Source organism: Sceloporus occidentalis, unplaced genomic scaffold (genome assembly GCF_023333645.1).
Source record: "Sceloporus occidentalis isolate IW3139 unplaced genomic scaffold, rSceOcc1.0.p SCAF_99, whole genome shotgun sequence".
NCBI lineage: Eukaryota > Metazoa > Chordata > Lepidosauria > Squamata > Phrynosomatidae > Sceloporus > Sceloporus occidentalis.
The window spans coordinates 57,983-303,391 of NW_028317079.1; the positions used below are offsets into that span (position 1 = coordinate 57,983).

General features: G+C 37.9%; 1 protein-coding gene across 1 annotated transcript; it reads left to right on the plus strand.

Annotated features, from left to right (window-relative positions):
- The first annotated feature begins 65,473 nt into the window (after positions 1 to 65,473).
- Positions 65,474 to 231,447, plus strand: LOC149284090 (netrin receptor UNC5C-like). Its single transcript, XM_089497134.1, has 17 exons — positions 65,474 to 65,588; positions 175,362 to 175,583; positions 185,494 to 185,637; positions 191,851 to 191,954; positions 198,035 to 198,215; positions 198,899 to 199,066; positions 199,619 to 199,783; positions 210,906 to 210,971; positions 214,502 to 214,693; positions 215,804 to 216,148; positions 217,250 to 217,337; positions 223,859 to 224,027; positions 226,131 to 226,364; positions 227,549 to 227,698; positions 228,520 to 228,684; positions 229,905 to 230,086; positions 231,282 to 231,447. The coding sequence occupies exons 1-17, from the start codon at positions 65,474 to 65,476 to the stop codon at positions 231,445 to 231,447; spliced, it is 2,856 nt and encodes a 951-aa protein (XP_089353260.1).
- Positions 231,448 to 245,409: the final 13,962 nt, after the last annotated feature.

Consider the following 245,409-nt stretch of genomic DNA (forward strand, 5'->3'; position numbering starts at 1 on the left):
TGCCTATGCAATCTCCCTTTCCTTGAGGAGAAACGGACCTTTTACTCCCTAGGACATCCAGACCAGTGTGCCTTGTGCAGATAAACCAAAAACAAATTTAGTTTCCTTTTGTTTGGTTGAAAATCGTATTTTACATTCAGAAATAATATTCGTTGTAACTCACGCTCATTCACTCACTCATGCTCTTTCACACTCTCTCTCATGGTTTCACACTGTTACTCACTCTCATTTACTCTCTCATATTCTCTCTGAATATCTCCCTACCTGCTTGCGTGTCCATGTCTCCTTGCAGTGCAGAGCACAACCTTGCCCCAGAGCGGAAACTTTGTTTATACACCTTGAGGGGATATCCCTGCTTTTAAAAGGATTATTCACTAATATTAATTGTCTAAAAGCAAATATTATTTATACTTAAATCATACTTAACATAATTTACAGTTACAGGTGATAACAGTTTGTGATGTAAATGTTTCTTTCAAGCTTAGTATACTCTAAATATTCTATAAATAAATACACTCACTGTTCATTTGGTGAATGACCAAATTAAAAAAGCATGACATGTGAAGTCAATATAGTCATTTAGGTAAAGACACAATCATGAAGATAAAATACAATGTTCCTGGAACAACATGACAATAGAAGGTAAATAAACTGTAATAAAATATATGAAGCAACTGATCAAACTTGTTAGCCTGAACGTGCTAACTGATGAGATGATTAGATGGTGTCCTTGAGAGTACTGACTGTGCATAGCACCAGTGTAACATGCATGATGGAAACACTGCTTGCCACTCACCAGGGACCCATCCCTGGGGTTACTAGCCTAGCCTAACTACCCTGTGTATCCTACTGTCACACAATCACACACATATATATATATATATTGTGAGGTAGGTCTGGGATCGCCCCTCGCTGAGGACAAGGGACAAGTGCCAGTCTTCATTCACACCAGGCAAACAGCAGTAGGTTTGTGCAATCTGACACAGGGTTAGGTTTATTGGAAAGGTTGCAAAGACAAAAAATGTAACAACACAGCAACAAAAGAAAAACCTTGCCTGTCCGGCACTTACTATACAAAGGATGTCCCTCACTACCAGATGGAGAGCTTCTCTCTGCCAACTTAACAATAATATGTCCAGCAACCTTTACTCACTTTACTCACATGTCTCTTCCACAGACAGGCTTTCTGTGTCCTCAGCCAGAGAGCTACCTGCCCTCCTGGCTTCCCTTTTATATCCGCCCTCTCATTCACCTACATTAATCACCTAGCAGGTGGAAGACTCAGGTATTACTTCACATAGGAAAGGAATCTAGGAGAAACATACCTCCCTTCCACCACAATCCTACATGAATGTCACAATATATATATATATATATATATTATATATATATGTATATATATAATCAGGCCTGGACTGGGACAAAAAATAGGCCCGGGCATTTAAGACTGAGCAGCCCATTTTTATTTATTTATTTATTTTTAAAGCCCACCCTTCATGTACCATCTTTGCATTTCCCCAAATCACTTAAACATTCATGATAGACACAAACACTTACTCACTCATTCACACAAATCAATAACACATATTCATTAATGCAGTCTCACAAATCATTCAAGCAATTTATCCACACATGAATTCATTAATTCTCATACGCATTCACACAATTCATCCACACATTTATTCATTCATTCTTGTACGCATTCACACTACCCCCTCTCCCCATCCCCTTCTTATCTGCCCCTTCTAGCTATGTTCCCCCTTATCACTATGTACCCCCTTCCCCATTTCTCAATATGTACCCCCTCTATCTCCCCCTTTCTATCTAACCCCTCTCCCCCCTTTCACTGCACCCCCCTCCCTTACCCTACTTACCTTGTTGCCGGAGTAAGGAGCAACTGCGACCAGGTCCGCCACTCTAGGAGGCCGGGCAGCCCCCACCAGGGCCGGCCTTAGGGGTGCGCGGCCGCACAGGGCTTAAATTAAAACATCGGGTTTTATTTTATTTTTCACTTTATTTAACATCCTCCATGTTAAATAAAGTCAAACAAACTTTATTTAACATGAAGGATGCTAAATAAAGTAAACAAAAAAACAAAACCCGATGTTTTCATTTAAGCCGTGTGCCACCGCGCACCCCTAAGGCCGGCCCTGGTGGGGGTTGCCCGGCCTCCTAGAGAGGCGGACACGGTCGCAGTTGCTGCGGGCTTAAGGGGCAGGTGCCCCTTAAGCCCTGTGTTAATGCGGCCGCATAGGCCCAGTCAGTCCGGTCCTGACTGAGCCTATTTTAAGGTAGGTGCCTGGAGCTGCAGCTCCATCAGCCCCTACGACAATCCGGCCATCATCATCATGCACCATCATGCAGAACCTACATCTTAATTCCTGGGCCGTTCTCTCACCTTAACTTTATGTAAGTGTTTTTTTTGGTAAACAATAGACAGTAAAGTAAAGTACTTGTGAATTGTTCTTCATGGTTGGCAGTTAATATATCCATCCATCTTCCATAAACATTGTCATGGACAGTTTTGACAACATTTTCCAGTAATCACATTTTGCCTGTCCCAGACATATATGCCATCCCCATCTCAGATTTAAGGATAAAACTAGAAGGGAGAAAATACAATGATTAGGAATATTCAGAAGTATTACCATCTACCATCACTCTGGTACAACAACAATTAACCCGGTCCGTATAGCAGCCATGTCTTAATACTTAGCATATTCAGCCTTTTTCCGGTTCTGCATAGTGATTCTGATAGTGAACAATAGGCAAAACATATTTGTCACCACAAAGGCTGTCCTGAACACATTGGGACAGTGGGCACATATAAAGCAAACATTATGCAGTATGCTTTTCAGGCAAATCTATCTCACAATTTCTGTTAACAATTAGTTTTTTTGGTTTTGCATAATTTACCGTCAAATTAAAGTTTACAGAAAAGGTGAAGAAACATAATTATGTTCAGGGGATTTCTCCATTCTAATTAAGAAAAGAAAACAATATTGTTAATTAAAGACTGCTTTGTTTTAAACCAACATATATATACATAAACATTACATTTAATTAGTATGCTTTCGCCATACATAAGTTCACCAAAAAATAATTTTCATATTATATTAGTAAAAAAAAAAAAAAGAATAAAACTGTAGACAAATGATAAATATGGCAGATAAATTCACATAATGGGCTAGGGAGAAAAATAAAAGTAAAGCATATTATCTTTAAAAAGTTTGGGGTCACTTAGAAACGTCCTTGTTTTTGATCTAGTCATGCAAAAGTTGTCCATTAAAATTACATTGAATGGATCAGAAATACAGTGTAGACATTGTGAATCTTGTAAATGCCTGCTGGAAGCGGCTGATTTTTAATAGAATATCTTCATATCCCATCACTCCCATCACTATGTTCTAATGGCACATTGTGTTTGCTAATCCAAGTTTAAGTTTAAAAGGCTAGTTTATCATTAGAAATCCCTTTTGCAATTATGCTACCACAGGAAGAAGTTCCCTTGTTAAAAACTACAGCTACATGACCCCAAACTTTTGAACAGTATATATATATATATATATATATATATATTTCATCTCATTTGAAAAAAAAAAATACTTTTCACATAAATATATTTCATATACAAAAAAACATCTTTAGGGTTTAGTTGCACATTCTCTCTTTAATTCATGTATATATCTATATACTTGCTCCACAAAAAGCTAAACAGCGTGAGTTGTATGAACGATGCAGCAGAACGTTGGCACACAGCTGCGTTCAGTGATATTGGCTGCATTCCTGCTGGATTCAGAATTAGCTCTGCATTAACTCAAATTGCTTTTCATACTTGTTTCCTTCTTTTTATATTTTTGTGAAAGGCATAACTAACACTCCTATTTTAAAAGCTGTGACATTGTAAGTAACAAAAGGGTATTTTCTGTGAACTAATTTCTTTATAATTTCTATTCATCAACCAGAAGCCATTTTTTTGTTTTGTTTTTTTTGGTTTTTATCCTCATGTCTCAGCTACAAAATAAAAGGAAAAAATAAAACGCCAGATTTAAATATGAAAAGTATTCTAAAAGAAACCGATGGGATAGCTTCAATGATAAAATTCATCACTTATTAATCAAAAAAGACATAGATGACTCCCAAGGAAAAGGTTCAATTTATGTTTTACCTTTTATGGTTCAATATATTTCACCATATAAATGTGAGATCATGCAAGATTTGTTTTTATATATTTGCTCTGCTGAAGGATGAGTTTATTATCCCTTTTTGCCATAGTGAAGGGAGATTTCTGATCTCCCCAGCTGGCTCTAATTAATAGTATACAGGAAGTCTTGCATATGCAGTAGGCATACAGACAGGGAGGGTGGCTCATAGGCTGATCTAATTTGAAAGTTCTGAGCCACCAGAATGATGTTCAACACAAGAACAAGCAGTTTTTTTATGTAGCATTTACACCGTTTGTACACATTCTCTTTAAAGACCTTGATCCCAAGTCTGATAGTCCACCAATGTATAACACTATGGCTTATAAGTGACCACTCATGAAGTCACAGCATACATGATGTTTTGGGAAACATTGTTTGTGTTGTGATGTCAGTGGGTAGCTCCAGAATCTTTCTTCCCATCTTCATGAGCAAAGCTTGAATTCTGTTGTGGCTTTTTCAACTGCACCAAGATGTAATCGTAAGAACTCTCATCCAGTTTTCCATACTAATATATCCGGTGACTTTTCTGTCCGTATGATAAATTAAATATAATCTGCTTTATGACATATAGATATTCCATTTTCTTAAACAAAAAGCCCCCCCCATCTCGGATTGTTAGGGGAGAAAAAGCAGGTCATATCTTACAGAGGTTCTCCTTTGAAAATGCAAGGGATGCCCTGTCACTGCTTAATGCCATTACATGACAGAAGATTAATTGCCATAGCTATCTCTTTTTGCCGGTTTCTTTCCTTATCATGTCTTAAATGATCCATTAATGAAAAGAAGCTGTTGCATTTACCTCCCCCGGGTTAGCCCCCCCATATTAAATTTTTTTACAAAAGATCATGGCATTTGTTAGATCATTGTTAGATCAGGTTTGATCAACTGTTTTTTTCGTTAGATCTACTCTAAAATAGGCAATATTAACAATCTTTTTCAGGGGGGGCTAACCCGTAGCCAGCCCCCCCTCAACAAAAATTTCAACAAAATGTTACTGATTATGATAGCTCTACGTTAGATCAGGTTTGATCAGACAAAATTTTTGTTAGATCTAGTCTAATTACTGAGATATTGCATATTTAATGAGGGGGGGCTGGCCCCCCCTCAACTGAAATTTGGATTTTTTTTAATGGATCTTGGTAGATATTCGTTAGATCAGGTTAGATCAACTGTTTTTTTCGTTAGATCTACCACGCAGGAGGCGGTATTCACAATCCTATTTTGTGTGCGGGGGATGGGTACACATACGGTCTGGCCCCCCCTCAACTGAAATTTGGATTTTTTTTAATGGATCTTGGTAGATATTCGTTAGATCAGGTTAGATCAACAGTTTTTTTCGTTAGATCTACCACGCAGGAGGCGGTATTCACAATCTTATTTTGTGTGCGGGGGATGGGTACACATACGGTCTGGCCCCCCCTCAACTGAAATTTGGATTTTTTTTAATGGATCTTGGTAGATATTCGTTAGATCAGGTTAGATCAACTGTTTTTTTCGTTAGATCTATCACACAGGAGGCGATATTCACAATCCTATTTTGTGTGCGGGGGATGGGTATACATAGGGGCTTGCCCCCCCTCAACTGAAATTTGGATTTTTTTTAATGGATCTTGGTAGATATTCGTTAGATCAGGTTAGATCAACAGTTTTTTTCGTTAGATCTATCACACAGGAGGCGATATTCACAATCCTATTTTGTGTGCGGGTAATGGGTATACATAGGGGCTGGCCCCCCCTCAACTGAAATTTGGATTTTTTTTAATGGATCTTGGTAGATATTCGTTAGATCAGGTTAGATCAACAGTTTTTTTCGTTAGATCTACCACGCAGGAGGCGGTATTCACAATCCTATTTTGTGTGCGGGGGATGGGTACACATACGGTCTGGCCCCCCCTCAACTGAAATTTGGATTTTTTTTAATGGATCTTGGTAGATATTCGTTAGATCAGGTTAGATCAACAGTTTTTTTCGTTAGATCTATCACACAGGAGGCGATATTCACAATCCTATTTTGTGTGCGGGGGATGGGTATACATAGGGGCTGGCCCCCCCTCAACTGAAATTTGGATTTTTTTTAATGGATCTTGGTAGATATTCGTTAGATCAGGTTAGATCAACAGTTTTTTTCGTTAGATCTACCACGCAGGAGGCGGTATTCACAATCCTATTTTGTGTGCGGGGGATGGGTACACATACGGTCTGGCCCCCCCTCAACTGAAATTTGGAATTTTTTTCATGTATTTTGGTAGATATTCATTAGATCCGGTTAGATCAACTGTTTTTTTTGTTAGATCTATCACACAAGAGGGGGTATTGACAATCCTATATAGTGTGCGGGGGGATGGGAATACATATGGGTTGTCCCTCCAACCGAAACAAACTGTTGATCTAACCAGATCTAACGAATATCTACCAAAATCCATAATTGTTTTTCCAAATTTCAGTTGAGGGGGGGCCAGCCCGTATGTATACCCATCCCCCCGCACATAAAATAGGATTGTGAATACCGCCTCCTGCGTGGTAGATCTAACGAAAAAAACAGTTGATCTAACCGGATCTAACGAATATCTACCAAGATCCATTAAAAAAAATCCAAATTTCAGTTGAGGGGGGGCCAGCCCCTATGTATACCCATCCCCCGCACACAAAATAGGATTGTGAATATCGCCTCCTGTGTGATAGATCTAACGAAAAAAACTGTTGATCTAACCTGATCTAACGAATATCTACCAAGATCCATTAAAAAAAATCCAAATTTCAGTTGAGGGGGGGCCAGACCGTATGTGTACCCATCCCCCGCACACAAAATAGGATTGTGAATACCGCCTCCTGCGTGGTAGATCTAACGAAAAAAACTGTTGATCTAACCTGATCTAACGAATATCTACCAAGATCCATTAAAAAAAATCCAAATTTCAGTTGAGGGGGGGCCAGCCCCTATGTATACCCATCCCCCGCACACAAAATAGGATTGTGAATATCGCCTCCTGTGTGATAGATCTAACGAAAAAAACTGTTGATCTAACCTGATCTAACGAATATCTACCAAGATCCATTAAAAAAAATCCAAATTTCAGTTGAGGGGGGGCCAGCCCCTATGTATACCCATCCCCCGCACACAAAATAGGATTGTGAATATCGCCTCCTGTGTGATAGATCTAACGAAAAAAACAGTTGATCTAACCTGATCTAACGAATATCTACCAAGATCCATTAAAAAAAATCCAAATTTCAGTTGAGGGGGGCCAGACCGTATGTGTACCCATCCCCCGCACACAAAATAGGATTGTGAATACCGCCTCCTGCGTGGTAGATCTAACGAAAAAAACTGTTGATCTAACCTGATCTAACGAATATCTACCAAGATCCATTAAAAAAAATCCAAATTTCAGTTGAGGGGGGGCCAGACCGTATGTATACCCATCCCCCGCACACAAAATAGGATTGTGAATATCGCCTCCTGTGTGATAGATCTAACGAAAAAAACTGTTGATCTAACCTGATCTAACGAATATCTACCAAGATCCATTAAAAAAAAATCAAAATTTCAGTTGAGGGGGGGCCAGACCGTATGTGTACCCATCCCCCGCACACAAAATAGGATTGTGAATACCGCCTCCTGCGTGGTAGATCTAACGAAAAAAACAGTTGATCTAACCTGATCTAACGAATATCTACCAAGATCCATTAAAAAAAATCCAAATTTCAGTTGAGGGGGGGCCAGCCCCCCCTCATTAAATATGCAATATCTCAGTAATTAGACTAGATCTAACAAAAATTTTGTCTGATCAAACCTGATCTAACGTAGAGCTATCATAATCAGTAACATTTTGTTGAAATTTTTGTTGAGGGGGGGCTGGCTATGGGTTAGCCCCCCCTGAAAAAGATTGTTAATATTGCCTATTTTAGAGTAGATCTAACGAAAAAAACAGTTGATCAAACCTGATCTAACAATGATCTAACAAATGCCATGATCTTTTGTAAAAAAATTTAATATGGGGGGGCTAACCCGGGGGAGGTGTTGCATTTTGTATCTTCAAACGGTAAGAATGATACAGGAATTAAAAAGGTTTATTTTTCGAAACCTTCTTTTCGTAGTGTATATTTTTCAGCAATATTACCAGCAATCGATACGTTTTTGTCATTTATCACATGGAAATCCTGTCCTGGAAAACAAAACTGCAGTTTCTAAATAGTGACTTGAGTTCGGAATTCGGCATTACCAGGGCACAAAAAGAAAAAGGAAATCATATACAGGGAAATAATTCCAAGTCACTATAGCCAGGGTAAATTAACTCACACATGGCATTCTGCAGTACAAAAAAGCATTGTTCCAAATCAGAGCTTCCAATGGCAGGAGAGTCTCAGTGGGTTAAAGGGCAATGCGGTCTCACTGATTCAGCTCCATGGTAAGCAATACAGCCATGTTAGTATTAGACTTGGGTTACTTTGACATAGTAGCAGGCTAAGTAATGTATGGCATATACTGTAGTGTGACAGAATCCCTATAATTACGCATCAGGTAGGTGCTTTTAAATAGTATTTGCTGGATGTTCACGGATTCTTTTTATATACTTGTGGGTTGGCTAATAGACAAAAGGAGATTAGGCATGGGCTAAAGGGTGGGGCGTTAGAAAATGTCTTTTGATCTGTTAGATCAGGTCATCTTGTGTCTTCTTCCTCCCCTGGAAAAAAATAAAGCTGTTTGCGTTATTCCTGCCATCATATCCAAAACAGTCAGATTTGTACAAAAATGTCTCGAAGTAACACCTGCACCAAGATAATATGAATCCCTTTTATTGTTTCACTTGTGATGCAATGTCAAAAATAAGAAATGTATTATTTAAGCTTCTTGTGTTTGATGCAGATGCATACTGTGAGAGCCATGCCAACTCAAACCTGGCAGGGAATTTTGGAAATACTCTTGTTCTTTTCAGTAATCCTACTTTACATCTTACCGAAACAAATGGAGCACAAAGCTGAGCAAAATACATACATACAATTCGGAATTCTTATCGACCAGTGGGTTTTTATCATTTCTTTGTTTTTTTCTTAATACTATAATAATAATAATTAATAATAAAATATTCTAAGGCCCTGTTATGGAGTTATTTTGCATATATTCTAACACTGTTTGCTTATGGTAATACTGCATTGCCTTACACTTCCTGTTTCCTGTTCTGAACTCTAACCTGTATGCAGCTCTGTATCTGAACATGGATCCTCACACTCAACAGCTTATAGTGTCTTTAAAGCAGTTGAGTGGAGGCGTAAGAAGTTTAACCTAGCCTTCTCTAGGTTTGTGTTGAGGCTGGGAGGCATTTTGGTTTGTCATAAGGAGCTGGAAGGTGATAATGGTGATGCAGTGAGGAAGGATGGAGCCAATGTTAACAGTAAATGGCTTAATTCTTAATGCAGGGTTGCAAGATGGTATTGACAGGGCGCTGTGTGTTTTGACCTATGCCCTATCCAGACAAGTTTGTGTCTTTTCTTAGGGCTTATTGGTTGGGTTTCTGTGTCAGGTTATAGGCCTAAGCAATCATGCTTTTTATGTTATTCGTTATACACTATATGGACAAATATATGGGGACACACCTATTAATTATTAAATGCAGGTTTTTCCATCAGATCCATTGCCACAAGTGTATACAATCAAGCACCTAGCCATGCAATCTGCATTTACATTTGCAAAAAAATGAGCTCAGTGAATTCAAGCGTGGGACTCTGATAGAATGCCACCTTTGAAATAAGTCAGTTGTGAAATTTCATCCCTACTAGAAATTAACTGTAAGTGGTATTAGGGCTGCAACTAACGATTATTTTAATAATCGATTAGTTGGCCGATTATTTTTCCGATTAATCGATTAATCGGATAAAAAATATTTATTTTTTTATTTAAAATAATGTAATAAAAAACGTACAATTTACACTTTCATCTCTTTATTGCAATGGCCTCTCGCTATTCAGCTTCTTATTTTACTGACATAATAATAAAAGCTACAAGAACCCAAACACAGTGTTTCTCAAACTAGGTTTTAATACAAAGTTATTAGTAAATATTAATTCATATGTTAACTATTTTTCATATTTAATAAAAACTATGAGAAAAAAGCCTTGTTTATATTTTCTTTTTTTTACCAAACTGCCCCCAGTTATGCACATCTGACCCCCAGCTTGCCCCATATATGCCTTATACCTCTTATATGCCAGAGATTCCACTGTGCCCCTGATATGCCACTGTGCCCCCGATATGCCTTATACTCCTTATATGCCAGTGATATCCAACTGAGCCCCCTGATATACCTTTTACCCCCAGATATGTCTTATGCCCCCCTGATATGCCTTATAACTTCCAATATGCCACTCGCCCCCATTTATGCCTTATACCTCCCTATATACCACTGTGCACCCTGATATGCCACTCCGCTCCCCATAAATGCCCTGCACCACCCTGAAATTCTCCCTGATTCACCACTCTGCCTCCCCCAGATATGCCACTCTGAAATTAATTATACCCCCCATACACCACTCTACCTCCCCTATACACCACTCTAACTCCCCCAGATATGCCATTCTGCCTCCCTGAAATTCGTTAAACCCCCCATACACCACTATAAGTCACCCATACACCACTCTGCCTCCTCCCCCCTCCCATACACCCCTCTGACTCCTCCCCCCTCCCATACACCACTCTGCCTCTCTCCCGACTCCCTGGTATTTTGTGAACCTCCGTTGCTGACAGGCACTTACACTGCAGCTTCATAGAAGCCTCAGCGTAAGTGAAGGTGAGTAACGGAGGCTGTCTGTGCGATGCAGACCCCCATCGGCTGACAGAGAGGATGATTCTCTGCAGGAGACCTCGATTCTCTGTCAGCCGGTGGGGGTCTGCGCAATGCGCACAGACAGCCTCCGTTACTCACCTTCACTTACGCTGAGGCTTCTATGAAGCTGCAGTGAAAGTGCCTGTCAGTAACGGAGGTTCACAAAACACCAGGGAGTCGGGAGAGAGGCAGAGCAGTGTATGGGAGGGGGGAGGAGTCAGAAGGGTGTATGGGAGTGGGGAGAGAGACGGAAGTGAGAGACCGGCCGACAGTGAGGGGAATCCAGGTCCCCTGCAGCGTTGCGGGGGATCTGGATTCTAGTGTTATAATCGGATCTCTGTTTGAGGTCGGATTATATAAGGATAAAATCGATAAAAATCGATTCGACTAATCGATAATGAAAATCGTTGACAACGATTTTCATTATCGATTATTACAGCCCTAAGTGGTATTATTGGAAAGTTCGAGTGTTTGTGGCAACTCAGCCACAAAGTGGTTCTGGGGATTCATGAATTATGCTTCTATGTTTGGCAGTCTGGCTGGGACCCAGGAACGCTCCTCAGGACCGTACCCCAAATATTGCTAATGTCCTCTGATGCTGCAGGAACCATTGATGCTGCGGCCTAAATATATGAGGCAGCATTGAGGGATGAAACCCATAGTTCACTAGAAAAGGGGATAGCTGGGAGGAGACATTGACTGCATTGTTGTGGGCAACTCTGCACAGGGTAACAGTTGTTATGACTGTCATGGCAACATAGAAAGGCCTGATTTGCCCTTCCCGCAGCCCTGTTGGATTGAGGGTGATAGGCCAAGGAGAAGGATAGCTAAATACTAATTTGCCCACAGAAGGTATGCCAAAACTTAGAGACAAACTGGCTGCACTGGTAGAATATGATTACTTTAGGTACACTAGCCTGTTTGAAAGGCTCTGGGTGGTGGTGCTTCCTATGAGACTTCTCATAGAAATCCTATGCCTTTCTATAGTGAAGCACAGAGAATTTTAGCATTCCATTAAAATACACTATATAGATATTGCATTCTAAATATTAATTATGTGGTTGGTCCCCCCTTTGCAGCTATAACAGCTTCCACTCTCCTGGGGGAATTCTTTGCACATTCATCGAGTAGAGAATTTGTGAGGTCAGGTACTGATGTTGGATGAGAAGGCCTGGCTCGCAATCTCTGCTCCAGGTCATCCCAAAGGTGTTCGATGGGGTTGAGGTCAGGGCTCTGTAAGGGCCTGTCAAGCTCTTCCACATCAAACTCATCCAACCATGTCTTAATGGACCCTGCTTTGTGCACTGGGGCACAGTCATAAGTATTGGGACACCTGGCCATTACACCAACAACCTAATGTAGCCTAAAGATCTCTTTAGAAAAAACAAGCTGGAATTGTATCTTTAATGGAATCAGACAGGCCATGGGAAAATGCAGGTCATAGTGACAGGCTCAGAGGTGCCTGCCAACAGAGCAAAACACAAGGGCTTTTGGGGCACAGGAGCCAAATGATCAGTGTACTCTCTGGATTTATGGCCCTCGTGTGATGTAAGGGACCAGGAACCAGACTGACACAAAAAATATAAAAAGGAAAAAAATCCTTTTTTTAATAAACAATAAAGTAGCAAAAACATAATACAATAAAGTAGTTTGATAAACAAGCTGGGGTCAGGAACCAGAACGGGTAATTGAGTGCAGAGGTGTCAGTGTACAATAGCCAGGAATCAGGAGCCGGATTTTTATATACAGGAAAAGGCCCACCGCACACAGTGAAAAGGCATATAGCTTTAACACTAGAGAAATCTCAAGTGTGGCTGTGAAACCATGACAAATACCAAGGCATTTTGGACAATGTTATGCTTAAAACTTTGTGGGAACAGTTTGGGGAAGGCCCTTATGATTGTGCCCCAGTGCACAAAGCAGGGTCCATTAAGACATGGTTGGATGAGTTTGATGTGGAAGAGCTTGACAGGCCCTCACAGAGCCCTGACCTCAACCCCATCGAACACCTTTGGGATGACCTAGAGCAGAGATTGCGAGCCAGGCCTTCTCGTCCAACATCAGTACCTGACCTCACAAATTCTCTACTCGATGAATGTACAAAGAATTCCCCCAGGAGAGTGGAAGCTGTTATAGCTGCAAAGGGGGGACCAACCACATAATTAATATTTAGAATGCAATATCTATATAGTGTATTTTAATGGAATGCTAAAACTTCTCTGTGCTTCACTATAGAAAGGCATAGGGTTTCTGTGAGAAGTCTCTCACATTTTTCATGCACCACCACCCAGAGCCTTTCAAACAGGCTAGTGTGCCAATGAAGTGTCCAGGATATAACTTAGTTCTTTGCTGTTCCCAGCCACAATGGCTTTAATGTAAGTCTCTACAGGCTATATAAGGTGACATGGCTTAGGGCAATAGTGGACACTTTAAATCTGCCGCTAATGATTTATGCTGCTAGTGAGTTCTGTAATTATTTATCAGCAGACATGTATAAAACATGTGTTACTAGCACATTGAATTTTCCTGGATAATTTAACCACATGTATAATAAATGTTCTGAGAGACAGTCAATTAAATTTAATGTTGAATAAATACAGGGAGAGGGGAGCCCTGGTCTTTTGGGTTATGCCATTGCTTCTACCTTGCCATTGCCTCTATCTTGCCATTGCTGCTACCTTAACATATCAAAAAGCAGCTGCCAAATGGATACGTGAGTAGTATCTCAGAGGGATGGTGAAGAAAACACAAAGAAATATCTTTTTGAAATCCACTGAAAAACCAGTGAAACAAGGAATATTGGTTTTGTTCAAAATAAACAGTCTAGCACTAAAACAGATAAGAGGGGCCTCATGCTAAGAACACCACCCTGTAGGTCACCCTGGAATTATGGTTGATCTATGCTTCCCTGCTCCATGTATGTTTCATAAGGAATGCTTTTTTAACTGTTTCCAAGCTAGACTACTCTTTACCCGGCTGCTGAAAAAGAGCACCTATTGTGAATGAAATTAAAACCAAACAATCCACTGAGTGAAAATGGGACCCCATTAGTCATGCATGGTATAATATTTTCCAAAGCTGACCTCTGTTTTTCAGTAGAATGACTTACACTTTTCCCGAGGCTAATGGATTTTGGGATGAAAGAAAGGCATACAGTAACTTTAATAGGAGAGAAATTAATCTTCCTTCACAATATTTAGCAATACATACCAGAGACACATCAAAGTCAATTCCCAGATGCGAATTTGTTTTTCCTAAAGATGATTCCGTTAGGAATGGTCTGGCAAAGATAATTTGCTTTTTAAACATTCTCAATTCAAACACAGCCTACTGCACTTTGGATAGACCTTTAGATCGTTTTTTCTGTCCACGGATTTTCCATGTTATTCTTTCATTTACACATTTGTTTGGATAGCTCTCATGATGCGCTTTACATTGACCCCAAGATTTTTATCATGGAAATAAACTGTATCGGCTCCCATCTGTGAGGTTTGATACTTAGATCAAAGGTACTGCAAATATACCTTCTTATAAGCAGAAACATAGTAAACATATTTAGATGGATGATTTAATTTGGGCACATCTAGAAAATGTATATTGAAGGGCTAAATTAAATTGCCCTGTATAATACATTTTATTTATTGTGAAAAGAACCATCTGGTCACCATAATGGTCCTTTTCTTCTATTACCTGTTCACTATTAAAGCTATCTTCACCTTGTGGTGGCAAAGACAGATCAGAAGGATTAGTGCACAGCCACATACAGCAAAAACAAAAAACATAAATAACTTCTGCCACGTGGTTATCTTCGTTTTAGTGCTTAGTTCCCAAAATCTCTGGTACCAAATAATTCAAAGTTGAAAGGGTCCATAAATGCTAGTAACTAAAATGTAAACTGTTTTCTGGCATCTTTAAATGAACCGAGCCAGTGTTACATTTACTGTCCCTTTGAGGTTTTATCCTACAATATGTACAATATTTGACTGAAAAAGTAACCCATGACTATACACAGATAACATTGCTATGTGTGTGCGGTGAGCAGAGGAAAGTGTGAGAAATCTGATGTGACAGAACTTACAGAAGAATAAATACTCATTCACAGCTCTGATAATTGCAGAGGCTTAGCCTGTGAAGCCCACATACTGTCCAATGTGATTTGTGGTAGATTAAAAAATTTCTAACCGGAAATATCACAAGAGGAGAGCAATTTGGAATGCATGATCTGATCTCTTGAGCCCTCACACCAATTTATGTACAATTTATTCTCTATGCCATCAAACCGTCGCAGCCTGAAGGAGAACTGATTTGATTAAACACACCCGTTTGCTGTGATGCCTATAGGATATAGAAAGATATAGATGAGCGATATTGTGTGGTCTCCCTGATAAACCCAAATAAAGATCTGTGCATAGAAGATGTGAAGCAGAAAAACAGATGCCTAAGATATTTTATTTCTAATCATTTAACAAAAAAAAACAATCATTATAAGAACTGTAGCCCTTTACGACATTTAATTAGGAATATTTTAAAATGTAGATCTATTGCTGGATATGCACTTATTTGTAAATATGTACATAAGCAATAAACACTAGTGATAAATTAAAAATAATGAATCGGATGTCATTGCCAATGGCTGATTTCTTTTCAATGGAAGTCACAAAAACATCTGAACTCTTTTGAGTGAATAGAGGACGTTCAATATATGAATTAAAATATATGTTTTTTTCCTGGCCTAGGCTAAGGTGACCAGATTTTTTAAAATGAAATCCATGGACAGTTTTTTTATTGTCATATTGTAAATAACTATTTTATAAGCATATTTTCTTCAAACTATATATGCAGTGTATTTGGTAAAAAAAAACGAGTCATCATCATACCTGGGAACTCTCTGGGTTTGACCCGGAGATTGTCGGGTGAGCGCTGCTCCTCTGGTTCTCCAGGTCAAGACCCGAATCCTCCGGGTCGCGGGAGCGGGGTCTTGACACACCCCGATCCCCGCCTATTTTTTTCTTTACTTAGGGGTGTTTTGTAACAATCCGACAAGGGACGGGTCCCGTATGCAGAGTGGTGAGCTATCCGGACAAGTAGTTGTAGGAGGAATAGTGGGACAGCAGCGGAACAGTACAAATAGCAAAAACAGGTCACAGTCCAAGGTCAAGGCAGGCAGCAAACAGGCAAAGTTCAAAAAGCAATCCGAAGTCAATCCAGGCGGCGATCAAAGAGTAGTCAGGAACAAAGCAGGAGTCAGAAAACCAGAATATCAGATATATAGCACACTGAGACAGTGATAACGAATGTACCACACAAGGGCTCGGATTAGAGTGAGCAGTGGGCTTAAATTTGGTGCCAAACAGCTGCAGGCAATAATCAGCCAATCAGATAAAAAGCGGGAGGACCCGCCCCCTAGCGTGACGTACGCAGTTGCTGGGTAAGGATTCCTGGCCGCCATGACAGCGTGCACGTGTGTGCACTTCCATAGCACCGAGGACGGCAGCAGAGGAGCTCCCTGGACAGACCCGCCGGCGAAAGGTAACATGTTTCCCCCGACATCAGCGGGAACTCCCCTGACATCAGCGGGAACACCCCCGACATCAGCGGGAACTCCTCTGATGTCTGAGGGACCGCCCACCGACATCAGCGGGACCACCCACCGACGTCAGCAAGGGAAGGCTCCGGGTAGCCTTCGCCGAGAGGTTCCCAGGTATGGTCACACGGGATGCCTGAAGCCACAATTTAGTGTCACTGATCTATTTCAATCAAATATGTAGATTAAAATAGAGTAAATAACACAAAACCTTTACTTGTCCTCCCACTGATTTCTGGGCCTAGAAAGTTTTGTCATCTCAAGTGACTACAAATTCAGGAGGGTGTTTAATGAAATAGTTCAATTTATTCCTACAGTAAGTAAAGTGCCAGAAAACAGATCACCCAACACACACACCAGGACAGGCTCTGCATCATTGACACCCAAACACACACACCAGGACAGGCTCTGCCACAAGGACACCGAAACACACACACCAGGACAGGCTCTGCATCATTGACATCCAAACACACACACCAGGACAGGCTCTGCCACACCAACACCCAAAAACACACACCAGGACAGCCTCTGCCACACCAACACCCAAACACACACACCAGGACAGGCTCTGCCACATTGACACCCAGACACATACACCAGAACAGGCTCTGTGACACTGACACCCAGACACACACAAGAGGCTAGGCTCTGTCACACCGAAACACAGACACACGCACCAGGACAGACTCTGCCACGCCAACACCCAAACACACATGCACCAGGACAGGCTATGCCACACCAACACCCAAACACACGCACCAGGACAGGCTCTGCCACAGTGACACCCAAACACACACACCAGGACAGCCTCTGCCATACCGACACCCAAACACACACACCAGGACAGGCTCTGCCACACCGACTCCCAAACACACACACCAGGACAGCCTCTGCCATACCGACACCCAGACACACACACCAGGACAGGCTCTGCCACATTGACACCCAGACACACACACCTGTCAGGGAACTGGGTCCATACGGACGACTGTAATGACCCAGCGCGCCCGAAGATGGAGTTCAGGAGTTCAGTATGCAGTAGCGGAGTCTCAGGACAGGGCCTGGTGCGGGACAAACGGCACTCACCCAGGAGTTGAGCATCTAGGGTTGTGCAGCCAGATACCAGCGCCCTAATATCGCAGCGGATATAAACCAGAATGAAGGTAATTCCTGCAGGCACCCTGGAACAGGCATGAGACATAGCACAAGACTCATGTGCGGGATGCTGCAGGCTGGGAGTGTGGAAGCTAAGCAGAGAATATGGCTGAAACATAACAAGCAAGGGATAGGGAGACCAGGCAAGAAACATAAGAGACAGACAAACATGAATACAGGAACTAGCCTAGAACTATGAGATAACAATTGGAGATTCCGTCACATCATATGGCCATAGTATGCTTAGCCCACCACTACGCCAAAGTACTCCAATGATGGTGGGTCCTAACGCTAATCCCTCTTGACAGTGGTACGAAACAAACCATACATGTAATTCAAACACATAGCACTGAGACATACCTTTAGACTGAAGACTGAGAATAACAGAACACACGGGTGGGGCACACCTTATAAAGTAAACAGAGCTGAAGCAAAGAGCTGAAGCAGAAGGAAGGAATGGAAGATCAGAACAGAGCAACAGGAAATCCAGGAATGGATCAAAGTAAAAGAAGGAAACTGAAACAAGACAGGTATGCAGCTCCGCAGCCTGGGTAGGATCATGACAACACCAGGACAGGCTCTGCCACACTGACGGATCCAGACAGACTAAGCTACAAAAAAAAAGTATTTCCACACTGCTTTGTCGTTGACCCCCCTTTTGTGTTTTTGCCCCCTTGTGTAATGCACCCAGCCAGCATTATGTGTATTTATACCCCCAGCCTGTCCCTCCCTTTAATTGATTTATTTAATGGCCACAGCTGCCCTCCCTTGTTTATTGATGCCGCTGGCCCAGATAACATACTTTCCTGCAGTATAGGGGATGTATATCTCACTAGTTGGTTCCCTTCCATGGGTCTATACTTCCCCAATACATCATTTTATCTGGGCTGGTCAGCAATATGTAAAAGTTACATGTCCTGGAAAACATGGCCGATGTGGTCACCCTAATGCCCACACACACACTTGTGTATTGCCCCAGCTAGCCCCACATTGTATATTTATCTCACCACCCAACCCCCTTTAGTATTGATTTATGTGATGCCCCAGCTAGTACCCCCTTGTGAATTAAGGCCCCCCATACCGTTGCATATTGCTCCCCTTCAGTATCTTGTCAGCCATGGCACCCAGATTGCATCCACAGGACCTGCCCAACATCCAGATTGGAAGCATAGGATTTGCCATCCTAGCCTCAAACAGCCTCCATGTGGCATCCTAGCCTCAAACAGCTTCCCTGTGCCATGCCCCCCACCACTTACATATCCATGCTATGATACACATATTCATTCATTTACTCATTTACAAACATTAATTCACTCATTCATATACTCATTTACAGATGTTGGCAGTTATTACTGCTCTGTAATATGAAACAAAGAGATTGCAGTTACATTTCTCTAATACTATAATCTGGTGGAAGAGCCGTAGTATACACAACCATGCCATCTTTTGCTACCATGCAAGAAAAAATAAATGTAACAAAAAGGGAGAATGTGCAGGGACATTTGTATGGCTATAGTCTCTGTAAGGGATCAAATGGTCGGAAACTAATAACTTTCAAATTCAAATTGATGAAGCCAGGTTTGCCGGTCAACAGAAATAAAATCATGGGAGGACTTTAAGTGGCCATTAGCCCTATTTGTCAGAAGATGAAAATGCAGTGATTAACAACAGGAACCATGAGCTAGAATTGTCCAGAAACGGGTCCTAAAATACTGCAAGGGACATTACACAGGTAGCAGGCTGAGAAGGCTAATGAGGGGGTCCGTTACAGATGAGGGAGGTTTCCCCCCTGCTTGCCTGGGTCCCATAGTCAATTATTGGCTGTTCAGTTTTCTATGAAATACTACTAACATTAAAAAAATTAGATGGTACTTAAGGACTCCTGAACCATTCAGGAGAATTCAGGTTATATATGTACAACATAAAAAACTATGTTGGGGGGGCGTGGCCGGCCGCTCTGGAAGATGGCAGCTTGAAGTGAGAGCTCTGTCTCCCTCCCGTTATATTTTGTGCTTGCAGAATACCCGATCCATCATGGGCAAGAACAAACGCGGTGAACGCGACCCCAAGACCCCGACTACCTCTGGGAAACGGGTTTCCTCGTCGCTGAGGGAACACTTCCAGACCCCTCGGGAGTTGGCCTCGCTGGGGCCTGAGGCCTCTGGTGCTTCCTTGCCCTCGAGCTCTGAGGGCGCCGGTGATTTGGCCTGTGTGGACTCTCATCTGCCGGGGCTGTCCGACGACCGACGGGACCAGGACGCGGTCCTTCGCCTGTTTTCCTCTGCTCCGTGGAAAGCGGATTTCAGCACTCTGATTACGGAGCTGAAGCAGACCGTGCGGGATGAAATTGCTACGCTGCGATGCGACCTGTCGGGCCTAGAGAAACATGTCTCAGCGCAAGAGCGTAACTTCACTCAGCAGGCCCAGACAGTTTCGCACGTGCCTTCACTTACCGCTCAACACACGAGATCTCTGGCGGAGCTCTGTCGTCGTTTGGAGGATGTCGACAACCGTGGACGGTGGCATAATGTGAGGGTTCGGGGAGTTCCGGAGTCCACCGCTGCCGACTCGGAAGATGTCTTTGCTTTACTCACCCGCATCTTTAACTCGCTGCTCAGCCGACCAGAGGACGCCCTTGTCGAGATGGATCGCGCCCACAGGGCCCTGCGGCCTAGACGTCCTGCTCCTGCACCCCCGAGGGATCTCCTATGCCGTGTGGTGAGCTTTCGGCTCAAGGAGGATATTATGCGGAGAGCCAGGGAAGCTGGTTCCTGGTCCTTTGAAGGTCAGGAGGTATCCTTTTACCAAGACCTATCTGATATCACCCTGCATACCCGTAGATGTTTGCGCCCTCTCACAGCTGAATTGCAACGCCGCGGTTTGCGCTATAGTTGGGGGTTTCCCTTTTGTCTCCGGGTACAAGTTGGTGGTTCCCTCGAGATCTTGCAGTTCTACCATGAGCTGCCGGCCTTCCTGGAGGCGCTGAATCTTCCCGAGATTGCTGTCCCTGATTGGAGCCTGACGGATCCTTACCTCGAGCACGTTCCCGCGAATGGGCCCTCACGTCAAGGGAGCCGGGGTCGGGTCCCATCGGGGTGCCCCCACACTGCTCGGGTCGTCCCTGGACGGATGCGGCCTGGTGGCGGAGAGAATCCTGGCGGGGTTCATGAAAGTGAGGAATAGTTCCTGCACCTATGACTCCTTTTCCTGCAGCGGCTACCCCATGCTCAGATATCTGCGGGCCTGTTTTGTGTTCCTGTGCCTCGTTGCCTAAGCCGGTTGCTGTGCTTCAGGGGATCTTGAATCCACCGCTCACAGTACATTTGTTTGCAAGGACTTTAAGGCCAGCGGCTACCTGACTGTAGCTTTTGCTGTCGGCCACGAAAAGGGCAGACACGAAAAAGAGCCATAACAGACACGAAAAATGACATAACACTTGTATTTAAATACTAGTTCAAAGTTCTACAATTAGGCACACGTTGTTTTTTTGTTTTTTTGGGGTTTTTTTTTTAGATTTTCCAGTCGTAAACATAGAAACATTCTTGCTCCTTACAGGGGCACTCCAGCCATCATTTGGGTTAATGCATACGGTCGCGGAGTGTCACATTTGAATACTTTTTTTGCCAGTGCAAATTCACGTTATGGTGACACTACATTTGTTCGCAAGGACTTTTATTTATTTAATTTTATTTTTTTTTTATTTTTTTTTATTTATTCTTTTATTTATTATTATTATAGACGTGTGCTATATACATTTCTGGTTGCATTATGCATAAAGATGTGTTCGTAACGTGAGGTGACGCAGGCGTCTCCTTTGTCCGCTCTGGGTGCCGCAGTGGGTTTCGGGGTCTGATGTTCTTCTAGGTTCTTGGTTTCCTGTTCTCTAACGCCCGTCATTGCCATTTGTATTTCGTGGCTTCATGGGTTTCTGTTTCTATTTGCCTGTGTTTCATGATCGGGGGGGACGGTCTCCTCTCTGATGTTTTTTCCTTTTTCTTCTTCTACATACCGTCTCTTCTCTTGCTTCTGAAATCTCTTACTTGGTTGTCTTCTCTCTTGGCGGCTGCTACTTACCCTCTGCCGTGGACGTTTTTGGTTATTGGCGGCCTTTCGGGTTCCTCTTTTGTTGAGGTTCTTGGTCTCCCGCCTAATACTTGTCCCAAAGGCGGTGGTGCCACTTGTTTTTCTGTGTTCTTTGTGTGGTGTGTGTGTGCTTGTGTTTTGTTTTTATTTGTATTTATTTCTTTTTTCTTTTTTTTTTTCTTTTCTCTTCCCCCTCCCTTTTTTTAGTTCCTTCTTCGTACTATGTTGTCCCCTGTCATTCCTCATTCCCTTTCTCCTAAACACCTCATTGTTTTGTCCTATAATGTGAAAGGGCTGAATGTCCCTGAAAAGCGGTCATGTCTCATACGTGATTTAAAGTTTCACAAGGCCTCTGTGGCCTTTCTGCAGAAAACTCACTTTTTTGCTGCTGCGAACCCTAACTTACTCAATGCTGCTTACCCTCGCGGCTACTTTAGTAACAACCCTGCCGGGAAGTCCAAGGGTACCGCTATCCTATTTGATAAGCATACTGCGTTCGAGGAGACGGCGCACTTATCTGACCCAGAAGGTAGATACATTTTTGTTAAGGGTACTATAGCAGGTGCTCTTTACACGTTTGCCAATGTTTACTTACCCAATCGACAACAGCACAGGGCCCTTTCGAGAATGTTACGTTTGTTGCGCCCCTTTCAGGAGGGTACCTTAATCCTTGGGGGCGATTTTAATGTGGCACTTGATCCCAGATTGGCCGTTCCAGCACCTCCTTGCATGTTCTTCACAAGATCAAATTGCTTCTCTGGGACTAGTTGGTCGATTGTTGGAGGGCGTTACACTCATGTGACAAGGACTTTAGCTTTTACTCTTCGCCTACGGGAGTATATACTCGCATAGACTATTTGTTCATATCTCACCCGCCTGGTTGCTGCCCGATATGGCTCTCTCATGTGGTCGGATCATGCGCCTCTCGTCCTATCCCTCTCGTCGAATTTGACCCGCTCGTCCATTGCTTCATGGCGTCTCAACGAATCTCTGCTGGCAGATGCCTCTGTGGTGTCTGACTTTCGATCTGAACTCTCTAACTATTTCAATGACAATTTGTCCCCGGACATTTCGCCCCTGACGGTGTGGGAAGCCCACAAGTGCGTGATCCGCGGCCGTTTTATTGCTCTCGGAACTTGGCGGAAAAAGGTCAACTCAGCGAAGATAAGCGCGCTGTACACCAAAATCGCGGAGCTGGAGCGCCGTCACAAAGACCTTGCCTCTGCTGCAGATCTTCAGCAATTGCTCGAGTATAGGAGGGAGTTGTCATCTATCCTCGTTTCTCAGGCCCGTCAGTCCTTTCTCAAGTTGAAGGCGTTATATTACGAACACGGGGACAAGCCTGGAAAATATCTAGCTAGGGCTCTCCGCCAGCGGCGTAAGTTGTGTTCGATCTCAGACGGGCGTCCTCCATAGACTGCCTCATACCATGATGGATGCATTTGTTACGTATTACTCTCAGCTGTATAATCTCTCTTCGGAGGGTAGCTGTGGTCCCCAATCCCGGAGGTTGGAGTTAATCTCGGAGTATCTTGCTAAGCACTTATCCAGGAAACTTACTCCTCAGGTTGCGGAAAGTTTGGAGGCCCCTATTTCTTTACTCGAGCTAGAAATGGCGCTCAAGTCGTCTAAAGCTAGCAGGTGTCCGGGTCCTGATGGCTTTCCATTACTCTATTACAAGAAATTCTTCGACATCCTCGGCCCCCACCTGGTGTCCTCGTTAAATGCCTTGGTTGATCGTCACGATTTTCATGCTGACTCTTTGATGGCCACCATTTCCCTGATTCCCAAAGAAGGAAAAGATCCGGAGCTGTGCAGCAGTTTCCGGCCGATCTCCTTGCTTAATACGGACCTCAAGCTGTTCTCCAAAATTCTGGCTACCAGATTTAAAACCCTTGTCCCCCAGTTGGTTCACCCGGACCAGACCGGTTTTGTGATGGGGAGGGAGTCCAGGGACAGCACATTCCGTGCTCTCAATCTCATTCACGCTGCGTCTACTATGGGGAAGAAGGCTGTCGTCTTGTCAACCGACGCTGAAAAGGCGTTTGACAGATTGGACTGGAACTTCCTGTTTGCAGTTCTAGATCACCTGAACTTTGGCCCTAATATGCATCGCTGGGTGCAGTCCCTGTACACTCGTCCTTCTGCCAGGCTTAGGATCAACGGTGTCCTGACGGAGTCCTTCCCCATCTCTAACGGCACCAGACAGGGTTGTCTGCTGTCTCCCCTGCTTTTCATACTAGCGCTTGAACCGTTCTTGGAGGCTATCCGACATCATCCGGATATTATGGGTTTGGAAATTGGCAACACTCATCATAAAGTGCTTGGCTACGCCGATGACCTTTTGTTTATTATTTCTAACCCGACTGTGTCTCTCCTGAATATCCTTCGAGAATTTCAAATTTATGGCAAGCTTTCGAATTTTAAAATCAACGCCTCCAAATCGGAGATTATAAACTTGACTTTACCACGGTCGCAGGCCTTACAGCTGGAATCCAGTTTTCCTTTCAAGTGGTGTGTCGATAGACTCATGTATTTAGGAATTTAGCTCACCAGGGATCTGTCCCTCCTGTACTCTGCCAACTTTCTCCCGCTTCTGTCCACGTTACGGGCGGATCTCCGTCGCTGGTCGCCACAATACCTATCTTGGTTTGGTAGAATCAATGCGTTGAAGATGAATGTGCTGCCTAGGATACTTTACCTCTTTCAGACCATTCCGATTCGGCTCCCACTGGCCTTCTTCGCCTCACTGAAATCCATGTTTTTACAGTTTGTCTGGTCCAACATACGCCCTAGGACGAAGTTCTCGACTTTGATTCTCCCCAAGTCGGCTGGAGGCGCTGGTGTGCCTTGTCCACGCACGTACTACCATGCCTGTCACTTGCTGCGAGTCCTCGAGTGGTCACACCGACCCCCGCATAAATTATGGGTGGACATTGAGACCTGTTTAGTAGGCCAACAGGTGTGCCGTCTTCCCTGGCTGCCACTACAATATGCCAGAACGGTTGCTCGGGCTCACCCTCTGATTGCTGCTACGCTTTGGACTGTCCATTCCTTTCACCGGTCCCGAGATCTTACTACCTATCCGTCTCCTAAGACACCCATTCGACGCAAACCGGATTTCCCTCCCGGACAGGGGGGGGGCTCCTTCCTGGGGTCTTCCTCTGCTGACTCTACTCCTCTATCTCACTTTTTATCTGGAACCCAGCTCAAGTCTCTGGAATCCATTCTCGGGGACCGCACCCCGTCGGCTGTGGATCGCTTCCACTACTTGCAGCTTTCCAGTTTTTGGCGGAGCATTCGTCGGAAACATGCTCTCGCGAGAGATCTTACTGACTTTGAACACCTGCGTAGCGGCGCTGCCCTTCCTGCCCATGGCATCTCCATTTTGTACCTGTTGCAGATCCGGAAACAAGGGAATGCACCTTTGCGATTCCAGGGGTTCTGGGAGCGAGAGTTGAACACCTCTTGGACTCAAGCGGAGTGCGACAAGATTTTTGTTCTCACGCACAAAAGCTCGCGTGCTACCAAAGCTCAAGAAACCTCATATAAATTGCTTACTCAATGGTATATGACTCCAGTTCTCCTTCATAAGGCTTTCCCGGATGTGTCGGATGTGTGCTGGAGGTACGGGACGGCCCCTGGTACGCTGCTTCATCTCTGGTGGGATTGTCCCATTATCGTCCCGTTTTGGTCACAGCTGCACAGGATCATCACGCGCCTTACAGATAACCCACCTCCATTCTTACCTGGCCCATATTTGCTCCACCATACTTCTCAAGCTATCTCTAGCTATAAAAAATCTCTGGTTCGCCATTTACTTACGGCGGTGAAGTCGCTTATCCCTCTCCATTGGAAATCTGTCACACCACCCTCTGTTGGTGAATGGATTGCTCAGGTTGAGAAAATCCGTTCGCTCGAGGAATTGGCGACGCATTCGGAGGATCGCTCCGTGAGTTATTCCCAGACTTGGTTTCATTGGCTGTCCTTTCTGGGGGAGGCTTCCTCGAGTTCCTTGCTCCAAGTGTGAGGCTCTTTTTCATGCCTACCCTTTTGTGTGAGGCTCTTTTTCGTGTCTGCCCCTTTCTCCCCCTTCTTCCCCTTCTTCCCTCCCCCTTTTTTTTTTTTTTTTTTTGTCGTTGTTTGTGTGTGGGTCATTGTTTTTGGTCCCTTGTCACTTCTGTTCGTCCTGTTCTTGTTTGTTGCCTTTGGTTCTTCTTCCACTCCCCGTCTTGTCGGGCCTTTCCCTCTTTTCTTCTGATGCTCCTTTTCATGGTCCTCTGTCTTCCTTTCTCTTCTCGGCTTTCATTTTCCCTTTTCCTTCTCTTTTTTCTTTTCTCCTTCTCTCTCCTCTTCCTCTTGTCTTTCTCCTTCTTGGGAGGTCCTGTTTTGGGTGCTGTTGGCTCTCCTTGCGGGGAGCTTACCCTGTGCTTCTGTACTTTGTAATTTTGATGGTTCGTGACCCGCTGCGCCGGGTACTTTTTTGTTATTTGTACCTTCTTGTCCTACTTCTGGACTCCCTTATATTTCTGTTTCTCTTTTTGAAAACTTAATAAAAACGAATTTACAAAAAAAAACAAAAACTATGTTATAAAAGAAGAACAATAGAACAAAACAAAAAGAAAAAACAACAGAAAAAAACAGACTTTGCTTTAAAGGTTTGTTTGGAAACACTGCCAGAACACAGAAAATTTGAATGGCGCACAGGTAACAGTCAGACTTACCAGTGGATGATTAACGTGATGAAGCGAGTATAACAAATTTCTTTGCCCTTAGGTGGTATATTGCTGCTTTAACATAAGTATGCAATTAAGATCTAGCATTTGCTGTAATGGCATTTTAATTACATGCTGATTTTAATTGCTTCAAGTTTATATTTTATGTGAAATATGTCTGTGAAGTTGCTCAAATTATTTAGAATGCTGGTCTGATTCAAATGTATGCTGAGTTATCATGGTGAAAATAATTGGTTCCTAATACTTTTTATGCAACTAATACTAAAGAAACAAAGCTATACTTTTTGTTCTGTGAACTTATTGAGTGCCAGAAAAACGTACAATGCATAATGACACCCAGAGGATTATTTATTAAGAAAACCGTGGCAAAGTGAACGCTCTATATTTGTCAACCGAAAATGTTTTATTGATTCCTGGGGAAGTTTTTACTTTGATAAATACAGCGCAATCAACTTGGCTCCAGAATTATTCTAGCTTTGCCTTGATAAATAATTCCCATTGTTTTTGCATTGCATATATAACTTAAGAACCAGTGTGCATGCTGGCATTTGCATTGCACAGAATATGATTATGGATAAAGTAATGTTACAGATTTATCTTAGCTGGTTTGTTTAATTTATTGTTTAAGTCTGGTCTCCAAGGGCCACAAAGAACATGTTTTCAGAACAATGTGCTTAGTGATGCACAGTGTTAAGAGGAAAGGAGCATATTCCAAATTAGAGCCTAAATATTTCTAAGAAGAAACCACCAGCTCTAGAAGGTTGTACCCAGAGGGTGGTAGATAAGTGGACACAAAATGATAAAGTACTCCGCTCTACCATAAACAACAGGTGAAGTGCAGAATGTGCATCATTTATGCCCTTTACCAGGGAATCTAAGTCAATGATCCTTAACCCAAAATATGAACCCATAATATATTTTAATCTAAAACAAAACACACTGTGTGATTTAATTCCTTTGAAATACTTTCCTATGCCATGTTCTCATCTAGACATCTGGACAACATCTTGTAAAAACACAAAACCTAAAACCATTATAGAAAGAAGGAAATGTAATTGGTTGGTTCTTTAATCATCCAGATAAGTCATCTGCATTTTAATCCAAAAATACATACAACAACTATTTTCTGAGAGAAAGGTTGGCTTGTTCTGATCCAAATAAGTGGTAGACCACTAAGCCAATGCTTCTGGCATCGAACTTTCAAATAACACCAATAATGCCAAATACACCATATGGGATAGTATCACACAGAAGGTATGTCATAATTACTGTCTTTATATGTCTTGCCTGTCAATATATCATCATCCATCATCTATGCTTCATATGTTGAGGCTGTCCTTCATATGTCATATTCCACATGTACTTTTATATGGAAGGCTAACATTAATTTCATAAGTATTAGAAAAATAATATTTTGTACACAGTTTTAGAGAATTCAGACTTCCAGTCCAGTAACTAAACTCCAGATCTTAATGCTACATACTATGCTATAGGGCAGGCTATTTCAGCACTGTTCTCAGCTCCCATGTTGTTTTTCTCGCCTTAAGGTATTCGAGGTATGCCCAACCGTGGGTCCCCGGCTCACGGCTCCAAGAGGAAAATCAGCCATACCACACTGACATGAATGTATCGCTGGCCCAAGCATGTGTATCTCAGTTCATTTAGCCAACATATCTGTAGTGAAGATTTAGGCAGATAGAGGTTGGTGTGCTCCTTTATGTCCCAATTCCGCATTAGTGTTTTTAAAAGACAGATTGAAGCAGCTGCCTCAACTTTACTAAATTACTACATAGTTTTAATTTACATTAAACATTCCTTAATCAGAGAAGACACTGAAATTGTGTAGTATGTTTTTATGTATTACTAAAACTGTAGTTATCTTTGTTAAAGACACTTGTCTTACTACATCTAATGGCTTGAAGACCTCCATGAAAAATGGTGCCATCTACATTGAAAAACATTGCCCAATATGGCATAAGGTTTTGTGGTTTTATGAGAAAAAAATGGGAATATGTGTGAAATCCTACAAGAACACACAAAGCCTATACAATATGCAGCAATGATTGCCAGGTAATATGCATTTCTTTTGTTGTTATTAATAACAGCACCAATATACATACAGTTTATGAATTATATCGTGTCCCTTCACAGATAATCTAATGAAATGTTAATGCTGCTTAGTTTTTGAACAACCATTCTAACAGCACAGCTAGCAAATATAAAACAGCTGTCTCCAACAGGTTACACTGAAATAATATGATACAGCATATAAATAATCACTTTGTATTGGATTGGAGTTAGGGGTTCAAAATATTATACCCAAACGATGTCTGTACGTTCTACAGTATTTGTGTCTTTGGCAGCTGACATTTGTATTACAACATCATCCATCAATTAACATTCCAAAATAACATTGAAATACAAGCCTCTTTATCAATGGTATCCAGCCTCTACATGTTAATTGTTCTGAAACTTTATCCTGACCACTCTATGAACTTGACCAACAGCTGTTCCACTACTACCAAACTTAATGCCCACAGTGACAGTGGAGCTAAGCTCCGGAGAGTTTTACAATTAATGATCAGAGTTTTATGGAAGTGGAAAGGTATCAAAGACACTGGGGTGTCCTTTTTTATTTACCAAATATTATTATTATCTCTTTTATTATTACTAACTTCTGTTTATCCAATGATTTACAGAACTTTCAATTACAATACATGACACAATTAAAATTGACAGATTAAGAGAAACCGTTACATTAGGTAAAAAGGGCCTTGTTTGCAAGCTTACAATATAGAGACAAACTTGTTTTTTTGTTATTATCCGGTCTTTCCTAGGGTGAAAATGGATGCAAACCCATCAGCAATGATGAAAATTACTAGGCAAAATGCATCCATAAAATGTAGCTATTATTAAAAATAAGTAATAATAATGATAATAACTATATGCACAAAAGTAAAAGCCCAAGGAATTCCGATTATTATGTGTTGTTTCATTTGTGCACTTGAAACAAACACGATGACTCAATGTAGTGAATGCACTTTATGCACAACAACACGAGCATGAAACCAATAATGTGACCAGGTGACCTTTATTTCCATCTCTAGTTATTTGATGGATGGTCGTGAGGACAACATGAGCATATGAGGGAAACCAATTTATTTATCACTTCCATTGAAACATAAACAAAGAAATACTTAGATAAAGTTAACTAAACAAACTCATTAGTGTTGTATTTTGTGTCTCTCCGAAGGGAGGAGGCAGCTTCCTGTGCGTGTGGTAACATTCTTTCATTTGGAAAGCTAATTTCTCTCAATAATTCATCATTATGTCTAAACATTTAGATAAGGAGCCTTCTATTTACAGACAAGTCCTTTATTTCCTCATCTTCTAATATTAGTTTTAAAATGTATGGTCTACCGGTGTCAAGGGGTCATTTAATAAATCGCCTTCAGTCTCTAAGGAACTACTTGGTCTGAAAAGGCAAAGATTAAATCATTTTTGCTTTAGAGATATTTTTACTTACATACCAAGAGCAGGAAACCTTTGGTGCTTTAGTTGTGCAAGGCGAGCTGTATTCCATAGGTGTAACATCATAAGAAATACTTAGGGATATATGTGTGAGAACATTTTTCTACAGCAAGATAAAAAATCTCCAGATTCTGTTTTATTATATTTAAAGGTTGCCAGCTGTAGTCATCATGATCACCAAGCAGTTAAAGTTTTTACTATGTCTAGGGATATTAAGAATTTTTTTTTTTAACAATTAGGCATTTTGGTTATATTAGTGCCACATTTATCTGCTAGAGTAACTATTTTGTTAGTCCACACCAAGAAAAAATTTAGAGTTCTTTATCTGGAGGGAAAATTCAAGTGCATCCAGCACCTGAAACCATATATTTATTCTGTTATTATTATCTTTATTTAATATTCTTTAAGTTATTCATATTTACATTATCCAACTCTGACATCAGAACTTTCTGAGGGCCAGGCACCAGTTCAAAACATAAAAGTTAGCGCCGAGATGCCCACACAACACACTCCCCAACACTAAATAATAGTGTTCATTTTTATGCTATTACTTAAGGAAAATGAAAATGCAAGTGATATGTTGTATTTAAATATTAGCAAGGATAACCTGACATATGACAGTTCTCTTTTCAGGTTAATGATGCTAAAATATTGATATTTTACTTGTATTGCATTTCTAGAGGGTCCTGTTCTTATGTTGAGCATGTTGCGAGAACATATTTTTATAGAAAAATAGGAGGTCACAACCCCGGAGTTGCATACCACCAGTTTAGAGAATATGATTGTTAGGCATCAAGGACTTTGAACATAGTAATAAAACTGCCCTTCGGGGCTGTTAGGATAAAAATTTGAAAATTCCACATAAAACAATGTGAAGCCAAAGAGTATTTGCCAAATATACATTTTGGAGACTTCCACAAAGATGTTTCAACTTCCTGGGTTCCTAGCTAAATCTGCATCTTCAGAAAGCTTTATCGGCTGTCGGAAATTCTTTTATATAAAGTTTAATTTTTTCCTGTTGCCTGAAACTTAGTTTTGTCCGTGGTTATTTTTATCCTCAAGCCTTATGAGTTATCTAATTTGTCTCTGTAGTTCTTCTATACGCTAGCTGGCTGCCGACTGGTGCTAAGCCCTCAAGCTGTTATAGCCCAATTAACCTTCTTCTTGTACAGCTATAAAAAGAATTCTTTCAATTCCGCAAACGGGGCTAGCCAAATAACACATTAGTTTTAGTAAATATGTACTGCAAAATTCTATAAACATGCGTCGGGACTTATTTTACACTTAAACATAGCTGAATAACATCCCTTGAATTTGTTTTGCTTGTTGGTTGCCTCTTAAAATCAATGGTTTTTAAGTCCCACAAAAGTCACTTTTATGACAATGGCCGTTCATTGCTGTGAACTTGGAATTCTGCAGAGTAATTATTTGTAAAAAGTAATATAAAAAAATAAAATATCTTCAGTTATGTATTATCAGCTTATCAGGTTACTAAATATCCACAAAATATAATGGACAATAATTTTGATAAGATGCATAAATCACAATTTATATTCAATACATTAGTGCACACGGTATTGAGATTATAGACATAACCTCATAGAATAATCAAATATATTATATTATTTCTACAATAATTGAATTTGATATAATGATTTATCATATCCGACTCTGTTCGTCCCATTTTAGCAATCTCTCCTTCCATGAGTTCTAGTTTTCTTTCGATCTGTTAAGCTAGGCAAAACCAGATATTATTAACAGGGGAGGGGGAAGTAAGAATATTAATACAAAAGATAATTTGGGATGTGCTTCATTAAATTTCAGAATAGTAATCTCCACATCATTGTGACTCTGCGTGATAAAGTAGAGACCAAAGTGAGTAGAAACCAAAGCCATAAGAAAATGAAATGTCTGCTTTGTGCAATCTCATAGCTAAAACTAAAAGACTGTGAAACTAAAAGGACATTAGCAGAAATCTGGAAATCTAAAACAAATGAATCCATTTCAGTGTGGTACGTGATTAGAGGACGCTAACAATTTAAGCCATATGACTATCTATCTGTAGATGTGAATGCCTTCATTATATAGCAGATGCTAACATGTCCACTGAAACAAGGAGTGTGTCCTTCTTGCCCCAGCTGCTGCTCTTGTTTACCTATCTAATCTAAAAGCCTTAACTCAATTCAGCCTTTGTTTCATGGCTAAACAGCTTTTTCTATTACGATACACGGGAACAGACATTTATTCAGTTAGCATCACAAAGTACCATTTCTTTAACCTCTGGAGACATTACTTTTTTTTCCGATGTATTGTTCCATTGTCTCTTCTGAATGTAGTACTTTTATGACTAAATGCAGCATTAGAAACATCATTCCTTAAATTTTTCTCTAATAACGTAAAACTATGCCTCATTCACATTATTTTGGGATATGTTTAATTTGCGTATGACGCAAAAGCATCATGGCACTGATAGGTCATTGCCATAAAAACTGGAAAGAAATGATGTGTTGTTTTTCTACAAAACAGAGCAAAGAGAAAATACTAGTTCTCCCAAGGTTTCTTTGCTTAAAGGGAAAGTCCTATGAAAAACTATTTATCTTTGAACATAAATTACAGTGCTGTATAAAGTGATATACTGCACACTAGTAATCAGGACATATGTTTTATTGTGTATACTGTATACACAATAGATTTATGCGTCCCTTTTGATGGTACTAGAAGATCATAAGTCTTCTGAGCAGGACTGAGGAGAAGGAGTTTTTAGCAGTCAGATAACTAAATGGATACTCTAGCTATGGTATGTACTAGTTAAATGTCACCTTTAAATTAATGGTTTTTTTCAGTGTAAATGCACAAAGCGATTCCTCTGAATCCTCCCTATATCTTCCCCTTGCTTTCTCACTCCTCATCTCGAAGGCTTACAGGAGGTACTTTTGGCTAAAGCACAACAAACGTACCGTAAGCAGGTTACATTAAAACTATTATAGCAAAGGATCACCGGAGCTGCTTATAACGTGGACTCCACTCTGTAGGTTGCATCAACGAATCTACAAAAAAGCTTCTCAGTGAGAGAGACAGGGGAGACAGAGGCGTAGGTACTCACTGGATACAAATGTATCACCCTCAATCATAAATGAGGAAAAAGTAGGAAAACCAGCCAGGATAATAGTCAAAGCAGTTCTTTTCTTTATTTCTGAAAACACCCCATGTCTCTCTCACTGAGAGCTTTTTTGTATATATACATTAAAACATTTAAACATGCTAAGGGAGAGTTTAGAAGAAGGGAAGATAACACTGATACAGGAAATTGTTTTATATGTAATTCAGCTATAAGTAGTTTTGGTAAATGGATTTAGTTAAAAACAGTGACAGTTCCCAGTGATCTTGAGCTGGAGTTCATAATCATAACCCCAGCTCATTTGTTCATTTATTATTTTTTTACTTTGTAACTAACTGCTTTGAGGACTTCTGAGTAGATGAGGTACGTGGTCTGATACCCGGGTGATACTTATGAATAGAAAACTGGTGGATGCTACTACCTCTTTAAGCAACTGGAAGAGAACATAACAGCTGCATATTTCACACACAGAATTCCAAGTACAACCAGCTCCTGGATATTTACTGACCAATATCTCACAGTGCAGGGACAATGTGGACAATACACTGCACACTGGTTAATGGGAGATACACAATGTTTGATTGTGTGTACTGTATACACAATCAATTCATGCATCTCTTAGGTAGAACTTTTTTAGGTCAAATCAACTGCAGTTGCATTCCCTCTCATGATAACAAGGACTTTTGAACAGGTAAGTAAATGGATGCTCCAGCTATCATATGTACTTTAATGCATATGACAGCTGGGTGTCACGTTTATGTTAATGTCTTTCACACCCCCAAAAATACAATTAAGATGGGGAAGTGATTCTGATACATACTTCTTGTATGTTTCATTCATTGGCAGGTTTCATCTACACATAGCATTAACCTAAGGTTTTAATTTTATGAGATTCAATGAAACCTTCACTCAACGAAATGATCTAGTCCAAATCATAAAAGAAGCAAAATATATTCTTTCAGTTGCATAATTTGAAATAAACCATGTTGCTATATGATATTTTAAATTGATATATTTATGTTTTGACGAGCAGATAAAAAAAAAATCCAGACTGTGTATTTACTTAAGCCTTTAAGTGGACTCCCTGTCTTAGACCTGAGTAAATATTATGAAAGTGCTCAGGATTCTCTCTTTTTCAGAGAGGTATAGAATCTATCCTCCTAATACCGGCTACCTGCATCCTTAAAAAAAATTCACCCAACCTGTGAGATCTCCATACTACTGAAGCCTCTCCATGACCATCGGTATAATCCAACCATCATCGTCCAAGTAGTCTTCTATATATAAAATGTGATGATGCACTTTGTTTTATTGTGTATTTGTGAAATGTGACCATCTATTTCTATATTTTAAGAAAAACTGCAATTATAAAATTTGGCATTTAAGATATATTGTTTAGAACAACTTTAGACAGATATGTAGATCCTAAATTTATTTAAACTCTAGCATTCAGGACATTTTCCACTGGAAATAACTTTATGTTATTAGTATACTATAAAACCATTGACTGATGGAATGATTGATTGAGATGTCTAGTTATCACTGCTTTGCTGAAAATACTGTTGTTGCTTAAGTGGATATTGACAATGAAATCAATTATTAGGGTTTAGTGAGTGCAGTCCATTTTACCTCAGCTTTTAAACGTAAGAGGTAATTTCAGCTAAGGTAATGGTTATGTCAGTTTGGAGTAAGTGGGAACAAATGATTCATTCTTTACAGTATGAGTTCTCCTTATGTTTAGGGGCAGCAGGCCAGCTTGGGTTTTGAACATTTGGTGGAGACATTCTGAGCTATGGTAGAGTTGGCTACTACATTTATCATCCTATTATTATTATAATAGTTAATTACAATTATTCATTAATATATTCAGACACATCAGGAGCTGAGAACCCTGCCCATAAGCTTCGATACAAAGTTCCAATTAGGAATGGTGGGCTTTTGAGGGCCCCGCTGTTGATATCACTGGGGAAAGTGCCACCTACTACTCCAGACCCTGAACCTATTAATAGCCCATATGAATTTGGACAATTTCTCTGGCTACCTTGGAAGAAGAGTTGTGTGTATGGACATCGTTCCCCCAAATTAAACTAGACATTTTACCAAAGTGCATCCCAAAAAACGTTCAAATTTTAAATCCGTAAAACAGAATATATACATTCTACAAGGAGATGCTGAGTTAGCAATCTGACTTCGAATAGCAATCATAGTTTTAAAGGTGACCCTTGCAGCAATTAATTTACATAGAATTCCTGTCTGTGTACTGTTTTGACTGATGATTTTGTTTTGTGAGCCAATTTGATAAATAGTTTATTCTCATGTTCCAGAATTATGTTAACCCCTTAACGACAATCCACGTACATGTACGGGGTTGCCGTGCAACGAGATAACGACAATGCCCGTACATGTACGGGCTGCCGTTAAATAGCTGCATTGCTGCGATCGGTGGCTTTGCAGCATCCACGAAAGCCCCCCAAGTGAGGTTGACCGTGGATCCAAGGAGGAAAGCCCTCCCCAGAAGAAAAATGGCTGCCGCCGCACCGATCATCAAAGATCGCGGCGGCGCCCGGCTAAAACAGCTTAGGAAGCGATCGGAATCGCTGTTGCTGACATGCCTCGATATTGAGGCATGTCAGTAACACTACCCCCCTACCCCGATCGCCTTGTGAGCAACCACAAGTGCCATCCTGTAAATGACGTTGCCGTCATTCACAGGATGGCATCAACAATAGATATGAGTTCATAGAGGGTCTATCCAGACCCTCTTGGGAACTCTCAAGCTCCTCCTGCAGGTTGAATGCAGGTACTGCATCCAACCATGCAAGGTCAATGGAGCCCAGCTCACTAATGAGTGATTAGTAAAAAAAAAAAAAAAAATGTAAAAAAAAAAAAATTTTAAAAAATGTTTTAAAAAAATAAAAATAATATGGTAACATGTAAAAATCCCTACTGTCACCAAAAAAAAATTAAAATTTAATAAGCAAGTCCTGAAATTCTTTATCGTTACAAAAATTCCTGCATGGAAAGAGTTAAAATATTGGCATTACAAATGCCCATAGGGTGTCTGGTATTAAAAAATGCATGAGTGGATGGGGTAAATTGAATTGGCCGGGTTCAAAGATGTCCCAAATATGGGACATGGGGGCAGTAGGATCAGATGTCTAAATGGCCTAAAAATACACACCTCACAAAGGCGGCCTTTTACCTCCCAAATAACCCAACAAACCCATGCATGTGGGGTATCACTGCGCTCAGGAGATGTTACTGAACACATATTGGGGTGTTGTTTGACAGGGACATATACCAGGAGCGATAAATTTATACCTGAAGTACAATGTGTGTGAAAAAAATACCAAAAAAATGTACTACCATAAAGTTTCACAAAGGCTGTGGTAAAATTAGTGCATGGAAAGGGTTAAATTACCAGCATTTCAAATACCTTGGGGTGTCTAGTTTTTAAAAATATATGATTTGATGGGGTAAATTGCATTGGCCGGCTTCAAAGATACCCGAAATGGCACATGGGGGGAAGAATTACCAGATTTGGAAAAAAAAGGTTTTGAAATAGCAAAACGCTACCTGTACTTATTACCCCATAACGTGCAGAAAAAAGCAAAAAAACATAAAAACATTGGGTATTTCTAAACTCAGGACAAATAGTAGAATCTATTTAGCAGGTTTTTTCATTCGTTTTTGCATATGAGTAAAAGTTTTTTGTTTAAAAATTGAGAAAAAGTTATTTTTTAACAAAAAATCCCCATATGTTATCATTTTTTTTATAGTAAATGAGATGATATGATAAAATTAATGGTATCTAAAGAAAGCCCTGTTTGTCCTGAAAAAAACAATATATAATATGTGTGGGAGCACGAAATGAGAAAAAAGAAAATCACAGCTAAACAGCAACACCGAAAAATGTTAAAATAGCCATTGTCCCACAATATACTACGAGTCCTTAAGGGGTTAAAGATGAACTGAACTGTTGGTTGAGAAATGTAGCTTTTAGTTTGGCAATGAGACCCCTGTTTTATGTATATTAAATAGCAATAGATCATCAGAGATACGTCCTTTGCTTAATCTGCAAATCCTAATTCAGTTTAAAGTTTCAAATGCAGTTTTTGAACTATTAAATATATAAATATATAATCAGCACTGAACTAGATTGCCCACATGGAGCAATTTTCTACAGTTTTTTTTAACTATTATTATTATACTTGTAATTAAAGTATTTAAAAGGCAGTTCCGATCTAGTGATAACAGAGGATTCTGTTGCAGCTAGCCAACAACACCCATTAATCTCAGACAGGTCCCGACTCTTACTCAACCATGTTTAAGTCGACCATGTGTCGCGTTTATGGCAATGAATATTGTTTTAATCAGATGAGACGTTGAAGTGCACAATCCTTGTTCTATGTATATATCTATAAATATGCATTTTTAGTTGAGCAGAATCACACAGAGTGAGCTGTTCACTCCTTGTTTGTGTGGAAAAAGGTGTTTCTAATTCATAAAAGGTGCATATGCACTGGAAGGGGTAATGGATACGAACTAGTGTTAAGAAGCAATTAACGGTGTGTAGTGTTGACACATCTGCTTTATCTTGTACCGGAGAAACACCTCCATGGACTAAAGATGTATAACAGAGTTGTGAAAACTCGACTATGATTAGTTTCGGTATTCAATTATTTTTTTCTTGGGGACAAAGAACTCAGAGTCTAAACTTGCAGGGGTCAATTAGTACCCCAAACCTGCAGTGATCAATGGTTAATGCATTCAACACAAAATGATAGGTTTCTTAGTGCTAAATAATTGATATAAACAGGCAGCTAGGATAACCCAAACCAGGATCTCTTCTTTTCTAATCGTGAATAGTTGTAAAAATAGGATGGAGGGAACAGCGCCTTGAAGACATTCTCAAGTTTAGGTAGTAGTGGATAGGTATGTAATGACAAAAGGACAAGGAAACATTATATCGTTTAGTATGTTTGTGACTTCTTAAAGTTTGGAGTAGCCATATTAGTCCAGTGTATAAGAATGCAAAAAAAAAACAGAATGTTGCAGAATCGGTAAAAACCTGCCAGCGGCTGAATAAAAGGATGAATCTGCACAGACACCCCATCAAACATCATGATGAAGAAAACGTTTGCACTCCAGCTGGGCACCACTTTACCCAAAAAGGTCACTCCATACATGACCTTAAAATCAAAACACTGAGAGGTCATTTCAAAACCAGCCAAGAAAAAAAGACATTTGAAGCCAAAATTATACATTTTATGATTACAAAAACAGAGGACTTAATGTGGATTTGAGCTTCTTAGCACATTATGAACCTGTGCCTTTTTTTCCTTTTTCCTACATGCTTACCCCTGCTGCCTCTCTTCCCCCCTCTAGCCTTATTTTCTATTTACGACCCTCTTAAGTTTTTTGTCTGCTAATTCTCTACCTTGTTGTTTTAACCCCTGTATCAGAACATGTACTGGTTAGTTTTAAACTGTGTTTTTCACTTGCTTGTTGAGAAATGCTTTTGACTTGATAAAGGGAGGACTCCCGAAAGCTCGTCTATTATTTTAAATACTGTTAGTCCAATAAAAAAGGTATTACAAGATTCTGCAACATTCTGTTTTTTTTACTTCTTAAATAAACGATCAAAAAGAAATGCGCTTACAATATTTCTTGCTCAAAGAAGAAGTCACAAACATTCTAGACTATATTTTGTCTCCTTGTCCTTTTTGTCATTACATATCTAACCACTACTACATGGACTTCAGGATATCTTCAAGGTGTTCTTTCCCTCCTATTTTTGATGCTCAATGCATTGCCTGCATCTGGGGAACCTAGGCCCAAAATATGGTTGTGTGTTATTTGGGAGGCAACAATTGTGACCTGGAGGTTGAAAAAACCAATGCAGGACCTCAGAACCAGTACCTGCCCCACGTTGTAAGACAATAATGTGGATCCTGAAAACTGCACAATGGCTGCACAGTGCAAACAGCTTCACCTCACACAGCACTGTAAATGTGTAAATAACTTGATTATTACTTTTATATTGAGTAATAAACACATCAATGGAACAAACATCTTTGTTGGCCTACCCAGAACTCATCTCATGACACCTCTCCCTTTTCTTCTTCTATTTCACAATTCTGTGTGCCTTCATTTCCTTTCATTGACATTTTAATGAAAACTAGATAAACTCTACCATGATTTCAGGATTTAACTTGTGCTGTATCTATTCTCTGGGATACTGTACCTTACTTCTCTTTATCTCTGTCCTACTTATTGTGAGTTCAGACACTCACTAAAACCCCCCTGTTGAAAGAGGTATACAATATATCATCTTAATACCCCAGACAGTCTGTTCTCACCTCTTTTGAGATTTTCAGGTCACTGACTTCTCCACATGACCATCAATAAAATTAAATAATCTTTGTGTTCCCGCTGACGTCGGGGGGAAACACCCCCATGTAAAGGAAAACATGGGCGGGGAGCGGGGCGCGTCAAGACCCCCCTCCCGCTACCTAGAGGATTCGGGTCTTGACCCGGAGAACCGGAGGAGCAGCGCTCACCCAGCAATCTCCAGGTCAAACCTGGAGACTTCCCAGGTATGGTAGTAATTGTGTATTCTCTCCTTACCTAACAGTGTTGGGACTTTATGAACAAACAAGATTATCCACCATGTCTGGGTTTAGATCCTTTTGGTTATTATGATTAATGAGCTGCTACTCGCTGTGTTTATAATCAGCTACAAATAGTTTGTTTATATAGAAATTATTTGGTCTGTTTATCACACTAAAAATATACTCCACATATTAGTATGCATGTATAGTTTTGTCTGAGGGTACCATATCTTGTAAAATTACCATGCCATTGGTTTCTGGTCTGGTTGTTATATCGACATCTGTTTTGCGATTAAATCAATTTTGTGTTCTATCTAGTATTTACTTTCTATGTGTACAAGTACTTATTTACATGTCTATGTTCAAAGCTGGAGAGCATCTCAGTCTAGTTTCAATTGTAGCCTTATTATAACTGTCATCGTAAACACTCTTTATGGGCTGACTGGCATTTCTTATTTAGGCCTCCAGTAAATATCACTTCCCAGTGGTGACTGGTATCATAAATATTACCAGTCATTTGAACCCGTGTCAGTGAGACAGTGGAAATGTCATAGATAAAAGGGAGAGAGAGGTCTGAATAAAAAAAGATAGATACACTGAGCAGTCTCCCAGCAGAAGTGGCAAATACTGGCCATGCTTTGCCAAGGAACAAGAGTAGAAATAATGAGCTGAAGAATACCACAGCTTGGCTGGTGTACGATTATGGCAGACAAATAACAATGAAATTAAATAATTAAGGAAAAGATTCAACATTAATATGTTCAGAATATATAGAAAAACACAGTTTTAAGGATTAAAAGATCCAGTTGCCCCCTATATAATGTATGAGTTTTGAAAACAGCTGCATGACTTTGTAATTTCCAAATGTGATGCTATTCAGTACCGTACTCACGATGTCAAACAGGTAAACAATGAAATCAGTAAGGGCATTCATATATTCCATAAAGAAACAGTAAGTTATAGTGGCCACCACTGCCACCACTTAGTTGGCCAAGTCCACATACACACTATTTTGCGTCATCCTATCTTGAATTCTTTTTCTCATGTTCTGTTGTAATTTTTCCTCGACATTTGGTTTTTTCTGTAACTTTTGTGTCTTCGTACCTCTGAGATGTCAATGCAGCAGACGTAGTTTCCTGCTAGCCAAGCAGAATGAATCGGTTACTCTTTATACATAATACCAGCATAGGTGTTAAATATACAGCAGTATGCTAATGGTTTAAGGGTATTCATTTTTCACACTGCCTTAGACTATTAAAAAGGTTTTACCTCCTTTTTCAAAATCTAAGTATTCTCATCAATATGTCTTAGTCAGTAGCATGCTCCTATTTAAGAATGACTACATATATTCCAAACATCCTTTAGGGGACTTATATTTATACACACATGCTTTCAAGTGACGGAATAGAATAGAAAAAGCTCAGATGAAACAATCTAGAATGAAATGCTCAGGATTTGACATCTTATATTGATGTTTCAAATGTTTTTAAAGAAGCCATACAGCTATTTAAAATAGGGAAATAATAGGGGAAAAAACAAAGAGAAAAACTATGTATGACAGCCCCTTAACTATATGCTCATAAATATATAGAAATAAAAACAGTTTATTAAAAAAAACAAGCTTAGACATAACTGTACAGTGATATATATATATATTTATTTTTTTTGGAGTACGAAGCCTGAATATTTATTTGATCAAATTGAGGGTGCTTTGTGGAGGCACTGTGGGTCTTCTGCACCTGTTCCTTGGGCAGATCCGTGGGGTGCAGTTGCTGACAGGAAACACTAGAGGATTGCTGCCATGAAAGATTAAAAAAATTAAAACTATTGATACTTAAGCAATCCATACGCTGTTTCCAAAGCTAGCTAATGGTCCATATTATTATGGTGTTTGCCATGGCTAATACATGGCTAATACAGTTTGTTTGGCCTTACCTCTTCCAGTTTAGTTATTGAAAACGGTAGCATTGAGCATGTAACTAACCACCTGTTATGAGTTGCTCAGTTGATACGGCTAAAACATTTTCCGTTACAAAGTTCTATTTTGTGCACATGGAATGATAGTATGGGAAACCAAGCTCAAAGCGTACTACAGCCTTTCCAAGCACACTGACATAAATGCATCATTGTTTTTGGTCTGTAATCAAACCACAATAATTCAGACCCATATTCATGTCCCCAGCTTTGCTCCCAGAAAATTTTCAAGCCACAACTATTCATTCTTGCTCTGACCGCTTGTACCATCTGCTCCCATTTCTCATGTGTTCCAGATTCAACAGACATTTTGTTTTACTCTTTTAAGCAGAACCATGCCAAGAATGTAACAATTTATTTTAGTTTCAACAAAGTTTCTACTCTAGGAATTGTAGAGAGAGACATGTAGATAAGGACACAAGGTATGTAAATTTTTGATTGTTGAACCACTATTACATGGATTTCCTAATTTGCACTTGTATATAAACTACATAGCAAAAATGAGCCCTGACCTAGTTAATGCATAATGCAAATACTATCAAAACACCTTTGTTGGGTATAAATATTGGATATTCAGTAGACTTGTGCATTCGGATTCGTACGAATTGCAGATTTACAGAATTTTGGTACATTCAGCGATCCATTTGAAGCTGATGAGGCCAGACCCCACACAAATCAAATAGATGAAGCAAAAAGTTCAGAATTATCATCTGAAATACGTGGGCCCACATTCAATCTCATTCTCGTTCACCCCCTCTCTTACGCTCTCTAAATGTTTCCCTACCTTCTCTGCCTACCATTTCCCATAATGCCGACCAATTCCACTTCTTCATCATCCATTTCCGCATCTTTTTTTTTATCATCTTTTATCTTCCATCTTCAATCTGCTTTCTTCAATCTTCCATCTTTGTCCGCATCTTCACGGACAGAACCCGGTAGGAACGTCCGCCAAAATGTGACATCTCTGGACATGACATCATATCCCACCGCTGAGGATGAGGACCTGCCACCCTAGGCCTAGTAGGCCAGAATATGATATTGGCTGTATGGTCATATATTTCTTAACTCCCCCTGCATTAAAACTCAGTTTCAGAAGGTACTTCCATACCAAATGCAAGTTGATTTTAGAGTAGCTTATTGGGAACAGACTTTTAAAATATAAAACAACACATACTCAGTATTTTTTAGACTTGTTTCCTAATCTGTAAAAGGAAATTTAACATCTGAATTTGTAAGTAAAGTCTAATCATTTGTCGCAGGTGTGCTGGGTGTAAGTATAATCTGGATTATACTATTAGTAATTCAACAGGAATAAAACTTGGGGGTAAGCACCCTGTAGTATCAAGTTTCAGAGTCCTATGTAGACCATATTCCCTCAGCTCTTGAAATGCTGTAATGGGCGCTAGTTTTAGACTTCATAGTAACCTCCCAAATTTACCTATTTTATTCACATTTTGGGGACCTTTCCCCAATTTACTCATTCATTCCCTGGACATGCAGGATGGGGCATTTGTGACTAAATAACAATAATCAAATGTTAGGCACATTTACTGTTTGATGTTGTTGATCTCGGGAAGTAATCAAATATTCTGTTTACATGCAAAGTTACTAACTCCGCTTTATATAAGCGGCTTCAGACTTCACTTTATTACAAACGAGATGATTAGGAGATTTCTGCTCTTCACATAACTAAACCACATAACCTTTTTGCTTGTGCATTCTTCGTGAAGCCATTTCAACTCCCTATGCTTTTTTATTCTATCTCTATTTTCTGTACTCTAGATGCTACAGTTGACAATTTGCTTTCCAAACCCTTTACAATGTTACAGTAGAATCAGAAAAGTGCCATTGACTATTCAGAATGCAATATGTAAATTAAAATATAGGTATTTGACTAGTGACTACTTCTTTTTTAAAACTAGAAACCTTGTGAGTATTATTAAGAAGCTGCCTTTTCTTATAACATGATGCTATGCTCTCAGTTCTGCTATTAATAATGCTCCTCCTACTGGTCTTTTAAGATATTGCAATGGAATGCCTATGGCAGCTACTCATTTATTATGGGAATAACATGGAATGTTTGCATAAACAAGCATTACTTTCCACATAATCAGCTCATTCTAAAACAAGAACAGTAAAATGGAAAAACAATCATTTGAAAGAGTTTATAGGTAAAGTGGAAAAAATACCATGTTATTTTAAACATGTAATTTTAAATAGCTATGAACCATTTCAACAGGAAATTATACTCATATTGTTATTAAGTACTAGTAATGCATAAACATATATGCTGCATTTTGCATGTACTCCAATGCCTTGTACCACATACAAATTGGACCATGTAATTGAAAATGAGGCACACAGACGCTGGAGAATGAAATCTGGAAAATGGGATTGCAGTCTTGAATTCTGCTGCCCCTCCAAGCTTTAACTTTGTCCCGAAAAGCAGGACAGAAAGTAGAGCTCCGTTAGATAGAATGGTAAAATCAGGACTGTCCAACGCAATGTGGGATAGGTGGGACGCATGCTATTGTCACATTTAAGTTCTCTAGTTGCCTCTACTGAAACCAGCAAGTATTAGTATGTGAACTTCTTGCACATGCTCAGTTGCTGAAGGACTCTCAAGATCCTCAGTCAACCATTGTTCAACTTATAACTGGTGCATAGGGCATGCGGTTTTGCCGTTCTGGACATATACTGATACTCTAAATTAAAGTGCTGCTTGATGATTCATAGAGTCTCACACTCTAGAATGCTATGTACGTTGACTCCCATTACTAGGATCTTGCAAAGCGTGCCACCAAGTTTTTTATATTGTAAAAGCAATGCTTTAAACCATATGCCATAATTATTTTCAACAATGCAACTGTCAAAAAAGAGAGGTATTTGATTGAAGAACAAGTCTGCTTTATTTAAGAGTCACATGTGGTATATGTTATAAATCATATGTATTATAAGAAGCACTATGTTAATTAGTAGCGCTATATAACTTAAAGGTAATAATAGTAAATCAGGAGTATTGTATTAAAAAAAATCTATCTATTTAAAGAACAGTGCTTAAACATATACATTTGTATAAATAGATGTATGTATATGTGTATGTATCTGTGCTGTGGTGGAGACATTTTGGCGAGAAGGCTAATGAAGTAACAGCCATCTCTATGTTCCGGTACGAAGAATTTTTGGCAATCATTAGCAGTTAATTTTCTGTTCTCAGCTTGCAATTACATATAGCCACAGGGAATATCAAGGAGAAGATGCCCCCGTGTTTTAAAGAATATTTCTCCTTGACCCAGATTTAAGACACACATACAGGTATAGGGAGAACCAACAGCTATATAGATGTATGAGTTGAAGATCTCCAAGAAACTAGTTATATAGAGCATTGTTGTATCTGAAAAATCTAAAAGTTACTTATATAATTACATCGTTTTGCTTAAATTGTTTTTGATATGTCGTGCATAATAATCTTATCTTTTTTATTTTATATAATTTTTTATAACTAGTTTTTCTTTATAAATGCTCATCTCATGGAGTCCATGGGCGAATAGTGACTTTTCACATCCCTTTATTCTTCACTTTATTTTCATTAACCTTCCCTAACAATAAACTAAATCTTAAATATCTGGATGCTTGTAAAGTCAGCAATCAGAGTACTCAACATTTTATGGCAATATTTCTCAAGCTGTATTTGGCTCTAGAAAACAATAGGGTTATTTGGTTTGTGTTTAATTAGTCCCAGTTATTTTCTTATGATAACAGAACCTCTGTTACAGAAGGTATTTCTTTCTGTGCAATAACACATACCTGAAACCACACTTGAGATAAGTACGGCTAAATTTAGGTTCTTTCCTGAAATTTGCACTCACTGCACTACACTATATACAGAATGATATATATTTATTCATGGATGACCACATGGTTGTAATAGGATACTTTTCTATTTTTTTTTAAATATCCTAAAATAGACATCAACAGAATTAGCTGACGTTAATATATCACTTGATAATAGTTTTGAGTTTAAAAAGTTTTATAGATACAAAAAACTTACTGTAACTTGTATTAGGTGTTAAGTGTTTAGTAACTATGCCACAACAATATTTGTTTCCCCTTTAATCTACAAAATAGTATGCGTTTTTTACATACTAAGAATGAAATTATGATCCAGTTTTATAATATTTTAATTTGTTTTTTTACTGATTGCTTTTTAATTTAATTGTATGGTACAGCTGCATTTACTGTAATCATAAACTGTAATATTTGTTTAGCTAAAATACCTACAGTCCTATCTACATTTTATCCGTATTTTCTCGAATGCATCCATACTTTTAAAAGCAAGTATTGGCTCGATTATAGGCCGCACCTGATTATAAGCCGCACCCTTAAAGTTTGTTGCTATTTTACAGAATATATATTTGAGGAGAAAAATACACATTAGTGGAATGGTAAAACAGTATTTTATCTAATGAACAGGAATACATGTATTTTACCATTTTTGGTATCTATTATGCAGTTAGTCAGCATATGTTATATACAAACAGAAAATCAACAGACATTTTAAGGTCCCCCCTTAATTCATAATGCACCTTACTTAAAGACATGCCCCTCTGCCCCCTGATATGCCACTCTGCCCCCTAGATATGATTTATGCCCCCAAGATATGCTTTAAGTCCGCAGACCCCCAGATATGCCACTCTGAACCCTATGCAGCTATGCGGTGCCCTTTTTAGGCCATACGTTGTGCTGCTTGTACTTACCGAAAGGTTCAACCTTAGTTTCATCAGTCCACAAAATGTTTTCCCAGTAGAGTTGTGGAGTGTCAAGGTGCTCTTTGGCAAACATAAGGTGAACAGAGATATTAAAGTGAAGAGCAAAGGCTTCCTCCATGGTGTCCTGTCATGGACTTGATGCCTGTTCAATCTTTTACATATAGTAGACTCTTGAACAGAGATGTTAACCAGTTTCAATTATCCCTTACAATTCTTGATTGTAGATCACCTGTAATTTCTTTTTTTGTGAGCTATCGTTCACATCAGCAGTGATGATAAGTAGTTCCCCAACATACCCCCAATTCTGGTTTATTAATTGGACTCAAGTTTTGCTAACTTCTAACTCCAAGTATCTTTTACTGAAGTGATTACCCTAGGAGTTCACATATTTTTTCCAACCCACACTGTGTTTGAATAATGTGTTTAATACGGACAAGAACAATACAAAAAACTGTGTGTTATTAGTTAAAACAATTTTTTTCAGTATTGTAACTTAGATTAAGATCATGTCAGATTTTAAGACACATTTATACCTAAATGCAGGAAATTCGAAATAGTTTACTTACTTATTCTTGCAACTGTGTATGCAATACTGTGTTAATATTGCAGGTGTGAAAGGTGTGAAAAAAATGCTGTAAATTCATGCTTTCAAAAATAGACATGCTAATAGCTTAACAGCATGAAAAGTGAGTGAAGAGAAGAAAAAACAAAATCAAATAAATATTTGGTGGGATCCACCCTTTGGCTCCAAAACAGCGTCAATTCTTCTAGGTACACTTTTACAAAGTTAGGTGCAAATTAAACAATTACATCAAACAGATGCTAATGATCATCATGGGAGAAATAATACTGGGTGAGGAACCGCCAAACTCACTAAAAAGTTGAAGTTGCTGAAGACAGTTTAGTGTCAAAAGTCATACATCATGGAAAGACTGAGCACAGCAACATGAACTTTAAAGGCAGACAGGCTTTTCCTGATGTTTTGTCTAAGCTCTGTTGAAGAAGCACAAAGAAACAGGCAAGATGGTCAGTCAAGGTAGAAAGGCACATCGTGTTTACTTTCCTTCAAAATCTGAAAAAGTCAGCAGTGTCATAAGGTCAGCACTGGCAGAAAACAGTTAGCCCCTGCTACACCTATCTTCTGTGTGGAGAAGTCTGGTTAGAAGTGGTTTTCATGGAAGACTGATGAGTCAAACTTTGAAATATTAGGTGTAGCAAAAGGCCGTTTTGCCAAAACTGAAACATGTTGGAGGTTCCTTGCAAGTTTGGGGCTTCATTTCTGCAAATGGAGTTGGGAATTTGGTCAGAATTAATGGCCTCCTCAATGCTCAGAAGCTGATACTTTTCCATCATGCAATACCACCAGGAAGGCATCTGATTGGCCCCAAATGTATTCAGTAGCATGATAATGACCCCAAACATACAGCCAAAAGCAGAACTATCTTCAGGATAAAAGAGAAAAAAAAGTCTTCTGTTCACTCACATTGTTTTACATTTAACAAAATGCAATGTTTAAAAAGTAAAATTTTAACGTCTGGTTTTGAAAACATTCTTACTTTTCAGCATTTTTTGACATCTGCCTAAAATGTTTGCACAGTACATATATATATAAATAAAACAGGCACTGCTTTAAAATTGCACATGCATTTATTAAAAATACTCCACTTGGTATAGCATTACATAAGTTATGGTGGGTAAAAGGTGATGGAAACCCTTCCACTTAAATTTAAGGGGTAGTAGAAGTATTATTAAACACTCATCTACAGACACTCATTTCACAACCACAAGGGATTCTGGGTAGGCACATGCAAATAAGGTTAACAATTATCACCTTTGCCTCTATATCCACTTTATACATGGATCCCTTGAAAGTAATTGCATGCAGTACAAGACAGCCTTTAGACAAAACTTGGGAGGTACAATAGCCAGATCACCACTCATGGACAGCTGTTACGTCCTTCATGGGACTCGTCAGCAATTATCAAAAAGGTGATAATTGTTAACCTTATTTGCATGTGCCTACCCAGAATCCCTTGTGGTTGTGAAAGCACCATGAGATTTCTGAGGGAAAAACAAGCCTTCTGGCTTGTCTGGTGTCTGTAGATGAGTGTTTAATAATACTTCTACTACCACTTGGTATAGGAAATACTGCAAAAAGAACGCACAAGAAAAGGCTTCTTTTTGTGTCCCAAGATCATGAAATGAGGACAGCCCTGGGGCAATTGCTCCCTGACACTCTGTCCAGCCCTACCACGGTGACTAATTAGAAGCAAATGTTGGCCTAGCAGTGGCACGTTTGAAAGATTTGCTGGGGAAAAAAAAAATATTTTGAACACAAAGGGGTTTTAGATTAGACCAAGAGTTCAAGAGAAAGAAATCTTAAGTATCCTAGGTTGTCAGACTATTCATTTAACCATAACACTATTGTTAAATCTCAGGGACATTCAATCTAAAATGGAACTTCGTGTAAGAGATAGAATGTTTATTTCTATGTCATTAATCACCATGTGGTCACAGCTATATTTTTTGTAATAATGACACCTTTTTCTTATAGAGCCACATATAGAAACCATAAATAATCATGCTGTATAAGTTGTCAAAATATTCCATGTTTAATCTCCACCTGGGGACAGTTGTTCAGAACTTCTAGAAGGTAGCTATTTTGTATAATTACTCAGAAAGAAAAAAAACGAAATGCTAAAAAATATTCAATAGACAAAAGATAATCAGTAGCCAATTGTCTTTCCAACTCTTATTACGTTTTGTGTTTTATATCTCAGTAGAAGAGGTTAAAAACATTCCTGATCTGGCAATATTTAAAAATTTACATCCCATAATTACAAATACAATTGTAAAAGAATAATAAGGTAATTCTGTGAATGTCAGGATTTTACTGTTCTGCCAAAAAAATGACTATAGTTACGTAGTACATAATTCTGCTGCAAAGGTAAGAAAAATTATATATGTTTTTGTTTACAATAATGAGCGCCCATAATATAGAAGAGGTTTCCTTCCTATGATTATGTGTTAAATTTTGGAATTAAATGTCATTTCATAAAATGCATCTGACATAACATGTTCTTGCAGAAAAATATTAGATATTTGGGATGCATGTAAACAAGTAAAATTCTGCTATAACTAAAATGTTAGAGATTTTCACAAATCCCGCTAAGGTCTTGGGTACAAAAGTAATGTGAAGAGAAGACAACGCAGAAATTGGAAGATTGAATGAAACTTACTTAATAGAATTGCAAACACTGCATTATGTTCCTATGTTGACACATATGTAGGCTAAAACATGACTCTGGGACAACCATCGCAAGACTCCCCCAGTACTTTACCACACAATAAAATGCCATGCCGATACTGTAATGTTGTAATGACTCCGTTCCAGGATATGTTTTTGCCCTACTGGCAACTAAAATATATGTAGACCATCGAGTGTGGGGTATTATCTGTATTTGAACTTTGGTATGAAGGTTTTGCACCTTCATAGGAAGATTTCTATTAACGAATAGCAAGTTACTATAGTAGTCAGGATAAGGGTCTGCAATGCAGAGCAGCTATAACCTGATGGGCAAAACATCATGAATGGCAAAAGCAAATATCACCCCTTCAGTCCTCCACGCTATATCAATAGGTCACTACAACACACAGGACAATGTATCTCAGCGTGTTTTCAATTGCTTTTTTTACTTTCTATTCATCACAGCTATCTGCCCATTCACTTTCTACAAATGTTACTTTTATTGTTGTGTTTAACAGCTCTGTAAAGTCCTTTTTCTTTTCTTCTTGGCCTCACTCTCTGCGCTTCCAACTTAATCTAATCAGTGATGCCCAAAATAATGAATACAGACGTGCATTACAAATTAACTCTGTAAGATTGTTACCACTGATCTTCTAATGTACAATAGCAATTGTGTTGAGTTCAAATATTGAAAATGCCACGGAGATCAAATCCTTGAACTCATGCATAAAAAGTCTACATATTTTACAGGAATTGTCCTTGGCGTGTGTGGGTGTTTTTTTTTCCCCATAACAATGTTTTAAAAGTGATCCAATATAGATCTGATGGATAGTTTAGAAATGAAAACAAATCGTGCAAGAGGTTTGCTAGTTTTAGTAGTGATAGACTATTTTAAAAGTGTAATTTTTAGAGAACACGTTGTTGGACGAGCCCCCAAACTGACCTGGTGACTCTAAAGGGTCAGCATAAATAAAGCATGTTTTATATATCATTATTTAGACGTTTTTCCCTCCTTTCATGGCTTAGTCATCCTTTCGACAGTGTTCTTTGTTCTACTCGCTCTAAAATTTGCAGTTGCTAGATCAATGGACTATTCTTGTTATGTTGTCTAACCAGTCAATTCTTCCAACAAGTCTAGTACTCAAGACAGCTGTCTAGTTTGCAAACCCTTAGAGTCAGTACTGAGCAAGGTCCATGACGGTCAAATCAGAATTTTGTTCTTCTAGTTATGCTATAAGTTTTTAAGCCTTACACCAATTATAAAATGTGTGGAAACAATTAAAAATGTAAAAAATTTTCCCGAAAATACTTTCTTACATAGTTTATTCCAACTCCAGCAATTACTAGTGGTTTTGAAGGGATGCTACAAATATATAACTCGTATCTAAACCAATATTCATATTTTGGGGCAGGGCTAGTTGCACATAGGGTCACATATAATTGTATATGTGGCGGGGCTAGCTGTGCATATGAGCATGACTAGTCCCAGTTACCTTTCGGTGGGTTGGGTTTGAGAGGGAAGGCTTGGTGGTAAGTCAGTTTGGCCAAACACCAGTCCCTTGTTCGAAGAAATAAGAAACTGATGCACAGACCCAGGGGTGGAGGATTTCACTTGGAGACTCCAAGTTAAACCTCACAAGCTCCCAGGTATTGTAATAGCTGAGAATGTTTCCGTTTCCTACATGAAATATTGTCCTGTGTGATGATGGAATCAGTTTGTTGTCAAGAACTTTGCCAATTATATTGCATATCCAATATGTAAACAAGCATGGTTAAAAGCATATTCTAGAAAATAGACACTGTTTTTTTTAAGTCCTAAGTGGCTAGTATAATGTAGGTGGTCTGCAATAATCATTTTTTATAGGTGCTCGTTTCCCTTTAACACAAAACCTCATTATGGCCAAATCAATGTTTGCTGCCTAAGATTCTGTTTTAAGTAACATTTTCCTTTAAGGAAAAACTCAGGCTTTAGGTGAATACAGTATCTAAATGCATAAAGCTTTATGTTGAATAATACTTGCAGAACCACTAAGAATCTTGCTTACCTTTGCAATCTTTTGATAAATCATGCCTAAAGCACTTAATAGGAAAAATGCTAGCAGCACACAAAAAAATCATTTTTACATTAAACCTCATTCATTAAAATTGCTGGCCGGATTCAATTGTCTATTTACTGAGTGCTGAATAATTATTTATTACCTTTCAAATCCTGTAGTATATATTTCACAAAATAATAATAAAAAACAGATGGGTTGAACTTACAGTTAATGAAGAAAGAAACTGTGAGGCATAACATATATCAGACCTTTTATTTATCTAAATTGCCTAATCAACAAATAATATTCATGGCATAACATACATTTTAGGAGATTTTCGGTTTTGTGTTATTGATGATTTTGTTCCCAAGTCGGCATACGTATTTATTTACCTGATTAGCGTGTTTGGGTGTGAAGGTAATGAAATGCACAAAATATATTTATGGAAAGTAGAGTCACTCCAGCGTTGTTATTAAATGTGTTTATCGTACATTGGCCTTCACATGTTTATAGCTGGTTACAGCTGGAATAGATGAAAGAACCTGGAAGCCGAGAGACTCAAAGAACCTGGAAATGTGTACCTTAAAATAGGTGAATAAATCCACATGGCTCTCTCAATATTTTATATGTGTGTGTTTGCATAAGTTATCCAATTTCCAATAAGCAATATATAATTGAGATCAGGCTACTGGGTCATTACACCATATTGCCTAAGGCTGTGTGCCTTAAAAGGATTTAAGGGTAATTATTTCAGAAGACTTAAAGGTAGGTAGACAAAGCAATAGAGCAGCAGGAAATGCTAGCAGAATGCTTGGTTGCGTAGGGAGTAGGGTGACTACGTTTTATTTCTGCCATTCAGGGCCACACTATGAAGCGCATGAGATCACACACACAGGTGTATACATATATGCGTTAGACATGCATGTTTAACTACATAATATGTACTTATCTCTTTAAAGGAAAGACTGTGATTGAAATATGATTTCAAAATAACAGCTGGACTGGCAGTTAGTTTTTATTCTGTAATATTAGCCCCTTTTGGCAAAATATATTAATATTAGACCCTGCTGACAATATACCGTATTTGTCCGAATATAGGCCGCACTTTTTTCCCCCACTTTAAGTCTTTAAAGTGGGGGTGCGGCCTATATTCGGGGTCTAGCGCAGGAATGCACAATTCGTATCGCCCGACGCCCGGGACATGCAGTTCCGGGCGCCAGGCAGGCAGCAGGGTTAGGATACAGATCCCCCGCAGCGGTGCAGGGGACCTGTATCTTACTCTCCGATGCGCTGAGACAGCCTCCCCTGCCAGCACTTTCCCCAGGGGGAAAGCACATCGTACAGACGTTCACCGGTGTGCTTTAACAATCTCCCTTGCCAGGAATTCCCACGGGGGGAGTCCCGGGAAGGGAGATTGTTAAAGCACATCGTGCAGACGTGCCGGCAGCGGAGGTTGTTTACGCGCATCGCCGCAGCCGGTGAACGTCTGCACAATGCGCTTTAACAATCTCTTTTGCGGGCCCACGGCGGAAGTGCCGGCACCGGAAGTTGTCTACACGTATTGCATAGATGTCCCCTGCCGGCCCCATAACACACCCGGGAGTCTGCTTTGGTAAGTGGGGGGGGCACATCTTGGGGGCAGAGTGGCAGCATATCTTGGGGGGGCAGAGTGGCAGCATATCTCAGGGGGGGGGCAAAGTAGCAGCATATCTCGCGGGAGGGCAGAGTGGCAGCATATCTGGGGGGGGGGCAGAGTGGCAGCATATCTATTCTATGGTTTTTTACTAAGAACATTTTTTCTTTAGAAAAGCACCTAACTTTTAGGGTGCGGCCTATATTCGGGTGCAGCCTATAATCAAGCCAATACGGTATATATATATATATATATATATATATATATATATATATATATATTAGGCCATGCCCATAATTTATATCCCCCTTCTCACTATCTACCCTCTCTACCCCCCTTCTCACTATCTACCCTCTCCCCCCTTCTCCTTATCTACTCTCCCCCCCCCCTTTGTAGTTCACTTACCTTGCAGAAGTCCTGCGGTGGGAGCGTGAGGCCTCGTGGAAAAGACTGAGGGGTGCCAAGCTGTTGCTGAAAACTTATTCATGAGCGACCCCTCTGTGCCCCTCTCTCTTCTCTGCGTCAATCATCCCTGCACAAAAAAGGACAGATTTCAATTGTAGGGGCCAGTGACTTATGGTCACTCTAATAGGGAGAGGTATTAGCAGTAGAAAGAGCACTGGTGAGACCTCACTTGGAGTATTGCGCCTGGATCTCCAGAAGGATATAGATACTTTGGAGTTCAGAGAAGGGCTACTAAAATGGTTCATGGATTGCAACATAGCTTGGAAGAAAGACGAGACAGGGGGTATGATAAAAAACAATTAAATAAATAAAGGGAATCAACATGATAAAGGAGGACAAAGTCGTAAATTAGAGGGGCAAAGGTTTAAAAGTAATATCAGGAAGTATTACTTTAATGAGAGGGTGGTGGATGCATGGAACAGCTTTCCAAGTGGTAGGTGTTAATACGGTAAAGGCAAAAGGTTATCCTAGATATAAGCTACGACCAGAGCCTAAGGAAAGCATTCCAAAATTTGGGAGATTAGATGGGTCGAATGGTCCCTGTCTGCTGACACATTCTATGTTTGATCTCCCCATCCAGCTCATATAACACTATGGAGGACTATAGGATGCATTAAAAGGCAAGGTGCTCCTTTAAGATACAGAGCGCCTGGGTATGAATGTGTTATTGCAAAGTAAAGTGAGAATCTCAAAGCATGCAAAAAGTTGTTTAGAACTTTTTGGGAGAACAAGTATTTTTTTCAGTTTTTATTCAGATCCAAAGAGTCAGGCATCATATAGCGGAGAACAATGATACAGTCATCAATACTAGCACCAAAATGTTATAAGGTACAAAGCAGTGAATGAGAGAAATGGACACAAATTAGGTTACAGCCAATACAAGGTGTCAAATGTCGCAATAAAATCGGTACCTAACATTGGAACGAAAAAGGATCTGAGAATTTTCAGTTTTATTCAAGGAGTGAGCAGCGGAAGAGAAAAGGCTGACTGAGGTTTGCGTATGCAGACAGTAGTGTGATGGAGCCACTCACAGAAAAAAAATGAAAAAAAAATAACAAAGTTAAAACGGTCGGGCAAACAAAGCGAACAGAAAATACGGCACATATCAATGTGTAGTAAATGACAAGTAGGCGTGTAGGTCAGGGGACCTGAGCCTGGTCCAGAGAACGTGCAATCACGAAGGACACTACGAGAGGAGGAGGGTCCCTCTTATGTGTGAGCAATGACAGGACTCATCAGGCGGAGAGTCGGCTGCTGGTCAGGTGCGGCTGGTGTGTGTGTGATCAGTGAGTTGAGGCATAATGTGGGCATTGAGAAGTTAGAGAGTAGGCAATATGCTGCTCTCATATTGGAGCCAAGGTCCCCAAACCTGGTGGAAGCGGAGAGGTGTGTGTGAGGCGGTATGAGACATCTTTTCCAGAATGCTATGAAGAAGTATTTTTTTTTTACACAGTACATTAATACAAAAATGTAAGAAAATTTTTAAGAAATTAAGTAATTATTTTCCTATGAAATTAAAAACAAATATTTTGTACGTAGAATGACTTTAAAAAAAAAAAAAAGTCTTTCCATGATTTATGACATGTTTTGGAGAACCTTTGAGATCTTGCATATGAGGTTGCCATGGTGATGTTAGCTGTATTGGCTGTAAGACTTTGATTTATTTTGAGAGAAAAGGGTGAGTACTTTTATTTCACAGTGATTTTGTTTTTAATAATTCTCTAAATTGGTTGTTTCACTTGTTGTATAAATGGAATTTAAAGCAACCTACTTTAACCAATACTGTGCATATCTGAATCCTAGAAAACCAAGTTTTTTGTTTTGTAGGTTATGACTACTGTTGTAATTATGCTTTGGTAATTCCCTGGATCTGTACCAGAGTATAATTAATGCTATCTAAGTTTATACTTTACCCAGTAATTTATTATTGTTAGGCCTGACCCAGAGCCCCAACCACCCCAATGACCTGTCTCTGTGGCCACTATCCTCTCTACTGATATATAGGACGATCAGCTCTATGTACAATATGCTGTGGAGGCTGTGCTAGATAGGAACAGACTTTCATAGTCTAAATCGGCCTATTTACACTGTACGGGCTCAGCACAGCTTCCATAGGCTTCATTAAAGGGGCGCCTTAAAGACACATCCTGCCAAGATATGATGTCATATCTCGCTGCTCCATTTCTTAAAGGCACGCAGCGCCATTACGGAACCTAGACGCCAATCACTGACTGCAGCACTCAAAAATTGCCGCATGAGCACCCCTTCTCTGGTTCTCAGGGTCAAGACCCGAATCCTCGGGGTCTTGGTAAGCCCCCCCTCCCCGACATCAGCAGGAAGTCCTGGACGCGCTCCGCAAGGGAAGACTCCGGGTAGCTGGCGCTCAGAAGTTCCCAGGTATGGATATTAGTATTCAGCAGCTGGATAGAGATATACTCTTATTATTTTTCACTTCTCCTTCCACCATGTGTCAGATTAAGAACTTCCAGAGGGAACTATTTTAACTCTGTCCTTTTTATTTTTGCTTTGTCACAGAAGCCCCCTATTAAAACAGTGTTTTCTTAAAGTGACACTCGAGTGTCCTATGGTGCCACGTAAATGAACAATGTATATGAAACGCCGCAGAGGTGCAGCGGAGAAAGGGGCAAATGTATATGATAAACAAGAGAACATGGTTTCAAACACTTTAAGCACTGTCATGGTATGAAACCTTTTACTTAAATACTGGAAAAAGATTAAAACAAAATAAGGAAAAAACATAGTTCTGATGTAGAAAAGGTGCTTTTATAATTTCCATTTGGAGCATGTGTAATATTAATTTATTACCGAAAGGAATGGAAATATTGCTGTATGGGTCATAAAAAGTGTATACATTCAATCCTCACATCTCATAAAAGTTTAAAAACGTTGCTTTTAACATATTTTATAATGTGTCAGCATAACTGGAACCTGTAAAAAAGGTAAAAAGACATCCAGTGGCATATATTTATCTTTGCAGTGCCACCAGCCACCTCCTCCACCCGACTTCCTTAGTATATCATATCCCGAGCTCCAGTTTTTAAGGGCACATGGTGCCCAGCAGAAGCAGACTGTGCCAACATACAATGTGCCTAACGTCAGCCCTGACTAGTTACACCCTTTAGTGCCCAAATTCTGGCTAGGAAAGGTGTCCAAGGAAAAATGTACGTTTCCTGTTCTTCTGCTTCGAGTAACACAACACTACTTAGCACACATTGCTAGCCAACAATACAGGAAACAAAAAGGATGAGAGTTACCCTTTAACAGTTAGAACAGTAAAGATATGGGATTCACTACATAAAATGGTGTGAGCAAATAAAATATAAACTTCAAGAAATGGTTGCATGGTGTTTCTCAAGATTGTATATGTAGAAATATACACATTAATATCAAAGCAAGTTTATGAATGAACAAATGAAAAACTGGAATGTCATTTTCAAAAGAAAAAAAAAGTTTGGAAACAAAACTGGCGCTCCATCTCTGGATCACACGTGAGAAAGGCATGTTTTATAAGTTACATACCTTTTCAGCTATTCAATAGTCAACCCAACAGCTTTCCCCACTACTGTGGTATTGCTATTGGGTGCCCCTTTTTGCCACTATCTACCAATCAGACATTTAACTCTGCATTTAACCCTTAAATCTCTCGCTCAGCATTTAACAATTTTAAAAAGAACATACACAATTCTTAAAGAATTCCAAGGCATCTAAAAAAAAATGCAGTCAGTTCATATGCTACGTTGATTTATTTGAAGCTCCGTTATATGACAGATCTTCTATAAGTGTTTAATCGCATACTAAAGCAGTACCTTGTACTATGGACTATAAATTTATCAGAAACAAAATTCCTACAAATTTCACATAGGCAATACAGCGTTCTGAACAGAGCCAAGGAAAATATAGAGTTGTACATGTTAAGATTTGGGTGGGTACTGTATGAAAGGCAACAACTGTTTTTGAAGAGTTCCTCTCTTCGAACTAAGCAGTGGCATGTTTCCAGCAAATACATTTCATTATAGGAAACTTAGAGCCCTTTTAATTAATCACTCTGTTATCTGTTCCAGATGAGACACTTATCTTCTGTCTGTGACATGCAAACTCCAGGCTAAAGTCTCCAGATAACTGATTTTATAAATAACAATCAGGTAACTGGAAATCTTTAGCTACTGGCTCTAAAATCAAGTATAATGTAAGTGTTTAAATTGCCCAAAATACCATAACTAAATTAATTGTTGTCTTATCATAATATCAAAATAATAAATCTTGCCTTTGAAGGATATAATCTAAAATTAATTGCTGCAGCGATTCTAGGAAATACCGCATGTGGTACACACCATTTCCTAAAATGTCTATTTCTCTATTTTTATTATATTGCAGCTAAGATATAAGACCGAGTTGTGAATATCTCATGGGGTTCCCAATGATAAAGCTTTGCTGAAATGAACTGAAAATGTGAGAAGCTGCATTCTCCTGACCAAGAGCATTGTGTATGCCTGAAAGCTGCTTCCTCAACAGAGACTACTTCAGCTCAGATACTGTGATGTTCAAATACATATCCCAACAACAGTGCTGACCACATGGGAGAAAATTTCATTGTTTAAGACATCTATATATTTCTAATGTTGAAACTCAGCAGCTAGGGATCCAGAGGCTGGGGCAACGGATCCAAATATTGACCTTTTTAAGTATCCAGGCTATTTGGTGGAAATGTGGGACTAGATATTCCGGTTACTGAGTCTGAGACACCAATTACCAGTACTTTATAATCTCACAAGGGGATTTGCCACAATTTGTCTAGCTGTCTGGGTGGCATTGTGATGTGTTTTACTCTGTTGTCCATCCACGATTCCACAGTGGCCGACTTTGGGCATATTGCACATGAGCAGATACCAGCAATCCTAATCTAGACAATGACCAGGACATTTGCTTGCAAATTTGGGACTGAAGAAAGCGATGGTTCTATATTATACATTACTCCTACTTTTACTGGTCAATAAATTAGAAATCTCTCTTGGACTGAACATTTTAGAAGTGGGTAGACTCAGTACAGTAACAGACACTACACGGGTAGCCTCTTGAGCACTACATACGTTTCTTTAACCCCTTAATGACAAAGCCTGTACATGTACGGGCTCAAAATGCATTGTTTTAATTGGGTTTAGGGACCTCCCTTTGTCCTTAAGGGGTTAAATTCTATTTCTGCTTCGGTAGTATAAAGGTATCATTCTATCTGCCGAATTTAGCACTTTCATAACTAAATGCAAAATTAGAAATATCATGTAAGCTTTTGTTGCTTTCGTAGTTTTGCTGGGAACAATTATTTTCCATGAGACATTGATAGGGTGTTCCTATAGAAATGAAAACATGTTCTTAAAGGTTTATGTGTTGTTTTTATGTGAACGAATCATCAGAGGAAAGAATAAAATGACTAATCATTTATTTCTTTTTATTTATTTCTTTTTTGCTCAGTGGAGCATCACCTTTAATTTAGAATCTGAAACATTATCATAAGTTGAATTTGGAAACTAGAAAGTCATTACTGTCAAAATTCACATTCTTTCTGCTCCTGTGTAAAACAGAGAAGAAACGGGCAATTAAATGATATCATGGAGTTGACAAAGTGCAGCGGGTCAGAGGCAGGTTATCCCAAGTGGCAGGAGTGATGCGGCAGGTATGTGGTTTACCAATGACAGGTGTCATATCCCTTTCAGTACCAGTTCATTTAGTGACCTCTGGGCCACCGAATGCTTCACAAGAATAAGTGGCTCTTTATAGCTACTGCTTCACTTTTTATCTAGTGATGTATGGCTCTTGAATTTGGAAGTTTGTTTTTCCTCAGTATCATATTTTAGTACCAGATTCTGATAAAGATTTTGAAAATTCCATGTTAAAAGTTATTTCATGTTTACAAAAATCAATGGTAAATATTCACTGTTTTTGTTTGGGGAAGAGCATGTCCAGCCAAAAGGAATAAGACTAAGGCAGCCCATAAAACATTTGGCAACCCAACATACTCAATACATACTATCCTGTTGTGGGAAATGGACTTCACAGAAATAAATTGCATATAAAACCCATTCTTTTAATGCTGCCTAAAATCAGTGTTACATTGAAGCCCTGGTGGCTTTGTGTGGAATTGCAGGTACAATCCAAAGGCAAGGCTTCAGTCAGTGGTTCAACCTTTGTAAATTATAGTATACTAGGAGTATAGTTGACTTCGTACCCTTGCTATCTTTCCCCTGTTTTGTTGCATATAGTAAACTAGGAGACATTTTTTTAAGAGGAACACAACGTATTTTATAGGTGCATTGTGCGCATTCATACTGAGATGCACAATACAAAACATACCGTATTTATCACATTCAATATTTTTAAATGTTTTTAAATATTTTTACATATTTAAGTATACTTTTACTGCGATTCTTTCAACAGTTTTAAGGTATATTGATAATTATATTTAATACTGATAAACAATATTGTAAATACCATATTTTTGTGGTATAGGAGGGTTCAGGCAACATCGTAGAGACCAAAAGTTGACAGCATAGTAGATATTACACATATGCTAAATTTGACAGACACACAGTATCAAGATGAGTCTCAGGGTCTCAGGATGAAGGGACAAATTATCAGGGTGACACAGTCCTCAGGCCCTTAATCACGAGCAGCTTTGGTTTTTCCTTTCTTAGCCCCATTCCAACCTCCCTTTACATCATATAAAGTTCAGAAGTGGTGGGCCCTAGTTTGGCACCTAGGTGTAGTCAAAAATACTCTTTGCCTGCCATAAAGGTGGCCCTGATGCTTGCAAGCATACATTGTGTGTGTGGGCTGTGTCACAGATCCATTGAGTGTTAAGTGAGTGTGGGAAATTTGTGACTTTTTGATGATGTGATTATAGGCTTAAGCCTTGTATGGGCCTAGACCATAATACCAGGAGACATGGAAACATATATTTTTGTGCATTTTGTGCACTTATTTTTTTCCAATAAATGTTCTTTATCTGCAGGCCTGGGGGCTGCCATTGCAGGCAGACATATGATCTTTAAGGCAACTTCCCGTGCTCACACAAAACACTGAGCATATTCTTTATGGTAAAGCTAATAAAGTCCTGTTTTCTCTAAACACTTTCCTTAGTCATAGCGCCTAGCTGGGTGATCAGGACTGAGTCACTCTATTGTTTACCACTAGGTAGGATGATAAGGGGGTCAGAATACTTGGCTAGTAGATTGGACGAAGATACAAGGGTAGGCACCAACACTGCTCATGGTGGATGTTTACTGGGGTCTGTGGTAGACAATTTAATGTTCTTCTATGGACCTTCACAGACACCTTGTACGGACACATCGACTATCCCTGCTAGATAACAGGGCTAGAACAAATACAATTATAATATACGGTTGTATAAAACATTACAATTAAAATAACTAGGACTGCTTTAAAACAGAAAACAAAGCAATATTCCTTTAAAAACTAATTTAATCTTTTTTTTTACTAGTAATAACAAAAATTGGTGAAGGTTCCCCTTTTATGATAGAACTGACCCCTGAAGAAGTAACATCTGGATATGCAATCCAAGGCTAATTAGTCCCTTGCTTTCTGGTGAAGCTTTCTGCACTAATCCCAGAATGTCAGGTGGATGCAGGGAAAATAATATTATTTATGTTACAACCATTGCAAAAATCTATACAAAAACCGAAATACACATCCAGAACAAAAACAAAGATTGTTTTGTAAATGTATTTAGGAAAGCGTGTTATTGGGTGCTGTGAAAACTAAGTGGTGTGGTTTCAGCCACTAGTGGGAGCCTCTAGTGCAAAGTCAGAACAGATTAACAGTAAGAGTAGGAATAAAACCAATACTAATTCATTTTTCTGTGACACTGATAGATTGTGCATTTAGTTCATAATACCGATGCACCAGTCGAAGAAATTCACTGCTTCAAGAGGTTGTCATTCGGTGTTATTTGATTCTTGAGAAGCACAGAAACGAATGTTGGTCCATCAAGCGGGATCCGTATTCAGATGTAAAAATTTACCTTTCGAGATCACTGACTTGGAAGAGACTGTTATTGGAATAGGACAGAGTATGTATAAATGTATAAATGTTATAAGCAAACTGCAAATTGGAACAAGAATTAGAAATATTTTGAATATGTTTCATTTTAGGATACTAGCTCCTGTATAATTTATGATACATTTTAGAAAGGCAAAAATCATGTAGAGTTACATCTGTTTTTCTAATCAGTGGCCCAACCCAGGGCAGCAACGCTAGCCGCCCCCTCTTCACTGCTTTCCTTACAGCTTAAATCCTGGGATATGACATCATAACCCAGCTCTCCGCGCAGCTCTCCGCACAGTCCTCCATAGTAGGCCGGCTACAGAGATCCTTGATCTCCCTTTAAAAAGTGGTGCTACAGGGAGCCTGATCGCCCAAAGAGGACGATAGTCTCCCTGTTTTTGGCAGAGGCACCCTTGCCGATGAATTATGCCATTAAATGACTTAATCAAGTCAATAAATGGAGAGCATATAACATGACTATATTGCCCACATAAACTACCCTTATTGCAGCAAATGTGTATGTGTGCAGTGGCCTATATGGTCAGAGCCGGCCTTAAGTGTTCTGGTGCCCTGTGCGGACTACTCCTCTGGCGCCCCCCCATCCCCTTCTCTCTGCCCCTTCTCACTGCCTCCCCCCTGCCCCTTCTCACAGCCCCCCTCTTCTGCCACCCCCTGCCCCTTCTCACTGCCCCCTCCTCCCTATCCTTACTTACCTCGTTGCCGGAGTCCTGCGGTGGGAGCGGGAGGAGTCCGTCTTCCCGATCTGCCGCGGTGCGCGCTTCACAGCTGAGCCCCGGAAAAATTCCGGCGCTCAGCATTAAACGCCGGCACCGCAACGGAGTCACGGAGAGTGAAGGGCGCCGAGTGGTTGCTGCAAAACTTCACGAACGTCCACTCTGCGCCCCTACCCGGGACTTAAATTGAAACATCGTTTTTTTTTGTTTGTTTTAACTTTAACATCCTCCATGTTAAATAAAGTTAAAAAAAAACTTTATTTAATATGGAGGATGTTAAATAAAGTAAAAAAAAAACAAAACAAAAAATTATGCTTTAGCTGCCATGGCGCCCTGTGTGGCCGCACAGGTAGCACACCCCTAAGGCCGGCCCTGTATATGGCAGGCTGTTGGAACGCCAGTCTGGTCGGTCATCAGTACAGAAAATACTAAAATATGCGTGAGAGAGCTCTGCCCGTCACCTGCTTAGGCCTCCCACGCCACCCTGATACTAGCTTTGGGACCGGCATATATTATGATAAACTTACAGCTCTAGGCAATTAATGGAAATGATATTTGATGAGGATTCTAGTCACATAATTAAAATTTTCACAGTCCAGTGGATTTGTAGTACCAAAGGGCAGGAGCGTACCTTTAACATTTGGCAACCGGGGTAGATCTTAAGGTTTGGCACCCCCAATGGGCCCTTGCCATGCATTTTTACAAACACACACATTTGCACAAACTCACCCCAACACACACTTACGCTCTACACATTCATGTTACCACATACTCCCTCTAACACACTTATACATACATGCCCACACAATATCCATGCCAACAGATTTACCAATAAACATTCATGCTCACACACATACACATCCATGCTCACACACGCATTCATGCTCACACACACATACATGCTCGCAAACACTTTCACTCTAACGTACATACAGTCCCGCAGTTACCCTCTCTCTCCTTCCCTCACTCACCACTTTACCTCAAACGCAGCTTTCCCTCCCGCTGTGAGCAACCTCGCGTTTAACTGCAGGGTCACGTAACCTTTCATTAATTATTATTTATAAACAATTATTTTTAGTAAATATACCTAACTTTTATTTTTTTTACTTCTAATGAATTTATAACAAGCTAATTCACAAACCAATTCATACCCTCTCTAACGTGTTTAAATATGAGTTAATATTTTTAGGTATGCAGTAGCATTTTCTATGGCAAATGGGATTGTGTATGACAAATAATACATTATACACATCACTGAAAATAAGAAACGCCGAGGGGCCTGCTCTTAAAATCTTCCAAAGTGAAGGCTTTTGTGTGAGCTGGAAACGCAAAGGACGTTTTATATAAATAGTCCTAAATCAATCATCTGATAAACAGGATAATGGTGGTATCACTATCACATTTGGGGCATTAATAATTTACAGCCTCTATATTTTTTTCTCTTGCAATTGTGATTTTTGTGGCATAGAAATGGCTATTACTTACAATGTTACATGCTTAGTATCAAAAGCAGGCCACCCTTTGCATTTCAGTTACACTACAACTCCAATCATGCTCAGCCAGCTAAGGTACGATAGGAGCATCTTTTACTTGCATAGTTTTCCAAGATCCACTTTCTTGAAAAAATCTTTTTTTTTTACTCAGCAAAGGCATTGAAATAGTTAATTTGTATTAGTTAATAACTATTATTATTTAAAACTAGATTGTAAGCTCACACGAGCACAGACCTCTTTTGTACCAGTATCTTTTAATGTATGTTAATATCAGGGGTTTTTTTGTTAAATATTTCCAATGCTGTGGAATCTATACAGTAAATAAATGTAATGTAACTAGTTAAGCCTTAATCAGTCCTTGGTGGCATCTTTAGATTCAGGATAGCCTTATTCCTACCACATGCCCTTACTGTTTCTGCAGGGAGGCTGTTCCACTTATCTACCACCCTCCAAGTAAAGTAAAACTATACCATATAAAGAAAAATTGGCATTTAATGTTGTTTATAAACACATATCTAATAGGAAACAGAGACGAAGGGATTGTTTGTTTGTTTTTTTGCCAAGGAGGATTTAATCCTTCATCTACCAGGCTTGACTAATTTCTAGTTTAGCTGCTGCCACAGGGACTCCCGATCCTGAGATCCAGTCCTGGTTTTCGCTCCATGCCTGCCGAAGCAAGGAGGCAGGGCTGCTTGAGAAGCAGAGCCCAGTGTGGCAGGGGCTGAGTTTCTCTCAGTCTCCTTGTAAGACGGAGCGGAGGCAGACCTAGAGCTGCCGTCCCCTGCCTTCCTCATGCTTACGGTCTTCACACAGAGCCAGTATTAATGTTTCACTCTATGCCATCCTCCCAGATCGCACTGACTGCATGGGACATCTCTATCGCTAGGCATCTGATCGCTCCTCATACAATCACAGATACTTATTTGGCTGAGCCCTTTAAAAGGAATTCTTCATAGAACTCCGATCTATCTTTTTTTTTTATTTTGCTCATCGGATCGGTTTTTGATACTTTTCTTGCATAAGGATCTGCTCAAGTAGCAGCCACACTCAAGTGATTGGAGGCTGGTGGCTATGCTCATGCTGGCATAGGATCCATCGCAGAGGAAATAAATGCACTTCGAAGTCTTTCTCTAACTACTGAAAGAAGCAGTGGAGTTTTACCCAGCTGTACCGAGCCCTTTCTTGTGCCTTCCAGTAAGATGGGGAAGGGTCTGGAGACGGCGAGCTGTAGCCTGGGACTAGGATACATCCTTCAGATGTGCTTCCTACCTGCCCTGGCTATACTCAGTGCCAGCAGCACCTTCGCAGCTCAAGGTAAGGAAGGATCGTGGAACCCGGGCAAAGGATGAGTGTTGGACAGACGAGTAGATCAGATCAGATCAGATCATGCTTGCCATACATTCTACCGAACTGGATCGACTGCGATCGCCAGCCCTGGGATCAGTTCATATAAGTGCCAATTGCCATCTATACTGCGCCCTTGTATTTGTTAGGGGTGCCTTAAATGTTGCTTTGATCTCTGGAGTGTTGTTGATGGAGTTTCGGGGGTTTCGGAGAATAGATCAGTGGTGTGCTCACGAGTGGGCAAAGCGGGCGACGTGCCCATACTGTGCATGGCGTTATGGTGAATTACAGGTCGCTCATTAGTGAATACCGCTGTCTGATCCGGTGTCCCTGTTTGCAAGCTTGAAACCCTTAGTTTTTTACATTCATTCTAAAATCAGTACTTCTTAAGATATACATTTGTACATATAGTGATGTATATGTACAGTACTGCAGCTATACATATATATATATATGTATAGTGATGTGTGTATATATATATATATATATATATATATATATATTTATATATATATAGATGAACATCAGAGTGTGGATGCTATGGCTAGTGGGTGAAAGGTATAGCTGTTGGTAGTGATCCTTGAGCATTGCATACACCCAGTCACACAAGCCTATAATGTGTAAGTGTCTTTTCCTGGCAGGGCTATTTAACTTAACGATATACCTAGAAGCATAGAGTTTAATGGCAGATAAGAACCATCTAGTCTGCCCATTTTTCCTAATGTAAAGACTCAGACCTTAATTAGTACTTTGTCTTAAATTCTGGATAGCTTTATGCCTATCCCAAGCATGTTTAAATTCACTCACTTTACTAGCCTCTACCATTTCTGCTGAGAGGCTGTTCCATTTATCCATCACCCTCTTAGTAAAGTAAAACTTCCTTACATTACATCGAAAATATATACTGCCATCATTAGCTGATTGGCTAGACTGAATGGGGCACTGGTTGGTGTTGGGCATCTGTATATTTCTATCCACATAGTAGGTTTATATAGATTAGACCAGTTCTTTTGCATCAGTGGTAGAGCTGCATGTGTTTTGCTTTTTTTTTTAAATTTATTTATTTTTATAACAAGAAGTTATCAGTTTCTGGGATGTAACCATTGATCACAGCTGATAAACCGCACCAAAGAGCATCGGGTTTAATGTGATACCCTGGCAATGCTAAATGAGGGTCTGCTGGGGACTACAATGGTTAAATTAACTGTATAATCTGTATTGTGAGCAAGTTGATTATTAAAGCCAAGACATATATAAGTAAACGAAATCCTTCCACCAATTGTTTATGTATATATATATATATATAGGTAAAAGCCAGTCTTAACCCTTTCAGCATCAGTGGAGTGTGGTACATTGGTATTCTGAGGGTTAATGATGTTGATCTGGTATAAGTCATCACTTATAAAGCTGTTACAGAACTGAATTGAGCAGTCTCGAATTATATGGACAGTGTTAACCCTTTAAGAGTTTGGTCATCTGATAAGGTTAAGGCTTGTTTATGGTCAGATGTACTAAGACATCTTCCTCTAATAGTGCTAATAAAAGTCTTTGACTCATATTAATAAAAAAACATGTTCACTATCTCCGCCATCTAATATAGTTTGAAAGAATAGGGGCCAGAGAGATGGCTGCCCTGGTGTTTTGTGCTTCAGTGATTTGCAAGTAGGTTTCCTTCTTAGAGAAAATGATATAGTGAGGCTTAGATAGGCTGGTGGGACACAAGATCAATAAAGACAATCAGGCCAGAGATAAAGGGATTACTACCTTGTGAAGAGAAGAGACAAGCCAACCGGATCACATAATTCTTCTTTGCCTGAGCATGTGGAATTAAATGGATATCTGTTTATCAAGTACATTCAACATCCACTCCAACATCCCTGCAAACATTAGGATAGCACCAAGTATTCCAGCAGATTGTATTAGTTAAGTGAGAATCCTTAACCCTTGGCTGCACCGTAATAACCCTATGAGTCCCAAAGTTCTCTTTTGGAGTTTTAATGACTTTTTAAAAGTATGTTTTGCGTTCAGGAGGGAACTATATAAGTCCTGTATTTTTTGGATATTTGAAAGCAAAATTTTAACTTTGTTGCTAAGGATGTAAGCATGCATTTTCCCCATGCGCTTCATTGTTAATCAGCCATTTCTTAGATAAAGTTACTAAGTGATATATGTGTACTTTGGCTAAAAAAAAATAACAAATCAAATCAAAATATTGATAAAAAAAAAATGTAGCTACTTAAAAGCTACTAAAGTTACTAAGTGATATTTGTGTACTTTGCCTCAAAAAATAATTTTCATACAAAATTGTATGATATTGATAAAAAAAAAAAAAATTAAATTGTCAACGACCATTGGGTCACCTAATCCAACTCCATATTGATTGTACCTTCTTTTGGTCAAGTGCTTAAATATTCTATAACAAAGTACAATGATTTGAGAAACATATCTTATATATGTAGAAAAGTGCAGTGAGGCTGAGAAGAGGTAGGAGCTTTGCTCTCAATTACTTACTATGCAAACATAACAGGAGATGAGGAATGCAAACCAGATTGGAGAGGGAAGCCAGCAGTGTCTTATATTAAACTAGACTGATTCTGCCTTATGTATTTCTTATCTAGCCTTATCAGGGTCCTTGCCCTACATTGATCTTAAAGAACTTCATATAGATCATTAGAAAAGAATAATTAGCATCCAGTTAGTTGGTAACATGATGGTGGTTGCACATCCAACGTTGATCACAAAGACAACAATTCATGTTGACCCAGTCCTTGGATGTGAGGTTTGGGTCCTCTGAACCCTTTGTCAAGATAGTAACTGGATATTCTCAAGGATGCGAGCTACACGATCCTGATTTATCATGAGTCTTCATCTGCAGACTTGGCAAAGGTCATTGAAAAGATACTGAAATCATCTTCTTGGGGGCCTTGGAGAGACAGATCCTGATGAAGCCCAGATAAATATTTGCATCAACGGTGCTTTTAGCTGATTCCGATTACACGTTTTCATTTTGTACCTTTTCCTATGAAATACAGAAAATAAACGAGCGATCGCATTTCTTGGTTGTCATATACCCAGGTTGTGTTGGCCAGCACAAAAAAAAGGGTATAGACTTTTAGTGTTTGTGTGTTTTAGACACTTAAGATATACGGCTGAAGCCTTTGAAAGTCTGGCAGTACTGTGACAAGAAGCAGGTTCCTCCAAGGAGTGGGAGTCATTGTGCAGAAAATATAATGAAGATGATGGGCTGTGTTAATGCTTGTAAGGAAACTGTTTTACGGTTCCTGGAAAAATGCTTAGGCTTTTTTTTTTTAATCAGCTGAACTAAGCATACCAGACTTTTAATGTTTGCTGTGAAATAGTTGATAACATGTTGATGGCTACTATATTGCGCAAGAGAGAGAACTAAGTTCCTTGTAAAATGTTACCGAAATATTCAGATTGGCATTAGGTTTATGGAAAACAAAATCTTGGCTCCAAAGTTAGGTTTCTACTCTAATCCCTCCAGCCTGTGACCAGTAAAGGATGACTTTCTCTCACGTTGTCAAGCTAGTAAATTTTCCACTTATCTTCTAACTTCTTCTGACTGAGTGATTTTTTTCATCTTCTGCTTTGTGTTTTTATATAACACCTATAGCATCATACCACAAAATGATTTCATATTCACATACAACGGTTTTTATATTCAGCATTATTAGACTTGAGCATCTTCGGCATATTACCATTTATGATTTGGTAGGTCATCAGAAAAGAAGTGGTGGATACCTAGAGCAAATCAAAAATGGTACTTGATAGACGAATTGAGACAGCCTACTCTGAGACTGAAGACTAATCATGGGTTAAAAATGTGATGGCAGCGTAAGTACAGATCAGGAACATATAGTAGATTTAGGCATAGGTGAGTGGGTTCCACTTGTGAGGGAGTCTGCAGAACATGTGATAGCATTGATATAGGTGAATGAACATCAGTCTGGATATTACCCACTGGTGTCATCATTCTGGATGCAGATAAGAAATGTTTTCCTGATTGACACGGCGGCAGGCAAGCTTTTCGGATCTACAATCAGACATGCTCTGCTTTCCTTTGGTTTTTTGATAGACACAGACGGTACAGGCTGAGAGATGATGGGGATGTATATTAAAAGGCAGTGCTAAAGGAGGTTACGCTTCATTGTCATAACTTTAAATGCTGAATCTGGCAATTTCATAAAGCAGACAAGGACATGTCATTGAAATAGCCTTTGTGCTTTTAAGCGGCACGTCTCTATTATGGCTTTTTAATATTTTTCCCCCATTTTTTTTTTCTTTATAAACATGACTTCCAGTACTCAGAAGCAATTGATCATGTGACCTGAGGTTTATGCATTCAGTATTATTAAACAAGTTTTTTCCGGATATGGTCTGAAAATCTCATGTATAATCTCATGCATTACATATTATAATACATGTCATGAAAGCGGGGCATGTGGAAGGGATTCAAATGATCTTCTGAAGCCTGAATTAAAACAGTGACTCTCAAGTGGAACTTACTGCTTCTCACTCACAATATTAATACAAGTCACAGTAATTCAGTAACCAATTTTCTTTATAGTTTCACTAGTAGAAGAAAAATGTGGGAAGAGAACAGTTGTTGATTTTTTTAACACTGTCCTGAAGGTGCTGCTCATTTCATAGTGTTTGCATTCTCCTAAACTGTGCAGCTGAACACGAAAGGGTTAAACACATTATAAATGGGTCTTCATGTTTCATGTGAGGCATCTGGAAGTGGTTGCTGTTGAGTACTGATGAACGCATTGCCAACTTGTCTATTAAATGGTTAACAAATGACGATCTTTCAAATAACAAATGCGCTATTTTAAATAGGTTGCTGGGCCAGAGAGCTTACAATCTACTCGTGTTTGTAATCTGAAGAATAAAAAGTGTTATTTAGAATACGGCGAAAGGCCAACAGACAATATAACCATATAAAAGCTTTACTGAGAGATTTAAAAAAGACCATTATTAACCCTTTTACACAAATGACACTCAGTGGGTTTTTGGAGTTTAATTTAACCCCATGAGTGCCAGAGTAGTTCCGCATTGCTCTGTGATGAACGAGTTCGTAATGTTGCTCGTGTTCCCAGCGCAGGGCGAGTCAGACTGCTAATAAGAAGCATGCAGTCCCTCGTATGAAAACATACCATACGTGAAGGCATGTCTTTGGTAGGACTAGCGGTGTGTTCGTTGGAACGCTTCACTACATAAAACACAGCAGCATGTTTTTCATTAGCAGTTTCTGCAAGAAGATCATAAAACTTCGTAACACTCCTGGAAATCCCATCCACAATAAATACATCCTCCAGTCTTTCAATTATGCAAGGGATTTCAAGCTGCCCTTAACAATACCTATTTTTATTCATTTGCATTAATGAAAACCTCCGTGTGATGTCGTACTTTGAGTGAACCTGCCTTCTGAAATGCGCTGTAATATAATAACACAGGGTAATGCCGTACATACCGATATCCCATTTCTGTTTTCTTTTTTTTTCGCCCCTTCTTTTTCCTTGAGTATTATTTCTGTTCGCTGCAGAAACAAATAAACAAGAATACGTCTCATTAGCGGGATAGATGAATGCGTTCACCATAAATATACTCATTTCCCAAACCACCGCAGCAGAACACACGCTACTGAAACGTATATATGGGCTGAAAGATATAGGAGTAAGTCTAGCCCTGGAGGCCACGGCTAACCTCTCCTTGATGAGGTTAAAGGGCCACAGACCTGACAATTAAAAGCAGACATTAACTCGAGCTCAAGTTAAACCTACGCAGAAAAGCCATCAAGTCAAGAGGGAGAAAGAGACCTCAGACTGGTGACACGATTGTTGCTGATTATGAAGCTGACTAAAATGCTGCAGGGGATTATCCAGGGGGAAACTGCCGAGGAGCCTACAGGAAGACCTAGACGTGTGACACTCAGCAGAAATATTCCCTCGCTTGTTATATTACACATTGCTCCTGGTCCTGGTTTATATTGCAGCTTGTTGTGGTCTGTATGGTGGGGTCTACCCATGGTCTGTATGGTAATCTGATGCTATAGTGGTCTGTGCCAAGTAGCTGATGAAAAATTGAATGGGCCAGATGACCTGGGAGAAGTGCTATGGCTGCCACACAACACCAAGCAGAACACGAATGCCGAGTATCCATGCTTAGGAAGGAGAGTCCCCTCTTTCTCTTGTTCTAGGACCTCAGAATGTTTGCTGGCTATGAGTGGATGACATCATTCCTCAGCTGCAGCAAATGTGTTTAGACGTTACAATAATGCATTATTGTTCTTTGAAATGTCTTAATAATATAAATATGTGTGATGAGGTCATAAAATGACATTAAAAACGCTTGGTAAAGCCCTGCCCCTTTTCAGACCACTAAGTTGGATGGTATGACATAATGTTAATTTTTCGCAACCTGATCTTAAAAGTAGAATTTGTATTATATGAGTTTTGTTTTGCAGAGGAGAACTGCCTTTTTAATGTTTAATGTCCCCCACAGCCTCACCAAATAAGGATGCTATGAAAGGTTCAAAAAGTAATATAAAAAATTAAATAAAAGCTATAACCTGAAGCAGAAGCCGCAGCTCCCGGCCTCCTCCTTGGTTTTAAAATCTTTAAGGACAAACCATCATCCATTTTTATGGGAAATACATAGGGGCTTAATGTATAGTGCCGTACATCCAGGTCACGTCAATAAAATAAAGGAGCAAAGGGCACCAAGCCCATGAACACTGATGTTCTAATAGACGTGGGATTGCCAGACATACTGTCACTGACTTAGCCATAGGTCTGTGTGTATAACTTCTGGAACTTAGGTGCTTTAGTGAAAAGCTTACAGAAATATACAAACAGTACAGAACTCCAAGACTCCAGTTTTTAGGATTAACCATTTATTTTTCAATCAAGATCCTTAAAGAGGAAGTGCTGTACACAGTGATGTATGTAAGCATTGACAAAAACTTTGATTTCTTTGCGTTCCAGAAAAGTTCCCTTATTTGCAGGCATAGAGGATGCCATTATTTTGAAACACCACACTGAGATCGTTATTTATGGCAATGCTATAAAATCCGTTCCTCATTAGTCAGAGTGTCAGGCTAGGTGATTAAGACTGAGCCTTTCTATTTTTAACCACAAGGCAGTATAATAAGGTGCCAGAGTGACCATGAAAACACTTCTCTTTTGAGGACTTTGGGAAGCACTATTTACTTAAAATAATATTTGAATTCAGGGATATGTGCACTTTTGACGTGAATGTGAATTCTCTAAAATGCACTGGCTGGCCCCAAAGATGAATACCAAGAGAATACCAGAGATGTACCAAATTCTCAAATTTTAAGCACTTCCATGCCAACAGCTTGCTCTGATTGTCATAAGGATGCTTTTTTCAGCTAGGTCTTCTACATCCACCCACAGTTCCATTAGGTTCTGTAGAACTTTGGTTTAGGGGCATTCGTTGTTCCCATTTAGTAACAAGAAATCTCAGCATTAAAACATATTAAGCTAAGAAGGGCTGCTTCCGTAAGACAAAATGCCTTTCATAAGAGAATATTTAGCATTCTAGCAGTGTTAATTACATCGATAATTGGTACTGGACCTTTTTAATTGAAAACTGTGCATGTATAGTTTGCAGGCTATCCTGAAATTAATTTACAGTAATTACATTTGGGAATTTTGAAATTCTTATTTTATAAAGAGCATTAAAAAAAGAAGTATTTTACTTCTTCCTTATTTCTGTAATAGCTGAAGTTTCCCATTACAGCAACGAGCAGGCCCCTAAGAGGCCAGGGTTCTAGTTTCCAACGACCCAGGGGAGCCAAGTCTCAATTTCTCCCCTTACAGCGTTCAGTCTTAGAACCAGGTGGCCACATGGGAGCTGTAATGGAGCTCTGTGCTACAACAACACAGAGTTCCATAAGAAGATCTCCCCGACTAGCCCATGATCTCCAAAGCCTGCAATGGTGGGGCAGCTATCAGAGATGGTTGACAGTGACCAAAAATTGGGACTGTCCTGCAAAAACCAGGACTGTTGATAAGTATGATGATGACTCTGACATATGCTGACTTTATCAAACCATGCCTTTTCACCCATAATTTATTATAGGTTGTTTATGTTCTAATTAGTCACAGTTATATTTGAACTGAATGAAGTAGAAAGGAGCCGTATGTATCATAAAGAAATGATTCGATTTATTCACTGGCGTAGACATCAGCTCAAGAAAGTGCTTGATGCAGAAAAAAAAATGAATTATAAGATGAGACTACAGTAATCTTTTGGGGATACACTTTTAATTAAGTGCCTACACGTTTCTTGTTTCAGAAAGACTTAATTATCTCGGTTGTTTTGTTTTTTTCTACAAAAAAAGGACCATTTTATTCATAGATCACGCGTCGAGTGTCTCACGTGTATCAGTCAATAAAGCACCGAGCTGGAGATCACTACAAACTCATAAAACCGTATTAAGCCTGTGTTTTAAGAAGCATGTGCATGAATGATCATGTCTGCTGTGACTGATTTAGATTGAAGAATGTAGATTATAGGAATGTTAGACCATTAATTGCATAGCTATTTTTCCTTAACCTTGTATAAGGCATCTGTGAAGGGAACCCTTCAGTAAAAATATGATGTGCTCAATTTAAAATACTGAGTGCCCTCAGCACTGCACTAAAGATAGTCCTTTTTTTTTTTCTTAGCAACCCATAGGGGACTGTCTCAGCAATTTCAGGACTGTTGGCAGCTATGTTTTTTTTTCTGTGAATGGCATTAGCTTTCAGGTACAGTTTTCCACAGTTGTACATGTATCAGTGAAATTGGAAATCACTCTTTTGCCGATCCACACTCATTGCATGGCTTTGCCACGACGTCACTAGTCAAAAACTATTATTTTATTAACAGAATGCGACTTAAGAGCTAAGAAATGTCCCTAACATCCATCATGCCTATGCATGTTTGTGAAGTTTTTTCAGCCAAGGCTTTAATGTAGGGTATCACGTGAACCGAGTCAAATCATTTAACTGCTGTGCCTAATCTGCTTTGTAGATGTTCCTTTTTATATTGCTTCTAGCAAATACAAAAACAATTGTTTCCTACTACCTACTATTTCTTCAAACAGCATGACTTCATCAATTCTAATTGAAACCATACTAAGGCCAGCAAAAGCATAATTAATCTGGAATTACGTGCCATCTAGGAGCCATGTTTTGCCTATTTTGTGTGGACACATTGAAGGCTGTGTAGCGTACGATCAAACAAGAACTCTGGATTGGCCCTGAAGGCTCTGGGTCTTATAAGCCATTTGGCTACTTTCTGCCCCTATTATGCCCATCGGGGGGGAGTCACACTTGACTCTCGATGCATGAAAGGGAGGCTTATTAAATATAATTAGGCTAATACGTATGTCTTTAATATATGGCCCCTTCTTTAGAACTGCAATATAATTGTTAATAAAAATTCTGCAGTAATTATTAATTTCATTAAAAAAATTGTAGGTGGAAAATCTTATACCTTTCATCTTTCCAAATAAAAAATTTGTGTTAATTACTGAAAAATTTAAGATTAAACGTAATAAAGAGACTGAATCCTGGCAGTGTTTATTAGCGGACAGTTTCATTAGTTTTAAGATCAGGATATCCTGTGTGTAATTTTTTTCTTATTTTAAGAAAATTCCTATTTTATATTGATTCCAGAATAATCAATCAACCTATAGAATACGTAACCTAAATATTCAAAGTTTTCATGTCCTATTGTGTGAAAAAGGATATAAAGCATAATGTATTAGGTAGAATGGATTGAATTAAATCATTTAAGCAAGAGACACAGCAAACAATAAAGTGACTCCATTAATTGTTTTACATGGATGCTAGATTATGCTAGTAGCCATTTAATTTTAATTCAGATGAAATGAATTGAATCATTAAATCTACAGAGCAGGAAAGCTCACCTCAGGAGCTGACACTGCTTATTACAAGGTAGTCTTCTCATTCCATGTTTCACGGGGCAGTATAAATGGTCGATCGTAAAAAGTCTCATTAGCTTTCAAGAGCCTTGATTAAATTAATTATTTGCGCCCACTTAAAAGAAGAAGCTCACATTTTGATTCTCGTTGGTATCAAAGGTGCTCTTCCACCTACTCCTTAGAGGCTAAAAGCCCCATTTCAAACATCATTCCCAGTACAAACATGGGCACGGATAGGTTTCCGCCAAAGAAACTGAAAACAGTCTCTTGCTTTTCTTCGGTTAGGCATAAAGAATAAAAGAGCAAGAATTGTACCTTATAAAGACACTTTTATGATAACATGGGGAATTAAATGTATGGTTAAAGCTCCACTTGTCGTTATGTAACTCTGCATCTCACAGCCTCCACAAATGGAGAGGAGAATGGATCCCCCTAGGACGTGATCAACAAATGTAGAGAAAAAAAAAAAAGCTTTGAGTAGTATGACATCTGGTGATCGGGTTTCAAGTTTGACAAATAAGTTAAAAGCCAAATGTCCACCCAAAACCAGATACCCTCAATGTATTTCATCTACTTACTCATCTGTCTCTGAGGTTTATTGATGGTCCTCCTTATTGTCATGTGTTGAAACCCGCTGACAAATCTATCAAGCAGAACCGAAAGGGAAAAAAGGGGCCTGTGATTCATTGTTTTAAGGGTTATCTGTGCCGATGAAAGATTTGTGCGTCTAACCTGACTCAAAATGGGACACGAATTCAGCATTCAGTTTATTAAAATTGCTCCGTACCTGAATTCCTCAGAGAAAAGCCTTAGAATGCCAGTAACAACATTTCGCCGTTTTACGGAAAATCATTTTGCTTCTGAGGAGATATATGCATTATTAGGTAAACCTCATGTGTTCTAAGCATACCAATTCATGGTGATGTAGAAGATAAGACTGAAAATAATAAAAATCTATGAACATTTAACCATTTATGAAAATCTTTACATATGTTAAAATAATCACTTAAGCAGACAAACAAGACACTCACAAAACCTTAATCTTCATATTATTACCTATTTTTTATATATGTGCATCCTCAAGGTTTAATTGTGAAACCAATGTGTTGATCCATGCGCAGACACCACCTTGATCGTGCCGATTAAACGGTGTGTTTTGAAAAAATGCAAGAAGAATGAAGCCCCATTTAATTCAATCTAAAATTGATCTTGGGAGAGGTCTTATTTGCTAAGATAAAAATTTCATTAGAACGTGTTAGCTTTACAATTCTGTTGAACCCCTAAATAGGTTTTGCTGTTATTCGATTACCAAGTGGGATCAGCGGCGCCTGCTAATTACGCATGTCCCGTTTTTTTGTTTCAATGCATATCCTCAGCTCTCTAAGCTGTGAGTCCTTTTGTCTTGGATCATACTACATTCAGAAGTACGTACAAAGACAGTATTGAAAAGCACTTCAAATGTAACTTTTCCTTGTCACCTCCCTATTCATCTGAATACATTAGTGCAACCCAGCTGTAAGTATTTCTGTATAAAGATGTAGTTGCAGATCAATGATTGGATCATCTAGAAGGTGTAGACTTTCGTATTTTTTGGAAAGCCACCCATTGACATCAAGTACCACATCGCTTCTGGAGATCTTACACTAAAATGCAGCATTTTGGTCCGTTTTATGGGTCCATTCTTTTAAGTTATGGTCCCCTAGATGTGCATCGTGGAAGACTATGTTGGTTTTTCGGAAATCATATTAGTGCTCAATTTCAAAATATAAATGGTGGTGGCTAAAAAATTGAAGCCTACATTCAGGCCAACGTGTCTGCACATGTCTCAGTGTCACTCTATGGTTATTAAACAACACCAAGTGATTTCTTTACATTTTTCCATCAGAAAATATCTGTGTGTATTAACCATTTATTTAATGGAATAGCAGAAAAGAATGCTATATGCCCTTATGTTTCACATTAATGTAGATGGTTTACCAAGCCTTGTTACTATCACATATCCTTACTAACCCTAAAAATATTACCCTGAACCATAATATTCATCATTAAATCTCATTCCTTCTGCCCTGAAAAGGTTAAGTGATTCTGGTTAGGAGATTTAAGAAGATTCCGTAATGGGCTTGGATCATGTAATGCATGCCTTATAGTCTCCAAGTGCCAGCATACATGTTTACATTGGAAAGCTTACGAAATCACAGAAAATAACTTAGTTTCACGGAATGAGGTTAACTGCAATCCACTGGGAGGCTATCCAAGAAAAAAAGTGGAAATGCAGAAATGTAGGCTTGTGTTAACACTGCTCCATTGTTGAGAATGTTCCACAAGTGTGCCATTAAGAAGCGTGCTCAAATGGATTTATTTGTGTTTGTCAAAGTGATTCTTGCTTGGAGTCAAATTTAGGTTAAATGAAGAAAGAGTTTTGTGTGTGTGTGTGTGTGTGTATGTATATATATATATATATATATATACATGTATAGTTGGCAATTTATGTTTAAGTTTAATTCTTAAATCAAATACTTACTGGTATTATATACACAATATTATATACAATCAAAGCTGCTGATGACATCATTTTGTCTTCCTAAATTAGACCATAGTTTTCAGAGTATGATTTTCCTCACCATAATCACCAATGTGGAGCTTTACTTAGTTGCCATAATATTTTTTTTTCAAAGTTGTCATAACTTTCCTCTATTAAGTCTTTTCATGCGCTTCACGAAGGGAGATGAGCAAGCTGAACTAAGCAGTCAATCATGGGTGACGTTTCAGAGATAAACTACAGTTAGTATAATATATGTGACATCATTATATGATTTACACAGAAATAGAATAGAAGAACATGGCTAGATGATGCACCAGAATTGAAAAACAATTTGGGAAAAAACTATTTTGCTCAAGGCATTTCTGCAAAAATGAATTTTGCAGTTATGATGTCATCAAGCCATGATGAGTCATTAAAAAATGTAACTACATTTAAAGTTATTGTTGCCTAACCAAACTACCAAATTATACTTTCCAAATCATCTGCTAATATAATGAACTAACTAATGAACACAAGGATGTGTTTAATGATATTTTGGAGGGTGTTTTATTTTCTTTCATATTTTTTTGTAATAAACCACTAAGATAGAAGTCAAAGTGCTTGTAGTATTATGCTTGCAATATTAAAAAACAAACAAATTAAAAGTAAAAATGTCCCCAACAAAATTGAATATGCCTATATAATGATTAAAAAAGGCTGCCAGCATTTCTCCCATATTCTTCCATATATAACACACCTAATTCTGTATGCGTCACTAGGATTGCTAGAAGCTCCGAGCTGATACACATATTGGTATTTGTTTTCCATTTGTGTAAATAAAATATGATATAGCAAATTGGAAAATTTGCGTATAAAGAATATGCTGTTATTTTAAAGACGGGAATGGTATTAGGTTGAGTGTTTTGTTAACTGTTCCACGTACCACCTAAGATTTTCAGAACAGTACACAGTCTCGGGAGTCGCAATCTCTTAGTCTATTAGGGGTCTCCTTGTCAATCATCAGAGAACCACTGATGGTTCCATAGTCTTACGTGTGGGCATTAACTGGTAGCAGAAGGCTTTGAGAGGTCTATATAGCAATCGACAGCCCCTTAGGCTTTTCTGGTGGCTCGTACACTTAAAACCTACTGATTTTTCAATCTAAAATGTGTATCGGGTTTCTTATCAACTGCCCTCTAGCTTAAGGTCACAAGTTCTAGCTCAGAGCCATCTATGAATTAGTTAAAGGTGCACATCTGTTATCAATACACACAGTACAGCCGGCTGCCATCCTTCATCACTTAGAACACATTGTACAATTTGATAGCCGCCATCATAAAATGTAAAACACAGTGGTGCATTCCTTGTGATCTAAGGAGTGCCTCAGTTAACTAAAAGCACATAGTACTAAATGGACAATAAAAGCTCCACTAATTATGTCCAAGCACATCAGGCACTTAAAAAAAAAAATCAGACATTAATGTTTTAACTCTTACCATGTCCGACCTCATTGAATAGAATTGAATGCATTGTAACGTGAATGTGTTATTTGCTTACCATCAAGTACTTGATGGGTTACTCTTTTACAACTTTCCCACTACAGGGAACCTTCAGAGACTAACATTAGCTTTCTTTAGAAAACAATCTGTAAAAAGTTCTCCATGTATTAGTCTAGCGAAGGATGGCCCTTCGCCGCTTCTAGATTCTAGTTTAAATGTCGACTGTCTTCATCAGAACAAAAGCTCTCGTAAAAAAAAAAAACACGTTATGGCAAGGAAATATAAATACAACATGGGGTAAAAACCAAATATGTTACTATTTAAGAAGGGATTTGTCAAGCCGAGTAACTCCGCCATCCGAACGTTAGCGGGTTTCAGTTGATCACTTGAATTATGCGTTTGAAAAATAACAGGAGTGTTTGACTTTAACATCCTATTAAAGTGCTTTGGATAAACCATTTGTTAACGTAGTCTGTCTCATGTAATAACCTTTCATCATATACTTACATAGGGGCTGGAGGCTGACTTACAGGAAGTAGCCTTTAACAACTTTTGGCAGTTTTACCACTTAAAACATTTCCATATGTTAAGAAGCTTCTATGGTGCAATCAATAGAATTACATAGTTCCATATAGATAATTTTATTTATATCATTTTTATCATTTTATTTAGAGGACGCACTTAAATTTTACTTTATAATTCTTAATATAAATAAAAAATTTACAATTATAGTTCTTTAATAATTCTATTTTATGTATATATAATAATTATATTTTCATTATTATTATATATTTTATTTATATTTTATGCATATTGTCTCCTGTTTAGGAAAACAAGATATGGTTTAAAGTATTGAACCCGGAAACATAATAGTTTAATGCACGGGGGGGGGGTAGAATGCATTATTTAGAAAGAATTCTGTTACACTTTTTATGCTACTCTGTGACATTGAATCCCACGCATTAGAAGACTCTTGTCTGCCGATAGTTTTCTATCCTGCCAGTGATAATGGGAACATTACGAAATATGATTCCTTGGTGGATTAAGCCAAGTCTTAATTTTAGTGAAGGTTAGGGAAATATGGAATTAAGTATAAAAATATGTTATGATTGCTTGGAAACTTTTAATTCTCAACCAGAAAAAAAAAACTTTAAATGATTTTTTTTTCCCCCCGAAATCTATTGCTAATATGAAAGAAATATTTCCTTTCACTAGTAAAATCTAGCTGGGAAAAATTGTGAGGTTTTAAGAGCTTAGCAGGGAGTTTTAAAAGTAACAGGCTAATAAAGTGACCTTGGCTTTGTTTTGTATTGAATGACAGTAAATCTGAAAAGAATGTTCAAGTAACGCATTGGAGAAAAGGTTTTTATAGAAAGACCCCATTCTTGCTAATAGCCTGTAACTGCACATAACCCCTCTGGCATTTAAAGTCCATTAGCTAAGCCCAGTTTAAACAGCAGCTGATGCAGTGTCATCTAAATGTATACTGGATTTTTTTCTTTACAGAATAGAGGGAGGGTGGATTCTGTCATTTTTTCTTAAACTATCCTACTTACTCTAAAATAAGTAAAGAAAATATTGGAGTCTAGTGGTTAATGGGCTTTGGTTTGTAAACATCATAACATTCTAGCTTTGGTAGCGCTCTGTGCTAGGAGATGGACCATAAACTTAAGTGTTGTATAGATTAGAATTTGGGATGATAGATTATGTTCGGTAGCATGTGCTTACATTTGCAGATGACGTCACTGTCCATTAGATGTATTTTCCTGCTCACAAAAGGTATGTTTTATTTTACATGCACTTGGTCATTAATCATTAAGGGCTTTATTTGAAGAGATTTTGTGACCATCAGTAAACCCTTCGAAGAGGTTTCATTTTTTTTTCTATTTTACATAATTCAACTATTATTATTTTTGGGGGGAATTACTGAAGCTCTTCCTGTACTGACAGAAAAGGGAGATTAAGTATAGACAGTTTTTCCGACAAACCCACAAATGTCCCAACATTATTGCCACTTGGTGGTGATGGGCCCCCGATTTTGTGACCCTAGCAGGACAATAATTTCCATATGGCAGCTGATCAACACTGACACTTTGAAGGACCCTGTGACAGCCAAACCTGTGCTGAATGCTACCCTTGCATGAATCTCTACTTAAACGAAAAAGTAATGTTTCCAAAAGAAATTGTATAAAACTTTTTTTTACCATTTTGTGCCTTTTTTGGATCTAAAAGTGGGTATCATAGGTAGAATGGTTGAACTTGATGGACCAAAGGTCTTCATCAACTTACTATGTTACTATGTTAAATGTTTGTCAAGACTATAACTTGAGGTTGGAAATACTAACATATGACTCAGAGCGTATCATGCGTTTTAATGTGGAGTCCCACAAGACATACTCATACTGCCCCATCTTTCCAGAGCTAGACTGTGAAATGAAGCTATGTCCACTACTAAGTGGTTCATTTGCAGACATCCCAATGTGGCCTGCATGTTATTTGATTAGTTATATAGGCAAGATTACTATTAGGTATTCAGACTCTTAGTTTAGTGGTTTACTAAAGTGCGCATGGTCACCTCAGAGGTATTATTTCAATTTTAAGATTTTTATTGAGATATGCAATAGCTCTGAAATAGTAAATGAAAGGGCGATGTATTTTACTCCTAATGTACATATACACTCCATATGTCCATACTTGAATAGGACCACTGTATCACCCATCATGTCATAAGCTGACGGAGTCTAATACAAGTTTTATTCCATAGTGTCTCAAGTGTCAGCGTAGTGTCGGGTGTATTTAATTCCCTTCTGACACTTAACTATTTTAGGTCGCAAAACTTTTTCCCAAATCCTATATTTTACAATACAGAATAGCAAATAGTATAGATTTATAACACCGCATATGAATTAGAAAGCCATATTATATGTATACCACTGGGAGCAGTCAGCAGAACTTCCTGTTATTAGAATTTCGACAATTATCCCTTTTTGCTTTCAGTTTGCTAAAAGTTCTTTTTAGGTAGAAGCTAACTGGCCTTGACAGGTTTTGTGCTTTTTTGCCATCATTTTTCATGTTATTTTTCCTGTATTAAATAGTCCTTAGCTTTTAAGTCAACTAAAAGAAGAAAAAAAAAAAGAAAGAAAAAAAGCTTTAATTTGGTTTAATAAAAATAATTTCCTTAATAAACTCCACATTTATCACATGATCATACCAATGTACAATTTTCAGACGGATTCCACTTATAAGGTATTATTCAGCATTGCGTAACTACAATTTCTGATGCATAAACCTATTTAGACACCAACACACAATTTAATCAGCTTAATCGGTATCTTTGAGATCGGGTTTCTGTGGCATCCAGCGGCATGCTGAGAGAGAGCACTGATATTTGATCTATTACATACAAACCCGAACAGGCAGCTAAAATCTGTTCAAATAACAGAGAAGAAAAGAAGCCAAATGAAACTATTATTCCTGTACTGTTGTATTTAATCGTCCTATAATTCATTTTTTTTCGTGGCTAATCGGAAAACTAAGACAGTTCTTGTCCCCTATGAGAGCTTCCAGCAGTTAAATTGGGGCTTACACCAGATACTTGTACAAAAATGAAATTACTGTGATATTAGACATCCCTGTACACACAATAATAACTGTCAAACCAACTGGTTAATTTCATTTTGAATATGAATGTCTAATTAACAGAGGAAATGCGTGATATGGTTCGCCTCTTCCTGTTTTTGGACATTATTTTATTATATACACAAGATGACAATGTAACTGTTCTTCCTACTAAACCAATATATATATATATATATATATATATATATATATCATGGAAATATTTAGGGAGACTTGTAAAGAAGGGACTTTCTTTTATTTCATCGGCACCTGCACTATATTCACCAATATACAATATGATACACCAATACAGCAATATCTATTTCTGGATTAAGAAGCAGATCATCTCAGCTCTTTTATGTTCTCATTACCAAAACCCTTTGCCTATTTTCTTAAAATGAGTGATAGTTCATTTTAACTAAATGTTAAGTTTGTGACATGTCATTGAAAATAATGTAGTCATGAAATCTATACATGTTCATAAGAACCTCACGTTCTTTCAAATTGTTTTAAGCAACTTTTAATTTAAAATCTAAAGACATTCATTAAGATGGAAATAAGGAACAGAGCCGTGTTAACGTTTCCCACATGTGTTCCTTGTCTAAAACAGACAATTTAAAATTGTCCCAAGCTGTAGTAAGCCCTGTTGGATATGACTGTGAGATAAAATAACCCATGTGTTTCAGGACAAGGAGCATATTAAAGTAAGATTTTAAAAAAGCTCAAGAGCTTGTAACATTTTCATACATGTATGGAATGCTTTCATTCCGTGTCCCCCTGCCGTGTAGGGATTGATGTTTTTCCCGTTCCTCCTTCAGCCTGCTCAATTTCCTTGACCTAAGGTTTTTCCAAGGCTCCCGTGTCCTAGCCAGCATCCCTGCGGTGGGGCCAAGTGTCTGAAAGATGAACCTGCTCATTGGAATTTGGTTGTGGCAGTAATGATAGGGGGTTGCTTGTCAAATGGCTATCTTTCTCCTTTTATCTCTTATGTCAGACATTTGTCTGCACTTATATCTGTGTAAGAAGATGGAGACAAACCACCTTCCTGCATACATCTTCTCGGGATCTGTTCTTTATTACTTTTTATCAGCACCGATCATATGAAGTTGGGGAATTCTGGTATTTCTTCAAGTAATGTGTTTCTAATATTTGGCCATGACATTGGTAATTGTCCTAGTAAATAGTTCAGGAACTGACAGCAATCAACCCGTAAAGTGGGTGAAATAAATCTTTTTTTTTTTTATAGATGTTTCATAAAAACTAACATTTTTCTTCATATGCAAAAATATTTACTGGCGTTTTTGGCAAATGTATACCGCCATGTTACTTCACCAGTTCTTGCCTTGGGTGCAACCATACCCAGGAACATCGACGCTCTGGCTACCTGGAGCCCTCCCTTTTTCAGGTAGCGGGTAGACGGGTCTACTGTCGGCGGCCTGCTGATGTCGGTGGTCAGTCCATTGGTGGCTGTCGGCGGTCCGCTGACGTTGTAGCTAGCCTCAACGTAGAAAAATGTAACATGGTAGGAGTGGGGAGTGCCTCTACACAGCTGCCACAACCTGCCGTGATTTGCCGCGGTGACCTAGAGAAGCTGCGTTTCACCCAAAGTCTCCAGGGGAAAAACGGAGAGTTCCCAGATATGGGTACAACAGGGAAATGAATACCGTTCAGCAAAGAAAGAAGCATTGTAATTTAATCGATGGTTGAAAAAACCTTAATTGCAGCATGTGCTGATTCATTGGGGTTTATGTATAAAACTGATTCAGGGACAGTTTGAAAAGAGGAGTTATCAGCAAAGCAGCCAGTGGAATGGTCCACTCAGCAGGAACATTACATTAATTGCTAAGGTGATAAGGATACTTACAATTAACCATTAAATGTTTCTTCGTTACCACAGAAAGATCACGGTATCAGAGTTGTTCAAACATCGCTATTGCAACATGTATAGTCATATAACTTGCTTTACTGTAAATGGTATAAAACAATATAGCAATGATGTGTACAGATTTACCGTTTCATATCAATTTCTTTCACCAGAAGTGATATAACTGTGTATTTCCTTTTACGCCAGAATGGTAGCCCTTTGTCTTTTGTGTCACATTTTGACTTTCAATGGTGTGAATCTAGTGTATTGTAGAGAGAGTAAATGTTGGGAAAATGCTCCAATGTGTCTTAAATATTATTGTTTATATGGACCTCACATAAACTTTTTATTAAATAGTACAATAGATGGTATATACTAGAACATCAGGAACTATCAACATTCTTCAATAAATATACATTTGCTGTATATGTCTATAACTGTAATGGATATAGACGTATGAGCTTTTTGCACCCTTAAGAATGCAGGGTCACAGAATGATCTGAAGTTATGCGAACATTTCTTAATTAACTATAAAATGTTCTTGCTTTCAGACTGAGTCTGTCTGGGCTTGTCGCTTATCCTCACTCACCCTCTCTCACACTCTCCCTCTCTCCTGATTTCTCACACTTATGCCGTGTGACTCTCATTCTCTTTCACACTTTCATTCACTCTCTTCCTACCATCCCCACCGACCCACTCCATGTTGCTGTCTCCTTTTGTACAAGTCTTCGTCTTCTCTTGCCTCCTCTTGTTGGCCTGTCTTCTTTCTTCTGCCTTCTTTCTCCATCAGCTTCTCACCAGTATTAGTGCCATTATCCACAAAAGGTGGAGATTGTGAGAGAGTGACAGTGTTAGAGCAAAGAAAGCAAAAAATGATTTTTCCAACAGGGTCATCTTATATTCAGGGGTTTTCTTTTTTTGCTTTCATTAAGGTTCAAAGTTTGGGAGGGTCATCTTATAATCAGGGTTGTCTTAAAATCGAGAAAATATGGTACATATTTTTCTCGACTAAAACTACCATCACCCTCAACCTGTATATAGGTGAATTGGAAATTATCCTTATTATTAACCATTGGACTCCTACCTAACACTGGACTAATGCCTGTCCCTTAAAAATTGTACTCATGTAAAGCACTGACACTAAATCAGTGTGATTTCAGCTGGTTGCACAACACGTATCGACATCTGCATTTTGTTACCAGCATCAGTGGCGGATCTACCGGGGTCGCAGGGGTCGCGACTGCGACCGGGCCCCGGCGGCAGGGGGGCCCAAGCCAAGGGGCCGCCCGAAATCTTTTTTTTTTTACGTTATTTTTTTTTTAAATAAGGCAGGGGCGTCCAACATGCGGCCCGCGGGCCAAATGCGGCCCGCGAGACCTCGAGGTGCGGCCCGCGTAAGATCGGCAGCCAGGGCAACCGATCTTACACGAGCCGCACCTCAAGCCCTGCTACTTACTTGTGGGAGGGTCTTCTGGACAGCACGGAGGAAGCGGAGGTCACGTGACTTCCTACTTCCTCTGTGCTTTAGCAGAGAAGGCAGAGGGAGGCCGCGCCCCCTGCTGAAGTCTGTGAGCGGCATCGAGGGAGCTGCAGTACAGGTAAGGGGGTGGGGAGGGTGTTTGAATGAGTGTGTGATTGAGGGAATGAATCTGTGAATTAATTATTATATGAATAAATGAGTGTGTGTGTGTGTGTGATAGCATGGATGTGTAAGTGCTGGAACCTAGGCATGATGGGACTGTGATTGCTGTTAGCAATCACACTCCTATCATGCCAAGTCAGCCAGTACATGCTGAAACCTGGCCAGCTGCCCCCCTTGTGTAGTGATAATGCCAGCAGTATGGGGTCTGCACTTACAGCCACCCTGTACCAGCATGTACTGGCTGACTTGGCATGATAAGAGTGTGATTGCTAACAGCAATCACAGTCCCATAATGCCTAGGTTCCAGCATTTACTGGATGGATGTGTAAGTGCTGGAACCTAGGCATGATGGGACTGTGATTGCTGTTAGCAATCACACTCCTATCATGCCAAGTCAGCCAGTACATGCTGAAACCTAGCTAGCTGCCCCCCTTGTGTAGTGATACTGCCAGCAGTATGGGGTCTGCACATAACTTACAGCCACCCTGTACCAGCATGTACTGGCTGACTTGGCATGATAGGAGTGTGATTGCTAACAGCAATCACAGCGAGCACAGTCCCATCATGCCTAGGTACCAGCATTTACTGGTTGCCTAGGCTAACAGCAATCACACTCCTATCATGCCAAGTCATATTGCTAATTTTGTCCAATTGCGTGTTACCTACTTTTATTAAACATGTGAGTTTTTATTATTATTTTTAAAGGTGGGGGTCATTTTCGGTTTTGGCTAAGTGAACCCTGAATGTTTTGGTCCAGAATTTTCATTTTAGTTCATCCCTAGAATAAATCTAGGGAATCCTGAATTTGTAGTCGCAAAACTTTCAAGGCCCAGAAATCAGTGAGAGGAAGAGTAAAGGTTTTGTGTCATTTTACTTTATTTTAATCTGCATATTTTATTAAAGGCCATATTTTTTGTCACAGTGAAAAATGAGTGCGGCCCTCGCACGTATACAATTCTGATGAAGTGGCCCACTGCAGAAAAAACTTGGACACCCCTGGATTATGCCCTTTGTACATGCGCCCCTTTTTCTTTGATTATGATTCAATATGTAAATTGAATTTGTTGAATTAGTTGAAAAAAAATTGTTGGGTAAAAATCATGTTTTTTTTGGGGGGGTGAGGGGGTGAGGGGGTGGGGGGGCCCTTAACAGATTCTCGCACCCGGGCCCTGAGGCGTCTAGTTACGCCCCTGACCAGCATAATATATCAAAAAGTTATTTTAATCTAAAATTGAGTTTGACCTAAACGAGCTTGCAACAGTAAGCGCCCTATTTTCTTTTTGGAACCTTACTGAAATCATTTATGTGCTGTATGCATCCAATTTCAATTATGTCAGGAAGCAGTAATATATATTTATATATGTCTAGAGCCAGCTGCCTAAAAATAAACTCTAATCCCTATTTTGAATCTTCATCATTAAAAGTGTGTGAAGCAAACTTGATAGGGATTACAGCTGGCCGCATCCACTAGCTGCTTCCAGCACATGCACTCCATATAAACCGTCACACTCATTACCATGTTTATGTCATTACAGAGTAGGGCACTGGGGAACTTTTTGGATCATAGAGTCCAGTAAAATGGACCAGTAATATAGTGGTGCTTAAAATACGTGAATCAAAGAAATTTGTTCCTTAACTACATCTTTTGTAAAAGCAATTACAGTGTTAAATTCTATTACAACATGCAGTACCCCATAAGGTGGGGGTAGAGCATCCTCCTTACAATTTCCAGATCCAGACACCTTTGTGGGGAGCGAGGATAGAGGTGGTAATATGGGGGTTCGTTAGAGGCAGGGGAGCATCTATTTTATAGCATGGTGGGCTGGTTAGGCAAGATCAAAGGATCTTCCCAACTGGTCCATAGGCCCACATTTTACTGTCCTAGGAATGATGTTTCTAATGCGGCATTTAGTTAAAAAATTCACCAGACCTTGTAGAACAGAACCTTTAAGTCAGGTAGTGAAACATTGAGTCTATGGTTGAAGTAGATAGCTTTTATTGAGCCAACGTAGCATGTACGGTAGTATGTTTTTTGGGGGTTTTTTAATAATGTTTTTTGCACACTAGTATGAGAAATCAATCTAGTCTGCATATGTTTCCTGGTGGAAGGGACCCCAAATAAAATGTTCTCCAAATGAATGAAGAACTATGTCTCTTCCTATATCTTTAGTTAAACCGGTTTTCAAAATTTGCTAAGAGTTACCTAAGTGAGACGGAACACCACTTTTTATAAAAGCCTTATTTATCAAAATAACAATAGCCTGTGGGGGCTTTTCTGGGGACTTGTGGGCCAAAAAAAACCAACTCATTTTGGATAGTATCCCATGTGTAATAAATCAAGTTGCTTGGGAGAAAGAACAGAAGAATCTAAAACCAACATTTTTTAGTTAAAAGTTTAGTCACACACCCCGCAACTACTTTGTACTGCATAATTCACTTCATACGGGCTTATGCATTGTTCATTTTAGTGGTACTTGTTTTTAATAAAGTGGATTGAATTTTGCCTTGACATAAAACAGAGGAAGTGGTTAGGAGACAGGCCTATAATTATCACCAGCAGGTGCCTACAATGGAATGCCAAAGTGATGTCTGAGTAGATAAATATTGCTGCAGGGAAGACTTCAAGGCCATCAGACCAAATTTAAAGACAGCTGAATGAGGGGATGGGGCGTTCTCTGGAAATACACTTTAGTCTCGATTATAGAGGCAAAATTGTACATAAAATAAAAACAAAATAATCATAAGTTATATTTATTTGTTTTTTCAAGTATTTAAGGTTTTTTGTTTCTTAGCATGAACAATGTTTTACGCGTATTTAGTTGCTTGTCTTTTTCCTAAGTGTCTTTTGTGAAAAAAATATCTCGAACATTCATTAGCAGACACTGTTCTGTCTGAATGACTGAAATATTGATTGAATTAGTTAATTTTAATTTTAAAGTATGTGAATATAACATATAACAGGGTAGGGGTAGTAATATCAACCAATTAGAAATCTTACGAAGAAACTTGAGCCTTCAATCTTCTCCTGATGTGGTCCTGTTTATTGTACCACCAGATCCCATCAAATCCAACTAGGTCCAGCATTAATGGACCAATCACCTGTCATGAATTTGGCGTTTATCATGGACCATCAGAAGTCAGCATCAGGCGTCTTGGTGTCTGAATTGTACACGTAGGGTGACTGACTAGCATACTTAGTGAGATTTGTTTAACTGTAAACCATATAATCTTGTGGAAGTGTAAAATGTCATGTTTTTGCATGAAGCCATGTTCTTCAGAATGCAGATTGCAAACAATCTGCTACCATTACGCTCACCAGCAAAATTCAGCAGCCCAGCGATGAAGGCATCTTTCCCATCTCCATTAAAATACATCATTTTTCGCGATGCAAGGAATGTATCTCATCAAATTGGAGGAACATTTTAATAACTGCTTTACGGTAATCTGACGACTTCTACTGTGTTATCACATGAGTGTGAAGTAAAACTGTGCAGCATTTTAATTGACTTTTCTCATTAGCTGTATTTTCTACAGGATCACAGCTATGCTATACCTTTGACACTTGGAGATTATGACTGAATTTATTCACTTCCACGTCTCTGGGTATATTCACGTGCATAACTCCTAAAGAATTTCCAGATTTAATAAATGTGTAACTATATTATTGTAAATTATGGGAGGCATTTAAGTCCTTCATAAAACATATATATTGTGACAAACCCTATAGCATGAGGGCCATACACCTGTACCCAAACGCCACACTAAGCATCTCCCTGGGGTTTACACTGTCACAATATATATATATATATATATATATATATATATATATATATATATATATATATGCTTGTGGTAAAGTCCTAAGCCAATTTATATAATGATTTGCTTAATGATTTGCTCAATTTATATAATGATTTGCCTAATTTAATTGCTTAAAACGGCTACACTAAGGATATTTCTGCATATGTGGGCTTCTTAAGATTTCAAAATAAAATCTGTCGGTAGGGTCAAAGGGGAATAACTGATAGGAGAAGTAAAATAAAAATGATTAGAATTAAATTATTATAACAGATTAATTATTATTATTTTCTTATTATTTATTATTAATATTACTACAAAATACAACAAAAAAGTGAAATGCATAACAAGACAAAACCGTTACATTTCTCAGAAAACTCCCACTCCCTGCCCCCAAAGTGCTGGTTACCTGAGAACACATATCCTGGCCATTAATCAAGTCCTCTCCCAGTAAGATCTAACATTTTTGAAATCATGTAATGGTATCCAGTTACATGAGATACCGCTGACTTCTGTACCTTCTGTCTGCACATGTGTAAGCTTTGTCAGAATATTTGGAAGGAATTGTTGACCTGTCAAACATTTAACGATTCATTCTCTTCCAGGTGCAGAAGCTCCTGTATTTTGTTTTGGTTTTTTTTACTCAAATTCAAAGGATTGATTAGAGGCAATAATACAAATATTGGGAAAAATTTAATAATAGGCTATCTTGATGTCATATTTTGGCATAAATACAGCCTGTACAATAATTTAATGTTTGTTTCCAAAAATATTTAGAAAGTTCTCCACATTTTAAGTATTACAATTCTTAAGTCAACAGCCTTCCCTAGCACATCATCATTCCCGGTGGCTCATATCACAATACCTGAAGCTATGTTAAGGAATATTTTACCAGTAAAAAAATAACAATTCTTGGACAATAATACAAATCCTACGCTAAATTTGTCTTAAAGGGATATTTTACCACCATAGCTCTCAGCATCAATACACGTATTTCCTTAAGCAAACTTAGACTAGTGTATTTTGTGTTGCAATTAGTGGAATACCTACAGAGGTATTTGGGGCAAATTGTGAGGGGCAATTTTGCCACCTGGAGGAATGATTATCCTGAGAACAAGAAAGTTAAAATGGGCACCAGCAATATGCTTTCCAACTACATTTATGTTGCTTTTTTTAATCTGTTGGTACAATTACATAGGTTGATTGAGTAATGAGTGAAAAGTCTTAAATACACACAGGATGAACAGAAATATATGGAGGGGAAAGGGATTAATGTAAATTCATAAATCACAGCAAATGTGGAACTATCATACAAATAAGGACATGGGATTAGTGGAGCCGGGAGAAATGAAAACAGATAAAAGGTGTGAACATGATGTAAAACATAAATATATCGTGTGACAAAATAACACAATCTTGGTTAATCTTGGTTTTTTACCTATAGTGAATCCACTGGATTCTGTTCTCATGTCCAAATAACCAGGAGAGGACAAAGTATCTGTTCGTGGACACTAGGTTAAGTGGCAAGGATTGTGGAAGTCAATAGGAACCATAGATGCTGTACAAAAGATAATTACAAGCAATGAAGCTTTCATTAGCTATAAGATTATAGCTACCAACACATTCTACTGTAGGAAAGTGTGTACATCTTGTGTGCATAGTTAATCCTCCAGAGCTTTATGTTACTTAGAAATCACACGTCACCTACTTGGGGTCCACGATCCTTTGAAGGGATTTATTAAAGATACTGTAAAAGTGTGGATTTTGCTCATATTCCACGCATCAGAAAACGTGTCCCTCACATTCTAGAAGGAATTGTACGAGCTATTACTGCTCAACTGGAAGCAGACCAGTTTTTTATGGTGATCTATTGATTTTCAATTTTCTAGCATCATAAAAAATAAACAAAGAATCATTTTTTTTTATATATTTGTTTGCCATGACATGATTGATTTTCTTTTCTGAGACCATAATGAAATCTATAGAAGCCTAACAAGACTGTATAGTTAACCTTGGCAAAACAGCCTCCCTGTTTTTATTGGCACCTGGTAAGGAGAAGAAGATAGAAGAGCAGTGATTTGCCTCTATTTCAGTATAAACGTCCAGTATAAACTGTTATAAAATGTTTGAAAAAACTACTGTTCGCACATTCCACAATATTTGCCTGGGCTGATCTGATTTCATTAATCTGTAGCCAAAGACAAATATTGAATCTCATGAGCTATCCGTTTCCTTGCAGGTACAATATGATGGTTATTGTGAGTATGGAAAAGTTGTATCAAAAACAGGTTAAACTACATAATGAATAATGTGGCATTTCCGGGTCCTGCTACCAAGAAATGTATATTCTCTTTTGTAATTCTTATAAGCAATAATGGTAAATTATAAGTACGAGTTGATGGTTTTCTAATGCCAGATGTTTTTCTTGCTGCACTATATTGCTTTGTTATTCAATTCAAAGTGTCACGTTTCAGATGATAACTTGCTATGACATATATCCAAGTTGCATGTGGAAATTACCGTGGATGTAATATACAATTACTTTCCTGTCACTAATCGAGCTCTAGTAGACGATCCCCATATTGAAATGGCCACTTTTTTTTCTTTCACTGGAGGTACGTTGATCACATTTATACATGCTGTAGAAGAATCTGTACCGTAGAAGTTGTCGTACAGAACGAACAACCTGAACTTAAAAATTAGGAGATAGGCCAAGAAAAGGGGACACCTAGTTTTCAAACCAGCACCACAAAATGAAAGCCTAAAATATCCCCACGCTGCATTGAACTATCGTTATATTATATTTTAGTGTATCTGTATATTAATATACATGGATCTGGCACTCTCAGCCATCCTGGGACCAGGTATCAGGATCCATATGGTTCCTAGAGCCACATTGTGCTTATTGAACTCAATTATTAAACATATTCCCTCATATTCCCTTAGAATGTTAATAATGAATGGCTTTTCATTATTAAAACTCATTTTATTGTAGCCGAGAAGGCAAACGAAAATATTTATTGCAGTTCTAATTCCAACTGAGAGGTATGTTATACGCGACATGACATTTTCAGCCGAATCAGAATTTATCAGAATAACCAATTTCCATTTAATTTCGGCACTTTTCCTTAGTGTTTATTTAGCTTTGACGTTAGTTGAAGCAGAAATTGAGATAAGAAGGAAAGGGGTGTAAGTTCACAAAATCCATGAAGTAGGGGGGTTTGGAATGAGATGGTAAATGCTGGGGAGTAGTTAGCATTTTAGAGTGCTCTATTAGCCCGGTGAAAAGGTCCCGCTGATTTATTTTCTAGAGGGATCACAGCCCAGACATTACTGTGCTTGCTTATGTCTTATGACGACGATCAAAAAAACCTCAAACCACGTGGTAAATGTTAGCCGGTGCATATGATTTGCGGTGCTGTCTGTGAATGTGTGCGTTGAATGATACAAACTAATTACAGTTTATGTTTATCATACCTTGTCTGAGCATCTAATATTTTTAAATCTATTTTAACCCCTTAAGGACAATGGGCGGTCCCTAAACCCATTGAAAACAATGCACTTTGAGGCCGTACATGTACAGGCTTTGTCATTAAGGGGTTAAAAAATATTAAAAAGATAAAAAGTGACCTTTTTAAAGTATCTCTCTTATAAACTCGACATTAAAAGGACACTCCAGTGTCCCAGGGACTCCCCTAAATGATCAATGCCTATGAAAGTACTTTGTAAGTACTTACTTTAGGGAGAAGCTGCAGCTTCCCACCCCAATGTCGTCCGACTTTTCACAACACTGATTGGCTAACGCTAACTAAGTTAGATCAGTGGGATCACCTTACTTCCATGCGTATGATGGGTCTTATTAGACCTCTATCTGGAGCACTCGCTGAGCCGGTGTGGTAAGTATATCAAGTATATCAAGGGACAGGAAATGATAAATGCAAATTTACATTACTGTTACAGATATCCAAAAACGTATTCAAAATATTAACACAAATAGCAGCAGTTTGCAGATTTATGTCGACCTGCTTTTTTTTTTAAGTGACAAAGACATTTTACAATGTGAAGCAATGGCAAATGAAATAAACAGAGGGAAAACGGAATTGTTTTTTTGCTTACAATTGTTATTCACCTTTTAAGTGCTAAAAAATTACTTTTTAAGTCAAGCTCTCTGTAGACCGCTGTTTTCTAACAGCTTGGCCGGCTGCACCGAAGCCATTGCAGATGGAGTACTAAAGTTCGGCAATGACTGCTGTAGCCTCTCTCATCGCCCAAAATGCATCTTAAAAAGCTTGCCTTTTGCCGTGCAATTGACAGAAGTCTGTAAAACAAAGCTGTGGTTACGAAGCAGTGTGAAACTTTACTCTCACCACATTTACTAAAATGCCGTTTAAACAGACATTACAATGATTTAACAGTGACTAAATTTACTCTAACGGATTAACGTAATATAACATGTCAGGGGTTTGCCGCCTTTTCACGGTTTAGTTGTGTAGTTTATGGACAGCGCAAAACTAAATAGCCAGATTGTTAGCTCCATTGACCATGTCCTTCTTCACCTTTTCTTTCTTTAAGTCTGAATATCGTTGCACTATTTGTACTGTTTGTACAGCACTTTGGAATATGATGGTGCTATATAAATCATTAAAAAGGGCCACTTTTTTTACACAATTACTTTTTCTACATTATAATATATACCAGATTGAAAAATTCATACCTGTTGGTACTCAAAAGTCAAGCGGGGGGGGGGGGCACATTCTGGAATGGAGGACATATAAAGTCAAGTAGCCCCCCCTGCACCTCTCTCCCACCACCGTAACACACTTACACAAACAAACTGACCAATGCAAACAGTAATACACGCACACTTACACTCTACACACATTTACTCTAACACACACTCACTCACTCTAGCTTACAAGCACCCTCAAACACACACATACACACACTCACCTTGTTTGGAGCAATCCCTGTTTAAAAAAAAAAAGTCCCCTACCAAAGCCATCCTTTACCTGCAGCCAGTTGATTGTGGTCCTTTTTTTTTGCCATTTTTTCCGCTTTTTATGTTCACAAAGACTTTTAGTTTTGACAGTGCTTTTTTAATAAAGAATACCCCATGTGGCTTAACATATCAGTACCCACAGGCGATTCTAAGCACTAAAAAACCTAAGTGCACCAATAAACTTTTTCAAGTAATCTACAGATCAAGTGATGTTTTTTTTTACAATCTACAAAGATTCCTGGATTAGCTGCAGGCCGTACATTGTCTGTGACTGATTAGTGTCTCGGCATTCTTGGTATCATTATGAAAAACTGTCTTGTCATTTTAATGTGGCCCCATTTGGCATGATACAAGTCAAACCCCTATTAAGCCATTCTCTTCTAAGACCACATGTTGACATTGAGTAGTAGGGATAAGTAACTAAATATTAAAAAAAAAACACGGTTACAAATCCGAATCGCAGATTGTATTACATTGTGGTATTTATAGACTCCACTGATTACACTGTAGCTTTTTGTTCGGTTATTTTGTATCGATGATATGTTCGACAATTTTTCTGTATGCTCACTTACAGCCATCTGTTTACTGAGTTACTGAAAGGGGAGCAAATAGGCTAATGTATGCTTCATTATGCTAATAATGAATGAATGAATAATTTTCCGTGGGATAGTCGCGATTTCTGGGCACTGTGCTGCCTGTCTCGCTTTTGCAGTAGGGATCATAGGCTAGTTGAAGAATCTCCGACATTCCAAGACCGAAATCGATGGAAGTCTTTTTGCCTAATTCAGGTTCTGGGGTGCTGCTGAAATGACCAACTTGTATACGCAACAAAGCCAGAAATCAGTGCAGGTGCCAGACCACCCAACAAAGGTGTCGCGATCGGGACACCTGGAATGTGTTATGGATTTAATAGATTTAGGAATTATGAGTTTCACTAGTTCATACTATCTGGTTTTCTATAGAATCCTATAAATTCAATGTAGTGTGTATACAGCACAAGTGATTCCTCCCCACTTGTTCATATTTTGTAATCACCCACTGATGCTGAATGAAAACCCAAGTCATATTGTTTTATCACACATATTTAGAGAAAAACACTTGGAATAAATATTATAATGTCAGTGTATGCTACGTCAAATTTATTAAATTGTTCTCCTAAAATAAAACATGTTACTCTAGGTATTTGAGGGAACAAATTATTTTTACTTTTATTTAAGTCACCCTGCCGCATTTTAACCTTTTACATTCTGTTAGTGCTTAGCTAATGATGGCCGAAAAAAAGTGCAAACCTAGCAGTAAAATAAAGCCCCTATGGAAAAAGATAGGGGACAACAAACAAAAATCTTGCTACCAGATGCTACCTCTTCTCAATTAATTAATAATTAAGCATAAGGCATTTTGCTTAACCTTTCCAATTAGATTTGTGAAGAACACATTGCAAATTGAATTCCCTCATCTCCCTCCCCACCAGCAAAAAAAACAGTTAATGTAAAGAAAGGGACCCTATAGGCAGTACATTTACAATATATATATATATATATATATATATATATATATATATATATATATATATATAGCAACAAGCTACTATTTTTCTCTTTACTAGAAAAAATATAAAATCTCTCAATTCCGGTTCATATGATTAATATTCAATGAGTGGCAGAAATTAACATTAAGCAGAATAAAAGAAAATACAAAAGGTAAACGTACAAATGGAATAAGCGAAAAGGCATTTAGTTATATGAATTATTTATTATTAGTGTAATGCAATGTACTTTGGTGCACATCTTTATGAGACTGCATCTGTAATTGCGTTGAGCATGAACGCGGAAAACTATTGTAGCCAGCATGGAGCGTACAGAGTTAATGTACAGACGCAGGCTGAAGACACGATCAGACTTAACTAAAAATAAATCGTTTTACAATCAATTAAATTATAATTACTTTCTTTCGGTCAGAAAGGCTATTTTTGATCGCTTCTAAATAGTACCCTGTTTGTTTTAAATTAACCTAAAATGGTAGAGAAAGGGAAAAATATTACCCCACCGTCCTTTCTGAAAAGCGACACTCCAGCCATCATATGCATGTTATGATAGCTGCTTAGGCCCTTTAAATTTGCGTGTTGCCCATTTTGCAAATGGGGAGATTTTGCAGAAATCTTCCCCTTATGCATTTGCCATTTTCTGTGCGTGAGATTTATTTGGACGAACACATCTCCATCCATGTTATATTCTCACCTCCAGCTGTCCCATGAAACTGTCCCTTTAATCCCTAAATCTACCCTATATTATGTCATAATTATACATGTAATCCTTACCCATACCAAAAAAATGTTGTGGTAGGTTGTAATGTTTTAAGTGGAACTATCGCCTTAAAAAAAAAATAAAGATTAATCAGTAGCGCATAAAAAGAATGCCTTATGTTGTGAAAACATTTTAACACGCCATATGGCAGTTTTTAAGATAAGAAAAGAATGGTGCTTGAAATTCCATCTTTTCTGCCGAGAAAGCGATGTATCCCAGAATACAGCTCACCTCCCGCATCCTGATTGGCTGCTCATTCGATATCTTGGTAATAACCTACTTTTTTAAATTGGTACCTAAAACCGAGAGAAGGGATATGGTTTAGGTTAATCCCATAGACACCCAATGTAGACTGCAATTATTTCATTATAAATATCTGAAAAAGTTACGGAAACATGGGTATTTTATGTCTCTTTTGATTGATTTCGGCTTTCTTTCCTTGGTTTCTTGTGAACTTTTTAATAATTATTTCTGATGCAGCTGAGTTGATGCAGTTGCTATGCAGCAGTATAATAAAAGCAGTGTTAAGGAACGCTCCCGACAATTGAATCTGATCAGAATTCTCCGCGTTCTCCCGGTGATTACTGCGGTTTAACCCAATAAAATGACAAACACCATTTAGCATACTTAATGGTCCTGAATTCTCAGACTTTAATCTGACTAATCCCCAACTGCTAGATGTAAACAGATTACAACTGAAAATCCAATTTTTCATCCATTTTCCCACTAGGGATGGATGTTCAGCTGGTTTTCGAGCTTTTTATTGCACTTGATGACAGGGATAGTGAAATGTTTAATGGTAGGCGCATACTTCTGTGTGCGTCGGCTTCATTTACAAACTTGGCTTTACAAGAGCCTGGCTTTTTATTCGGTGGTGTAAAGACAATGCTGTTTTTCTCAGCGGCACGTTTTTTTGAAAGTACAGATAAAGAAACATATACAAGAAGCACAGGGAATGGAAAAGCAATCTGTAAGAAATAAGAAAGAGAGGTTTGTATGCTTACCGAGGTGCTATAATACTTTCCAAATGTGGTGACCGCTTGGTCTGTTAAGAGAACCCAAAAAGCAGTATGAATTCTCGTAAACGCGAATATTCAAGAAGTATATTGACATGGCTGTTTTAGCTTTACTGGGAAAAAATAACCAAAACTGCATGACCCTTTTTAATGTAGCTTTTTGGTGGAGGTGGAGGGCATCACCTGACCCTTTAATTCCTTGTGTGTATATATAGGTTTAGGTTTTGTAAGCAGTTTTTAAAACCAAAGGTTGGTTTCTTTCATCAAGGTCAAACGTGAGTTATTTTCGACGACGTTCGAATGTGAAACACAATATTACAAGATTCAACAAGGGATTATAAATTCCATGGTTTTAGCCGCTGTTTGTTTTTCATTACAGATTAGCACCTTCTAAGTGTTTGGACGATCTTAGTTGTGCTGAAGAAGTACTGAGCATGTTGGCCAACTCAGGATTTTCATCTTCTATACAGAAGCTGACCAAGGCTTCTTACTTTGAAAGCTAAGCGCGATACTTGATAAACAGGCTCCCCACATGACTTGTGGATCCTGTAGTTTACAACCTTAAATAACCCACCTCTGGGCTTAATTAGCCGTGGGAAAGAAACCAGTTTTGAAGTGCCCCCAGACCCAACAGACATACTGAAGGAGAAAGTGTACGTACCACAAAGAAACGCTAGGATGTTTGATGATCCATGACATATTACTAATGTAAACTAATAATATCAACAAATTATTATAGATCAATCTAGCTACGCAGGGGGTTATTTAGGCTTGGTTTGCTTCATATTAAGAATCTGTTTGCATGGTCTTGCACATTAGACTAGAATTGACATATTTGGCCTTTTTATAAGGAAGTCTGTAGAAGGTATCTGGAAAATAATTCCCCTTGCTGAAAAAAGATGTAATGCCATCTGTGTAATTACCAGGAATATTGGAACATGTTAACGCTACCTTTTAAGAGAACATAAATGTGTTCCATATTATTATTGCACTATAAATGACCTTGCCCTGTTATACAATCTTAACATTGATACTGTCACAGTATGTCAGAAGACCATTCAAAAACTCCGAAAGATGACAACTTCATGAGAAACTCCAGCCATCATGTGTACTTTAATGCATATTATAGCTGAGAGGTCCCATTAAATCTCCATGCTGTTCTCCTTGTAAATTCATGGGGTATTCAGAACACCCCATACGCTTTTGCCCCTTTGCCTGCCCCCCTTCTCGTCTGTTTTCTGGGCAGGAGATACATTCACCCAACACATCTCCTGGCACGTGAGATATACTTACCGCCAGTCAGGTCCAGCACTGGCTCAGGGAACGCTGCTGGCACGAATCTGGGAAGCGCTCCTATTGAAATCAGTTCAGGGCCGCAACATTTTTCATGAAGGAGGTTTACCTAAATGCTCCATAAGCAACATGGACTTCCATAAGCCTTCTCACAGATGCTGGTGGGCCTACTCCTAGCCACAGTATGCTTAAAATACCCATGTCAGTGGTTTTGCTTTAATACGTGGGTTATAACATCAGTGTGATGTCACTAAGCATGTCATCTTATTCTACCTCTTCTTTTAGAAGATGGTAGCCCAAATTATAGTGGGGGTGGAAGAAAACAGACTGGCAGTATATTACTTTGGGTAAAACAACAACACATTTTATTTTTGTTATTCAGTTATTTAATTAAGTTATTAAGTGATAGATAGATAGATATGCAATACCATGTTTATCCATAAATGACCGTATCTCTGTTGAAGAACATTCATCAATATTTAACAGGCATCTGCTTCCATAGACAGAAAGTATTCTCCTAATTTGACAAGGTCAGATGTAGCACTGTTCACATTGCAAACAATTACTAAATGTTAGGCTAGGCTTTCCTGAAATGAATCGCTAAATCATTAACTACTCTGTCACTAAAAAAGTGTCCTAGCTACTGCCACTGTCCTACTCAATCAATATTTTCCGACAGGGTATAGATGTCCTTATCTCCCACTGGATTTTACTAAAACCATTTCCTTTGCTGATAAAGTAAACTAAGTAGAGTGGGTCTTATAGTCTTATTCTAAAATGACTACTGTTCTTCTCATCATACTTATTCAGAACATTTCTGTCCAAAAACAATCTTGTTGAGGCAAGATCTAAAAAGAGTCATAATTCTCAGTTAAAAAGCTATTTTTATTTAAATTTAATATTTTCGTTTATGAGGAAAAACAAAAATTAAGGGAAATCTACAGTTAACCTTTTCTAGATACTAATAAGTATGCAGTGTTGCCCTCTAGTGTCCATAAGTATACGTCCATATCACTTTGGATAACAACAAAAATAATAATAAAAAAACCAACAAAAATATTAGTACCTTAATAATAAATTAGCTATTTGAGTTTGTGAACTATGCAAATGTGTAACTAATATGTCTGGAATTCACAAAGGGTTTAATTAAGATATTTAGACTCATTTTTTTGGGTAATGTTTGAAATAACAGCTAGGAATCCAGACTCTAGAACATGGCCCTTGTCTGTTTTCTGAAATGGTATGGTCAATTATTGGTATGTTGTGTCTAACTACCTTATAGAACCCCAGAACATGCTGGTGACTTCTTTGTAAACTAATAATTAACTATTAATTAATAATGTTTCTTTATAATAGATGTGTCGGGTATTTTTTACAAGTCGCTTGTCTTCTGGGGTTTAAAACCTTGGCTAGGTTTCTGGAGGACTTGGAGTTTGTTGTGACTTTACTATGTTTCTACCTTTGTAAAAGTATACTTCATATCTCACTGAGTTTTTCAAAAGGCTGAATCGCTCACATGATGACTTTGATGTCAATTGTCAAACCCCCTAGTGCTTTCTGTAATTAAGGGCCTCCAAGACAGATAGTATTCAAAGATCTAAGTCATCGTCGCCAGTCACTCACGAAAACTAACTGGAAAGCATTAGTTCGTTACGCATATTTCCATTCAGTGCAAAGTAAGACTTCCCACATCTTTCTCTCTTAAAAGCAGCTGGTGAATGACACTTTAAAAAGCTTAATTAGTGATTTAATTTTGCTAATGCCAAACAATGGAGTTAGTAGGGCTTGCTCAGTGCTGAACAAGTCAGGTCTCTAAAATCAGGCATAAAAGGATCCCTGTGGGCTCTAATAAAAAAATAATCCCATGACCGCCTTGACACATTGGCCATACACACCATATTTATTTGGATAATTTTCCTTCCCTTGAGATGAATGTAAGGATGGAGTGGCAGCAACTCTGCGGGGAGGGATAAGGGAACATGACCTGAAACTTACTACTGTTTTCCCAATGTCTTTGCATATAAGTGAGTGGAATTTGATGGATGGAGCTGATATTTTAACTAACGTACACAGCTATTAAGAAAATATGTAAATTACCTAAAAACGTGTTTCTGTGTGGCCGAGAATACAGAAGTCGTTCATTTTCTAAAGGACGTATTTTTGCTATTAATGCGTTTGTTTTCTTTGTTTTTTTGTGGATTTAGAAATACTTTATGAAGAGAAATGTGATATTTTCACAAAGAGAATACCAAGTTTTGAATATGTATATAAATATTTCAGAATCTATATTGAGATAAAATGCCAACATTTTGACCGAGGAACCTCTTTCTTTCTCAGTTATATCCAACCTACCGTTGGGGTTTATATATCTATATATGTCATTTTCATATAATAATAGCCTTGAGCTAGATGTAAAGTTTTTGCTCAGGATTTGATATGTTTTTCTAACTAGTCTTTGAACCAAATGCCTTTCGTCTGTTATCTTTGTGTAACTATATCACAAAGAGAGCAAACTGAAAACACCTCGAAGTGTAACTTTCTCACATAAATGAAATGCTTCTGTGTTGTTTTTTGCAGAATTTCCCAGATCCAGCCTGCAGGACCCCCGAACAGGTCGGTTTTTAGAGCAACTAGGTAAACATTTCATCTTCTTCAATTTTAGAGACTATGGGTTTAAAGACTAACACTATGAGTTAAGGTTTGCTAACTTATCGGGGCTAGTGCCTTGTATTTAGATTTACAGTCAAAGCTTATTTAAATCTGATGTATATTTTTATAACACTTTTAAGTCTCATGAGAATAAATATGATGCATTGTGGATAAAACCTATCCATAGATCTTGATCTTTTTCATTTCTTCTCTATCCATTGTAACTTGGAATGGTTCATAAAGACATAGAAATGATAATTTTGCTTGTGCGGAAACATGTCTAAAAAAATCTTAACTCTCTATAACTTATTAATGGGTGTTTAACAAGTCGCATGCAGTTTTGACAAAGAAATCACATAGGTTATTCAATCAATCCTCCATACCCATCTAGGACCCTATTTACATCAGATTTAACATAAGACACATTTATCCCCAAGTGACTGATGATAAGCAAGTGCCAAGTTATATCTTTGATATAAGGCGCCCATGCAGATGCTTATTAATTAAAGAGAAAGCTAATCATCATGCCTCATCTCACCCATGGAGTAGGTGATATGAAAGCAGAAGGCCAGAAGAGTTGTGCCCTAGCCAGAATAAGGTATCCTTGCTGAGATTCATGACTCCATAGACATTAATGGGTCCTGATGTATAGGAAAAAGATATATTCATAACCACCCTGATTTCCCCAATTTCTTGTAATCAAAGTTGTGGTTTTTTTTATGTGTATGCTAGATGTTGTCCAGGACCCAACAATCACTTACATTATATATAGTATCAGGAATGTATGATGGAATTAGACGTTTCACCTTCAGTGCGCTGATATTTATGTTATGGGGAAGTAGTAATTTTTTGTTAGCATTGCTTGTCTTTCATAAATCACATAAAAGCTATTTTAGGGAGTGTTTTCAGTTTGTGCAATTAGGCCTGCGTGAAGGCTTTAAAATGACTATGTAAACCTGTCAACTAATTATTCTCAGTTGTGTGTTTCACGTTAGTGTAACTGCATTCTTTTCACAAGCTGACATACCTTCCTTGCTCGTATTATTTTTCCTTGTTAACAAGGAAGCCTAGATTTCAAGTAGAGATAAGTGTTACTGCTGTTGATGTAGCATGTGTTTTATATTACCTTGGCTTCAAGAACAACTTAGAGTATAGGAGAGGTTGGCTTCCATGACCGTACTGATTATAGCTGCGATTTCTTTAATTAAAATCATAGAGTTACTGCTTTAACATACTAAGGTAAATATCTTAGACCCACATAATGATTTGATGTAACATTTTAGAACCCCATCAAGTCTATAGACCTAATACAGGGCTCAAATTCCCTGCAAATGGAGGAGCCAGCCAAAAACGACAAAAAATACAAAAAAGGAACCACATCCTAACAAGCATAGAGATTGTGGGCTGAAATGATCAGAATGTACACCAAACAAACTTTAAAAAACTCAATAGCCAGGAGCTCCAGTGCTACTCCTCCAGGGTCACATGAAGACCTAGCCGAGCTCCAGACTACCAGCATCACATAGAAAAGAATAACAATCTGTATGGAGTGTGCTCAGCCGGTGAAACACTAGGTGCCAGGATGCAATTCCTAAACGCCAAGCACCCTGGGTTTGTCAAGCTCTGGCCTAATGGTAAGATAGCAGTGGTCAGGGACAGTGTAATACTTGAGGGAAAGGGGCAATTAGCACCCTTGATGTGGCCATCAAAGCAAGGGTCTACTGGACAAAAAACACCAGATGACGAAATTTAAATGAAAACAAATGTAGCAGTGTTTCATGTATTTGTCAGCTTAATATTAAGCATACTTACTTTATTGCCCCAGGACTCAGCTATATACCAACCGCATTACCCTAGGGTGGCAAAGTAGCACATGTAAGGTAGAAAATTGATATACCGGTATTGGCCCAAGAGAAGGTAGAGTATTTATTCAAAGGAGATGGACCAACAGAGGGAGAAACTTGCCATGTTCTTAGGAGCATACATTTTGGATGGAAAGCTGCTGAGCATTTAGCTTAATATTAAGGCATGCAGTGATATGACAAAAAAATGAAGTTTTGTTTTATTCGAGAATTAGCTTTTTATTCTTTCCTTGCCTTGCTTGTGTTCAGCATACCTCTTCCATTTGTACTCTTAGAAGACAATTAATATCTGTGTAGGCAGGCTAACATCACATCATTAACAGCTTTCAAACTTTCCTTCTGAAGGGCAATCATAGAAATGTACCTGAGATGTAATAGCGGAATCTGAGACACAACAGACGGTGTGTAGGTGTCGTTACTGACTGACAAATTAAAAAGTGCCGTATCTGACAGATTAACTTCGCCGAACTCAATAATGATTCCCGCAGTTATTATTTATTTTGGAATGATCAAAAAGTTGGGGCTTTGTTCTAAAGTTTCTGATCACATTGTGTTTCTATTAATAATAATAATAATAATAATAAAATTAATAAAAACACGTAGGTAAACTGGGAGTGAAAAAGCGATACAGCTCAGCATGTAATACCAATACAGAGTGGAATATTTAAATATAAGTGTCTGGATGATCTATTGTATTAAACCTGGGAGGTACCAAAGGAAGGCAATGTATTGTGCACCTAGGGACATTTGGGAGAGGAGAAAGATGTTATACCAGGTGTATTGAGACATGTGAACAAAGGGTGTTTGTAAAGCATATGGCTGGCAAGCCCACTTCTCAGCTACATAGTTAACCAAACATCAAGACAGTATGTTCTAGTGTAACCATGCTTGAATCGTGATGTTTGATGAAAGCAGTGTAAAACAATGGGCTCTTTCAAATCTTTCCTAAATCGCAGCAGACTTGCTGAACCCTCCCCCTAAGATTTAGCTGTGTAAGGAAATTGGTCAAGAACTGTCGAGTTGACTTCTTATTTACTTACCTGTGTAGAATAGTCCATGCCTTATTGGACCTTGGTCTCCATTTCCATCTGTCTAATCAATAGGTTATTTTCAAGTGTATGTGTTTATTTTATTTTGAACTTGAACTCCAGGAAACTTCGGATTTATCTGAGAACCTTAAGCTCCGTTTCGTTACTGTGTTGGCTTGTAAACAGTATGGGGTTGTGAGCAAGTGAATGCTATGTATGTATGGGGGGGAATTGATAAATAGTACTTTTCTCCTTAACTGGAAAAATCAATGGCTCCATTGTCCAAGCAGCTGATCCATTAGCATATACAGTATTTAACGTGGCTGAAGAGAGGTACAGATTCATTAAATGAAAAATATTTGTATTTAGACACCCACCATGCATAATTAGGACACAAGGGCCAACAATAATGAAAAAGCCAATAATAGAAGTTTTTAATACATTTTATGCCACAGATGTTCACAGAGTAAGATGTACTGACACATAATCTTTCAAGGCCTCAGAAGCCCTTAAATCAGAAGAAGGGACCTCTAAGGTCATGAAAGCTTTTGTGACATCTAAGTATGTGCACTATAAGGTCTTGAAAACTTCTTCGAATCAACAACAATAATTAATCACTGACATTCACTTTTGAAATCTCAAAACCTGTCCATTCTGTCTCCCAGCATACACAGCATGGTATGTGAACTTTTAGGTTATAGATATTTATGCTATTCTTTTTTGATATATGAGGCACATGGATGATTTAATTCCCTGGGTATATGCTATGAATAAGCATTCTCTGGCTGCATATAGGATACCAATGTTTGTGAGAAGCCCCCTGTGGATGTCAATGACCTGGTCAAAAGCCCACCACAAAGTATTTTGGCTGTCCTGGCATTCATTCATGTGTACTAAATACCTGGGAACCTCATTCACTTTTCCTCAGGTGCTGTCTACTCCTCGTGCAAGCAGGGAGAAGGGTGAGACCAGCCTAGAAGATGATGGACCAGTACTGGATCACATGAGCTGATGGGTTGAATAGAGCCATGTTATGATGGGTGTATCTAGAAGCCACTGTCACCACCCAGGGATCGAGTGACCCAGGAGTTCCTATATATAATCACATTTTTTGAAAATGAATTGTTTAAATAATTATGAATTTATGAAACAATTCTCAAAAGGACTAGCGCTTGGGTTTTACTGTAGGTCACTTGGCTCTCAAATGGGATATTTTGCTTTAGTTTTTGCATGATAAAAAGCTAGATGACGAGCAAAAACATCTTCTAAAATAAAATAATTTCTCCTTTAAATATCAGGAAACATTTGGAAATTGAGAACAGGTACAGTATTATGCTTTAACCTAAAGTCAAGCCCCAATGAAAGGTTAATTGCAAGTATTAATGTAACATTTAGCAAATATGTCTTTAAATCTTAATTGATGACAGTGGAAAGAGGCTAAGGCCTCTGGCAGAAAAACATCTAATTATGGGCAATTACCATTTTTAGGATTATAATGTATCATGAGGTTCCGTGTGAGATATTATGTCTCTCATAATTGTCTAATGATCACATTCAGTGGGTTTTTTGTGCGATCGCAGCAATCATATCAGAAAGAAAAGGGTCACGTCCTTTTACTGGCAATATATTAGGCTCTGTTATGATGACAGTTGTGAGCAGACAGGAAAAAGGTGTTTGATGAATTATGGTAGGTTGTTAATTATATCACACATCATTTTCTGATGGACATTAACAGGCAAATGCTAGCATTCCACCGACAACATTATATGCCGGTGGATCCACGTTTAGAACTGTACCCTGGGATAGACCATTATGCTTAAGTACTACATCTACTCTGGTGGTCTGACAGACCAATGAAATGCCAAAATGGATTATGGTTTGAAAAGTGAACTTATCACCATAGCAATCAGTGGAATTGCCCAGTCAGCAGTTGCAGACTGGCACAAGGGGTAGGGGCAATTAATCTTCAAGATGGTTAGTGAGTGGGTTATGGAGTAGTGGTTTGAGTGATACTGATATATTTGTGGCCCTGCCAGATCAAAATGCCCCAGACCTCATCAGGACAAGAGTTCTAGAACTTTTCCGAGTCTTCTGTTTTGAGTACAGCCTAGTACCTAGCAAATGATTTTTGAGGGTTGTAAGACATTTCAAGACACAATTTAAGATTTGCTATCCAACCATTAATCTTAAAGTATTTAGCCTGAATTAAAGTTTCAGTGACCTTGGAAAAGTCTCCTTTTTGTATATATGTTCACTTACCATGAAGTTATGACAGCATTTTTTCCCCTTAATTACTACTTTCATTGTGAAACTGATTAACAGCCTCACCAAGTTGTAAATTAGACCTAGTGGGAGTTTGACTAAAAAGTTGTAGAAAATAAATATTCATACAATCAATCAGAAATTAACAAGAAGGAACATAAATTGAAAATCATAATTCCAAGGATTCAAAAATGATCAGATTACAGTCAAATAGGAGTCATTTGTGATACTTTGCGCTTCCTGCCAAGATTATAGATAATCAAGAGAATGGAATGCATTAAAGATGGTAGGGGAGTCACAGGGGTCTTAGTACGAAACCATTCTAAGAGGTTACTATAAATTATCTGAAAAGATTAAGCTATCCAGACAGAGTGGCCTGGAGGAAGGATACCATGGAGGGAATTTGACAGAAACATTTAAATACATAAAATATAGGAAGGGAGCATATTTCAATGAAGGAGAAATGCTTGATTTGATGTATTAGCAAACTGAATGGGTCACATGGTCAATGTGAGGAAGTATATCTTTATGGAGAGCCTCCTAGCGGAAGTGGTAGAGGCTAATACAGTGAGGGAGTTTAAACATGCACGGGATGGGCATAAAGCTATCCTGAATCTAAGACGAGACCGAGGACTGGTTAAGATCTGAGTCTTAGATCAGGAGAAACGGGCAGACTAGATTGGCCGGGTGGTTCTTATCTGCCGTCAAATTTATGTTTCTTTGCTTTCTATGACACTGTCATTTTATTAGGATTTTTCTCTCTTCTCCTTATGTTGGTTCTCTCCAACATTTATACCCGGGAACTTTTTTATTGACAGACCCCCAGGTAGGGGAAATGCTCCCTATGGAGAATTCTGGGGACAGCCCCTATTAAGCCAGGTCTTCAAACACCAGACATTCTGCAAGATCAAGCAACTTTTTTTTAAGCAAACAAATAATTGGTTTGACATACTCCAGTTCTCATAAATTACATGTAAGTGGATATTCATAGTAAGTTGTTTTGAGAACTTTTGGTCCCCTAGGATTTATTTGGAGGCAATTATTAAAGATAAAGGACTTTTGACTCTTGACTATTGATGTGAAAAAAAGAATTGGAAGGAGGAAAAAAAAAATGTTTTTCTTACGGTCTGCAACAGGCACTGTTTAGCTAGGGACTCGGATAAATTACCCGTGCAAATGATTAGCTTTGCTTGTTACAATGCGTTGCTGCAGCCAGAGCAGGATATCCTCATGTGACTTCCAGACAAAGACAAAACAAATTGGAGTTTATTTATTTTAAAATTAAAATCGCCTTTACTGTTTTATGTTGTGAGAGATCTTGTTTTAACGTAGCACTTAATCGCTAACGGCTAATGATGTTTTCTTTTTCTTTTTTTTTAAATGTTTTAGACATAATGACCTATCTAATGAATATTTAAATTGCCTTCGCTGGCAAATGAAACAATTGCAGAATCAGTAATTTTGAAAAGACACAATATTTTTCCTCTCTTCCCGTTGGATTGTATAGACAGGCACATTGTGGCTTGGGTAATGTTGTCTTAGGTAAAAATTTCCAAGGACGCTAATTATGTTAATTTTTCTTAGTGGCGGTCTATTTGGTCGATCTATGGATTTCCTGTTGGAAATTGAAGAAAATGAGGCGAACCTACTGAGATACACCTCATTTTTTGTAGCTGCCCGGCTGAGAGGTCGGCTCGCACGTCAGCGAATAAGCAAAGACAAGAGGAAGGCAGAACGATCTTTTAAAGAAGCCAAATATATTGTACAAGCTTATATACATATACATACACAAACATATATATGTACATATATATATATATATATATATATATATACACATATGTATTCTACATTTACCATGATTATCTGAAAGCATACTAAAAGTCACCCAAAAAGTAATTTATTATCAATATCTAAAAATCAAAAAAATATAATATATATAAAAATATATCACAAAACAATAAACATGTGCTTACGAGCCTGCGTACATCTCATGATGTAAAAAGCACTTTACCAATGTAGGTTGCAGTGAAAGTAAGCGGGGGCCTGGGTTGTCTTTAAATATTTACATTAGGTAAATGAAGATTCCAGAGAAGTCAGTGTTTTATCTGTGTGTACAGGCCGTACACAGACTGGAAGGTGAATTGCTATGATATCCAGGGTAATGTATGTGTTTTGTCTTTGCGCTTCACTTAAAGAAGATTCAGGTTTCACTGATTGACTACACAGACCCCACCTTCTCATCTCTACTGCTCTAGCTCAGATCAATGTCACTAGTTAAATGGATCAGTTATTTGAAAGCTGTCGGTTGACCTTCTTTCGTGATTGATTGCATGGAGAGTGCACTGGAGTGAAGTTTCCAGCTAAGAGGGCAGGCACCGCTGACTGCTTCCCTTGCGAGCCTCCCCGTGGACTGCTAGGGTTTCCCACAGAGGAATAGACTGCCTCCACTGAAGCATGCCCTGGAAGTCTCTCAAGTAACCATAATGAATCTGAGAGGTACTCTCTACGATCCATTGTGGCCTGAAGGAATTATTGATGAAGAGAGGGACAGGGAGCTGGATATTTGCATGCCTTATGAACACACTGACACACAGTCTGGCATTGCAGGCCCACAGCCATGTGCGTGTAATAGTTTAGCCTCTGGGTGTTGGCCTCTGCATCGTACCCATGCAGCAGAAATGTATCTTGAACTCAAGATCGGAAAGAGCTTGACCTCATCCTGTTGTTTTCCCACGGGGAACCACTGAGGTTTCCTATAAAAATTACCCGTGGTAATAACGCCGTATTCATTTTGCGGATCGCCTGGCGAATATCCTGAGTTGGCAGTACTTCAGCAAGTCAACGTCTTCAACGTAACCTATTTCTTATTTTTTTTTTAAAATGCAGATGAAAGAGCCCGTGCAGATCACAAGTGTTTGGTTTGCAGAGACAAATGTGATAACAACGCCGTGTTACTTTGAAATATGAAATGCTCATCAAACGGTTGTGTACGGTACTGGTGTGCGTCATAAAAAAAAAGAACCTTGATTATAGGACACGTGAGACGGGGAATACATGTTTACAGTAACAGAACTTGTTAACCACAAAGGCATCAAAGCCAAGTGTTTGTCTTCAAAGTGAATGTTCTTCATTCTCCATTAAACTCAGTTTCGCTTCATTGTATATTATTTATAAAGTTGAGAATATAGAACTCATAATATATTTATCTTATATCTTTGTATATACAAATATACACTACTGCTCAAAAGTTTGGGGTCGCATAGCTGTTTTTGCGGAAAACAAGGGCATTTCTAGCTGTAACATAATTGCAAAAAAGGGATTTCTAAGGATCAATTCGCCTTTTAAACGTAAACTTGGATTAGCGAACACATGTGCCATTGGAACACAGGAGTGATGGGAGTGATAAATGTACGTCTATGAAGACATTCCATTAAAAATAAGCTACAGCATTTACAACATTAATAACGTCTACACTGTATTTCTGATCCATTTGATGTTTTTTTAATGGATAAAATTAGCTTTCTTTTCAAAAACAAGGACTTTTATAAGTGAACATTATAAACTGTATATAACTGTAACACATGTATATGCACACACACTATGTCTATATATATATATATATATATATATATATATATGCCACTATATGCAATATACAAATATACGTATAAAGACAAGTATAAATTAGGTGCTTCCCTGTAAATATTACAGAGCAAAGCTCATCAAAACAACGGTTCCAGCAGTGAAGCAGTCATTATAGGCTTTTAAGCTGCGCTTTATGGCTCACCAATGCATTTTCCTGCAGCTTTTGTTAAATATCTTTAGTATTTAGTCATACATAATTTAGTTAAACCAACAATACCACTGATTAAGACCCCCGTCGTGACTACATTAATACAGTTTTGACGATCATCTCTGTTGCAAGTGTTTCATTTTCTTGCGATAAATCTACTTACGAGGGGCTTTTTCATTAATGGGACACTTTATTTGTATCATTAGTTCTGGAATAAATGGGTATATCTTGCTGACTTTGTAATCATCTGCAGTGACAACAATAGAACCTACTAAGGCGTGCAGGTTATGTGTTAATGTAAATATCTGGGAGCAGCAAATAAAGTACAGCGTAGGATGTATTTAGCTTGAATAAGGTACATCGGGGATTTCTAAAAGGTTCTTTAAATACAATTTTAAGAACTTTTTCCACAATCAAGTTGTTCATATACTCTCATGCTACCTTAGCCTAACGGATAATCCCCATAATGTATAGATAAGGCGCACCCAAATACAGTTATACAGTTATTAAGAAGGTTACCTTTCCTGTATTTCATCGATTTGTACATTTTGGAAGTAAAAGTGAGTCTTTTGTCCAAAATGAATTAAAATCTTCTACAAATAGCTTGAAATCTATTTTATGTTGGCGATCTGCTGTCATAGAGCTCACAGGGTTAACCTACCAATATGAATTACTATAAAATGATGATTTATGCTTTACTTTATGATTTTACTCATTTTCCTGGAAAGAATACAACCAAAGGCTGGAAACAGGACTCTCGAGGAAACTCTCCCAGGAAATGGTTAACAAAGGCAACATGGTGCACCTCATCTCAACAAAAACAACAAACTTCCTTTGAGATCTATATCTATATATATATATATATATATATATATATATATATATAATTTTCTCTGGAGGGTGCACCCGATTTACAGACCTAAGTTTCTTAACCATCTACCAGAAATGCCACCTTTTTAGACAGTGAATTAACATATAAGAATAGTTTGTAGGCTTTTCTCTTTATAACCATGGGAACATGCAGCATTATACATAAGGATATCCAGATCAGTTCGATTTAGTTGTCATATACTGTAAGTGTCTGAATTGTCTGAAGGTATCCTAATTTATCAGTAGCAGGTCAAACACACAATACAAAAGAGAACCATTAACCGCCGTATGCCGTTCTAAAACGGTGCTTATGCTTTAAAAGTAAAGTAATAGGAACATTTGAATGCCTTATGTATTTTATAATATATAGAGCCAAATCTATGATAAAACACTTTTTCTTTGTACTGTATAATATGTATGTGGAACCCTTGCCAAGAGTGCTCCATTTATGGAACTGCATTAGAGTCCCAGCACTAAAATATGGTTGGCTTTTTATTCTTTGGGTCACTAAGTCCATCATTATCTGGACTCGACAATGATTTGTTGGTACAGGTAATTTCATAAACCATTACGCTACACCATTAAGTAGGAGAAGTACCATAATTTATATACTCACTTAGGAGGCTGACGCGATGCTTGGAATATGGAAGATGTTAATTGGGAAGTGGCCAGCCCAAAAAAAAAGAAAAAGAATAATCTGTATTCCAATTCTTAATGCTTCGGGTTTCATTTCTGCAAGGCTCACCGAAATTCACAATTTGCTGTGGCATGCAATTTTTTTTTAAAAGGCCAAATGAGGAGTTCCATAGGAAGAAATCAAAACTGTGTCCTCAACTGTTGTAAATATTCCCTCGGTAATTGTACCGGCAAACTCTTGAGATGTAATGTTTTCATAATGAAATATGAATTGGCCTAAAATGCAGTGAATTTTAACGCCGACATAAAGCCCTGGAAGAATATGATTGGAGGTAAATCAGGAACGGACCCAAAATAAAGATTAGCCGTGGCAAGTTACATAGGAATACTGGAAACAATAACATTTAATTATGATTAACATAATGATATTGTGGTTGTTTAACAAATTCGGTTAATTAGCTTCTCCCCTCCTCTCCCGAGCCACCAGAGAGACAGTAACGCAACAAATGGAGCAATAACTTAATGGGGAGGAATAATCATCAAGATCCTGTAAAGTTGGGATGCCCGCTTCCATGGTATACACATAAGGTTGTTTTCTTGTATATTTCTTCTATTAGTCTATAAATGCCCTTACATATGATTATTTATTTCAAAAGGTTATGCAGGTCACAGATTAATGGGAAATATAATACTAACACTGTTCATTGGATGCCACTTGACATCCTTGATAATTCATAATATAATTTCCATATATATTTGCGATAATTACTTAATGTTTTTCTCCGTATAACACTAATTTTGGCAAGTTTCCCTAAATGATATTTCAATGCATAAATATGTATTTTGCTGGGATGGTTTCCAGGCTAACTGAATTTTGAGTTAACATATCCGTTTTAAAATTGATTAGTTGCTTCCTATTTTTTTTGTACTTGATCGTAATATTCATTAAATCACACAATATACATTGACAAAGGTTAGTCATTCATTTGAACCTTGAAAAGTGCAACTCTTGAACGTATGCTGTTCAATGACTTGTTGAGACATGACTAATTATTATATATACTGCACTCAATAGGTTTTAGCTGTTGGTTATATGGCCAATCATGCCAAGTAGGATACAGTAAGCAGTGGCGTATTCTGGCCTAGGCTGGCAGGTCCAAGGGGAGGGCAAGCCCTCTGTCATACAACAAATAGCCTGATTGCCCCATTGGGGATCATGCACCCTGTAATGCCACTACTCAATGCGATAGTTAAAAAGGAGATCATAAACACTATGGAGGGCTGTGTGGAATGGTTTCCTTCTGTGCCATGTGTTCCTCATAAAAGTGGAGTGCTGGCATATGATGTCATATCTTGACATCCAGTAGAAAACACAGTGGTGCTGCCGCGGGGCAGCGCCAAAGGTAAATGCACCGATGACAATAAGTCCGATGTATAAAATTACTGCTGACGACATAATAAGTGTGATTGCAGGGTATAGTATGAACTTTCTTCTCTGTAGTGCTGGGTAGGCTCCACCTCGCTAATTATTATTATTAATTTTATTTTTTCTTAATTAGTTTTTATTAATTGTCTATATTTTTTAACATTATTTAGTCAAGTTTAGTAGTGTACCATAATGCCCTAAAATCCCCAAAACACACACACACACATATAATTTAAAATGAAAAAAAAAAAGATTAGAATATTTTGGCTCAATTAATAGAACTAGAATCTCTGGTTAGTAAATTATTTATGGAAATTATAATACATCCCTCATTTCCGTGTGTGTGTGAAAAAAATATAAATTCTTTATTCCGCTATAATGCTAGGATTCATATTCTTCATAAATGTTTATATACAGGTTGTATCTAGCAGTTACCGTGTACTAACTCTCAAAAACTAGTGGTGCTTTAAGAGCCACATGGGAGGAAGCATATCCAGGATTAGCTGTGGATTCCGTGACACAACTCCTACAGCAAACAACTGTTACGCTTACTTAATATAATTGATAGGATTACTGAGAGAACCCGGATGGCCACGTATTGCATTAATTACCGACAATTAATCCAACCCAGATTACCTTTTTTGGCCAACGAAACATATATGTCTGTACAACGCGTATAATGTTATATCTTACATACTGTGTGTATAGACAGAAGAATAGGCAGTTTATCAAACTAATATCACTATAAATCTATATCACTTTATGTAGGTACTTTAAAAAAGAATAGATCACTCTACACATACACGGAAGGAATGTACACAATGTAAGCAGTGTGTTTTCGATAAGGCAACATTCCGGCGTATTGCTGTAATTTCACTCATACTTTATCCGCTTAACAGTGATTAAAAGCACACTTTTGACCCTCGGGAATAATGAGGGAAATGCATTAAAATTAAGATCATAATGTTCCTAAACCAGACATACATTTCCTCCCACATGAGAAAGCCGTGCCCACGGATGCTGAAATGATATCTCACAACGTTTTAGTGCAGAACGAAGAATGAATACAACCATGGGTTTTTCTAATCTTTAAAATGTGTACATTTTTTTCAACTAATTGTACAGAATAAAATATCTGATCATTGAGGTAGTCCACATTGCATATATCCCAAAAGCCCTACTTTAGTAGGGGAAATCTGTTTTTGGGCCCCAACCCTTTCTTTCTACTTCTGATGTCCCTTTCAAGGAGATGGTTATGAGATTGAGTACGTAACGGTGTCCTAAAGCCGTAAAAGTCATAATAATGTGATCTTAAATTAAATTGTTAATAGAACACAAAGCTAATCTCCTAAATGTCTTACTTAGTTACACAATAGTGAAATTCTTAGCACAACTCTAGCAATACCCTCCAGAACACACATTTTACTCTTTAGTCAATTGGAATTGAAATAGTATTGAGAAGAATCATCAGTAAATGTGTTATCCATTAATATGTGTAATTAAATTACATATGACTTACATATGTGTGTATATACATATGTGTGTGTGTGTGTATGGGGGGGTATTTAATAGTATGCTTTTTGACATTTAATTTTTTTTCTCAAGTGCAGATTTGGAGATGGAAGATTCTGCAGATCTCTGGAGTAATACATGTAAAATATAAAATGTAAAATGTCTTTAACATACATATATATATATATATGACCTTTCTACACTATATATATATATATATTTATATTGTATATATATATACAGTGTATATATATAATATATATATATATTTATATTGTATATATATAATATATATACAGTGTATATATATATATATATAAAACATTTTTTTATACATTAATGTCTCTCAAAATGATGATTGTTTTAGAGATGAGATGCGGGAATGTATTGAATCAAACAAAAGGAAACTTGCTTCACGGAACACAATTAAATAAGTTATTTTGATTTAAATTTTTATCCCACTATGTTTAGTATAGAAAACGGAAAATGGTTCACACAGCAATGGCAGAATTATTTTAAGACTCAGAGAGCTGTTCATATATTATTGAATGATCTGCTTCTTTAACACTCTGCAGAAATTCTTCAGTAAAAAAAACAGGCATCCGCAATGCATTGAATCTTTTACTTTTAGAATTAATTGATCAGTTTACTTTTTTAGGGCCAAAAAAAAAATATACACATAAGTGAGTTTCTGTTTGTTTCTTATAATGCATTTTTGGATAAAATCATGAAAACATATAGTTTTAACCGTTTACGGGACAAATTATACATGAAAACATAAAAAATTGATGATGTTAATTTGAATGCATAGAATATACCTTTCATTTATTTATGAATTCCAATTTTCATACATCTGATAATGAGAGGGTTGCAGAAAAACCTAATTAAAACCAATATTTGTATATGATAAAACCACTGACTACTTATTTTGTCTTCACTTTTCTCCTGATGTGTGATATGTGGTAGCATAGCAACTCCATTGATTTAAAACGGTTTAAGTGAGGGGCTTGGCAGTGAGTAGTAGTAAATGTAGCCAGACTTTCTTATTCTGTGTCCTAGCGATCCAGAATGCCGTGAGATTCAGCGATTCCCAACAGGTGGTTAGAAAAGTCTCCATGCTGTAGCCTGGCAACAGTTGGCAGTGTGAGACCTGGCTCGGCTCCCTCCTGGCATGACACGTATTACTAAATGCACTATCGCCACTAGAAAGATGGCAGTGGCCGTGATTGGCTGTGATTAGCACTAAACGTATAATGTTTCATTAGGATGCTTCTCCAGTTCGTTCACTTTATGAAACCTTCACATAACTCTGTTTTGTGCATACTATTGCTGTGTTAATAGTTAACCACACAGTTTGTTTTATACTCCTTGATCTGTCTTTGAAAACATAGGCAGAGCTACCAATTTAGGGCATCCTAAACAGTATGGACAGCAGGCAGGATGATCTGATCATCTGATAATATGCGAGATTACATACATGTATGTATAAATAGTAAAAGGTTTTTAGAAAAGGGACAGAAACCCCTTAAAGTGTCTTGATCATCAAGAACTGGACATTAAGCAAGAGAGCATACTAAATGCTTTTAATGTGTCCATGGCGACTGGCAATATGCCTGAAGTCTTTCTTTTTACACTGTGTGAGCTGTGACGATGTTGACGTGGGGTTAGGTAACTTTGCGTTACGTGACCTCACTGCGTCCTGTTAATGTGCTTTAGAATTTCAAGTGGAGATCTTTGAGATCCATGTGGACTTCCTTGTGGAGGTGGATGGCCTTCTTTGGCACAATAAGGACTAGCTTGGATCTCCTACTGTTTTCTGCACCAATTCTAAAACATGTTACCAAGATTTAAAAAAATCTACTAAATGAGCAACCAATGGAGAGGAAGACATCCACTTGAGTGCAAATCATTTATGGCTAATATCTTTAAAACTCCCATATGGTGTGTTAAAATGTTAACGCAGCATAAGGCATTTTTTCTCCTCTGTTGATGAATGCTGTTTGTTTTTTTGTTGACAGAGCCACTTAGAGTTTTTTCTCACTGTTGTTTCAGCACTGTTGGTTATTAGTGCTTTTTACACCATGGGATACTTTCCACCTAGTCATTGTACACATCAGTTAGTGTAATTCTTCACGTTGGTTAAAGTAGATCTGTCTCTTTTTGCAACCTGCTTATAGTGCAAAAGGATGACGGTTATGCCATTAAGACTAAAGAAAAGGAATTTGCTTATATTTGGATTTAGGAAAAAATGGAGCTGTTGGGAGTGAAAAAGTAAAAACAAAGGTCTGAGGACTTTCTATGTTATGTTAAACAATTCAATGAAAGTATTTGGAATATCTTGAGAATACGATACACTGATATGTGTAGATGAGCCATGAACATACCTGGGAACTCTTCAGGTTTGACCCAGAGTCTCCAGGTTAAGCCCTACTTCCCTGTGTCTCCCTGTCACTTTCTCCAGGTCAGGGAGTGGTGTTTGACACTACCTTCTCCCCATCCAATTAAGGCTATCTGAGGCTAGCCCTGCCCTATGCATAGATAGCCCCCCCTTCATGAAGCCCCTCTTCTGAGGTAGACCCCAGATATTGCCATAATATGGACATGAAGCTACTACTCATTAAGTCAACACTCATATACTCAACAAGAGGCCACTGCTTGTTAAACAAAATAAACTTTTGGAAGCAAAAAACTATGTATTTCCTTATTACCTTGCAAAGTCTCATAAGAGGACGAGGCTTGGAATGTCATTAGAGAAATCAAGTCAGCCAGCATACAAAGTGAGGAAGAAGTCAGAAAAAAGACGATTGATGACAGCAATATTAATCTTAAGGCAAACGTTCCTTAAACATCTTTTATTCCCTCCCTTCCTTCTTTCTCTTCTTTGCGTCTCTTCTTTCTCTTTGCACCTACAAAAATGGAATGGCAAACGGGTAATTAATTTTCATGCAGAAAGCTAAAGTTTCATTATCCTTCCATCTTTCCATCCTTAATTCCTCCCTTCCTAAATGGATTGGCAAATGGGTAATTCATTTTTTTTAGAAAAGGCCGTGAAGTAGAGCAGTAAAATCTGTTTTTTAACATTGTAATGCAAAAGAGAGAAGCGCACTGTTTTTCCTGAAGAGACAGACTCCTTTGAATACCATGTTCTGTTAGAATACACTTGATCACATTCTCCAAGGACCAGCAGTGCTGATAAAAGGAAGCATTTCAGAGACCTGACAGGTGCATGCATTCTTCAAAGAATGACACAAACCCAGCCACATTAACTCCTGAAATATCTAGAAGTTACTCTGGCAGTCTTATCAGGCTTGCCCTTATTTCGCAGCTCCCAATGCAATGCATTATGTATTATTAAAGCCGTGATAGATCCATGTCAGACAGTACTAAAAAAAAATATACTATTAACTCCTGGCGTGCCAAGAAGTAGACATTTCTTTGGTGTTTATGTTCGAACCTCTCTTTGAGACCAAAGCCCAACTTGTTGTAAGAGATTTCTGTCCAGATTTGATTTGAAACTACATATTCTGCACAATGAAATATATTGTTAACCCATTAAAAACCACATCATCTTATTTTGTTCCATATTTGTTAACAGATTATCAATTATGTCATCTTAATTAGTTCCATATTTCAACATTTTCCTAATTATTATATTATTATTTTGCATCTTGAGGGCTTTATCAGCCTATAAAGAGCACATTATTATAATATCATGGGCAAACATTGGTCCATACGTGATTAAGAAGTCTGGGCCAGTTGTGATGAGGTCTGGTAACTCTATTACCTCCCTCGGCTGATACCATCCATTTGATTTCTGAACAAACCGTGCAGTTTCACAATTGAAGTTAAAGCTCTCTCAAGATCAAACCCGGCAGATAAAAGGCATGAATGACAACTTTAAACATGAATCATTAGTATAAATAGAGCAAGGCATCGCTGAACAAAGCCATATTATTTTTAATTTTACAACAATCAGTATGTCCAAATATCCATATAAATTATAATAATGAGATAGATTGCTTCTTTTGGGGACGGTGATCTCACACACACACACACTGTTCTGTATGCAGATTTGAATTAGTTAATAAACCCTGCAGCGTTTTCCTTCGTGGGAAATGAATGTGAAGCAATTGTCAGATTATTTATTTGTCATGGCTGACTGGTGTCTGGAACTTTGCTAATGCGCTATTACTCTGTCTTATTAGCCCATGCAAATGATTGAAAGGTAAATCAGTTTAACACTGTGGCTGTAAAAGGGGTTAAGCTTACATTTGGAAATGTTCCCAGGAGGTTGAAAAAAAGGTTTTAATTATGGCTAGGAACATTTTCAAAAATAAAGTGGGTGCAACTTGGGTAGGAACAGGTGTGACCAAACACTGCTCCTTTCTGCCTTGACATTGTAAATACTAACCTGGGGCTTCTTAAAAGGAAGGCATAATCCAGAGATTCCGGGTCAAATCCATCCCTTAAATTCCAAGGTGTGATGGTAAACCAATAATACAGCGGTCATTGGGATGGAAAAGATAAAAGAGCAGAGCAAGAACCAAATAATAATAATAATAATAATAATAATAATAACAAAGGTTGTCTCTGGATTGTATGCCAAGAACTGATGGTTTACATTTTATATCGAATAAGACTGAAGGCCTTTTCTTTTAAAAAACGAAATAAATCAAATTCCCCATTGGTAAGACAAAACTTTGGAAAACTTTGCACTAAATATTTAATTGAAAAAAGGCATACACTACTTGAGTGACAATTCAGGTATGCCACAAAATCCCTTGTGCAACAGCTAATGCAGAGCCAATAATGACTTTCTGAAAGTAATTTAGTAAAAGATTAATGTTAAGCAGTTATATATTTGTTATACATTAATATTTCATATGAATAAGTATTTTCATTACGTAGTGTTGTCTTAAAACCGAACACGTTTGCTAACTTTGTTTTTAATGGCACTATAGGCACAGTGGTAGCCAGGTTAGCTTTGCAAGCACTTGAATCACCAGTGGTCCTATATGGAGGACAATGGGTTGCAACACTCAAAAATAGTGTCATATGGGTAAAAATATTGATCTACATATGGACATTGTATACGAGAAATGTAAAGATTCATCTTCTTTTGGGGGTGCATTGTTGGAAACAGTTTCTTAATTTTTCCGTAACACATTCTTACTACTTCTCAACACAGAGCAAAAACCTGTATTCAGAGTACCTTAAACATACCGTAGATAACTCAGGCAACATATCATCAGACTTGGAATTGTTAAAAAGTGACAAGAAAATTCCCCAAACATCGGACTGAAATATGTGTTGAAGGTTAGAGAAAAGAGCTTTGGGGATGTATTGTTGAATGGGGTTTGCTTCACATTTTCCTTGCATGAGTGGGTACCCATAGATTTTCTTGCTGAGCGCTCAGAGATAGTTTCCTTTTAATTTTTTATTGTTTTCTTAGCATAACCTGCAGGTGACCCATGCTTATTTCATTTGGCATTGTGCCACCTTATAGTACTGCTTTTCCTGACACCAAATAGACTTGTCTGGTTGATGGCTTTAGGCAGTAGCATTGCGGTTCTAAGAGTTTCGCTAGTGAGGGTTATTCAATCAGTTCCTCTAATTAATATCAATATATTTTATGCATGCTTTCATGGGTTCGAGAGACAATACAGTAGTTCATTTATCTGTTGGTAAACCTGTTGGCTACCCATAACGTAAATTTATATCTGCGGCCAGATCAAACAAATAATACATCTGAAGCGGATTTATTTTATTTAAAAAAAAAAAAAAAAGCTGAAAAATTAAGATTTTTTTTAAATGTTAAATTAGTTAGGAGTGTAAAAATATTCCTGTATTAGAGTAAAGAATTATTGTTCTTGTCTCTTGAAATATGTCAAAGCAATTAGTGTACTATTATTTTAGGATTTAATCTTGCCTACTCTGGAAACGAAATTAATTAGGTTAACATTTTGTTCTTAAGTATTTTTGAAAGGTGTTATTTAATGGAATTCAAACACAACCCTATCAAAGTAATTTAATGGAATGCAATTAAAATATAGCATATCAAAGTGCTTTATATATTGCCTGCACCGTGTTGTTTTAAATTTTAAAAGGCAAGTTCTGTCCGTTTGTATGTGAAATCAATAAGATAACACGAGTAGTCTGAACAGAAATTAAACACCAGCTTAATCAATTTGTATAAAACTTTACATTTAAGACCAGCACTGAGTTACAGTATCAAAAGAAAGGACCAGTATCTTAAAGGGAGCACAGTAAACTTGCAAATATGTGTTTTTTAAATTGGGGTTAAAGGCTGCACTTTATGTAATCAAATAATCTACAGCATTTCCAAAGGATGAGATTTTAACTTCAATAGCATGCATTGAAATATTTACTTTATGTTCACATAACTCAGAAAATGCACATATTGTCATTAAAGTACCTACTACTCGTCTTTAGGAAGGAAAATTGCATATGAAAGCTTTGATTTTCCATCTTGACTACTGACTGTAGCTTTAAAACAATGTTCCATTATATATATATATATATAATTTTAATTATTTTTAATCTAATTTGTCTCTCATTTCTTATTTCACTTTGTCAAACTGGGTTTATTTGATCTTAACAACATTAAAGTTTCTGTTCCTCTTCTGTATTATTTTTTAAATGAGTATTAGAGACATCATTCCCAGCACTGTTGCTTCCCCAAAACTTTAACAGAAATAATTAATTTGTCATTTATAATTTTGTTAGGTACGCTTCCTTGTTATGTTACCCTATGCAGGTACTGCTTGCTGCCATAGAAAAGTTTATTGTGCTTCTCTATTTCTTCAGGGGGGGGGGGAAGTAAAATGACAGATCTGCTAAGGTTTATTTCTTAAATATACAACAGACTGCAATTAATATTTGGCGCTGGTGGAACAGCACCTTTAATACACGGAAACACAAGGAATGGGTTACCAAAATCTCATCCTTATGGAGAATGATTAAATGATCACAATCTGTTAACACAAGGACAGTGACCTTTTCTTTGCCCACTCTGGATAAAAGATGACTCAGAAGGTCTGACTGACATTTCGGTGTGAAATAGGGTGAACCGAATTTCAGCTTAACCCTGGCACCACAGCTTGCCAGAAGTATCGATAGAATTAAATACAGATGACCTGGAAATGTAATCGCAGGTCAATGACGCTTCTAAGCTAAGAAGGCAGCCATTGCAAAACTCCAACTCCAACAATTCTTAAAGAAGTCGTGACACTGAAACGAAGATTCGATGATAAAAACCGAATTATGCAAAGCTGCATAACTGCAAAAAAAAAATCTAGCACTTAGATCTACAGAGAAAAAAATACACTTTTCTATATTTTTGATTTTGTGACATCATCATGTAGCACCGTATGCAATGTAAATATTCACTGTTTGCATAAGGTGACATCATAAGTTCAAACAGGTTTGAAATAGCTTACAATTCTGTTTAAATATCGTACACAAAAATATGTGCTCCAAACCCATTGTACTGTATTAGTGGCTGATTACCGTGTAGCGTTCTTGTTCCACAGCAGGTGTTGGGTTATCCATGGGCTATGGTGCTTCCTTTAAGCCTTAGTCCCTTCTTCTGCACACCTTTCCAAACATTGCACTCTGCAGTGATATCTTGTCTTGTCATTCTAGATAAAGAGTGACTGAGATAATAAGTATCATGGATATTGCCACAAAATCGGCATGGAAGCTAAAGAAAGTCCATGATCACATTTAATCATGAAACAAAATCCATAAACCCAAGTAAGAAGGCTCTTGTGTCTCTCCATTTCTGTTACACTTATATTCAAATGTTGATTTCCTACATTTGGTCTTTTGTAAACTTCAAAGCTAGTATATTCGTTAACGCAAAAAGTACCGACAGTTTGTGATAAATTTAGTGAATTGTTAGGGTTTTTTTCCATGTATTCCATATCAGCATTTGCCGTAAATGTCCTTATTTTTGTTTCATATGATTTTTTTTATTGAGCAAACAATAGGCTCAGCAGCACATGATATGGTTAGAAAATATTCTGCAAAAAAGTGCATCCATTTAACCTTTCAGTACAGTCGATTCATTTGACATCTATTATTGCAAAATGATTTAATGGTGAGGAATATAAACTAAATGATTACTGAAGCATCAACAGGATTCTTTCTGGACCATATTTTCCTATCATGTTTATCCAGCTAAATGCAAAAGGAAAATATACTTTGGTGACCTTGTCTATTTTTATATGTTATTTACATTAAATTGGTTTGAAAGCTGTGCTTGAAGGTCTCTTGTTTCAAACCCAATGTTGTTTAAAATGACATTACCCATATAAACACAGTAGAGAGTAAATATTTAAAGTAAACAATTAGACAGTAGCTATCGCCATTTTTTAATAATGCATTTTTAAATATTCAATAAACGATTTTTGAAAGCAAATATTTTTTAAGAATTGAAAATGTTTTCACTATGGTTATGTAAAATAAGCTCGAGCAATAGAAGCACCCACTAGTGGAGGCCTGGCACCGTGGGTATGTAAAGAGATGTGGACCCTCTGGCAACCCCCCACAGCAACTAACACTAATGCACATTTACTCTAACCCACACTCTCACACTAACACACACTCATTCACCTTGTGCAACAGGGTGAGTTGCCATGCTATTACCATGGGGTCATGTTATGTCCAAACATAGACTTTTTTAGTTCAGCAAGTCCTTTTTTGTTTTTTTTTCTGAAGAACACCAAGATGCTCATACCCTCAAACTCCTATCAAAGAGGGGGTATCATTGAAGAGTAAAGCGACACAGAAGGATCTGATCCATAACGCTTGGGTTGTATGTGTCGAGAACATTTGTTAATCAGCCATGCTGCACCTATTTTTTGGTCAGACTGTAGGGAAATGGTGGTAGGCACAGGGGATATTAGCTTTATCCTGACCAGTTGGCACTTAACTAGCGTTAGCTCTGGTTTTCCCATTAATTAATTCAAAAATATTTATACACAGCTAAAAATACTGATAATAAGTTTCACTTTCCGTTTTCTTTTTCGTTCTCCACACTCATCATTGTGCATTACTCCCTCCCCTTACTAGCTTTTTGAGCCCAGCTGCCAAGAAACTGTGAACAAATTTAATGTCTGAATAACTACTTGCTCTGCCAGTGACCTTGAAAAAATTACTTTGTGCCATTAAAAATTCATAGAAATGAAATTTTGTGAGGAGACAGGCACATGCAAAATTAGTACTTGTTGAAATGCAGTAAGAGCCATCCAACCTTTTGAACTATGGATATTGTAAATCCTCTAAACACCATTTGGATTTATTTTTCCATGCAAAATCAAATATTTTTATTGGACTAAGAAAATAAAGATAACATTTCTTGTATAAACCCCCCCCCAAAACAAAAAAGATCTTGTGGGCTCTTATGAACCCAACGGATCACAAGAAGACAGGCTGTTAAAGAAAAGTTAGGAGATATACAGTACTGTGCAATGGTTTTAGGCAGGAGTGAAAGAATGCTGTAAAGCAAAAATTAATAGTTTATTTTTATCATTTAACAAAATACAAAGTGAGCGAACAGAAGAAAAATCTAAATCAAATCAATTTTTGTTGTGAGTATCTTTTACCTTGAAAACAGATGGGAATAGAATTTAACATCAGCTAAGAACCATTAGACCCTAGTTTGCCCATTTTACAACATAAAAAGAAAATATTTTGTAGTACTTGAGTAACTGTGGTATATTTTTATTATGCACAGATATTCAGACGTTGGAAAGCTTGAGTGATATATAATTGCAGCTCTAGGTGCTCAAAATCCAATTTACTAATTGTTAAATGAATTTTTGAACATGGAAATATATTTTTGTGCAAATCACATGATTACATTCGATATGACTAAGTCTCGGTGACTGTCAAACCTCTTCACAGAACCTGTTCTGGGAAAAAAATTGAATTGGAAAAAATTATATATGTATATGTGTATATATATATATATATATATATATATATATATATATATGATATATATGTATATTCAGTATATTAGACTTGTACACATTGACCAAGAGAAATTGGGGAAAAGTTTTTTGTTTCGTTTTTGGTCCATTGGTATTCGGACAATGAAATTTGTTATCACTCACCTCATGCTACCGCAAACTGTCAGTCATGTTCTCTCACATCCTCATTCATTCTCTCTATGCCATCTTACCTTATCCACCGTCCGCTTCCCTGAGTCTTTTCCTGCAAATCCATGGCCTCTCTGAGTACTTCCATACGACAGGAGGCTTCGACCTACTGTGGGAGTGCTCCAGGAGGCATGTTTAAAGGAGCAGATAGTATGGCAAAGCGGACGAAGACAGAAGAACAAAAAGAGGCAAGAGAAGAAGTGAAGTACGTGCAACAGCAAAAAGAGGGGACTTCTGATTTGTTTTTCACACTTCATCTTACTTAATGATTACATTAGCTCACTAATAGGTACCATTTATCTCTATAGACTCTGTCTTCTCTAGAACTAGTATAGCAGGCTTACTCAGTATCCAGCAACAAAGCTTTTTTTTATTGATAACTTGATTTAACTTGTATGTGAAATACGACAGAAGATTTTGCATATCTGTAGTTTAATATTTGTTAGTACACAAATAGGCCACCGTTCAGAACAGACGTGTCCCCTAATGAAACCCCAAGTGGCATGAGATGGAGGCAAACTACAATTTACTGAGTCCATTATCACCTCTGGACGTGTAGAATGATAATGGAAGTGACAGAGGTGCAGCTGAAAATTGGCTCTTAATATTTTATGTGATAAAGCTGTGGATTGCAAATCTCACACTGCTCTGTAGGGAAATGAAGTATATGTGCATATGTGTCTTTCCATTGCTAACACTCATTCAGCCGCTAGGAAAGTCAAATGCATTATTCTAGGGCCAGAGAATTCCTGAAGTGTTAGGTAATATGCGGAAAACACAGCATGAAAAGGGTGGGTTTACCTGGCATTGACACAGTGGAAAAAGGATATGTATTATGCTTGGAAAATTATACATTTCTGTTATGTAAGTATATATATATATATTCACACACCACACAGACTTCTCTCTGGCCTTAGACTTAATAAAATTTGATGCAGCTTATGAATGATGATGATGATTCTGAATTCATCGGTAACAGCATAGGTCTGGGGTGCATTGCAAGGTGCGGATATCTAATACGTACTTTAATTCATCGCTGTCCGTATGCTTACTATATGAATTCATATATATTTTGTGTGGTCAGTAAATATTATACCCAATAAAAATCCAAACCACATCTAATGATTTAATGGCTGTATTTTTGCAGAATGTATCTTGTTCTTACAATAAACCCTACAGAAGACTAGTCATGACACTCCATGTGCCTGGGAACCCTGCTTACGTGCATGGAATATTTTTACGACTTACCAACTCACTTACCAATAAATAACAACTCACAACTCTATTTGCCAAATAGTGAACCCAGGGATTAGTAAAATTTACCCTATTTGTCTAATATGTCTTTGAGCAGGACAGTATTACTTTTGTCATTTTGGAGATGCCTGGCTATGTTCTTTACCATCTAGGTCGGGAGGCAGTGGAGAGTAGGTTTTCCCGCTGTTCTGCCTATATTATCACAATAGCAACCAAAGGAATGGTTTGGTAGCTCTTTTGGTGATCACTTTCCAAACGTTAAATCTTATTTTTACATATTCATTAAAATTTTTGTCCAAGTTGTCCAAATACAGCAGGGTCACCAACCCCATGGATTCAGCAGTCGACTACAACTCCCATTATCCTCGCTAGGTGGAAAGCTACATTTAGCAATCATTTGTATAGAACATTTGTGTAGAACAAAATTAGCAATCAGTTGCTAATAACTTATTATTGTGTTTGTTTTTTTACAATTGCAATACAATTCTTGAATCACACACCATATGTACTGATAACATTTTATCCAGGTTAACATTCACTCTCAGATAATTGCTCTACATAAATTCCTTGTACTAATGAATTTTTCCAAAACTCTTGAAGGGTCAGACATATTTATTCAATGATATCAACAGCTAATGTATTAAATCAGACATAAGACTTGTTATTAAACTTATACATTTACATTCAGACTAATTGCAAATTTACAGAATTTTTGTAAATTTGGCTATTCGTACGAAAACAAAGCCAGACCCCACCCCCAATCGGACAAAAACAAAGCATAAAGTTCTGAATTTCTGTCTGGCCCACATTCACTCACACTCTCGTGCACTCTCTCGCTCGCGCTCTCTAAATGTTCCCCTACCTTCTCTGCCGAACACTTCCACTTATGCTGAGCAACTCTGCTTTTGCATCTCCTTCTTCATCTTCTTTTTTTTCTTCTCTTAACTCTTCAGTCTTCTATTTTCATCCACAAATGGAAACTGTGGCTGCCAGAGAGTTCTTGGGGTCTAAGAGTAATGAGAGCTATAGACCAAAATAGCTGGAGAAGAATACATTGTCTACGCCTTGCTTACATCTTTTTCTACATGCTACCTGGTTGTTTTATTTATTTATTTTTCTATTTATTATTGTAAATGTGCTTTTTTTATGACTTGCTTTTTCCAGATTTGTCATTTCCATAAATATGAGATCTGGTATTATTTATTTCTGTATGCCTTCGTAGGATTTTAGAAAAATGAATGAGCAGTCTGCTGTCCTTGCGATTACTTTGAATGATCTAACAAGTGTCCTGCTTGACATCTGAACAGTTAGCTGTGACTGATAGATTGCTGCGTTTTGTGAACGCTGCCACATAGCATGGAGTACAGGAGACTCAATCATCTCAATGTTATTTTTTGGAAGCTCTGTTTTTTTAACCAAGTAAAGAACAAAACAGGGAATGCCGAAATTAACAACACACAATGGAAATATGGGCACATTTAAGGTCTATTTTTGATGTACCAATCATGCACGCTTTTAATCTGTTTGGTCACTGTATTTATCTTTAAAAAAAATCACTTTAAATAAATGACACATTTGTTAATGGCGAGCTTTCATAACTAAGGTGATCAGCTTGAACATACAGACATGAAATTCTAGAATGTTGTCCTAGACCTGAACTAAGAACTATGACTATTGCACCAAACAAACTAACATATTTCAAAGCAATTTAACTATTCATATTAATTAATATATTAAGATATTCTATAAATGAAATCAACAAATAAAATACTACTGGTGTTAAGTTTTGGAATAAAAGTATCTTTAAACACCTTGGCCATTGATTTGACTGAGTGTGCACTGCCAAATCTCTGCTCCATCAGCAGAATGATTTTGTTAGGGAACCTGGCCACTTGGCTCTCCCCAACACTAGTCAACATCAGTATGACCCTACACAGTTCACGCAAAATGGACTGACAGCTAATTCTAGCAGATAGCGTTTTGAGCTCAGTTATTACAAAAAATAGTTCCCAATTTAGGCCTTATTATTAATATTATCATTATCTTTCATTTATATAACTCCAACTATTTACACAGCACTCCTTGCAATATGTATATTCAAAGTATACGACAAGACTAGAAATTATAGACTACGACAAATGATACACTAGGTAGAGAGGGCCCTGCTCGCATGCTTACAATCTAGAGGGTATGGTGTGACAGGGAAGTTCTAGCAACTAAGATAGTATTCTTCTTTTGATGGTTATTATTTACACATGACAAATAATCTTTCATTTCTGTAGAACACTCTAGGATTAGAACATATATGCAAACATACTAACTCTCTGGGTTTACCCAGAGTTTCTGGGTGAAGCCCTGATTCCCCTAATTTCTGGGTAAGTTTCTTCTTTCTCCAGGCAGGGAACCAGTGTTTGGCCAAGACCACATCCCAGCACACTTTCCTCCCACTCCTCAGGCACTAAGGATGGTCTGGGGCTAGTCCTGCATCTTCATGAATTGTTCCCTAAAAAAGGGTCAGCTTCTTGTAGCCAAAGTTCCTAGGTGTGCCTATATGTACATGCAACTAGATTAGTTGTATGTACATCTAGGTATACCTTAAGGAAACTCAGAATATCGTTATTGTGAAGGCTGAAAGTTATATCACATAGTGTTCCTCTTCATGCAAAATATCACCATAGAATTCCTTTAACCCCTTAAGGGCAATGGGCGGTCCCTAAACCCATTGAAAACAATGCATTTTGAGCCCGTACATGTACGGGCTTTTCACCTACGGCTGGTCATAAAACATGGGAAAAAATAATATTTGTATCTTTCTTCTCAGTACTCTCTATCACCCAAAAACGGCATTTAAAGTTTTAATAAGACATAAAACCCTAGCGCTGCTTGCCATTCAAAGGAAGCCCTCCTACAATTCTTTGCTACTCCTCATGCTCGTGGACATTAAATAGCAGAATTCCATGGTTCTTTTTAATTATGGCAATTTTATTGTGTATTGTAATTAAAGGGAAAAAAATAATTTGATAATGATATTGCTGTTTAATTGTAAAATGGGTTTAATCACATAGAACACAGCTACAGTGTCACTTTATTTCTCATCAGTATAAAGTATTGCCTTTCAAAGGATTTTTTTCAAATCTATCTCCCATATGTGAAAAGCTCTTGTATGTATGTATGACTGGGGGTTATTTACTATATAGCTAGCTAGCTCTGCATCTCTCTCTATGATTTTCAGGCAGGGGGTTAGTGAACTTAGTCATAAATTGTACACGGAAGCTAAGGGGGAAACAGGTGTTCAGTAGGTCAGCCTACCCAGCTATAAATTTGTGAAAGGGTCTCATTAACCCATTCAGGTCACCTCTTCCAACAGGAGGAAGTGCTCAAAGGTTCAACCAACCCAATATGTGGAGATGATGAAAAACCTGCAGGAGACCCACAAGGGTCTCAATAGCCCTTCGTATTAACACCATTACTTTATTTTATTTTAGTTGTTTTTTTTGAAAAAGAACCAGCACCTTAAAGTTGCATTAATATTTAAGTGTTGCATTACTATTTTGTTGAAAACATTAAGATTCATATTAGTTGTTCCCAAGAAGGGCATACAGAAAAATGGAAACTGCCATAAGCATGCAAAGAATTACTTTTGGGCCCAATAGGTGTCTGTCCTCTGTTCTTCATTGTCTTAGTTATAATAGTGTCAGTGGCGGTGTTTCTTGTAAGCAGTTTCTTAGGGCATTCTTTTGTCTGTGAGTTCCCCTCAGGGGATAATAAACTGACCTATCTGATCTTAAATTTTATATCATTATTGTATGTTAGAGGTGGACCCTATAATTCTTTCTGTTAGGGCCCCTGAAAAGCTAGAGTTGCCTCAGGGGTGTTACAAATGATGTCCTAAGAACAGAGCAGCGATAAGACATTATACTTTAAAACACTTATATATTACATATGAAATCCACTATTAACACTATTACCGTGATATAATTTGCATTATAATTATAATGAGAACTTGGCCTGTATACTAGTGATTCCTGCCTTTTTGCTGGCCGGACAGTGCCTGGGTTAGCTTACTAGTGAAGCTGCGGCAGTCAGAGGATGCCAGTTTTACCCCTTGGCTATATTTTTCTTTATATGAACACACACATTTTAGGGCTGATAAGCATTTAGTCACTTCCTCAATGTATGTATCATCGTAAGAGTAATCTAGGTATTTTGCCTCTGCATTACATCAAATTTTATCTAAAAACTAATATATATTTTTTTTTAATTGAGTAGAAGACAGCTCACCAGACTGGGGTCTCATAGAGTAGCAAAAAGTTGAATTTATGACTTTCTTCCACATGGCTTGAAATTAGAGGAAATGACAATCTGGAAAAAAAAAAAAATGAAAGTCAAATTTAATAAAAAAAATAAACACTTCATATACATGCGTTAGAAGGCAGAAATGTCAGATGGGCTTGACTAAATTCTGGTCGTCACTAGAATACTCTGCTTGTTTATTTCTTTACGTTCATGCATTTCATTGAGGCTCACTGACACTATGGAGGACTGGACCAAGTTGGTCATTTCTGCCTGTGCATCCTTAAAAAGTGGAGTGCAGGGATATGATGTCATATCCTGTCACTCAGTAGCAAAGATGGGGAGCCCTGGACAGACTGTGAGAACCAATTGGAGGAAATAATGCAGTCCTCATTTTGGCTCCATATATACACAATTCCATATTAGCTGCATCGTCAAAAGTGGAACACTCCTAAAAATCCCTGCCCATCGCTTTATACAATAGACGATAAAATTGTGGTACAAAAGGTTAAAAAGCTGCATGCAACATTTTATACATTTATATAATTTAAACATTTAATCTACTGGGGCCTATAAAGTATGTATACGAAAATCTTTGGCAATAAAAGCACTTTACTATCGAGCAATCAGCGCTGGGAGTCAGAATTCTTAATTGGCTTGTTTAATAAAATACAATAAACTTATTTTAGTCATCAGTGTGCTACAGTTATGCAAATTCAACAATTACAACTGCATAATTTATGAACATCAATAGAAAAACTATGAAAAAGCGAAAGAATTATACTAAACACTTAGCCAAGATGTTATTATACCAGAAAACGATTTCCGTAGAATAATACGGTATTGACTTGTCTTTGGTTCCCATGTCCTTGCTGATTTCCATATGACTGCGTACATTTTTTTAATTAACAATATGTATATTACAAACATCTGCAACTCAAGCACAGCACAAAAGTAATGTATTGCCTCGTTACTTGTTAATCTATAGATTAATTAAATTTGTTTTCGTTACTTTTTCTTTACTTTTTCTTTACTTAAAGTGTCTTGAAGTCATTGTGTAATAAAGCGACACCTGGCGTAACATGGAAAAGAAACACGGTATATATATAAATGTGTGATAAACATAATTTACATTTACGCCTCTGACTGCTGTGGGAAGTCGTATCTTAACATGAACCAGGAAAGAAAATTGTCAATTCTGTTGAAAGTTTAGCTAATTTTGATGAAATTCTGTAGGTTTGAAGCTGAATTTCATAGGGCCTTAGGAGCCGAGCGGCCCATCAAACTCATTTGGCGAGTTCAGGTTCCCCTTACATAGTCAAACAACTATTCCCCCTATCTCTGTATGAGAAGCAAAAGCAAATGAGGCTTTTTCCTACTTAATTCAAAGATCGTTTTAAGTTAGCGCAAAGCAACTTTTATCAGCTTTGTTCATAATATAATAAATCAATGGAACGTGACCAGAAAATAATTTGCAAAGCATATGGAGTTAACAAACGATTCCTAAGCTCCAATGGAGTCACAAGCATCTGGAGAGTACATATAATTAAAGAGTGAGCAACTAGGCAAGTGGTGAAAAAAGTTGAATTCATTTTCACATTATTTTATTATTTTATAGCGCCAGCACATTCTGTAGCATCATTACAAAAAGGGGCCAGTGAAAATTAGTACTAAAATTGTCAATATACACTTTGACAATAACATTAACATGCCTTGAGGCATACTGATACTGATGGAGAGGAGGTCCCTGTGCTTACAGTCTATTAGGAGGTCCCCACATGTTGCATTTAGCCATGGCGCAATGATACAAGACTACTTGCTATAGACTTTCCTGCTACTTAGGTATGAAACATAGGTACCCACCAACCGGTATAGGCACAACATTACTTAAAGGACAATCTTACTAAATACCTATGATTTTACATAGGTAACTTTGTTGTCCCCTTGAAGAAACCTCCTCCATCACTGGAGTGAGCTTTCAAAGTAAAAGTGGGACTTTCATGGAACGAAAAGGTTATATGAAGGCTCTACTAAGGCTTTAGATAAACACCCCGTGATATTCTAAATTCAGTTTTCAAAAATTCCGAAACGTTTGAACTTTCCGTGTACTTGAAACCAAACGTTAATGTTTTCAGTGGAGAGTTTTGTGTATCTGACTTTTGAAGGGGAAGGTGAAATAAAATCAGAGCGTTGAATTCGTTCAAACAAAGGCCTAATTGAAAAGAGAATTTCCCTCATATTGGGAAATGTTTTCTTAACAGACTGTTGGAGAAAGCTGCCTCAAGCCTTTTTGATTAAATTAATGATGGAAGCGATAAGCTCCATTAGTGTTTCTGTTTCCGGAGGGAAATATTATGTAGTGTTCCACCCTTCTTTTAAGTCCCGTGGAAACCTTAGGTTCTAAGATGGAATTGATAATTGAGATCAGAGCAGGGCACAAGGACAAACATTTTATTAGTATGCAAATGTAGACATTAGTCGAAAGCAATCACTTCCATATTAACACTTCACGTGTATAGATGAATTTTAACCGGTAGACTAGAGTGTTGGTTAAGATTATTGTTATCAGTGAGACGTGGAACCTTATTGTCAGCTGCCGTCTGCCACCTTAGAATCTGTAAATGTTAGTTGTTCAGAGATAAAGCTATATAACCATGAGCGTGAAATGAGCACATTGAGATGCGAATGGAGCATAGGAAGATCCATTTGCATTACTTGGATAAACATAATTCCATATTGAATTAGTATAAAAATAATTCAGACAAAGTATGTTAAAATCTAAGTTCAAACGGCAATCGCCGTCAGTCCATAAAAAACGTTGTGCAAATGCATGGCTTGTAAATGAGTTTTCACGTATAGGGAATCCTACATTTTTATAACCTCGGTTTATTGCGTCTATTACTTAGCATTAATGTGCTTATATTTAGCTTAGACGTATCAGGCTTTATTCAATGACCCCCTGTAATCTAGGCTTTTGCAGAGAATAAAGAGCGCAGGCTAAAAACAGACTCGCAAGAAAGCAATGTATGTTTCAGCTTTCCGTGGTGCGTTATATTCTTAACGCAAGTCTGATACGTTCTAGATTATGTTTTTTAGATGATGATTTTGAGGTCTGGAGTATATTTGTAACATTTTAGTTGTTTTAGCTCTCCCCCATTCAGTCGCTGCGGGGTAGTTTTTTTAATGTAACATTTTTTTAGCGGAATCCTTTATATGATGTTTAATCCGGGAACTGAGTCACAAACAAAAGAAACATAGATAAGAGCCATTTGGCCAATCTAGTCTGCCCATTGTTCCTGATGTAGGGACTCAGACCTTAATCAGCCATTGATGTTATCATAGATTCAGGATAGCTTTATGTCTATCTCATGCATGTTTAAGTTCCCTTACTGTTTTAGCCTCTACCACTTCTGCTGGGAGACTGTTCAACTTATCTTCCACCCACTCGGTAAACTATGCATTTGCAACCACTATTACTGCCAAGTTAGATTTAGATGGCTTACTGAATCAAGCCCATCATTCCTAATAAATGTGATGGGAGAGGCAGGGCGCTGGCCACTCTGAACTACAACTCCTATCATGCACAATTGCTTTATATCAGAGCATAGAGGGTGCTTACTGTGGTTGTTTATTACCTCTCAGTTTCCTGTGGCTTGGAGTGTGAAAAAGAAAGATTTATTACAAGCCTTTTAAAATATAAATGCTTTGCCGAACTTCGTTAAAATGCCGGTGAGCTTCCATCTTGTACTTTATGCGACTTGAATCCATTTATAAAAGTGTCTCTGTTTCTTAGCTGTCTGCAGCTTTATATATTAATGTCTCTATCCTTTCTAACATTTATTTTGTAGTTGCCAACATTTCATCTTGCTTTTATCCCAGAGACACTTTCCTATGCCCCATGTCTCTATGTGATTTGTAGACATGATTTCTATTTCAGAGGCTCTAGAACTTTTTCAAAACATGCACCTCACCCAAGTACCACCAGGATTACACTTTTCCCAGTAAACAACCAGTATGGTATTTTTTTCCCCAACCAAGTACCATTAAATGGAGATTCAATTAGGTTATATAGTGCTTTATGCCTTTGTCAGAAGTGTATAAGTGTATACTATTGGCATATTATCCCTTTTTCACAATAATGTAAGTTTATTATCTTTCTTTTTCCTTATTATTATTATTTTTGTTTTTGGTGTAGTATTGTTTATATTACAATTCTAGCAGCTGGGTTCTATCCTGCTCCACAGCTAAACCAATGCTTGGGTATCTCTTCATATATACATGTAAAACACATCATTAAATATATTAAGCTCTTGGCCTTCTCGGCTGCTATCATACCGGTATAAACTATAAACTTATAGATCCATACCTCAGTGCATTTAAAACAATGTCTATATAGAAACACCACCAAGTAAAATATATTTCTATACAGAAATATCTATACAGAAGGCAATTCACAAAGAAACTCTAGTATATATATATATATATATATAGCAGAGTTGCCATATTAACTATTATTTTTGCCTTACGGTTGATAAATAAGCAACCTCTGGTTTTTTGCTTGTAGATCTAAGGATTTAGGTAGAGATTAACAATTCCTATTTTACTCTGCCAACTGTTAACAATGTACAGGATATGCGCAGAAATTTCGAAAACTATTATAGAGTTAAATATTAAAGTTTTTTTGAAAACCATGACCACCGTTGGCCAATGGCCCCATGGCTAGACACTTTTTTCCCCTTTATTATGTGATTGCACAGGCCCACTACTAGTGAAATTGTTTGGAATATAAAATGCAAAGCTATAATCTGTAGCTGCGATTTTATCACTGCAGTTTTATTAGAATTTTTTAAATTACTCAATAAAACAAATATCTTCATAAGGAGAGAGACTATTTATAGAATGTAATAAGAGACTGCACGGCGGATTTTTATAACTTTTTTTCTTTTCATTTCCTTTATCTGTGATGATCGTTGGGTGCATTATTACCCAACAACACTTAACAAATTCGGATTTTGTAGTGTTGTCTTATGAAATAGCCTTGATTTAGTAATTTTGTGGTTATAAATCTATTGATCCCTCAGTGTTTTTTCATGAAATAAGACCATAAGATCACAGGCCAGTTTTAGATCATCTGGTGTAAAAACTAGTAAAAACATATGCAAATATATAACCTTTTCTGGATAAAACTGCAAGCTACGCACAAACATATAACTACATTTTCAGATATAACAGTGCATTTTCATATGGAATTAGATTAGGAAGGGCGAAGCCTTTGAAGGAAGCTGCAACACATCTCAGAACTTTTTTGTATGTCCCAGAAATCACCTGAATCAAAAAAGGAAAATTCTGACGTGTTATATTATTGAGTTAATAGAGAACAGTTCTAGAACCTATACAATATATTCTTCATTTGGAGATGAGACTTTCAGATTTAATCGACTTTTAAATGGACAGTCTATTCTATATATATTTTTTCTTTTTATAATGGATATAGGAGTCCATTTTGCAATTCAGTGCATGTAGACTTTAATTATTGGCGTTAGAAAATGAGACTGCTGCCGCTACTGAAATCAGATGTAGGCAGGCAGCATACTTAAGTACACTGCATAAGCTGTGTAGCACCCTCGCTGAAATCTATAGGCATAGCAGCAGCCAATCACATTTAAGCTGGCTTTACTTCTGTGGTCAGCTAGCTTATGTGTTTCAATAGAAGTTCAGCTCCTGTTGACTTGAAGAGTGGTGTTACTGAGCATGTGCAGAAAGCATACTTAGGTATGCTTAATACTTTAAGCAGAGGCAGCAGGGGAGGAGGAAAATGAGACACACGTTTCATTTTCTAACCCTATTACTAAAGAATAGATACAGTAAAATGCATTTGAGCTTATGCAAAATCTTACATGCATTTTTTATGTAAATGGGGCCAGAGTGGTCCTTTAATCACATCAAAACCCCGAATCATTATAAACTAAATATGCTTACTAAATGAATATATAGTGGAAATCATTGCCACAAACGGAAACACTCTATTAATCAACAGGAATAAACACATTTATTTATTTAAGTGCATAAATAAATTGAAACTATTAAAGTAATGTTACTAATTTACAAGTAGAAAGTCTATTATTAGTTAATGTGTTATTTCTCGAGAAGGCCCATTAATTTGTGGAGATAGCAGGTGCACTTTATGTCTCTTGGGGAAATTGTACAGAATGTCTATATACCAATATAAAACAATTAGCCACTGGTAATTTTGCTATTTATGGCCTCGAACAGGCCATATAATTAAGTATTGATCTGGAGCAGTAATCTACAGAAAATTAATAAAAAGCTATTAATGTGCTTCTTGTGAAGTATTCTCTTTTTCATACCTGTACTAAATACCTCGGTTAGAAGGAATGCTAGTGCCCTTGATCGTTTTGTTCTGCTTGATCCCACTTCAATGTCCTTTCAAGGCCAAGCTTTCTCTGTACTCCTCTAAGCGCTGTCAAACCAAAATTATTATTTTCAAACTATTCCTATTACAGCCCTGCTAGATACAGTATGCTAAGGGGCGAGTATGATTTGAGATTTAATTAAACTACTCCTGCTGTGTAAAAAAAGAGACATCTCAAATATCTCACACCGTGAACCATTATGTCTCTTCCTTCTTACTGACCATGTGACACCACATGTTGGTGGCATTGCCTAAAACTATGAAACATTATTTTACAATTACACTTGCGCTGTATCTTTTGATTTACTACTTTTATCAATTCATCGACACTCCCTTTTCATTGAGTGGACAAAATAAACCAAAACGTAACCATGTCAATACATTATAAATGAGCTCAACAGTGAGGACCTCAAGAGGGATTTTGAACATTGACCTTATCTAAGATGGCCAATAAAATGTCCTGTCTTCCACAGCTTTCTTATATAAAATGTAGAAGGGTGATATATCTAATGACGAGCGGATCATGCAGTTAAATTGGATGTATTATTACACCAATTGTTCTTCTCTTGACAAATAAATTGGCTCTTGTTATCTCAGTATACTATTTGGTGGTTTCTAGGGAATTAGTTGGATAATAAGTGGTTAATCATTCTGTATTTTCTTAGTCCTAAGTATACAAAGTTTTCTTTCCAGGATTCTTTAATAAATGTGGTCAAAGAAGGGATTGAATCCACTTTCTGGGGAACCAATAACATATTGCTATCTTCTATTTAATCTCGAACACTTATCAGATGCCCTTGGGTACATTCAATGAGTCTAACACAATCCATTTACCATTTTTTCTCGTTGTGTGAAGTAACATGCAATCTTGCTGCAATGACTGCCTGGAAGTGTAGGTTTTTAGACATACTTTCTTTTCTAATTTTTCCCTATTGATTTTTGGGCTATTTTGAGAGGGATAGTGTTTATTGGAATAAGGAACCTTTGAGTTACCTGGCAAATCTCCATAGGCGACTTGCGAGCATCATCATCAGGGCATTTATTTGAATATTAATGTGTTTATGTGTAAAAGAGATATTGGTAGCTAAGAAATTAATTTTAAAAAGGTAAAAGCATGAATGTTAATTTCCACATAGCCAAAACACTAATTTTTCATTATACTTCTTGTACTGTCGATTGCCCAATCCTCTGTTGATTGCCCAAACCTTTAATCATGTAAGGCTTAGGTTGATTCATCATTTTTAAGAAACACTTAATTATCATGTGATCAAAAAGCAGGCACTGATAGGTCATTAGCATAGAAACTCAAAAAAACATCTTAAATGTTTCTGTTTTGTTTTTATGGGTTTTTTTTCTCCTTAGCATACCAGAGAGTGTAGAGTTAATGCTTTATTCAAGTGGAACGGCACCTTTAACACAAATTCCTTCCTATTCCCCGATTGTTACTGTAACACAATTTACAGGTGCTTACAATCCGAAAATGTCACGTCGTTGCTGGCGTGTCACTGATGCTTCAAAAAGCAAAGGCGCTGAGCACCACACTACACTGAGCATCTCTGTGCACGCTCTGCCAACCTAGACACGCACGGATCAATGCTTACAGTTTACAGTTCTGACATTGTATCTAAAGCGGAGAGAATTCATTCTCCAGATATACTGCAAATGTAAAGACATTTACTTCTGGTTAAGGTTAATCTGATATTTCAGATGACCCGTGTCATCGTCAAAAGTTCATTTCTTTATCTGAGGCTGAATGTAAAACAGTATTTTCAGATGACCTTTACAAAGGGATCCCGTTGTAATATTTTCAGATACTTCCTTGATTTAGTCAGAATATGACCTGCGCCATTGTGATTAATATATATTTTTTATCATTAAAGAAATAACTCATTTTTTTGTGTCTGACACAGAAAAAAAAGTGATGAGAACCGAATGAATCGATGTAACTTTCCAGAAGTCAACTTTTCTTGTTTCTCTTTTTTATGAAGCAGTTCGAGCAGCTGTACCGTGCCTTAGCAGGGGACCTAAACCTCTCATGATGCTGTACTAAACCTAGTCAAACAAGGAATAACCATGCAACCGACAGGAGAGCTAGAACAGTGACGGCAGACATCACTATGGGGACAGGAAAGTGTATGCTGCATTAGCTATGGAGAGACACCATGACTGACTGCTCTTGATAAACACTTACATGTAGATTATGTATGCTTGGCAAGTGCTAAACCATTGTTATGTATTTTAGTGTTCTGGTGTCTCCTTGAGTGCTCCTCTTGTTGCCACCAGTCTTCTTTGTGAAAGAGCTTCGATATGTAACATTATCCCCCAGCTCTACCTTAGATATGGCAAGGGGGAAAGATAGGCCATTCACAAAGGAGACCATTTATTTCCCCAAGAGCTAGGTTGAACTAGTAAGCCAAATCATCTAATAGGGCAATCTTCTTCCAGCCATCACTCCAGAGCATAAAATTCTATTGGACCTGCTTCCCTAGGTCTGGTAACAACGTTCCTCGGTGCACTACCACTCTGAGCAGACATCCGCTCAACATTGTGACCAACAGAATTCCCAACGGATCTGATAAAAGAAGACAGGTGCGGGAGGCATCAGATGCTCTCATGAACACCACCAAACACGAAAAAAACATACAGACTTCACAGTGATTTCGATAATGTGCTTTAATATACAGCACGATGCCAATAGTAATGGAGAAAAGGACTAAGTTTTCCCTACATCTAGGCCTAGTTGGCCTACTCCAGAATATACCTTGTACTATATGCTGGTATTAGGTGAACTGTGACAAAAAGGTAAACATGAATTGTATCTTCAATTCTACATATTTTTATAATGTTGATTAATAGAGCTTCTCATATAAAAATGATTTATTGTATACCTATGCATGTCAATGTAGGGTATCGTCCATCTACACCGTTAAATTGCTGAAATATGCACCAAAACCCACTCTTTGCCAAGTTTAGCTATTCTTGCTGAGAATTTTCAACAGGTTCATATGTGAAGGAAACCACATTCAACAGGCGGGTCTGGCATTAGTGAATGCATTAGGTAGAGGTACCTGGGGAACATTTCATGGAGGGGTAGATCTCATTGCAAATGGGTCATTGGTATATAGATCCTTTTAATCACCATTGTTTCCGGGGGAGATATCAGTTGTGCTAGTTTTTTTATTTTAGTTATAATTTATTTACTTTTACTGACTGGGTGGTAAAGGCTATGCGACTTCATCCTTGATTACTGTAGAAAGTACACCCCAGCATTAAACACAAATGTGTTGTGTACCAGATAAAACACAAGTTTAAGCCATGTGATGCATGTCTGTATGGATAAATAAAGCAATATTATGTCACATATTTTAAAGAAACAACTTTCCTAGTAAAAAATAAACACTATTCAGTACATTTTATTACCAGTTTAAATGAAAATAATGCTGATTAAATTGTGTTTCTTCTAGACGCAGGAGTTTATCCAAAAACATCATTTAGATTTTGCTTTTATATAGCTTTTTTATTTTACATTCTTTGGAATAAAATAATACAAATAATGAAAATGGTTGTTTTTACAAAATAAAGGTGAGGGAGAAAAAACCCCCCACATTTTGGCAATTGCTTTTTTGGAAGAAAAAAAAATTAAAGCCTAAGGGTGCCATAAAATAACTATTTTACGAAATGGAAACCGCACTGTACATTCCTTTAAAGGTGTAAAGGAAAATAGTCATTCTGTAGATTGGACTTTTATAGGAACTGAATGTAACCCATTAACTTCTGGAATACGAGATCCCTTGGGCAGTGTTATCTATATGAGGTGGTATTTAATTGCTCTAACTTTCCTTGTGTCTGGATGAACGGACTAAAAGCTATTGTTATTATTATCTTTAAGGGATCACACATACTAAATGTAGTTCATTTTCTGGTGAGTTTTTCCCCCAGAGGTTGGCACCTTATAAAGCCAATGTGCCAATAACTAATACAGTTCTTGGATGCTTAGCTAGGCATGTTGGGTGTATTAGCAACACCAATCATCCTCCTTTATTTGTAAATAAGGTGTTTTTTTTTCCTTTTCAAAGGGATTTAGTTACTAAATAGTGGGCTGCATTTTACTGTGTTAATGCAGGGGACTATTAACCCTTTTTTAAGCCAACCACAAGAATGGCATGTCTCCGCACTTGGACAGACTCACATGGAAACCCCATTCCACTTGCTTTAGGGTGTATGGTTACAGGTGCGGCTAGAGGTGGAACTCCAGCTTTAGAAGAAAAATTATGTAGTTTTCTCTTTACACAGCTTCAGTATTAAAACATTTTTAACGTTTGGACAGGACTACTTAAGAGTCTTGTCTGCTACCTTTCTTTTTGGCTTTCTACCACTGGACCGCATGGATCCCTTGGGACGATTTTTGTTCACAGTGCCTGAAGTTACGTATCCCTTGCTTTACTAAACTACTAGCAATATTACAGTAACAAAATACCATTTCTTCTGTTTGCCCAGTGCCCTAAAGACAATCTCCCCGTGATTTTGTTACTCTGTGTTCGTCCAGCGCTTCTTTATTACATTATAATGATAGTATTTTTTCATATGATGTCAGGCCCTATCGATGAGTTTTTGGAATTAGCTGCGCTGAGACTTTAAACCCTATTGATTGCTTTCTTTCTTAATCTAAAAGCAGTACTACGTGATGGGTACAAATGTCAGGTGTGCCTTTGTTTTCGGAGACGCAGCACTGCGGCCTTTAACCCTTTAAGTGACAGAAGGGGAACATGATATGTTGGCCTCATTGGAAGGGTTAGCAAACTTCGACACCATTTGGGCTTTCAGTTGGCATAAATGAATAACAATGAATGTTGACAGAGGGGTCAGAGGAGGTCTGAAAATAAATGTGAAAATCACTTACTAATTTGAGCATTTAACCGAACAAACTTGGTACGCTACATGGTTGTAAAACATCAGATGCTTTTTTGTTAACATAAAGTAACAGCTTGCCAACTTGAAAAAGCTAATCCATGGTAGGTATAATTCTCATTATATCGCACTGGTTACACAGTCTGCAGCCGACTCACTCATACTCTACATTGATCTGATGATAAGACTCCTAATTAGTGCTTTTGTAAGGGGTGTGTTGTGATTTATATCCCTATTTGAATGTGCGTTACTCAATTAAGTGTCTTTAAATAATGATAAGTCAAGGTTTCCATATGTTCAGGTATCGAGTCATTTGATGGGCCGCTACATAGAATCAATATGATGGGCCATTAAAAGGTTACCATTTAAAGAATTTCGGGGTCAGCTCATTTAGAAAATCCCCAGGTATGGTGATTTACCGTATTAACTTTATATTCTCAGGTATGTTACATATATTGCTTTTATGCTGGGTCAGATCATCCAGAATGCCCTGCTTAAATAAATACATCTCTCCATATTAAAAATGTGGTTGTTACAACTGTAATAATGTCTGTAAGGTCTTAATGCCTCCTCCCATAATCCCGTTTTGTTAAGTGACAGAGCACTACTGTGGCGCATGTTGTCGGTGGAGCCTAATGCGCTACACCGCAGTTGACACATGACATCATCGCAACCGTCGGTCTCAGCAACTAAAAATTCAACACAACGACATTTTGGATTTAGGGACCTCCCACTGCAATATAAAGTTCTACATTAATCTAAACCATGATTTTAATTTACTTATAAAGCAACTTCATAATCAATCTTAACGACAATTAAAGTTAAAATAGCACCCACGATTGAGTTGTAAAACAATAAGCATCTTATATGTCAGATTTTATGCTCTCGCCCATCGCTCGCCACCCAAAATAATTCTTATAACCCCACAGAGGAGACATATATAATCGTGATAAATATGATCTAGAAAGAAGAAGAAGAAAAGTTACTGCATAAGCAAACCCCATGTGTGTAAATATTAATGAGAACATCGCTTCAACAGGAACATACATTCAGAAGCTGAGCTATGGTTGATAACTTACCTACATCTTTTTAAATGAATAGTCCCTTACTGTGATTTTATTTTATTGAGAAAATGATTAAGGTGAACTATTTACAAAAAAACCTACAACGCTAAAAGACTACAATGCATATAAATCACACAGCGCATCCCTCAGTAAGATAATTCTGTGCTGTCAGCCAGACCCCCTGAGGAGTAATTCTCCAACAAACAGAACAAACGATCCATTGTAATAAATCCCTACATTGACTTGGTTATGAGTATCAGCAGAATATATACAGTGCGTTTGGTGTGTATCGGGTTCTTACGGAGCGCAGAGACACAGTGGTAATCTAATCTATGGAGATTCAGGGGAGTTATTTACTTCTCTCCAAATCCATAGTTAGGGACGAGTTGTTCCCACTAATGTCGGTAATATCCCCATTGAGAGGGGGGTGGTATGATTAATGGCGGAGACATAGTGGTATATTACTTTAAAACAAAAATGGATTTAAGTCCCAGCCGTATGTTCTCTAACTGCCTTGGAATGAGTAGAGATACAAACAAATTGGTTCCAAAGATCAGCTGTTCATGTTTTTCATTGAGCTCGGAGTGTGCAAAACGCAGAAGCAAATCAAAGCCATACCTCCCAACATTTCAAATAAGTGGGGCTAGGGGGCAGGTATTATGAGGATTTTGTTATGTGCTGTTGTGATCTATTAATAGCTCTTTATAAGACATTGATAAGAAGAATAAATTCATTTTATCACACATATATACGGGCCTTCTTGTGGTTAGAAAAAACACGCATCCTGGTCTTAATGTAATAGAAGCGATGCAGAATAGAGGTGGGTCGGGGCATGTAAGGTCAGTATTGAGTCTTCTGTAGTCCTCTTTCTCCAGAAATCCAGTTAATATCCAAGCTATGAGTAAGAGCAAAGTTCAGCGCGAAACGCGTGAGGTGGTCTTTACCATGTGTCCTTTGTCGGCTGTGTACCCCTGCTGCTGCATATTAGGTTGTCGATTAGCAATAAACAAGCCATCATTTCATATCGTGGAGTTTGAATTTTTATTCACTGGCTCTCGTGAAGATCTTCAGCTTCCTGCTGTCAGTGTTGTATAGATATATATATGTTAAAAATAAATAAATAAATAAATATATATATATATATATATGGAATGCGATACATCTGAGCCATGTCAACGCTAAAGCTAATGGCTAAATATCAAATCGGGTTGTGATACTAAAATTAGAGCTAATGTCGGTAATGCTTAGTTACACTCACCATACTAAGCTATCTTAAAGGGCCAGCAACCATTACAACATATTTCAGAACGGTTTGTTCTTTGGCCGATTTGCAGCACCTTCAAATTTCAATGAGAAGCTGTTGCAGTAACTTACAAACGATTACAAAGTTGAGACCGAGGATGCTTTTCTTCACGATAAGTGTAAAATAATTTTAGGAACTCTTGCTATTTTATAATGTTTGTTTTCGTAACAAAGTCCTTGTATTAAGGTTTTGGGTTTTTTTACAGCTTACTATTGCTTTAAATGGCCAGCAACATAAAAAAAACCACAAACAGTATTGCTATTTAATCCTTATCTGACATTACGGAAATGCCAATGTGTCCGTAGCCTTATAGTCACATTTAGTTTCATGCAGCTAATATTTCGAGGAATCTTTGTCTCGTGAAACTTTTGTCATTGTAACATTTCTTGTGTTAATTGCCCAATTACATTGCTTCCGTTTACATGAATTATATATGCTATCCTCCACCATACAGAAGAAGCACTGTTATGTTTGTGGCTCGTTATTTTCGTTTTGAATGCATTTTGTAAAGTATTTTAACCCCTGGTCATACTGGTTGGGCTCACAGTTTACTGCATAGGTGCCCAAAGACGATCTTGAAAGTGGGCTGCAAATTCAGTATATTTGGCCTACCATCCAACTTTCAGGGTGACCCCAGAGGCAATGTCAGGCCCATGGACCTATTGTTGGTATTAGTTGAGCCAGACATTCACACATTGCTGATATTTAACTCGGCTTGACTCATGTGCACAGTGTTCATCTTCGTCTTGGATCTCAGTGGGACAAACGTGGAGAAGCAAGGGACACAAACCGACAACTGGGTTCAGGATAGTCCTGACAAACCCAAAACCCAGGAGATCATCCAGACGAAATAATTGGAAAAGGTCAAACAAGCTGTTAACACTGTGACTGTTCAGGATATGTTAAAGTGCGGAGTGAGAAAACAGTTTGGACTGCCAAGAGGAGAAGCCCAATCTGAATGGGTCTCGTTTACTGCATTGCTGTGCTTTGGGGTGTAACGATATGTAGTCTGAATGTATTGGTTGCAAGCACGGTTAATCTTTGCCCTTTTATTTAGTTCTGCTTGACCTACTTACTCAGTGACTGAAACATTTTTGATGTTGTTCTGAAAGCTGTTCCCCAGCTGAACATGCGCGTATTGTTTTTTTAATGAAAACGTATAAAGTCTTTTGATTTAAGTGTTGAGCCAGTATACAAAGAATATTGTCCCCCTTTCCCTTTAAAGAAAAAAAACATACTTTTTTATTGGGAACACAAAAAAATCTAGTAAAAAGTTATATTTGTTAGAAAAACTTTTTAATTAATGTAAATATCAATGTTTTTTTTTCTCAGATGTTCCTAATACATCAGATTTGTTTTCCTGACTTAACAGTGGCACAGAATGTACACAACTAGCACCCCTCATTATGGAATTTATGACTCACGAATTTTGTTATTTTTATCATTATAAACAGCCAAATCCCTGCCAATATCAATTATGTGAAAGCGAGGTAATTAACCTTGGAAATTCTCTCATTTCCTGTGAAGATAAATACTGTCATACGCTATTGAATCGGTGTCCACAAAAATTATTAAGCGTTTGTTTTTTTTCTTTTTTTTGCACTTAAGATTTATCAGAAATCTTTCTTCATTTAATTATTAGCAACACATTAGAGTATTGCATAAAAATGGACATAGACTTTTCCGGAATGTGCTGATATCCACATCCATCCAGCATGCAACTATCCATAGTATCTATAGTATTTACTGAGACCTAGTCGAGGCTGTCAAGGAGGTAGGTGGATGCTGGCCTCCAAGGCTTTCCAAACGTAAAGATTTTAGACGGAGTGTTTTACCTGCAATTTCACATATAGCCACCGGGAGGTTTTGAGTAAAGCAAGACTTTAGGCAATATTTACGTCAAACTTTTATCCTTTCAGCGGCCCTAAGCTTAGGGACAATCGGAAGGGCTTTTGAATGCCCAACAACCAGAAGATGTGGATCTACGTGTGGCTAAAAACTTTTAAAGGAGATCCTTAATCTTTCCCAAATAATACATTGTGCAGTTAAGTGTGAGATAAACACTGGCTTTGTCGTTAGAGATATAAAGATGTGATTGGTCTTCTCAGCAATCACATGAAAAAGGGATTGGCAAATCAGGTTTCTGAGGTCCATCTTGTTTGTAAGGTAGTCCTCTTCTATGAGACAGCTGTACATAGTTGCATGTTTTCCATAAAATGTCCCGTAGAGTTCAAATGGGTTGTTAGTGATTTTATGTTTCCATGAAGATCCTGACCTTTAGCACCTGTATTCTGGTTCTCAATTTCAGAATAGGAAATCTCAACCATGGGGTTCAGCTTACCATTGGCTAAACACATGTCAGTACTAAACCAAAAAACTCCTAGCACAGAAGCTGAGCGTGAAAGCAAATTGATTTTTTTGCATTACGTCCACAGTGTTCTTATTTTTATTCATTTTTTTCTCTACGTAAGATTAAAATGGTCCATTCGTAGCATTCGTAGTATTAAAACACGTCTTTTTACTTTTTAAATGCTTTACTAGGGGAAACCGCCGTAACACTTGTAAAAGTAATGTATGCAAAATAGTTTCAGTGGCTTAATGGACCCGCACATTTAAAGGAATATTATTTATGAGTCAATGATTAGCGCACAAGTTTAAAACATATTGTTAAATTCCTGTTTCTCAGTGTAACTAGGCAAGAACAAATCATAATGGCTCACTATTATCATAATTTGAGTCTTGTTTAAATTCAAAACTATGCTTCCGAGCCTTGAGGCTTGGAGATGGTCTCCGCAATAAGGAGCGCATTATGACAGCAGATTGCCTGAAATCCGTTCTTCATACTCAATAAAATTCTTTGTAATTTGGACAAACAGCTGTCCACGTACATAATGATATTGCAAGAGCTCGAGTCACAGGCTCTTCATTTTAGAATAAATAAGCAAACATTTAATGAACACACTGGAATGTTGGCTTTAAAAAGTGTTAAGGAGAAATTTATAAAGATGCCGCTTCATTAGTGTAACCTTAGGGAAACTACTGCAATAAGCATTTATAGATGGAAGTTCTTAAATATAGCAAATAATGTGGAAACAAAATGTAAAGCTTTGCTCAGCCATTGTGTATAGGTATAGTAATATTTATGCTCTTGTCCTGCAGAATAATTTATAAAAAAATACATATATATTTTAAATTAAAGCTGGAGGAACCAGAATGGGCTTGAGTTAAGATGAATCCAAAGACTGGCTTGTCAAGAGTGGGAGAGAGTGATTGTTGAGCTGGCTCAAATGCTTCCTCCTCTTTGGTGTTGTGGTGGCAAGGAATTGTACACGGATTGAGTCCTACTCGAATAAAACAACTAATTCAATTTCCTGGCCATTTGTTTAGAACAAAAATTGGGATAATTTTTACATTCAGAAATGAAATTTGTTGTAATTCACCCTCATTTACTCATGCTTTTTCACATTCTCTCACACTCCCATTCACTCTCTTTTACACACTCTCGGAATATCTCCCTACCTTCTCCGCGTAACCCTTCTTTCCCCCTGTCTCCGGGCCGTACAGCTCTGCTTCTTATCTTGCTTCTACATCTTCTTTTTTCTGTCTTCCGCTGCTACAAAAATTCTTAGTTGTTCTCCTGTTTCTCAGTCTGTAATGGGGGAGAGACCCTGCCTAGAACCTCTGCCATTCTGAGTGAACATTTCTATTAAACTTTTTCAATTTATTTTTTTTTACAAATGATTGTATTATGGATTTTTTTCTTTAATGCAGGCTGCAGTAATTTGTTTTTCATTCTTGTCAACAAAATATTGAACACTCGTGTTCTTTTTTAAACTAAATATTGAGAACTGAGCTTTGACGGAGGAGTTTGTGTATTGAGTAAGTTAATCAGTAGGTAATGCCTGTAAACTGACAATGATGTGTGACACAGGACTGAGAACAGGGTGCTGCAGTAAGTGCTTTCTTAGAGGAAATCTACAGCGAAGGTATAATTTGGACAATGGGGCATTTGACAGCTAACCTGTCAAGAGTATTGCACCTTAGGGAAGCTTCTCAGTCTCTCTTTTATATGCGGTCGAACATTGATAAAGTGCTGGCTTAAACGGGATCATCATTTTCCAATCACAAAAAAAACTGTGGCTATTTATCCTTTTTTTGCAATATGAGTCAGACTCTCTTTGAGGACCTTAACCAAGAACAGGTAAAAGTCCAGTATATTCACTATGCGACCATACGCAATTCAGGATTATTGAGACCAAGGCTTGTTTCAGCCGGTGGAAAGCAGTGCTATAATAACAGGCTAATATATGCATTCATCCTACACGAAACAACAGTTTATCCTAACACAGGAAGCCTTTGAGAGAATTTGCTATTGATGTTTAAAGCTCTCTCAAGAAAAGACTACGACAGTCGTAAAAACAGGATTTTTCATTATCCTGGTGTACGCTGCTATTGTGTACTGTGAACAGGCCATATGTCTTGAAACTAAAACGTATGCGGGTACTTCCCCTCCATAATGAAAACGCTGGTAGGTCTGTGAAAAAAAAAAATGCTTTATAAAATATTTGGAAAAGGTCGACTACAGAGCTGAATGTACTTGCGAGTTTTACTTAAAATATATATAAGCCCAATTTATGTGTGCAGTATAAAAGTCAGCTGTAGCTAAATTAGCTATAAAATGACATACTTTTATTCAAAGTGGATACCTCTATTCCATCTGAAGACGAGAACACTTGAGGTCCCAAAAGCTTATTTAACTTAACATTTTTTTCTATAATGGATCAACAAAAGGTATCAACTTTAACTAAAGACCCCAGTTACTGACGACAATCAATACAATCCCTAAAAATAATACTGTATAGTTAGTCTGATATCTTTTTTTGTGTTGTTTGTCCGTTATATCGCCCTATATTGTGTAGTTTGTAAGAAAATCAACTAAAAAAGGATATTTGAGGTGCAAACTTTATATCCCAGGCACATCTCCCCACTCCAAAAAAAAATCTTACTAAATGCATGTTTGCATGCATCTCCCTCTAAAAGGTAGTGGTATAGACAAGTGACTGGTCTGTCTGAAAGGGGTTCTCATAAGCCCCATAAGTAATACGTATGTAATATCCATATTCAATGTAATGAGTACTTACCTACCCGTGATCCTCTGTTTTTGGAGAAGCCAATTGTTCCCGACAATAGCACAACGGCAAACACTAAATGTATTGCGCATAAATTACACAATGGAGCACACACGCAACATTTTAAGTACGTTTGTCTGTTTTTCGTCTTTAAGACTTTTTCTGATGATATAAATAAGCGTAGAAAACAGAAAATTGGTGGGAGTTCCCCTTTAATTGCAGTCTGTCACTGTGTGCTACATCCGTAATGTAAATTTAAGATACTGGCTGTGCTGTATTATTCTCCTCTAGGTATTGGAGTCAGAGCTGACAAGGGCTTGACAGCAGTGACATTATTCATATTGGCCGCAGGAGGTTTAAGAGAAAAAAAAATGTTTGATAAAGGCAAATTATTTTGAACTGCACTTAGGACGTCCATAATGTTCTCCCCATCGCCGGAAAATGATTTACGTTGAACTTTATAAAAAAAAAGAAATCCTTTTGTTCTGTGTTTAATGTTATAATATATAGTTTTTGGAGTTTGCAAAGGGAACCATATTGTTAAATGGTTCTAGGAGGCTTTGGTTTGCACGATGGAGGAAAGATGTATTTATCTACTGTGCTTCTATATGTCTATCAATTTACATATAATTCTGTGTATTATAATCTCTTTTCACAACATGATGTGAAAGGAAGGCTATAAATACCATATAAATTAGAATATAGGCTGATTATAGCTAGCATTCTTAAATTGGTTTAAAAGAAGTAAAAATCTGATTCACAGTGAAAAGTTGGGAATTGTCCTCTTGTACGCCATATACTTAGCTTTGAGATTAGTTATCTTGACGTCCGTTCACTAAATCTAAGGCAACAAAATAGGTCATTAGTTAGCTTGATATAGCGTATTATTTTCCAGGAAACAAATTATCTAAGTTCCACATTGGGCATGCAAAAATGCTATAACATATAATGTAAAAAAATACTAAAGGCAAAATGAGTTTAGCAGAGAGTTATATGTTTTTAAGTTTACTAACCAACTTTACTATGCTTAATGAAGGGCAAATCCCAGTGAGGTTTGCCCACACAATGCACAGTAATATCAGCAGTGACCTATTCTGGCCTAGGTCAGCCGATCCATGACCAGAAGCCCCTCTGCCGCTGCCCAATGGTCTGGCTACAAGGAAGTTCTCTCCAACCGGCTCATTACACATTATTATCATTCCATTAGGACTGTACAAAGTTGGCATAGCCTCCATAGTGCTTTATTAATTGTTGTACACCATTAAGAGATGGAGCACCAAGATGTGACATCACATTCCAGTCCTCGGTAATGGGGACAGCCAATGCAGAGTGGGTGACTGGGGGATGCTGCCCTGGGTCAGACCTAAGGCAACACGATAATGAATATGTCACTGGATACTAGCAAGCTAATTTTCTACAAAGACAGAATTTAATGATGGTCCCACCTCTGTTTTTAACAGAATCATATCAAAGAAAATCTACTCCATTCATTTACTTAGCTTTTTTTTTTTTACTATATTTCTATGGTTAAGAATAATCTCCAAAATTTGCCAGCATGACTCTTGTCACTTTTACCGAAGGTGACAGATGACATCACACCCTAGTAGTTACTGCTATGGTGGACCAGCAGAAAGAGCAGATATAGAAAGATGCATGCATGTGATTTTAAATGGATCCTTACATGTCTTCTTGCTAATACATCTGTCTGTTTTTATATTACTTTTTCTTGTTAATATTAGATTGTTGTATTTATTATGCAAGCATAATTCTAAGATTTTACTAGTCTCATGACATAAAGTCATGATTTTATTAAGGACACGGAGGCGAGTATTATAGTGCATTCTCTTTCTTTATTACTACTCCCTCAGCAGCAAAAAACAAGGGAAGCAGTTAACTGAAGAGAAAAACATATATAAAGTGCCATAACATATCAACCAATCAGCATAGATCCAACATATCAAAAGGTGAGAGACACTGCTGCACTTCCTCTTTTCTTGCGAACGTAATCAGCCCAGAAGCGACTCCACACGAACAAACATGGACATCGGAAACCTTGGACAACGGGTCAGGAGAGTCCAGAAGACATCAAACTAGAACAGAAGAAAAGAATAACGGTAGAAATCAAGGACTAAATTGGAACGGTCAACACTAAATGAGGTAAGACAATGTCAACCGTAAGACAATAGTGCCACATAAACATACGAGCAGAAAACACATAGAAACTATCCGAAATGAATCAATAAATAAACCGTATTATAAATACATCACAACGAACATTGAAGATAATAACAGTAAAGAAACCCAAATGAAGGGAAGGGAACGGGAGGGAATAATACTCGCCTCCGTGTCCTTAATAAAATCATGACTTTATGTCATGAGACTAGTAAAATCTTAGAATTTTATTAAGGACACGGAGGCTCCTATTATAGTGCAAGTTCAAAGCTGATCAACCAAACGCTCAGAAAAATGCTGCACCGGGCGAAGATAGAATTCCCGAAATGTGGAATCCGAAGACCAGTCTGCCGCCTTTAAAATATCCTCCATGCGACAACCAACCGCCAGGGCCTTGGACGCCGAAGCACTTCTAACAGAATGCGGGGAGAAAATGGACATATCAATACCTGCCTGCTGCAAGATCCACCGCAGCCACCTGGAAAGAGTAGGAGAAGAGACTGGACCATGAGGTCGCCTAAAAGAGATGAACAACGGGAGAACGGAAGGATTCCGAAGAATTCGAGTGCGAGACTCATATTCACGGAGGCAAAGGACTGGGCAGAGAAGAGGCCTGAGCGGGAAGGACGGATAGAAGACCGACTTTATATTGGTCTTCGTCCTTCTAGATATATCAAACAAGACACCATCCGGACGGTAGACCTTAGCAGAAAAATCCAAAGCCCTGACATCGGAAACCCGTTTACAGGAAAGTATGCAAAGAAGAAGTAACAGTTTCGCAGAAAGCTCCTTGAGAGAAAGGTCTTGATTAGGGGACCAAGCCTCCAAAAAGCGAAGAACAACATCAATATCCCACGTAGAAGAATAACGTGGAAGAGAAGGTCTAGAGAAACGGATACCCTTAAGTAACCTACAAACCATAGGGTGTTGGCCAATAGGGACCCCGTCAAGAGGGACATGGCCAGCCGAGATGGCGGAGCGATATAAATTGACCGTACGATAGGCCTTGTTGCCATGAAAGAGGTCCGTAAGGAAGGACAGAACCATATTCAGAGGGGCCGAAACGGGATCCAATGACCTGCCCAGGCACCAGCAAGACCAAGATCGCCATGCAGAGGCATAGGCTCTTCTAGTTCCCGGAGCCCAAGCATCGGCCAAGAGGAGGAGAGTCTGTTGTGAAACACCCTCGACAGACCAAGGTCCCCGGAAACACGCCAAGCCACCAACCGAAGCTTGCCCAGCAGAATCAGGTCGTGAGGATGAAGGTCCGGATCGAGGAGAAGATCCCTGAAGGACGGAACGATCCTGGGAAAATCTGACGACGTCTCCAACAGTCTGGGAAACCAATGCTGGGACTTCCAAAGAGGTGTTATCAGTACAAGAGACGACTTGCAACGAATCATGTGCAGGATCGTCCGGGCAATCATGCTGAACGGAGGAAACGCGTAAAGAAGCGTTGGCGGCCAGTGTTGAAGGAACGCATCCGTGGCCATCGCCTCCGGGTCTGGTCTCCAGCTGAAAAAGGTCGGGAGATGCGTGTTCAGACGAGACGCGAATAAGTCTATTTCCATCGGACCCCATAGGCGCTGAAGCTTCTGAAAGACAAAAGGGTGAAGTCGCCAATCCCCGGAATCCCGGAGGAAACGAGAGTTCCAATCCGCCGTGAAATTGGAGAGACCGGGGATGTGTACAGCGGTAACTGAGATCCCATGAAGAAGGCAATATCTCCAGAAGTCTCTTGCGAGACAAGCCAACAGCCTGGATTTCGTGCCCCCGAGGTGGTTGATATAACGCACCGCAGCTACGTTGTCGAGCTTCAGAAGAATGGAACAACGGGCATCGGAAGGTGCTAGACTCCGGACGGCGAACGAACCCGCCAAGAGCTCCAGACAGTTGATGTGGAGGTATGATTCCTCCAAGGACCACCTGCCGCCTGTAGATACAGTCCCGTAACGCGCTCCCCAACCATGTAAGCTTGCGTCCGACTCGATAACTACGTCGGGAGTGGTACCGAAGATGGCCCTGCCGTTCCAGGCCTCCATGTGGGACAGCCACCACATCAGTTCGTCTTTGGATTCGTCGTCTAGAGATACACAGCTTTCGTAGGAGGGAACGGAAGACAACGAAGAAGTTCTTAGTCTTTGCAGTGCCCTGTAATGGAGAGGGCCTGGAAATATGGCCTGAATGGACGAGGACAACAGACCTATCATTCGTGCAATCTGACGCACGGTAACCACTGGAGTGCGCAGCAATCTCCTGATCTCTTTCTGGATAGCCGAGATCTTGGCCTGAGGAAGGAACAGGGACTGCTGAACTGAGTCTACCTGAAACCCCAGAAATTCCATCGTCTGCGAAGGCACGAAACAGGATTTCTCTCCATTGATGAGAAAACCCAAGGACTGGAGAAGGTGGAGAGACCAATCGAGATGTAGACGGAGAAGAGAAGGGGACTGAGCCATAATAAGGATGTCGTCCAAATATATTATCAGCCGCACCCCCCGAGAACGAAGGAAAGCTACCACCGGCTTCATCACTTTCGTGAAACACCACGGGGCCGACGAGAGACCGAAGGGAAGGCAGGTGAACCGCCATTTCTGATCGTCCCATAGGAACTGAAGAAAATCCTGATGAGAGGACGCGATTGGGATCGTGAAGTAAGCATCTTGAAGGTCCAATTTCACCATCCAATCCCCTGGCAACAAGAGGTCTCTGAGGCAATGGATCCCTTCCATTTTGAAGTGGTGATACACCACAAAAGCATTGAGGGGACGTAAATTGATGACCGGACGGACACCCCCTCCCTTCTTTGGAACCAGGAATAGAGAGCTGACAAACCCGGGAGAAGACATGGGGATAGGAACAATAGCCCCTTTGCGGCAAAGTGATCTTACCTCTTCTGAAATGAGACGCCTTTGAAGGGCTGGAAACTGGGGGGAAGGCGGAAGCCGAGCCTGTCGAGGAAAAACGGTCAGTTCTAAATGATAACCTTGGACAGTATTTAACACCCAAGCGTCCGAGGTAATCTGAGCCCAGACGTGGACAAAATGCGCCAGACGACCACCCACTGTCGCGAGAGGAAGGGAAAAAGGACTTACCGTAAGGGCGTCTGGATGGGAAGTAACCTCTGGGACCTCTTGTGGATCCAGGACGACCTCTGGAAGGAAAGAAGGGCGTCGATCGATGCTCGGGGATCTGGCGCTGAGAGAAGGAGCCTCTATAGTTTCCAATGAATCTGGAACCACGGCCGGACGAACGGCCCCTGCTTCGCCCAGCCCCTGCAAAAACCTTGGGGGCGAAAACTTTTCTCATGGAAGACTGGGCCTTATCAAGGGCAGTAAAGGTCTTAACGAAGGAACCGACGTTCTTAACGAACGAGTCACCAAACAAGAGCCCCTTGGCCGAAGGGCCCGGTTCCTGAGTAGCCATGTTGACGAGCTTGGGCTCGATTTTAATCAATATGGATTTGCGCCTCTCGGCACAGAGGGCGGCATTCGCATTGCCCGTTAAACAGACCAGACGTTGAAGCCAGCCGAGGGCTTCGTCAAAATCAAAGGTATCAGGGGAGGCCTTGCCCGCCTCAAGCAGCTCAAAAAGTTTGGTAATGGGGCCGAAACCGTCCAGGAGTTTGTCCTGACAGTGACGGAGTGAGAACTCCAAGCCCTTTCTGGGTTTCCAACCGGTCTTAGAAAGGAACTGAATAATTTGAGGGTCCACCTCGGGGGTCTTACAAACCTCATCAGGAACGATAGGCCGAGGGCATTCAGCCCTAAGCTTACGCCTACTCTCTTTAGAGAGAGGCTTGCGCACTCGGAGTGCGAGATACTGCGCAATGTGAGCCGGTGGATCCCACTCGGCCGACCTCGGGTGACGCAAGGTATCCGGATCAAAAAGTGGGTTGCCGTGTGGGTCTTTGACATTATCATCAGTGTCCCCAGGGGGGACAAGGGAATGGGCCACATCATCCTCAGCAGAACCCATGGCCAACCCAGGGGAGTCATCCCCATCAGACAAATCAGAACCCGGGTCTTTATAGGAATCAAGATCATCACCACTCTCATCAGACTCAGATGAATCTATTTGAGCCTTAGCTCTTTTCCAATGTCTGGCCGCTTTTGTCCGGTCAGGGACTCTTTTGCGCGGTACACCAGCGCACTCAGGGACAGGAGCAGTAACATTGTCCATCATGACAGAAACATGGCTGTCAGTCACGAGTGGGGATAAATGTTTAGTCTTAGAAAGGGCCTTTTTGCCCAAGGGAGGAGGGATGGGCACAGCTACAGGAGCTGAGGAAACAGGCACCTGGAGTAAAGCCTGCTGGATAGATTGTGAAATCGAATGGGACATAACACCCATGGCAGAAGACAATGCCTTAGTGATAGAGTGAGACATGGTGGCATCCAATAATGATTGAAAATCCTCTGAGGATAGAGGATGGGAATCATCATCATGATTCCTACTAGAGGAGCCAGTAGCACCAGCAGGGGCAGCCTGATCGTTCAAACGATCCATGATAATTAATTAGAGCCACAGAAATGTCAGAAACAACAAAGGAAACCTGTGAAGGGTTGAGTAACCCGTAGGGAAGCAAAACGAGGAACCGTAACGCCAAACGAGACGAAACACACCAGCAGTACTGAGGAGAAATCTGAAGACACGCGCCAACAGAAAATGGCCGCCGCGCGAGACACAGCGCATGCGCGAGACGCAGCCGCTGGCCGAAAGGCCGATGACGCGGCAGCAAAGAAAACCGACAGATACGCGCCAAGGAAAGAGGCCGCTCTGCTGAAGGGCAGAGCGGCGGCGCGAACGAACGCACCCGCCGACAAAACCGGCCGAAGACGCGGCAGCTCAAGAAAGAGCACCGCGACCCGGAAAAGCAACGGAGGAACCTAAAGGTAAGGGGACCTACAAGGGAGAAAAAACGGCAGGCACAATAACGAATAAAGGGAAGATAAGGTATACGGAGAAAGCAACAATGAAGGCAGGAAAAAAGGCAGTAAGAGATCAATATGAAATTAATATATGAAATAATATATGAAATTAATAATAATCAATAATAAAATCAAATGTATAAAACACACAAAGAGCAAATATACTTAACTGTCCGCTGAGGGAGCAGCAAGAAAAGAGGAAGTGCAGCAGTGTCTCTCACCTTTTGATATGTTGGATCTATGCTGATTGGTTGATATGTTATGGCACTTTATATATGTTTTTCTCTTCAGTTAACTGCTTCCCTTGTTTTTTGCTGCTGAGGGAGTAGTAATAAAGAAAGAGAATGCACTATAATAGGAGCCTCCGTGTCCTTAATAAAATTAGTCTATCTGGCTTAATTGCAGATTGTGGACCATATAAAATGATTGAGGACTATAGATATCTGGCGGAACTAGGAGTGTAGGTAAAAGGACACAGTGCAGGTGTTGTTACTAACCCTGTAAAAAACACAGATATTTTGCAAGACTAGAACAAAATGCATTGCTATCCTACTTTGGATGGATTTGCTTCTGTGCTATTTTAGTATATGTCATAACCTTAATGTGTCCCAGTAGCACAAAGACAAAATCAATGATGATGGATTTGGAAGCTTAATTCTGTTCCAGGTCCCTAAAGATATTGTTTGAAATGTAAAGTTTGTTAAGGTTTAAATGAACTTGAACTCAGAATCCCAGAGGAGTCTTCCCTTTAAAGTAGACAATGCAGCTTTATAGTTACCATTTATAGTCAATAACAATTGGCACTAGAATCCGAGCTCAGATTAGCAAACCTGCTGTGAATGGCCATAACAGTCAACGTAGGTATTTTGTCACATGCATACATTTGCCAACAATACCACCCTCTAGAACTCTAAATGACATATACTGGACATTATGCATTCATGAGCCAACAAATAACCATTTTATATTTAAAAAGTATCAAATTATAACATGCATCCAGCTCAGTGTTCATTTCTGGGCAAGGGTTAGAAATATAGAGACATACATTTTGGTGGCATCTAGTCTGCCCATTTGTCCCAACGTAAGACTACGATCTTCATCAGTGTTTGATTTTTCTGATGGTGCTGTTTCATTTATCTACCATCCTCTTGTAAATCTCCCTTACATTAATAGAACCATCTCCTACCTACATCTGTCAAGCATTCATTATAAGGAAGGACTCTAACTGCCAAGTGTCCTTTTTTTCAGAACAGTCCCTCAATGGCATGCATTGGAATTTCCTAGGGTTAGCTGCCTGTAGTTTCCTTCTTCTGGGGTTGTGGCTATAGTAGTACGTGGACATCAGGCAGCAGTAGGTAGAAAATATCTAGGAGCGGGCAGAACCTGAGTGATAGAATGATGCTTCCCTGCCTGGAGCTCAAAAATGCTTCACCCAGAGACCTAGTTCAAATCTGCCAAGTTCCCAGATATGCTCTTTGGATCACAAGTCCCCTTGCTCCTCTTTTGCTTGGAGCTGAGAACATCTGGTGGGTATGAGTGTATTGTAGTATTCTACAGCCCTGAACATCCACAAATGCATATGAACAGCTGAACATGTGTTTATAAATGAAATACATTCCTTTTTTCATAAATGTCTCCATTAATTAAACAACTATTAATTGGTCACAACAACGCAAAGGAAGTCCCCATTAAGCCCTAAGTAACACCAGTAGGCATACCAATAAGTGCTCCTCTTTGATTCATGACATAAACAGAAGAAACCTCTCTAGTTCCTATGTCATTTTATATATTGTATAAATATTAAGAATAAACCTTGCTTTTGATATGTTTTACTGCTGTTCAGTATACTATAGCATGTCCTGTGCCACTCAAGAATAAATGGGTTAAGACAACTGCCGAAGCACTTAGCATGTTGAAAAGCCTTAACTAATTACATTTCCCATCTGTCGGTGATGAATACTAGGACACCTACTGTAGTCTAAAAGTGCACAGTCTAAAATATTATCTACTGTTTAATAGACGCAGCGGTAAGGCACAAATGTTTTGTAATTTGTGTTGTTACAGCCGTTCTTTGAAGGGTAAATCCAGAAGCCTCTGTATTATCCTAACTGTTCATCACTCCATTCATTATAAAGACTGCTTATTAGCAACAGTCAGTTTTGCTCCAAAATGTCTTTTAACCGTAATACTTGTTAGCGTTCACTTTTTTTTACTTTTAAACATGTTATAACGTTTAAATAAAGGAATGCAACTCTATATATTTAGTAATAGAGGGCTGTAGCTTTTATAGAGCAGGAAGGTGAGGGGCATCGTTGAGCCGCCAACAGCAATGCCACAGGGTAGGGATGATATAGAGTGTTGATGAAGCTGAAGCTCTAGGACTATGCCACTTTAAAGGCCATCGATCCAACAGCAGCCACTCCTGTATTTTTTTCCTAAAAAAAAGTATTACCAATACTTTATAATTGCATGTTCTTTATATTTTTGCCCATCCGCCATGTTTTCTTGGTAGCTAGGTGCCTATTTGTGTTGGTTTAATATGAGACCAAATCATAATTTAATATTTGAATATCTGTATTTGCTAGAGTTTTATGTTCAATTATTTTGAAGTGGCTCTAGCATCTACAAAAGAAAGATTTAGTTATAGCTACTCATTTAAATTACCTACTATTTCCTTTTTTTCTGCACCATTTCTAAAACATTCTATATTCTTGTCATTTGGCTAGGCCACACACTTTGTGACATATGCAGCTCTCTAATAAGTTTGTAAACTCAATCAGATAGTGTTTAGTTTCTTTCCAAATTAGTGCCTCGTGTTTTTGAAGCAAGAGTTGTTAACGAGCGTATATTAATACCGAGAGGTAGGAACATGAGTGGGAAGAGAAAAAACGCCATGAAAAAGCCATGTGGGTTTTGCCTTGGCGTTTTGTATGGCGTTTTTTTCCACAGTTACAATGCAGAGGATGGACCCAGTATCTGTGAAATAGGCTGGAAACAAACAGTTTCACACAAAACAAAGTTCATATTGAATTTTACACCATTTGTAACAAACATGCCATTACAAACAAACATACCCAACTGGATCCTGCATGCCAAAAGCAACAGCAAACAATTTGCACCATCATTTGGGGCCAATCTTCCTAGAGGAGCAGACATTCGGAATAAAGCATGCCTTACAAACCACAGAAAAGAGACAAAAGGGTCCGCCGGGGCGAGTTTAAGTAGAACTCTACCAAGTAAATGACATCAGGAGGGGGCAGATACTTGCCATTTATCCTAATCCCTTTTAGCTGGGTGAAAATTCCAACGTGTAAAGGCTGGAAAAACTGCCTAAGTTCAAAAAAAGCAATTTCCACAGAAAGGCTAAAACGCCAGAAAAAACGCCAAAACGCAGGTAAATGCAGTGGCAGTTTTCTTGGCGTTATTCCTGGCGTTTTTCATCAAGAAAAAAATGCAGGACAAAAACCCAAGTGGAAACCTAGCCTAATACCGATTTTTTTTAATTGAAAATTATATAATAAGAATAAAAATACCATAGCCAAAGAAATGTCTATTAAATTCTACAGCCATAAAAGTCGCAATAAAGTATATAGAATATTTTTCTATAGAATTCCATCTACAGCTATAAAAGTCACAATAACGTATATAGAATTTTTTTCTATTAAATTCCATATCTAATAGAAATTATTCTTAATGTCTTGGTTACATAAATAACTATTTTAAATCCTAAAATTACATAGAAAGTCAAAGTAAAGCCCCACCCTTAAAAGCAACGTGTCCTTCTGTGCCATTTAAAGTGTTGGGGGTAGATTTTAACATCATGCACTTAAAATTAATTTAGAACAATCCTCTTGCCAATACCTCTTGTGTCATACGGTTATGAAACCGCATTCCCCAAAATCGAGAACAGTTGTTCTATTAAATTGATTAAGCAATTAACTCTAGGTAATGTAGCCTGCAATATTGTAATTTCAGCCTAAATAAGCCGTATCCTCTTCACTGCCTATTCCAGCTTGACGTTGAAAAGATGAAATATGTACGCGTCTCCTGGTTTTCCCTTTCTTGAAAAGGGTCAATAGTTTCCTAATGGAAGCAGTCAATAGCAATTTCTCTTAGCAAGCTCAACAAAATTAGCATCCAACAGGAGTGTGTGGCTAGTCCTTTATATAATTACATGGTTCGGCTGGTGTAGATGTTCATGAAGAATAGTTGCTGTGTTTGTTAATGCTAAAAGCGGCAATATGAAGCGGCTATACCCCTTGTAAATGTATTTAATTGAAGCAGATGCTGCTTAATATTATCCTTCAGTTTTAGGACCCAAGGCTTTATAATCTATTCCCAAGAAGACTATTGTTACGGAATTGCGCAACGTATGTTTTTGTGTATTTTACCTTTGTGTGATGTGAAGAGACTATTGTTAAGGAGGATAAGTTGTACAAAATATTTTTTTTTTGTTTTATATCTTTGCAGTGCTGTAAAAAATAATCAAATGATTATATTCTTCATGGCATAGGCTTTGCGTATATAATTATACTTTATCTTGCATTACTTTGATATGTAAGAACGTTATAGAGTTATTTGAGTGTTGTCTTTTGGATCTTTTCTGACAGCTGGAAACCAGACGAATTAGGAATACATACGTATATCAGTGGTAACACAGTAGCGGTTTTGTAGTACAGTGGAATAATACTAGATAGGGATCACTAGATAATTATTTCAGGCCTTGCAACCTGGAGAATTTTAATCCAAGGACACAACTATTTTTTCCCTGAGGTCTCTCTGAGACCAAATATCTTCATCATGTGTCATCTGAAGGATCTGATTCTACACTGATAGGAAGACATTTGTGCCTTCCAATTAGCGCTTCTTTTGAAACAGTTGTTTGAATCCAGTCAACGTGACTAAGGATAGATTTCTGATCTGACAAATTAGGGTTTCAAAGTGTACCAGCATTTGACTAAAGTAAAGTTGAATATTAACTATTGAGGAGTTTTTACTCCAAGTCATCTCATGGTCATCTCATTCAGAATGTTCCCAGGTATAACTCCTTAAACATACACAAAATGAATTGGAGCTGTTAATTACCGCCTTGGGTTGAACATTCTGGAAAATCTTTACATACGTCTTCACTCCTTTCCCGGTCTAATTAATAGGCAAAACCTTGGATCAAGCTCCATCTAGAACCCTGTAAACCCAACAGTGGTCAGCTCCCAAGCGGGGACACACCATAGGACAGGCCACTAAGCGGCTGTCTGTTCTTGGTGAGCATCCCTGTCAGGATTGGGCTGGGAGCGTAAGAGCAGAGGATTGTCCAAAGCGGTGTCAGTAAACAAGCAATAGGTCAAGGGCAGGCGGCGAGCAGAATAAACGGTAGTCCAGGCAAGGGTCAGGTAACAGGCAAACGGGGTAGTCCAATAGGGAAGCCGAAGGTCTGGTAACGAAGAATCCAATAGAGTGTCTGTAGCAGAGCGAGCAGAGGAGAACAGGAAGCTGAAGTCCACGGACATACAGGAACCAAAGTTCTGGAACACTGGAGTACAGTGTTCACAATTGGAGGGGTTTTTATAGTGCTGCAGGTATCTACTCCTCCCCTGTGCTGAACAAGCTCCTTACTGGATTGGTTGCTAGGCAGGGTTAAATCCATAGCACCTGATTCATTAGTGTTGTATGTGGCCTTCATTGGTGGATGCTTAATGGGGATTGCTGGTGTTACCACCCTGCTACAGGTGTACTGCATTGTGTTGATGCTTGGACAACACCTGGAAGTCATTCCTTGGGTTTGCTGAAACTTTAGGCCGCGGTTTCGGCCTACCGCGCTACCGCGATCGCGGGAAGACGCCGCTACTACAGTCCGGGGCTTTGGCCTACTACGCGATAGCGGAGCTTGTGGATGGCATGCTGTAACGGAGGACAGCAGGGGAGAGCAGGTAAGGGTGAGAGGGGCATGACAATCCCATCCTCTTTTTGCATGTTATCTTGCAGAAACTCAAGATACTCAGTGTCAGGTGATTTACTAGCGATTTACTACTACTGGGGTGCATTTACCCCTTAATTTTGCCATTACGTAAAGACGGAAGAGACGAATATATAAACCACATAAACAATCTCTGCGTTAGCTATGATTTTTATCGAACAATCTATGGAGTAAGAAACTGAAACACATTTACACATATTTATACATGTTTTCCGATACCTCACTACAACCATAAATGAGAAAATATAAAGGCCTCGGAGTCTGTGGAAACATTTGTGTTATCAAACAAATTTCTGGAGAAATTCATATTTATAAGGATCCATAAATTTTTTTTTACTGCTTCCCTCCAAAAGCAGATAAAGTAAAAATAATTAACAGTGAATGTAAACATATTTGAACTTGGTTATTGCATTCAATAAATAATTCTGTGGCAAGCAGAGATCCTGCTCGTAAAATAAAGTTTACTACAAGAGGCAGCGCAGTCGAATGTCACAGGCATTTCTCTCTTTAAATCCCAAATCAGTACTTCATAATACCGTGGCTGATAACTTTAAATAAGGAACTTCCATTCTACTCAATGAAATATATGTACATATCAAAGAAATATATAAAACTGTATTTTCTTTCAAATAAATATCACTGTTATTTATTAGTCTGTTGAATCCATTAGTGGAGTGTCTGCACATTTAAAAACTGATTGTTAATAAAACTAGTGCTACATTTTATATGTTTATGTATAGAGAGGCCTACTTTTTTGTAGCTACCTCACTCTCCTGTTTTTTCCTGGGCAATAAGGATCATGGGCTGGTTGAGGGGATTCCCTGATCTTCCCGGACCACACAGGGAGCTGTAAAACCCATGGGGGGCTTTACTGTTTCAACATAAGCCTCCATCGCTGATCCCACCAGCCCTGTTTGGCCCACTGTGAAGCTGAACACCACAATGTAGCTCTTTGGGTAAAGGCGGCATACAGTCCCTACTTTGGTGGCTACCTAACTACGCCCCCCAACACAGGTGTACCGATCTTCGTATGTTGAGGATATGTCAATTGATATGTCCTATGAGTTGCTATGCTGAACACTTTCCAGAACATGCAGTGTACTTTCTCAATACGTCTGTTGAAGCTTATTATTGTCATACTGACATCGCACGTCTTTAATATCCAATCTGGGCCCTACATAGTGATCTGAAGCGCTGTATTTTAAGACACACTTTTCCTGCTTCCTTTCAAACTCCCCCATGTTTTTCAACACAGTAAGGGTTATGTATGATATGAAGTTTGAAAAGTGGTCTTATCCCAATACCAGGAACAGGGCTAGATTGAATGCGACAAGGCTAGCCCCAGACAGCCTCGATTGGGCGGTGAGTGGGGAGTAAGCATAGGTAGAGAAAGTTACCTAAATTCCTATGGAAGCCATGTTTTACCCAGAAACTCTGGGTCAACCCTGGAGCGATCCAAAATATGTTCATAACTCCTAGTGTAACTTGAGATGTTGGCCAACATGGTCAAAGTAATTGATTGCAAAGCATAAATTCAGAATCCAGCTATTACATAATAAAGGAACTGCTTCTTATCCCTTTTGCCATTTTATGAACAGCAGGTAAAGCGAGTACGCTGTTTTCCAAGTTGTTTAGAATTGGATGGCTGTTGCGGTATGCCATTGCCATCTTCATAAAAAGCAAATGATCAGCAAATAATATTTATGTTTAGCTGGTTTCTATTAACGTATACAAGACGTTACGTGTGAAGAAACCTTTGTCACAGGTGATTTGTCCAGTTGTTTTTGTAGCTATTAAACGTAATAACACAAATTGCTTTTCCCCCTGTAATTATGGATAAAGTCATGCATGCACTTAGTATTGATTTAAATGCCATCAAACTAGGCAGTGTATTGATTGGAGACCGAGCTAAGAGTCGCAAAGGGGAGTTCTGCGCTGAGGCTGGGAAAAAAAAAGATTCCCTAACAATAACCAGGCAAAAACATAACTATTTTTTCTTCAAACCAGTGTTGGAGGAACAAAAACATATATTTAATCAGAGAGTTGTGATCAACTACAGGTAAAACATATAATACTGGACGAGTATATATATATATATATATATATATATATATATATATATATATATAATGTGCCTATTATCCCTAACATCTCTCTGACATTCATCGGCTGCCCTATTTTTCCCTACTTCACAAGTATTAATAACACGCAAATTCACACTCATTCCTTCCAATAAGGTTAATGGACCAAACATCATAATCCCTAACCTCTGGCATTTGCCAAAACTCCTCTTCATGATTTCCCCATTATACAAGTTCCCAGAGTAGCCCGAATTGTAAAATGGAAATATAATGCTCGAGACTACAACATCGTCTGAATTATGTGTAAAACAAATTGTGTATGTCTGGGTTCCTGCCAGATTAGATTTAGATTTAATATCTCTTTGCAAAGACACTGGCACTGCAATCGTAAGAGATTACTCCGAGTAAAGAAGAGAGCATTGCAGATATTATTTGGGTAGAGCACGCACTAAATAAATAAAATGTTTCATTATCATTTAGTCAGGATGATTTAATCTCCGTCTGAGCGCAGCTCATCAGCGTGAATGGAAGTGAATAATAAAAATGAAGTAATCTTCCACGAGAAGTGGAAGGCCGGTCACGTGCTTCAAAAATTCACTTTGCCCAATTATTGCTCCCAATTTGAGAGATCGTAAAGCGAACGTCGTCTTTTAGCCAACACCTGGCTATTAAATAATAAAACCTTTTTTTTTTCCAAAATCACCCTAACAAGCATTGCCATTTTATATTCTTCTAGATTATCTCACAAAGCAGCTGTGGCATATTAAATATTGAGAATTTTGTGTTTTGCCATTTTTTCCTGCAGGGTAAAAGGCCAATAAAATTATCCATTGTGACTGTTTGGCAGAGGAGGATTTTTTTATTGAAATAGTCTCATCGAGCAAATCGAGCAGGACAAACATTATATATATATATATATATATATATATATATATATATATATTTATATTCTATTAGTGCAAGGTGGGTCTTAGCAATTCATATAAAATCCTCTGCTCGTATCTTTTTATCTGAGAGAATCCAATAAAGGGATTATGGATTTTTTTTTTCTTCTGATGTTTCTTTCTGTCACAATTAAGTAATAACGGTGCTTTATAGCAAGCCAAGGAAATAAATAATGAAAGAGCCTTTACTGTGTCTATGCCATTATTCAGATTATAGTGACTTGGAACAACTAGACACATACAGACCCGGCTTCCCAGTGCCTTCAGCTGATCATGGGTGACAGCCTAATAGTGCTTTTGTCAGGAGATGAATAAGAATATGGCACAAAGAAATCACACATATATAATTGCTTTGAAAACAAATCTGTTTTGTCTGAACAAATTGGAAGCAAAATGTGTTCAATTGTCAAGCCCTATTCTTCACTGTCTGATTTGGAGATCCAATTCATTGACGTCTGTGACCAGTATAGGAAGTCTCTGAATAAAGGTAGCTTTTTTTCTTCTTCTTCTGCTGTGTCTTACTTAAGTTCTTTTCTCAAGTGTTAATTAGCGGTTGTCTACATTAATTTTAGACCTATTGGATGTTTATTCACCAAGGTGGAGTAAGCGAGGAGAGTTGCCGTTTCAAATTACCAACTATTTTGTAGGCCAACTTAATTGAGCTTTTTTGAAATAGGAGCTCAGGTTGCCCTGCACAATGCATAGTTAAATAAGAATCACCTGCTTAAACTATGTATTATGCCAGGACAGCCAGGGCCAGAATGGTAATGAAAAGGGGCCCTGGCACTTTAAGGCCAGCGGCTGGATACACATGGCACATTATGTTTTTATGCTCTTGCAGCATGCAGGCGTGAGTATTCAGCCGAGTGTCAGTAAGGTTAAGTATGGGGTGCTCTTGGCCAGTAGTCCACTTGCCCATTTTTGCCATAGAGCCAATCTGTGTGTTGGGGCAGCTTAGCCTTGTTTAAGGAAAAAATTGTCAGCTTTTCATAATTTTCAGTTTTCATCTGAATAACATAAATACCTCAACAGTTGAGTCAGATGCAGATGGAAACGTTTAATATACTAAAAATGTCACCAGTAGGGCTGTGCATACATGGTGGGCATAATGGGGTTTATTCACTACAGCGGGCGTTAGAAGATGAGTTGTTTCAACTTGCTGAATTTACTTATTCAAATTTATTTATTATTTATATATATGGTGCCAGACCTTCCCCAGCAAGATTCTCCTGCAAAAGCTGAGCTGGCCCTGCATAATGCATAATTAAGTAGAAGAGGCAATTTTTTCCAGAAATGTTACCGTTATCGCATAGACATAGCAGTCCCCTTAAATGAATGCACACGGCATGCCGGGATTTATAGGGTTAAGTCTCAGCTAACGTATGTGTCTTCATTTTCTGCTGAAAGCTGTATTTGCTCAAATTATTCATTGTTGGATCTGTGTCATATTGTGCACAGACACATTTTGGTCTTTTATCTTCCTCAGTGTCCTATTAAAAAAGCAAATTACAGCTTCATATTCATTATTTCCTTAATTAACCATTCTGTTCCACAATTCTGGTTCAGTGAAGCTGCTACTGGGAACCTCCTCTTCTCCATTAGTGAAAATCTGGCTGCCAACCACAAGAGGATTTCTGATTTTTGAGGGCAGGAAACATTAATGTATGGTTTCCAGTTGGTAGAAAACTCATACACTGTTCCTTTGTATTCTTTTTTCTAGATGTGATAGAATTTGATGCAAAGTAGTAACTGCTTGAAATATAAATGTTTAGGTTCCATCATGACCGGCAAACGCCCTTGTACTTCCCTGCACGTATAACAAGAAATTATTGCTTCTGTTCAAGAATTTAACAAATTGCCCCTTTTATCCCTAAAATGTAAGTATTGCTATCAGCTATCAAGGGACTCCTCTTGTCCTATATATTATCTGTCTGCTCAGTTGACAGCGGGTGTACAAACAGACATTTTCTAGATAAGACTTCCAGTTCTTTGCCATGGGTCATATTTCGCTATAGCTGGCTTCAGAGTTTAGTAGAAAGATGGTTATCATTTTTTCTGAAGGCTTTTTTTGTTTTCACGCCAAGCTTGGCTGGGAGATGTCATTATTTTCCTCCAAAATTTAGCTAATGGACTTCTAACACAATTTAAAGATCCACAGGGATAAATTACTCATGGACAACAGCGTTTTTGTCTTGCTGTAACTTGAAGAGGCTTCAGAAGTTTGAAATAATAACCACTTCTAATGAAATAGTATCGCATTAAGAATAAAAATGTAGCATGATGGATTTGCCCAGCAGTTTATCACAGTGTCTACAGAATTTCCGTTTTCTTAACGGGAACAAGACTGGTTTTGTCTTTAATTCAAATAGAAGGTTGGGTCAAAAGTGTGTTTTTTGTTTTTTTTTTATCTTGGAGTTATTTCTGTATATTAGTGTGACATATATTTTTTTTACAATTATTTAAAATCACAGTATATCAACTATCAAACAGAGTTTTACATTTCTTTTACACAAGATGAAATATGTTCTCTTTCATCCTGAATGGTATGGCCCAGGACCTAGGTGAAATATATTATTGCTTACAAGGCATATCTTAACCCAAATAAATAATGTCTATTTTTTCCCCTGCGCATTATTAAAAAGGGAGGCTTGCCAACATTTGCAGTGTTCGCGGTTAGGACATATGACTTGCTCATAGCCCTGTATTGAGTTTTATTGGTAGATTGGTTCACCACACAAAAGTACTGTTTTATGCATAGATTAAATACGACATTTGACTGAGCAGAAAATGGCATTAGCAGTGCGAAGGTCTATGGTCTGGGTTATTGCTGGGTCACACTTTGTAATATACCTTATAATAAAACCAAGAATTGTTCTCAACCACAACTGCAATAAGAGGCCAACATTATTTGTTGGGAATGGAAGCATTGTATAGAAAGATTTTTTGTACGGGATGTCACAAAGCTGCTATTATTATTCTGTAATTGTGAATCTCATCATTTTCAGTCTTTGGGACTTTTTATTAATGGCATTAGTTGGTATTCAGAATTCATGGTTTGACCAAACCAAACGTAAAATCGTATGTCATCAAAGTCACAATTCCGATACCCTTTCGAACTGTTTAGTTTTATACTTTTGTGTTCGTATCATGCAGATTATTAGGTAGCAGACCAGATCCTGGTATCTACAAAAATATCTGGAAATACAGAAGACATGGTACCACCGTAGCCATATATAATTCCCGCTTATGATTTATTTAGCGAGCAAACATGGTTTTAATGACTGATATATCCCTTAAGAGCAAGCCGGTTTCCTTTACCGGTAAAATAATAAAAAACATTATTCAGGGTAAGTGCAGGAACAGTCTGTGATGGGGCAATTTTCTTAACCTTATTAAAATGATTGTACAATCCATCTTCCTTCCTTAGCTAGGCATTGTAATAAATGCATGCTTATTAAGCCTTAAACTGTAACACCCCCAAAATGAGGACAGTATAGATATTCATATATTAAGTACAGACATAAACCGCATCTCAGCAGACACGGATGTCAATATCTATGAGCCCTTCTATAATAAAATGGTAATTGAGATGGTCTTAATGTATGAGGGAGACCCTCGCTGTGACTTATTGTTATGAAATATTGAAGATCATTTATTTTGGTCTCACACATGTCCATCTTTAATTAGGTATCAGGGTTAAAAGGTGGGCCAGAGGTGTGCATCAACCTCAGGACTACTGTGTCAAAGCAAGGAAAAGCCTAATGTTAAAAAAAACCACAATGATCCTGAGAGAATTAATATTTCTCTGACCCAATGTCATGCTTATGACTTCTGATATAGGTTGGAGTAGAGATGTTTAAAATTTATTCTCCTACTGCAGCATGTAAAAAGTGGCTACAGATGACGGAAAAATATATCTTAACATTTAGCGATGTTTGACTTGGGGCTGAATTCTGCTAAATAGGCATTTATGCTAATGTATGCACAAATAGAAAAAAACGTTAAATGTAAAGGAATATGACTGGAACTTTTCCTTCTGGTATTAGATGTGAAGAAATATCTTGGGTTTGGGGTTCTCAACAAACGTATATGGGACATCCATTATGACATGGTGATTTGGCAGATGGTACTTACACTTCTAATAGATTTATTGGTATAAAGGACAATAACTTCGTGCAAATATCAACCAATCAGATGAATTGCCGCATGCCTGCCTGCGTAGTAAGCTGCTACCCCTTACCAAAGCAAAAAGGGCTAGAAACCAGACTGTAAATGTAATTCTGAACTTTTATAGACCCTGGGTGAGATGTTTTACAATTTCATCACAACTGTACATTTAGTACATCTGTAGCAATCCAATGATTTACGCAATATACTACAGATGGGCTCCTCAACCAAATTTTGACATTTCTTGTCACTGATTGGCTGCTTGGAGCAGCCAATGAGTGGCAGGAAAGCAATGGGAGGAACCTCTAGGCGTGTGCACAGGGGTGTGCACAGAGCGTTGGGGCGGACTGTCAGTAAGTAAATCACATGCAAGAAGATGTGTTCATCAACAGGCAAAATAGCAATATGGGGGGGTTCTCCTGAATCCCACCGTACATTTGCTTAAGGAACATCAACATAAATTAAAAATACATAGCTTGAAAATTTTGTATATTGGGCTGACCTTTATATCAAACCTTTGTAGAAGCTTCTGCACTAATTCCGATGTTTTTTTTTCTGTTAACTTTTCTGTACAAGCTACACTGCATCAGGATCTCGCAGAGTGATAAGCAAATAGACGCAAATAAAATTAGGTTCCCAACCATTCATTTCAAATGAAGGCTCGTCGTTCCCTTGTAAATTCACCTTCAATAGAACCTGTTTTCTATACTGAACACGTGTAATGGATACTGCATTTTACAATCTAACTCAGGCAGCTATTTTCTTGTGCTGTTTCAAAAAATGGATTGATATGTTCATTATAGACAGCTAAGGAAATTCTGCTTGATGTTTCATAGTTAAATCGGCAATCCAACGCCGAGCAGGTAATCATTACTAATCGCACAAAGAAATGTCTGTGTATTTGTATGCGTGTGATACATATAAACTTATTTTGCGAAGCACGGCCCTCTCCACTTAATGTATCGTTTTGTCTTAGTCTGTCGATTCTCGTCTTGTCATACCCCTTGAATATATATATGTATTGTAAGTTGTTGGTGGTATGTAAGTAAAAGATAATAGTAATAATTTTGGAGTAACAGGAACATACAGCAGGCAGATCGGTAACTGGTTGATGTAGCCATTGATTTTACAGCTGCCTGGGCCAGTTAGGGGAGATGGAGAGCGCCCACAAATCAGGACTGTCCCAAGAAAAGTGAGACTGTAGGGAGGTATGTAATTGTAGTTATGCATGTAGAGCAGATCTGGTGAAACATGTAATACGCCAGGGTATATGTAGTCCACAGCAGTTGGAAGTTCCTGCATAGAACCTACATAATTAATATAATCAATTGAAATAATTACAAATGAAGAACATGCTTCCCTCCCACCTCTTGCATATCCTTCTCCTTTTTTTCTTTGCGTTCCCCCTTTCTTTCCTTTCCCTTAGACAGGTAAATGCACTCCTGGATTGCAAGATTCCTTGTATTATCATTTATTTATTCCAGGACATAGTCTGCGGAGTAGAAACTTGCCGGCCCTCTTTACCTAATGTATTGCTTTGCCTTAGTCTGTCAGTTCTAGTTGTGTCATTTTCGCAGTGCTTCTTATAATACATATTTTAATTTAGAACATTCCCCATTCCCCATTAATAAATGTATTGTAAGAAGCGCTGCAAAAATTATTGGCGCAATATAAGTAAAAGGTAAAAATAATAGTCACGGAATATAATACTTTTGCAGAAACCAGATGGTTTAGAGGCAAAATAATATAAAAATATTCAAATAAGTATTTTAATATTAAAAGAAATCACTGGAAACATACCATATTAATCAGCATTGGTACCATCTATCTATCGATCTATCTCTATCTATATCAATCACTATCTATCTATCTATCTATCAATCTATCTCTATCTATGTCAATCTCTATCTATCCACCTATCTATATCGATATCTATCTATCAATATTGATCCCTATCTATCTCTATCACCCATCTATCTATCTATCTATCTATCATCTATCTATCTATCTATCTATGCACTTAATAAGGATGCTACAAAATATTTGCATTTTCTTTTTCTATCAGAAATGTACTTTTCCTGCTCTAGATTAAGTTCAAGTAACCTAATGTTCCAACACCTATCTAATGTTTTTTTTTTAATATAGCGCATCATGCTTTACCACCAGTCTATATTAGTACTAATTTGGAGAGAGATTCCAACAACCTGATGCCTTCCGTAACAAGTGTCCCTTTTAGTACCGTCCTTTCTGCATTCACAGTGTCCAAGTTGGATCCTGGGCAACTATTTAAGTACCAGAGACATAATTTGCTTGGAGATGCACAACATTGAGCTTCCAAGTATTATGAAGTGACTTTATGGATGTAAAAAGTTGGTATCTGTGATCTTCTCCATATACAAAGTTGTTAGCAAGCCCAGTATTATGTTTAGAGAAGAACTGAAATAGTTTTTTTATTCCTTTATGCCTTTCAGCATGTAGGCTACTCCGTAACATAATCATATTGATAATGGAATCTTCATCCTGTCTCTCCTACCCTCATCAAATTGCTGCACGCAGTCATGTTGTTATGATGCCACTAGACAATCTAGTTTGCCTGAGCTTCTTTGAAACAAAAAATGAGATTCTTGTATTCTTCTTGTCTCGGGAACACCTGAAGAGGTTGCAGAGCCCACACAACGACTTTCTCCTTTACAATAGTGCCTAGATTGCTAATGCAGTACTCTGTCCTCCCTTATTTTGTTGTTATATCTGTAATCTCAAGTGTAAATGCACAGCCTGGCAGGATAGCTAAATGAGCTCTACATGGCTGTGAAATATGAATATCTTATTATCTGTTACCAATTTCCCTTTGAATGGGCTGCTGTGTATCTCAGTGAATCCTACCTTCTTGTATTACTGAGATCCTTCGTGTCTTTTGTTCCTTTCTAATCGCTAGATTCCACGGTCATTGTGTCTGATAGCGGTAACAAATCAAAGCAGGGATTATGCCGTCACAATTGTGATTTTATGTCCAGCTAGAGCAGATTTGAAATGAAGCTAAACAAAATTATGATGTTGTGAATATACCGTCGAAGAAGCAGAGCCTTGGAATGCGGTAAATAAAGCCCGGTCATGAGCAAAAATCTATCAGTGTAATTATTGAAAATACATTCTTATTCTCCCCTAGGGAACACAGCACTGCTGGTATTGATCAGCTAAGCCTTCTGACTTTCACCTAATTTTACTTTTTTTTTCTTTTGTTTTTCAAGTTCAAAGTAACATTCTTATTTAAAATTGACATCATTTTATTTGCTTTATTTATCTATATATCTATAGCAACTCCTGGTGCATCACTGCTTACAGGGCGGGTTACAAGAGAGGTTCAGCTTCCATAGACTGCTTTAAATCATGAAGTGCCAACATATGATGTCATATCCCGACACTCTACATTCAGAGCAGTGGCCATGGAAGGGCATCCATTCAGGTTGACCAAAACCACCTATTCTGGCTGACCTATCCCATTCATTGAGGTTGACCAAATCCACCCATTCCATTTGACCGTCCTCCTTCATTCATGTTGACTAATCCCTTCGATTCCAGTTGCGTATTATAAGGAAGGAAAATAAAAGTTAATAATAAAACATTAAAAATCTTGTTATATTTTGTATTCCAATTTGTATTTTATTAAAGAAAAAAAACAGGAATTATGAGTGTTAATAGGTCTTAGGTGCACAGTCAAGCATTTGGTTAGACCTTGTGCTTAACACTAAAACACAAGTAGAATTCCGAATCAGTGCTAACTCAGGGTTATATGTCATTGAAATATGTATTTTTATTTTATTTATCCTGGAGCTGTGAAAATAAATACATATCCTGAAGTTGATAAATATGTTTATTATTTGAGCTGTGCTCAGGAAAAGAAGACCTTGAACAGGAAAAGTCCTTCTGTTGATAATACCTATGTATTTTCATGCATAGCCTCATTCGCCTATGACAAGGTATTTTTAGAGTGAACATCTTAGGGCACTCTATTTGAGTAGAAACAAACAACCGTCCTTCATAGTGCAGATAAAACGGTGTGCTATATAAATACATGGCTCAAGTGTTCAGTTAAACTTGACTATTAAGGTAAAATACAATAATGATTAGTGCAGTGGTTTTGGATTAACCACCAAACACATTTAATTTCAAAATAAAAAAATATAACTTAAACCCGTAGAATATATTGAGGTAAACACCCAAAAGCTCAAGGTGATCAGCTCCTGGGGGTCTTTCCTCCAGTAAAACTGTCTGATTAGCTTTTTTGAACACCAGGTTATTCCTAACCCAAGCTTATGCCTCTATTTTACAGATGATGATTTCTTTCATGAGCTACCAGAGACATTTCCATCGGATCCTCCAGAGCCATTGCCTCATTTTCTCAATGAGCCAGAAGAAGCCTACATTGTGAAGAACAAACCCGTTAACTTGTACTGCAAAGCAAGCCCTGCCACTCAAATCTACTTCAAGTGCAACAGTGAATGGGTTCATCAGAAGGATCACGTGGTGGACGAAAGGGTGGATGAAACCTCAGGTTTGTTTTTGGAACTGAAACGTTGCCCTCCTATATGTAATAATTATGTTTTTGGTGGAGGTAGGTGGAATAGTGAGGAATATGAGTGGAACATTGAGTGGCAAATGCTTTTTTAGCTACAGAAGCATTTGAGAACGGTCTGGATACTTCTTTAGTGATGAATATAGAAAGATATAAATATTAATATAATTAAGTTATATTGTTGACCCTGGGATAAAATATATATTTTTATTATTAAAAATCAGTAATGATACAGTTGAAAAATAGGTTGATTAAAGCATCCCATAATATTGTATCAAATTTGTGGGACTAATATGGAAATAAACTGCATTATAGGCCCCCTGAGCATCCTCCTCGGTGATATAATGTTAATCACCAGCTCTGCAGTTTGAGCAGCTTTAACAGGCTTTTTTATAACATACAATATATATATATACTACTTGTTTCCAATGAATGTTAATAAATTTGAGTCTTTTTCGCTTAAGGCAGAAACCTGAAATGCTGTCAGTAGTATCACTAAATAGCCTATTCAATTCCCACTCTTTCTGTCGTGTCACTTTGGTGATATATCACACCACATGGTGATTTTTTTTTATAATAATGTATCCTGTTTTTGCAAATTTTTTTAGACTGTCTTGAATTTTTGCGCTATGTGAGTTCTATAGGCTTTCTAACCTTAAAAAAAAAGATTTTTCTAATGTCCAAGGCAGCCTCACCAAACAAGAATGCATATAAGTACTTTTTGGGTATTTTAATATGAATTATAAGCAATTAAAGTACTCACCTTCAGGAGAAGTGCAACTCCACAGCAGAACCCATTTTCCATGGTCCATTTCTTGCATCCAATCGCTGGCAGGAAAGTGTAGGGAGACATGCTTTCTGCACATGTACACGGAACGTCTTGTTAGAAACTCTAGAACACTAGTCAAGCCAGTGGTGGAGCTGACTGGCGTTAAGTACTTTACATAGCAGGCGTGAATATCTAAAAACTTAGACTTGGTGTAGATTTTGCAGACTATTGGATGATGTCCTCTTAAAGGAACAGTTTGCCTAATTTGTTTACTGAACCCAGGCACAGTTGGATAATGCTTTGGGTGCCTACAAATTCACAGAATGGCATCCAACATTCCTGTCTAACTGACATCAGACAGCATAGAGACTTGGACTGTGAAGCAAATGTCATTTTCTTTACTGCATCCTTAATAAAAAGTTTGGGGCCTAGCTGTCCCTTTAATTTATAGAGTATTTTGGAAGAAGCCAGATCTGTATCATGGGAATTATAGCGCTGCTTGGTATGATACCATAAAACAAACTATAGCAGACATCTCTGTACACTAAGGATGCTTATGTCAGTGCATTTGTTTGCCAACAAGCAGTACTCCCTTTTCGTTCGTGACAAATATGTTCTGAATACCAAAAGAAAGATTACTGAATCTGGAAAAAGTTAAATACAGACAGTAACCCTTTGCGTGACGGAGGTAGCATAATGCATGGTATATGCATCTTGTACGAGGCCCAAAGAGTTAAATTGTAAAAATTTTCATGGAAACATACCAGTATTGTATGTCATCAGTATGATCGGACTTACCTTTAATAACGAGGACAAAAAACCCAGAGACCACAAAATTACTATATAATGAACCACACTGCCAGGCCTCAGTTTATAATTCCCGTGAGCACAGTAACGGCAGACCTGATGCCTCTTACTCTAAACGGAAGAAGTCATCCGAGATTAAAAGTACACATTTGCTACAGTTTTTAAAATTGCAAATCCATCTATGAAGCCAGACACTTAAGAACACTATTATGACATGACAAAAATGTAACCCTTGTTTGTTTGTATTATAAGTAAAAATAGTAATGTGTTAAGAATTATATGGTCTGCCATATAATAATATTGATCCAGTTACTGAAATAAGTAAACCAGTAAACAGCTGCCAATACTACCATATTTTGAGGAGCATGGTCTAGCTGGTCTACCCAGCATGTGGGTATGTGATTGCTTGGTACCTGATGAGTAATGAGAAAAGGTTAGGTTTGTCAACCAGCTCAGGTTCACTCTACTGGGAGCGCACACACCATGCACCTATGCTATTTAATAAACAACTGCAGAATAGACTTGTACATTCCGATTTCTATGAATTTTAACAGAAATTGTCAATTTCGTCAATTTGTACAAATGTCCGAAAGCGAGAAAGGACACCATCGAAACAAACAAAAATGAGGCAGAGAGCTCAGATTTTCTTTCACTCTTATTCACGCTTATTCGTGCTCCCTCACACTCTCTCAATGTCTCCCTGATTCCATGTCCCTGTATCCTTTCCCGCAGCCCTGTTTCTTTTCTTGTCTCTTCTTTTTTTTTGTCTTCTTTCTTCTGTTCTTCGCCCACTTCTCTCCACTGTCTGCTCCGTTAACCTGGCCTCCGGGAGCACTTCCACAAATAGGGTGGGGCCTTTGGGCATAACCTCTCCTGAATGGAAGAATGCGCTTTTGAGGAAGTAATTAGAGAGGCCATTATAATGCAGATAGATTTGCGGAGAAAGAGTTTGCGGAACGCTTCTCTTTGTCTGCAAATCTTTCTTTGTTATTGTGCCTTCTCATAATACTTCCGCAAAATGGTGGAGCCATGGAGACAGCCTCTCAACCGTTCCTCCAATCAGGAGAAAGAGAGTATGCCCAGAGTCTCCGCACTTTTGCCAAAATCCACTAGACATGGTTAACCGAGCGGATAGCAGGGAGAAGCGGACAAAGAAAGAAGACAGAAGAACAAGAAGAAGCAAGAGAAGAAGCAGAGCTGCGGAAAAGAAGAGAGGGACACAGAAGAGGTTGGCAGAGAAGGTAGGGAGACATCCAGAGAGCGGGAATAGAGGGTTAATGAGAGTGTGGGAGAACATAATGAGAGTGTGAGAGAGTGAATGAGAGAGTGTGAGTGACAACGAATTTCATTTCCAAATGGAGAATCGTTTTTGATTCGTGTTCAAGTCTCCTGTAGAAGGTAAAAATGTAGCCCACTGGAAAAGGATGCTATAGTTAAAATTCCAGAGGTTTTACAGGTTCAGGAGTAGTTCTGTCAAGCATTATTAAAAACAGTACATTTGCCCTCATATGAGGGCCTAGAATTTGACACAGTGCTTTGTGATATTAGCACTCACAAGAGAACTGTCATCGTGCTCCCGTAGGAGCTGTGGAACAGACTGCTGCTTCAGGCTACACTAACCCACCAGTCTGTGTCAGCTTTCAGAAGCTGTCTGCAAATTAACTAAGCCATGAGAACATCTCATGGTGGGCTCATTGTTTCAAATTAAGAACGCCCTTTGTTGCATGCCATTTGGTCAGATATGTTGCTTGTAGCGTTACCAACCAAACTCTTAATATAGTTTATATACGAGAACAGGACACTATTATTACATTTATTGTATTGTTTGTTATGCTTGTTGTTTTCATTGTATCAATGTATTTTTTTCTGTGATTTTGTACCTCATCCTGTGTTTTACATATTTATTTGTTCCAAAAATGATAGACAGTGTTCTTTGTTTTCACTGTGGAATGAGGTTACACTTATTGGGTTCTGATGTAGTCATTACATTTGGTGAATCATAGTTGCCAGCTCTGGGATCCATCGCATACTTTATAGAGAAGATAGGTTTTGTAATATCACAGCACTATTAAAAGAGTTCGGGTTGAGAAGTCAAACCATTCTTACGCAATTGTATACCAATTGTACTGTCTTAAAGGAACTCTAATGGGTTCATACAATTTGCTTTTATAGACTTCTTTTTTATTATTCCCAACGATGACATTCACAAAGGTCAAGTGAAAGAATCCTGGCCATTCCATTGACTGTAACCTCAAATGAAAGTTAGGTCAAAGAAAAATAAGGAAGAAAGGGAGATGATTCTATTAACGCACAATATAAATTGCTTTTCCTTACATATTACTTTTTTCAATGCTTTCCGTTTTTTTCTTACGTTTAAAGTTGATATTTCCACATAAGTGTTTCCTTAAATATGGTATATAGTTTGAAAAGAGCACCCAAGACAATCAATGTTGTAGAAGTAGAAGGGAATGTATAGATCAAACAAAAGTAGAACCTATTTTTTTTGTTTCTCGCTATTAATTATAGCCATAATGTGGCATTGTCACACACTAACATTTCATTTTAAGTACGTATAGTTTCAATAAGTTGGAGTTTTACTATTGCGATCTGATTATTGGATGTCATCCTCTAGTCAATGTGTATACCCTGTTTAGATGATAAACTCACTCCAACGTTCTTGCATTCCTATGCGTATAGATGCCATTCATATATTCTCCTCTCACGTGAGCCATTTTAGTAAGGATTAAAAAAAACAATGTCTATGTGCATCTACTTTTGTGTCCCTTGATATGAAAGTTAAGCGATCTATTCAAGGGGCATGTTTTTTACATTGCAAGTAGAAAATGCTTTTGTGGTACCATGGTAATGTTACTGATTAGTATGCACAACCATAAAATACTTTTATACTAGCATTTGTTGTAATGAAGAATGGATAAAAAAAAGAAACATGCAAGGAAAAGAACGTTTAAGCAATCATAGTAAATGTTTTTTGATCACTTTATTGTTGTATATCTATTTATATTACCCATTATAAAGTTGATATTCAAACACGAGAAATATGCATCATTTTAAACTGAAATCAAATGTATGACAAGGGAGTTAATGTTGTATAGTATAATTATAGTATAATTTGTTTTTATAATATAATAATATAATCTTTGTTCAATGTTCCACTAATAGAACTTTGCATGATCTATTATAATATGGAGTTAAAATCCATAGTTAGCACTGTTTTGCTAAGATTTTGGTAATTTAGCAGACCCCATTCCAAAAATGTCTTAAAATATCCAACGATAAATGATCTGTTATTATTGTTAAATTATTGTTATCCCTTTGTTAGTCTGGCCTGCACTGCTTCTGACACGTTAAGGGTTTGTCGTGCATACATATAAGACATTTATATGATTAAATGACATGCAGTACTCTTGTGGGTATCACCTGGTCATCTGAACCGAAAGAAGAAGAACAAGCAGATGGTAGAAGAGAGAATATGGAAAAATGTATGTTGTCTGGAAGCCTGGGTATATTAGTCAGGACAGATGACGGATGAGCCTCTCTTCATAACTGTATTTAGACAATTAAAACATTCTAAAATGAATTGGCGTAATCATAGATTTCATAAAACAATCAGTTATTCAACTAGGGTAAAAAAAAAAAGCTCAACATACATTGCCCGACAGGCGGTGACTTTTTATATGCATTTTGGCAGCACACATGATGTCCTTGTCAAAACTATATTTCACTTGACAGCATCTTGGACAGAAGAGCTCTCAAAAACAATTTTTGTTTGTGCCAAGATTCCAGGTCTGTGGCAGAATACAGTTCCTAAATGCCAAATAAATGTACAAGAAGAGTCTTATTCTTTTTTTATTTCATGGACGTGTACCTCAAGGACCGAATCAAACTAGAGCCATTTTGGGGGGAAAAACTTCCCGACTAACCATTCACATTGCAGACTCCAGTGTGTCTTTACCATGCTCAATGTGGGACACGTGGAATTATGATCTGACAGTGATAAAAAAACCAAAAAGAAATTAATGTAATCAAATATTGAACCCAAGGGTATGTTCTTAAGCAAACAGCCAATAGCTATCTCAATCTATTATCACATAGTTCTGTATCCTGTACAGTGCGGTGGAGTATTTTTCTCCCATGATTACCAAGCCTCATCTACCAAGCACGGAAGAACCATTACACCTTTTGCCTACACATTGTGATTCTTCCACAGCTTCTAACTGCCTCAAAAGTGCTTCAATTTTGCATGAGTAGTAATCTGAAGACTGGGAAGCATTACTGAGTGCTGACAGCCCAGATCATTAGAGAAAGCATGTAAATCCTCTGAACCAGAAATAAAAAGTGCACAGATTTTCCTTGTGAGCCTTGTACCGCAGTCTTAATGCAAAAGCTAGAACCTCTGGCAGCTATTACCAAGCCTATTATTTTGGATCCCAACCTTTTGTTGTTTTTTTCTTCTCTTTCTTTCTATGAAAATCATGCCTGTCAAAACGTGTGAAATGCAGTTTAATTTGAGCGTTTTAAATTGGGGACACAAGATGAGAGTAGGCGCCAAATTGGTGGAAATCTCTTGTTTCTGAAATACATGTTATCATATGAAAGAAATATTTTGTAAGCATCAAAAGTTTTTTTCTAAAGCCTAGTCATGTAATTAATAATACAAAAAACAAAATACTGTCTGCGCTTCTCACCCTAATAAAGTTGGCAACAAATATATAAACATAATATAAATGAGAGGTTTTGGTTATATGAATTGGCCAAAGCATAATTAAGCTCACCCGCCACGTCAAGGCACACTCTCAATAGGGTGAGAACCTACTCTCACCTCCTACATAGTGGGCACAAAAAGCAGTTTATACTGCTACCAAAACCATTAGTTTGGTTGCAGCTTGCTGTCCAGGGGTTAAATGGGAGGAGGTTTAATTGCACCTCCCCCAACACATTAATTTGGTTTTGGTAGCAGTATAAACTGCTTTTTGTGCCCACTATGTAGGAGGTGAGAGTAGGTTCTCACCCTATTGAGAGTGTGCCTTGACGTGGCGGGTGAGCTTAATTATGCTTTGGCCAATTCATATAACCAAAACCTCTCATTTATATTATGTTTATATATTTGTTGCCAACTTTATTAGGGTGAGAAGCGCAGACAGTATTTTGTTTTTTGTATACATTGTACAGCCAACACACTGTATTTGCAGCATGCTCACACTGTTTGGTAGGCCTCATATTATACATTTGTATTATTTGAGCCTGAGACTAGCTTAGCGCACCGACATTTTTTCTTTTCCATGTAATTAATAATAACCTATGAGAACACACAGGATGTGAAACGCGTGAGGGTATTTATGTGCCTTTTTCCCATCTGCTTCATCATTAGTTGTTGGGGGGGCTTTGCACACTTTACAGACCATCATTTATTCACCTTGTTGTGAATGATCTTTGATGAATGCTCTCTACTAGACCTGCTCAATGAACTCCACTGGAAGTATTGGTAATTGAGAGAGATTGCATCAATGCCTCACTGTCCCTTTTTTGTGAGCAGTGCACATCATGGACCAGTTAGGGAGATCAGAGGCACAGGTTTGCAGAACAGACCTAAGTCACAGCTTCTACATGGCCTTCTCTCAACACATTGAAGCTGTATGCTGGACATGATCTAATGCCTTGGCGTTGACCTTGAATGTGTTGCAAGGTGGTAAGATAAGTGCTGGGTCTCGACTAGCCCATCTTTAACCATGAAATGTTGAGAGGTAAGACTAGTGAAAAGAACCCTTGAATATGCATGGGATATACATCGGACTATCGTGAAAATAAGACAAGACCCAGAACTGAATAAGGTTTGAGAAACATATGGGCAGAATGAATGGTTATATAAGTAAATGGATGGTTCTTATCTGATTCTATGTTCCTGTAATTGTGTGAAAGGCAACAATGATACTCCAGTTATTTAGCATTTTGATTGCTACAGTTTGAGACATAAAGCAGGCATATTGTTTTTTACCATGCAGAGAGTTACATTTTATTTCATACAGAAAACATCCATATTATAAGAACTAACTCACATGTAAAACAGTACGGGATAGGAGGTAACTGGGAAAAAGAAAGATTTGTAAAGCAAATAACCTTGCTTCTAGTAGAATGTAATTGATTCTATTGTACTGAGCCATATTGCTTTGTAAAATGTGCATCAGATAATATTAATTGACTCTGTGGTATTACCGTACTATTATTATTCAGCATCTGAGTTCAACATTTTTCATATAGATACTGGTATGCTTACGAAACAAATTTCTCTGAATTTTCACAAAATGCTAAATGCATGGACGTGGCATTAGAAATAAAAGAAATGTGGAAAAAAACCATAATTCACGTTAAAGCATCACAATCTGCATAACTTATTTTATCCATAAGAGCGAAAATCAGAAATGAGTTCCTTAGGTGCTAGGTTTTTCCAACAAAAGAAAGCCGTTCTTCACTAAATAGCAAAAACACACAGCTTTTAATGCCCTTGAAAACATCAACATACATTTAAATTTTTCTTTTGCTACATCTCAACCTTGTTTTAGCTCTAGAATAACAGAGCAGTCTATTCAACCAAGAAAGGTACCTTTTCAAGTATTCAGAAATGTTGTGTTTAACCTTGGAAATTCATTTTCTGACATTGAATATGTTATCAAGGTTAAACCTCTTTTTGTCTGAATTTCCCCAAATTCTTTTTGGATTTCTCTTTTTTTTATATATATATAATTTCCTACGATTTAGCTGGGAGGGTCTACTGAGGACCAGGAGATGCTGGAGTGATTGGCAGGTGATGATGGGGCATATTGCAAAGTTACATTTCCTCACTCACTATCTTGATTTATATTGTAGTAAGAATCCGTCTGGCACTTGAAGAGTTACAATTCATTGCTCTAGGCATTTAATAGTCACATTTTTTGAGTTTGTTGCTGTAATCGAAATCTCTGATGCAAGGTGACTGCGCATTCTACTGCTACTAATGTAACTCTGATATTTAAGTACCTCAACTCCCAGGCCACCAAACTGCTTTGAACTTGCTTGTTACCCTCATTATTAAAACATTCCCATAGCATGCTGGAAACGCTCACTTCTCTTGCTTGCTGTTAGAGAGGTTGGCAGGTTAAACACACATGCTGTTAGAATTTATATTTCTACTTTTCTGCATCGTGCGTCCTCACAGAAGACAACAATCGAGCTGGAGTCCTTCTTAGGAGATCCATTGGACGCTTTAATGGACATCTTTCATATTTAATGCCTTTTTACATTATCATTTGAAATCTTGCCTTTTTTAATAATTTCCATAATTAGTCATGATATTATTAATGCAGATGTAGCTCGTTATTTGGAAATAAACTGTGACGGGTAATTACACAAGGAGGGGATAGCTGGATTCATCTCATTAAAAGTGTTCCCGCCAGACATCTTGGCGATATTACATGCTCTGATGGATTGTTGTGTTTGGAACCACACTTTAGATATAAACAGTATACCACGTAAATAGGGGTATACAGCTGTGAGCAAACAGCAATTAATAGTCTACTTTCTGAATGGACGCTCTATGAGGCTAAAAGGGAATCAAAGAGCTTGCTAGGCTTTTGAGTTTTTAGTTCTTTACAATCAGGAACATTCATAATGCGGGTGGAACTTACATGCCTTTAGCCTTAGAATACACAACAGGAAATCACAAAACTAGAAGTGGGCTTTTCATCACTTGTTGATATAACTTTTTCACGCGTTTGAGGGTGTTTGAAAAAACAAATGCCCAGAATACGTTGTATAAAATGATCATAGAACCACTCGAAAGTTTACATTTCATTTGATAACATCGTAAGGTCCAACTAAGAAACAGACAAAAATAAAGATTTCTGTAGGCCATTCTGAGGCCTACAAACCGATGTTATTTAACACATCAAGACCTTTTTTATGGTTTGGTTATTAGTTTAGCAGTTAAGGTTAACAGTTTAGGTTAACAGTTTGAATAATCTCACCATATCTTGTGTCTTTGATGTTAATTAATAATTAATATACAGTTAAAGTCGTTGACATTATCCAGCCACAAAATGTATTTTCCTTTTTTTTTTTTAAATCAAGGTTGCGATACAGGCTACTGAAAAGTATAGGAATACATTTTTAATAAAGTAGGCATTATTATTGCAGTCTTTTTTTGGACACCTGGGAAAGATTAGTTAAATCCAGGAGGAACCTTTAGTGCTGGTAAAAATGTAAAGTAAGGGGATGTATAGTATATTGTGAATTGATCACATTCTTTCCATGTGTCTTCAGGTCTCATTGTACGAGAAGTTAGTATCGAAATATCAAGGCAACAAGTGGAGGAACTGTTTGGACTTGAAGATTACTGGTGCCAGTGTGTTGCTTGGAGCTCTGCGGGCACAACCAAGAGCAGAAAGGCATATGTCCGAATAGCATGTGAGTGTTTCCTGATCTTATCAAACCTGACATCCTTTCACTAATACCGTAGTTTCGATTGTGTGTAACCTTTATAAAATGACTTGTATTAGCATATTACAACATGTGATAATATTTTGAAGCTCTGCATGCTGATTTTACACAGGTAGGACAGTGATTTCCATGGAGCTCTTTACATCTGTGGCACAAATCCACTTTAATCTATGTTGTATTCTCCCTCAGCACACAACATCACAGTTACAGAGGCATCACATATCAGAGAAGTAAACTATTAGGTGCCATGGCTGCCAGGCTGCATAGACCACGTACACTATTGGCAAGGCTTAGAATACTAAAGAGTGTTTCATACGCTACATTGATTATCATTTTGTCTGGATGTAATATGTTTGATCTTCATGACATGATACATAGAGAACATAAGATTTGTCTAGTCCTTGTGGTCAATGGAGGATCTAAAAACAGTCTATTGATCTTAATTTAGGTTTGTTTTTTTTAAAAAAACTTTTAGAACCAATAAAGCAGTTTATAGAGTTCTCCTCTAAAACGAGTGATTCTGTGATCTCGTTACAACAGTGTATTCTGGGCATGTTTTTTTTAATCTTATGATTCCATATAAAGGATTTTTTAAAATATTTATCTTAGCAAATGCCAGTGAATTTATTGCAAGAGAAATTTTCAAGTTAAACCATGACCAGGTAACAATATTGTTAGGGCCAAGAAAAACAATAATGTTGTCTTCAAAGCTTTCACAGTGTCCTGTGTGGTATATTTCTTTTCCTGTACCCCATAAAATTTAGCCCTAAAGCTAAAGGTAGTTTTTTCATAGAGAAGTAAAACACACACACAAAATAATAAAATTGTGTCAATGCACAGGGATTTAACAAGGCTTTAAAGCATTATAAACCACTGTCTTATAGAGACCCTCTCTTATTTATCTAAAAAGCTTAACAGATGGTCATCTTACTAAAAAGTTCAAGAAAAGGTTTCTAAGGATTATTAATGCATGCAGCTACCCGGTGAAATGAATGCAGCGTTGATACAGTGAACGTCAGGAGCCAAGACCTGCCTTGAGGGTTAATTACCTTTTATATGTTTACTGTATTTTAATAATTTGTTTAACGGTGCAAGGGAATTTTGCTGATTTAATTGTGCCTTGAACCCATGTGGTGGTTTATACGGAGTACTAATTCTTAATAATGTGTTTCAGGTTTGTTTTTTCCACTTCTAATCAGACCTAAATTTTTTCGCACATAAAGTTATCATTTTTGCTTTGGACTTTACAAAGCAATACTATGCCTATTTTAGTCTGGTCGACATATCTCCTCTCGTGGGAGCTTACGAAAACATAATTTTTTAGCCTTCTTTATTTTTAATGAATACTTAATGCACTCATTTGCATACCTATTGTCCACTTGCATTGGTATCTGCAATACACTGTACCTTTCGATAAATGCTCGTAGGCGTCCAAAGGCTTGAAGGGATTTAGTAGACAAACAGAAGTATCTCTGACGTAAAACTTGTGTACTTATAAAATAAAATACGTTGTGTCCCCCCCCCCTTATTTATTCCATGATGAAACCTTTCTTTGGCTGCCGAAATGAAAATATATAAATATTTTGTACACAGCATTGATATAGGCAAAAGGACATTATGGAACAAAACTAGAATGTTTTTATTAGGTAATTACTTAATTTTGTGAGAAAATTTTACTTTTTTTGCATGAAAATAGTTATTCTCAAAAAACGCTAAAAACATGCCGTTTTTATAGCGTATTTTCTTTCCTGGTCAACCATATAAATTTTATGGCCATATCATAACCATCACTTGCTCAGTGGCCCAATAGTATTTTAGTGTGCTCTTGTAATTAAAATACGACGCATCCCCTCTTAACATTTATAAATGCGTTAGTTTACCCTACATTACATAAATCTCAGCATAAAAATGTCACTTTTGCTCATTAGCAAGACTGCAAGTAACCGACTGAAGATCAAATCGATTTTCTTGTAGCGCCCGCAGCTTGCAAGAAATAGGTTTTTAGTACGCCTTGCAAACAATTCTTCATTTTTAATAAGAACATAAAATTATAAAAAATATGGCATAATTTATTCTTAAAAAATGAATCATTTAATTCTCAACAATTTCCTGTATAGTAAGGAAAAAATCTGTGGCTTTCTTATATGTTGGCATGATGACATAATTAGCACGTTTTATTATACCTTTTCAAAACTTGTTTTTATCTCTCCTTTACTGATCTCCATCTATTGTTGTGCAGGATTAAAAGAAAAAAAAATTCCCCCTCCAGAGAGCTGGTACTCTAGGACTCTAGTCTATTAAAGGAGAAAAAATGTATTGAACATCTCTGTTCATTGAGCATGTAATAGAATTAGCCAAGGAGTAATTTGAATGTGTGAAAAATGTGTCTGATGTAGAAGATGCTTATATTTATTTAATAGAAGGTCAGCCGCATGCCATGAAATACCTCTCCAGACATTTTTAACCCCCTACAGAGAATGTGTCACCATTATTTAAATACTGTTTAATAATTACTTACTACTGGGACGTATATTCGAAGAGTGAGGCATTCTGTGCAAATCAAAGGATTTTGTAACTGTTAAAGTTACTGTACGTTTTTCGTCCCCTGTCGCGGTATATTTCACAGTACTGCAGATCATTTTGTTTTAAAAGGGTAATATTTATTATATAAAATGCTGCCGGTTACTGGATGGTCCTAGAGCAAGGAACAATTACGTTCTTGATTTATTATTTTCAGAAATGTAACCCGGGGGGGGAAATCACAACATTAAAAAGAAAGTAATAACGATAAGTGATGGATGAAGGTAGCAACTACACCCCCCCCCAAAAAAAATCTTAAATTGCTCTCACCCCAAAACCACCCTGTAACCCGTAACGAACCTTAGCCATTACAGTTACTGTGCAGATGGGGCTTCAGAGTCTTGGTTCAGTGGTGCTGATGAGTAGATGTGTTCCTCATCCAGTCAGTTGGACTAGTGACTGCCCCATGCATAACGCTAGCATATGAATGACATCGTAGAGTGGCTCCCTGTACTGTGCAGGGATTCGGTGAAGGAACCGGCGGATATCTGTGCCAGAAGAGGTGCACAGGTCTGCCTCCCCAACAGATGGCAACTTCTCTCAGTCCCTGTCACAGTGCCACCCAAATCCACCACACGAAACCTAGCCTCACAGTTTGTTGGACAGACATTGATAACATACTTTTTGAGGTCCTTCCATATGTATAAACGTGGACAAACAAGCATGCATTGGATCCTTATGCATAGACGTTACCACATACATTAAAAATGATATTGTATTTTTGTTATACCTGGGAACTTGGAGGTTCTGAGTGTGGTAGCTGCTTGGGATGGGAGGCATCCTTATGGTTATGTACTAGCAAAAATGTGATTTTCTATAACATATATTGAGTATACAGCAGTTATAAAACAAAAAATGAATGAATGAATGAATGAATGCTGTCATACAGTATACAGTATTTTAATGTACATCCTCATTAAGGATATATACTGTACATAATAAAAAAATAAATAAATACAAATCAGTCTTTGGTCTCAGTTTTAGAGTCAGGATAGCCCTATGCCTGTCCTGCTCATGTTTAAACTCCTTCATTGCATAACCCTCTACCACTTCTGATGGAAGACTGTTCCTTTTATCTACAACAGCAGTCGATGAGGAACTGGTAGAACGTCTCTTTCCCCAGTTTGCAGCTTTACCTCTTTATATGTTACTGTTGTAATCACCTTTATTGCGTTTTGGCAACTGGCAGTTATCTAGTGGAGTACCAGCCACAAACCCATGTGAGCGAAGTGGTGAACTATAGCATATTCCCTGTGAAATATAGTTTTCATAAAAATGGAGGTAACCTTTTGACATAACAAAAATCCTATGATATAAATTGTATAAAATGTGTCAATAATGGTTAAAACGTATCCTTTGTTTAGTGGTTCCAGAAATGATTCTATTCATTTCAACACCAAATCCAGCCATTGTGAACTGCAAATTATTCAGTGTTCTAGACATGCCATTTAAATTGTCTGGAGCATCTGAGTATATATTCCAGAGCTTCCAAGGTCTATTCTATTAATAGCGGGGTATTTTGAACAAGTATCCACAATTAATCATTTTTTCATGCATCATATGCCCCAATGTGTTCTAACAAATACCCCCCTCTAAAAATACTTGTTTTTTTTTTGCTTTCCTTAGAAATATGGTGCCCCTTTTGTTCAGGCATATACAAAATACATGTTAACTTGGTTGCAGCTATGTACCGTAAATCTAATTATAATCATATAAAACATAAATGAGCAGAAATAATTAAAGCATGCAAGTGGTAGAGGCTAATACAGCAAATATATTTACATATACAAGCTATCCTGAATCTAAGACAAGACCAAGGACTGAGTAACGCCTGACTCTTTACATCAGGAAAAATGGGCAGACTAGACAGACTGAATTGTTCTGCTGTGAAATGCTATGTAACCTTCAAAATGTTCAGCTCTCCCGCATACTACAAGCTTTCTGCTTTGAGGGACCTTATAACACAACCGTTTTTCCTTTCTTTTTTTTTGCATTGTTAAAAGCGAGGTTGATTGGGTATACGTGACCTCCAGCTTGTTTCCTTCATTGAAGGAAAACAAACAAAAGTAACATTTATATCATATTTCAGTATTTGTATATATATATATATATATATATATATATATATATATATATATATATATATATATATATATATATATATATATATATATAAAGTCCAAAATTAACAATTGCACTCCAAATGCCAAGTTTATGCCCGGTGCCAAATAGCTGTAGCAGTAAATAATATAAAGTCCAAAAATAGTTACCGGCACTCCAGGGACTTTCCAAATAACCACACAAACAACTTCGGTTTTCAAGTCAACGTTTCAGTCTTGTTTATTACAGACTTTCATCAGATGTCCTGATGAAAGTCTGTAATAAACAAGACTGAAACGTTGACTTGAAAACCGAAGTTGTTTGTGTCATTATTTGAAAAGTCCCTGGAGTGCCGGTAACTATTTTTGGACTTATATATATATATATATATATATATATATATATATATATATATTATACTCTCAATGTGTCCTTCAGCATAGTCAAAAAACATGTCGAGATAGACCTTAATGATTTAATAATATGGCTTTTTATAAACACAATTAATATTGTGTGATTTTTTTATTTTTTTTTACTTGTAATGTTATGAATAGTTATATTAAAATGGAAGCACGCAATAATATATGGTATTTAGTGCAGTGGCGTAGTTACCTTGAATGCTACCTATGCCTGACCCAGAGCAGCATCTCAGCCAGCCTCTCCCTCTGCTCCGCTGTCCTTATTGCAGAGAGTTTGATACAGAATTATCTATTATTATCACAGCACCAGATAATGATCATGCTGGCACCTAATCTTAACAGTTTAGGTAAAATAACCACTTACCAGGTGTGAATAAAGCTATTACTGTCTGAAAAAATCAGTTTCTCATCATTGCATCAAAATAGAGAAATTAACTAAATTTTGGTTAAGAATTCTGTTGCCAATTATGTATAAAAAAACATTTTACAGGTCACATTATCGCATTATTAATCTATTTCTCTCTGTTCCTGGCATTACCAGTAGGATGGATTAAAAAAAAACCCACAAAAACTCGCAGTTTGGAAATAAAAAAAGTTGTCCTATGTCCTGTACTTACGTTCTTCTCATTTTCTGACCACTTAAGTTATTCATAGTTTTCCTCCTTTCTAATTCTGCCCAGAACGCATCTGTCTTATTACATTAAAAGTTACATAAAAGTTATAAAAGTGTATAAAAGTTACATAAGATTTGGGGACCTTAAAGCCTCTTCTTCTGATTAAATAAAGAAGTGAAAGTCAGAAAAGTACTAAAAAGTAATTAAAACGCTGCATATATTTTTAGGAAAGCGACATGCATGTCTCATTGTCCTTCTTTCTTTCTAAGTTCATACTGTCTAGCTTTGGCATGCTGACTTCACTAGTAAAAGTGAATCTGATCTTACTTATGCCCCTGTCTCAATGTCGATGTTCAGCGAGCTTCCTGGTACCAGATAAATAATGCAGATTATCTAAAAAAAAAGTATCTAAAATAGGAACTATAATCGTAGGAAAGAATTAAACCATCTACTTGTATTTCTTCTAGATTTGAGGAAAACTTTTGAGCAGGAGCCTCTTGGGAAGGAAGTGCTGTTGGAACAAGAAGTTCTCTTACAGTGTCGTCCACCTGAAGGAATCCCCGGAGCTGAGGTGAGTGCTACGGCAGACACACTTTGCCTGATTGATGGGTAATGATGCAGTGAATTTTGATTTGCTAGGATGTATATTTCTGTCAATGTAGTTACAGTTAAGTGCAAGCTTGAGATGGTATTATTTTAGAACGATTTTTGTTTTGTTAATGTGATTGCTATTAATCGATACATTTACTTTCAAAAAAGTGGAGTCAGTTTACTGGGTTACTATATGTTTTGAGCAATTGACCGGACACTTATAACCATACCTTTGGCACTTACAATGGTAGGCCACCTGGGGCGCCTCTTTCTTCTGTACCAGTGGCTTCATGTGTGGGTGGTGCTAGCTGTGCATGAAGGCGGGGCTATACCCAGATAGCCTTAAGTTAGTAGGAAAGTGGGAGGGAAAGTGGGCATCAGATGGCCACTCCCCTTCCTGAAGAAAGCCCCAAAGATCTGGAGAAATAGTGATTCACCCATAGGCTCCTAGACAAACCCCAGGAATGTCTGTATAGTACAATCAAGGTCGACATTCTGGCTTGCAAATGATCATGGCATGGACTTGCTATTAGGCACAAAGGATACACACCAATTGAGCTTCTGGGTTAAACAAATAACAGCTATGGAGAATGTGGTCATATGATAGCAGTAAAGCCTGGTTTAAGAGGCAATGCCTCTACTTTCAAAGAGGCTTTCACCATATTGAAAAACTCCTGCTGCCATCCGCTAATTGAGCAATAGTGGTGCAGTGTACGAGCACCAGAGCAGAAGCGTTTCAATGGTTGCTATTGAGATTGCTCCACTTTTTACCAGTTGGCAGCAAACTTGATCTCTACGCAAAACACAGTCCTGATCACTTGCTGTGTGAAAGCGATTTGTACATTTCCATAACTGCTGCAATTCCAGTTGCAAGATTAATTATTTTTCTTTTTGCTTGTGATGCTTGCTCTTTTTAAAAATAGGCTAAATGCTTATCTAAGAGCCTGGATTAGATGGAAATTGTAGGAAAAAAAACACCCACCAGAGGCTTACAGATATGTAGGGAGATTTTTTTATGCTTAATGTTCTTTGATGATCCCTAATACTTTTTATGCAGCAAGTCATCCTCGCGACAGCTGTAATGTTAATCCCTTATGTAGTCTGATCTTATCTATTTCTTTGCTTAGTACAGCCTGTTCACCAGTTATACCCAATGAAGTATTGAGGTATAATTTTATGTACAGAAATCAGCAAACTGACATCGTTTCTGCTGAAACAATTAATAAATGTAAACTACAGTATACTGCTCATAGAGTTTTTCCTTTAAATAAAAGACAGGCCATTTCTCTTTTATAGAGGTACCATATTTGACAATATAAAACACAATATTTTCCCTTCAGGCTGGTAAATAAATTTGTGCATGGACAATAAAATCCCAATTTGAAATAATATTGCGCCTAATATTTTTTCCCAAAAAGCTACCAATCTTACGAGGACCCAGCAAATGGTCAATGTATTTCTGCATCTGCCTTATTCATATTTGAATTTTTATTATACTTTATAATATTAATTAATTTATAATATAATATATTTTTTTAAATTATCACTATAATACAATACTAATATTTACCTGTCGAGATATGAGATACATTTTGTGGAAATATTCACAGAACCTTAAGGAAGTCTTTCTTCTTTAAGTGTGAATGATAAATGATTTGTACTGCACATGATGCAAATTATTATTCCAGTCTTACTCTTTCCTACACGCAGGATGTTCAGTGCCCACTATCATTTTTAGATGCACCCCTACTGCTACAGTCATTGATCAGAACAAATATGTTTGTGTAGGATCACAGACTGCCGTTCTGGAGATATGAGTCCACAGAATAAGCAACATTCTCAGATAATTAAGTATGATAATTCTGTGGCATGGTGATAAGCAGCTACGCTCTGATTGGGATGCTAGAACATTATATTAATTACAAACCAAATCAATCACATTTTTTTAAATCCTGTTTTGATCAACTCACAGATATTTTAATTGTTTTGTTGTTTGGGAGGTTTTTTTTTTGGTTTTCTAAAAGAAGCAAATAAAGAAGCAAGAATCAAATAAATAAAATCCAATTTAAAACTGGTATATCCTCATTAGATATAACGAAGAATGCCTGCAAACCGATTATGTCTATTTCCCTTTTGATTGTAATGGAATAACAAAAGGCAGAGGGTTTTCTTTTTGGCTGGTAATTAGCCAGCTAGCCTATGATTACTCCGTGGGCATAGCACAGGTGGCTGGTGCTGAGTGCATTTCAAGGATAGATGAAGATGTAAAGACTTTTGTGTAAGGTGATAATGGCCGTTCCTTTAATACTTTATAATATATTAGTGCACTTTGTCAAGAAGCAAAGGCTCATGATTGCCAACTAATTGACTCTGCATTGCATTTGTACCATGGCTTAGAGCAGTCACCAATTAACACTTGGCAAGCTAAAAAATGCATCCAAATTTGACTTTCAAAAGAACCATTCTCCCCTTTCTCTCTCGTTCTTTATGTCACATAAAGACCAAACATGTAGATTTGAGAGAGAGAGAGAGGCTTAATAGTTCTTCCTTGCAAATTCCTTTCAATATACCGTTAACAACACAAAGGCCACAAGACTAATGAATATCTAAATCTGATTCGTATGTGGTGTATTTTCCAAGGCCAGTAAGATAAAACTAAATAAATATAATTTTATAAAAAAGTAAATACAACATGATGATTTGAAGCTCATGATGTTACAATCTATTAAATATATGTAAGAAAAAAACAAATGTTAAATATTTTTTTTAAAAATAAGGAATTATAGAATAACATAATTAATTTGTTTCTATACTTTGGCTCCGAGAACATAGCACTTCCGTGTCTATGGATGTAAAGCACATGTAAAGTGCTGTCCCACAGTATGTGGGATGTAAAAACCCACAGGGAAGAATTAATTATTCAGCTATACGTCACCCATAATTCAGGGTGGGGGGTGTATCTCGAATGTACTCTTCATGAATGTCTACAATATATGTATCCTGAAAAAAAATGGCAAGTGTGGTCACCCTTGTTTATAGAAATCCATCCAGCGTGAGAGAAGATTCTGTCTGTTTTTGAGAGCCCGTGGGAAAATTGGCTGGCCAAAATGTTCTCTGCTTCTAGTAGTTATTATTATTATCAGTACAAAAATGCAGCTGGCAGATGGAAAATCTTCCAAATAACAAGCATCAGGTGACTCTTCGATCTAATTGTTTATTAATATGACTGCTGTTAGCTTTGTTTCATGAGAACAGGGTATGCTTCGTATCTAATTAGAACTTATGCTTTAGTAAGGCAAAGAACAGCTCTAGTACAGAGGGGAGAAATGATTAAGGATATTATCTAATACTTGATGTCCTTAGTAATAGGGTAATGCTTGTCTTGGGACTTAGTGTCCTAGGTGAGCTAAGTTTCTTGGACTCGGCTTGGCAGTACTCACATCAGCTCTGTTCCCTATGTAGCTGTAGTTCACACAATGTGGTGGGGGGCCAGCTCACCCGTTTTTTTGAGAAATAGCGCCTATTTTGAAACAATAGCCAGGCATCGGGAATAGGAGATATGCAGCGAGTGGTTGGGTTTGAACTGGGCTGATGGAAGTGTGCAGATATGGTCAGGAAGTTGATAAAGCTACCTGGCTGACAATACCTCCAGGCCAGATCAAAAAAAGGACTGAATCTCTCAAACCTGGAGCCAAATGGGAAAATACGTTTCCAGATATGATTATTATTATGTTGCGGTATATGGAACAATTACAGCAGGCAAGCTGTAATTATTATTAGTGTTTATATAGTTTATGCCTGTTATCTTCAAGGAACCTAGCATAAAGTGCAGTGAAATATCTGAAACACAACTCTCCCTTTAGGGACTAAATGAAACCCAATATTAATATATCAAGGAATGGAATATGTCCCTGCATTCACTAAACACAGCAATCATGTGATTGCTATAGGTGCTATAGGTTCCTGCAGACTCGCTCAGTTGCAAGACATTCCACTACACCAGACAGTAACTCCACTGAAAGTGCCTCCTTACATAAAGGCATGATGTCAAATTCCATCACGATGGATATAGTGTGACACCAAAACCATGACCACGTGATACATAACTAGGGATGTGGAAGAGTAAAACTAAAATGCCCATTTTTTATTTTATTGGTTAAAAAAATGATAACGTTATGAACATATATTCCCTTGATAGGTTCTTTTAGTCATTGAGTATTTGCTTAAAGGCACCCTTAGAAAACAACAGGGTATGCTAACAGGTAAGACTTTCAAACGTGGAGAAGACAGGTAACCAACACTGAGATTGGATCCTTGAATATGAATCACTTGTTAATGGCCACTTGAGTAAACGTTTGTTAACAAGCGATAATGGATACTGTGGTTAAAGTGAACACTCCACGGTATTTCGATGCAATCCCCCTGGAGCCGACAGATATAATAAAGTTTGTTACGGCCATTGAGATTATGGAAAGCTTCCAGTTCATTGTTTATGTAGATCACATTTTCAGAAGCTGCTTCTTGTGTTTATCTGCAAACACTATATAACACAATCTGTCTTCATATAGCTTTGCAGTCACCTTCCTGGTACATTTAGCACACATTGCTATGGAGTTACGTGGGCACAGTGCCACGTCAGCTTAAAGCTGCCAGTGAACCTATTTGCACTGTGTCATATTTGCTTTGATCTTCTGTTCTTGGGTAAATTATTTCAATTTTTATTTGGCAAGAAAAAAGAAACCTCCTTCAGCACCTTTCTAAACAACAACAAACAAGTCGCTGGATAGAAACTAACACGATTCACTTTTTTTTTATTGTGTTCACATCACTTAGCTTTGGCTGCCATTCAATAACTTTATCGGTCGAAACAAACAAAAAACATAAAAACAACAGGAAACTGTAACAAGCGCCATCCATTTCGCTGCGTAAAGAACTATATTAATTAGCGTTAGTGTTTTAAGAAAAAAAAATCCTCTGTAATTACTAATAAAAATCCTGCTGGTGTATGTTCCTAAATACAGGGTGTCTGCCAAAATTGTTCAACCTCAAGATGACATTAGCTTGGCGTGGCTGAGTTTACATCTGATAATTGCTCCTCAATAGCTTTTCTCATTCATATAATCACTCGTTTGATTAATGTACTCTGTACTCATTTATTTATGTAATGAAATTCTGCACCGATTCACTTTTTTTTTTCCTATAGCACCTCAGTAATTGCTTGACGTCCTAGGGCAATGCAAGTCTGGTGCAGGCGGACCTGTTGGCTGCCGGCTTTTCCGCTTCACTATGATGCTGCTGCTGCTTACTTGTGCTTACATAACACAATTTTTATTTTATGTTTTTTGTGGCATGTGGCGGTTTTCCATTGTTAATTGGAACAAATGTGCCAATTATGTAGATTCATCTCATGATACCAATCAATGAATAATTAGACATAACACATCCGTCTCTCAGTGGAGAAAGGAGGTGAATGCAGACGCGTACTTGGAAAAAAAATGTGGCTTTGTTAGGCCATTTAATGAAAATCTTCAGCTGATGAATTTTTGTCCCATACTTGTCTGCAGCTATGAAATAAAATAAACCTATACAAAATCCCACAGAAATCCCACAAAAAAACACAAAAAGTTTTATGTGAATAACAATGTTAATACCGGTTAAATATATATATATATAAATATATATAAAAATAGGTAGTCCATATGTAATAAAGTATGTTGTGTGTGTTATTGTAGCATATATATATATATATAAATACTAATATGTAATGCATATACGCAAGAGATTTTGATTTGTGGTCCGTCCATATCAATTTATCTCAAGACACTGGGTCATTATTAATAGTTTCTGACAAGACTGAAGGAATCATTTCTGGATTTGTGCACACCAGTGCACTCACAGTTACCGGTCAGAGACAAGACTTGGTCAGAACTTCAATTATGTGCGCTGTGCTCATTGTTGTTTCTCAGCTATAAAATTCACACAGTGTGCAGTGAGCCAATTTCATATTGTAAATGTGCAAACTAAAGAAAAAGGGCTTCATATTTACTCCTGTTTCTACAGGTAGAGTGGTTGAAAAACGAGGACGTGATAGACCCGGTGGAGGATCGGAATTTTTACATCACAATTGATCACAATCTCATCATCAAACAAGCAAGACTTTCAGATACCGCCAATTACACGTGTGTCGCCAAAAACATTGTTGCCAAAAGGAGAAGTACCACAGCCACAGTTATTGTTTATGGTAAGCCAGTGGCAACTGGAATGGGACCAGAACTTTATACCAACTCGGCCTTGGCAAACCTCAGTGCTCATCAACTAAAATGCAAGCTGCATCTAACAGAGACTCATAGAAGTTGAAGTCAAGTAACAGTGGTGCCAGACATGATATAAATGAATACATAGTAAATGAGAGATGGTATATTAAATTACATTTGATTGATGGATGGCCCTTGAAGACACAACTTTCGGTCTTCTTATTTTGAAGCCATTTCAGTAGTCAAATATTCTATATATTATTGAACAGAATTTTTGAAGCATAAATCATTAGGAAGGCGGTCCAGCAGTAGTTATTGGATCTCTTTGTGGTGATCAGGACCACAATACAATGACAAATTCTTTCGTCTCTTGTCTATTAGGGGAACTCTAGGATGATTGATAAAATTCACAGACAAAACAATACACCCAGGTTCCTACCATGGTATCATTATTCCAGATATTTTTAACGCTCTAGGTAAAATAAAGAACATATTCTTAAAATATTTTTTGGATTTTTTGTTGTATTATGAGCATACTAAAAAGACAAGTTAATGTTATTCTTCAGTTATTTTAGCAATGATTAGGGAATTGTTGAGACAGAGTTGGGTTAGGGATTGGGTTGGATAGAAGGCTTATCAGCTTAACTTGTTTGTATCTTCTTGCCTTTAGTTAATGGTGGTTGGTCCACTTGGACAGAATGGTCTGCATGCAGTAATCGCTGTGGAAAAGGATACCAGAAACGTACAAGAACATGCACAAATCCGGCTCCACTAAATGGAGGAGCCAACTGCGAGGGTCAAAATGTTCATAAGATAAGCTGCACCACACTGTGCCCAGGTGAAAAACAACACTGTATTTTTTAGGTCTAGGAGGGTGCTGGGTCTGTGCTGGGTCTTCTGTAGTTAAATTTACAAACTTGAGGGCTGAGGTCTGGGCAATCTTAAATAGTTATGGGGCTCTGGGCAAGCACCCCAGTTGGCCTCTAGCCCATTCATACCTGCCTATAGCAGCCTGTGTCCCACGATTATGCTTCTGTAACACACTATCATTGCACATGTGCTGAATAGAGGCAACTGCACATGTTAAGGTGACTCAAGGAACAGCTGCTGTAGCTACCTAAGGTAATGACTGGTCTGGGGCAATTGATCGTTTTGTCCTGTAATAAAATCATCTGTCTTCACAGCAGTAAAATCATATATTTTTCAATGTCTTTGTTTCTTCATTTAGTGGAGCTGTCCATGGACAGCCCTGTGGTAGATCTCCTGTACACCCCCCCAGCAATTAATGCTGTTTTCTGTATGTGAGGTTACATCACCTGTAATGTCTTCTGCTGATGAACAATTGTTCCAGTTAACCTAATCACTTCTGCCACGTGTTCTTCTGTCACAGAGGACGGTGAATGGACAGGATGGAGTAAATGGTCAACTTGTGGGACAGAGTGCACACACTGGCGCCGAAGAGATTGCACAAATCCCCCACCCAGAAATGGTGGCCGCGACTGTGATGGTCCTGTGCTTCAGTCTAAGAACTGCACCGATGGCTTGTGTATGCAAAGTAAGTACACATCTGCATGATTCATGTATTCTAACACAGCAATACTAGCTTATTTCAATGTTTATTCAGTGTTTATTTCCCAATTTTTTATTTTATTTTATGAGAGCTCCCTTGTGCAATCTTCCGGTACAGTGCTGATCATCTTCAGGTGGTATTTCCTGAGCATCTGTTATTCATTTATTCTGGTTAGACTGGAGGATATACATAATAGGTGATATGATTCTGTTTCAAGATATTACTACATAATACGGTAATACAGAAACAATTCCAGCCACAGTGCTACATGACCACTAGCGAACATACATTTGTATTTGACAAGGTTAGTCCTATCAGACAGTACTTGAGTGGTAGAGTATCTCTGCTATATAGAATGTAACTGTGTCAAATTTAGCAAAGTCATGAGTGGTTTGCAAATTTTCAATTTGATGGGAATCTAACAGCTCCCTCAAGTTGGTGCAAGTGAGAATCCTACTATTCGTGCTATTGTAAACTCGAATGAAAATGAGTCTTGCTATGGATATATTGCTTCAGTAAGTTCACACCAAACAGTTAATATGAACAAACTATAAGAAATCTGTATTTCTTAGTTCAGGTCTGAGGTTTATTTATTTGTTTATTTATTATCTTGAGGTAATTATTATATGCTCTGCAATTCAGTAAACACAAAATAATATATATATATATATATATATATATATATATATATATATATATATACCTCTTTATGGAAGTAGCAAATTTCATTTTATGTATAGTGTTTTAAGGTTTGCCTGTTTCATTGACCGCATTTACATGGTATGAAATGGAGAGAAATTCCTATTACTAGAATCATTTTCAAAAACCTAAATTCAGTAATGAAAAAAACACGACTGAATATTGGCATTCTTATCCCCAGGGTGTTTTCAGTCCCTTAGTATCAGAGTTTAATAGTAATATTTTTAATGGTTTTCTATATACAAGTTAAAATGAATAATCTTGCTCTGAGATGCATCGCTGCGGGAATGATTGATTTACGGGGCTATGTGGCTGTCGGAAGCTAACTAACTAAGATAGGCTTTGCAGTATTCCGCAGTGTTGACAAACCAGCAGACAGAGAATGAACAATTTGTGTTAAAACTACGTAAGTCGCTGTCAGAAGATCGACAACTTTATCACTACCTTGGCTCTTCATAAGGTTAAGTCAGAGCAGTGAACATGGTTACAAAGTCTGGGCTAACGGTGTCAGGCAAAGTTTCCTCTCCAATGACATGTTTTGGCCTAAGGCAGCAAGTCCAAGGGCAAGAGCCTCTCTGCCACATAACCAAGTGAGACCTGGCTTTCTGGTGTGCTGATTCTTAGTGGGTTGGTTGTGGAGAGATCTCCCTTGTAATCAGCCCAGTTACGCTATGGAGGCCTCATAACAACCTTAGCCAGTGCTACATGCCCCTAAGAAGCGGAGTGACAGGATATGACATCATACCCAGCACTCAGAGAGTATGGCGACCGGGAAAGTAGGAATTGGGGGAAGCAGGTGCACTGGCCTGCACATAGCCAAAATATTCCCCTAGTAGCATAACGTGAAGTGCTATTGCTCCTTGTAAGCACTTCTAAGATGGCTCCTATTAACCATTCCTGAGTCTCCTGAGTCTCAATGGACATTGGCAAGCCAGGCCTGTACAGCATGTCCATCACACTAGTGCCCAGATTAAAAACAATTTGTACGAGCCCAGACACATTATAATGGAAAGACTGATGGACATTTCCTGTTAAACTACAACTCTCATCGTCTTTAGCTGATTGGACGGCTGAGGTTAATTTATGAGATGGTAACAAAAATAGTTCTCAGTGTGTTGGGCATATGTGTTATTTCTACCATACACTTACGGTATGGATTTCCATTTTAATTAAATGCAATTAAGGCCTGAGCTCTACATTTTCCACCTTAGCACAAAACTAAAATAGCCATAATACATACAGCATTTGTTCCAGTAATAGTAAATTAGCCATTGTCCCTACAACAGCCATGTGTCCTGTGTCCTGACTTTACCTTTAAAAGAAAAATCCTGGAGTTGCTTGGTTAATGCCTTTAAGACAATGTTGATGCTATAAACTCGTTTCAGTGTATGCCAACCACAGACAGTAGAGTCATTTCTCCGTGAACTTGAATTAGTCATATTTTTTCTCACAGTCTGCTTAATTGCACAGCATGAAAATGAAGTCTGTGTGAGCTATCATTCTGATATCTGTCTCGAACCAAAACCTTACAGAAAGAATATATATATATTTTTTTTTTACACATTTTATCGATCAGTTTCCTCCCTTGCAATCAACTGACGGTGGCAATTACAAAATGAACGAGACATTATTATTGTAAAAAATAAATAAATACATACAATCGTAGGGAACGCTTCTGTATTTTAGCCTCCTACCGGTTTGCTGCTATTTGCTATGGCAGCACCGGTAAGACGGATCAATATGAGATTTTATCGGGCCTTCTGTTCAACAACAGATCAGCAGTCCGTTGAGATATTGATTTCTGTTGGGATAAAAACTGTGGACCGTTGGCTACCCCCAGCAATTACAGTATTTTACACATAAAGCTGTAGCTTCTGTCTGTAGCCCTGTGCAGTAGCTTCAGCAAGCGCTTAGCTGCCACTTCGAGTTAGACTGATGTTCTCACTAGAAAACTCCTATCAGGGAGTTCATATCTTTCTCCTAAGTGGGAAAGAATGAAATGTCATTAAATTCAGCACTTCTTTAGGGAAGCGTGGAGACTGAGTAGTAGACAGAGACACAAATGTTTCCTCTTCAAAGAAACTCTGAAATGTCTTATTGCTTTTAGAGTCTAGAGTCATGTAAAATTCCAGCACTCAAAGGATAGCGGGACAAATACTTTATTGGTATACATAGAGCAATGTTTTTTATATTTCTCTAAAGAGGGAGAAACATCTAGTCAAGGAATAATAATCAAAATGCATTTTAAAAAATAATTTTTTTTCCCCCCCCCAAAAATGAAAAATGATAATTATTCTACATTACTCTTTAACTTTTATTTGTTGTTTTTCTGTAACACTGTACAGAAATTGTGAATTAAGAATTTAGCAAAGATATGGTTATAGGAGACTCGCGTGTGGTATTGCATTATAGTATGTTTTTTTTAAATCATTTTATTTTATTGTTTTAAAGTGGATTATCACCTTTGTGTTATCCAACAAAGCTACCAATAGCTTATGCTTTTGGTTTGTCAAGCAGTGTCATTGTTTTGGTGATATTCAGTTTAGAAGTCCTTCTTGTGGAACTTGAGATCTGTGGTAGTTGGCAAAATTATCCAATCTAGAGTAAGACAAATGTGTGCTGAAGTTAGGAGCCAGTAACCCAAATTTGGGAGTCATATAGATATTGTTTTTGGAGCCAGAACAAGGTATAACTATAGAGATCAGTATACTATTGTAAAAACACTTAGGAGTCAGATCTAATAAGCTAGCCATGGTAATATGGCTTCTAGAATTTTACATCGAAACATTTTGTGGTTTGGATTTGGTGATCCACCATAAATGAACTATTATTAACTTTATATAGCACCACCAGATTCCTTAGCACTTTACTAAAAATATTAATAATAATTATAATGATAATAATAAATATATATATATATATTCCAAATCATGTCACATTTCTTATGTAAAACCAAACATTAGTCAGATTTTTTCCCATTAATATTCTTTTTGATCCCTGTAGTATAGATTTAAAAAAAAGAGTTTAATTTGCAACTCATTCTGGTACTAATGTTTGTTTGACAGAATGAGAACAAATATAATTATTGTGAAATATATATACATATATTTATTTGAATTAATGTTATTGATATAAACAGGGAGCCCTTTTTTCAGCTTGTATTCCTTTATAGAATTTCACTTTAAAAAAAAAAACAAATTACTAGCCCTGTGTAACCTCTATGCAAAGTGAGCAGTATGTAAAATAATAATTTATTTTTTAATCATTCACACCTGCTAAAATGGATGTGTCATTTGGATGCAGTTCTATTCAGTGCTAAAGAAGTTTGGAATGTTGAAAGACTCTTGCTATTAGTATATAAAATGTATGTGCTACCATGGTTACTAATAGCAAAAGTTGGCCAGCACGTAATGACACACAAAGTTGTTCAGTACATTTTATTAAATTGTAGCCCATGTGTTGAATATATACATATACATAAAAATAAGAATCTCTGTCTTGTTAGGCATACATCAGAGCTAATCATAAAACGGACTGTCAATGATGCTTGATGGGTTCCTCCATTTACTCAAGTAATTGCGTGGCAGACAGAACTGTCATCAGGAAAAATCAGAGAAGGTGAAAGTAAAGACTTATGCCTATTTTTAACCAATGGCGGCAAGTCAACTCGCCAGCCATAGCGCACAATAGAAGTGGCTGTATCTGCAGGCGCTGCTGTTAATCCTTTCCATGCATGCAACTGCCTCCATTAGCTTCTCCTTCCAGGTTGCCTTGTACATAAAGTGGTCACACAGTTTGGCAGGATTATAAATGATTAGATCCCAATAAAGCATTAAAAGGTGAAATCTGCTCTGGAAAACACAAACAAATTAGGCCCAAGGGTTTGAGTTGTACTTGAGAAATCTTAATTTCTGTTCAATGAATGCACACTGAGGCCGTCTTCCTAAAAGGTGGACACCACTTATAAGGCGCAATACATAATGGGCCAGATCCAATGACCTGTCCACTTCTGTGGTAGAAATTGTCCTAAATTGGAACAAAGTAGCAAGCGGTTGAGCTCCCAGGGGAACAGTCAAGTAGCATGCACTAATCACTCAACCGAATGTACGCATTAACACATGCAATCCCGAAATGAATGCTATTTTGGCTGTTGTAAATTCTGCTCATTCGCAAACCAGGCTGAAAAATTATATTTTTAATGCATTTATATATAAATAAAAATATATGCATACTAGTCATTTTAATTTTTGATGCACCATAAATACAGAATTGTTGGCAGGATTCCATTCTCACACTTCTCTAATAAGTGACACACTTTGTGTCTTCATGTGCCCGTATTAGCCTTATTGGCATAAGTATATTTTTCCCCTTGCAGTATTCTACCTCCACAGCAAGTAATTAAATATCAGATTTGTCTCTAAGAAGTATAAAAATAAAATCGCTATATGTCAGCCTTTGTTGAGTTAATACTAATACCATTCCCAGTAATTAGTAGACAAATGTTAGCATTTGCCGTGAATTAAAAATGTTTATCAGTGGCATCTGCAGAACTCGCTCTAATCATTTGTCAGGTTTATGTTCCGTGCCAAGTTCCGTATATCTGGAACGTACACAGAACAGACTCATTTTGCAGTCCATGTTGGACAAGATTTTTGTTTTCTGTCTGTTAGCACATCACAAATGTGCTTGTGGAGCTCTCATCCTATTTTCCAGTCCATCATGGCTAGTCCTATGCTGCAGTCATGCGGAGAATGAATTTGGAACTGCATATCGAAAAGGTTTGGATTGAAGTTCTGAAATCTCCTGGGTCCCATGAACATCTTGACCTACTTACTGTTACCCAGGAGGAACCTGGCAATAAGAATTTTAAGAAATCATGTAGTGTTATCATTACATTCTCATCATAGAGTCTTAAACCAACTCACACGCAGCTGCGTCCCTATCTGATTATTTTACTCATCTACTGTAATTATTACAAACTCGCCTTTCTGAAATCATTCCTGGAGCATTCCAGCTTATTATTTGACTGATCCAACAATCATTTGTAACCAAGGCATTTTCTAGCCAAGGTTCGATGAAATTTCTTGGTTGAAAACTTCAATCCGTATAGAAATCGATCTTTGGACAAAGTGACAAACGGGTTTAGAAAACTATACTTTCCAACAGCAAAAGGAGCTTTTTCCAGTTTATTTTTCATTTTGGATGTATTAATGTGTTTCCAGTTTGTGTGGGCCATATCACACCTGCTCACTTCTAGTTTACCAACCTGTAGCAGAACATCCACTATTGAACTCTAAAACTGGACTTACATTTTTAATAAATTATTTTTAATATTAATTGTCCAGGGAGGTAATAAAGCCCCAGTAGCACCTCTATGTCAAGGTGTTGCCTCTAATTTTTAGTAGTTGGTGTGCACAGAAATGTTATGTTGTGTAATTTGTTTTTCCTGTTACAAAAGTATGTGCGCACTGAATGCTTGTGTAAATGTAAATCTTAACTTGTTTCAAGATAATTGGGCACAGCTCTCTGATGGCTTATAAAACAGTATTGCCATGTTTTAATAAAATACAAATATAAATGCAATCTATGAAGTTACTTATATATAAGTGTAATGGGTAAGTGGATGGTGTTAGGGTGTCTGCGTGTCTCTTATGTGGCGGTAGCTGCATTGGCCGCAGCTACCACAGACGTATAAGACCGGTAGGGAAGCGGCCTACTGGAAACTTTCCTGTTATTCCGGTAGGCCAGTCCAGCCCTTTTATCTTTTTGTGTGCACATTGTTTCCATTTTTCCTTCGTCTACTGGTTGCAAAAGCTATAGTTACAATATTTTACTTCTCCTATCCTGTTTTCTGACAAAGAGCTCTTACATTTTAGGGACCCAGAATGGTTTTAAACAATATTAAGTTAGATTTATTTTCTACGGATTTCTATTCTGCTGATTATTAACTAGAGTGGGTATTATCTATACAACAGCTGTACCTCCCGTGCTTAGAGGGCCATTAGATGTAAATCTGAAAGTTTTCTTGACGTTTGGAGCCATTTAAAGCCGTTTTCTAGAAAATCAGCCATAATGAGTTGGATATATAGAAGCAGGAAATATAATCTAAACGGCCGCTGGGTGCTGATGCCACCGGCCGGCGCTACTTTAATACTTTTTTTTTTAAATGTAATATGGCAAGCTGGATCGGCTATTAAATAAAAAAAAAAATTGTATTAAAGCAGCGCCGGCTGGCGGCATCAGCACCCAGCGGCCGTATCCGATGGCCGCCAAGTGATGGGAGCAGCGTGAGGGGTGAAAGCTCCGCCCCCTCGCACTCACGTTTCACCCCTCACGCTGCTCCCATCACTATGCGGCCATCAGATTGTTGGAAATCGAATCTAAACGGCCGCTGGGTGCTGATGCTGCCGGCCGGAGCTACTTTAATACTTTATTTATTTATAATACGGCAAGCCGATCCGGCATATTAAATAAATAAATAAAAAAAGGATTAAAGTAGCTCCGGCCGGTGGCATCAGCACCCAGCGGCCGTTTAGATAAGTTTTCCAGCAGTCTGATGGCCGCATAGTGATGGGAGCAGCGTGAGGGGTGAAAGGTGAGTGCGAGGGGGCGGAGCCACTTCACTTGACTTGCCCCCCAGGCCTTAGGCTGCCAGCCCTCCCCTGTATAGAAGTAAATATGTATCTGCGTGTGGGCTTTAAAGTAGTAATGAAACTAAACTGCGAGATAAGGACTAAGCTAAGTGACTCAAAAATAATTGTAGAATCATCCATTAAATATTGTAGCCGTGCTGGAATCTCTGCCGATAGGTGTGGCCTGCTGGTATTTATAGAGAAGAGAATCAATACATTTCACATATACCTTCATTATTGTGGTAATAAAGCAAGTTACTGTAATAGCCGTCAGGATTATTGTGGTCAGATTGTCCATTACAAGGGGCAAAGGTTGTAAACGCGAGCATTATTTCTAATAATGGGATGCCCAGTAAAATGACAAAAATATTGAAAGATGCAGCCTTGCGAAGCTCGCTCTCTTATCTTTTAATCAATTAAGAAGTAGGTCCAACGTTTCAGAAGGAATAGGTGTCAAACTGGTGTATACAAGACAGTAATCAGGTAATCAAACTTTGTTTAGAATTTTCTCTTCTTTATTGATTAGAGCAAGTGACCTATTGGCATCATTAACGTAAATGTAAAATACTATCATTATTTAGGTCAACAGCGCCACTTCAATGAGAAGCATACATTAAAGGAAGCCATTATGAGACTATCTGTGTATATCATATTTAAGCACAAATTAAATCCCTCAAGGTTTTAATAGAATCATTTTTTTTATGTAGACATTAGCATTTTGGACACTTTAAGAATATTTCAATAAACATGTTGTCATTTTGTGGTGCCGTTAACCATTAGGCGGTTGTGACATCACTAATTATCCCCGTAATGCTGGGAATGGCTCAGATATCGATTTTTTCTTGTCTGCAAAACCATTATTCAATTTCACTGGACTAGGTGGCCCATTAGACAACATATAATTGTTGTGATCTCACAAGGGATCAGCTGAAATCACCTCTTATACAGACAAATGACCCCATAGAAGTAAGGAACCCAAACTAATAAATCTTTTTCAGAAGTGGCATTCTGGGATTTTTTTTTTGTTTTATTACTGGAATATGAACATATAAAAGGATAAAAGATACATGGCATTGTCTCGTAGTAGTAGTCCTTCAACATTCACTCTACTAGTATGTGGCAAAATGCCTTTTGTGGAGGTTTGCAGGAAACTTGCACTTTTTCATTGGGCAAATAATAAATTTACATAGTTTAGTCCAACATGCATGCACAATGACTCGTTATCATTTGTGTCTGGCATTTTAATTAATTCTTAATGAATGCATGATGAAGACACGTCACCTAAGGCAAGGTAGAGCCCCCAACTAAAATGATTGCTTCAAGTCCATGATAATTTGTATTTATTTTATTTACATTAGTGGAGGCCTTGAGAAATCTTAGAAGCCAGTTAGTGATGGCTCCTAAAATGTATGTTGTAACACCTACAGTATTGTTTAGTTTTAAGTTGTTCTGAATGGATATAGGCATGGGGCATCCCTAGCTCCTAAAACAACAAGTCAGTTCCTACATTTCTCTATCCATTCTTTTACTGTAAATACCTGCCAATTAGCTATTTACTTATCACGTTTCTGTGTATACATGTAACATTCTGTTAGTCCCTATCTATATATTTTATTAAAATAGGTACAAAAGAAATATTGATTCATTTCGAAATCCAGACTGCAAATGACTCATGGCCATATTGTTCATGTATATGCATGATATGGTGTAATTATCATGTTTGAATTCATTATGGATGTACACATGGTTAGCACTACTTTGATTAAATATACAGTTTTTACAGTCACATTAAAGACATCGACACCTTCTTTAATAATGCAGTCTCCTTACCTTAAGTCAAGATGTACAGAGATGGTTCTTGTGATTAGCAAGTAATGAGCTGTAGATGTAGTTATGTACATGTAATATATTGCTAATACTTTTCAAATTAGGTTGAAATGGTCCTTGAGATCAAAGTGAAAAATACTTCTTGCCACTTTCAAGCTACAGTTAATGAGCCTTGTTGCATTGAATCATGAATTTGTTTCTAGGTCCATCATATTTAACAAATTCCAAATTGTCATAACTTGCAGGATTTGTGTAGTACTGGGTATAATTACTTTATTTATTGAAGATGATCAAGCAGTAGATTATCAGGTTTCTGCTCGTTATATAACTCCAATTACTTCTCTTAAGATGAACACAAACCCTTAGCATTAACTAGATAGGGAGCCTACAGTTGTTTAACTACTAAGATAAAAAGAAGACCATTGTATGATGAATATCACTGGATGATCAACTAAGAAGATTGGTTTCTTACTTGTAGAGATAGATATATAACTCCATGGCGTTCAGTTTTGTTAATCTCTACCCGTTTTTCATTGAAGATGGTAGGTTATGTTTGGGGTAATGTTGTAACCAGTAGGAACACCTGAACCATATATCATCACCAGTTTGAAACTGAAATTTTGTACAGTTGAATTAACCTTTATTCTCAATTCACAAACTAGACCAAACAAAGTGATGAACAAAGTGTGGTCCATTGGATGGCCGAGGTATTCCCTCTATAGTCTGGATGTCCATTGCTTTGTGCTGATTGACATTTGGCAAGACCATGTGGGAGACATGTGAGCATTATGAGCAGTGCATCCCACTGGCTCCTAAACCTAGAAATATAAGATTTGATAGATACAGATAAGAATCATTCAGCCCATATTCCTTTTGTGATTAAGCAGCACCTCCCATGATGCTCTGCCTCTGGACCACATGGTTAATTCCATTTTGCTTCCAAATGACTCCAGTTGATTCGACGTAATTGGAAGGGTTCTCAGTGTACCAGAGTAGAATATTCAAATTCAAGCAGTCACATTCCAGAGAGCATTCCAAAACATGCATCGGATATTCTCTTCTAACAGCCTGGAGGAGATGAAACCACAAATGAATAGTAAGCTACTTTGTCATGTACATTTGTATATCATTAAGCACAATCTCAGCTTGAAGTTTCCGGAATGGGTTGCCTTTCCTCATTGGGTACTTGAGCAGTCTTGTCTGCTCTGCCAATTGAAGGTGCTGAAAGCTACCACATTCCACCTTATCCTCACCTTTGAAAACATGAAAATGAACTTGATAAACTATACCAGCCAATTAATGCATAATGAAGTCACATATACAGTAAATGCTTTTGTTGGGGCAAAGAGGGATCTTCAAATTAATGTGCAGAGACCATGTTACAATGCATAAAAACTAAGTCTGAACAAGTATTGCCCATATGGGTATTCTTCAAAGCGATTTTTTTTCTCCTTGTGTTTTATTTCTTGTGTCCACCTAGGTGGTAAAAAAGCTGTGAGTTATATTATGCATACATATCCTACTGTAGACTTTTGAACATGCATTCAAGATGGCAGCATGTGACCAGCATGAAATAAGACGGACATATGCAAATGGCCTCTGGTGTCGGAAATAAAATAGTTTCATTAGATTTTATGTTGAGCAGAAAAAAGAATTTACAATTCCAAAGTTAGTGACTCGAGACAGAATTTGGCTCTGAAATGCAATCTGCCTAGTTATTAATCCTAGAGAAAGCTTTCAAGCAGAGCCGGGATACGCGTTCACAATTATGCACTGGACCGCAGTTTGCAGACACTAACACTAAAGACCGTTGCCTCTTAATTAAAACGTTTTTTACGTTCATGATTTTTGTTATTTTACTTTGGTTCATTTGATTTTGATTTCCCATTTTCTGTTTGTTTGTTTTTTTTTTCGTTTTTTTTTTCTTTCTTTTTTGTTTTCTTCTCAAGGCCTGACATACCCTATATCACCTCGAACCCATGAACAGAAAACGCAGAATGAATACGGATATTCTTGTAAGTTTTGATTATTTCAGTTTTATGTTTCTCGCATAATGAATTGCTATCTTTCTCCGTATGAAGTCACATTTTAACTCAGCCGAGAACTAAATGACTTTGGAATGATAAAGGCCTGCAGTGTGTGAACAGATTGTAACCTGGTGAAATTATTATGCGCCCTTCTGGGAATGTATCAAAATATTGTGCAGGGCACTTCTTTGGTACTTAGTTATTGTGAATCCAATTTGGAGGCGTTATTCAAGTTATATTGCAATTTGAAAATCAAATGCAATTGTATAGATAGAGCTATGCAATAATTATATGTAATGTTCCATAACGTCAAAAATAAAAAAACTCTTAGGGTCTTTATTATACGAGACTTATGCTTTTTATGGTATAAAATCTCTCAGGGGGACAATAAGGGTTGATATTGGAGGAATAAAACCCACCAGGCTATTCCTGTAGTACCTCAAATCCAGGTTTGATAAAATGATGGGAGTTGTCATTTATTAGATGGTGGAAAGTTGCCTAACAATAGGTTATGTACTTGGCATTGGAGTTTTTTAATGACTTTAGAAATAGTTTTTTTAGCTATATCTTTATCCACACCCCATAAAAGTGCCCCTCTTTGGCCACTTCAAATGTTGGACGGTTTGTTTTAATAAAGCATATGTCAAGGGTTAAGTCCTGGGGCCATGATCTTATTAGTTAATTGACACATAAAAAGCTTGTTGCCTGGTAGATGTCATTTTTCTAACCTATTAAGTGTCAAAGCGAGGCAAGAATGCAAGTTTAAAACCCTCAAACACACAATAAAGCTGCCGGGTGAAATTTTAGGCTTCCAAATGTCCTGTTATGTTTTACTCTTCAAATGAATGTAAACTAGCAGATAACTCGCCAAGTTCTACATCAAGGTTCCATATAAGTTCCAAGCAATTAGTATGATTACTAATCAGTAATCAGCCATCAATGGTCCCCACTTGATTTGCGATATGATTTGTAGCGGAGGATTGTTGAATGGTGGGAACTTGGGTTATACTTTATCTGTAAAGTCATAGTGGGACATAGTGTTGGCACTCCAAGTGAGCTTTTGGGATCTTCCATTACTCATAGTTTTATTTCATATTTGTTAAATTAACATAAAGAATAGAGAGAAGTAATATTAAGGAATGCATTTTTCTCTCTACCTAAGACAGCACAAACACCCTACCATGTACTAACAGAATTTCGAGCAAAAGTATAGATCAAGAGGAATATATTTTACGTTACTGGTTCTCTCCTCATTGTGACATAAGGATGACACCATGTAGCGTACAGAAACTGTGTGATGCAGCTAACGCTGCTTAGATGGCAATGCCCGTCTGGGTCTTATAGGCAGAAGGATGGTTTTATTCCTACAGTTGCAGTCCCCATCTTTTCCATGACATGTCTTTGTCAGGATTCCAACAGCTGGTGCCCTGTGATGGTCTAGCTTATAGCCATGCGTGTCATGGACAATTTGCATTTTTTGTTTACAATGCAGCAATCTACCCTGCAGGGATATCTGTCCTGTAGAAATAAACAATATTACACTAAACACGATTTAGAGAAGGCTTTTAAATGTATAAACACATGGATATGGAACGATCCAGCTGCCATTTGCACTGAATTAGTTTTGGAAGGATATGCAATGAAAGAGCCTTCTCATAAAACCCTCCAAGGGGAAAAAGCCATAAAACTGTTTTAAATGCAATTCAGATGGCTTTTACTAAGCACTGGCCATCTACTCGAGTTCCCTATTGCGCAATGTGTTCATTATCGATACTAGCGTCATATGTTTTATCCCCTTGAAAAACACTGTGCGTACTTTGGGTTGCATCAACCATACTGCAGTCATTTGTAGCAGGCTAATTTCTGCTCTGTTCATTGCCAAGGAGATATACATTACCCATACATCATAGAAGAGTCCCACCATTCCTTTATTCAGATTATACAGAACGGCATATTTTCATGAGATAGATTGTATTTATCCGCAGAACACAATTTACCAGCCAGATCAACCATCCGTGTTAGGATTCTAGGATTAGTAATCAATATATAGTTCCAAAGTGGTTAGTTCATTCACATGAAAACATAATACCCTGTTCTGTGATATATACTATAGACAGCAGAAGACAACAAAGTGTTTTTTTTTTACCCTTTTTGAACCACTTTTGTATTCATAGGATAGCATCATGGCTTCAGAAACATTCCTGCATTCTTTACACTACTTCCACTGGAAGTCTGCTCCAAGTATTGACTTCCCTTTTCCCTTTCCTCTTTGTCATTTTAGGGTGTTTAGGATATTAAAGTTTCTACGTCTTTTTTTTGCATGTCTTGTTAGTAAGAAGCGTGTGCAATTTTAGAGGCCCTCCCTTGGATTCTCTTTGAATTATTACCTATGGTCTCCAGAACTAGACATGCTAAACGAGATCTCACCAGTATTCCATAAAGCACATTAGTACGGTACTTTTTTTTATTCCTGCTTCAGATACATTTTTCTATACAACCAAACATCCTACTGCTTTCTCATTTTTAAGTAATTTCACAACATCTCAGAAGGGCCAAACTGGGAATTAATTCCAGAGGCTGTTAAAATGATATATGTGTGGCCACTTTTTGGATATACATGGCCTCATGCTACACAATTTCATTATATAGCCGTGTGTATTGAGCCATCAGACACATGAATACCAATAAATGGCCCACCTGGCATTTGCCCAATGGCCAGTCCGAGCTTACTCCTTAATCCCTTTCATCTGATTAAGTCATTAGCCTGCTACAGTTAAATCTGTATTCTTCATATTGATTTTTATTTTCTAAATGAATTATTTTACACATTAAACTAAATACTAGTCTCCTGTGTCATTTGACTTACCCCTCCAAGATTGTCAACCCTGTTGGTAATGTTTGTGTTCAAACATGCATAACCTCCCTTGCAGACAATGGTAATGGCACTAATGGCCCTAAGAACTCTACTAGTAACCTTTACTCCTTTGAATGTCCTCTACAACCCTTTCCTGCATGTCTTTAAGGCAATGTCGTATCCACCAAATGACTTTTCATTCCTCTCCCAACATATGTAGTTTGCGAATTAACTTTTTTGTGTAGAACAGTGTTAAAAGTTTACAAAGCAATAAAAAGAGATGTATGACCAGGAAAAAAGGGATGTGTCCAAATGGACTAATCCCCGATGATTCCCATCATTCACCTGTCCTTCTCTTCCTGATTGGCTTCTTGAATATGTGTTGTATTCCTTCTTAACCCATGTTGAAAGTGGTATATGTGAGTGCCCAGAACACCCACAGGAAGGTCCATTAAAACCAGTAGGCGTTCTACTCTGCGAGGGTTAGCATTAATTTAGTAGGTTATACTGCCCGATAGTTCAAGTTATAGCACTGCACAAACATCTAAAAATAACTAGAACAAGACAAGTTTACATTATATCCTTATGTTGTAAAACTGGACTGTGTGACAGAATATTCTATCTGTGTATTGCTTTATAACTGTTTTTATTTTGCTTCTTCCAGCTGCTCCAAGTTCAGACAATGTAGCCCTTTATGTTGGCATTGTGATTGCCGTGATTGTGTGCCTAGCCATTTTAGTCATCGTGGCCTTGTTTGTGTATCGGAAAAACCATCGTGGATTTGAGTCGGATATCATTGACACCTCCGCACTAAATGGAGGATTTCAAGCTGTCAACATCAAAGCTGCCAGACAAGGTGAGTTCTCTTATTTTGTATAATTCAATATGTAATAACCAGAAAAGCTTTGTGTTTACTGAAATTCTCATGTCTTGCTCCGTAGGCTTGTACTGTAAGTTCTGTTAAGGTAAACGTCTACACAAATACAAACTTTAATCTTAAAAGTATCTACAACTAATTTACAGCTAATTTAATCTCTACGTTAACCCCTTGTGTATTTAATGATACATTATACAGGGCCAACCAAGTTCTTCTTAAAGCATGATGTATTGCAAAGTCAGGAAGCTACAACTCTCCTGAGAACTCCATTTAGTACGGAGAATCTTTTATCAAAGGAAACTACATCCAATTTTTGCTCTAGATAACATCATGTTTGTTTCCTTTACATTAGTAACCTCCTGCCTCCACAGTCACTGTTTGTAAATAAAGAACAGACTTCTTATTAAATCCCATCCCAGAGATTAGATAGAAGACATGCATTTCAGCTGTTTCCATGTGCTGTCACATAGGAAGAGCATTATACTGTGAAGGGACCATTTAAGCATGTAACATGCTTCATTTGTGGAAGGTTTAACAGGCAAATTAAATTTCCTCATCACATAATAGCTTTCACAGGAAGTACCATAAAATAAGATGAACAGCGAGCTGTAAATCTTTCAGATCCGCTCCTCCAGCTTGCTCGGTTTCTGGAAAATGCATATCGCTTAATTCTTTATGCGGCTTCAGACCAAGCTGGTTTATTGAAACAAGAACTTGTTGTCTTAAAGGAAAAGTCATTTTATGCCATTACCTACAATCACACTGCAAAAAGTATAGTTAATGGCAAATGTTTGACCATGTATTCAATGTACAGCTAAGCTTTTTAAGGTGAAATTAATTCCAACCTTTGTAGTTGTCTTCTATAAGAAAGTAAATGACATTAATTATGTTTTTATTATTTGAATTGATTTATTAAAGATATTCATTATACATAAACAATGCTACAACAAGTACAACACAAAGTTTGAAGGTAAACATTGGGCAGAAAATGCGAAAACAGAACAAAGTAGTGTTACTGGTCAACGAGAGCATACAGGGTAAATGTTCTACATTTATGATGACACTTTCCTTGATATCTACTGTACACAGATCTTCTGGGAGTTCCACCTGATCTAACATCTGCCGCAGCGATGTACAGAGGACCTGTCTATGCTCTTCATGATGTGTCTGATAAGATCCCAATGACAAACTCTCCTCTACTTGACCCTCTTCCCAATCTGAAAATCAAAGTGTACAACTCATCAGGAGCTGTCACGCCACAAGATGATCTCTCTGACTATGCTTCGAAGTTATCGCCACAAATTACTCAGTCTCTGTTGGAGAATGACACTCTTAATATGAAGAACCAAAGTCTTGCACGACAAACTGATCCATCATGTACCGCTTTTGGCACATTTAATTCACTTGGAGGGCATCTGATTATCCCTAATTCAGGTAACCGCTATCATTGTTTATTGACTTCCTGATTAAAATCATACCCTTTATAATTTCACGCAAGGGTCTGTGCTTACAAATGTTGTATAGTGTCCAAAAAGACCTGGATTCCTCACAGAAAAAAGTTGGCAATGTGTTGTAAAAAAGTAATGAGCCAGACTTGGAGTTGAGTGAGCTAGCTGCTCTTCACATACAGAGTTTTATAACAAATTCAAATCAATGTCAGCTTATGTGTCCAAATATTGCTTAAGGACACGGTGAAAATGTAATATCAAATATTACAGTACCCTACAAGATATTTAGTTGCAGTGGAGCTTCACAAATGTTTTAGTTAAGTTGGGGCTCTCTATCAGATGCCACTTTTGTAGGATTCTTATTGCTTTGGTAATGATTTGACCAAGCAACCACCGAGCTGCCAACTGACCGCTTTGCGAAGAAGTGCATGAAAAATCATTGGTCAAATTCCCATATTAAAGTACCTTTAATAATAAATTAATTCTAGTATGTGGGAGTCACCCCACATTTTTGTCACCCCACATAATAATAGGACTGTTCAGATTAAGAGGCCACCATAATACATCTTTCCACTCATGATTTTCTATTCTAAAAAACACTATGTTACTCAAAACATGTGGCAAAATTCTTTGCAAAAGTACATTAGCTTTTTTGTGGGTATCAGTTGTATCTCCTGAAATTCTATTCAACATCTAGGAAGGTTATTAAAACATTAAGAGAGTTCTTTATCTCAAAGAATGTAGTAGAAGCTAAAAGTAGAACATTCTGTTTGTACTGTTTTTTAAAAACGCAGGATAAAAAAATTTTTATTTTCAAAACATAAATATAAGATATTACTTTTTTAGGCCTTCATACCAATTACTTTGCTTTTCAGAGCTGCAAGTAGGGCTTCTATCGTCATGGCAACATTTTTCATCCTGGCTTTGAGGACTTAAATCCAACATTGCCCTGCAAAATGAATTCTTTTTATGGAAACATGAATGCGAGCTTAAAACATAAATTGCCTGTCTTCTCTTTACAAGTATCATTTCATATTATTTAATTGATTTCTCTATTTGTTTTTTTTTTAATCTTTGTATTCTTTAGGAGTGAGCCTTTTGATTCCTGCTGGGGCAGTTCCACAGGGAAGAGTATATGAAATGTATATGACTGTGCACAGGAAAGAGAACATGAGGTAAAGGTCTATGATATCATGTGTCAGAACAATATAAAATGGTACATTGGTACAATAGTCAAAGTAAGCCAAATGTGAGAATTCTTTACCTAGGATTAAAGTAAAGCAGCTTAATATGGCCCTTCAGCATGCTCTTCTCTGTTTACTATTATTTGCGCAATGTTTAATGGCAAAATGGCTTTGTTCTCACCTGCAGTCAGAGCCGGCCTTAGGTGTTCTGGCGCCCTGTGCGGACTACTCCTCTGGCGCCCCCCCATCCCCAAAAAAGAAAGGAAAAAAATCTTGTCGCTATCTATCCCCTCTCCCCCTTTATCACTATCTACCACCTCTTCCCCTTCTCACTGCCCCCCTCCCCTCTGCCCCTTCTCACTGCCCCCCCTCCCCTCTGCCTTCCTCTCCCCTCCCCTCCCTCCTCTCCCTACTTCGCATTATCCTTACTTACCTAGTTGAGTCCTGCAGTGGGAGCGGGAGGCGTCTGTCTTCCCGTTCTGCCGCGGTGCGAGTTTCACAGCTGAGCGTGAAACGCCGGCACCGCGACGGAGTCACGGAGAGTGAGGAGCGCCGAGCGGTTGCTAAAAACTTCACGAGCGGCCGCTCGGTGCCCGGGACTTAAATTAAAACATTGCGGTTTTTTTGTTTGTTTTAACTTTATTTAACATCCTCCATGTTAAATAAATTAAAAAAACCCAACTTTATTTAACATGGAGGATGTTAAATAGAGTTAAAAAAAAACAAAAACAAAAAAAAAAGATGTTTTAATTTAAGTCCCGGGCAGGCGCCCCTGTTGCCATGGCGCCCTGTGTGGCCGCACAGGTTGCACACCCCTAACGCCGGCCCTGTCTGCAGTTGTTGGAAAGAGATTCATTTACATTGATAAAAGGTATGATGGCGTTACAAACATCTATAGAAGCAACTCCGATGTCATCATCTCTTAATTTTTTTTTTTAAATGTATGTTAATCTAAAAAGCACTTCCATACTCAAGAACGTGTATGCTTGGTTATAATTTCTTTGTCACAAAGCTGCTTTTCATAAGATGTTTTAAATGTCAAAGTAAGCACAGTCGTAGCTGCTTTTCCATTATCCCTTTGTATGCTGTACCCTTGGTAAGAATAGGAGTTTGACATTGCTGCTTGCAGTGTACCAGAGAGGAAGGAGAGAAAAGCAAAAAAATAAAATCAAAGGTCACCCGATCTCCTGAAAATACACATGAGCATTGCATAGCCAAGTAAAATTGCGACACCAGCCTTCGCTTGTAGGATGTCTATGGGAACAGAGGAATCCAAGAGAGAAAATGTCTTAAATTGAATGAACGCAGGGACGCAGTGTTCACCTTCACAGCCAGCGCAGCAATGTACTTGTTGATTCAATGATTTCTATGTCATTTCTTTGGGCAGACCAGATCAGTTAGCTAAGATTACCTTTTAAACACAATTGTGCTGCGTTTTGTTTGTAGTATCTATAAAAACCTTATGTCGGAACCTTTGTCACTCCATAAGGACTTTTTAGACAAGAGCCAGAGACTTATTAACAATGTCAAATATAACGTACATTGAAAATAATCGTCTCAGAGCTTTTTTTCTCCCCCGTAGAGGGATAGGCAACTATTGGTATCCCATCTTTCGGGGATTACAACTCTCATTTTGGAATTACAAAATTGTTGCCCCTATGCATCACAATTCTGGGTATACCACAGTAAAAAGCTGGCCTATCACACATTTAGGATAAAGATTGTATGATTTATACTTAGAAATATGATGTTTACTTTAACTGGCATTAAAAAGTATCTATGTACCTAGTATGTAGTTTAAGTAGATGCAAACATTATCTTAAAGTACAAATTGTGATTTTCAATTGATACACAATGCTGGCAGTGACATCAGAATAAACATAGCTGCAGAGAAAAAATCAGCAATTATTTGGGGGGGGATAATTAGAAGAAGGAAATTCAAGTAGTGTTTTGCCAAGTTCAATTAACAATACATTCAATTAATTAGAAGCTGTTTTCAATGATTAAGCACTTAGAGCTTACAAACAAAACTATGTAGGACTAGAGTTGTTTTTGTTAGTCATGTTGAGATTGTGTGTGCTTTGATCATCATTTGTGATGTCATCATTTGAATAGAGGCATATAAAAAATGTGTAAATAATTAGAATGTAGATACAGAAATAGTAAAATGGTGGTTTCTGTTTAGTAAATATTAGGTTTTTTTTTATCACCCATGGTAGACACAAGATGAAATACCGATGCTATTCATCTCTTTCATTGCTTCATCCCTTTGCATTTTTTATATTAAGTATAAAAAAGCAATATACTCCTTTTTTAGAAGGTGTTTATAGCACATAAAGCTCCTACTGAGCTGTACATTATTTCAGTAAAAACACTGAGATTTCCTGCCTCAGCTTCAAGAAGGGCCCAGTTCCACATGTTCACAAGCAGAATGATATGCTTGACCATACTTGTTTGACCAGATCAATGGCAGCTATTATTATTCAAGTGGCAGCACTGCCAAAACGTATTATTTCCATGCCCCTCAATTCTACAAATACATTGTTCACATTGGATTGGTGTAGGACACGTTGTAATCCTCTCATATCCTGTCAGAACATGCACCGCATTGTAAAGTTTCTCAGGATGGAAAGTACTGCATTCACTAGCCAAGCTGAAAAAAAGAATGCAATACAAATGGATCAACTAATGACCATTTGACCTAACCCATTAACCACTGCCACTAGCTTACTCTGCCCTTTAAACTTCTGGCCAGCACCATGAAAAGGATTTAATTGACAAGGTCATTTGCCACTTCATTATGTTAACAGCCTTCCAAATGTGGAGCCATTCTAGTCTGTTTACATACCATGGAATGCTTGCACTTAAGTGCCTGAGTAACACAGATTTGGAAAATAGTGGTGCTGATTTGGGGATTTGAAGGAACTGACAAGTCATATGGATCTTGGATGTCAAGTAATTACCTTTGATATCTTGGTAAACACTTCATTACTTATGACATGTATTATTCATATTATCTAGAACAATTCTATCTCGTTTAAATGCACTTTTGGAAAGTAATATATTACACCTTTTTATACTTTGGAGTAGTTAGTTTAGTTGCTTTTTACCTTATCTGTAATATTTATGCATCCTTCCCAACGAATTTGGTGGCCAAAGAAGGACGCATTTGTTTCAGGTGGTGTGGTTAGAGATGGAACTAGGGTGGGACATTCACCAAGGCTTTTTTCCATGTTCCTTATTGAGCTATCCATAGTTTTCCTAAGTAAGACATTTTTGTACATGTTTTAATTTATGGGTATATTTCCTGCTGCTTCTATACTTTTAGAGCTCTAGAATACATACCCAGCATAGTTCTAAACTTGCAGCAAGGAGGAACATCATGGGAACAAAAGGGGGTATGAGGGTTTAGGTACAAATTAGGGATTGCCCCTCCTAAAGATCTACGCTTGGGAGGTATGGTTTATTACGTAAGAAGATATGTATGATGAATCTAGATTGTTATTTTAACAACTAAGTAAAGATATATAGATATACTAGCTAAATATATATGATATTTTGTAATTTGTTGGAAATAGCGGTGAGGTCATTGGAGATGCCTTTTCCTTGATTTATATTCTCCAACACTTGAGCTTTGAAGGACAGAATATATGCCAGAAAGGTGAAGAGGCTTGTTTACACAAGACAAGAGTAATGCCCTAATGTCTGGACAAACAGTCTGTATCCCAAAATAGCGACTTTGTCTCTCAATACCTAAGCCTACAGGCATATGGAAAGCTCTTCCATGGATATAAAGTATATATTGAACCCAGTGCACAGAATATGTTGTGATTTACAGCAAGATTAATTAGGCTTCAAGTCAAAAGTAAATATGATGCAGACATCTGCCAGATAACTGACTATGGGTCCCCTGTTCTGCATGTTACAATCAGACCAGTGGTAACCCACAGACTATAAACCAAGAAAAACCAAGAAAACCCACATATTTACTCAATAAATGTTAGATTAACCATTCACAAGTCAGGGGACGCCAGTCTATCAGCTAACTGTGATTGAAACTCTCCTCAATTGAGGAAACAAAGCTTGCCATACACTTGGTGGCTATACAAGGAGGGCAAGGCCAGCGTAGGATCCAGCCTACAGTAACCAAAGATCGACACCTATAACAGCACAAGCATAGGATGCCTGATGTTCGCGTTGTATTGCGTTAGGCCTTTGGAAACTGACTTCAGTGTGTAATAAAAGCAATGCTTCCCTATACCTTGAAGCTATAATGAGTTGAAAGAAATTTAATTGATGTATAACTCTTAAGTTCACAAGCTTTTGCCACTAAGTACCTTCTACGTTGTTCGTAGATATATCTGGTAGAGTACATCATTTCTTTGTCTCCTCGAAATTCATTGTGTTCTTGCAATATAACTGCTTTGGCGATTATGAACTAAATCATACAGCAGGTGTTTTATTGGTGTGAAAACAAAACTTAAAAAGCAGACGCATCTGTTTTATTTCTTTATTTTTTATGATTGCAACAACTCACTGGGGGCTTTTCAAACCTGGCGCAAAGGTGGAAGGTAGTAAACAGAAAGAGGTCAAATCAGAGTGATTTTGGCCTGCGTTTTCTAATCTTTTTACTTTTTTTTCCCCTCTTACCGTGCACATCCAGGTGTGAAATATTGTGGGTTAAATCTTGCAACATTATAATTTCATGTTGGGGGGGTTCCTAAAAATGTATGAAAACGAATCCCTAGTGATCTCCACTTTACTGTGCGCTTGTCATATTTCTCAAGTGGTTTTCCTCGCCCGTCGAAGTGCCATGGAAGATCATAACTACTTTAAAAAGAGACTGTTTGGTTTACAACAATGGGAGCCACTTCACCAGAACAAAACCATGAAACTGACATATAAAGAATGATGAAAGGATGCACTGCAGGGCTGTAATGCATGGTTGGCTGAGCACATGATTCCTTTACTGTACGTTAATGGTCCCCTACGAGTCTGGGTCATTAGTAAATCCAGACAGAGCCAAATGGAAAAAAAGAGCATTCTTCTTCTTTTGATAAGTTATTAATTTTAAAATGCGTTTTACAAGACTTTCTGCTAGAGTTAACTGTCTCTGCGAGGAAGTTTGTATAAACAAAAGTTATAGAACAAAAAGTCTTTCTTTCTGTATAAGTTTATACAAACTTTCTACAATCGGATAGATTGCAAGCTCATAAGAGCAGGGCCTGTCTGTACCAGGATGCATGTTAATCAAATGCTCAAATTATATATTGTCAAGTTTAATGTTATTGTTAAGTTAACTTTCCCTGTGATGCAACAGCGCTGCAGAATCCGCTGGCGCTCTATAAATAAATGTAATATATATATATTTATTTTTTATTTTTTTTTAAACTTTTTTACATGAAAAACAAGTAGAAACAGGTGTCTTCTAAACACATTTTGAAAACAATTTCGCAGAATCCAATCAAAGAGTAGACTAATCTTAATCGCAATTTATTTGGGTGCTTCATCACTAGAAAGAACTTCCTTGACAACTAAGTTCAAGAAGTTTATTCACTACTTCATATTGCTTTTCGCAAAAAAAATGATTGCGTTCATTCAAATGAAAGCAACAATCCATATGTATGACTCATGTGAATTAAATGCAATTTTGCAAGCACCGTGTAACAGGGAGCTCATGACAATTAATTGTCTGAAAGAAATTTTCCAGGCAAAAACTTCAATTTTTGTATTAAATCTGTCCCAGTGATAGTGCTTTGTTACTGGAATAGCTGTAATTACGCTTTTAAATTATTCAAAAATCAATGTTCTTTTAGGCTTGTTAGAGCAATTTTTGTCCATCGGACAAAATACAAATATAGTAGGGGGCATAGAGCAAGTATGTTCTTAACAAATGTACGGGTACCTATATATATATATATTATGAATTGCATGCACTAGGACAGGTACAGTAAGTCTAGTAGGTGCTCTAGGAATTAACATAGGGCTTCCCTACTACAGGAGTGATTGACTTTAAAACAGACTGAAGCTTCCTCACATTTCCCTCTGTTTATTATGCTGGAGCTGTCAGGAAATATACTTCTATATAGAAATTTTTACATGCCGGTTAAAAGGTGTGTAGCAATGTATTGAACAGGCCTCAGGCTATACACAGTTTCCTGTAGAAACCAAGGATCACGAATGGTCACAAATCCTGTACAAATTTTCTGAATTACTACGAAAAGCAAATATTGTCCATTATCAGAAATACAGTGTAGATGTTATTTATGTTGTAAATGCTGTAGCTGGAAACAGCTGTTTTTTAATGGAATATCTTTATAGGCGTACAGAGGCTCTTTATCACTCCCATCACTCCTGTGTTCCAATGGCACGTTGGCTAATCGAAGTTTAAGGGCCAATTAATAGTTCGAGAAACCTTTGGCAATTATGTTGAATGGTGGTGTATGATGTCATTGCAGCTTACTCTGTATTAAGGTCTCTGAATTTGCTTAAGTAAGTTCTTATTCCAACAGGCCTTCCATAGAAGACAGCCAAACCCTTCTGACTCCAGTAGTGAGCTGTGGGCCCCCAGGAGCGTTAATGACGCGGCCTGTTGTTATCACAATGTACCATTGTGCAGAAGCCAACAACGATGACTGGAAAATCCAGCTGAAGGAGCAGTCTGTCCAAGGACACTGGGAGGTAAGTTTCCTCAAGGAGTTTTTAAGGTGTACAAGTTTCCCAGTCTCATTTAAATTGATCATAGATAAAACTGAAATATGTCCAAATGACATGGACATGACTACTTTTGTTTTCACATAAAAAAATTAGGAAATAATCAGGTCAAGGAATGGATAGTTTCAAGCAGACTGTCTAAAGCTGATAGAAGTTACAATCTAAAAGCATATGAAGAATCTGCAGGTTGTTTATAAAAAACAAAAATCTTAAAGGCAACATGTCAAGATTTTTTTCTTCAAAGGTTATAGAAATTGGTATCTTTTTTTAAGAGAAAAGTCCAGTATTTGTAGAAACAGAGTACTGAAAGACTCCATAAAGGTGATCCTATGAAAAGTGGGTTTTTGGTTCAGACACTGGACCACATGTTAAACACAATCAGGATTAGTGGGGGTTTGGTTCTGCTTATATTAGAACATTTAGGTAATTCCCTTTATGAGTCCATTAATACGTGTATTCCTTACACTTTAATGTCTAACTGCTTCGTGTAAGCCACGCACTCCCTTGATTGAGATAAGGTTTTTGTCCTGAGAGAGATCTTTCTCCTGTAAATAGGTCTGGCTTAGCATTCACAGCAAAAAAATCTTGTTCTTCTGATCCTGGATTTTTGCCTTGTGGATTCATGACATAGTCTCATATGTTTCCAAGTTTAAAAAATCTTCCTGTTCCAAACATTAGTCAGTGCCCCCCAACAATGCCTTACTGCTGTCAGCACTGTAATTGGCTAAGCTCGGCTGCAAGTTTCCATCAACCTTTTGACCGTGATGAAATGACAGGAAATGATAATGCATGACATCATTGGTTCTAAATAATTTACCCGAAACTGCAACATTTCAAGAACAGTTTGATCTCCTCAAATACCATTTCAATCATCAATAAAACAAAAGTATTTTGGCTATCTTGGCCAGCTGCACGGTACATCTGGTTCGACCAAGATATCAGTTAGTTTCATTTGCTTTCCAGATTTCCTCACTGATCGCTATGGACTTTAGAAATATGCTCCTAGAAGAAATGATCTGGGGGGGAGCAAAATTTTGACACTAGCGACACTTAGTGGACTAGTGGTGGCTTTGCATTTCAATTTCGCTTGTCAGCTACAGTCTGTCTCCAGATCACAGTTTTATTACGCATTTACTAGATCGATCTGTTTTTCCTGATCTCTGGGGGAAGCCGGCAGGTCATTCCTGATATCTTTTCTTGGAAGCAATGCCTGCAGTAGATATTTGCTGCAGCTGTTCATACACATTAAAAACCATATCATTTGATTTAAACGACTGGGGACGCTCATACTATACCAACAACCCCAGCTCTATGACACAGACTTCCATTCAATCATAACCACTGCAAAGCTATTATTACAGTAGTAGCTATATTTGTAATATAATAAACAAACAGAATATTTTTTTTCATATATATTATTTCCTTAGACAAAAGTATTTCTGATGATCCTGCAAAACACATTTGTGCTTTTTCAAGATGAATGTTAGTGATAATAGCCATTGCTAAGCCATTAAAAAAACATGGTTGGTGGCAACAAAGCTATGTTAGAATTAACCTTTTCAAATACTGCTTCATGAGTCTCCAATACTGTGTTAGACATACGGTCATCAACAGGCTGGAAACACTCTTACACACTATATAAAAAGACGGCACGAGAGTTTGCTTGAGAAAGGTTACCATCTATGCCAAGATTGGGAAATTTATGGAGATTTATGGTGACCACCTTGTGCTCCTAAATTAAATGTCCTTGTTGTAGTGATTTTATTATAATTTGAATATGAATACAAATGTTGACATGATGGACATATTATTATTCTTTTGGGACTTTTTTTTTTTTTAAAGAAAGACCCTTTGAAAGTGTATAAAACCATTTAATCAGCCAATTTTAGGCACAAGGCTTGATGTCTCTTCTTCTCCTCCTACTACCATCTAAAGTAACATCTCAACTATCTTTGTGTGAAAATATTTATTGTGAGCTTGACGAATCAAGAATTGATTCTTAAGAAAGGATTGGCCTAATTCTTTGGTTTTCTTTTTTTTTTTTTAAACAAATAAAAACTTGTATTGCAGAATGTCGTAGTAGTTGGAGAAGAGAACTTTACCACACCCTGTTACATCCAACTGGATTCAGAAGCCTGTCATATCCTCACAGAAACTCTCGGTACCTATGCGCTGGTTGGACAGTCTACCAGCAAATCATCAGCCAAAAGACTGAAGCTGGCTATCTTTGGGCCAACAACATGTACCTCTCTGGAATATAACATTCGGGTCTACTGTTTGGATGATACTCAGGATGCCCTTAAGGTACTTCACAGTAACTTTTTTTCCCCTGCCTGTATACTTCAATACTTCAATACTTTGGTGCATTTTTTATTTCAAGAGTCTATAGTAAATCTTAAGGTTTGTGAAATAATGGTACAGTGACTGTGTGATTTCCCGTGGAAAAGCTGATCTTGTTATTTCTAGTAATTCACATATATTTAATACTGTGCCCAATGATGCGCTTGGTACCGTAGGACTTTTACCCCCTAGTGGGCTATGATGATAGGTTCAGTGTAATTTGTTCATCAGCTTTTACTTGTTCTAAGATTTTTCACATTTACTGTTTAAATGTATGCAAGACAAAATCATTTAAATTCAACAAAATTTTGTATAACCTTGTCTCTGAGCTTTGAAAATCAACTCCCCTTATCCATTAACCTGTCACTACAAGAATAGCCCTTTCAGTAAAATAGTACTTCCATATGTGTCTGTTATCTAGAATACCTATTAGAAAGATATCCCCTTAAACGGTACTAAATACCAATATATTAAAAGTGTGTTTTATATCCACCCCTTACTAATTCATATCATATTATCAGCTAAATTAAATGTTTTGTGGGTGGAGTCGAAATATGCTGCAGAGATGTCCAATATCTTCTTATTGTAATTGAGAAGACAGTTCAGACATAAATGAAGATTTGTTATTATCAGATGATTACTATTGATTGCTCTTTAGGCATTCTGATGAAGTAATTAGGACACATTACAAGTAAACGAGAAGTGATTGATTTGCATTGACTGACTCATAGATGCTATCTAATTATAATTCTTTCTTCTTCAATAGACTAATAAACGTGCAAAATATTAGATTGTAAATTCAACTGGTCATGTGCGGAGAAGGCTGTTCTGGAGTACAGTCAAATTCCTAAAGTGCATGTGGCTAAAATAAAAAAAAAAGATATATCATTTTATAGTGAACAACATATTTCTTGAAATGACTCAATTCTGAGTGGGAGCAGTTATCACTATAAATAAACTGCTGTTTGCAACAAGTGGTATAGTGGCCTAATTCAAGATGAAATCAACTTCATCTAAAAACGCCCAGTTTTTCTTGGAATATTAGGGTTATATCCACCTTTTCTTGTAAAGGGAGATGAAACATATATTGAAGTAATAGCTTTATACGTATAAATGAATGACCATTATTTTCTTGTTTTATAAAATAGGAAGTGATACAACAGGAACGGAAGGTAGGGGGCCAGTTACTGGATGAACCTAAAACTCTACATTTTAAAGGAAGCACTCATAATCTACGTCTATCAATCCATGATATTCCCCATGCGTCCTGGAAGAGCAAACTGGTAGCAAAGTATCAGGTAAGCCTAGTCTGAGATGTATAAACCTGTAAAAAATAGAATATTGGTACACAAGGTATATACTTACTATATGACTACCTAATTAATATTGTAACTATATCATCTGCATCCTCAAAGTGGAAGCCCACAGCACATGGTCAACCATGATTGAAGTGGCTTCTGATACATGAAATGTGCAGCCTTCTAAATAATTATCAAGGAATAGAACGAACACTTTTCTCCGTGAATCCTTTAGAAACAGACGTTTGATAACAACTATATTAATTGTGTGTCTGTACACTGATAGCATACCGTATAAAATAGGCCTTCTTCTCTGGCTGATCTTCTCAGTGCTGCGTAAAGTGTTGGCGCTATATAAATAAACGATAATAATTACTTCAGCAAACTTGTTGTGAGGAGCGCACTATGATTTACAGAGAACGCTGGGTCAGCATCTTCCTCCAAGGCCAAACAACATCTTTTCACAGCTCTCAGCTTCCATTACCCAGGTTTCACTCTGCAGCCAACCTCTCCCAGGGGAAGAGCACAGCGTACTCGTAATGTGCTACAGTAATACAGGCTGAAGCAGAATATTGCTTCTATTGCGGAGTGACAAGACTTCTTATGAACAACAAGAGCTGGCCCTTGTAGTACAAGTTGTACTTTTATTGGCATTGCTGTCTGCCACTTAGCGACCTCTCTTGTGCTGCATGCCAGAAGTTCTCTTGCAAGAGAGCAAGGTTTCGCCGTTGACATGCTTCTCAGAATGTGTGTGACAATATATGTGCTGATAATATATATCTGCCAGCTAATTAACAAGCTTGCTTCTTTCCGTGTTTCAGGAAATTCCGTTTTCTCACATCTGGAGCGGATGTCAGAGGAACTTGCTCTGCACGTTCACCCTGGAACGCTTCAGCCTGAGCACGGTCAATTTATCCTGCAAGCTTTGTGTCCGACAGGTCGAGGGGGAAGGACAGATCTTTCAGCTTAACTGCACAGCCTCAGAGGTTTGTCAATAAATATTTACTTTAAACACCTCCCTCACCAACACATCATATATCCTATAGATCGAGAGGTAGCTTTTCGTCATTGTCAAGTGAGGCAAATTAAGTATTTTAAGTACCTTGTATTCCAAATTGTATGGACTGTCAATAGAGAATGAAGTAGCCACTGACTATGTGATATATAAACTGATTTCTGGATATTCCAGGAGGTTTATGGAATATGTGCTGTATGATTCCATCTGGTACTCATTGCGCCTTGTCTCTGCGTAATTTAAAACACACCCAACAGTTTGCTAGATGAATCTGATCTCTTCCTTGGTCAGCTAATGACATTTCTTACATGCTTTCAGACCCACTCAAACCTGAAGAGTGGAATATGATATTCAAGAATACCTTCATCTGAACCTTGTTATTTTTTACATCAGGGACCTTTAATTCTTTCCTAGAATATACACTCTGCAAGAAACCTATAATGAATGTCCCTGGAGTGGGAAAAAATTGGCTGACAAAATGTAATGCTTCCATGTGCAAATGGGTAGCTGCAATATCATACAGTGGGTTTTATTTTAGGTAGCGATCTACCTATTTTATAACTGGTATTACCTAAAATAATGGCATTTTTTATTTATTTTTTTTATTTGGGGGATTTAAGTACACTGGCACAATTCATTTTTGCACGTGGATTTTAACTCATTCTTTTATGTATAAGAAGTTACAGAAAACAAATAAATACACGTGTCAAGCTAATATGCTAAGTACTAAAAGATGAAGGTCAATTAAACTAGATATGTCATACACTTGGTTTTCTTGGCTGCAAGCTTATATCAAGCAGCCAAGCAGGTATGTATTCTAAATTCCATGAAAAAGACATGACACTTACTCTTTTTGATACTGTGTTTACAAACAAGCAATACCATATGATATGTTGGTGATATATTATTAGTTATATGTAGAAGTAGAACACAATTATCCTAATGCCTTCTTCGGGAATCTTGCTCTAGTTGAGGCCAGTGTATGAACCTTTCACAGGCCAAACGTCCACAGGGATGTGGACAGCTGTAAGTATATTGGTCCCATCTAGCAGGCTAGAAATCTGATACCTGTAAGGAAAGGGAAGTATTGGAATTTAGTTCTAGTATTTTAATAAACTTGAAATGTGTATGCTAATTCGTAGAAAGAAAATATCTTTAATATGAATTATTTGTTTGTTCTTCTTTGTGCAGGAGCCGAGCTGTATTATTGATTTCCCACTCATGGATTCAGCAAGTACCATAACTACTATAGTAGGACCAAGCGCTTTCAGCATCCCTCTAGCTATTCGGCAAAAACTCTGCACTAGTCTTGATGCTCCTCAGACTCGGGGTCACGACTGGAGAATGCTAGCCCACAAACTCAAGCTAGACAGGTAAGAGATCCTCTTGTATACTTTTAGTCTGTGTCATATTTAACAAATACACTTTATCGTTGACAATACATTACGTATAGTGTGTAGCATTGAAGATCTTTCCCATAAAGCACAGTAGTTACTTCATACAGGAGCTGACCAAGCGTCAGCCAGCCAGATGTTACCAGAAAATGGACACAGTTATATAATATATATTACTGATTTATAAAGTGCCATCACATTTGGCAGTGCTTTGCAATCACTCTTACATGCTGATCACCTTTGCATGTAGCTTCAAAATAACTATCGTCACCCCGTCTATTGGGGGAGTGGATATAATTGTGCCAGAAGTGGATAACAGATTTCTTTTTTCAATACTCAGAGCAAATAACCCTGGGAGCTTGTCCCCTCCAAAAAAGTAGACACTCACAGGGTATGTAAGTAGCACACAAAGAGTTTTGCCCAAGATACAACAGACCTCGACATCGTAAAAAACATTCCTGGTGGACCAACTCAAATGGCAAATGATTTCTAATCACTATGGCATTAGTAGCTGCTGCTTTACAATTCTCTGGTCAGACCTCGCCTAGAGTATTGTGTATAGTTCTGGAGACCTCATCTCCACAAGGATATTCGCACATTGGAAAGAGTTCATAGGAGGGTTACTAAAATGGTCACTGGTTTGGATAAACATTTCAGGAAGGACTAAAAAAAATCATAAATATGTATAGCTTGGAGGAAAGAAGAGAGGGGAAATGTAATAGAAACATTTCAATACTTAAAGGGATTTAACTTTAAGTACAAAAGGCAAGCTTATTTCAGAGTAGAACAAGAGAATAATCTAAAACTTCAGGGTCAAAGTTCTATGTTACTAAGATAGTTGTAGATGAATGGAACACCTTCCCATACAGAAGTGGTAGAAGCGAATACTGCTGTTCTGGATCTAAGACAAGTCCTAGGACTTGATTAAGGTCTAAGTCTCTACATCAGGATAAATGGGCAGACTGGATGGGCCGAATGGTTCTTATCTGTCATCAAAGTCTATGAAGCAAGAATAAAATCCCCTGCATTAGGTGTATTTGCTATACGGTAAAGTCTATTAAGCAGTGAGTCTTTTTTAATGGTTTTATGAGAAGGAACACTATGTAACTGCTTAGATGATTCAGTGAAAATTCCCGCTTGAAGTATCTGACATCTTCTTCTCTATTTTGTCCAGGTATCTTAATTATTTTGCTACGAAGCCAAGCCCCACCGGAGTGATCCTAGATCTGTGGGAAGCTCAGAACTACCCTGATGGAAACCTTAGTACTCTGGCTGCAGTCTTGGAGGAGATGGGTAGACATGAAACAGTGGTATCTTTGGCAGCAGAAAGGAAATATTGATTAATTCTATCTCTCTCATGGAAAAGGAGGAAGCTAAAAGAGATCACTGACACACCACGTGAACATTACGAAGAAAAAAACACAAAATAAGAACATACTACATGAGAATAATGACCAATGAGTTTTGCTTATATTAAAAAAGACTTTGATAGAAGCCTTTCTTGTATATGAACACACAAATCAAAAAAAAAAACAAAAAACAATGAAAGCTGTATCTTGAATATTATAAACCAACCTGATCATTCAGTGTGGCTATACATGGCTTGGTACAGGATTTTACAGTTTCCTAGGAAACGCATTTTATTGCTATCCAGCTCCATGGATAAAAGTTTCTTTACAATCCCAGTTCCAACGGACTTTGTTTACATCCAATAATGGACAGGGATTATTGACACTGTCCCATGATAATTTATATTTTACGTAAGCCATCGGAGTGGAAACGGTGTGGTGCTTAAGAGTATTTGAGCAAAGCATTTTCCCATTTTTTTTTTGAGTGTTTCTGATGAAAATTCAGATTCGTACACTGATTATTACATCATGTGTCAGCCAATTCTCTCTTGTGGCCTGGTGTTCTGTCTCCAGATCTCTCGCTGAATCAGTGTGCTCATCTGAAAACACAATAGTCTAAGTGCTAAGGCGGTAAAATCTTCTTCTGCCAACGCTCTTGGCAAGAGCTGGCTTAATTTTTTTTTAAGTGATTTCACAAACAATGATTTAGGATGAGAAAGCAAATATAATTTGGTTTGTTTGAACAGACATGCCAGCGTTGACAATTCTACTCCCCCCCGCCCCACTATACGATTAGACATATTCATTACAGATTTTGAAGCATCTATTTGCAAAATAATTACTTAGGTATTTTTGCCTATTACACAGGGGTTAGTCATTTTAGTACTAATATACCTTTCTCGCTGTCTGGCCTATTTTTTTATATATGTATATATTATTTTTATGTAGGTTTATCTGTCACATGACATGGAGAAATAGTGGCGGGAAATGTAGAACAGCTGCTGAGGGGTGAAAGGACAGGGGTAACAGCAATATTGTATGGGGGTCTGCTTAGAACGATATAAAATATTTCTTTATAGGACGGTTGTGCCTCAACATTGTGCTATGGATTTTGCTGGTGCTGTATAAATAAAATGTAGGATAATGTAACAATTATTAGCTTTAGACTTAAAGTAGGAGATTAGGAAAAGTCTACATAGGCCACAGTAGTGTCACTTTTTCCTTGTCACTTCTTTAATTAGAACAGTTCTTTGTGAAGAATTATGACCCGAGTTACAAGCACCAAGCAGAGATTCTTTTTTTTAAAGCATAGAATCCTTTTATTCTCTCCCATGCCTAGCCTCAGATGTGTAAAGTACTCATTATGTCTGTTTCTGTAGAAAAAGCGATGGCGGGAAAGTGGGTACCTCAATACCCTGTGTCTGCTTTTCGATCACATGACAATGATATGTTCTGGCAAAAATTATGCATGGTACAAAATTTTACATTATCAAATGGTTATTTCTGTGAAGGGTTTGGTCCTTGAACAGTATCTGTATGATGCATCTAAGGAGGTATTTAGTTTCAGAAGTGTTAAATTCAGCAGAGTAAGTCAAATTTCATTTCATTGAAAATGTGAAACAATATTAGTTATCAAGAAAACACAAACATTTTGAAGGTTGACCACATCTGATACTGGAAAGTTTGTTCATATTTTATTCCCAACTTTTTGCCCGGCAACCATCGATTACCGAATGAATCTATTTCCATTCTCATCCCCACGACACTTTTAGTTTTATCTGCCAGTACACTGCTTGATTATCCGATATGTCCAATATCATTATTTCTCGGGAAGGTTTTCAACTATTCCAAAAGTTTCATTCCGCAGAAGAAAATATTAATAATAAAACTGAAAATCAATATGGATGTGAGCAAAGTAGCACCCCCAAAGGGCTGACTTATTGGATTGCAATCGGAATGGCATTTATTTTCACTGCCTGTCTGTCGATGGATTAACCCTTTCATTAATTTCCGAAATACGCAAGACTGATCCCACTGAACTCATTAAGAACAGCCGTCCAAGAGACTGTGAACTCAGTGTAGGTGTTATGTAGGGAGATTTCTTTCCTGTTGTGTACTATGAGATACTTTTCTTATGCTGCCCTCTACTGTTATTCCAAGAAGATTGCAACCTTTTTCTATATGCTTTTTTTTATACAATCAGGGGATAAGCTTGTGGGGGAACACTGTGCCTCTTAAATACTATTGTAAGGTGTTTTATAATTTTGCCATTGTTTTTTTTTCCTCGTTATAACACATGGAAAAAAAACAGATATTACAGCAAATATGTCATTATATTGTTTTCCCAAGTATTCTGCATTGCTGCCACTGTTATTATTGCTTATGCACTTGCCTTCCTAACTTCCACTTGTTTGTTTAAAATATATATTTTTAAGGGGGGCTTGCAGAAGGGGCAATATAGTCATCTGGGGATTTTGTTTTACATGTGTTTTTTTTTTCATTATGTTTTATAAGTTTAATTTTAATTATGTTATTTTTATTTATTTATCATTTTCTTTACTTACTATTTAAAATTGTAATATATTAAAAAAAAAAAGTTTGCTCATTAGAAACTGTCTTTAAATGCAGATAAGTTTATTCTGGCTTGTACACTTTCCATGCAATGTTATTTGGTTATTCTCTTGCAAGTCAGAATGTATAACAGTTTTAAAACCTTGATTCACTGTACTCAGCTCAACACCATTGGTTCTGGCACTCGCACACGTGCATATATATATATGTATACACACATACAGACACACAGTATGTTTAGAGAAAACATATTTTTATCCATTTGCAAATGTGTATGATATGTTATCATCATTTGTACGTGGACTTTCAACCTATTTGAATAATAGTGTGTGTCTGGCTACCTATGTTTGCGCATACGTATGCCTGTTGGGTACGGTATATACATGCACACAAACAAAACTATGTATGCATATATATATATCTATAACTTGTATTTGATGTTTAGTTAAATAACAGGAATGACATGTTTGGATACAGGTCAACTCATCAGAGCCCCTTTGGAATCTTTGAAAGCAAAAAGTATTTTCAGGTATTTTTTGTGTGTAACCTTATGTCTTAACGCAGTCCTGAGAAGGCTCAGGACTATCCAACTACTCATTAGAGTTTTTAATGGGGCAGTTAATGGATTACAGGAGAATCTATCCAAGTTCATAAAATTACAGAATGATCAATGCCTTGTGACACGGTGGAGTAATAGGATCACGGTATGCTTTCACTCTTTAAAATTGTACTCATTAATTTCAAACATTCATTAAAGGTACATTCACTCTTTAATAAACCCATTTCTATAACATTTCCACACGCTGAGCAGGCACTAGCGTTTTTATCTGTAAATTTATAGATAGAACTGGCTGTATTATTAACGAACAATGCTAATTGGAAACCAATTAAATGTTCCTGCCGATTAGTCCATATTTAACAATTAGCCTCAGAATTGCTTTCTTTAAATATAGCCACATGTGCTTTAGTTTTATCAACGTATGTGTCATATTATGATGCAATTCTAGGCAAGACGTTAGATGCCCTAAGTACATCTCTCAGTCATTAAGCAGTTAATAATGACAGCATAAACCACTTAAGGGAATCAATTTGCTAAAAAAAAACCAGTCGTTATCCATGTTAAGGGGTAAATTAGGGGGTACATCAAACGGTTACAAGATATATGCAAGCTATAAGTAGTTTAAATTCTAAAACTATCTGGAACACATATATATGTATATCACAATCTATACAACCCACTATTTGGGTACAGCCGCACCCTCCACGCTTTCTTTTCATTCTGTTGCTGCTAATAATGTTGCCGGTATATAATAAGTACAGTACTATTTGCTTTAAGAGTGAATGTACCTCTTTACATGTTATAAGTAATTACAACATTGAGATAGAAATAACCCACCGTTCTCTAATAGCCTGCCAAATTAAATTTCTTCATTGTTACTGACCTTTAAGCGGCAGAAGATTGACCTCTAAATTCTACAACGTTATTACATGTGGGAAATCTACTAATAGAAAGTTGGTGTTTGCTTCAAAGTAAGGATGTGGTAACCCAGTAAATGATGTGATGATGCCAGTTTCACCCTCTTATTCCATGTTATAGCCCATGCTTGTGCTTTTTTGTGTGTGATAGAAGCAACCACCGAAACTCGATTGCAATGGCCTTTGATTCCCACGATCACCCTAACCTACAGATACGTGAACATTATGTGCGTTGAGTCCATAGCAGCAACCAAACTTCCTGGTTGGTAGTACAATTACCGGACCCCCTCCGGGGGAATGGTTTATGATGATGATCCACCCAGAGCTTACGTTGATGTTTATAAGGACCCGGTATTAGTCATAAAACTGTTCAGAGCAAGGACCAAAAAGGGTCATCCATCTGAAAAGTATTTCATTTTCTCAAGTATTTGTACTACGCAGTATATCTGCAAAAAGTGTTACTTAGTTATTTTGGCTAAACCAATATAGAACCAATATTAAGTTTGCAACTTTTTTTATTCAACCCCCAGCTGTATTTACTATGCAATTCCTTTTTGTAACAATGTACTGAGAAAGAAATGCTATATCTGTTGCATTCTTTGTAATTCTGTACAGTGGAGATGTAGTTTCTGGTTTTGGGTGTGCCTCTTTTTTCCTTCCCCCCTTTATTCAAATATTTTTTCCTCCTTACACTATGTTTGTAAATGCCTGCATTTATCCCTTCAAACCGACATGTACAAAGTGTAATAAAAAAAAAAAAGTTTTTCTAAACTGGTAATAAATTATATTTATAAGCATTTGACAGTTCATTTCCTGTGTTTTTTTTATCTAAATATCATTCTTTTACATAAATTTGAAGTGCGCGAATGAAAAGAGGAAAATCTGTTGTCTATGAGAAAATGTAGGCCCTGTCTCTTCTGTGATGGATGTCTCAGGTGAAATGTGCTACAGTCAGTTATATGTTATTTATAATATTGCATGGCGGGGGTAGCGTTCATGCCCTCTTGCAAAACTGGTGAACCCCCAGAGACTAGAATAATCAATAATCACAGGTACATTACTTTGGAATATACATCGTGTCAATATACTGTGCAGCCAAAAAATGAGTAAACTGTAAAGATAATGCTTTTGGAGTCAGGTTGCAGGCTATATCTTTATGCAGGCAGCAGGTCCCATCCTTTGTTGTGTGTCTGCCAGATGGATGTATTCAGCCGCACACTGCAAGAGTGTAAGAGCATAGTGTGCAGCCTTGTGTATCCAGCTGACAGCTGCACATACATTTTATTGGCTGCTTGTCTTAAATTGCCAGTTTTAACCCCTTTGCAATATTGGGCATACTATTACGTCCGCAGAAACAAGCCCTAAGTGACAGAGAACCTAAGGGTACATCCTCTGCAGCGGCTTTCTGCACTGGCGAGGGCGTTTCCCAGCAGAGTCAGTCCGGAAACAACATTAAAAGTAAAAAGGTTACCTGTGGGTCTGCCCAGACCCTCCTGAGACCTCTAATGAGACCCCTGCAGGCTGATCATAGGTATTGCTATCTGCAATGCAGCATAGTGGAGGCCTGCTTACTGATCACTATGATCTGCCGCAGTGGTAGTCAAAGTGAAAACAGAGAGAAACATTATTAAAAAATAAAAATAGTTCAAAATGAAATAAAGTTTCATAAGAGATCCCTGAGGTCTTTAAATCTTGTGTCCCTCCCACCAGAAATATACATTAAAAAACAGAAGCTCAAAAATAAGAAAAAATAGTGTGGACTGTAAGGGAGCATGTTACTCCATTATAAAACAAAACATGAATGTGGGGTGTTGTTGTACTCGGAGATTAATTTCTAAGTCATATAGCAAAAAAAATGTTTTTACTGTTTTTTTATTTATCTTTAATAAATGACAGACTATACAAAAATTTTAAAATTGTTATTAATAGAAAGCCATGTCCTTGAAAAACAAATTGGGTGCAATAAACATGGAAGAGTGCAATCATTGTTGAACAATGATATGCCCAAATGGCTAAAAAGCTCAGGTCACTTGCGGAGGGGTTAATCCCTATGGTGGCACTCACTGTTCATAAGGACCAAAATTTCCTGGTAATTGGGGCACTCTATCAATGCTTAAATTTATTGTGACACTACGTCAATATTGTGTTCACATATCACAACAGCTATACACTTGTAATGTTGTTTCACATAGCACATACCCATAGAACCAACTCTGCTGGACCAGATTTTCATTTCGTGCCCTAGGGACATCTACAGTTACTGGTCTATGAATGATGAAAGGGAGCATCCTAAACTAGCTCTACCAAGCATCAAAGGATCATGCTAAATTGGCAGCTTTATTAATGCACATATCCTCCTGCACAGGGTTCTCCCCAAACAATAGTAAAACTCGATACTGCTGTTTTACTCAAACTTTCCAACGGAATCTTAATTTGCGTAGGGGATCATTCATCAACATGATTTTCATTCCTAGCAGGTAAGCATGCAATCATTTGTGATGAATTTGATAGCATTCGGATTTCTTCTGATGTAAGATTCAGACTTTAATCAGTCCTTGGTTGTGTCTTAGATTCCGGATAGCTGCCCCTTTTGCTGGGAGGCTGTTTCACTTATCAGCCACCTTTACAATAAAATCTACCACCCTCTCAGTAAACTATGGCACCGTGTTGTTCTAGCAGAAAAGCAAAGAAGTTATTTTTTTGATTGACTCTCTATATTAATTATTAATTACACTTAAAATAGTGTTTAGTTCCTGACTGTTTTTACTACTGCGTTTTCTGTGTTAGTTTACTGTGTTCATAACACTTTTCTTGTTGGCTAGAAAATAATGATTTCCAACAGTCTAAACTGTAATGAAAAAAAAAACCAGTGTTAGACTTCAATTTTTCAACTGGATCTTGAACAAAAAAATGTAAAGCAGGCAACTCTTTACCACCAGAACGAAGTAATTCCACAATGTGGGAATGTTGATTTAGGCAAATTTAAGAATATCCTATACTGCAGAAGATAATGAGCAATCTTAGCAAATTTTCTGTCTCTCGGAGTCAGCAATTAAACACACTCCTCAAGTTTTTATTGTAATATCAGACTCTGCACTACATAAATAGCACAGTTCTTTGTATGAAACTCCCTTTACTCATCATGAAGTAAATTGCTGGTTCATAATATAAGGGGGAAAGCAACAAATATTAGGAAACTGATGGACAAATTGCCTTCAAGAACCCACCTTAGAAGTAAATAGCAGAACAGCAGATACAGAGTGCCAACAAGGGAGAAAGGGGCATCACCGCACACCAGGGCTTAAATTTCAGGTGAGGAGCCCGCTTAAGTTGCTCAGAAGCAATGCCCCTGTGCACCCTTCTGCTTCCAGAAGCAGATGTTATATCAGCTGGGTTGGACCTTCAACCATGCCCAACGTGCCAAGTTACAGCTCTTCTGCAGACCCCATGACAACTTTGGATTTTTCAGTTTAGATGTATAAGGACTTCTATATAATGACCTTCAGGTAATAGTGTTGTCAAGTAGTTCTCAAATGTATCTACGCTAAGCTCCTTAATGTACACAGATCTGTATTTTATGCTTAAGGGAGAAAATACTTATTTTTCAATGGGACTTCCCCTTTGAATGTTTGTTTACAGGGTATACACAGTATAATGATTAACATAGTAGCGACACAAACTGCTAATGTTCTAGCAAAATGTGAAGATACGACTTCATAGACACAACTCTCCCCAAAAAGCTCACTTTCCTCCAGCTAAAGGTTCAGAAGATCTGTTTTACCTGGAAGCTAAAAAATAGAGACCTAAACGGTAAGTACGGCAGGCATTATACAAACAAATACGATTTTTTTTTACAGAGGTGATCAATCAAATTCCATTAGTGGGAACATTTCAAGTCAATGGATATCATGACCCAAATAGTCTGTGCAACCCTGGGCTGACCTTGGCAAACCAGCTTCATCCATCGTGCTTTTTTTTATTATTATAAATTTTAAATGTATAATTACATTAGGTTGTTTGAGCTATATAAAAATAATTTACTGTCTATATTTCCTAATGGATTCTTCACTTGAAGTTGGTACGTTTGGGCTAACACAGAGAAAAAAAAATATAAAGTGTCAAACTCATTCAGGACCTGAGGACTCAATCAGGGTTTCCTTAGGAAAGATGTGTGTGGTTTCAAACTAAAGTTGTTTGCATAGTTTTTCAAACTTGAGATCAGAACAAAGTCCTAGGTCACAAGAAACTGGTCACTGGGTCCAACCAGGACTCTGATTCCAGTCTTCCAAATGTTTTTTTAGTATTATTATATTACTACTACTACTACTACTACTACTATTACTATATTACTGGGCCACTTGGCTGGGTTTGCCCTATAGGCTTAACCACCCTCCTGTATAAATACACATGATACACAGGGTTATGAGTATATGTGATGGTAAAGCTCTGGGTCGCAGGGATGAAACGTCCGATGGACACTGACATACCCTCAAACATTCCAGTTGTCCAAAAAAGGTGTCCTACATTAGTTGTGGGCATGATTTGAAGTAGGGCAGGAGCAATCATGGAGGAAGAGCCTAGGTCAGGGCCATCCAACAACTGTGCAATATATTAAGGTAAGTCCTGATCTTTGTGCCACTCTGCCTCAACAGGTAGCCACGTGGGAGCTGTTACTGTTCCGTACGCAAACATCATTGCCAATATATGGAAAATACAAAGAAAACAAAGTAAATTAACTTGTTAAAGCATGGTGAACCAGTTTACTGAAGGTTACTTATTATTCTATCGATACTGTGTTTTTCTTCCCAGTGGCTGACGAACAAAGAAAACAATTTGTAATTATCTAAGTATGCAATAAACTAACAGTCTACGGTAGATCAATAAGCCAACCACGGGGAAGCGTTGATAGTACAAAGAGCTGTTTCCAGCAGCACTGATAGGTGCATTTATTCCTACATACTATTCAGCATGTTCTCTGAAGGCTCCGTATGGTAACAATTCAAACTGGAAATAAAACACAAAGCAAAAGAAACAATATGACCTAATATGCTTAAGTGAGAAATGTCAGGGTCTAATCAAAGCACAGGATTTTTAATTGGAAACAATGAGGAATGTGTGAAAAATAGATAGATATATAGTTACATAGTTATATAGGCTGAAAAAAACATGTGTCCATCAAGTTCAGCCTTTCCCAAATCTGGGAAAAGGCAAAAAAATTGGCTCTTTCCAATTTTGCAACAAACTAGGGAAAAAATTCCTTCTTGACCCAAGAAAGACAGTCAGATCTCTCCTTGGATCAAGAAGCTGTTTGTAGCCCGCCTCTGCACCTTTTCCAGTGCTATAATAGCCTTCTTTAGAATAGGTGCCCAAAATTACACAGAATATTCAAGGTTTGGTTTTACCATTGATTTATAAAAAGGCAAAATTATATTTTTATCCCGCAAATGGATGCCCTTTTTTATACACGACAATACCTTACTGGCCTTAGCAACTGCTGACTGACATTGCACATTGTTGCCTAGTTTGATGTCAATAACAATTCCCAAATCCTTCTCATTTGTTGTTATCCCTAATTCACTTTTATGGTGTAAGTTGCTTGTGCATTCCTTACCCGAACTGCATAACTTTGCATTTATCTACATTAAATTTTATCTGCTATTTGTGTGCCCAGCCCTCCATTCTAAATCCCTCTGTAGCAAAGTAATATCCTGCTGACATTGTATTACATAACAGAGTTTAGTGTCATCGGCAAACACGGAACCATGACTTTCAATGCCTAGATAGATAGATAGATAGATAGATAGATAGATAACATCTCTGAGATTCTGTATTAGAGTTTCATTGACATATAGTATATTCTTAAAAAGATCTTTTAATGTACTTTGTGCAAACACGTTATGCTATGGCCATTGTGTGATACCTTTGCTGATGGTTGATCCTCATTAGGTCTGGAAGTGAGGTAGAGTGAAGTAGACGATCTTGATAGTTTGGGGCCTTGATGCAGCTTCCTTAAGTCGTTTATAAAAATGGGATAGGGAATTAATATGTCATACCTAAATAATGTCCCCAGGCAGTGTTTAGAGCTTTACCAGGTGCGTTAACAATTGTTTCTACTGCGACTGGAGCCTTTGTTTGGGCTTTCATAGTGTCTTTTGGTGCATGCTACCTATAAGCACTCATACCTTCATAGCTCCCATAAATCATGTCAGTCAGTTCTGGAGCTGGTGGTTGGTGAATGTCATGTGTGTGAGCACATCTCCTGGTCGAGAAGAAGCTGGAGGTGGGGGGAGGTCAGTGCAAATGCATAATGGAGATTCTGCTAAATTCCTCCATGAATTTGTGAGGGGACAGCAATAATAATTAAAAGAGGACACATTTATCATATGGTTATAGATTATGGAAATAACACATCTACGCTGGCCTTTGATGGGGCACACTTTCTGATGTTAGCTGTGGCTTTACTACATGGCAATTTCTATAAACTGCTAATAATATAAAAGTAGAGTAAAGACAAATCAATAAGAAAACACCCATGTGTCCTGAGATGCAGAACTTCTAGAAAAAAGTGTTGTCTTAGCTTCATTGGCTTTGCTATAATTTCCAAGAGATAGCAACTGTGTAAAAAAAAAAACCACATTGATTTTAACACTGAGCATATCATAACTTTCACTGAGGCTCATTATTTTTGCACCTGGAAAAAATGTAGCTGTAACGCGTGAGCAGTATTTTTCCTCCAGCAGGCGAAAGACTGATCCTTCACTTAAAAGACATGTTTTCACTTGGTATCCTTTGTGACTATTTTATTTTGTTGATGCTCCAGTAGCATTAAACCTGGGGATCCAGAACATCTTCGGTTTCTATACATTTTCGCAATACACCTTTCTCTGCATTGTGTAGTTTAACTGGTTGTTTGGAAGTGCAATGATGAACACATGTTAAGGACAGTATGAAAACACAGTGAAACTGATCAATTTAGAAAACTTAATTTTTCCCAAAAGCCTGATGTGGTTTTTTTTATTATTATTTGGTTTTGTTTTGTTTAAAATGTATTTATTTTCTATGAATGAATACTCCAAGCTATTTATCTATTCATTATAGTATATTAATCCTAAATTCTTCAGTCATTGCGAGTCTTGAGTCATATGTTGTGAGCTGCCACTCCTGGTCATTCCTCTATGACAGCTGTCCTCAGTGCTGAGAGTTAAAAGTCACATCCCAACACTCCAGCCCTAACGCACATGCGTCTGGGTAGCGCATAATGATCGTAGTGAAATGTTGCCGCTGGACTAATCCATTGGTAATATAAGTCCATTTTGCTGCTCCTCTAAAATGTCCTTCTAACATAAGTAATCTTGTTGCGTATTTGGTGATCCTAGCTCATGTTGGATATGCTAAAGGGTCTTTCAATACAGTAACTAAGAGCTATGGGTCCTGTGCATTAAAGTCCCGCATCTTACAACCCCTTTCAGATAGACCAGTGGGCTCACCAAAACCCATCACCCTAAAACCCCTCATCCAAAGCCAGCGCTGAGCTAGTGTATAAAATTCTAACGTTATGGAGGCCTAACCTACCTAAATGACTACAAGAAATATGAATTATATAAAAACAATAAGCGAGCAGGGCCCTCTTTACCTAATGTAATCAGGTTGTCTTAGTCTTTCAGTTCTAGTTTGTCGTACCATTTGACTGGATGTATTGTAGGAAGTGATGTATTAATTGTTGGCACTATATAAATAAAAGATAATGGTTGGTGCTGCCTCCACCAACCTCTAAATCACAGGGGGCAAATACCTTTGTACCTCCTTCTCCCCTTATGCTTTGTAACAGTATTAACACAAATGAAATCTCTCTTCCCCTGTCCTATGGTGGCCTACACATTACTTTTAAACTGTGTTATGATATCTTTATTTTTTTGTAGGGGACTGGGGAAAATCTCTCCCTGTGCCATCTCCTCCCAGCCCAACCATACCTGCACCAGAACCTCCTTCATCCCTGGTGATGGGGTGCGATGCGGGTGGAGGTCTGTTTAGCAACCAGCACAGACCTCTAAAGTATCGATTCCCTTTTATTTGTCAGTGTGCTACCTGATGTTCTGGATCTGGGATATGATGTTATATCCCACCATTCAGCAACACCAGGAGGTGAAAGGCAGCTATATCTGACAATGACTGGTTTAAAGGTTTAACATAGCAAAAAAATACAAAAAGGGGAACACGCAACCTAAAGAAGCAGAAAATGCATACACATTGAGAATCTGTGGATGCTGTTAAAACAATAATGTCCTATAACAGGGGTGTCCAACCTGCGGCCCTCCAGCTGCTGCAGGACCACATCTCCCATAATCTCAATGACTGGCAGAGGAGTATGGGCAGGGCCGGCCCAAGGCAAAATGCTGCCTGGGGCGAATTTTAAAATGCCGCCCCCCCCTATCTACCCTTCCTCTCCCTCCGTCCCTGCCGCCCCCCCCACTATCTACCCTTCCTATCCCTCCCTATTATCTACCCTTAACCCCCTCCCCTTGTACTTACCTTTCAGCAGTCCTGCGGCGAGTCTCCCTGTTGGGTCTCGGTGTCGGCTTGAAATCTGAGTGCCGGAAATTAGGTAATCTTCCGGCACTCACCATTACAAGCCGGCACCGAGACCCAACAGGGAGACTCGCCGCAGAGGAGAGAGAGAGGGGCGCCGAGCGGGTACTGACAGCTTGGTAAGCGAAAACCACTCGCCGCCCCTTTCTCTCTCTTTCGCTTTAAAAAAAAGGGCTTGGGGCGGCAAAGTGACGCCCCTTCAAAAGTGCCGCCTGGATCGGTTGCCCCACTCGGCTCCATTGATCGGGCATTCCCTTTTGATAGGTGTTGCTGCTGATTCCAGAAGTTCACTTGAGGACAGCCAGCTCCCCCTGCTGGATGGTTGCATTTTGTATTATCGTCAATACAGGGCTATGGACCCCTGCTTGCTGATCATTGTGTAAACAGCACAAACAGATCAGGAGAAAACCAATTTCTCCCCATTCCAAAAATTGTGAAAAAATTAAGGGAAAAAGCTGAAATATAAATGAAATAAATTAATTTTAAAAAAATTGATTAGGAGCCCAGTGTTTTCACATGACATAACTATCATAAAAAATGTATGAGAGATCCCCAAAGGGATGTTGAGCCATACTGCACAGGAGAACAGTGCAAAAAAAACAAAAAAAAAAGTAATAGTGGCACTTACAATATAGAACAAAATGTAAGCAAATGTGATTTTTTTTCTGTTTTAGTATAGGTTTTTGATTTATCATAACTAATAATGATTATGTTTATGCATTTCTATGATTCTAAAAGAAGGCCCTTCTTCTCCTGGACAAAATGATGTATAATGTGTGCAGGTTCATCAAATAATAGGAAATCCTGGTTTAACAAACATGGTGAAAATGACAAAAAAAATTTAGGTCCTTTGGTTATGAAAACCCCCGAGCCAGAAGGGGTTAAACGTTCAATTGACAAATCTGTGATGATTAAAAAAACGGTACTTTGCATAATACTGTGTATGTGTCATGGCTTAAAGAATTATGGTTCATTCATTCTGAAGTCAAAAGAGAAATTCCAAATGTACCTTGAACTTAGTCTTATTAAAAAAATATATTGTCAGAAACATATTACAATGACACAAATTTAGGCTAGCAGAAAGTGAATTTGAGGCTTGACAAACATTTCTTCATCTCTTTCCCAGACCCCATATTTAGCAGATATGGCTTGACGAAAAGAAAACAATAATTATTTCAAACGTGGTGCCTTTGCTTTGCTCCATTATTTCATAACAATATATATCATTATTACATTTACACTGGACATTTTTATTTATCGCAAGATTAAAGAAATCCGTCTTTTCTTTCAAACATTAAAAACGTATTGGCTTTCACAGAA

Bases quoted from the DNA above. Each gene is read 5' to 3' on its own strand.
- LOC149284090 (XM_089497134.1), top strand. From the start codon at position 65,474: ATGGGGAAGGGTCTGGAGACGGCGAGCTGTAGCCTGGGACTAGGATAC. The intron at 216,149-217,249 runs GTAACCGCTATC...TGTATTCTTTAG, and splicing joins TCTGATTATCCCTAATTCAG to GAGTGAGCCTTTTGATTCCT. The intron at 226,365-227,548 runs GTACTTCACAGT...TTTATAAAATAG, and splicing joins ATACTCAGGATGCCCTTAAG to GAAGTGATACAACAGGAACG.